The sequence below is a fragment of the Typopeltis vanoorti genome, chromosome 6 (genome assembly GCF_054136105.1).
Source record: "Typopeltis vanoorti isolate ZY-2024b chromosome 6, IOZ_Tvanoo_1.0, whole genome shotgun sequence".
Lineage (NCBI taxonomy): Eukaryota > Metazoa > Arthropoda > Arachnida > Uropygi > Thelyphonidae > Typopeltis > Typopeltis vanoorti.
In genome coordinates, this window is record NC_143554.1 from 58,401,679 (window position 1) to 58,690,036 (window position 288,358).

At 35.7% G+C, this 288,358-nt stretch overlaps 4 protein-coding genes across 13 annotated transcripts; 2 read left to right on the plus strand and 2 right to left on the minus strand.

Moving 5' to 3' along the window:
* Positions 1-6,844: 6,844 nt before the first annotated feature.
* On the minus strand, positions 6,845-27,139 carry LOC150105475 (solute carrier family 52, riboflavin transporter, member 3-B-like). Of its 2 annotated transcripts, none has more exons than XM_090394181.1 (5): positions 27,062-27,139; positions 20,433-21,230; positions 10,906-11,253; positions 10,439-10,669; positions 6,845-7,541 (listed from the first exon to the last, which is right to left on the minus strand). In XM_090394181.1, exons 2-5 carry the CDS (start codon positions 21,129-21,131, stop codon positions 7,341-7,343), a joined length of 1,479 nt encoding a protein of 492 aa, XP_090250307.1. In that variant the 5' UTR covers positions 21,132-21,230; positions 27,062-27,139; the 3' UTR covers positions 6,845-7,340. The 2 variants fall into 2 exon arrangements, with proteins under 2 accessions (XP_090250307.1, XP_090250306.1); XM_090394180.1 differs by having other exon boundaries at positions 26,811-27,138.
* On the plus strand, positions 25,926-132,074 carry Ppat-Dpck (Bifunctional Phosphopantetheine adenylyltransferase - Dephospho-CoA kinase). 6 transcript variants are annotated; one of them, XM_090394175.1, is made up of 9 exons: positions 25,926-26,324; positions 68,734-69,391; positions 84,271-84,485; positions 88,307-88,438; positions 88,540-88,794; positions 106,311-106,395; positions 114,948-115,045; positions 124,501-124,647; positions 128,095-132,074. In XM_090394175.1, exons 2-9 carry the CDS (start codon positions 68,764-68,766, stop codon positions 128,128-128,130), a joined length of 1,596 nt encoding a protein of 531 aa, XP_090250301.1. In that variant the 5' UTR covers positions 25,926-26,324; positions 68,734-68,763; the 3' UTR covers positions 128,131-132,074. The 6 variants fall into 6 exon arrangements, 5 of the variants coding, with proteins under 5 accessions (XP_090250301.1, XP_090250300.1, XP_090250302.1 ...); XR_016548449.1 differs by lacking the exon at positions 25,926-26,324 and adding an exon at positions 40,502-40,793 and having other exon boundaries at positions 114,948-115,058; XM_090394174.1 differs by lacking the exon at positions 25,926-26,324 and adding an exon at positions 40,502-40,793.
* A 28,350-nt stretch (positions 132,075-160,424) lies between these two features.
* THG (tRNA-histidine guanylyltransferase) lies at positions 160,425-161,756 on the minus strand. Its single transcript, XM_090394843.1, has one exon. The coding sequence runs from the start codon at positions 161,739-161,741 to the stop codon at positions 160,938-160,940; it is 804 nt and encodes a 267-aa protein (XP_090250969.1). The 5' UTR covers positions 161,742-161,756; the 3' UTR covers positions 160,425-160,937.
* A 22,240-nt stretch (positions 161,757-183,996) lies between these two features.
* On the plus strand, positions 183,997-224,818 carry LOC150105478 (sepiapterin reductase-like). 4 transcript variants are annotated; one of them, XM_090394185.1, is made up of 4 exons: positions 183,997-184,719; positions 189,534-189,683; positions 195,002-195,088; positions 218,972-224,818. In XM_090394185.1, the coding sequence occupies exons 1-4, from the start codon at positions 184,194-184,196 to the stop codon at positions 219,004-219,006; spliced, it is 798 nt and encodes a 265-aa protein (XP_090250311.1). In that variant the 5' UTR covers positions 183,997-184,193; the 3' UTR covers positions 219,007-224,818. The 4 variants fall into 4 exon arrangements, with proteins under 4 accessions (XP_090250311.1, XP_090250310.1, XP_090250309.1 ...); XM_090394184.1 differs by lacking the exon at positions 218,972-224,818 and adding an exon at positions 212,520-212,575; XM_090394183.1 differs by lacking the exon at positions 218,972-224,818 and adding an exon at positions 203,700-204,525.
* Positions 224,819-288,358: the final 63,540 nt, after the last annotated feature.

Sequence of the window (288,358 nt, forward strand, 5' to 3'; positions counted from 1 at the left end):
TAGACTAAAGAAGAATTAAATACACTAGTAATTAAAAAAAATATCACCTAAAAAAAGATTAATAAGAATAAGTAAGTCTATTAGAAATCTGTTTGAGGATCCGTTAGTAAATGAAAAAAAAAATTGTTATTCAAAGAAGTAAATTATAATGCTCCAATAATTAAAAAAATGCCAGTTTCATCTCTTCAGGAAAAGCAATTTGCTTTAATGTTACAAGATACTTCTAGACTTCAAGGAGATTAATATTTCAATAAAAAATATCTGTGTCGATAAAACTTTACTAATACAAGATGTTGCATAACTTTATTGAAAAATCTGAAACAAATTATCTATACGCACTATGTTACAAAATTATAGACATCTCAAGGTTTTACTAACCTCATTTGACTCATCCATTTAGCCTCGACCACTCTCGTGACAGACGTCTCACTAAATGTTCACAAACAATTAGAGGTATTTTTGCTATTTCTCCACCAAAATCTCATTCAGTTCCTTTAGTGATGTCTGACGCATTGGTCTTGTCTTCAACCGATATTCCAACACTTCTCAAATGTGATATTTAGATTCTCTTTTTATTCATTGCTGCTTCGATACTTGTAGCATGGCATGGTGCATTATAATTTTAATACTTAACTATTGCTTTGTGATAGTTTCCAAACTGCTGTTCTTCTGGTCAGTGTGTTGTGCGGGATTAAAACCCCATTTTAATCGAAACCAGATCTCTCCTATATTTAGGCTTAAGTGCTAGTTGAATCTCATATTAAAGTTTAATCGAATGAATTAAATACAGGTTTAATAATCTTAATACTTCATCCCTGACACAGAGACATCATCGGGGATACAATATGAAAATTGTGGAAGATTTCACAGAACACAGAAGTGGCCAATAAAGAAAAATAATAACAGCTGTGAAAGAAGCCCGGTTAGAACAGATGTTGATGACGTTGTTAACGCGACTTTTTTTATTATTCCCTATTGTTGGGAGAGATGATTGGAAAGATTGTGAATGTATCTACCTATATATGGGTTACTGCAATTCTAATTGCAAGCAGCAAATTCAACATTTTCAAATGATCATCGAACTTTCTTCTAAAATACTTGAAGAAGAAGAAAGGAAAAAAAAAAAGTTCTCCTTAACCTCGGTCACAGTTTTGCAACGTAGCATCTAACGTAGCATCTTGTCAAGTTGCTACGTTAGACCTCATGTTACATATTGAACGAGACATCGGCAACCTGACTCCAGATGTTGTCATGAACGTCGAGTTCGATGTTCGTTAAGTGAGTGTATCCCCCTCCCCCCAAAAAAAAACCTTCTCTGCTCTTTGTAAATTACCTAAAGACAAAAAATATAATCATTATTAGAGCTAATAAGGATAACACAGCGTTTTGTCCTCGGCACCAGCGAAATTAGTCTTAAAATTAATGTTTGATTAGAGACCTCAGTACTTACAGTCTTTGGATTCTGATTCCAATAACTCCCGCAAAAAACATTAACAAGATTACGTAAAAATGTTATCTTATAATCCTACTAAATTAATCAAAAACTTCAATCCTTTTAGTTCCCACCTCCGTGATATACGGTTTATCCAAAATTCATAACCCTCAGACTTATAGTAAATACTACTGCCTTCCTCCCTTTAAATTATCTGTCTCTAAAACTCCCTAAACCGGTTATACTTCATCTTATATAAAATATTCCACCAACTTCAAATCTTTAATCTAAAATTTAGTTTCAAACAACTCACCGATATTCCTCTTTCTGATCCCTTTAGCATTACTTAAAATATCCCTCCGCAATTGCTGATATTTTCGTTTTTGCCATCCACACTGGATATTCATTTGGAAGGATATCGCATATACTAACAGATAGGAGGACTACAATGGGCTCCCCCTTTCTTTCCTCTCCTAGCCAATTTTTTATAGAACATTTCGAAAGAAAATGCTTTGATACTGCTGTTCTCAAACTTTGTCTGGCCAAAACATACTCGTGTTTTCCATTTGGCCACATGGTGGCCCAGACACATTAGACTCGTTCCTCCTCCATCTCATCATCCCCAGAATCCAGTTCACTACATAAAAAGATGACAATAATTTGTATTTTCTAGACACTATAATCGGCCCCCAACGATAAGCTTTGTTCCTCATTTTACGGAAACACGACCTACACAGGTAAATAAATTCACAACCTTTCCCAACATTCCCCTCCCAAAAATATGGCGGTATAATTTTCTTGTTAACAAAGCCATGAAGCTCTGCCCCAACCAGGCATCACTCAACAAACCTAACATTTATTCCTCGCGATCTAAGGGAATTGTTATCTAATGGTTACAGTGCCAAAAATATTAACAAAATACTTGTTCCTCTCAACATAGAGATCCCAATAATGCTATTATTTTCCCTAAATATGAGACACCTCAGAAAAAATAGAATTTGAATGAAATATAATCTCTATACTTCTTTTAAGCTGAGTGCCCAAATGCATTCTCCTGATGATCAACTCCCTCTCCTTATCATTTTCAAGTATTTTACACTGAATTAAGAAAACAAATGCACTGCTGGAAATTTTTAAAAAATGTTAGCACTGTATGTAAAAATACAATGCCCAATCACAATGAATAGGGCTGTGTCAAGATGAAAACAATAATTCTTATGCCTTTTGTCCAAGAGCCAACGTTGGCTCTTGGACAAAAGATGACGCCTTTCGTAAGAGTCAAATTCAGTTTAATATCTCTCTCTTAAACTTTTTTGTAGTTTGTGAGAGCTGTTTTTTATTTTGAATCCTCGATGATGTATCTGTGACAGAGATTAAATAATTGAATCACTAAGCCATTTATTTCTTGTGCTGTCTTCCATTTCATAAAACAAAATTTTAAGTGAGATTTAATTATGATTTTGTGCATACCAACCAACTATGATTTCTAAGGGTTTTATTATTTACTTTTTTTTATTAATATAGGACAGTCAACGGGTAAATATTAAAGTTCTTCCAAATCATTATAGTTTGTTTTGCAATAGGTAGATGGCAGCACAGATCATGCTGAATTTCAAAATGCTTAAAAATAAAAAACAAAAGTAAAGATGTGCTCAAGCAATTTGCTGAAGGAATCTCGCTGTATAGCGACCTAGATATGAAAAATAAAAGTAATAAATGTATTATCTTACTAAATGATGGCCTCGATTTAGTAATTTTACAAAGTATTTCGTGACTGTCCCTATAACAAGGCCACTTCACATTTGGTTAAGCCACTGTTTCTTAGTGGTTTTTTTTTTTTTTTTTTTTTTTGAGACTGCAGAATCTCTATGAAAATTTTCATAAAAATTATCGGAAAGGAAATTATGACGAGGAACGGTTACATGGTTATAGAAGTTTTTTTGGACGTATTTTAATCAAAAACGTCCAAAAAAAAAAAACTTGGATTTAATAAATAAATAAATACAGCAATGCTAACGCATTCACTGTGCCTAATAACTGGTGAGTCTTCCTGTAATAACAACAAAGGTCCACCTCACACAGAGAGTTTCTCCAGATACTATCTGGAGAAACTATTTTTCCTATTCACGAAAGATTTTTTTTAGAAGCAAATCTAATAGAGGTTATATCTGTGTGGTCTTGAGAAGCCTAACAGGTTTTCGCAGAACCCTATAGTTCCGCGGAATATTTAAGAAACATTAATTAGCCACCTAACAGTATATGGAAAGTTCTATTCCTTTGCAATGAAAGAAGTATTCTATTAGAGATAATGTTTTAGTCTATTTTTATTGTTTTCAGTCTTGTCATACATTGCTGCTCGTACTAAACTGAAATCCTAAAAAAAATCACAAAAAATGTGAAAGACTGTCCCATTTGAAATAATGCAAACATGGAAATAATCATGGAAAATGTGGAAGCGAGCTCTGAGATAGCGTATCATAAAACTTCAAAATAGCCTCAACACACTAGAGCATCGACTTCAATGTTCTGCAAACATTCCAGTGGTATCTTATTGCAAAAAATATAATGAATCATTTCAGTTGATCCAGATATGTTGGCTGTGGTTCCCTGCCATTAACATCTCGTTGGCTCGAGTGGTATTCACTGCTCCTGAGATCTGATAAGTTTTGCTTAATATGGTTGTTACCTTAACACTTTCCCTGTCATCCACATGTCCAAAATGAAGTATAACTGTTGTTATACTTCATTTTGGACAATGTTGGATGCGTGGTCACTGAAGTTCAGATCCACTCAGACACAGTTCCTAGAAGGTATCGCAAGTTATTTTACCAAATGATCATAAAGTTCATTGGACCTCACAATGTCTCTTTGGATTTGTAATCCTATCAATCCTTTGTGTGCTTCACACATCGATTAACTATCGCCAACCATATATCTGACGTAGATTTGATGTATTTTGGTATGTGGTTTGTCACAGCTAATCGACGTTAACTATATTACTTGGCCATCGTTGCAGGGCAAATATTTCCCAAATGTCGTTGCTTTTTTTTCTGGCTCTAATTATCACCCGAAGTTACTGAAGTATAGAGTTATTAAGTATTTACTACGGCACCGTTACCTTCTCTCCAAAGCCCCCCCCCCTCTCTCTCTCTCTCTCTCGACATGCCTTATCAATAATGTTTTGAGACTTTCAAAATAGTTTTTATATTTTCCGATATTTTGACGCAAATGCGTGCCTTCAAGTTTCCTCACCAATACACGCATAGCACGTCGTCCATGTTCACTCGAATGACCTGACGGAATTCCAATTCATCATATTAAAGATAATGATAACGTTGTTATTAGTAAAAATAATCATTCCGGAGAGTGCTTTCTTACTGTAACTATTAGTCGAAATGCTCTAGTTTACCTCATGGATATTTGGTGTCGAGATTATATGATTTCTCTTAGCTTTAGTATCCTTAACGTTTGATATTTACTCGATACGAAGTCATTTTATCTACAAAAAACTTCTATAAATTCTAAATTGAAAAACATATAAGAAAATTCTTCATTTATTCTGTTACGAAATCGAATCTGTTTCGAATAGATTACTGTGTTTTAGCAGCAAACGTGTTATCAGATCTAATACAGTTAAATGCAGACGACGAGAAAGAGCAAACTTCAAAAAATCAAAAATAGCCCTATCTTATCGCACGAAATAATAAACAGCGTAAAGAGAGTTGCATTACTTTTTGTGAATGTCTTTTCTTTCCAGTATGTGTGTTTTGCTACATTTTTAATTAACTGACCTGAATAATAATTCCCATTGAGCACCGGTTTAGCTGACCCAGTTCATTTTTTAGACCGCCTCAGTAGTTAAGTTGTAGTTGCTTGTTTACTTCAAAGGCTGCTGGTTAAGCTCACATAGTACTGTTACATAACAGATTTAGAGAGCAATAGCAAAAAGCACTGCATAAATTCGATTGTAAAAATTTACCTCTAAATTTCTCTTTGTATTTTATATTTTCTTTTTTCTACAAAACGAGAACGATATTAGTTACAAATAAAGGAAATATGTAAGCTTCCTTGTTAACTGTGAATAAAACAGAGTTGTCGTAACCTAATAAGTACATAAGTAAGGAAATGCCTAGGTGCATTTCCTTACTTACAGTTTAAAATTTTAAAAACACCAGTCTTTTGTTTTTAATGTTGCACATTGTCATGAATTTAGGAGCGGTTAAGGGGAAGCTAAATAGGGCTTACCTAAGGGCATCATATACCTTAACAATTGTCCTGCATCAAAGAGTTATTATGTTTCTCAAGGTTCACGGTTTTTAATTTTCCAAATTCTAAAAAGCAAACTCAACTTCCCCTTCTTGTTTCGAAACTAAGAACATCATTTATTTTCTTAAATGTCAAAATACACAAATAATAAAGCAGATAATAATTATGATAAAGGGCATAGATTCTTAACCAATGTGCCATGGCTTATTGGTGTCCCACAACAAAACGTTGGGTATTTCAGGAAAAGTGTCGTGGGAAGTGAGTGATGATGAGAAAACAGAAAAAAATACCGAAACTCACTTTAGATCTTACATTTTTAGTTTCTTATTAACGTATTAAAATTATTTATAGATTTATGATTTTTTTTTAGTTTAACTTTTAACTAGCCATATATTTACTTCATTAATTTTTCTATTAAAATTAAACATATTTAAATAATAGCCAATTGGTGCATTACATCTGTGAGCAATCAAAATCTATTCAATATATTAAAAAACTTTAATGGGATTCGATTAAGGGTCAAAGCTAGATAACTGGCAAGAGACCTCCACGTAGCCTTTTAAGTAGTGTGGAGGACCGACTGGGGTTTCTGACCTAATAACCAGTCCTCACCCTCTCGTAGTTTTTCTTCCCAGTTTATCTGGGGTTTTTCATCTTGCAAGCAGACAAACCGGCCCAGTGAACACACAGGCTACAGTCATAGGATATAGTACTTAATCCCTCATTAGGAGGACTCAACAAGTCCTAAGGGGTGGTCGAGAAACGTGGGCAACCCCATACGAACAATAAAAAAAAAAACCTCTCGTAGTGCACCTGTTATACTTAACAAAAGATGGGCAATTTCAGATTTAATCGACGAAATTTTATTCTGTACTGGATTAAACCAAAAGAAGATAAAGACACAGTGAAAATAACAGTACAATGATATGTCATGCAAGCTGAGAATCTCCCGGTTTAACGACCCCCCCCCCCCTCTCCTTCCGCTATTTTCTTCAAGGAATCAGCAAGAACAATGAAAAGTAAGCTACTGGAGCAAACACCTGAACATCAGCATAAGTCAACGTCCATCCATCCATCAACGTAAGAAATATCAACGGAAAAGACGCGAAACTGGAAGAAGGATTTTTAAAATTTTTCTTTTTATGTAGTATATGAGAATATATATTAGGAATTTGATGACAATGAAATCTTTAATCTCTTGTTAAAGTCTCTTGACTTTAGTGTGTGGTGCGAATTCAATATTCAAATGTTCGGCAAAGACATGGATTAATTGTTCCACATGAAAAGGATTGAAATCACAAATAAACTGAATTCATTAATAAGGTCCGTCCTGTCAAGTATCATCAGCATCCAGGAATTTGTCCATTATGGATCTCCATATATTTCTGTCTTACTTTCTTCATAGTTCAGCCAGTTCGTGTTTTTGAACCGATTGACTTCAATTCTTCCCTCTAATAAAAGTCTTTCATGCCACACAATATGATCTATGTACATTTTTCTCTTCCTTGTTATTCACATACAATAAGTGACCAGAGGCAAATAAAACTTAAATCAATAGAATTTAAAACAATCTGTTCTAATAGGAACGTCACACCATTGTCATAAAATGAGTAAATGCCAATTATTTAATAAAATAGTTCGTCTACCAAATACATAAGTTGTCATCGCGAAATACTTTTGCCTCGTTTACCAAGAGAAACATGAGAAGAGCACCAATTGCAGCTCCTGCTTGAGTTACTACCCCACACCAGAAGAGGGCGTCGTGACCAATTTCTCCTAACAACACTGTCACCATGGTTTTTACGTAAGATAAAATGCCAATAAAAAGCACCCAGCATATGACCTGAAAATAAAGTAATATTGATTATGGATATTTGTTATTTCTTTTAATAAAGTGAGTACAAATAGTGAAACTAACAAAATATCTGTTTTATTATTTTTATAATAACTAATTAACATTTTTGATTCAAAGGCTTTTCTACGAAAAATAAATCTTCTGATTCAATTAGTAATTAAGTATTTTTTTTCATTCTTTTCAGCTTTCGTGATTAAAAATCAAGAATATATATACTTATCCTGATGAGGGGGAACTCTTAAAAATATTAATTAGCCAGTGTTTATGAAACTACGTAACCGCCGAGAAGAAAAAAATAGACTTCATTCCTATAATAAAACATTTCAGTATTCTTTTAATCTTGTTAATTTAAGAATTGATTAAACCACAAGTAGGGGAATACCGGTTGAAAGGAGAAGCAAATTGATAAAGCAATACTTTAAGTAACTAGATTGTGCAAGAATTATATCACATGGGAAAAAAGCATGATATTTTTGCCGTATTGATTTTATCGCGGACGAAATATAAAAGCGTAGAATCATTGTTTAATTGTTTTCTTATGCTAAGTTATATATCAATAATTCAGTTATTTTCTGGCAGGTAAAGAGACAAGTGTGAAGTAATATAGGAATCTAAGAAAAGCCGTATTTTTAAATCAGTGCTATTTGTGATTTGAGTGCAAAAGCACTCAAATCACAAATAGCACTGCATATCACACTAAAGTCATTAATATGTTATCGTTTTTCTTTGTCATTTACATTTTCTTCTTAAGTTTTGCTACTGGTAAATTATATTTAGGGATTTTTCCAACTTCCCAACAAAAGCAAGAGCGTATGAGTTGGTTAGAATTGCTTAGAATTATGTCCGAAGCATCTAAGTCTGTGAGGACCAGTATATTATATCATCACTGACATCGTCATTATCAGCCATTTTTTGTCCACTATGGAACAGAAGACTATGGTGACAAAGGCCACCATAGTTCTTCGGTTCCTATCTTGAGACAATCTATGTCACTTCATTGCAGTGGGAGTCTGCCTTGTCTCCTAGGTATTTGTCTTATCTAAGTAGGCTGCCCTTCCAAAAAGCTTGGTCAGCAAGGGAAGGGTTAGATCAAATTATGGATAATAAATATATCATATGTCTGTTAATTTTGCGTGTTCTTCTAGCATACTTTCTTGTTTTGTTGGATGAAAAACCGAGCTTACAGAAGCAAAACTTTCCATTTCCATATTAAAACGGTTGGCTCAATTGGAAATCCCTTCTAAAGGCTCTTCGGAGCTTGCAGAGGTAAAAGAGGAAGAGAGAGCCTCTTGGTTCTTATTGAATATTGTCAAAGACTTTATCTGATATGTCAGGGACGCTGTATAGGATGGACAAACAAAGACTGATTATAATTTATCTCCAATATTGTTTTCTTTCTTGACTACGTACTTTATTTTTATATCAGTTATTAATGTGGCCTTGTTGATCTGCCTTTCTTTATTTTTAAACTCCACAAGTGATACTTGACTAAAGGACATTTATCTTCCTTATATAGTTTTCTGTGGTTTGACTTCTCTAATTCTTCAGGGCTATATTAAAATAATATTAGGGTTTTAAAAAACAAATTAGCTTAAGTTTATTTTTTATTCATTTATATTAATTACCATATTTGGTATGATCAAAAGTTTTACAGACTGGCCACAGAATGACACTAGTGCAGTCGGTACAAAATTACTTCTTAGTGTTCAAGTAGAGTACACTAGTCTGCTGAATCATTCATTGTTTATTTCCATCTTGAAAACTGTAATTTGCGTGTCGTGTTCTTGACGATTTCCGTTCCGTCACAATAAATAAGCAAATTAAAATAATGCGTATTTCAGAGAAGATCTACAATATAATTTTTGAAGTGCCAATACACACTTTCGAAGCAGAAATGATGAGTAAAATCACCTCAGTTGTCGATGCAGTACTTTGAAAACGTCATTCGATGAGGAAAATGGAGAAATTCGTCTCGAATTAACTAATCAGTTGTTTATATTTTTCTTTCTCTAAAGAAAGAAAAACATAATCCGGAAGGTTTTTAGCTTATCTCTTGTATCATGCCTACTTACTATATTTTTTAACTAGTTGTTTCTCCTAATTTTATGTTGGTATACTTTAGTTCATAACGTTATCCAGAGGTAGATTTATTGATTCGGTTTTGATCGAACCACCTTTGCTTTCTTTATTTAATGAAATCTTCAGTGCTCACTAATTTTGGTTACATTCGACATTGCATTATCTTAAGTTTTTACTACCGAGTGGAATTCATATCCCACACTGACGAAGCCATAGTCTATATGTGTTTTGTTAAATACTCTACATTTTCCAAGCGATTGAATCCATTTTCTTCCACCAAAGAATCCGATCTGTCTTCCCCTTCCTCCCTCCCCATCATTTGTGCTGCCATTTACATTTACTCTCGTCCTCCACCAACAAGTATAAACTGTGTGTATCTGGCTATTACTATAAACAGAATTTGAAGTTAACTTGCTATCTAGAATGATTTTATCAATTGGTAATGTTCCTTTAATGGAAAATAAATAAATAAATAAAAATAAAGCTTCTTCCTTTTTTTACGAAATATCTCATAAAAATATAGTGACCATTTAAACTTTTATTTATGAAATATAAGAATATACTCTTATACAGAACTTTCCTCATGCTCTGTTTTGCGGAAGTAAAAATCAGAATTTGTTGTATTAGAAATCTTGTCATCTCCATTTGAGGCTAACTAATTCATCCTATAATTAAAACCCGTTCATTTCTCATCATGGTGGATATATTAACCATAATCACTTTCATAAATATATGAACATTTTTAAACAGAAAAATGTATTGAAGATATAATAATATGTAGATGGATGATGGAAAGGACTACTTACCATAATCACGCCACCTGCGTCTGAGTTAACGAAAGGTGGTTCAGGACTCATCGCAGCTGCAGCCATGATATATGCGGATATCACCGTTGCGATTACAGATAATGACGTAATCCCTCGGATACTCCTCAATTCTGCAAACATAGCTACTAAACATGCCAGAGGATAAGCCATTCCTGACAATGTCACGGCCAAATGAAACGGTTGGTTCCCATATGGTAGACAAGAGTAAGGCTAAAGATAAAAATTAATATATATATATATATATATATACGGGAAAATGTCACTTAATCTGTATCAATAGCATTTAATTCTTAAAAACCTCGGAGAAAAAATAGAAAGTTATGCAATAGGCACTGACTCAAATGTTTATTTTGCGTGTGTGTGTGTGGGTTGGGTGGGTGCGGGTGTGATTACATATCAGAATGGAAGCATTAAAGTGAAGCAACACAGAAACTAAATTCTCTTACCTGAATGGCTGGAAATATTCCAAAAGTTGTTACACATGCCCACCCTTGAAGGAACAGCAGATAGGAATATTCTAGTTGTGATACGCTTCCAGCATTTTTGTCTCTTCTATTACTGTTATCGTGCTCACATTTAAAAGGCGATAATGTATCAACTTCTTTAGATCCTTTCTTCTGGATGTAGTTTCCTTTAGTATCGGGAATATTTATTTGTTTACCTTCTTGTGTATTTTCAACACCACAAGGCACGTGGTGGTCGTCCGTTTTAGATGCAGTGCATTTGTAATGTTCGCTGAGATCAATTTCGTCATCGGACTGCTTTGGGGCCTGTTCCACTGGAGTTAAATTGATCTGAAAAAAATTTTAGATTTAAATGCACATTTGAACTAGAAATCCTTTATTATTCATTTATTCGATCTTGATAGTAATCAGTGTAACACGATTCACAAATAAGCAGACTTGTAAGGTCTAATTGCTAAGATGACGCTCATCTGAGAACTTTGCCCCTTACAGTTTAATGGTAAAAGAATATAAGAGAGTTTCATGTGTGTGAAAACTTAGCTTAAAATATATACGTCTAAATGAAAAAGTTGGCAATTTTTAGATATCGAACAGGAAATAATAAGCAAATTTCTCTTAGCTTTGTTTACTATTTAGGTATACTACAAAAGCTACACAGTCCAGATCTTTGTACCAACAGGCAGCAAGAGTATAATTATTTATGAATACAGTAATAATGCCATATAGTCGCATTCGATATTCCAAAACTCAGTACTTACTAAAAATGCTAAAAAATAAATCTAATTATCGTTATCTATTTATTAAGTCAGCACTGTTCAAACAAACCAAATAAAATAGCAAGGCCACCAACTTAAACATCCACCATCTGTACCCTTTGATGCTCTGGTCCTCTACGCCCCTACAGATAGAAAAAGAAATAGAGGAAGACTCCGAACTCCATATTGGAAATATATCAGCAATATTCTCTCCGTTTCCCCCCAACTCTCTGCATCAGAGATCCATCAATATATGACAGAGAAGCCTGGTTTTCCTTCACTTCATAACAACCTCCAAGTCCTGTCTTAGTGTACACAGACTACTTATTTGTTTTAATTGGTTTCCCTATTTATAATTGTAAAATTATAAATAATGATGATGATGATCATTATCTATTGACTGAAGCGTTCACTGCTTCAGTCGATAGATAATGTACCTCATTGAATGTATTTCTTATAGCAGTTCTTAGCAATGTTATGTAATCTGTTTCAGTGAGCTTTATTCTTTTTTCTTTATATACCTTTTATACTTTTTTCTTTAACTCTATAATGGAAATATTATGTATAGTATTTAACTGATTGTTTCGATTTTTTAAACCTACTTGACGTACAGCTTTTCCAACTAACAGACTGTAGGCTGAAATCCGTTGTGGTGCTACTTGTGAATGTCTTTAGATGGTATATAGGCTTAGACTGAAAGTGTAAAGTGGCTTGAAATTTTCTGTTTCCTGTTCTCAATAGCAGGATTTGATTTAATCTATAGGCCAATCCTGTATTAAAACTAACATACTATAGGTCTGTTAGTTTTCGTATTGTAATCTTTCGTTGATCTTAAGTAAATCAATAATCAATAAATAAATGTAATCTTAAGTAAATCAATAAAGAATGCTTCTTTATTGATTTCCATGATTTTCTTAACAGTAGTTTAAAGACGGATCCAATTCTGCCATTTATTTTCCCGAGCAAAAGTCGAGTTCATCATTGTAGGGTAAATTTGAAAATCCAAATATGTCGTTGTTTTGAGAGTTCTAAGGAAATGATAAAAGGACAATTAATCCGTAATATCTGAAGTAATTCTTTAAAAAGTTTCAGCTGCATGCAGAAAAACTAAGTAAGTTTATAACTTTATTGCATTCGCTTGTGGAACGAAATTAATTTGTTTTAATTCCTTCGAATTGTCATTTTTTTTGTTTGTTTTTTTGTTTTTTGAAGATGTGAAGTTCCAAGACAATAACGGATAAAAAACGTACAGCGCAGGCGCGATTCCTACTCCTAGTAACTGACTTTCAATTACTAGTAATAGGAATTCCTCTTTTTTTCTTTTTTTCTTTTTCATTCTAAATGTAAACAAGTTTCTTTCACAGTGATGTTGTACTTGGTATGTATATTCTGCTTTTACTTGTATGTAATATTTTGTAATAGTAGGTGTTTTGCATTTTGAAATTGTCGGTTATTTCATTTTCTGTAATAACCGACAATGTCAATCACCAGAATTCCCTCCACTTCCGATTAGGTAACTAATCGTTTAATAAATAACAAATATTTGATATGTTTCATATCAAATGGATGCAAATAGCAAAGACCTGTCAGCAGTAGAATAAGGTTATTAATAAATGTAATGGAGGAGGAGGATTAAAAAAAACTGAAAGTCGTTTTGAATTATAATGTACTGCAGACATAAAACAAAATGTCCGCAGTACATTATACCAAAAGCGCCTCTAGGTTCAAAGCTGAGATAATTAATGATATAATTTAATAAATGCGATCGCTTTTATGATTACCTCCAGTCATTTTCTTACTCGTATAATATATTTTTATTATTTCATATTTTCGTTATTTTTTTTAATTTTATATAATTTAATCTTTTATTATTTCATGTTTTCATTATTTTTTATAATTTTTCATAGCGTTGTAACGTAATGTTTTATTATTATTATTATTATTATTATTATTATTATTATTATTATTATTATTATTATTATTATTATTATTATTCTCTTCATAAAAGCTAACCCAACTTCGAAGTAGGTAGGATTAAATCGCCTCACTCATCTACACGTAATCCACATAATCAAAGACTGCAGATTATGTAACAAAACAGTCAGTAAGGTGTATAACAATAATGAAGATACTGATATTATTTTCATCATTATTATTCTTATTTTTATTATTATTGTTGTTGTTGTTGTAATTTTCAAAATTATATTTGTAATAGATTTGGATTCTAATAAAAATAAAAAGTAAAAAAATATATATATATTATTATTATTACATTATTATTATTATTATCATCATCATCACATTGACTCTCCTGGAGTCAACGACTAATGCATTGCCTGAGTACATTGTAATGTGAAATAAGTATACATATATTACAAAAGTCCACGGACTTTCGAAAATTCTCTCCTGCCTGTAAGACATCTATCACACTGAAGCTTAAACACATTCACACTCTTAGCATTCACAACATCCTCGAGCACTCACCCACCACTCCACCTAATGAACAAAATAAAATAAAATAAAAACTTCTCATCCTCTTATTCACCATCCCGTGCGTGATATCCAAGGAATAATGTTTTATTATTTATTTTTTTCACATGATTGTTTTTATTATCGCAGATGTTATTTATATAGCCGGTGTAGCTCAGTGGATGTGGCGTTTATTTGTATCAACAACAGCAGCTGTGTACATTTAAAAATAAATATATATACAGCTATTTACAATTTGTACATAGGCTGCTAATTCTATTAGGCATTTTCATTTACTCGTTACAATATACTTATGACACCTGTTTTACAATCACTGTTTAAATACGATACAACATGTCACATGCTCAATTTCTATTTTCCTTATTGTCCTATTGAATTGTTTGAGCTGTTATTTTGTTGGTATATATTACATAGTGATTTCAGTCTATTTATAAGTTGCATTATCAGATCAGTCTATTCACGTTTATATATACATATATATACATATACATCCACATACATATATACATATATATACCCACATACATATATATGTTAGCATTGACATTTTCCATATGTACAATTCGTTATACATATATCTTCATCCTATATCTTTGTTCACATATTTTGGATGATTATTTTATTAACTTAATTTAAATGCATATCTTATTCTTAAAATACATACTGTACATTGCTTATGTTTTTATTTACATTTATATATGCATATATTTTGGTAGTATCTCTATACCTCATGCAGATTTTTTTTTTTTTTTTGTAGGCACTCTTATTTTTTTACAAAATGAATTTCATATTGCTTTAACATTATATTGTTTGCTTAACTTAAGAGGTAAATCTGTAATTTCTTATATACAAAAGTTTTCTGAATTGGAATTAGTTACAGGTCTATAAATGGATAACATATCCTATTAACATTTTGGGTTATTATCATGTTATGAACTTATGTTATCTGCATTTCTTACAATTGACATTTCTACCATCCTTGTGTCTGTATATACAATAACATATACATATTTCTGGTAATATATCTTAATCTACATATTTATTACTCGAATAGTATTGACTTATCTTAAGGAGTAATTGCTATTTACATTTACATTTTTTCTTTTTTTTTCCCTTACACAATTAGATATACATATATAAAACATTCTTATCCCTTATATATAGGCGTACCTATATATTATTATTAATATTTTTATTATTTTTTAAACTTTTATTTATTTATTTATTTTAATTATTATTATTATATATATATATATATATATATATATATATATATATATGGGAATAAATTTTTAACTTGGGTATATTGTATATTAGGATAACCAAGCAATTTTATATGCTTGGTTATTTTAGCTCCTAATCCCAAGTGTGCAAACAATTAAGTTTGCGCCTGAAACAAAGTTCAAGTCTAAAGATGGTACAACACCAGGGCAGCTCATTGTAAAGGTGGTTAAAGCTTTGATCACTATTCGTAGTATTTTCCCATAATGTAAAGCACATCTCACTAGAAGATGTATACTGCAATGCATTATGGGTGGGGTCACTACCCAGACCGGTTTCGACCTTTTTTGAGGTCTCCTCAGTGAGTAGCTAGACCCTAAATACCAAGGTTTTAGTAATACAAAGCCTTATCAACTTTAATTATATAAGTTGCAACAAGGTGTATTAAGTTTTAATAAAAATCTCTGGAGGAGATATTGATGGGAATAAATTTTTAACTTGGGTATATTGTATATTAGGATATTAGGATAACCAAGCAATTTTATATGCTTGGTTATTTTAGCTCCTAATCCCAAGTGTGCAAACAATTAAGTTTGCGCCTGAAACAAAGTTCAAGTCTAAAGATGGTACAACACCAGGGCAGCTCATTGTAAAGGTGGTTAAAGCTTTGATCACTATTCTTAGTATTTTCCCATAATGTAAAGCACATCTCACTAGAAGATGTATACTGCAATGCATTATGGGTGGGGTCACTACCCAGACCGGTTTCGACCTTTTTTGAGGTCTCCTCAGTGAGTAGCTAGACCCTAAATACCAAGGTTTTAGTAATACAAAGCCTTATCAACTTTAATTATATAAGTTGCAACAAGGTGTATTAAGTTTTAATAAAAATCTCTGGAGGAGATATTGATGGGAATAAATTTTTAACTTGGGTATATTGTATATTAGGATATCCAAGCAATTTTATATGCTTGGTTATTTTAGCTCCTAATCCCAAGTGTGCAAACAATTAAGTTTGCGCCTGAAACAAAGTTCAAGTCTAAAGATGGTACAACACCAGGGCAGCTCATTGTAAAGAATATCTCCTCCAGAGATTTTTATTAAAACTTAATACACCTTGTTGCAACTTATATAATTAAAGTTGATAAGGCTTTGTATTACTAAAACCTTGGTATTTAGGGTCTAGCTACTCACTGAGGAGACCTCAAAAAAGGTCGAAACCGGTCTGGGTAGTGACCCCACCCATAATGCATTGCAGTATACATCTTCTAGTGAGATGTGCTTTACATTATGGGAAAATACTAAGAATAGTGATCAAAGCTTTAACCACCTTTACAATGAGCTGCCCTGGTGTTGTACCATCTTTAGACTTGAACTTTGTTTCAGGCGCAAACTTAATTGTTTGCACACTTGGGATTAGGAGCTAAAATAACCAAGCATATAAAATTGCTTGGTTATCCTAATATACAATATACCCAAGTTAAAAATTTATTCCCATCAATATCTCCTCCAGAGATTTTTATTAAAACTTAATACACCTTGTTGCAACTTATATAATTAAAGTTGATAAGGCTTTGTATTACTAAAACCTTGGTATTTAGGGTCTAGCTACTCACTGAGGAGACCTCAAAAAAGGTCGAAACCGGTCTGGGTAGTGACCCCACCCATAATGCATTGCAGTATACATCTTCTAGTGAGATGTGCTTTACATTATGGGAAAATACTACGAATAGTGATCAAAGCTTTAACCACCTTTACAATGAGCTGCCCTGGTGTTGTACCATCTTTAGACTTGAACTTTGTTTCAGGCGCAAACTTAATTGTTTGCACACTTGGGATTAGGAGCTAAAATAACCAAGCATATAAAATTGCTTGGTTATCCTAATATACAATATACCCAAGTTAAAAATTTATTCCCATCAATATCTCCTCCAGAGATTTTTATTAAAACTTAATACACCTTGTTGCAACTTATATAATTAAAGTTGATAAGGCTTTGTATTACTAAAACCTTGGTATTTAGGGTCTAGCTACTCACTGAGGAGACCTCAAAAAAGGTCGAAACCGGTCTGGGTAGTGACCCCACCCATAATGCATTGCAGTATACATCTTCTAGTGAGATGTGCTTTACATTATGGGAAAATACTAAGAATAGTGATCAAAGCTTTAACCACCTTTACAATGAGCTGCCCTGGTGTTGTACCATCTTTAGACTTGAACTTTGTTTCAGGCGCAAACTTAATTGTTTGCACACTTGGGATTAGAAGCTAAAATAACCAAGCATATATATATATATATATATATATATATATTCAGTTTATTTATTTTTATTTTATTTTTTTTTATTAAATTTGATATCATGTTGTCATTATTCCTCTCATTGTGGCGAATGGGCCTACGTTAACAGCACCTTTGTCTGGGATTATGCTTTGTGTTCAGATAGTGGGTTATCATTTTTGTTTACCACTAACTACGGGCGTTCCATTATCGGTATAAGTTTTATTTTTCCTTCTTCTTCTCCTTCTTCAATTAGGCCGAGTTTCCTCCATTGCTGTGTTGTTATGCTTTTGGTTTGTGTAGTGTTTATGATAATTTCCTTTAAATAATTGTTAATTTTTGCTAGTATGTCTGGTCTGGTGTCTCTTCCGTGTATTTTGTCACATCTGTGGGACCATATTGCATACATTGTTATTATTATGATTATTAGTTCTGTTTTTTTTTTTCATTTTTTGGTCTTCCAACCAAAATAATGTGTTTTCAGAGAATGATTGTGTCTTATGTAGGAATTTCTGTATGGTGTTCCATACTGTGGACGTTTTGCTACAGAACATCATAATATGATATATTGTTTCTGGGTCGGGACAGAAATGACACTTCGCTGGGCCTTGTAATGGGATTTTTTTTTGCTACACACCACATTTTTGTGGGGAGACAGGCATGATGTACTTTATAGAAGAATGTTTTGTATTTTGGTGATATTGGAAGTCGGAAAACTTTGCTAAGCATTTGCACACTACGGCGCTTGACCGCACGAAGGAAGACTTCTTGGTTTCGAATCTAGTCGGCGACTAGAAGAAATTTTTCTAAGCCTTTTTTCGACCGGTTCCAGATTTAGTCGATCTCTGGCAATGGCAAGCGGATTTTTTCTCTTGAAAACTCGGGTTTTTCGTCCCGTAAATTCAAGAAAATCGACCGTAGAACCCACATTATTTCAAACAATAAATACGAGTGTTTGGTTAGGGACCACGGGATGGCGGCACTTGTTGAGCCGTCTCTCTTCACTGAATGCCGCTTAATTAGTGATAGCCTTGGGCTAACTATCTCTGATTGGGTACCAGTGGAGATTGAACTGTCCACTCAGTCTCCAAAAGTTAGATAGGGCTAAAAAACGGCCTCGCCTGTTCCCTATATACGACGATAAAAAGGCGTTAGCTGATTTTTTTAAATATATTTATAGCAGTATTTCGTGCACCTTCATTTTGAAATTCTTTCCTCAATCTTTTATTAATACTCACAACTAAAAAAAAATATTCATTTTGGCAACAGATCACCCTCATTCAAAATCGAATTCTTCGATCTTCAAATTTATTTTTACCAAACCATGAATGTTCTATCGGTTAAGTCAATTTTCATTAAGTTTTCTAAATATCAGCAACTATTTATTAGTAAAATTCGACTGTTGAGAATTCAAATGCGCAGTTAGCCTAGTGGCTGTGCGCTTCGCAACCATATGCCTGGGGAAAGACCTAGGTTCGATTCCCATCGACGACGTGAGGAGCTTAAGGATCATCCTCAGCCATAGCCAAGTTAGCCGGTCTTGGGTGTGGACTGCGGGATTTTCCCCAGTTATCTGGGGTTTTTCATCCCACAAGCAGGCAAACCGGCCCCGTGAACACATACGGATATAGTCAGGAATACTTAAGACAATCTCTCCAGCTATAGGTCTGAATTGTCAGCTATGCCGGTCCGGAGCCCGGATAAAAATAGGGGGAATTGAGATGGTGCCGTACCTCCCAGTAAAAGGGGCTCACGGCCGTTGAATCACCATACGAAATGAATGAATGAACTGTTGAGATATTATGTTATTCATTCCTGATTTTTAGCGTGTACTTTTCACATATCAGGTTATGATAACTGCTCTCTCTGTCGATGTGAACAATATCTCATAACAAGTGGATATTTAACATGATAACATCGTACCTATTAATACTACGGAAAGCAAGTATCGTTATAACAACCTATTATCGATTCTTAGTAAAAGAACACACATGTCTGAAGTGTAATATTCTACAATAACTTCTCATGTGCGTGCCGAGATCTATTATTATTATTATTAGCATCATCATCATCATCGGCAACTGTACTTGAGAAATATAAAAAAATAACACGCATCATTGCATGTAATACTCTTATTCATTTAACTAATTAAAAGTATAGATTCTGTCTTTCTTGAACATTGAACATAATGAGCACCGTACATGGAAATAACTAATCTTTAGTAACCCTTAAATGTCTACCTTTTAATAAGGAATATATACAGGGATACAAAGAGAAGCAGGATCTTTGAGTATCTTATATCTTATCTTACACGTTTTATTTTTACTCGTTCAGGGTTAATGGGATATGATTTTCCTATGAAAATATTGCCAAAATGTTTCATTTATGGAAGTCGGTACCATCTAAATATCAGCTGTATTAGATTTTCCTATGTGGGAGACTGCAGTAATGGTACTGCTTCCCTAAATATCTCTGTAAAATATTCCACAATTATCTTTATCAAGTGCACATGGTTAAAAAACCTGAACAAAAGATAACTCCTACAATTTTTATCCTGTAAATCTTTGTAAACTTACGAAGATACATAGTTATTGAAAGGTAAAATCGCCACCAATAATATTTTCTTAAGGCTTAATTCCATATAAATGAATACATTACAGAAAAGACACGTGAAATAATATTTTTTATTAATTAATCATTGTAGTTTTTTTCACATACGTTCACTCACATTTATAACAGATATTAAGGTTAACATCAATCACTTACCTGTTCTTTTCTTGCAGCTGGCAAATACAATAGCATTCCAAATGCAATCCAGCTAATCATTACCATTAGCAAAAGAAATAAAAAGAAAACTTCCGGAGAAAATCGAGGCTCTGGAATGAAAGGAACTAGTTCATATTTTGTTACATTCACATCAGTGACAGATTCATTTCTACATTCAGGATTTTCAACTCCTTGTGCCATTGCTACGAGACTAGGTAAGAATCCGCTCATCCCTTCTCCTGCCAGATATGGAGTAAGATAAACAGATCTGAATCGAGCCATAAAGGGCAAAAATACTACCGAAGAGGTGCAATCCACAACAGAAAGTCCAAAGGAGGATATATAAAGCCAAATACTGTATTCTCTTTCTCCAACAGTTCCAGTTGAGGACCATAAGAAAATCAACAACAAACAAGACACGCATCCAACAGCCATTTGTCCATGGGTGGCACATTCTTCGGTAAAAATCTTTGGCCACAGTTTATTGCATATTCCGTAAATCACCGGTCCAATATTAGCTGCTTGGAGAAATAAAGCCATGTATGAAGCCAGAGCCCATCCTTCCGGAAGACGTTGTACTAGAACTGGAAGTTCTACCCACAGACCGGTCATTGCTATCCATGATCCAAGACCAAAGAGAACAGATAAAAAGTCCACCAGATAACTTCTCTCCAAATCACATGATAAATACTTCGTCATATTTCCACAAAATTCACCTTGTCATGACACGGAAACTTCGTTTACAGTTTAAAGTTTTTAGTGAATATTTAGATGTGGTTACTTCCAGCATTGTTATTTCTGTAAAGAAAAAAAAATCATATTAATAAAATATGATCACCTGTTTCTTGGATATAGAGTGCAGCACATTCGATAGGATTAGGCTATGTTAGCATAAGTAAGATGTCTAGAACCTTGCACTCCTTTCGTTTATGGAAGAAGAATGAGTTTAGTTGCATAACTTATTAGGTCACTGTGTGTGTGTGTGTGTGTGTGTGTGTGTGTGTGTGTGTGTGTGTGTGTGTGTGTGTGTGTGTGTGTGTGTGTGTGTGTGTGTGTGTGTGTGTGTGTGTGTGTGTGTGTGTGTGTGTGTGTGTGTGTGTGTGTGTGTGTGTGTGTGTGTGTGTGTGTGTGTGATGATAACAATAATAGATGAAAGCTGCATAAATTAAATATAACTGAAATCATGAAGGAAAGACTCGGATCTCCCGATTTTTTTATGGCAGTCTTATCTACAATAGGTATAAACCTATTGAACATTAGTGCCGTGGATACCAGGATTAGATAACTGGGAGCTCTTATTCTAAAGATCAAATATGTTAATTTTCAATCCACCACATGTCTGCACTATACACACTGGTGGTCTCAAACCTGCAATGAAAATAATGTCACCTAATGACATTTACAAACATCCGTGACATAAGTTCTAGGCTGGAAGAATCGAGACGCTGTCCATGTCACCAGCCAGATGGATGGATTCACAGTTATAGTAAACACTCAATGAAAAGTATTGAAATAAACGAAACCCAGATCATAAACTTATTTTGTATCAACCGCATCTCCAGCCAGTTTAATGTAAATGAAATCACTGTGTCCTCTGCTCTACACAGGAAAATGGGCCTCAAACCATATCTCATTTATGGAGAGAAGTCATTTATGGAAGTAGCTCACTTGTTGGAAGGTCGTCTGATGTATCCCCTGGTTACTGTAGCTTCTCAGCATAAATTGGAAATAACTAGGTATGAGACTCAATAACATCGAAGTCAAGCTTCCTAATACAGAAAATGTTTTTTTTACCCAACCACCCGTCCGTCAGCAGCCATTCTTCCATTTCATACTGATGCCAGCGACCTTGTCTTCAATGATCTGTGCATCAACCTGTTAGCGAGTATTTCAAAAGACTTGCCCTGGAGTCGAGAGTAAAGGTGAAGGACGTAAACTTTGTATCCTTAAAGATTAATGTTTTTCTTTTTAAATGTAAACAGTTATTGTAACTGTCTGTTATTTATAAAATTAAAAATAAATAAAGCTTCTATAGTCAGTGATCAGTCGGTATAGACGAAGCTCTTCGGTTGGAAAGATAGGGATTCGAATCTCGTGTGAAACGGAAAGAGATTTTGTCAGGGCTTTTCGACTAAAAGTGAGTTAGTTGGTCTCATAAGGCGGTAGGAAGTTTTCCCAACTTCAAACTCGGGTTTTTTATCCAGCCAAACAGGCAAATCCACACGTAATTTACAGACATAGCAGAAAGTGTAGATAGGATTAACCGCCCTATCATAAGCATTATTATTATTATTATTTCACACCTCCAGAGAATCCAAAGACTCATCGAGGGAGGGTGCCAACAGCATCGAACGATGCTGTTGGCACCCTCCCTCGATGAGTCTTTCGATCAGCATCGGACGATTGAATCCCTTCCAACTACTAACTTGCTTAACTTGCTTAACTTGCTTAACTTCTTGAGTGAGCCATTAGTAGCAGAGGCTCTACCAATCGACCAACCTTTGCTGGCAGTTTATAAGAAGCTAAGTTATTTGGCGATGACAAATAACTTAGTAAACAATTGAGCCCAACACGAAAGGTAAGATGGAATGGGGTGGGAAAATATATATTAATCTTTAACATTAATAGTTATTCGGGTTTCATTTGGTTCTCAACTGAACCCCTGAGGCTAACATCACAAGACTAATCCGGATCGCCATTCAAAAAAAAAAAAAAAAAAAAAGTAACCTTAAGAACAGCTGCTTGAAAAAAAAAAAAAAATGCCTTCTTACTCTTCCATAGGCCACTTACGCTGACCATATCTTTGTATAACTACTCTGAGTATTAACGTATTCGTATACATTGTAAGCCTGTGTCTCTTCAATTTGTTTATAAAATGCTCTTAGATGCCCTGAGTTGCAAATTATGGCCTACCTGTGCTAGCCTTTTCCTTCTTCCCTTACACGATGGTAAATTCTACTTTAATAATGAATGTGCTTTTGTGTAGCAGCACGTGATAGGAAGTTTCTTTCTATAAATATACGCAGTCTTACAGTTGTCTGTTAAACCGAGTTTTGCACGTGATGCTTGTTGCAGATGAGATTCGAAGATCTCGCCATTTTATATTAGTGCTTTCATCCTAAATTTCAGTTTTGCGAAAATACCGGCCAAACTACGACTGCACGGTAAGCGTTTCATACGCAAGAAGCACAAAACAACCGTAGAACCACCCAAAGAAATGGAACAAGACGGTCTAGTTTCGGACTCCACTGCTTCTCTCAAAGAAAAGGTGCCTCCGATCATACTAAGAGAAAAACACCGATGGTCAGCTCTAAGATCTACAATGTCCTGTTTACAAATTGATCACACAAAGGTCAAAAATGTGGATGAGGGTATCAAGATTCAACCCGCCACGGTGACAGAATATAGAAAATTAACAAAGGAAATGGATGTCAGAGGTATTCAGTACCATATCTTCTCACTCAGTTCAGAAAAAAATATAAAAGCGGTCCTCCGTGGCGTCTCTGAAGACATTAATCCAGAAGAGATAGCTGCTGATCTTAACTTACAGGATCTGCCTCCTATAAAGGTCAGCAGAATGTATAGATTTGACAGGACTCCTACGCCGTTAGTCCTTGTAGAGATCCACAACATATACAAGATATTTACGACTTAAAATCAATCTGCGGGCTCATCATCATCACACCAGAGCCACTCCGGAAATGGGCATCTTCTGGGCAATGCCACAGGTGCCAAAAGTTTGGTCACGCCCAGAAACTGTGTAAAGCTGAGTTTAAATATCTGAAATGTTGGATAGTCACCTAACCAATATCTGTACAAAGCCAAAAACCACCCCGGCTAAATGTACCAACTGCGGTGGCCCTCATCCAGCAATTATAAGGGATGTACTCAACACCCGAAGAACAGACGGTTGGAGACAGCTAAACAGTCTTCCTCTTCTAGAACACGAATACCAGAGGCCCCTGCACCACAGCCCGAGGCTCAGCGGCCACAATCAGAAACAAAATTTTAGAGCTCCAACACTTTACTCATAGATATCAGCCAGATGTTATTCTAATAAGCGAGACACATTTAAGACCCTAAATAAGGGGATATCTCCTATGCAGAACCGACAGGCTAAACTATATGCAGCACTGCCATCTTCATTAAAAATTATATCAAACATCATTCTGTATAAAATCCTCCAACAACTAACCTTGAGTTCACAGGTGTGGAAGTATTCACTATCTCTGCTGGGATTGAAAATCTACTCAGCTTACAACCCACCCTTAAAACCTCTACTGCACTCTGATCTAAATGCCATCTTAGGTTAAAGAGTCCATCATTATTGCTGGAGACTTAAACTCCAAGCACCCTGCCTGGAACTGTAGAACCACCAACAAGAATGGCTGCATCCTTTCCAGCTACATAGGATCAAACTATGCTGTTGTGGCAGGCCCCACCGAACCAAGTCATCTCAGTACGTTTGCACTGCTGACATCTTGGATATAGCTATCCTTCAAAATATTAAACTTCAATACAACCTAAAATCATTGAACGGGTTGTCATCTGATCATAACCCAATTATATCGTGGGAAAGACTGTCAAAAGTACTCCGGGATTACATTGGACCTGTTCCTCATATACGTTCAAAAGATGATGTTGAAACCGCAGTCACAAGCCTCACCTAACAAATTAACTCCGCTATAATGGCAGCCACCTCCTACAAATCTGCCCCCCCCCAAGCATGGTCGTCTGCCTGAAGACATTATGAACTTGATCAGGGAAAAAATAGAGCAAGGAAAAGATTTCACAATACCGGGGAATATGAAAAGCATCTTGCTTCACCTCTAAAGCCATTAATGTCAAATGTCAAATTGTCTGTTAAACCATTAATATGGTTTTGCATCTTCCATTTGAGTATGCTGTTGAAAATTATGAATTCCAAAATTCTTCTAATATTCAATGTTACTTTCATGGAAACTTCCTACCACCTTCGAATACACAAACTCGTGGCAATTTGAATGCAAATGAACAAAGTGATTTTTGCAGTTCAATGTACATCACTGCACTACTGACATTCCCTATGTTGTTATATCATTTATTTACGCCCAGCTGTCTCATTAATTTTGGTAACAAGTGCAAAACAGCAAACAGATAAGAAATACTGCTATCTATATGTACGTTGACAGTGTCAACTTGACACCCACAAAAGTAAGCATACTTATTACAGTATTTTAACATTATTTGTATAAAGGCGTTGTGAAGGGAAATGAGCATTTTTCAATATTTTATTTTTATTTTCTTTTTTTCTTTCAAAAATTATAATCCATTTTAAAGTCATTCCAGCCTATAGCGATATGAAACAGCTTCTGCACACTTACTGCCTCGAGCAGCAGTTATCAAAACCAATATATAAAGTTGAACTTCGCCCCGCTATAAGAGTCCTTTACAACGAAACACGGATTAAATTTCATTCCTTAACCCTAGAAAAAAGAAGTACTTTATCTTGTTTGATCTGCTGCATTTATTATTGAAAAATTAATAGTAATCAAACTCTCGAAAACTTGAATTAAAATTAATTAAAAAAAAAAGAAAAAGGAAAAAAGAACCGAAACTTCTATTTTTATCTAGATTTGGAACACTTAGCTCCCCCCCAACTTCCATGTTTATTTCTCCCCGTGCTGAGGGTACTATTCAGCATAGCATATTTCTTACATCCATTCGATGAGTTGCAATGGAAAGTATGATACCACTGTTGATAAGAAGCGGTGGAAATAATGTGCCATTTTAACAGATTTATTGCCGCTGGCAAACAGAACTAGGGTTGGTTGGTGTTAATGGTGATCTTGTGAACAGTTGGTACTATTCTGTGGTTTCAAAAAAAGACGTTCCAAATCAAGTAGCCATCGGGTAAGTTACCAATATATTTTGTTCATCTCTAAAAATAAACTTAAGTTTGATTTCATTAATAATTTAGTTGTAATTTTTGTCACGATATAATTAAGATATTTTCTCTGATTTAAAATCGTAGAAACTTTCATCGTGTACTCCTTTTTCTATTAAATAATGATCTACCTTGTTAGGTATTATAATTCATTCAGTAGATGATTTTCATCAGTTGATGTTACTGTTAACAGCCTGAAGTGGTATTTAAAAAATAATAATAATAAACGTGGAAGAGGGTTGCCATCTTATTTTACTATGTATCCTGATCGCGACTAACTCAATAATTCATATATTTCATGGAAAGCTATATTTTAGTAGTCGTGATTTTTTTTCCTCTTTAGCATGTTATTGGGTAAATAATGTTTAGTAAGGTTATTGTTAGACTATATATAGACAAATAGACTATATTAGAGTTCGCTAGAAACAGGCTTGCATCCAAATGATACTTACCTATTGTCTACCTTACTTCAAAAAATTTGTCTCAGATGGTTGCGATGATGGCGTTGTTTGATATCTTCATGTAAGAATGTTGCCAAGCATTGCCAAAAGTATTCCAAGTCATCGTTGCATAAAGAAACCAACATCAAACTGAAAATATTTTGAATCACCGGATTTTTTTTTTTTACAATAAAAGCTTTGGTTATTCAACATTAATTTCGTGATGTTTTTATATTAAAACTAAAATCTTTAATTAAAAGTACCTTGCGAAACACTACACTTAAAATGACTTCCAGCTCTATATTCCATTGTACAGTAAATAATTGTGCCTCTGTTACACGATGCAATCTACTGATTGATATCTCTACCCTACATTTCATCATTCATTTCAGGCTATGCCAGTTTTAAGATCAGAAAGATATTGCACTATAGTCAATTTAAGTGCGTGTATTTATATAATCTCGTGTATGTCAGTAGGCTGATAAATTTGCTCTCTCCTTCCTCTGAATTAATCAGATATTTCGTTTATCCATGGCTGAAATTCCAGCTAAAGTTTCTTGACAATTCTCATGTGAAATTACATACTGAAATCTTCTGAAAATCAATTTCTCATCATCGGTTGAAACCAGCCAAACAAACCATGCAAGCATATTTACGAAAGTGTCTTCAATGATAATATTTATTATGGAAGAGTTAAATAATATATGTGTTAAAATTCTCAATTTTATAGCGTGATGTTAGTGGTTCGATCACTCAATCTTTTGAACTGAGGTTACATTTAATATCAGTGAGACCACAATTTTTTATCTTGTGGCAATTTGCTTACGACATGTCAATGCCAAACTCTATAAAATTTCTTCAAAATCTTTCCACGGCATCGTAAGAGTAGGACAATGTAGGCATGGTGACCAGATGTGGATCTTGGCTACTCATGAAATCCATATCAGTGGTTACTGATTATTTGGCAGTTTTCCAGTTGTTGAAGAAGGCGATCCTCTCCATACATCCTCACCCTAGATAGCACTGATGTCAAAGCAATGGGTTGATAATATAGTAGGCGTTTGTCTCTTCCTATGGAATCGGTTGTATATACTGTATATTGGCTTATGATATACGGTATATTGCTATGAAAGCAAGCTTTAGTTCATGAGTACATCTCTTGAGCAAAATTGGTGGTGTATCATCATGACCAGGTGTTGTTTTTTTTTGTATCCAGATTTTCCGAGATTTTGCCGATGACTTTCTGATGAAAAGTCAATGAAGCATGTGATGCAATATTCCAGGTAAATTTGGACATGTTTACAACCTTCCCTATATAGGACTCATATAAAATAAAAGCTTTACATCTAAACATAACAATCGGAAAAATAATCCAAGGCTTTTGTATTCTAGATCATGAACAAATTGCTAATTTCGTAAGGGAAACTTTTCACTTACAAAGATCTGCGAAGGCCACTATGGAAATAATACTACATGAGAAAATAAAAGCACTGGGCTGTTCGATGCAACATAGCATTGCTTCATTCATGTGAACAGCTGATCGTGCTTACATGTGTGCACACAAAATCCTCCCTAAATTTTTTTTTTTAAATAGATTCCCCTTCCAAACCTATTACAGAGTTAAGAAATCTTTTGTAATTTTTTTTTCATTAGAGATTTGGGATTTTAACAGCACAATTCAGTAGAATTGTGGTGTTAAAGAATTGTGGTGTCATAAGGTATATACACAAATATGCATAATATATACTGTATTAATTATGATTAGGAACAAGCGTTGAGAGCCGTTATCTGACGTATTCTCATAGTGTGAACTATGAAGCCAGTAGAGCGAAACACCCTAGATCACACAACTAGCAATGATGGAAGGTGGACAATTGCCAACCTACCTGTTTCCAAAAAATAAAATTTAAAAAAATAAGCCATGGATAAAACAAAATGTTGCTGTTCCCTTTTAGAAATGAAAATTCATTATAGGAGGTAATCATGTACGCACACACATGCACACGATTAGGAATAAGATGGCAGCAAGCATGGATCGATAGAGATATGATAGAGGCAACAAATCCCTAGCCTATCATTCTTAAATCTTAAATGTGGACCCCTGACCAACCATCATCATTATCATTGTTAGTTCTTAATATGTACTCGTACCTCATAGAATATGCAACATGCTATGGCTGAACTGCATAATTTAATTTATATAATTACTAGTTATATATATATATATATTGTTAACCTTTTATTTTCAATTCTGTGTCAGGTGACAGCATCTCGTGAGATTATCTCTACTCACACATTCTAAATGTTAATAATGTCAAATTCCTTCCTGACATTTTCAAACTTCATTTAAATATGAAAATTGATATTGCAATTGATGTCATCAGTTCACTTTGCTCATTTTTCTTGTAGATTTCTCTTAAATCCCAGATCTACAGATTTGATTAAGTTGGTTGGAAGAATGTCTTGTATATTCTCTGTTTGGCGTTTTAGCTTATTGTACTTATTCCACATAGTTTTGGATTTTATGGAGAATACAATAGCACGAGACAACTTAAGTGTTAAAGATAGATAATTAGCATGAAACTTCCAGATAACCTTTAAAGAATGCAAATAACTGATTAACCCACTGTCTAATCCTCACATTCTCGTGGTACATTACGCTATTTGATGTCTACTTAGATACTAAAAGAATGAGAATGGGATTTCAAATTGGGATATACAACCAAGTTGTATATCCCAATTTGATATCCCATTCTATTCTAATAAGACTAATAATAACGCTATACCATACCCAAATATCATAGCAGATAGTGCATCAGTTCGATATAATTAAATAAAAATTAATTATCTAAAACAGGGGTATCCAACCCGCTGGCCATGCGGTCTCTGGAGCAATTCGTTGCGGCCCTTGGTATCTCGGAAAGTCTACCTCTTTCAAATTTTTATATACGTTTGAGAGCGTCGACGTTTAGTAACCCTGTGCAAATAAATGGTCATAAATGAATAAATGTGTATACATAACACATCCAAGTAGTCCAAGAACTCATCGTTAATTCTCTATCCAAATACGCAAAACGCCATCTACTTTGGATAAATTAGTAGCATATTTTTTTGTAAGCTGTGTATGTTCTCTGATCGATTTTCCTGAATGTAAGATGAAAAACTCTAGTTTCTGGTAGAAAATCTCTACTACCTCTGTATGGGAATAGGTACTGATCGATTCTCATTATGTTAAACTCTGTTAAGATTCAGTTTAACGAGATCAGAGGTGTTCTTACCTCTCCCATGTATTTCCTTGAGGTACGTATTTATCCATTCTTCTTCTTCTTCCACAATGTCTCTAGGACCATTTCGGGATATCACTTCTTCCACCTCTTTCTCTGATCCATTTTCATGACAACATGATGAATAATTTCCGCCAAGATGATTTAATTTACTAAGATTAATCTAGTAAAATGGTCAATAATTAGAATTAACTTGGGTCATTATTCTTCCTCCTTGGAGGAAGAATAAAGACAAAAAAAAAACACTTTTTTTTGTCTTCAGAATTTCTTTTAATCGATGTCATTTCTCTTCTCTTTTTTTTCCTTTTTTTTTGACACTTAGCTAATAAACGCTCTAGGAGTTGTTTAGCTGATTGGCACTCAGTTTTCTTCTATTGCTCTGTATTGCTGGTGTATTCGCAAATCATGTTTCTTTGGAAATTTCTTTCAAACTTGCTCACAGTTTATTATTTTTTTTTTCACATAGGACTCCTTCAAACTCCTCCCTCGTGATATTTATCTTTTTACAGTTACAAATATGATCCTAGTCAAAACTTCTCAATGGCAGCTTACCATCAAGATTAGAGTGCAATCGTCATTCTCTCTATAAATATAAATTTTTCTTTATGAATTTCCATTCCCGTTGTTCCCTTTTATTGTCTCTTTATAATGATTACTCATTTGAGGTACTGAATTAGTTTGCCAGTATTTCTCAACATTTCCTGGCTATAACACAGCTGCTGCTTTGTTATTTTTCATCTTTCTCATACAGAGGTTGAAGGTTTTACTCCAGCAAATAAGACAAATTGACTAAAAAACACACGCAGTTAACAACAATAATAATACACTGGCTTCATAGCCCTAGTACACATAATGGCCACTGAATTATAAACTTTTATTCAATGCCGTGTTATACCTCATTTAGCCTAAATTAATACACAAATGTGGTTTGGCATAGATTTCACACGGTGTGTGATTGCATCTACTTCTACAACATACCAGGCATTCAATAGACAGTCTAACTGGCTCAGATTTGAAGGAAGAAGACTGGAATACGTTTTTCTAACATGTCCCGATTATTCTCAATAGGTTCAGATCCGAGCTTTGTGGTGGTCAGGGAAGATGGTAGAAGGCGTTGTCATGCCTGCTGAACCACTGCTGAACAATTCTTGCGCAATGGAAAGTAGCATTGTCGTCCAAAACAACCGTCACTTGCTGGAAAAATTGCAACATTGAAGGATGGACTTGATCGGAAGCAATGTTCAGATATTCCTTGGAGGACTCCAGACTTTATCAATATCAGGGGGGACTCGTTCCATACCACTTAACTCGTTTTACCACATGACTTTTGTCATGTGGTAAAACGACATCTTTGTTGTCGAACGTCCCAGTTCTTTGCATAAATCAGTAGTTTCTGAATATGCAGAAGTAGGGAACAGTCATCATTAGATGCTTCAGTCTGTTGCTGCACACCTGAAGTTCTGTTTGTTTGTACAGGTCTTCTCAGATGACGACAATCTCCTTACTGACAGGCTATCTTAGGACCACAGTCAGTCTCCTCTTAGACAAGCAATGTAGGTTATTTTTCCACTGATTAAACACCTGGTATACCTCATCTTTTGAGAATCTAGTCATCTGTGCTGTTTTCAAAATCGTGGCTCGAGCCAGATGGCATTCACAATAAGTCCTTTTATCAAGCTTTGAAGGATCATTTGTTTTCCCATTGTAATCAACACTATTGACGATTACTAAGCAGTAGCGTTCGTAAATAGTTGCTTAGAACACGTGATCGAGTGTTGTGTATATACGCTGCATAAGTGCCATTTACGTATACTTGCAATAAGATTGCTATCTTAATTTTAAAAAAAAAAGAAAGAAAGAAAATTCTGTTTCACGCTTACGTGTAGATCCACATCATACCATGCAGGCTTTCTAAACCAGACCCAACGGAATAGGATGGTTAACCCGTATTCATGTGATCTCCTTGTTTTTGTACTCTGTATGTCCTGTATCTAGAGATGAAAAATCTGACTTCCCAGAGAAACTTTCATCTCTGTATGAGATCGGCTAACTTCAGATTATAAGCTGTGATAAAAGTTCTACGTGTTCTGGAAGAAATTCGAACTTAACGTACAATCTAGTTTGGCCCACTACAATTGGAGATCTTTGATGCAGTATTCTTCCTCTGTTTTCATTCACCTTCTTCTTCTTCTTCTGTATCAAGAGTCTCCAAATGCATAACGATAAGCTCTTCAATTCCAGCTACCACTCTTATACCAATCCACTTTCCAAACACTTGCATCCATAACATGTGTTCTCATTTTTGTAGGCGAAAAAATTTTACTAAGATTAAGAGAAAGAAGATCTTCTCCTGTTGGGTTGGCATTCGTAATCTTTTAGTATACAGTAAATGCTAACATTCCAGTTCGAATTTGGTGGGAAAAACAGTATAATTGCTGAAAATAAAAAATCTGCTGACAATCATCATCGTCATCATCATCACCAAATTCCTGGTATATACCCTCAAGGTGGTGTATGGATATGATAGTGCTACATGAAAAATTTAGATCATTACTAACTTCCTATGTACAATTTTCCTCCAAATCAGTCTGTTACCTGTCAAGCTCCAATATTATCAGATTTTATATTTCTGTCTTCTAAGGCATTTTTTACTGTATCAATCCACCTAGAACACTTGTTTTGCTAATCCTTCCTCTCCGATTCTGTTTAAGTGACCGCACCACCTTAGATTATCTCTGCAAACGCATTCTTGGATGCTGACAATGTCAAGTTCTTTCCTAATATCCTCGTTTTTAATATGACATTGCCATTGATGCCATCTGTTCATGCCTCTAATCTTTCTCAAGGCTCTCATATCTGTGGTGTCTAGTCTTTGGTCAAGTGTTATACTTCTGACCCAGCACTCAGCTCCATAAGTTAAAATTGGTTTGAACACTGTCTTATATACAGCTAATTTAATGTTTCAGCTAATTTCTCTCTTATTCCACATAAATTTATTCAGTTGACTTCCTACCATACAAGCCTTGTTAATTCTGTTGTCTATTTCCATATTTAATTTACCATCTTCACTAAAAATCGTGCTTAAGTAGCTGAAATGTTTTACTTGTTCTATAGGTTCTCCATTCACAATGCAGTTGATATTTTCAATGTTTCTGTCTATTTTCATTGTCTTTGTCTTTTTAATACTGACCTTCATACCATACCTATTACAACAATTATTCAATTACGGTAAGTAAGGGAATCGTGCAGACTTTTAGCGGATTTATTTAGAAGTGTGACATAATCTGCATAAAGCAAAGAACTGAGATTAACTTCTCCAACTTTGATATCAGGTTTAATACCACTTTCCTTCATAATGTGATCCATATAGATAACGAATAACACAGGGAATAATGTACATCCTTGTCTGACACCAGATTTAACATTAAAGCACCTTCCTATACATCCTTCAGTTCTAACTGCTGACTTACAACTCGAATAAAGACTAAGTATTGCTTGATATAATGCCCCATTGACAGCATATAATTGTAGCGTTTTTAATAGCTTCTCTCTCTTGGCACCTTGTCATATGCCTTTTACAGATCTACAAAGGTTAAATGGAGATCATTATGATATTCCCATTATGTCTCAACTATCTGTTGTAAAGTGAAAATCTGATTCTAACAGCCTCTATTTGGCCTGAATCCATCTTGTGCTTCACCACGCTTCTCTCTCAGATATATGTAAGTATATTTGCATATATCTTATCAGGAACACTCAGTAATGAAACACCTCTGTAATTATCACATTTAGTTTTTATTTCTCTCTATATAGATGGGGTACTATGAGAGCTCTACTCCAATCATCTGGAATTCGTCCCTCTGTCCAGGCCTTCTGAACTATGCAGTGCAGCCTCTGTAATATTTTTATACCTCCATACTTGAGCATTTCTGGTCGAATACCATCTACTCCTGCGGCCTTTCCACATTTCAGGCTTTTGATGGCTCTTTCTACCTCAAGTATGGATATGTATTCCTGACTGCATACTTTGTCAATGTTGTAACCACTGTGCTGTGACGGTCACAGCACATTGGTAAATGCCAACTGAAACAAGCAGTGATGACAGCAGTGCTATCATCACTGCTTGTTTCATTTAGTAATTTTTCGAAGTAATTACTCCATACTTCAAGCATAACTTTTTCTCCTCCTGTTTTCATGTCACCTTTTTTATATCTAATTCATTTCACATCACTCTTTCTTCCATTTCTGAGCTTCTTCAACAACCTCTAGAATATCTTGCCTCCTCCTTGATATTTATTTTAAATGTTCTTACCAAAGTCCTCCCATGACTTTTGTTTAGCTAGTTTTACACAGTGTTTATGTTTCTTACATTTGTCTCTGTATGTCTCTGTATGCACAAGCTGACTTATTTGCCATGAACTTTTGATATGCTTTCTTCTTTTCCTTCACTGCCTCTTTAACCTCCTGCGTCCACCATGCGGTTCTGATTTTTCTCACCTTGCAGACAATCTCACCACATGCCTCTCTGGCTCAATTAATCAGTGTTTTCTGGGCTTGCCCTGAATCTCCAAGGTTTGGTTCCTGTTCTCAAACTCTTTCAATTTTTCTTCGATAATCTTTGTGTATTTTAGTTTGCAGTTCACATCTGAGAGCTGCTCAACTTTTATACGCTTTAAAACCTTCTTACATGTTCTTCTTTTCAATATGAAATTAAATTTTATTCTGCTGAAGACTGAATGATGATCACTTCCAATTTCAAATCCTCTGTACACTCTAGTGTCCTGCATCAGGGAGAAAACATCACTATCAACAATAACATAGTCAATGAGAGACTTTTCTTATTCCTTGCCTCCTCTAACCATGTGAATTTGTGCACATTTTTAAGTTGGATCATTGTGTTAGTAATAACCAGTTCATGTCCAAAGTAGAAATCCAACAGGTATTTGTCATTGTTATTAGTTATGCTCTTTTCTCCTAATTTTCCCAAAATATTTTTGTATGTCTGACAATCATTTCCTACTCTGCTCTTTAGATCCCTAACAAGGACCAACTTTTCCTTTTTCAGTGTGTCAGTTGCTTTATCTGAAGCCTCAAAAAATTCCTCTACTTCTACTATGGTAGAAGTAGAGGAATTTATACAGTATTCCACTTAGTAGAATCTGCTAACAATTCGGTATAAAATAAATAAATAAAATTCATTGTTAATTTCAATACAAACAGAGTAGGCGAGAGTGTTATTTATTTAATTATTATGATTTTTTTTTGAAGAATCAGGTTTACCATTAACTAACTGAATACTGGCCCATGACTATTGGTGATTGAAAGGCAACTGAGAAGAGAATATGTTGGCAGCTACTGTCATCTCATGGTACCTCACGCTAACACTTTATGTTACTGTCCGAAATGTGAGTTATAAGTTTTCTACCTTTAGAAAACTTAGAACTCACATTAGCTGAGTTTTTTTATTCTGTTTTTGTGCTGTATTAATAGTAGCGACATCACAAAGGGATTTTTTTTCAGGGTCTTCTTTCTCAGGTGATTTGTAATTGTAAAAAAAAAAATAGCTAACGCCTTTTATTCCCATATAGGGAGCAGGTGAGGCCGTTTAGCCCCATCTACCTTTTAGAGACTAAGTGAACAGTTCAGTCTCCACTGGTAGCCAATCAGAGATAGCTGGCCCAAGACTATCATTAATTTAAGCAGCCTGCAGTGAAGATGCAGGCTGCTTAAAAACCAGGGCTGCGCAACAAGTGCCGCCATCTCGTGGTCCCTAACCAGAGGCGCACTCAGGATTTAATCATGGAGGGGGAGAGTTGAGTACACGATTTGAGAATAGACACTATGCATTGCATACCGCATATGACTGAGCATCTGCAGTGATCACCAATACATGAAACCCTTGATCTCCTCTGGCTTGGCTTGGGCAAAATTCGCCTTGTGTTCACAGCTGCCGTGATTCCCGAGAGCTATAGGGTATTCCCATCTTAATTGACCGCTAATTCATAAGTACTATAGAAATTCAAGGCACGACAGAACATAAATTTAAAAAAATTATAATTTTAATTAGGAAAAGATTTTGAAAAGTTTTCTAGTGTTTTTTTCCCTTTTCCTTTTGTCGGGACAGGCCCCCTTGTCCCCCCCCTCTGGGTGCACCACTAACCCTAACACAATATTTTTAACGCCTGAAATAGCGTGGGTTCTACGGTCGATTTTCTTTAGTTTACCGGACGATAAACCAGAGTTTCCTGGAGAAAGAACCTGCTTGTCCGTGCCGAAGATCGACTAACTGGGGTAACGGTCGAAAAAAGGCTTAGAAAAAGTTCCTCTGGTCGGCGACCAGACTTGACTTAAGTCTATTTTCCAGCTGTTTAATGCTGAGGAGTGAACATATATACCCTATCTAGCTTTTGGAGACTGAGTGGGCAGTTCAATCTCCACCGGTCGCCAATCAGATAGCTGGCCCATGTCTATCACTAATTACAGCAACCACCGGTGAAGAGGCTGGCAGACAAGTGCTGTCATCTCTTGGTACCAACCATAACAAGGTATGTTACTGTTTGAAATAATGTGGGTACTACGGTCGATTTTCTTGAGTTTACGGGACGAAAAACCCGAGTTTCCAGGAGGAAAAACTCGCTTGCAGAGATCGACAACTCGGGAATCGATCGAAGAAAGTAGGAGTTCTTTCTTCGACCTTTTTTCTAAGTTCCTCCAGTCGGCGACTAGACTTGAACTTAAGTCTGACTTCGAGCGACCAAGAGCAGAGGACGCAAGTGCCGCTTCCACTGAGCTACACAGGCTTTTGTAATTATTTGCATGTTAACCATCTTTTAAATATTGTATTAAAAAAATAATGACCCCACTGAGTGGCTTTCTGCATCTTGAGATCCTGAAGAAGAAAAAGAATGAAAATATTTTTAGAAAATTATTTTCATTGCATTGCCAATAACATAGCAGCCTGAAGATCTCGAAATCTTATTGTGCTTTTTGCGGCACTCATTAAGAGGGTCATGAAATATCGTAACGTATTTAGGTGCCTGTATAAGTATGTGGTAACGTTCTAGTATTGCACCATAAAGAATAAAAAAAAATAAATACATAAAGAATATTATAGGTTTGATTCTAGTCATCGACGAAAGGAACATTTATTGAGCGTTTTTGTTGCTAGTTTCCTTGTTAGTCGGTGTTTGGTGTGGCATGTAGTTATTTCTATTCCAAAAATTCTCGTTTTAGATCGTACAGTATTAGATCATGGGATGGCGACAGTTGTCATTGTAATCTCATCAATGCCACGATGTCCGCGCTAGCCTGGTGGCTTTGCGCTTCGCAACCATATGTCTGGGGAAGGAATGTCCTAGGTTCGATTCCCGTCGCCGACATGAGCTTAAGGATCTTCCTCAGCCATAGCCAAGTTAGCCGGTCTTGGGCGTGCACAGCAGGGTTTATTCCCAGTTTATCTGGGGGTTTTCATCCTGCAAGCAGGCAAACCTTATAGGATTTATTTATTATTATCTTTTAAATATCTTTGGGAATATTTTCTTGTATTGTTACCAACCATCGACAATAAATTAATAAATGAGTATCCTGTTTTCCTGTGGTTCTGGTCGGTCGAGTGAATAGATTTATCTGCTGTCGAGCCCCAAAATGGTTCGAATGATGGTTCGAATCCTGCAACGAGCTTGGATGTTTGTCATTGTCCTACTAATGCTGTGTAGAAAGGGAGTTACGACCCTATCACTTCTTCTTTTGACAGAGACATCACTCTCAAAATCCTAGGAGGTACTGGAGTGACTACACGGCGTTCGAAGAAAGTCAATGTAGCCAAAAAAAAAAAAAAATGCGTTCTCCTTATATGCAGTTACAGAATCTGTACTTTTCAAAACTAGTGTAGATACTCCCTTTCGATTTGAAGAGAGCCATAATGGAATTGCTCTGTAGTAATAATTCTCAACCTGTGGGGTGCATCCCCTTTGGGGGCTCGAAGAAAATTAAAATCAAAGGAAAAACTGAAAAACTACTTTATTGAAACGAAAGCATTTAATGAAACTATTTACTGACACAACAACAATATAAAAAAAAACTCGGTGGAAGTGGCCCTTGCGTCCTCTGCACTTGGTTACTCTAAATTACACTTAGGTTCAAGTCTAGTCACCGACTGGAGGAACTTTTCCTAAGCCTATTTCCGACTGGTTCCCAGGTTAGTCGATCGCTGGCACGGGCAAGTGTTTTTTTTTTTTTTTTATCCTGGAAACTCGCGTTTTTTGTCCCGTAAATTCAAGAAAATCGACTGTAGTGCCCACATTATTTTTCAGACAGTAACATATCTTGTTAGCGTTAAGTACCAAGAGATGCCAGCATCTTCTCGGTGGCTGCCTATAATTAGTGACAGACATTGGCCAGCTATCTCTGATTGACTACCGGTGGAGATTGAACTGCCCACTCAGTCTCCAGAAGCTAGATAGGGTAGAAAGGCCTCGCCGACTCCCTATAAGGGAATAAAAGGCATTAGCTGATTTATTTATTTTATTTATTTTTACACTCTGAAAATAAAACAATAAATTGTATAAAACCACTGTGTTGAATAAACTAGTTACGCTTACGGGAACATATCAATATTGCAAAATATACCCAGCAACTAATTACAAATAACCAATAACAATGAATCTAAAAATTAATGGCTTCCTTAGGTCTGTGTTGCAGAGCAAAGCTTTTCATATGATGGTGATGGATTGGAAATTGACACTGTTAGTTCTCTTTAAGTGAGATATATATTTTGTTTTTTAGGCAACCATTGCAGAAAACCCCATTTCACAAAGATAAGATGTTGGAAATGGCACGAAAAGCTCTTGACTTTAGTGGAAAAACTTCATCATCAACACCGGCCAAAAAAAAAAAAAAAAAAAAAAAAAAAAAAAAAAAAAAGAAAAAGCGATTTAGATGCAAATTTTATTTTGATTTCGCCGCTTGACATGAAGTCTATAAATTGTTCCTCTTCTTCAATTAATAAACTTCAGGGCAGTGGCGTAGCTAGGGGGGGGGGAGCAGTGTCCGCTCCGGCGGCACTTTTCACGTGAGACACAATTTTATTTTTCGCGATTCTTTTATTTATGTTAACTTAGTAATTTTTACTATTAAATTAATAATTAGTTTTTAACAATTATACTTACGTCTTTTTGACTTTTGTAGTATTTTTGGTGTGTATTGAGGGGGGAGAAAAACTCAGGGACCGCCCTGGGCGGCAAAAGCTCTAGTTATACCACTGCTTCAGGGGTAATTTGAAATGGGTTTCTGACCCACTCGTACATTGCCATTATGTTGTCGTCGGTTATAAAATAGTTTCTAAAATTCTTCGTCAACATTGTTAAATGATTTTCAATAGTTGCAAATAAAATTTTGATGTTTTCCTCTTCTGCTTTGTAGGTTTTGATAAATTCACCCACATTTGCAAAGATTTCGAATTTTTGTTGCATAACTCTTATTTTTTACAAAAAGCATTAACTTTGTCACTCATCTCTAAGATATGTGTATTTGGTGTACTTAAAACGGCCGTCTTTGCCATTTCAAGCCTCATTTACATAAACATTTCCAGAATTCGAGACTTCCCGTGATGAAATCGCGAATGTTTCCCAATGGTCGATACGATTCAACGGTCTGTGCAGTGATGCCAGATCGGTACAATTTTCGAAAGATCTGATGACGTATGAATATTTAACAATTTTATTTAATCCCTAGGTTTTTTTTTTGTTTGTTGTTGTTTTGTTTTGTTAACTTTTATCGCTTTTGTCAGTGTCTCAACACAAGAACTGCAAGGGGGAAAGGTGAGGGGAACGCAACAAACACTAGTATTAAAAAACCGGGCACACATAAAAGAAGGTTGAGAAACACTGCCCTATAGTTTAGGCAGCACAATGAGTTAAACCAGTGTTTCTCAACGTTTTTTGGATCATGCCACACCTTGACGTTTCAAAGATCTTGATGCCCCACCTCAACGTCTCAAAGATTTTGATTCCCCCCCCCCCAGTGGCATAGTTGGGGGGGGGGGTAGGTCCGTCCCGGGCGGAACTTTGAACCTTTTTGAACTTTTGCAGTTAATTCTAAAATATAGTCTTGAGAACTCAGTTCCAAATATCGCAATACTACTGCGATTTTTCCTCGCAATTGCTCTAAGTGTTGCTAGTTGTGAGAGTTTTTCTAAATAAAATTTGATTAAGAATTACTATGAAATACATTACTATGAAATAGACTTCGCCAATGTCATCGACGATTTTGCTAACAGAAAAGCAAAAAAATCTATATATTTTAGAATGTTGAAATTAGTGTTTTAATTTATTTCCCTATAAGTCGTTTTGACTTTTTGTAGTATTTTTGGTGTGTCTTGAGAGGGGCGGCAACAGCTCTAACTACGCCACTTATCTCCCCTAGCATAATAGTCAGCCAAGTTCTGATAAAGTATAATATAAATATGTACATGTACATTTTCTAATTGCCCCCCAAAATATTCAAATTCCCACGTTGAGAAATACTGAGCTAAACTAAGGTTTAATTTTATATCACACCAATAGGCGGCTACCCACCATTCGGAGAACATGTGAGGTTGCAACACCTTCGAGTATGGGGAAACTTTGTTGGTAGAGCTATGATAGTATGACCACAGGTAAGGTCTAGCTTACCGGAGAGGAATGACATGGCTGAAGTTTTTAATAGTTCTAAGGTAGTTAAACGTTATTTTAAGAATATATTTGAGTAAACATTTATAAAAAAAAAAAAAAATCGTTTCGAGTAATACAGTAATCATTTAATGTCACTGATAGTCAAAAGTAGGAGAACAGGTGCATTGGCTGAACATATAGACTTTGTTTATTTTCAATTTAGAATATCAGTATTAAGCTTTTAAATAAAATAAAATAAAAAGTGCAGCATATGTTGTACTTCGTAGGTTGGTTTATGATATTGTCATGAATGTCGGAGGTTCTCGCCAATATGGGAAATTAGTTCATCGTACAAAATTGGAAAGGGCATGATTTGAATATGCGAAAGCAAAAAAAAAAAAAAAAGTGTTAGTTAATATTAAATCAAAATTTGGAATTTATTTCGTGTATATATCGCTCGAGTTTTCTCTGTTATAATCAGTGAGTTGTGTAGTAGTGGGCCCTGCCACGATGAGCCTTGGAGGTGTCATGTAATAAAAATGGGATATTGGGAGCTTGTAATGATGCAAGTGGATTCTCTCCTACATTAGAGTACAGGTGTAAATTCAGGCTGCTTCTTCCTTTTTTTTTTTTTTTTAATTCTGTTATGGGGCTATGGACAAATATTCATTCCCCAGACTCTTCTGGATCCGTTGTTGAATAGTGTAACCCTAATTTTCCGACTACTTACCAATTAGTTATGAAACGTTTTCTATAATTGAAGGTTCTATATTAATCATTGGTCATTTTGTTAACATTAACTATCGCTATAATGCATTAATACAAGCCAATTTAATATCCCTTTATGTTGGTTACAATGAATGAATCATTGACTCAGTGTAACCATTATCACAGTTGTCTTAAATTAATTTTGTAAGAACATCTATGTCTGACTCCAGCATGCACTGTTAGAAAAAAATGTTTTCAAAAGATTTAATAAGCTGTGTTTTTGCAAAACATTAAAATTACTGAAATATATAAGTCCATGATGGATCATATTATAAAATTGATGTTTGCACAACTAGATTATTAATTTTTAAATATCAGTGTAATTACTAAATGGGCTGTAGTTTAGTGATCTTTTCCTTTACTTTATTGTTAAGTACAGAAGTTATTCTCCATCATAACCTTTATGGTTGAAAATAACTCCTATGAATATTACAGGAGGAGGTTTCTGATTTGTTATTATTTTTTATTTTGAATTCATTAATCAGTTTGTTTTCATAGCATGGCATAGTCAGAATGTAAAACTTGGTTGGAAGGACCCAGGACATTCTCAGCAGGAAAGAAGCTTTGTTGCTCCCTCCTTTTCGATCTGAAAATAGGCTTTTCTACACACCAGACACCATCTTATAAATGCACATAGTTTAACATACAGCATTATCATTTTGTGGCTAAAAAGAGATTAATCACAACATAGTAGGTTTATACAAGGCTTAGGCTAGAGTTGGTTTATGAGTTTTGGGCCAAATTGCTATCTTCATTTCAGTTGTGGTAATGATATCAAACCCAAAGTATCACTGCTTTAGCAGGAATAATTCATCTAACCCATGGTTAGATGAATTAAAATGCCGCCACAAAATGAACAGGCATTCCAAACTTTTATTATAAAAAAAAAAAAAATTCCTGGGAGTAATTTTAGTTTTTTTAGATATTTTTATATTTTCTTCCCTTATGTTAATTTTGTGATTTTTTTTAAATTAAAATTAATTTGTTTCCTTTTTGTATTACCTTTCTCCTCTCTCTTTTTGTATGGTATGTAGGAAGAGATAAAAGTATTAAGGTAAAACAAGACAAATGAACATGCAAAGTTCCATTTAAAATTTGATACATCCATGACACAGAACTGATGTGTTGATGATTGATTGTTTTGCTATTTAAGTATATCAAAACAGTTTGATCACAATAGTAGTTTAATATCTAAAATGCATTAGTTTATATAGTCAATAGTTCTAAGTAATAGAGGGGGGAAATGCATATTAATCAGCTAATTTTTATATATAATTGTGTTATATAAAATAGTTAATTCACTGCACAGATTTTTACAGTTCTGTTTATTTATACAAATTACAATATCTTCTTATAATTTTAGGTACAAAGATTTTTTTTAAGTAGTTTAATGGTACTTAGAGTACTTGTGAGTTATGCTGAGGTTGTGAGAGTTCAAGCCTCTCCTGGGGAAGTTGCTTTTTGGCAGGAAAGGTTGATTGATTGGTAGAGCCTCTGCTACTAATGGCTCACCCAAAATGTTAAGCAAGTTTGACTGCGGTTAGTAGTTGGAAGGGACAATCATTTGATGCTGTTGGCACACTCTCCCTTGATGAGTCTTTGGACATCCCTGGAGATGTCACATAATAATAACATTGAAACAACTTTTTTTTTTTTTTGTCCTGTACGCTGAATGTACCATTTTTTCCTTTTAAGTCATAAATAAAAAATAGTAAGGTGCATAATAGGTGTTCGCCTGTTCTAGTTAATATAATGTTGCGCAGATAACTTAAACTTGCAGAAAAAATATAAATTCATTAAAAATTCTCATGTGCCTGTTTCATTCCCCTAAAAGGAATAGACAGAACTCTTAATCATGACTTTTGAAAATTAGTAAGCTGGTAGTCTCTACCTGGTCATTGCTGGTGTTCGAGTTTGCCTCTTCTGACAAGTTAGACTTTTAGTAGGTAATAAGAATATGACAGACAAGCTGCCATCTCATGTTCCAATCTTTAGCAACTGAAACTGTTTGAAATAGATTTTTTGTATGGTAGTGTTTTTTGTGTTTTTGTTGTGTTTATGGAAATTCAGGAAGGAAAACCTGAGTTCCTAGGAGTTAGTTAAAACTCTGCATTACCTATGGCAAAGATAGACTAACTCAGGAACTGGCTTAAAAAGCCTAGAAAAAGTTCCTGTAATCAGAGACTAGAATAAACTCTGTAGTGTCTTTTTTTTGCTGATGTATCCCAAAAGTTATCATGAGATGCACACACCTTCTGTGCAGTGCTTTTTTTCTAGCTGGGTTGCCAGGCTGATATGTTTGTGCAGCACATAAAGTAAATTGAGAACAATGCCAACAGAATTACTTGTTCAAAGTCTTTCCCAACAAATAGTTAAATTTTAGAAACTGTAGGTTCAAGAATGGTTTAATGCAAAATCTACAGAAATTTCATAATTTTTGTGGTCTTAAAGAAATAATCAAAATACACAGTAGTGTGAAAAGACACGAGTGTTAAGAGTCTTAGATCTAGTTATATCATCAACAAATTTGATTCTGAATGGAGTTACTGATTTTTCCCCTGATGGTGAGTGTGATGAAGTGATCACTAGGTAGCTAGTCATGTGAGAACGTCTATAAAGAAGGGATATATTTGGAACTACAAGGTTCCTTATAATGAAAAGATTAGGTGGCAACTGGGAGCTATAACATGGAAAGAGGAATTAAGTGGTATAATGAGGCTCACTGTGCGAGTTGATCAAGAGCTATTTAACAGCAGCAATATCTGAGTGTATGCTAAAGGTTAAAAGGCTAAGGCAGAAATATGATGTATCATCATCAAATTCCTGACATGTACCCTCAAGGGGTGTACAGGATATGATAGTACTACATGAAAAATTTACATCATTACTAACTTCCTATCTACAATTTTCCTCCCAATCAGTCTGTTACTTGACAAGACTCCAATATTATCATTATCAGATCTTATATTTCTGTCGTCTAAGGCACATTGTACCGTATCAATCCACCTATATCTTGGTCTTCCTCTGGGTTGTTTTCCTGACAACCCGGCAGAGAACACTTGTTTTGCTAATCTTTCCTCGCCCATTCTGTTTAAGTGACCATGCCACCTAAGATTAGCTCTGCTAGTGCATTCCTGGATGCCGACAATGTCAAGTTCTTTCCTAATAACATCATTTTTAATATGATATTGCCATTGATGCCATCTGTTCATGCCTCTAATCTTTCTCAGGACTCTCATATCTGTGGTCTCTAGTCTTTGGTCAAGTGTTTTACTTCTGACCCAGCTCTCAGATCCATAAGTTCAAATTGGTTTGAACACTGTCTTGTATACAGCTAATTTAGTGTTCGGACTAATTTCTCTCTTATTCCATATGAATTTATTCAATTGACTTCCTACCATACCAGCTTTATTGATTCTGTTGTCTATTTCCATATTTAATTTACCATCTTCAGTAAAAATCATGCCTAAGTAGCTGAAATGTTTTACTTGTTCCCCGTTCACAACACAATTGACATTTTCAACAATTCTACCTATTTTCATTGTCTTTGTCTTTTTAATGCTGACCTTCATACCATATCTATTACGACAGTTATTCAATTTAGACAAGGGACTCTTTGAAACTTGTAGCAGATTTATTTAGAAGTATAACATCGTCTGCATAAAGCAAAGAGCTGACATTAACATCTCCAATTCTGATATCATGTTTAATACCACTTTCCTTCATAATGTGATCCATATAGATAATGAATAACAGAGGAGATAATGTACATCCTTGTCTGACACCAGATATAACATTAAACCATCTTCCTGTACTTCCTTCAATTCTAACTGCCGACTTACAACTTAAATACAAAGTATTGCTTGATATAATCCCCCATTGACACCATATAACTGTAGCGTATTGAATAGCCTCTCTCTTGGCACCTTGTCATATGCCTTTTCCAGATCGGTAAAACTTAAATACAGATCTTTGTTATATTCCCATGCTTTCTCAACTATTTATCATAAAGTGGAGATCCTGACAGACTGTATTTGGCCTGAATCCAGCATGTTCTTCACCAAGCTTTTCTTCCACAATTCTTCTCAACCGTTTCTCAAGTATGCTTGCATAGATCTTGCCAGGAACACTCAGTAGGGAAATGCCTCTGTAATTCTCAGATTCAGTTTTATTTCCCTTTTTATATATGGGTACTATTAGAGCTCTACTCCAATCATCGGGAATTCGTCCCTCTGTCCAGGCTTTCTGAACTATGCAGTGCAGCCACTGTAAGATTTTTATACCACCATATTTCGGCATTTCTGGTTGAACATCATCTACTCCTGCTGCCTTTCCACATTTCAACCCTTTGATGGCTTTTTGTACTTCAAGTATGGATATGTATTCCTGACTGCATGGCTGTTGAGTGTTTTTTACCGCTCTGCTATCACTGCTTGTTTCATTTAGCAATTTTTCGAAGTAATTACTCTATACTTCCAGGATATTTTTCCCTCCTGTTTTCATGTCACCTATATCATCTGTAACTCCTTTTACAGCACTCTTTTCTCCATTTTTAAGCTTCTTCAACAACCTCCAGTATATCTTACCACCTACTTGATATTTCTGGTAGCAAGACTTATACATTGGTTAGACATAACTGGTAATTAGTTTACGGAATTAACAACGCATATAAAGTATATTAATTTAAAGGTAACTTTAATGAATAACTTCCTGAAGATGGCAATGTGATGTTGCCGAAATATAGAAGTTATTCATTAAAGTTACCTTTAATTAATATACTTTATATGCGTTGTTAATTCCGTAAACTAATTACCAGTTCTTGATATTTATTTTCTGTGTTCTTGCCAAAGTCCTCCCATGACTTTTGTTTAGCTAGTTTTACACAGTGTTTAGCTTTCTTACAATTGTCTCTGTATTCTCTAAGAGCACAAGCGGACTTATTTGCCAGGAACTTTTGATATGCTTTCTTCTTTTCCTTCATTGCCTCTTTAACTTCCTGTGTCTACCATAGGAGTTCTGATTTTTCTATTCTTGCAGACAACCTCATCACATGCCTCTCTGGCTGAATCAATCAGGATTTTCTTCAAGCCTTGCTACTGAATCTCCAAGGTTTGGTTCCTATTCTCAAACTCTTTCATTTGTTCTTCAATAATCTTTGTGTATTTTAGTCTACAGTTCACATCTGTAAGCTGCTTGACTTTTATTTGCTTTAAATCTTTCTTACATGTTATTCTTTTCAATATACGAAATTCACTTTTATCCTGCTGAAGACTAAATAGTGATCACTTCCAATTTCAAATCCTCTGTACACTCTGGTGTCCTGCACCAGGGAGAAAACATCACTATCAACAATAGCATAGTCAATGAGAAGTATGAAGTGTGAAATCTGAAAGAAAGGAAGGCATCACAAGACAAATGTTGGTGATAATCGGTAATAAAGAGCAGGCTAGGAAGGTGACTCGATTGGTAAAGAAGAAAAGTTCATTATGAGAAGAAATTAGCCAGTCAAGCTAAGAAGAATCTTAGTGAGTTTTTTTGATATATGAGTAGAAGAAAAATGACTATAGGAAGAGGAGGATACTAGTTGATGATACTGACAGATTGGTAACCAATGCAGAGGATGTGGTTCAAGTATTCCATGAGTAGTTTCTCAATGTATGTCATGTCATCCTCATGAAGACAACATTGTGAGAAGCTGGAGTGTAGAGGATATGGTTGAGGAGAGGCTGATTGCAGATGAGCAAGAAGTATATGAGGAATTTGGTGAACTTGATGTTAATAAGGCAACAGGATTTAAGTATATTGCCATATCTTGATGGAATACTCTATGGAATTAATGGCACCTATTTAACATGAGTCTTGCAACAGCATGAGTCCAAAAGGAGTGGAAGGTGGGAAAAATTGTTCCATTTCAGAAAGGAGGAGGGGGGGGGTAAGACAGGCTACAAATTATAGGGCCAGTCTGTGTGTCTGGGATTGTTAAGGGTTAGTGAGGACTGACATTCAGAAATGGGTTGATAATAGTGGTATTCTTTGATGGACAACATGGGTTTGTTATAGGGACAATATGTTTTAGCAATCTGCTTATCTATTTACAATATAGTGACACATTCACTTGATAAAGGAGATGCATATACAGTGGTGTACTTGGATTTTTCAAAAGCCTTTGATAGCCTGCCACATGATCAGCTAGTAGCAAAATTGAAACGGATGGGATTAGATGAGAATAGTGAGTTGGATAGCTGATTAGCTGTCAGATAGGTATCAGCAGGTTGTGTATGGAAGAATGGTATCTTGAAGAGGAAGGTCACCAGTCCCACAGGGATTTATTTTGGGACCGTTAGTGTTTTACTTGTATGTTAATGACACTAGGACTGGCTTAGTTGGATATGTGCAGCTGATTGATAATGATACAAAGTTGAGAAGAACCATGAGAAGTGGAGCAGATATTGTGACCTTGCAGGAGGATATGAATAGACCTTGATTGGGCAAATGAGGGGAGCTTTCAGTTTAATATTGCAAAGTGCAAGGTTCTGAAATTTGGTAGGCATGGTTGAGATGCAGAGCATACATTTAATGGAGAAATTTTGAAGGAGGTGGAAGAGATGAGAGATCTGAGTGATGGACAGACTGGAAGTTTAGGGGTCACATTGCTAAAATTGTAAGAACATCACAATGGATTATAGCAATAATGAGGACATTGACATGCAGTAGCAAAGATTATGGCTTGGATTGGCCATATGTGGACTACTGTGCACAGATCTGGTCATCTGGTTTTCAAGGGTATGTATTGGAGAGTTTCCAGAGAAGGTTTACTAAGTCAGTGTCAGATATGAGGAGAGAGATTGAGGGAATGAATCTTAGAGCTTTGTGAATTGGAGAGAGGATATGATTGAGACATAAATTGGCAAGGGTTTGTTACCAGATTAATGTAGAGATTTTTCATATAGTAGAGGGAGACAAGGGAACTAGAGAACATGCCTGGAAGCTGTTTAAGAAAAGCAGGTGAGTGAGAAGCAGTTCTTTGCATGGAGAATGATTGGTGAGTGGAATGCATTGCCTGAAAGTGTGGTGAGCGCAGAAACTGTGAATTGGTATAAGACATGGTTCAATGATTTTTTTTATTTGTATGAGAGAATATCGATGAGTCCTTCAAATTCATGGAGGGCAGATGTTAATAATAATAATAAAATTCTGCATTTCTATTTATTTTGTATGGGGTTCCCCCTCTCCCTTTCCTCCCCTCTCCCTTAGGATGGGTTGAGCCCTCCTAATGAGGGATTATGTATTTTATGATTGTAGGTCCTTGTGTGTGTGTTCACGGTTCCGGTTCACGGAACCTTTATTCTGGGGGTTTTTCATCCCCCAGAATAAAGGTTCCTCAAGTCTTGGATAGGAATCGAACCTGGGTCTTTCCGATGAATGAATAAATGAGGCACCATAAACAGCCTGCATCTAGATTTCTGTGTACAGAACTGACCTGGATAAGAAAAACATTAATAGAAAATCCATTATCAGTCCTTCTTCCCGCTGTTCAACCAAGCGAAAGAACTCCCCAGTGTCAACCCTTTAACCACCTCAACAGTTTAAAAGTCTCGATCATATCACCTCTCCTTCTTCTATCCACCAAACTCTGCAGTCCACATTCTCTCAGCCAATCCTCATAACTATCATTGTAGAGTCCTGAAACCATCTTTGTTATCTGCCTTTGTACCCTTTCCACAGTTAATTTATCCCCTTCAAATCCTGGGGACCAAATCTGAGAACAATAGTCCAAGTGTGGTCTGGTCAGGGTCTTATACAATGGAATGATAACTGTTTTATCTCTGTAGGTCAGTGTCCTTCTCATTATTGCAGCAATCTTCTGTGTCCCCTAAATTTCAGGTTTCTATCAATCATCAACCTCAGATCTCTTGTCTCCCCATACTTACTCCAGTATAATTCCTCCCATAGAGTATGCAGTGTCTCATCGATGTTTCCCAAGCCTCAGGACCTTACATTTAGCTGCATTAAACCGTCATCACCATTCATTTGCCCATTTATCTAGCTTATTCAAATCCTCTTGCAGGGCTGCTGCATCTGTACTATTACTAATAATCCTTCCCAGCTTTGCATCATCTGCAAACAACTGAACATCTCCCTGCAATCCACTGATAATGTCATTGATATAAAGGTTAAACAATATAGGTACCAGCACTGAGCCCTGTGGGACCCCACTTGTAACCCTCTGCTTCCTTGAAACTGCCTCACCATACACAACTCTCTGATACCTATCGGACAGCCAATCCTGAATCCAGTTGACCAATCTGACATCCAGACCCATGTGCTGCAACTTAAATATCAGTTTATCATGTGGCACCCTGTCAAATGCCTTTGCTAAGTCGAAGAAAATAGCAGTATATGCCTTTCCCCTCGTCTAATGCTCTTGCAACTTTATCATAAAAGGCTAGCATATTGCTAAAACAAGAGCGCCCCTTCACAAATCCATGTTGACTCTCACAGATAACATTACCCTCATCTGCCCACTGCAGTATACGGTCCTTCACTACTTTCTTCAAGAACTTACTAACTACTGATGACACACAAACTGGTCTATAATTAGACATTTCCAGTCTGCTACCGCCCTTATGCAATGGCACTATCTTACCTTCCTTCCATTCCATAGGCACCTTTCCAGTAGCTAGACTTTCATTGAAAAGCCAGGTCAAAGGCACTGTCAGTTCCCTAGCACATTCTCTTAAAACTCATGGTGAAATGCCATCCAGTCCCACAGCTTTACTGACATCCAGAGTACTCAATATTTGAAACACACTCTCCTCCTGTACCTCTAAACCTTGAACTTTCCCTATCCCTCTAGCATTAAAACTGACTCCTCCAGGATGAAATACTCCAATAAAGTTGTCATTGAACAATTCTACTATGTCCTCTGCATCAGTTACTCTATTCCCATTTTTATCCCACAATATCATTCTTCCACAGTCATTTCTCCTCCTAATGGCCACATATCTAAAAAAAATTCCCTGGGATTTTCTTTGGATCTTAGGGCTAATCTCCTCTCATATTCCAGTTTTGTCTTCCTTGCCATACTAGTCACTCTTCTGGCCTTTGTCTTATACTCTTCATGCATCTTCTCTTCTCCTGTCTCCTTATATCTCTTACACAGCCTCTTTTTCGCATGCAATTCCTGTTTAATATTGTTTGTCATCCACTTTACTCCAAATTGTGTCCTCTTGTTCACGCGTAGTATACAACTTACCATTGCTGCTAACAAATATTCTTTCATAATTTCCCACGCACTGATGATATCCTGGCCTTCCAATTTCTCCCTCCATGATACTTCCCCAAGTTGATGTCTTAGACTATTTTAATCACCTGCCTTATAATTCCACATACGTTCCCGTCTCTTTGAGACTCCTGCATGTCTATTCATTTTCCAAGTCAAAACCATATGGTCACTTTCTCCAACTGGTGGGAGAGATGTCATCTCAGTTATTATCAACTCTTCTGATGCTATAACCAAATCAAACTCTTGAACCTCTTGTTCCCTCTATTACATGTTGCCTAAGACATTTGTCCATCAAGAATTCTAGAAATTCCATTCCCTTATTGCTACATGCATCTTCCTCTCCCCAGTTTATACTACTGTAGTTAAAATCTCCCATAACAATAATTCTTCTTGCACTTGCCAAACTCAACTGTCTAAACATTTCCTGGTCCCCACCCTCTGTACTCCTGGGTCTGTAGCAACACCCCATAATATCCTGTCTTGCCCACCTATACCTCACACCATATGCTTTCAAAATCATTAGTGTCACTGCCTTCCGAAGTCTCCACTCTTGAGGACATAGGTCATCACTTATCATAAGCAGTACTCCACCACCACGCTTTCCCTTCCTATCCTGCCGAAAAATGCTGTACCCAGTGACTTCTATTCCAGTTATTATATCCTCTTCTGTCAACCACGTCTCAGTGATCCCAATAATTTTTGGCCAGGCTGATGCTATCTGCGCCACCAATTCCTCTCCCTTATTCCGGATACTCCTGGCATTAGTATATAGCATATAAATGCCATTGTTTCTATACCTAGCATTATCCCCTCTAGACTCCACTGAGCTCAGTGTTACCTGATGTCGTCCCCCTTCTCCCAAGTACCCATTCCCACAAGAGGCCATCCCTGCTACCATCCTCCCTGAGCACTGATTTTTTCAGAACAGCAATCTCTCCAGATTCCTACATCCTTCCTCATTCAAATGTAAGTGGTCTCTTGCATACAATTCCTCTGTCCTCAAACGCACTCCAAGCATCCACTTATTCCAGTCCTCTCTTATCACACACATTCTAGCTATTATGTCATTCAATATTACTGCTCTTCTGCTCAGTTCATTATCATACCTAGGCAACACACACACTCCTCTCTGTCTTCTTTCGTACCACCTCAAGCAAGAATCTCATATTTCTGGCTGCCCTATTTACGCCACCACTCAAGTCATTTGTTCCCACCATCACAATCATCTCGTCCACCCTTTCACCTCTCTTAACTGCCAAAGCCACCCTTTCTATCGTTCCTCCTGACAAACACTCCTCACGCATCCTATCTTGAACACCATGGATCATTGAGTCCCCATACATTATACCTCTTACCATTCTCTTTCTACTATTGTTTACATTTTCTCCTGTTCTTTCATTCCCATACCTCTCTCTTATTCCATCTCTCCTACTGTTTTCATTTTCTCCCTTTACACTCCCATACCTCTCTCTCATTCCGTTCTCTTCTCTTCTAGCACCGCCATGCTTCTCTCTCATTCCCTCTCTCCTACTGTTTCCGTTCTCTTCTCTTCTAGCAAATCCATACTTCTCTCTCATTCCCTCTCTCCTACTGTTTCCATTCTCTCCTCTTCTAGCATTCTCATACCCCTCTCTCATTCTCTCTCTCCTACTGTTTCCATTTTCTCCTCTTCTAGCACTCCCATACCTCTCTCTCATTCCATTCTCTCCTCTTCTAGCATTTCCATACCCCTCTCTCTCATTCCATCTCGCCTACTGTTTCCATTCTCTCCTCTTCTAGCATTCCCATACCTCTCTCTCTCTCTCTCTCTCTCTCATTCCATCTCGCCTACTGTTTCCATTCTCTCCTCTTCTAGCATTCCCATATACCTCTCTCTTGTTTCCATTCTCTCCTCTTTTATCATTCACAAATTTCTCTTCTCTCCTATCATTCCCAAACTCTCTCTCTCCCCTACTCCGATTTGCCTTGCATTTATCTCTTCCGTTCTTCTAATCTAATTTTTCATACTTCTCCCAAGACATTCCACCTCTTTCAGCTCCTCTATCTCCCTCTGCAGGTCAGTCACTCTAAATCGAAATTCACTCTCCCAAACAAAATCATCTAAACTTTTACAGTCACTCATGCCTTCTACACTATCAACTATTATTTTCTCATTTGCATTTTTTTCTTCCTTCTCTCCTATCACACTACTCATCTTCCTGTATTCATTTCCCTTTCCTGAAGCAACAAGGTCGGTTATTGAGATATCTGCTGCATTTATTTCCTCCCACTGCCTGCACTTTCAACACACACGCACCCCATCCTCTCTCACAAGCCAGACATCTAATTCCCGAGATGCATACATGCCGCAAATACTGCATGCCACAAACTCCCTTATTATATTGCTTATAATAGAGTGGCCAAATGGCAGAGGACCTGGCGATACGCCATTTGCGACTGCAGAATCCGCCAAGGGACTACTAGCGTAATCGTTAATTATTCAAAATCAAAAATAAACGCTAAATAAGTAAACAATTACAAGCAAAACATTAAGTACACTAAATGAAATATTACTAAATACAGTAATGAAAACTTAGCTTCGTCTTGTCTTCCACCGTTATGCATTCGCCCCATCTTCTCAGTAAACAAAATACACGATATCGCGACAACACTAACTTCAAAAAACAACCACTATAGTACACTCGTATTCCAGAGAAATAATTTAGCACTGAAAAACGTAAAAAACTGACTATTCATCGATTAAAAACTCGCTTTCTTCAGCACAGCTCAAATTCCAGGAAATAGATGAAGCTAGAGATTTAGAGGTGGTGGTTGTAGACAGAGTTAAAGTTTAGAGGACATGTTGCTATGGTAGCCCATAAGATTATTTATTTAGTGAAGAACACTTTTTAGCAAGTATAGATAAGGCCTTGATACACCCACATCTAGGGTAGATGTTTCTTCACTTGGCTAGAGAGATCAAAATAAAGGGTCATTCCTGGAAGTTTATAAAGGTATGGTCAGTAGGAATGCAAGAGCTAATTTTTTTGCTTGGAGAGTAGTAAATTAAATGGAATGGGTTGCCAGGGTCAGTTTGAGTGCTTTTTCTGTTAATGGGTTCAAGGAGAGGTATGATAGAATGGGTCTCCCGCAATGAGGCTTTGGACTCCATGGAGGTGCCTGCATAATAATAATAATAATGTTAATATTAGGGAAAATATTTTATTTCAACTGACTTTTATTTTACCAAACCTGCTGAGGTTGATAAAATGCAATATTCTTATGCGTTTTGGTAAATAAATATACTTAACACTTTCAGTAATGATTGTGAATAGGTTGTCTGCATAGACAAATAAGTAGGACAACAAATCCACTATTGCCAAATGTAAGATTTTATAATTTCAAATAATAAAAAATAATAATAATAAATTAAAAAAATGTATGTGAAGTGATGTGTATATTCTTGATAATGAGGTGCTGAAGAAGGTATTGATGAACAGTGCAGTGAAATTTAGAGAATGTGTTATGAGAACTGAGCATTCATGACCACTTATGACTGTGATGATGAGAGTATTGATTTATTGCATTAGAATGGTATCCTTTATCAGGCTTTTTGGACTACTGTGTGTGCAGATTAATAAGGTATTGGAGAGGTTTAGGTTTTTGAAGTGTTTGGTATGAGAACAGATCAAAGGAATGCTCTTTGCAATGTCTGGTAGATAAGGAGAAAGGGTGATATGATAAAACATAAGTTGAAGGATTTATATTGCATTGAGGAAGAGGAAATTATTCATAGAATGTATTTGGGGAGAATGGAAAACAATTTCTCTAAGGCAAATGAATAGCAGATTTTTTTTTTTATGCTTGGAGTGCGATTGGAGTAGTGAAATGCACTGTCGGTGAATTGCCAGTAGCAGATGGGTTTAAGATTAATGATGATAATAAATATAATAACCCATCCTCTGAAGCAGAAGTTGTTTTATTTACTAATATTTTGCTAACTATACAATTGCTCGCATAAGATGAGTGCTGCATTGATGAATAGCAAGTTTTTTATGTGGTATTTCATATATTGCATACACCAGCACATGGTAAATGGTGCTACCTTACTTATTATTATTATTACAGCCAACTTTAAGGAGTCCTTAGACTCATCGAAGGAGGCCCTAAACATAATGTCAAGAACTGTCCAACATTTACACATTATCTACCATACTTTGCTTTGAGCTCATTCACAGTCATAGCGCCCACAACAGACTCTGGCAACCTATTCATTCCACTCATTCACTACTCTCCAAGCAAAAAAAACTAATTCTAACACCCTTCCTAACTATACTCTTACCCAGTTTTCATGGATGGCCCCTAGTCCTCCCACCAACACACCTGTTCCAAAAAATTTCCTCTAAATTAATTTTGTAAAAACCCCACAACAGACTCTGGCAACCTATTCATTCCACTCATTCACTACAATAATTTGTATGTCTTAATCATATCACCCATTTTCTATCTATCAACCAGTTTCTGTAACCCACAAACTATTGACGTATTCTCGTGGGGGTCATTTCATAGACGTGCTACCATCTTGGTTGCTCGCCTCTGGATCATCTCCACTTCCTCCTCATCACCAAGAAACTCTGCCACCTAGATCTGTATGCAGTTGTCACGATAGGGTCTTATCAAGGCTCAATAAAGAGTAACAATAACCTGCTTGTCTCTGCTCATCAAAGTATTCTTCAGTAACAAACTGGTGATCTGCTTTAGCCACTTTTGCTATGTGCCCTCCCACTAACACTCCCAAGTCTCTGGCTTCATCAATTTCCTGAAGTACAGTTCCACCCATGTGATATACAGCTGGTAATCTTTTCACCTGAAAGTGCCTTACACTTTGCCACATTAGACTGATATCCATTCTCCTTTCCCAGTCTGCCAATCTGCCCAAATCATCTTGCAAAATTTTGACATCTGTATTAACTATTGCATCATCAGCAAATAACTGAACAGTTCCTCTCAGATCCTTTCCTATATCGTTAATGGACAAATTAAACACTGGCGATCCAAGAACTGAAGCCTGCAACACGCTACTAGTCACAGGCCTTCTTTTGGACTCTACTCCTGAATAAATTACTCTGATATCTCCACATCAACCAGCCTCTTGTTCATCTCACCAACTATATCCATCCTCATGTGCTGCAGTTTACTGATTAGAATTCCTTTGCAAAGTTCAGCAGTATCACTGTAAACCCGTTACAGTAACAGCAGAGTTTAATAAAAGTATTATAAAACGTGTGCAAGTTACTGAGGCATGACCTGTCCCCCAATACAGTATCCCATTTCCATCTGCTTATTCCTGTATTTTGCTCTCTTGACCTACCTCTCCAACACATTGACAATAACTCCTGATATGCTGATCGATCAGTAATTTGCTACACCAGTCTTGGTACTCCAAGACTGGTGTAGCAAATTGCATAAAACTACACCTTTATGCAATGGAACTATTTTCCTCTTTCCACCCCCTCAGATCTAACCCAGAGCTGAGACTTAGATTAAACAATATGGCCAAGGGCAGTGACAATTCCCTCTCATGTGCACCTCCATTTCATTTACGTCAGTTCTCGTATAAGCCTTTGGCTCTCTCTCTCATTCTTGCAATATCACAACCTGGATAATATACTCTTGCAGAGTGTTCACTTAGTAATTCTACTATTTCGATCGATTCAGATACCTCCTTACCATTGGAACCTACCTACTTAGAAGCCATCAATTAATGTTCATTAATAACGTGTGTTTGAGAAAGAAGCACAATGATAATGTATTATACGTGTTTTATGTTTATCCATAACTTGAAATTATTTGACAGCATTGTATGATATCTTTGCAGTGTCATGATAAATGGACCACATCGCATGATTATTGCAACAGTTGCAATTTCCTAGTTATTGCTAACAGTAATGTTTACTTTGTGTATGTATATACCAAGACCATTTATTTTAAAGAAAAGAAAATGCATTTTCAGCAAATGAAAGTTTATCAAAATTTAACAATTAACTCTGCATGTAATAAATTTACAAAACATCACATACTATTTTGTTCAGGGGATATATATATATTCAGAAAGCATGTAATATATTAAACAGAATAATAAGCAAAATCTAAAATACTCTTAAGTTTTCAGTTTCTCTTGATATCCTCATAAAAATACAGTATTATACAGAATTCTCGTAGGCAGGCTTATACGTTGGTTATGCATTTCTAAATCACTTAGGGAATTGAACGACGTGGATCCGAATATAAATTAAATTATATTTTAATAAATATTTCCGATATTTCGGCAACGTGACGTTGCCATTTTCAAAAGGAACTTACAAAAAGGCATGTGCACGCAGGCACTACAACACAGTAACTGAGAATGAAGATATGAAGCTATCATTCTCCTAGAAGTCCTGATGGTGCCCTCTAGCGGGCTAAGTAGGTGTTCTTGGCCGTTGGGCTGAAGGTCTGTTGATGTATGCCTCCCAAATTTGGGGCAGTCGCATACAACCAAATTTGTTGAGGTTTGGAGAGTTTCTTAGGACTGAGGCTGATTCCATAAATAGTCTTTCAAATTTATATTTGCTACAGTGTATTACTGTAGCTTTCTTTCACCGTATTCTGTGGCATGTATCCAGAGCATGGATACACGCCACAGAATATGTACTTGTGAAACCAGATGTATTCCTTGTGTTCAGAAATTCTGATATTCGCTGTCCTGCCTGTTTGGCCAAAAGAAAAATAAAATATTACAGAATGTTTTTATTTATGATAATCCCATACATGAGAGGTTTAACCTATAATACACTATTACTATATAAGTACAAAATTCATAAGATACTTGTTAACATTGGATTTGAAAACCTCTAGATTTTACTGTGTAGGAAATGCATGAAGAAAAATTTGAAGAAAAATTTATCCTGTGAGTTTGGAATTGAATGAAAGAGTATTGAATAGCTGCTGCCTTTATTTTAAGATTTAGTATAGTGTGAGAAGTATTAATGCCAATTCTGATGAACAGTAACCATGAATATACTTGTAGAAAATGCATGCAGCAGAAACTGATTACATTATAGAGATGTACATTGTATGAAAGATTTTATTGCATGCACATCTCCATTGAATTAAAAATGTAGTGGGAAGTGCTAGATGCTTTGTGTTACTATCTCAGGCTTTAATGGTGAAGCAGTGAGAAAATGAATGGGTACCAACATAGATATGAGTAGCATGCTTAAGAGTGAGGAAAATTGGATGTGTGGAGAGAAAAATATAGATGCTGAGAAAGGAGATGGAAGGCCTGAAGACAAGTTAAGTGAATGGAGAGATTGAGACTTGTGAGATTAACTGGTGCAAGGAGAACAAGAGTAGAAGTGAAACGCATGGATATGAGAGAGAGAGAGAAAGGGGAAATGAGAGGAACTCCAGAAGTGTAGGAACAAAGAAATGGAGAAGGAAAAGTGAGAGAAGGCACAGTGTGTGGAAGCAAAGAGAGAGAGAGTTAAGAATACCAGTGAAAGAAGTGAAGCTGTGAAGTGTCTGATGTATAGAGATTTGATGATTTGGGGATGTGGAGAGTAGTGTTAAATGGAGGAATGATATGGTGTGGCAATGGCAAAGCAAGGTGAAAATGTGGAGATGATGATATAAATGAAATGAGAGGCAGTACGAATTGGATAACAAGAGATATGAGATGGATATTAAGGATTGTGTAGCAGTTAAGTGTGAGAAGGAAGATAGTGCTGCCTTGATATAATAAAGCAGAGTTGAGAAGAGCAGTGAAAAGTGCATCGCCTGCAGTGGCGGCGAGCTATACATAAGCACTGCGACACTGCAGAACCCCCAAGGAAAAAATTAAAATTTTGTTTGTGTTTATAAATAATAACAATGCTTACAACATTATGTAAATGCAATACATGTTAAAGGTTACAGCTTATGTTTCAACAGTGATTGAATAGTTAATAATTGGAATTGTTCGATTAATGTTTAGATTACGAAACAAATACACTCCATAATCGCAGTGTCCATATTATCACATTCGACCAATCGCAGCCAAACTCGCCGATATTCGTTTGCGCTTGTGATTGCACTTTTACAAGTCATTCTGACACTGCTTGGTTGGGCAGTGTATCGTATGCTTGCGTGCATTATTTCTGTGAGATATGAAACTATTATTATTGCTTGTTCGTGGTGATTGTAAACTATTTTTTGCAAATCTTATTTTATTCTGTTAAAATAACATTATTTATTTATTATAGATACAAGGCCAAATTATGACGAATGTCACTGTTGAAAATATGAAAAGAATTATATTTTTTCAATTATCGTTACACGAAACAAATACACTACGATCTAACAGTGTCAGAATCGTTGCATTTGGCGTAATGCAGCCAGACTTGCCAATATTCATTTGCACATTACAAGGTCATTCCGACACTGCTTGGTTGGAGCAGTGTATCGTATGCATGCGCGCATTATTTCTGTGAGATACGAAACTTTTATTATTGGTGTTTGTTCGTGGTGAGGGTGAAATATTTTTAATAAAGCAATTTTTTAATATGTAAATTTATTTGTTAATAAATTGGTTACTAATTAAGAAAAAAAGAATTTATTATTATTGTTTTTTTTTTATATTTTGTATATGCAGCACCCCCACTTAAAATATTCACCAGCTGCCACTGATCTCCTGTATGCAAGAGATTGAACCTGGAAGATGCAGGCATATGTAGTGGCTGTCAGTTTCTGGACAAATTGAATGTACAGTATTAGGGCATGAGAACTAGTTGCCACTCAGAAAGTAGCAGGGAATTATTTCAATGGAATAATAGCATAGAAGTTGAAAGGGTGTATAGTATATTACAACGACGAGTGGAGTCTTGGAGAGTAATAGCAATTATCTCTCCATACTGACATTTTACTGGTTTTTCTATATACAAATGCCACTAGTATTAGGATAAAGGGAATGATTTCTTGACATGGCACTGATTGACTCAGTCTGTTGGATAAAAACATGATTGGCAGAGGAGGATCTCCCTATTGGGAGATAGAAATTGAAGGGTATAGCATATTTTGGTAAAATAAGGAGGGGAAACAGGATGTTGGAGCATTTCTACAGGAGAGAAATAGAACTCATGGTTTTGAGCATATGGTATGAAGTAGAGGAATGTTTAGTATAAGTTGCTATAGGCTGTGGAATATACAGAGGTATGGGTGTAAAATGTTTAAAAAAATTTTTTTGAGTGATCATTTTGGAGGATTTTAGTATAGCAATATAAACCAGGCAAAGATACATCACTTAGTAATGACAGAATGGAATTCCTGGAATTTTTAATGAACAAATGTCTTAGACAATATGCTGTGCAGGGAATATGAGCACAGAACTTTTAAATTTGGTTGAAGTATTAGATCCTCTGTTGTAATGACAAAAGTACATACTCTTTCCCATTTGGTGAGAATTATTATGTGGACCTAACTTGGGGAATCAATAAGCATACAGAAGTATCAAAGAGGAAATATTTTATGTGGAATTATAATAGATGAAACCAGCACAATTGACATTAGTGGATGGAAGATTTTTAAGGAAGGCATTAATATGAGGATGGTCTGAAAAGTTTCTCGGCCTCGACCATAGATGGCAACACTATCATCAAGGTTTTTTTTTTTTTCTAAGTTGGTACATCTGTCATAAGCATCCATATGAAATTGCAAGTCATCTATCAAGTAGTTTGTTTTATACAGCTGTCTGAAGCAAAAGTGTTCTCTGTATCCCTTGAAATGGATAAAATTGACTATCGTGTGTCTTTGTAGAAGAAGGTTTAATGCCAAATGAAATTTATTCGAAGTTGGCCATACAAGCCTAGAAGATGATCCATGTGAAGGACGTCCAAAAAGTGTAAAAACACCAGAAATCATTGCTCAAATGCACGATATGGTATTGGATGACCAGTGAGTCAAAGTGCGCAAAATTTCTGAGACTATAGGCATTTCAAAAGAACATGTAGGATATATTTTGCATGAAGAATTGCATATGAAAAAAGCTTTGCATGAGATGGGTGCCACGCTAGCTCCCGGCAGATCAAAAATGCACTCACATGAAAATCTCTGAACAGTGCTTAGAGCGTTTTAACAAGAATAAAACAGAATTTGTGCGTCGATTTATTACTATGGATGAGACTTGGATTCACCAGAATACAAACGGCAGTCAAAACAGTGGACAGAAGCCAGCTGTTCAGCACCAAAGAAGACAGTCGGTTCCATCAGAAGGAAGGGTCATGACATCGCAGTTTTGGGATGCTAAAGGCATTTTGTTTATTAATTATCTTGAAAAGAGTAAAACAATAACCTGGGAATATTATTCCAATCTTTTAACCAGATTCAACAAAAAAATTCTTGAGAAAAGACCTGGTTTGTTGATGAAAAAAATCATCTTTCATCAGGACAATGCACCTGCCCTTAAAAGTGTTTTGGCAACTAGAAAATTAAGGTATTAAATTTGTTTTTTCATTGTTAGGCTGAGTACTTTTCAGAGCACCCTTGTAGTGCATATGGGAGATAGTTAAAAAAAAATATTTGTTAGCAGCAATTCAACATGTGAGTAGAATGTTTTTGAATTTTATTTTATTTTTTAAATTGATCCCATACATGAGAAGTTGAATCTATAAGCACACCAGTGCTTCATGTAGTCTGCAAGTGAGGACTGGAATTTTTCTTAGAGTTTTCAAGTTGTAGTTGTTTAAGAATACTTCATAAGGAACTTTTCTAGAGGACAGATGGGATAAAAGAGGAAGAGAACCAGGTTTGCTGAAGAGAGATATTAGGCAGCTGTGCTCTTGTTTTAAAAGGCCGAACAGAAAGTTAAGGATTGATGGTTGCATTGCCAGTTCACTGGAACGAACCATGTAAGTACCTAGAACAGAAACAGTGCTGAAACACTGCAACTATGAAATAGAGGTGAGTCATAAATTATATATTTAGTTTAATCCTTTATCCAAGTGTAAGCAATCAAAGTTTGCCCCTGAAGTATTTTCAAGACTGGGGCAACTTTTGGCAAAGGTGGACTGACTTCACATCACTTGCCTTAGTATCCCATAATGCAAAGCACATCTCCTTGCAGACATGTATAATGCTGTGCATTATACATGTCTGCAAGGATATGTATAATGCTATGCATTCTAGGAAAGGTCACTACCCAGACCAGTTTCGACCTTTATTGAGGTCTTTCAGTGGCAACCAGATACTGAGGCAAGTGATGTGAAGTCAATTCACCTTTGCCACGAGTTGCCTCAGTCCTGAAGATACTTCAGGTGCAAACTTTGTTTGCTTACACTTGGATAACAGGATTAAACTAAATATATAATTTATAGTCTAACCAAGTGAAAAAAACTTCCAACATCTTTCTCTAATTCAGAGTAATTTAATAATATGGTGTTGACACCTTTTGGCAACTCGTATACGGAAATATGACTTCTGCATTGCTTCAACCTTGGTATCACCTCTGCTTTGGCTCCCACTGAAGAGACCTCAATAAAGGTCGAAACCGGTCTGGGTAGTGCCCCTTCCCATAATGCATAGCATTATACATTTTTTATATAACGAAACCATCACTAAAAACACACATACTAACCACAGTGATAACTTTTAATGTATAAATATTTCATCCCAAGTATCTTGGGACATCATCAGTACAGTAATTCAAACAATACTAGGAATAACATACAGTTAAGGCGCATGATTACAATGGAATCTCAATATGCATGCAGTAACGTGTTATAGAAGTAAATTAAAATATAATTGAACAACAAAAAAAAAAAAACATAATGTAAAGATTATTTTATACAATTTTGTATGACAATTTCCCATACTTTAGGAATAGTATTCCTAAAGTATGGGAAATTGTCATACAAAATTGTGTAAAATAATCTTTATATATGTTTTTTTTATTTTATTTTATTTTATTTTTTATTTTTTTTTTGTTCAGTTATATTTTAATTTACTTCTATAACATGTTACTGCACGCATATTGAGATTCCATTGTAATCATGCGCCCTAACTGTATGTTATTCCTAGTATTGTTTGAATTACTGTACTGATAATGATGTCCCAAGATACTTGGGATGAAATATTTACGTATTAAAAGTTATCACTGTGGTTAATACGTGTGATTTTAGTGATGAATTCACCACAGGTTTTTTTATATAAAAACGTCATATTCCTTCATGGGGAAATGACAGTGCAGAAGACCGACTTACTAGGTAAACTTCAGTTAAAACTGGGTAAGCTACGTGCTAGAATCTCTTTTTTAAAAAAGTGCAGATGTGATACTCATTCCAACTTTTGCGAAACTAAAAGAAATCATCAAATCTCCAGGTGCCCGTAAAATCTATCAGAAAGCAAGCCATTCCTTACTACTTAATCAGTTAAGAGTTTCTAAGCATGAATTGACAACTAATAATTTAAAAATTATGAAACTAGAAACAGACCTATCAGATATGTTAAATCAAGATCTGCTACAATTGATTATAAGTGTCTCAAAGAATTTGGGGATGAAGGTAATATTAATCTACATAATAAATACCTTAACCTGCTAAATCAATCTAAGATCATCACTAACAAATTACCGACAGAAAAATGGGTAGTCAACTTATCTAACCATCCACTAACAACAGATGAATTAAATGTTCTAGCAAGAGGTCATAAATTTGCATTTTCACCTAAATGTTTCCCATATTTAGATTCCATACATAACTTAGAGAGAAACATCAGCCATCTTTCCAGTACTGAAGCCAACAGACTTCGTTTCGAGGTAGCAAAAGTAATCTACGACTTAAATATCCCACCATCAGAATTGAAAGCTCTTACCTCCTTAAAACGTAATAAAAACATAATCATTACCAGAGCTGACAAAGGAAATACCACTGTGGTTCTTGATACCAATTCATATGACCAAAAAATGAATTTATTACTCCGAGATCGTAATACTTACGCGAAACTGGATTATTATCCTACAAAACATCAACTCAAGAAATTAAATAAGTTACTTGATGAAACCTCCTCCTTCTAGATGAAGAAACAATTAAAAAACTCGAGATATACCGTGCTAGACCTTCTAGAATTTGTCTTACCTAAGCTTCACAAGATTAATGTTCCACTCGCCCGTCGTAGATTCTATTAGCAGTTCGACTTACTAGTTATCAAGATTCTTATCTGACCTTCTCTGTCCTCACATAGGCCACTCAGCCTCTTCAATCAAAAATTCTACAGAGTTTTACACAAAAATAAGACATTCAACTGTTAAAAACTGACTTATTAATTAGCTTCGATGATGTCTCCCTCTTCACGAACATTCCCTATAAAGAAACAGTAGAATTAACTCAAATTTCCGTCTTACATAGTTGAATTATTCAAATTTGTTATTACATCCGGTTACTTCAACTGGAAAGGTAAAATTTACAAGCAAGAAGGAACAGCAGTGGGATCTCCTTTATCACCAAACTTAGCAAGCCTGTTTCTAGAACACCTGGAAGAAAAAATTTTCACTTTTGAACCCAAACCAAAAATTTGGCTACGATATGTCGGCGACGTCTTTGCAGTCTGGGATCATCCCGAACAGGAATTACAACTGTTTCTAGATAAAATAAACTGCCTTCATCCTCGCATCAACTTTGCACTAGAAAAAGAATCTCCACAGGGTTATCTCCTTTCTGGATTTACAGATTCAAAGAAAAGAAGACTGTTCCATTGCCACATCTGAATCGCAAGCCTACATTTTCAGGTCACTACATTCACAATTCTTCCGCTCATCATCCATCTCAGAAATTTGCATCATTAAATCACTAGTTTCTAGAGCGCACAAATTCTGCTCTTCTGAAGAATCTCTAAACCAAGAACTAGAAATAATCAAAAATACAACCATACTAAATGATTTTATAATCTTAAAACAACTCAAAAAAATCATCACACTTCCCCACACATCAATCCAGAAAAGAAGTCCATAGGATTCCCATACCTTACGTCAAAGGCATCTCCGAACGTCTTCCAAAAATTATGAAGAAATGCAATTTTGCCACTACTTACAAGCCCATCAACCAAATCTATAACTTGTTACCTTCTCCTTAGGACAAACTCCTGCCTCTGATGTTACCTGGCGTTTATGAGATCCCATGCTCCTGCAAATTGTCTTACTTTGGACTGACAGGTAGATCTGTTCAGAAACGCATCTCAGAACATCAAGACCACATTTGTTTTTTCAAACCACAGAAATCTGGTCTCTCTCAACATGGAGTCAAAAATCTAAACCATAGGATCCATTGGGAAAAGTCAACTTTCACATAGATCTTTTTATAAACATGAATGTTTATATAAAGCAAGTTCTGAAGCCCTACTACATAGACTAAATTTAAACTGCAACAACATTCTTACTATTCCTGAAGTATGGGAAATTGTGTAAAATAATCTTTATATATGTTTTTTGTTCAGTTATATTTTAATTTACTTCTGTAACATGTTACTGCATGCATATTGAGATTCAATTGTAATTATGTGCTCTAACTGTATGTTATTCCTAGTATTGTTTGAATTACTGTACTGATAACTTTTAATACAGTATTAAAAGTTATCACTGTGGTTAGTATGTGTGTTTTTAGTGATAGCATTATACATCTCCGCAAGGAGATGTGCTTTGCTTTATGGGATACTAAGGCAAATGATGTGAAGTCAGTCCACCTTTGCCACAAGTTGCCCGAGTCCTGAAGTATCTTCAGGATAAAGGTTTGGGATTGCTTACACTTGGATAAAGGATTAAACTAAATATATAATTTATAGTCTAACCAAGTGAAAAAACTTCCAGGAGGTGAGTCAGTAAGGAAGGATCTTTTATTAGCCGAATTGTTTTCCTCAGGACATCGTCAAGAATTTTATGGAGGTTTGAGATGCACAATCCTAAACATGAGCAGTATTCTAAAGATGAGCAGATATGGGATTTGTATAGTTAGCAGCTAGGTGGATGAAAAACAGCATCTTGAGCAGTAGAGAATGCTTAGTTTTTTAAATGCTGGAGCAGCAGTTGATGTGATGTGTTTACTTTCAGGAGAGGCTGAAGGTAAATAATAATTGAAGCAAAGAGATCTGATCCTGTCTGGTGATTTGTATATTACTGAAGGCAAGTGTAGATGAACTTGAGAACCTTGCGTGAGAGAACAGGTGAGGCTGCATTTTGGTGGCATTGAAGGTTGACCAGATTTTCATTTCCCTATGGAAGGATGGTATGAAGATTTGTTTAAGGCAATGATTGAAGATGAATTTGAAGCTTCGGGTCAAGTACTGCATAGTTTGAATAAGTGGAATGAATGGCGAGTACTATTATCAGCAAAACTGTGAATAGGATTAGTGTGATTGAAATAGGTCATTTAAGCGTACAGGAAAAAGGTGGGTAAGTGATAGAACAGAGCCCTGAGAAACTCATGCATGGTGAAGTTCAGAGAGGAAGGAAGCCATCTACAACTGGACAGAAAGCTGGCTACCCACTTACAGAGGGTGATAGGTAGACGAAAGGATGGCAATTTGCTTAGCAGGCCTCAATGCCAGACAGGGGCAAGTGGGAAGCATGTTTCTCTGAACATTCCGTGTTATGTCCAGTAGTGGGTGATCTAATCTAAGAGCTCAGTCATGAGACTTGAATGACAGAATCCATATTGGTGGTCGCTGATTAACTGGTGGGCCTCTTGGTAATGGAGAATTTGACTATTGCTGACTTTCTTCATTATTTTGGAGAGGATTGAGTTGATTGCATTTGGTCAGTAGATTGATAGTAGTCATCTTTTTGTGGAATATCCTGGATGTTTCTCTAGTGTATTAGGATAAATACAGCTAAGTATAAAAGATTATAGAGATGATACAGGACTTTTGTTAACTCTAGAGCACAATGTTTGAGTACAGTTTCAGATGTGCCATCAGGATCAGAAAACATGTCCAAATTATTTAGTATTCCTATGTCTCTTCTGAATGGACTGCGAACTTGAAAGGAAAAAGAAATGGTGTGATTCCAGTAAGCTTAATACCATGAAATGAAGGTGATTATTGAACTCCATAGCTTAATACCAGGTGATTATTGAACTCCATAGTCTGCTAGTAAAATAAGTTAAGCATTGGAATTGGTTACAATGAATCTTACCCAGACAATGTACAACGTACAAGTTTTGTAAATAAATAAGGTTTAGTGAAATTGATGGACAGCAGAAATTAAGCAAGTAGTGTGGAATAGTCAATATAGCAGGCAATAACCAAATATAAGCAAAGTTATAGCAGACAATGACCAAGTGTATAAGGAATATAAAATGCAAACCAGAAAACTGACTGGCAAGGTAAGGATGGAAAAAGTGTAATATGAGAGGATTAGCTCATAAAGTTCAAAGAAAATTCAAGAGTTCTTTTGTTATGTGGTAAGCAAGAGGACGAACAATTATGAGAGATTGACACTGGTGGATGGTGATGATATGACAGTGACCAGGGCATAATGGAATTATTTAATTAGCACTGTTTGTGAATTTTTCATATTGATGCAAATGATACTATACACTTTCCAGAAGGAAAGCAGATGGACTGTTTTGAATTAGCTGAGAGGTAACAAAGGCTAAGATAAATGTTAAGAATACTATGCAATTGAATGATATCAATATGCATTTTTAGGTTATGTGCAAAAGGATTGTTCTCTTTACTTAATTGCATAATAAATTTGCAATAGGGAAAGCACCCAGTGGAGTGGAAGGAGAACAAAATCATAGTGTTGTATCCAAGTAATGTTTCCATTAATGAATCATGTCTGTGGTTAAGGTATTGGAGGGGTTGATTTGGAATGAAATGTTAGTTGACAGACATGGGATTCTCTGATTATCAGCACTGGTTTGTAAAGGAATGCCTTGCTTTAGTCATCTACTTGTATTTTATGAAAAAGTGATATCCTTATATGGATGGTTATTCATTGAATGATATTCTTGGAGTTTCAAGGCATTTCACAGGTTAGTGCAGACTTAGGGAGATGGAAATAGTTAATAATCAGATTGGCTACCTGAAAGATACCAGCCAGTGATGTATGTGTGAGAGCTGTCTTCCCAGAACAGAGTAGCTACCAACTGTTGCACAGGTTTTCTTCTTGAGCCACTGCTATTCAGCTTGGTTATTATTCATGTGAATTAATATGGGATATTAAGTTTTGCTTGTGATCCTGAGTTGGAGAGAGTTATAAGAATTAATTCTAATGTTCGTTTCCTTTAGGAAGATTTAAATTGACTTTTTGCTTAGTTGAATAAGTAGGATTGATTTTAATGATATAAGGTGTTGCACTTTGAGTGCAGTAGAGATGAGGTAGTTGTATCAATCCAAGATCTGACCACAGTAGATTCTTATACACAAATTTGTCACCTTATTTCTGTGAGGGGGATTATACTGGGAGCTGCATAGTATGCATAGTAAAAAGCAAGAGGGAGAAGAATGGACATTTATTCCTGAAAGTTGTCAGGATGTTGTAAAAGGGACTAAGGAGAATATTTTCATGGAGAGGTCACTAAGTTGAACGTATTGCTGGAATGTATTCTGAATGAGTTAAGGTTCAGTATGCTGAACCTTACTCATTGATATGATAAGTATGCTGCTAGTGGAGTGAGACCAGCAACGAGTCTGATTCCATAGCTTGCTAATAATTGAAATGGAATGTGATTATGACTGAAATAATGCCTAAAAAAGGGTAAACAAGATTCAGCATAAAAGTCTTATATAAAGATGTAAAATGGCTTTTGCACTATCCCCCTTCCCCACCTCTCCTTTTGAAAAATTTAGTTTCTTGAAGTGAATGTAGCAGAAAACCTAATTCTTATTTAAGAAATAATAAGGGAGATTTGTTTCATAGTAATTAGAGGATTCTAATAATACAACATAAAACTTCTGTTTTCTAGGACCGTGAAATTTCTGGAAGCTCTGAAGAAATGACTGGATGTAAGAATGCTGTGTTTCAGACCGGTCTTCTAATTCTAACTACACCATTAAGAAATTTAATATCTCACGTGGGACATTATCTCAGTGCTGCTAAAGGCCTAGTGAATAAGTGCCTCTACATTAAGTTGGAACCAGATCAGGAAGAATTACTTCCAGTTCATAGTAACTCTGAGGTAGATCTTCATCTCCTTACTAAAATTATTCCAGCCATCTATTGCCAAGCATCTTCATTTTGCTCTCATCTTGATATACGTGTTCTTCAAGGTTTTGCTAAGTCTAAAAATCATCTTGAACATCATTTAAAGTGTAACTTTCAGGTAATACTTACCAACTCACAAACGTCAACAACAAATATTGATAAATATCTGAAATATATGTTTAATAAAGAATGTTCAAATGTGCATGTTTTAACCACTGATAAAAATATAAAATCTTGTTCAACACAAAAATGTTCAGAAACATTTCAAAATAATAAACCTCTTAAAATCTATAAGAAAGTTATACTTGGAGGTACATTTGATAGACTTCATAATGGACACAAAATTTTGCTTAGTGATGCTACCATAAGAACTTCACAGCAACTAACAATTGGTATTACAGATGGAGATATGTTACCAAGTAAGTATTGACTTTTTTGTTGTTCAAACATTTGTAAATTATAATAACTAGGTTACTAATTTAGTCCTTTCTGCTTTTAATGATATTTATATAACTTGTTTATCAGAATTTTATAGTGTTAAATAATTGTGAATCCATTTCAGGTGTTCTCAAACATTTTCATGATATTCTGTCAGATGAATTTCTGGTACATTTTGGATACACCTGGCGACTGTTTTCTATATATCAACCTATGCAGTATTTATTAGTTTTATTGAACTGAACCTGTCCTTGTACTATCAATTAACAAAACAGAACTTTCAGCAGCAGTGATTATCAGAGCCTCCATTGCTCATTGGGTATCACAATGCTCTTTGATTGGAAAGACCTGGGTTCAAATCCAGTCTAGGATGCAAAGAACCTTTATCAGAACTTTTCATCTGAAAGTGACAGGGATTTTCATCCTGCAAAACAGGCAATCCAGCCAGAAGAATATGCACAGTTTACAAAGAGTCAGATAGGATTAACTACTCTATCATAAACGGTAGATGTGTTTTGAGATGCCAAATTGCTTGGCTGCAACTGTCCATCCCACCTAACACAAAGGAAAATGAGATGGATGTTGATCACTAAAGAGTATAACATGTTTTTGGATGTTGATAATGCACATACTGAAAATGATTTCACTTGACCTTCATTTTATTAAACCTGTAAACTCCAAACAGTGAGGTGTATATCATGACTAAGAAGTATAGAAGTGGAGGCTGTAAAAACCAGAATGCACAACTCAAATTACACTCTTTTTTGTATAAATATACCTGTTCTGGCATCTCTGCTGCTACTGCAGTATATGTTTTAGGCTTTTGTTGCATTTTGTCAACATCAAATTTTTTTGGTGGGAGAGGAATAATGCTTTATGAGTACAACAAATGTTGCACCAGTATTTAGCCACAGATTCTTAGGCTTGAGTGTGTTGGGTCTTAATATATTCAAAGACAAGAATTTCTTTGGATTCTATGGATGGTCACTCTTCTTGCATATATTGTAATTGGTTTATATTGGCTAATGATTCTTTATTCTAGCAGTTCATTGCTAATTAGGATGCTTGTCATTTTCAGCCAATGTTTATTCTTTTTTATTGTAATGAAATCCATTCTTGCATGAATCACATCACCAAAACATTTTTGTTTTGAGAGATGCCTTACTAACTTTGTGGAAAAATGTAAAGTTATGCATATTGGGATACGAAGATTGCAAGCTGTGTACCACATTGAGAGAACTGTACTCCAGGAAATTAATGAAATCAGATTTGAGAGAAGTAGTAGATAGTTCAAGTTCAGAAGGCATATTGCTAAAGTACCCAAAGTAGCTTACAGGATTACTTAGTTATTAAAGAACACACTAACAAGCAGAGATAAAGGCATTGTCATTCCTCTTTATACAGATTTGATATGACCACTTCTGGATTACTGTGCTTACGTCTGGTCACTTGGGGATGAAGAAGTGGTGGAGATGATCCAGAGGCAAGTGACCAAGATGGTGATAGATTGTGAGTTTATGGATTGAAAAAAAAATGGTTTGATAGGCAAAAAGGGGGTAACGGAAACATTTAAGTTAAAGAATTTTATAAAATTGTTGCCGGAAATATGTTTCAACTCTTGGCTAGAAGGGACAGAACAAGAGGTCATTCCTGGAGTTTAAGTACGAGTGTTGTTAGCAAGGGCATGAGGACAAGATTTTTTTTGCTAGGAGAGTGGTGAATAGAATGGGTTTTCTTTGTTTGAGAGATACGATAGATAGTGTTGATAGTTTGGGTCTCCCACGGTGAGCCTTAGGACAACATGAATTTGCCCATGCAATAAAATAAATCTTCCTATCATGCAATAATTAATATTTTTACTATATGGTTGTACTTAAAAACCAGCCAAGCATAATCACTTGCCTCCTCAAAGCTAACTCACCTGCCTTTGTAAAAGAAAATTTTTTTATTTCAAAAACTGAAAAAGCTACATCCTTAACACGTTCATGTTGGGATATGTTTCGCAAGTTTATCATACCTGCAGGAACTCTCATTACCATATGTATGTCACATCGGTGGACTCATTGACAAAGTTAATATGGTATGTTAGTTGCAACTTTTTTGGTAGAATTTTATTTGTAAAATTAGCATTTGTAAACTGTCTTAATGACATTTAAAATCTCAAATGCAATTAAAAGTATTTACTTGAATATAACTTGCACTTTTTTCCCTAAAATTAAAGTTAAAAAATCATGGCGCAAGATATATGCGGGGATTTTCATAAATTAAAGTTTTCCAGGAAAAAAAACTAAGTTAAATCCTCAGTATTCATTATAATTTCTAATTGCTCACGTTATTTATAAAATGAATGCATTTAAATTTTAGTTATAGACATTATTTACATGATCGGCCACTTACTTTCATCATGTAATCATGATGAAAGTAAGTGGCCGAAGTAATTCAAATTCATATATTTGAATCTTTAGTGACAATGCTTCTGTAATTAAGCAGTTTCATTATTGCTTGTATTTTTATCATTTTGGAATCATTCCTGTTTACACCAATATCACACATTAAACTCATTCACTGTAAACTCACGTCCTGCAGCTTATTTGCCATGTTTTTCTGCAAAATCAATAATTTTGAGTTTAAAAACCAGCACTGTTACTTGAACTTTTTTCTCTATAGTTCAAGCAAAAATTACCAGTAATTTACAAGACTTGAAATACGTTAAGAACAATCCTTAATGAATGACTAACGAGAGGAGAAAGTGGAGTGCAAAACAGACAGCAATAGTAGAGATAGCATAGCTGTGAAGACGTGCATATGATTGGTACAGTATTAACAAAAGATTGTGTGACTCAATGACCAAGGCAGGCTGATGATTGTTGAGTTGAAATGCTGATCCTCTTCAACCGAATTCCAAAATATCTGAAACTGCCATAACAAAATTCACTGTCTATTTCTTAAAAGTTTTAAACTTTTTTCGTGTGCAAGATATATACAAGGGTGGTCTGAAAAGTTTTCAGCATAACAATGAAAAAACGAATTTATAATTTCAAAATTATTTATTTTTTCAGCGTAATCTTTCTTAAGACTAATACGTAGGCTGTTCAATAAGTTCATCATCATCAATTCCTGCCATGTACCCTCAAGGAGTGTACAGGATATGATAGTACTACATGAAAAAAAATTACATCATTACTAACTTCTTATCTACAATTTTCCTCCAAATCAGTCTGTTACTTGTCAAGACTCCAACATTATCAGATCTTATATTTCTATTGTCTAAGGCACTTTGTGCCGTATCAATCCACCTATATCTTGGTCTTCCTCTGGGTCGTTTTGCTGCCAACCTGCCAGAGAATACTTGTTTCACTAATTTTTCTTCGCCCATTCTGTTTAAGTGACCATACCACTGAGATTAGCTCTGCTAACGCATTCCTGGATGTTGACAATGTCAAGTTCTTTCTTAATATCCTCATTTTTAATATGATATTGCCATTGATGCCATCTGTTCACACCTCTAATCTTTCTCAGGTTTTACTTCTGATATCTGAGGTCTCTAGTCTTTGGTCAAGTGTTTTACTTCTGACCCAGCTCTCAGATCCACAAGTTAAAACTGGTTGGAACACTCTTGTATACAGCTAATTTAGTGTTTTGACTAATTTCTCTCTTATTCCATATGAATTTATTCAATTGACTTCCTACCATACCAGCTTTGCTGATTCTGTTGTCTATTTCTGTATTTAATTTACCATTTTCAGTAAAAATCGTGCCTAAGTAGCTGAAATGCTTTACTTGTTCCACAGGTTCTCCATTCACAACACAGTTGACATTTTCAATGATTCTGCCTATTTTCATTGTCTTTGTCTTTTTAATCTGACCTTCATACCATATCTATTACAACAGCTATTCAATTTAGTCAGAGAATCTTACAGACTTGTAGCGGATTTATTTAGAAGTATAACATCATCCACATAAAGCAAAGAGCTGACATTAATTAACATCCCCAATAAGTTCAATAAGTTATAAGACTATTTATACAGAAAACAGATTACCTTTAATCGTCATCATTTACATGGTCTTTTTTGAAGTAACTACCGTGAGACGCGATGCATTTGTCCCAACGTTGCATCCACTTCTTAAACAAATGTGAAAGTCCGTTTTTTGAGAGTTCTTTCAAAACCACCTCCGTAGCTTTTACGCATGCTTTGTTGCTTTCGAAATGGCGGCCTCTTAGTGTTTTCTTGAGCTGAGGAAACAGCCAGAAATCACACGGCACGAGATCAGGACTGTATGGAGGGTGTGGTAGGATATCTATGTTGTTCTTCTGCAATATGTGGCCTTGCATTATCGTGGTGCAATAAGAAGCCATTCTTCAGCAATGGATGCTTCCTTTTGACGTGCTGTACTATTGCCCGTAAAACATCCGCATAGTATTAGCCGTTTACAGTATTCCCGGGTTGTACAGCGTGTTGGTAAACAATGCCTTCATAGTCAAAAAAACATTATGGTCATAACTTTACCAGCCTATTTTAGTTTATGCTTTCTTGGAGGTAGGCGAAGATGAATGCTTCCATTCACTGCTTTGTTGTTTCATTGTAGGGTCATAGTGATACAACCAAGCTTCATCTTCTGTAATGATGCATTTTAAGAAGTTGTCACCTTCTTGTTCCAGTCTTTCTTTCCATTCTGTGCACACATCCACTCGATGCTGCATTTGCTCCGGTGTCAAGAGTTTTGGAATCCATCGGGCGCAAACACGTTTCAGTCCCAAATGTTCAGCCATGATTGAGTGAACACTTCCCACAGAAATATTCAGAACAACATGCAGCTGGTATACCGTAATTCTGCGATCCTCCTTGATGTTAATCGCTGCGTTGATCATTGTCTCTGTGATGGATGTTGAAGGGCTTCCCTCACGTTCAAGATCTTCCACATTTTGCCTTCCCTCCTTAAAAGTTTTATGTCAGCGAAAAACACTTGCCCTCGACATTGCTTCATCGTGGAAAGCTTCACATATCATGTTAAGTGTCCGATGCCGATTTTTGCAAACGCACACAAAATTTAATCGCATAACACTGTTCCGAGGATGCTTCCATTTCGATGACTGGTCGCGGCTCGTAGGCACACCGAAACAAGCTTGCGTTTAGTCACGTGACACTATGGCACATCAGCCCGTATACGCCATCTATCAACCTCTTTTGTTAATACAGACAGCAACATTTCTTTATTCCACAGAAAATAATATTGTGATGGGTGGTTTCGCCACAGTAAAATTAGTCTTATTACTTATTGAACAGCCCTCGTACATTTATTCCAGCAATGCTCCAGCCATTATCCCATCCCTGTAGTGGTTCTCAGTAAGATCTGCAAAATTCCCCTCTACAGCTGCAATTTGATTCAAAGAAACACTTACCAGTGAAGATTTTTATTTTGGGGAAGAAATAGAAGTCAGAGGGAGTCAAATCTAGGTAAGAGGGTGGATGTTCCAACAATTCATAGTGCAGATCCCTTAATTTTCCCATTGCCAAAACCTTTGTGGGCAGGTGCATTGTCCTGATGAAAGATGATTTTTTTCCTTCTGCAAACCAGGTCTTTTCTCACAAATATTTTCATCTAGTCTGGTTAAAAGATTGGAATAATATTCCCCGGTTATTGTTTTACCCTTTTAAAGATAATTAATAAACAAAATGTCTTAAGCACCCCCAAAACACCATGTCATGACCTTTCTTGCTGATGGAACCGACTTTGTCTTCTTTGGCACTGAGCAACTGGCTTCTGTCCACTGGTTTGACTGCTGTTTGTATTGTAGTGTGTAATGGTGAATCCAAGTCTCATCCATAGTAATAACTCGATGCACAAAATCAGTTTTATTCTTGTTAAATGCTCCAAGCACTGTTCAGAGATTTTCATGCGAGTGCATTGATCTGCTGGGAGCAAGCACAGCATCCATCTTGCCCAAAGCTTTTTCATATGCAATTCTTCATGCAAAATATATCTTACGCATTCTTTTGAAATGCCTATAGTCTCAGCAATTCCATGCACTTTGATTCGCACTTGATCAATGATTTCTGGTGTTGTTACACTTTTTGGACATCCTCCATTTGGATCATCTTCAAGACCGGTCGGCCATGTTTAAACTTGGAAGCCCATTTCTTAATTGTCGAGAACAAAGGAGAAGAGTGCCCATAAACTTTTATGAACTTCAAATGAATTTCTTTTGGCATCAAACCTTCTTTTATAAAGAATTTTATAACCACGTGATACTCAATTTTATCCATTTCAAGGGATATAGACAACACTTTTGCTTCAGATAGCTGTATAAAAAAAAAACTAATTTCACATGGATGCTTATGACAGATGTACCAACTTGGGGGGAAAAAATGTTGCTGATAGTGTTGCCATGTATGGTCGAGGCAGAGAACTTTTCAGACCACCCATGTATATGCGAAAATTTTTAATTTATTTTTTTGTAAACTAAAATCAAGGGTGCAAAATATTCACGAGGGCAAGGTATATTCGAGTAAATACAGTTTGCATGCATATGTAAATACGCACATGCATATACATCTGTATTTGCTTTCAGCATCCAATGACTGCATTATAAAATAATTGTTACCACTTATTTCATGCAATTGAAAATTTGGACAACTGTTAGGACAATTATTTTAAGTTAGATACTGCATTTGGAGGTACTATATAGCTTCATAAGCAAAACCATAAGTTTGCATAATGCAAACATGCATCCCCTCCTACAGCAGTGTCTGTGGGAGGCAATATAATGTTTCAGGAAATCCATGTTGCCCCCAACAGATGGTTAGGGTGGTGGCAAGAGAGCTCAGACCACCATAATCAGCTTTGATATTACATGTCTGCTAATGTACCCACTGAGATTCTTGATTCTATCAGGTCCTACTTTTGATTGTATGAATTATTCAGATTTACTATACATGAAGGCTGTTTCCTGTATATACAAAAATTGCAAACTGAATGAGGCTGTAATAGATTATAAATTTTTTTTAGCCACTAGCTACAACCCCTATAAAATAAATCCTATATGTCCCTTATTACCCATTGCTCAAAATCTGTGCTTATCCCCTATATGTTTGGTACTTGTAAAAGATAGCTAGAGGACTATATATAATCTCTACACCTCATGCAAATGACACATCAAACTAAGACCTCGTTCATTAACCTAAGAGCAAATTGACATGAACAGGATCTGTTCATGTCTAACTCAGAGAATATAAATATTGGTTACAATTGTTATGGCAAGTCAGGACTGGCAGATAATTTTTGACACTTCATCACACTGGACTTAGATATGTTTGTAGGGTAGGGAAAAAATTACAGGGTTGCATAGAGGTTATTACAAATATACAACTTTTGGAATCAGCGAAAGTATGATCTTGTTAATTTACCAAAAACATTAGTGGGTACTAAAGTAAAGTGTTAGCAAGGTCATGCAGTGCGATTGTGCCCCACACAAGGGCACTTGAAGTGAGGGGTGCCATTTCACAACGGGAAATATTTAAAAATATATAAATTTTCTTATTCTTGAATTATATCGTACTATATAAATTGCACAATTACAAATTATAGTTAATGCAATAAAAATGAAATTTGAAATCAGTCAAAGTATGAATTCTTAATCTAACATTTTTAACTTAATACATCACCAGTTTTATTATGATTTGTTTGAAGTGAAACGTTATCAATATTACCACAGATTTTATTTCACAGAGTAAGCATCAGCTCAGCGAAAATTGTATAAATATTCTCGATTGTTTATTATATTTTTAGTAGAAATTGTTAGTTTAAGACAGACTGTGAATTCATTCTTATGCTATGCTTTGCCTAGTACCATCGACAGGGTGTAACATAGAAGCAGCCTGCCTCACGAGCCTGCTTAATAAGGGCGCTCGTTCAACCGTATTACGGCAACAAGATGTTTTACAAAAATACACTGTTTAGTTTACCAAATTAAAAAGGCACCATTTCCCATTGACAGTTAAATATGTGCTTATTATATTTTATTAATAAAAAAAATTAGTCATACATACTAAAACTAAATATTTTAGAAACCACTTATTAGATACTTAACGTAACAACCCATAAGTATCATACAATGTGAATTTCATAAACTTTTATTGTGTGTGTACACACACACACACACACACACAGGGTGTCCCAAAGTTCATGCAACAAGAAGTAATTTTGATAGAAAACACAGGTTTTTAATTAAAAATTGTAATTTCTTATTGATAAAGTATACAGTATAGGGTTATGCATGGAATAGCATATTGGGTAAATGGCCTCCACGGCTTTGCTGGCACATACGCGCACTTTTGTCGAAATTTTCCATGACCATTTTGCATAAATGTGGCTGAATTTCATTGATACAGTGCTCAATTTCCTCCTTCAAGGCGTGGGTGGTCGTGAGCGTGTTGGCATAAACCTTAGACTTCAAAAAACCCCAAAGAAAAAAAGAAAAAAGTCCAACGGCATTAAGTCACATGATCTGGGCGGCCAATTCTGATCACCAAAATGGGAAATTACACGACCAGGAAATGACTCATGCAGTAATTGAATTGTTTCTCGGCATGTGGCACTGTCTTGTTGAAACCACGTCGTCCACATCCATATCTTGCAATTTAGGCACAAAAAACTGGATTATCATGTTGCAGTAGCGAGCACCATTAACTGTTATTGCCTTACCAGCCGAATTTTCGATGCCTCCAACCCAAAATCCGCACCAAACAGTGACACGTAGATGCATTTGTTTCTCAACAATCACTCGTGGATTTTCTGAACCCCAAATGCGACAATTTTGTCGATTAACGAAGCCATCAAGATGAAAATGAGCCTCATCGCAGAAGATGATTTTGTTCGAAAAATAAGCATCCGCTTGTTGTTGTTCCATAATCCATTCAACAAACTCTCTTCGCTGTGTGTGGTCAGTAGGCTTCAGTTCTTGAGTCAATTGAACTTTGTAAGCATAAAGATGCCAATCTTTCGTGAGAATATGCTGTAGAGAGCTTCTCGAAATGCCCAATTCAAGACCATGGTGCCGAATTGATGTTCCTGGACTCGCAGCAACACTCACGAACTGCTTCGATGTTTTCTGTTGAACAACTTGTTGAAGGACGGCCAGAGTGTATAAGATCACTAATTGATCCAGTTTCCTTGAATTTTTTAATTAATCTTTTCACAGTTGAAGTTAAATCACTATTCCAGCCATATTTTGTACGAAAATTGCGAACTGTAGCTGCCAAACCTTCATTATTTTTAAAATATTGCTCAACAATGAAAATGCGTTGTTCTTTCGTGTAATGCTCCATTTTTAATAACCCTGAACTGTCAGCTGTCATGCTGTCTTTTTTCTCGTTGGCAACACTTTACCGCACAAATGGTAAATTTAAATCTTGCGTGAATTTTGGGACACCCTTTATATATATATATATATATATATATATATATATATTAAATTATATTATGCATGAATTCTCCTACTCAAATTGCAAGTCACTATCACCCCAACTTTCACATTGGAGCGATAACTCACTCCCTGCAGTAAACAATACGCCCTCCATAACAGCAACTATACTGCAGAAATACAAAAAACAAATATATTACACAGACATTTGCAGACTGTGTAATATATTTCTCAACAAATAGTGCAATTAGAGACAAATGGGAATATAAACACTAACCAATGAATCGCATCTCCCCTCCAACAGAAACTGCTGTATAGACCCAAGCAAAACCACATGTTGCCGGTGCAACATATGGTTTTGCTTGACACTATCCCATCATGAACGTCTTAAAACTAAGAAATATATAGTGAATGTATTTCAGATATTATCGAAATTGGTTTAAGAGAATTAGTATTTCCATTCAATTGTCAGCTTGCTTTTTTGTTTGGGTCGTGTGATCTTTTGTTAATACCGCACCAATCATATGCACTTCTTAATAGCTGCTCTTTCTCTAGTGGCCTTCAGTTGTGCACATCTTTCACTTCTCATTAGTAATTTGTCAAGGATTGTTCATTATGTATCTCAGGTCTTAAATTACTGGTAATTTTTGCTTGATATAATGGGAAAATTAATAAAGAACATCTCGGGATGCAGAACATATAAGGAACTTTTTCAAACAGCAAGGAATTGAGAAGACTGGAAGATCCTGCTCATGAGAAGACTCACCTCGTCTTAGACGGAAGAGAAGAAGAAGAATGGGAAAGAAGATGACTCTATTTGGGTAGATAACTTTGATGTTGCCAAAGAAACTGCTCCTGAGGACAGAAGAAGTGATGGAGAATAGAAACTTCTTGGTAAGTCATACCCATTTTCAGTTTGTTTTTTTCTTGAAAACTTTAGTTTCCGAAAATCCCCACATATATCTCGCACTACAATTTTTTTAGCTTTAATTTTGGGGAAAAAAAAGTGCAAGTTATATTCGAGTAAATATGGTAATTTTTTTTGCTTTCAAATTCTTAAGTATGGATCGTTGGTTAAAGACTTGATTTGTAAAACACACAAAAGAGCAATATAGCAGAAGCAATTTCACTTCTCTCATTGATGATAAATTATTTATATTAAGTAAAAATGTATAGTATCTTTATAAATTTTGTTCTATTAAAAATAAATCATATTTTTTTGTGTAAATGTACATCTGAATTCAAATAAAACAGACATTTACAATGAAATATATTTTTATTATTATTTTGATAAGATATATGATGATAATGAAAATTAAAGAAGGGGTACCCAGATATCTGAAGTTTCAGAAACACTGATCTATCCAAAGTCTGAAACATAGGTGTGTATTACGCTGTTCGTTTTCTTAAATTCTGCTTTGAATTTGGATAGACGAATTAGCATGATATGCACTTCTTACATTTTTTTTCAGCGTCATTTCAATTTTGAATGTGAAACATATTGAGTGTACTGTGTACTCTGTGTTTAAGTAACTTTGGACAATTTTTGACTTTGATTTTAGTTGTGTACTTATTTTTGGATTTTTGATAGACAAAATTTTAAAGATAATAGTTTATAAATTATAAACATATTATTAATCAGCTAATGGACCATAGCTAAAAATCCTGTATATGTGGGGGGGAGGGGAGACTATCGGCAGATCACGCTGACTCGGCTCGACTTAAATTAATAAACATAGGTTATTAATGAGCTATAAAATCTTTAGATCTAGGTTTGTTTACACATTCTGCAATTGGCCCTTTCTTTATACTTTTTTGGTGTATTTTTACATCATTTCATTTTGTGCGGTTGCCTTTTGTTTTATAAAATATATTTATTGTTGTTTAGTAAATTTTTTGTGAATTTGGATTATTTTTGATGTAAAGTAAGTACGCCTATTATATTTTTGCTAAGTTTGAAAATCAGTTAAATTGTTTCATTTTAGTTAATTACCTTATTTTGAAAACAGAAGATTTTTATCTTATGTTGGGTAAACGTCTAGAAAATAATTTTCAATAAGAGATTTATTTATATATTTGTTCTTGTTCTGGTTGGAAGACATTGGGGTTGGGGTCCTTTTACTAATTTTTTTAATAAATAATTTTAATATTCTAGAAATGTATTAATTATTTAACAATTACCAGAATGTAAAAAATATTAAATAAATATCACTGAGAAATCGATCAGTGGCTAATATCTCTACATGTTAATTTTCAAAAAAATACCTATAATGTAAGCATATTTATTATTCAAAACATCTGAAAAATCAAATTCTGTAGTAAGTGTGTTAGCCCCTAGATGTCGTATAAAAAAAATAATAAAAAAACCAAAGAAAGAAGTTATCTGGTGCACAGTAGTTAATGATGCAGCTAAGATATCCTGTGTAACTGTAAATTTTTTGAGGTAATATAGGAATTATATAATTATTTTTCAATATCTGTAAAGTGTTGGGAAATATTAAAAAAACATATTCATGTTTTAAATTTGAAACTACTTTTTGCTATTAGGTGGGAAAGTAGAATAGAAGCAATAAATCCACTTAAAAATAATATCAAGGAAATTTACCAGGCTCTTTTTGATATTACAGAAGATGAAACTAAAGATATTGATTCTAGAGTTCAGGCAGACAACTTAATTTCAAAGATTTATTCGTTTAAATTTATTTGCTCTGTTCATGTTCGGTACGAAATCTTAAGTCTCATAAATGTTGCAATCAAAATAATGCAGAATCCGACATTTGATATAGGAAAAAGAAAATCTTGATTATGCTATACAAGAATTAAATACTTGCTAAATAGACCAATATTTTGAAAATGTTATTAGAACTGCAAAAGAAGTAACAAACGATCTTAATATTGAGCCTATTTTTCCAGATATTTTTTGCAAAAGAACAAAAACAAAAATGTTTGGTTACTAAGCATCAGATGAGACAACGCATGATCCTAAACAAAATTTTAAAATAAATTTTTTCTTCGCGATTTTAGACACGACAATAACTTCAGTCACGGGAAGATTCATACTCTTAAAACAACATAGCGAGGACTTTAAAGTTATAAGAGACATTAGCAAATTGAAAGATTGGAACGATGAAGATTCAATAAAACATTGTAAAGATTTGCACTTAAAACTGAGCGACAATCAAGATTCCGACAATCGCGATATTGATGGTATGACTTTATTTGAGGAATTAAAAACTTTGCAATGTTTTATTAAAAAAAGAGTCGGCTCCTCAGGATGTTGTAAATTATATATACGAAAATAAATTTAAAAAGTTATGCACAAGGGCACCTCCTACCCATGGCGTGGCACTTGGTGTTAGTGTTGTCCACTCCAATTTTGAATTGTTTTGACTACCACTAGATTGTTAATGACTGTTTAAAAATTGCTTGTGTTTAAGATGACTTGAAATCCAGTAGAATATTAGCAACGAAATAAATAAATCTTATGTTCTATAGTTTGCATTTAATATTGTTAAACCTAAGGTGAATTCTCAAATCTATACATTTTCAAGCTAACTTCGTTTGAAATTTCACATTTACATTCTTTAGCCTTTTTTTTTCCTTCCAAAATTTTCATATTGGAATATTGCTGAAACTTAATGTGATGCAATTTATGCTAAAAATTACAAGTGTCAAAGAAACTGGATACAAACCTTTTTTACATACGCATTCTGCATTTGTATGATGAATGAGGAACTTGGAAACTTGGTTTTTCATTGCATGAAACATGCATATCAGCCAGAGAACACACAATTACTAGACAGAATACATAACTTCTCAGCAAATTAGTTCTTTTGGCAATCATTTCAAAAAAACATCACTGCATGTCTTAATTTTATAGTATAGGTTTCAATACTACGGTGTCTATAGTGTAGTTACTAGATATATTTGTTATTGAATATATTCAGGTAGCTACTCTCTTCCATTCTCCAGGAAGGGAGGTGAGAGGGGAAACCTTTCAATGTTAATATGCTAAGTTTAAATCCAAGAGATTGTTCTTCTCAACGGCTTCACATTTCTCCAAATTAAGCAAATACATTTTCCCTAAAGGGAAAAAAAAAACAGTGCATATTCTTTCTACAATCTTAATTGTCACTTTAATTAGCAACGAAATAAATCTTATGTTTTATAGTTTGCATTTAATATCGGTAGCAATTCCTTAATTTTTGTTTTGCATTTACAGGCAGCTATTTTTGTCTAATTAAAGGATATCGTGGAGTTCTGGCAGATTCCAGAAGCAGCCTTCGGGATTTCATTTGCATCCATATAGTTAAATGAAGGTTCTTTCCACTGAATTGAATCCAGTGGAAGAAAACTCTGATCTGGCTGAATCAGTGCCCTGTGTGTGTGTGTTAGGAGGGGGCACTTTGTTAACTTAATATTTAATAAAAATGGCTGCTCATGTATTGTAGACCATGCCATCAAATTACTCTCATCTTTTATTTTCTGTTTTTTAAGTTTCTTTCGGTATTTGGCTGCCAGTGTATCAGGTTGTTGCTGTTTACTATTGGGTAGTTGTATTTCACAAACAGATCTCTTACTCTCTTGATATTCGTGTTCACATCTAGAGATTATAGGCTCACGTGTAGTTCATTCCAATCCAGCAACTAATTGGATACACATACATATTATCACAACTGTAAATTATTAGTAAATCCTTGGCCTCTAATTGAAGTATTTCTTTTCAATTATTCTTTTCCTCGTTTCTATTTCAGTCTTTTCATGTTGTTTGTGTCTCATTGTTATTTCACACACACCTTTTCACAATTCAAATATACATCCTAAAATGCATTATTTTCCATACCCCACCCTCCATGCAGTCTTGATTTCAATTGAGAAACTTGCCATAATTTATAGCATGCCTGGTGATACAGAAACAGGAATCTGAGACAGTTTCCATGTCTATGCAAAATCAAGGATAGTCTGAACTGTTTCATCCCTATAAGCATGAATATGTTAAAAACTGTCTTAAATAAGCAAAATTGGTTGAGGAGGTGCCAATGTGAATACTTAATTACTGTCAGTGATGTTTTGTGTGGATGCACATAAGTTTTTTTTTTTGTTGTTGTTGTTTTTTAATACCTATGAAGAAACTTTGTTGACCAAGATGAAGTATTAATGTAAATTATAAGTAAATACTTCACTTATTTACATAGTTATTATTTAGATACTTGTTTTATTCATTAAAATATAATGTGAAAAATTAAGTATCCAAATAGCTATACTAGATCAATTAAAAGGAAATTTCAGATCTACAGCCATTTCCAAATTTCCTTCATTATGGTAATGAATATCAGAGAAAAATTGCAAATTTTGTAATCATTATTATTTATTTTTTTTTTTTGAATAAAAATATGTTTGTTATATGTCAGTTAATACTTTCTGGTTTACTCTTTCTAGAAAAGCTTTTATGGGAGTTAATAGAACCTATAGATGAGAGAACTGACAGTGTGATAGAATTTCTTCAAGATATTGATCCCACTGTTGAATACCATGCTGTTCCCATATATGACCCATTTGGTCCATCAACAGAAATAGCTGACATGGATTGTATCGTTGTAAGTGAAGAAACAGTAAAAGGTGGTTTAAGAGTTAATGAACAAAGAGAAAAAAAGGTAGAGGCAATATGTTCAAAGAATGGCATTCTTTCATAAGGTTTCTAAATATTTTTATTATTGAATAAAAAAATAAGCTTTGTAATAAGTTATTTGAACCTCAAGATACATTTAAGCATAGACTTTTTATTTCTCTTAACTGGCTAAATATAGTTAAATTTATTAGCCATAAATAATTTTAAATTATTGTAAATATTAATATGATTGCTCCTCCATTGGCCAAGGACTCATCAAAGGAGTGCCTTTCAAACACTCATACTTAAATGCCTATTATATTTCCATAAACACATTGACTGAAAACATGCTCACAATATCCAATGATAGCCTATTCCATACACTCGCCACTTACCAAAAGAAAAACCCAGATCTCTTATGCTTCTTAACGATATCCCTAGCCAGCTTCTGCTGCTGATCCTGAGTTCTGCTTCCACCATCCATAAGCTGCATAATCTCACTCGTCTTATTGTAACATCCCCTTAATAATGTTTGTATATCTTCCACTATTCCTCCAACCAGGTTCCAGAAATCCACTTGCCCTTACTACAGACGAGTTCTCAGACACGTGGCGAATGAATTTTCAGCCTCAGTCTACTAAGTTAATTGATCATAGGTGGGTGTCAAGAAGATTAGTTTTATTTCTAGAGAGCTGGAAATAAAACTTCTGGATATGAAATCCATAATTCAAACATTAAAGCATTTCCTTTTAGTGAATCGCAAAAACACTTGCAATTTTAGTCTGCACACCTCATGTATTGGAAGTTTTAAATATTAGTGGCTTGAAAAAAGTTTCATGTTTTGGTCTTGAGAGCAAGGTTTTTCTGTATGTGTAAACCTTAGCTCACCACTGTATCAATACTCAATACTAATGTACTGTAGGCTTAATGAGTGGGATTCATATAGTAAAAAAAAAAAATCAATTTCCTGACATGTAGCCTCATGGAGTGTTCAGGTTGCTGTGACAGCACTACATGATTGTTTCCATTATTATTAATCTCCTTTAAACAGTTTTCCTCCAAATCCATCTGTTACTTATGAGCACTCCAGTATTGTCATATGTAACATTTCATGCTTCTAAGGCAGTGTTGTCTATTTCCAGATTAAAACTGCCATCTTCACTAAAAACTGTGCTTAAATAGCTGAGATATTTTACTTTTCTATAGGATCTCCATTCAGAATGCGGCTGAACTTTTCTATTTAAGTGGCCATACCACTTTAAATTAGCTCTGCTGACACATTCTTGAATGCTAATAATGTCAAGTTATTTTCTAATATCTTCATTTTTAATAATTGTACCATTAATGCCATTGGTTCACTCCTCTAATTTTCCTCAGAATCCTCATATCTGTAGTCTCTAGTCTTTGATCAAGTGCTTTATTTCTAACCCAACTCTCAGATCTATAACTTAAAATTGGTGTGACCACTGTCTTGTATGATGCTAGTTTGGTGTTTTGGCTAATTTCTCTTTTATTGCATAAAAATTTCTTCAGCTGGCTGCCTACCATACCAGTTTGGCCTTTTCTGTTGTCTATTTCCAGATTTAAACTGCCATCTTCACTAAAAATTGTGCTTAAATAGCTGAAATATTTTACTTGTTCTATAGGATATCCATTCAGAATGCAGCTGAAGTTTTTTATACCCCTGCCTATTTTCATAGTTTTGGTCGTGCCAGATTTGTTACAGTTATTCAATTTAGTTTGAGATTCCTGGAGACTTGCACTATATGTGTTTAGGAAAGATTCTAATATCAGGCCTAATGTCACTTTCTTTTATAATATGATGTATATAAATGAAGAATAAGAGTGGAGATAATGTGCATCCTTGTCTTACCCTGATTTTACAGGAAACCATCTTCCTGTATTTCTGCTATTCTAACTGCTGACTGACAACTTAAATTTAAAAAATAAAATAAATAAAAAATATATATATACACATTCTTAATATCATTAGTTAACTTACTAGCATATTTATTCAAACTATATATGCTTCATGCATGGGCATATATTCAGGATGTGCTAGGTGTGTAATGCACACCCACTGAATAGCAGTTTCACCAATATTTTGGCATTTATTCCTGTTAGACTCCCCTTAATTGTTTGCTGGCTTCGCATGATTCCTAAAATTGAAAAGAATATACTGATTCTCATAAAGAGATGTTTCGATGTTAATAGCCCAGGTCACACACCTGGGCTATTAACACATTCGTGACACCTTTTGAGCCCTCTAAAACAGACATGTTTTAGAGAGCTCAAAATAGCATTTCAAAATTTTGGAATGCTAAGAATTTGAAAATGCCTTTCAAATTCTTAGCATTCCAGTACTTTTAAACAGTCCAGAAGGCAAGGCAGGGTGTGTGTGTGTGTGCTGAGACAATAACACACACCCAGAAGTAATTAATGACTATGATTGGTTATTGTGTGAAGCGATCCAATTGAATGTTGTCATTTGTCATGAGTTGCCGTTTTTGTTTTCAGAGTTTCATCTGTTTTGCATGCGTGATGTGTTCATATCGCCGATAGAGAAGTTTTTTAATATATATAATTTTCTATAAATAATTTATAACTTTTTTTGTCCATATTTACAATGGGGAAACAGTGTTTGCAATGTACTGAATGTCCCATTTTCTACCAGAGCTTTCATGGATTGTATGATTATAGTTGGAGGTTAGAACTTGTGTATAAATAGTAAGTAAAACAAATAATTTTCCAAGTGATTACTTTTTCCAATTTCTGTGCATATTATGTGGCTGTATTTTAAAATTGACAGAAATTCAAATTATCCGTGTCTCACTCTAGTATTTGCCAATGATAATCTAATCTCACCATGGAGTGTAAAATTTTGTGCTTCTCACATAAACGACATGTGTGAATCATTCCATATTTAAAATTATATTAATTGATAAAGCATTCAAATTATCCTGTAATTCATTTCATTGGACCAATTAAGATGACTACTGATGCATGCATAGTGTGCATCAGTACTCGTAAAACTTTCATACATTGATAAAAATGCAATCATATAGTCGAATCAATGTCAATTAGTTAGCAGAGGTTGCATAAACCACATGACAGCACACCCAACCTTAATATCTGTGCGATTCCACTGGCTTCATGTAATCAAAAAGTTGCTCATCACCATGAAATATTACTTAGTATGAGTTCTATTTTTAATTCTATTGGTTTCATTTCTAACAGACAGCAGACATGGAAAAAAAAAAAGCATATATCACTTGAGTGGCATGTTCTGAAATTCTGAAATAATGCTAAATTTGATTTGGGAAATTTTATTACATTTATTACTTGATATATAAAACACTGAGAAAAATTAGTTCTTTCATAGGTTGTGGTTGAAAACATTGGTTCAAGTGCAGTGCTGAAGGTATCCCCTCACTGATCGATTGGCAAGCACTGTTGAAATTCAAAGTTGGCAGAATTGCAGTTATACAGTAGTCATCATTATAGAACCCATTTGAACAAATAGAGTATTAACAAAACCTATACTGAAACAGTTTTTCTTTTGTTTTATTGTGTGTGCACACACATGCTTTATGTAAGTTAGAGACAGTGTTCTCCTGTGCTCACACTGCTAATGTTGGAGTTTCCTAATGCTCCGCCATGTTTTATTAGATTTCAGATTAATCACAATTGATGAATAGTCTTGAATGTTAAATAATGTTAGTTTTTTAGTAATTATGTGTGTGATGTAAAATTATTTAAGCTCCTGAATGTGATTCATAAATAACTCTTTGAATGTCTGCTTTTAAGTACCTATAGAATGATGATTAGCATGCATTTATCATGTCAGCTTCATTTTAAATTGTACAGGGCATGAAGAAATTAGAGATTCACACCATTCCTATTTTGGGTGATCCTTATAGAAGTGAAAATAAAGATCTGAAATTAAGCTCTTCATCTCATCGTATGCAACTGCTAGGAAGTCTGTTAAAACCTCCTGTGGTGAGTTCAGAAAGTTATAGCTATTTTTTTTATTATATATGGATTTCAATAATTGTTCATCAGTTTTCCATTTTAGCTTAATTATTTATCATTAATTTCAGCCCAAGCCACATCTGCCTTCACACCCTTACCTTATAGGTGTAACAGGTGGAATTGCCAGTGGAAAATCATCTGTTGTTCAGTATTTGAAGCAGCTTGGTGCAGCTATCATAGACTGTGATAAATTAGCTCATATCACATATGAACCAGGAAACAGAGTGTATAGTCAACTAGTGCAAAAATTTGGAAAAGAAATACTTCATCCAAATGGAACTATAAATCGAAAATCCCTTGGTGCAAAAGTATTTGCTGATGAGGTAAAAATTAATTTGTGAATTTCTCTTAAATGGTTTAACCTTTTATCATATCAGTAAAGTGTAGGCATTTTTTGCTAGAATATTAAATATTTTGTACATATGATCAGTTCAACAAATTATGCAAAATTCTACTTGCCATGAAAAAAATGTACTTGCTGAAGACCTCTATCCTTCATTTTTTTAATATGTCCCAATAAGAATTCCATAAAGTGATTAGTGGTGCTGCATCATTATTTTGAGAGCATTTTGATTTTGTGAGAATCATTTAGAAGAAAAGTCAATAAATAATAAGACTAAGAATATTTTGATTGTTGATATTTGGTCTTTTTTTTTTTTTTTTTTACTAAATATGAGACATTTCTTTGGATTTTATTGGACCATGATTTTTTATATAAATATATGTATACAATCGTCAACCAGTTTCGCCAGCTTGGGTCTGTCTGGCTTTTTCAGGACGAGAATGGTTATATTAACATTAAATGCTTCAACAAAAGAATGCAGTAACAACCTTAAAATCAGTTTAAAAAAATTGAAAAAGATGCAAGACATTAAGAGCATAAAGCATGGAGAATTAATCATTGTTAATAATTTTAATTAAAACTATAAAACACGATCTACTAACAATCATTAATTCTCCACGCTTTATGCTCTTAATGTCGTGCATCCTTTTTAATTTTTTTAACTGATTTTAAGGTCGTTACTGCATTCTTCTGTTGTAGCATTTAATGTTAATGTAACCATTCTCATCCTTAAGAAGCCAGACAGACCCAAGCTGGCGAAACTGGTTGACGATTGTATACATATGTTTATATAAAAAAATCATGGTCCAATAAAATCTAAACATGTCTCATATTAGGACTAAGAATAGTAAAGTTAACATTGATTTTTTTGGAAAATATAATTTGTTACTAGAAATACTCTTTATGTTACATATGTTCTGTAATTTCTTGAAGTTAAGAAAAAAAAAGATTTTTTTAATTTTTTATTATATGATTATGAGTCTTGTATATGATTTATTAATTTTTGCTGTTATCATACAATTGGTTTGCAGTATTTCAGTATAATGTTTTGATTACTTGCAATCACAGAATCATCCTATACATTCCATAATACCCAGCTAGTGTAGTTAATTACATCTCTTTTGTTCTTAATTGATCAGCAAATACTTATTTGAATTTTTTGGTCTCTCACAATAATCATATACCATTTGTATAATCTGGGCTATGGGAGTTAGGTGGTACAGCTGTTTATTAAAATCTGCACTAGAAGATCTTTAAAGTGATATCTATTAAACTTTTTAAATATCTTTATCTTAATTAGTGGTGCTCCTTTCACTGTAATTTTTCCTTGCCAACTAATATATATTTGCTAACTTTGATTTAGCTGTTAGTCTCAAATAGACTAGTCTCGAAGATACTTCACATGCAGACTTTGCTTATGCTTGGGTAAGGGATTAAAACAAGAATATAGTTTTGGGAAAGTATAATATACTACATTCACAAACTCTTCTGGTACTTAGTGAAGCAAGATGCAGATAAGCTTTGAGAAAATCTTTATATAATTAAATGATGATGGCTTCATGGCTTCTCCCATATGCCGGAGGGTTGGGTCTACTTCTGGGATGACCCGGCCCATGTTGGGGAAGATATCTATTTGTATATATGAATGTAATAATAAATGAGATGATCCCAAACATCCATAACCATTGCAAGATTAAAACCTGCAGCCTATTGGATGTAGAAGAGAGAGGTGCAGGAGTTCTGAGATAAGTATTGAGATCGTGTGACTAAACAAGGTAAGGAGAAAATATTGTGTGCAGATTCTATGATCAGAGGATTATTTAATGAAAGTAACGAAATCCTATTTTCCTGGCACAAAAGTTAATATTAGTGATGCTGTCCAGATGCAGAAAGATAGTGACAGAATTGTGTTTGTTAGCACTAATGGCATGAGAGATGAGAAGTATTCTCTGAGGGAGGATGTGAAGGAGTTGGACAAAACAAAAAAAAAAAAAAAGAGTGAGAAGGTGAGATTATAAGTGTCCTGCCATGCCACGAGAGGGATGAACTGAGGAGGAGGGCACTGATAGCAATACCCTCCTCCTACACAGGTTGTGCAGAAAGAATGATGTATGGTCTAAGTTTGATAGAATTGTATAATGTTCACAGTCTGGTTTTAGCATCAGGTGTCTAGAGAGCTTTGCACTTCAGCACTCTCAGTAAACAAAGTCTGGAAAACCTTAGCAGTTAGGGTGGATGTAGGTGAGTGTCCAGGAAGGCCATAAGGCAAGTGATTGTGAGAATGACTAATAAAGGCAGAATCTGGTCTATCAAACAACAGTATTGAATACTGTTGACTTGACTATTCAACTGTATTGAATAGTCAGTTCAGGAAGTAAAGGTGGATGGGACCCTAAAGTGATGCTACAGTTTCTGTATACTTATGTCAGAAGTATCAGGAACAAGAGGGAGGAGTTTTTGGCATTGGTTAGTGCAACCTCACCTAAAGTTATAGGTAATTACTGAGACTTGGCTAACAGTAGATGATGCAGTTACAGGGATAGGATGTGAATGGTTTAGTGTTTAGTATGGTAGAAGGGGTACCACTGATGATAGATGAATTGTAGCAAAAAAAAAATACAGTTGAGAGGGTTGCTGTTCTTTTGAAGAAGTCTGATGTTGAGATTGAGGCCAATAAGACAGTATACGGTTTGATTGCTGCTATAGGCCAGGGAGTTACAGGCATGATCAGGAAGACATGCATCAGCAAATTAGTAGAGTGAGTGCAGGTCAAGTATTTATTATAGAGGACTTCAATTTTGGAGATATAGACTGGAAGGAAGAAAGATCACATAGCAGGAAGGAAATGGAATTTATTATAAAAGGTAATTACTTGAGGCAGCAGGTGATGGAGGGGACTCGGGGTACCAGAGTATTGGATCTGGTTATAGGATCAGAAGCTATCCATTACCCAAGTGGTCATGTTGCCTCTGATTGGGAAGAGTGACCATGCATTCCTCACTTGATGTTGTAAAGCATGAGGAATGTTCTGTCAAGAAGTATATTTGGAACTACAAGGCAGGTGATTATGACAAGCTTAGGTGGAAGCTTGAAGCTGTGCCATGGCATAAAAACCTACAAGAGAAGGATGTTAGTAGAGCACGGGAAATAGTTCGGGGACATCTGGAGGAAGCACTATCAGATTGTATACTCTGAGTCAGGAGGGATAATCAGGTACAGTTAATGAGTAGTATCATTAAACATGAACTGAAAAAGAAGAAATTGTGGAGGGTATATAAGGAGAATGGTGACCAGCAAGTTCATGAACAGTACAGGCAGGAAAGGTGACCAGTATGGTAATCTCAAAATCAGATTATGAGAAGAAACTAGCTGAGGATGCCAAAGGAAATCCCAAAGAATTCTTTCATTATCTTACAAGTAAGAGAAAGGATAATCTTTTAGTGAGTGCTGATAGTGGTAAGGTGACAGAACCTAACTAAATAGTTGAATTACAAAGTGACCACTTTGCAAATGGTCAGCATCCAAGTGAGCTTACTGCTGTGATGTGACAGACTGGTGAGAGAAGAGGTGGATGAATTAAAGATTATTATTATTATAAGATTCTTAGGATATTGCAGAATCCCAATGTGAATACAGCCTTGGGATTAGATGATATCAGCTCACATTTTACGATAAGATAGAAGGAAACTGGCAATGCATCTGACTAGGCTCTGTCAAAGTTTCAAAGGAGTGAAAAGATAGAAAAATGATTCCTTTGCATGAAGAAGGCTCTAGTCCGATCAGTATCTCTGGAGTGGTGATAAAAGTACTGGAAGAGCTTCTCAAAAAAAATTCAGGAATGGGTGGATAAGAATATGATGCACTAAGAGGGGCAACATGACTTTGTGAAGTTGGTCATGTCTTAGTAATTTACTAACTTTTTATAATAGTGACAACTGAGTTGGATGAAGGGAATAGTTGCACAATGATTATGCTGGATTTTGCAAAGGCATTTGTAAGAACACCACATTTAGAACTTACGCAAATTAGAACAAATAGTGATAGATATGACACTGGTTATGTGGATAGGAGGATAGTTGTTGAATAGATACCAAAAAAGTGGTATCCAGGAAAACTAATGGTGTGATAGGGTCGTTACTCGTTACTGTTTAATTTGTTCATAAATGATACAAGAAGTAATCCAAAGAGAATATTTGGTTGTTTGCTAATGAACCAAAATTGGGCAGAGTTAAGGTGGTATGGAGAGTTTACAGGATGATTTTAAATAGGCTTGAGTATGGATAAAAGATGATGGTTGCCCATTTAATACTTTACATTTCTCCACATTAGTGGAGAAATGTAAAGTTCCTCTGTATAAGCCCTCAATGCATCCACACTTGGATTGCTGTGCTCATGTCTGGTCACCTGGGCTTCTTGGGAATGAGGAAGCAGTAGAGGATCTGGATGCTAGTGACCAAGATGGTGAGTGGTCTGTGGAATGTTCCGTATGAGGATAGATGAGTTGTCAACCAACTTCAGCAAACCCTATGAGGTTTGCTGAAGTTGGTTGACAAGTGAAAAAGAGTGGATATTTATCATTATGTGATGCCTCCATGCAGTCCAAAGACTCGTTGAGAGACGGCACCTACTCTACAACTCTCTCTCTCTCCACCTCAATCCACCAGCTACAATGAACTGCAGCCACCATCACCAACGCCATCTACCACCACTAGTATTTTCAGACAATCGCAAACATCCATGCCCACGGCAAGATTCAAGCCCACAGCCTTTCCGCTGGACAGACGTTAACCACTTGGCTAACCAGACCCATCTCATATGATAAAAACATTTAAGTTACTAAAAGGGTTTTATAGATCAATGTAAGGGAAATATTTCATCACTTTGCTACAGAGGGCAGATCAAGAGGTCATCTCTGGAAGTTGAGTAAGAGTATGGTTAATAAGGGGTGTGAGGACTAGATTTTTTGCTTGGAGAGCAGTGAGTGAATGAATGAAACGGGTTGCCAGAGACAGTTGAGTGCATTGTCTGTTAATGGTTTCAAAGAGAGGCATGATAGATATTGTGTGGATAGTTTGGATCTCTTGTGATGAGTGTTCAGACTGCATGGAAGTGCCTGTACAATATTATTGGTTATCTATTTTGTATTTGATCTGAATTAGTTGTAACCCTTAAGGTGTCACAATCTTATGGTAGTGAGTCATGAAACACAAATGAGATTTTTAAAAAAAAAGTGTATTATTAGTATCTTGTTTCATGAGAACTATATAATGACAATTTAATTTTTATTAATAAGTGAGAAGTTGGAAATTCCAGATTGAGCACTTAGAAGTAAAGGGATACAAGTGACATTTTGAAAGAAAAAAAAAAGTTACTTCTTCATGATATCTGGAAATCTCTTATTTGTGTAACATACAAGAACTCTATTATACCAGTATCTACCTACACACTTCATGCAACAACATACAGACTACACATGATGTACTCATGACAAGCATTAATTAGTTATTATATTATCAATTGCTTTCATTTAAAAAAGGGGGGTGCGTAAGAGTCAAAGCTGTATAACTGAGAGGAGACCTCCACATAACCTATAAAGGAATGCGGAGAACCGACCAGGGCTTCTGACCTAATGTCCAATCCTCACCTTCTCGTGGTGCACCCTGTTGGGTATCTACCTGGATACTCAACGAACGAGGATGGGCTGGCAATTTGGGATTTAGCCGACCAAATTGTATTCTTATTGGCTTAAACCAATATTGAAAATGATGGTACAACATGACAAAATTTCATGCCAGCTGGGGGCGTCGCCCGGTTAAACAAGGCCCCCATTATTTTCACAAGGGAACCAGGGCGAACAGCGAAAAGTCAGCTACTGGAACAAATCCTAAAACACACCCCAACTCAACATCAGCAACCAACACAACAACCAGAATTAAAGATCGGTACTATCAACATAAGAAGCCTGAATGGCAAAGAAATGGAGCTAGCTGAAGAATTAGATAAGTACCAAATCGACATAATACGGGTGGCTGAAACAAAAAAGACAAACTGGTGAGATCTTTCTGAGCAATAAATACAAAATGTTATATTCAGGAAATGACAATCAAGGAAAAGGAGTAGCCATAGTATTCAACACAAAATACGAGGCTAATCTTCTTGAATGGCAGGCAGTCTCAAGTAGAGTGATGTGGGCAAATATCAGAAAGGGGAATTGGACAATGAGACTTATTTATGCCTATGATCCCACAGAAGGTTTTACTAAGGTAGAAGTGGAGGAATTTTTTGATGCTTTAGAAAAAGCAACTGATACAATGAAAAAGGAAAAGTTGGTCCTTGTTGGGGATCTAAATAGCAGAGTAGGAAATGATTGTCAGACATAACAAAAATATTTTGGGAAAATTTGGAGAAAAGAGCAAAGCTAATAATAATGGCAAATGCCTGTTGGATTTATGCTCAGGACATGGACTGGTTATTACTAACACTATGTTCCAACATAAAAATGTGCACAAATTCACATGGAGAGAAGAGGCAAGGAATAAGAAAAGTCTCATTTACTATGTTATTGTTAATAGTCATGTTTTCTCCGTGGTGCAGAACACCAGAGTGTACAGAGGATTTGAAAATGGAAGCGATCTCTATTTAGTATTGAGCAGGATAAAATTGAATTTCATATTGAAAAGAATAACATGTAAGAAAGTTTTAAAGCGAATAAAAGTTGAGCAGCTCTCAGATGTGAACTGCAAACTAAAATACACAAAGATTATCGAAGAAAAATTGATAGAGTTTGAGAACAGGAACCAAACCTTGGAGATTCAGTGGCAAGCCTTGAAGAAAACCCTGATTGATTCAGCAAGAGAGGCATGTGGTGAGGTTGTCTGCAAGGATAGAAAAATCAGAACTCCAGTGGCAAGAGATTCAGTGGCAAGCCTTGAAGAAAACCCTGATTGATTCAGCAAGAGAGGCATGTGGTGAGGTTGTCTGCAAGGATAGAAAAATCAGAACTCCATGGTGGACACAGGAAGTTAAAGAGACAGTGAAGGAAAAGAAGAAAGCATATCAAAAGTTCTTGGCAAATAAGTCTGCTTGTGCTCTTAGAGAATACAGAGACAAATGTAAGAAAGTTAAACACTGTGTAAAAACTGGCAAAACAAAAGTCAGGAGGACTTTGGCAAGAACATAGAAAATAAATATCAAGAAGGCGGCAAAATATTCTGGAGGTTGTTGAAGAAGCTTAGAAATGGAGGAAAGAGTATGTGAAAAAAAGATATCCTTGAAGTATGGAGTAATTAATTCGAAAAATTGCTAAATGAAACAAGCAGTGAGAGCACAGTGGTAAAAAAAACACTCAACAGGCATGCAGTCAAGAATACATATCCATACTTGAAGTAGAAAAAAACCATCAAAGGCTTGAAATGTGGAAAGGCAGCAGGAGTAGATGATATTTGACCAGAAATGCTGAAGTATAGTGGTATAAAAGTCTTACAGTGGCTGCACTGCATAGTTCAGAAAGCCTGGACAGAGGGACGAATTCCTGATGATTGGAGTAGAGCTCTCATAGTACCCATATATAAAAAGGGAAATAAAACTGAATGTGAGAATTACAGAGGTATTTCCCTACTGAGTGTTCCTGGCAAGATCTGTGCAAGTATACTTCAGAAATGGTTGAGAAGAATTGTGGAAGAACAAGCTTGGTGAAGAGCAAGCTGGATTCAGGCCAAATAGAGGCTGTCAGGATCAGATCTTCACTTTACGACAAATAGTTGAGAAAGCATGGGAATATAACAAAGATCTGTATTTAATAAATTTAGTTTAATCCTTTATCCAAGTGTGAGCCGACAAAGTTTGCGCCTGAAAGTATCTTCAGGACTGGGGTAAGGTGTTACAACACTGGGCAACTCGTTGCAAAGGTGGAGCAAGCTAACATCACTCCTATCTCAGTATCTCCCATAAAGCAAAACACATCTCCTTGTGGATATGTCTAATGTTAAGCATTAAGGGAGGGGCCACTACCCAGACTAGTTCCGACCTTTATTGAGGTCTCTTTAGTGGGTGCCAGGCCCAAGTGGAGATACCAGGCAGAAGCATTAGCAAGTCCATCTCTATCTATAGGAGTTGCCAAACAGTGTGCCACCTTTTTAATAAATTACTCTGGATTTAGAGAAAGCTGTTGAAAGTTTATTTTTCACTTGGTTAGACTACAATAAATTTAGTTTAATCCTTTATTCAAGTGTGAGCAGACAAACTTTGCGCCTGAAAGTATCTTCAGGACTGCGGTAAGGTGGTAAAATGCATAACATTAGACCCTTAATGCATAACATTAGACATATCCACAAGGATGTGTTTTGCATTATGGGAGATGCTGAGATAGGAGTGATGTTAGCTTGCTCCACCTTTGCAACGAGTTGCCCGGTGTTGTACCACCTTACCCCAGGCCTGAAGGATCTGTATTTAAGTTGTATCAATCTGGAAAAGGCATATGATAAGGTGCCAAGAGAGAAGCTATTCAATACTCTACAGTTATATGGTGTCAGTGGGGCATTATATCAAGCAAAACTTAGTCTTTATTTACGTTGCAAGTCAGCAGTTAGAATTGAAGGAAGTACAGGAAGATGGTTTAATTTTAAATCTGGTGTGAGACAAGGATGTACATTATCCCCTCTGTTATTCATTATCTATATGGATCACATTATGAAGGAAAGTGTTATTAAACATATCAGAATTGGAGATGTTAATGTCAGCCCTTTGCTTTATGTGGACGATGTTATACTTCTAAATAAATCCGCTACAAGTTTGCAAGATTCCCTGACTAAATTGAATAACTGTTGTAATAGATATGGTATGAAGGTCAGCATTAAAAAGTCAAAAACAATGAAAATAGGTAGAATTGTTAAAAATGTCAACTGTGTTGTGAATGGGGACCCTGTGAAACAAGCAAAACATTTCAGCTACTTAGGCACGATTTTTAGTGAAGATGGTAAATTCAGTATAAATTGAATAACAGAATCAGCAAAGCTGGTATGGTGGGAAGTCAATTGAATAAATTATATGGAATAAGAGAGAAATTAGTCAAAACACTAAATTAGCTGTATACAAGACAGTGTTCAAACCAGTTTTAACTTGCGGCTCTGAGAGCTGGGTGAGAAGTAAAACACTTGACCAAAGACTAGAGACCACAGATACGAGAGTCCTGAGAAAGATTAGAGGCATGAACAGATGGCATTACTGTCAATATCATATTAAAATCGAGGATATTAGGGAAGAACTTGACATTGTCGGCATCCAGGAATGCATTAGCAGAGCTAATCTCAGGTGGTATGGTCACTTAAATAGAATGGGCGAGGAAAGATTAGCAAAACAAGTGTTCTCTGCCAGGTTGGCAGGAAAACGACCCAGAGGAAGACCAAGAGATAGGTGGAATGAAATGGTACAAAGTGCCTTAGACGATAGAAATATAAGATCTGATAATGTTGGAGTCTTGACAAGTAACAGACTGATTTGGAGGAAAATTGTAGATAGGAAGTTAGTAATGATGTGAATTTTTCATGTAGTACTATCATATCCTGTACACCCCTTGAGGGTACATGTCAGGAATTTGATGATGACTCATTTAAAAAAAAGAAAAAAAATTAACTGTGGAGATCTTTTTGTATGTTTTCTACTGCATTTTTCCTTAAAATGCTATCAGCTATTTAGGCAGCAAGTTTCATATAATTTCCTAATTAAATCTGCGAGCTTTACCCCATGTTACTTTTGTGACTAGTTCTCGGTCAGCTCTCAAAAAACTACTTGCCACAGAGACAAGTGGCAAGTGAATTTTCAGCTTCATTCTAAATATATTTCCTTGTTTTCTTTGCATTATAATTATTTTTAACATCTCATTCACTCAAATTATTTGGTCATTGGCGATCCTCAATGAATGCTATAAAGATATTTTATATTTGACCAGGTGAGATAGTAACTTGTGTAATTCATTTAATAAATCAATTCCTTCGTAGACTTTGTCCCTGCCAAAAATTAGTTTTCACGAAGATACTCTCAAAGTTATCTCAAGCATTCTCAGCATCAAAATAAAAATAATTTAAGAAGATTTTCATTTGTTTTGCTATCAACTGTAATACAAAATAAGACATTTATATTCTCTTGTGTTGGGAGAATAAGAATGTTTTGTATTTGTGAATAAGTATGTATGCAGTAGTATTGGCATATGCTTATTTTCACAATTGATGAAATGAATTAGCTTAGTGTAATTATATACGTGAACATACATGTTGAAATGGCATAGTATCATTTAAAAAGCACAATTATCTTGCAGAGTCGAGACCAGATCATGGCAGTGATATCACATCGTGACAAGTTAGTCTAGTTCCGTTGTTAGTGTTGACCATTTTCTGTTGTTTACATGAACTTCATTGTTTCCTATTGAATTGTTTTTTTTGGATAGTTTATATAAATTCACCCTCAATTTGGACAACAAATGAAAGGAATTCATCATCACCAAATTCCTGCCATGTACCCTCAAGGGGTGTACAGGATATGATAGTACTACATGAAAAATTTACTTCATTTCTAACTTCTTATATACAATTTTCCTCCAAATCAGCCTGTTACTTGTCAAAATTCCAACATTAACAGATCTTATATTTCTATCGTCTAAAGCACTTCGTGCTGTATTAGTCCACCTATATCTTGGTCTTCCTCTGGGTCGTTTTCCTGCCAACCTGGCAGAGAACACTTGTTTTGCTAGTCTTTCCTCACCCATTCTGTTTAAGTGACCATGCCACCTAAGATTAGCTCTGCTCAAACATTCCTGGATGCTGACAATGTCAAATTCTTTCCCTAATATCCTCATTTTTAATATGATATTGCCATTGATGCCATCTGTTCACACCTCTAATCTTTCTCAGGACTCTCATATCTGTGATCTCTAGTCTTTGGTCAAGTGTTTTACTTCTGACCCAGCTCTCAGATCCATAAGTTAAAACTGTTTTGTAAACAGCTAATTTAGTGTTTTGACTAATTTCTCTCTTATTCCATATGAATTTATTTAATTGACTTCCTACCATACCAGCTTTGTTGTCTATTTCCCTATTTAATTTACCATCTTCACTAAAAATCGTGCCTAAGTAGCTGAAATGTTTTACTTGTTCCACAGGTTCTCCATTGACAACACAGTTGACATTTTTAACGATTCTACCTATTTTCATTGTCTTTGTCTTTTTATTGCTGACCTTCATACCATATCTATTACAACATTTATTCAATTTAGTCAGGGAATCTTCCAGGCTTGTAGCAGATTTATTTAGAAGTATAACATCATCCGCATAATATCTCCAATTTTGATATCAGGTTTAATATTGCTTTCCTTCATAATGTGATCCATATAGATAATGAATAACAGAGGGGATAATGTACATCCTTATCTGACACCAGATTTCACATTAAACCATCTTCCTGTACTTCCTTCAATTCTAACTGCTGACTTAAAACTCAAATAAAGACTAAGTATTGCTTGATATATTGATTCGTTGAAACGATATAACTGTAGCGTATTGAATAGCTTCTCCCCTGGCACCTTGTCATATGCCCTTTCTAGATCGACAAAACTTAAATACAAATCTTTGTTATATACGCATGATTTTTCAATTATTTGTCATAAAGTGAAGATCTGAACCTGACAGCCTCTATTTGGCCTGAATCCAGCTTGTTCTTCACCAAGCTTTTCTTCCACAACTCTTCTCAACTGTTTCTCAATTACGCTAGCATAAATCTTACCACGCCCATTCACTAGGGAAATACTCCTGTAATTCTCACATTCAGTTTTATTTCCCTTTTTATATATGTGTACTATGAGAGATCTACTCCAGTCATCAGGAATTTGACCTTCTGTCCAAGCCACTGTAAGACTTTTATACCACCATACTTCAGCATTTCTGGCTGAATATCATCTATTCCTGCTGCCTTTCCACATTTCAAGCCTTTGGTAGCTTTTTCTACTTCCGATATGTATACGTATTCCGGACTGTATGCCTGTTGATTATTTTTTAACACTATGCTCTCACTACTTGTTTCATTTAGCAATTTTTCGAAGTAATTACTCCATACTTCATGGATATCTTTTTCTCCCATTTTCATGTCACCTTTATCATCTCTAAGTCCTTTTACATACTCTTTTCTCCATTTCTAAGCTTCTTCAACAACCTCCAGAATATTTTGCCACCTTCTTGATATTTATTTTCTATGTTCTTGCCAAAGTACTCCCATGACTTTTCTTTTGCCAGTTTTTACACAGTGTTTAGCTTTCTTACATTTGTGTCTGTATTCTCTAAGAGCACAAGCAGACTTATTTGCCAGGAACTTTTGATATGCTTCCTTCTTTTCCTTCACTGTCTCTTTAACTTCCTGTGTCCACCATGGAGTTCTGATTTTTCTATCCTTGCAGACAACCTCATCACATGCCTCTCTGGCTGAATCAATCAGGATTTTCTTCAAGCCTTGCTACTGAATCTTCAAGGTTTGGTTCCTATTCTCAAACTCTTTCATTTTTTCTTCGATAATCTTTGTGTATTTTAGTTTGCAGTTCACATCTGAGAGCTGCTCAACTTTTATTTGCTTTAAAACTTTCTTACATGTTATTATTTTCAATATGAAATTCAATTTTATCTTGTTCAATACTAAATAGAGATCGCTTCCAATTTCAAATCCTCTGTACGCTCTGGTGTCCTGCACCAGGGAGAAAACATCACTATCAACAATAACATAGTCAATGAGAGACTTTTCTTATTCCTTGCCTCCTTTAACCATGTGAATTTGTGCACGCTTTTATGTTGGATCATTGTGTTAGTAATAACCAGTTCATGCCCAAAGTAGAAATCCAAGAGGTATTTGTCATTGTTATTAGTTTTGCTCTTTTCTCCTAATTTTCCCAAAATATTTCTGTGTGTCTGACAATCATTTCCTACTCTGCTCTTTAGATCCCTAACAAGGACCAACTTTTCCTTTTTCATTGTGTCAGCTGCTTTATCTAAAGCCTGAAAAAATTCCTCCACTTCTACCTTAGTAGAACCTTCTGTTGGGGCCATAGGCACAAATAAGTCTCATTGTCCAATTCCTCTTTCTGATATATGCCCACATCACTCTACTTGAGACTACCTGCCATTCAAGAAGATTAGCCTCATATTTAGTGTTGAATACTGCTACAACTTCTTTTCCTTGATTGTCAGTGCCTGAATATAACATTTTGTATTTATTACTCAAAAGGATCTCACCAATTTTTGTCTTTTTTGTTTGTCACCCCTATTATGTCGATCTGGTACTTATCTAATTCCTCTGCTAGCTCCATTTCTTTGCCATTCAGGCTTCTTATGTTGATAATACCGATCTTTAACTCTGGTGATGTTGAGTTGGCATGTGTTTTCAGATTTGTTCCAGTAGCTGACTTTTCGCTGTTTGCCCTGGCCAAAACAATGGGGGAGGTGGGGGGCTTGTTTAACTGGGCGACGCTCCAGCTGACATGAAATTTTGTCATGTTGCACCATGACACATGTCGTGTTGTACCATCATTTTGTATTTTGGTTTAACCAATAAGAATACAATTTGGTCAGCTAAATCCCAAATTGCTAGCCCCTTCTCGTTCGTTCAGTATCCAGGTAGATACCCAACAGGGAGCACCACGAGAAGGTGAGGATTGGACATTAGGTCAGAAGCCCTGGTCGGTTCTCCGCATTCCTTTAAAGGCTATGTGGAGTTTTCCTCTCAGTTATATAGCTTTGACCCTTAAGCACCCTATGAAAGGACGTTCAAATTCCTTTTTTAGCTTTGTGCAATTGGTCAGAATTGAAGGCAAATGTAAGGGACCAGAAAGTATTAAAGTACTGAGGAAAATAGTTATGTAATCAACTAAAACACATTAAGGCATGCCATTCCAAAACAAATGGCTCAAGAAATTTAAGTAGGGGGTGTGTGTGCTACAAAGACGAAGTTGATTCTCTAATTTATAAAGTAAAGATGGATTCTAAAATATCTGAACATCCCTGAAGTGCCTTTTTAATGTAACCTATTATAAAACTAAATTCAGTAAACCATTTACCAATTTCAAAACCTTCATTGTAGTAAAACATTATCAAAATTACACGTAAAGAATTATGTAATGTAAGAAAGAATATAATGAATCAAACGAAAATAAGTTCATGAAATCAGGCTCCAGTAGTGAGTCTTCTTCTAAATGCTTTTTGAGATATTTCAAATGAGAAGAAACTCATCCATTATATGAGATGCATACATAAAAATCAGAAGAAGCAGTTATTTACATAATTTCTCTCCAAAAAACTGATATGATAGATGAGAGAGAGTGAAATGAACAAACTTTGCTTTTCAGAAGACTAGTAATTGGTTAGCAAGTTTTGAAACAACAGAAGTAGCATGTAACCAGGTGAAACAATAACTTGGGCAAAATTAAAGAGAAACATGGCAGATCTTATAAATAATTGTTGCAAATAATTTGAATTTGGTTGTTTTAACTTCTATTAAAGTTGCTCCCTTTGTTGCTGAAATGAGACGGTAGTTCACACACACACACACACACACACACACACACACGTACCTTCCACCACAATTCTTTTTTTTTATAATTAGTGGATTTAAGTGGTATTTTTAAATCCCTGCCCATCAGACCAAGTATGTAGATGATAATTTTATCTCTCTCCTTTCCAGATTTTCTTATCCTGTGATTCCCTAATGATAGTCGACAGCTTTGTCTTCTTCCTTAACTTCTTTTAATGGTTACAGCTTAGATCTCATTTCTAAGGTAATTATCGTGGACAAACTAGCATACCAGCTATACTACTCACCAAAGAGCATTAAGATTGCATTTGTTTCTGTGAGTCCAATAAGTCAGTGGTTGAAAATCATACTATGTCTTAAAGGCAAAGGATTCACTGAAAAAAAGAATAATTGCTGGCCTGGTTTGCCGAGTGGTTAGCCTGTCTGCTCTCCAGCCAAGAGGCTGCAGATTCGAATCTTGCTGTGGGCATGGATGTTTGTAATTGTCTGTGAATATGCTAGTGGTGGTGGTGGACAGCGGATGGCGTTGGTGTAGATGATGCAGTTTGCTGTAGTTGGTGGTGATTGAGAATTGTGAAGAATGTGCCCTTCCTCGATGAGTCTTTGGGCTCCCTGGAGGTGTCACGTATTAATAATAAAGTGGTACAAAGACAATGTTTGTTTGTTTTTTTAATAAATTGTGTAAACAGCTGCAAAGCTCTTATCAGCAGCTGAATATAAATTGGAATGACTGCCTCAAATTTTCTGAATTTTGGGATGTATTCTTACTAAATAACATCTCACTAATATAGTTTACTTTTTTTTTTGCTTTGGACAGTAATGACATTATAGATCAAATTCTTTTAGTATTTGTAACATCCCATCATTGTCACAATTATGATATGCACTTTTTTTTTTTTATTTATTTTATTTTTTTTTTATTTTAGCCATAAATCTACATTAAAAATGATCATGGAACATGGCTGAAAATTCATTCAACATAAAGTTTTTGAAACTTTTTTTTTTTTTTTTTTTTTTTACTACGTGTCTGTACTTAAAAAAACAGACTACATATCTGTATCTGTGAATATATCAAGCTAGACTGACAAGCTGTAGTAGATTTTGCACATGTTTGCTTTTGGCAGAAAAATGAGGAAACTTAATTAAGATCTGTGCATTAACATCAAGTTTGGGGCAAAGTTAGGCAAATGCACAAGTGAAACTAGATGTGTTAAGAGTGGTTTATGGTGATGATGTCATGAAAAACGTTTAGCATATTTGAGTGTCATAAGAGGGATGGAAAGGTGCAAGATGACAAAGGAAGTGGGTGACCACATTCTTATTGAAAATGTGGAAAGGGGATAGCAATTAGTTCAGTCTGACAGATGGTTAAGTGTATGGTTAATGGCAGAAGAAATAAATTTAGTCAGTAGAACATTGAGGAAGATTTCAATAAATAGTTTGTAAACGAGAAATATTTCTGCACTTTTGATTGTAGATCAAAAGCAGTTGTTTGATGTTTGTTCTAATTTTTCTGCACATTTGACTGTTTTTCATCGTTATTACTGGCGAAGAAACTTGATGCTTTTGGTATGCCGAAACAGAACACCAAGGCATACATATCTTTCAGTCTTCACCAAGACTGAAAGAGATGCAAAATGCCATGATTGCAGAACCAGCAATGTGTGTGTTTGATTGTAAAAGCATAGTTCACTTTGAATTTGTTAAACAAGGACTAACAATGAACCATCATTGTTATTCAGAAGTGCTGGCAAGATTATGTGAAGTTCTTGTATAACAAGAGACCTGAACTTTGGCCAAACAATTGAATAATCCATCAGGACAGTGCATCTGTGCATAATGCAATAGCTGTCCATTAGTTTCTGGCTAGAAAATCAAAATCACGAAATTTAATCATCGTCTGTATTCACCACACTTAGTCTCTTAAGACTTCTGTCTATTTCCAAAACTTAAGAATGTTTTGAAATCAGATTATCTGATGTTTTGACATCCAGCATCATGTGACAGTAATAAAATGCATTCCAGAAGATGAATTACAGAAATATTTGAACATTAGTAGTATCATCTAAACTAAGTGCATTGCTGCACAAGGGAATTACTTTGAGGGTGATAGTAGCCACTTATCTCCAAGTAAGAAAATTCTAGAAATTTTCACACTTATATATGTCACCATTAAGAAGTTGTCAAATTCAAATATGGAATACCTTGAGGATGATTCATGAAATGGGCATCACAGATAGATGTAGATGCACATCATCTTATGTTTATTAACAGATAGTATTATTATGTAACACCTCCAAAGAGGGAGAGCACTCTACTCTCTGAGTTTGTTTCCACCATTTAATCCACCAACTACATAGAATCGCCACTACCATCATCTACACACAATGTCATCTATTGCCAACCACCACTGGTATTTTTTTTGTCTGTAAATAGTGTGTTCTCAAGGCTGATTTGCCTGTGCTTGGGATTAAAACCAGAGTTTTCCACGAGAAAAGAGACCTATCTCTGTATGAGATTGGCTAACTTGCTTTCAATTGAAAAAAAAATATATATAAAGATTTCTCTCATCACAATGAGAATCGAACTTGGGCCTTTTCCAAGCGAAGGGCGTAACATACCGTCATCCTTCCAATTGTGCTACGGAAGTGTTAAAATTGAACTTAGGTCGTCACTCTTTAGGTGGCCTAGCACTGTAGATACATATGCTACTTCCACTGTGGCACACAAGCTTGTTATAATCTCTATTTTATTTATTTTGTAATGTTTAGGCATCAGGCTGAACTTCTTTTTTATAAACTTGTAATTTTTTTTTTATAGACACTGTGGTAAAATTCTGAAAAGCAGTATTTCATTGTTTAGAGGCTGATTTAACTGTTGATTATTTCAAAGTAAATGTTATTGCATTCTTCTTATAGCCTGAAAAAATATTTTTAGACTCTCCGACAATATCTAAACTCACTGGTCTGGCCTGAAGTTGACCAGTTGGTGCAGAAGCAGATCCAACAGCATACTAAAAATGGTATGTCTAGAAGAAATTAAAAATTTATTTAAAAAATTATGTAAAGAATGAATACATTTAATAGAAGTATGTATGTGTGCGAGTGAGCATTCATGTCAAAATCTCCTGTATTTTATCAGTCTTTGAAAATAAAATAATATTTAAAGATATGGATAATCAGTCATAATAAATTAGCTGGTAATAAAGCATGAATGACAAATGATTCACGTAATCATCGCCAAATGTTTTTAACCTGTAATTGTTGCAGAGTTGAATTTTAGCGATTTTTGAACTGGAATTTAAAGATTGTAACAGAAGTTGAAACCATAAAAGTGTTTATTTAAATTGGAAAACTATTTTTTTACCAGAAAACTTTTAGCATATAAACATAAACTGAAGTTGATGTGTTAAAGTTGTTCTAGCTAGATGAATTTTGATAGGATTCTGTAAAACTTCATCTAGATAGAACAGCTTTATCTGTGAGAAGTGGAGTTGTAAAATGTTCCTGATGATAAAATAGATGTAAACTGTATACTTAATTAAAATCACTAAGATGGAAAAAAAGAGTTAGTGTCAGGACATAGCTGTGGGATTAGTACATGAATTGTTTCTCATTTGGGCATAAAGAATCTGTATACCGCAATCTCAACCAGACAGATGATGAATTGAGCTGATAGAGTTTATAAGGTATAGTTCAGGATTCATTATCTCAAACTTCTGGGGGAATACTGGAATTTTGACTGTAGCAGGCAAACTAATAAACACATATGAGTGAGAAACAATTCCTTGGCTAAATATGGATACTATTGTCACTCATTACTTTAGACATCTCTTAAATTACTAAACTGGTAGTTTTTGTTTCACACATTTTAACAGATACACTAAGAATTACACTAACATTATCATTGAATAACCACTGTAAATGGTATAGTGTCTCAATTGGCTTGTGACGTAACACTTCTGTAATAGTTGAAGGCTTCTCTTGTTCTGTATATGTTAATCAATGAAATGTATAACAAATTTCAAAGCATTGTTCACATATGGATGGGACAACAAACCATCCAGTTTAGTAAAACATAGAAACATTGAATGTTCTGAACCTATATTACTGCATTATTCTCCCAACTCCACTGATATAAGCCAGACAGATTCTCTTTCTGCCAAACAGTAACTCTGAAAATTGCAAGTTCTGCCAAGACTCTTCACTCCACTCATATCTTTTTAATGTGTGGTGTATAAAGACATCACTTCCCATGGCTCAAACCATATGGTAAATTCTGCAGTATGTTTCTATGAAATTAGATAAGCACACAACTGTAGTTAAAAATAAACTGAAGCATCAGAGAAAATTCATAATGAAATACATAACTGGAAATTATGTAGATTAGGAAGAGTAATAAGATGTTTCACTTGTAAAATCATTTGAATCTGTTTATCAGAAAGTTCCAAAAAAACTACCAAAACACAGTCAAATCCCCTGTAGAAAATAAAATGTTTCCTTATTTTAGAAGACTAAAGTAAATTGTATTTCACATTCTGTCTTGCATTATAGTGGTTGGTTCATCTTAGTAAGATAGGATCAACAGACTTTTTTGTTTTGTTTCTTTCAATGTAAACAATTGTTTCTTATTATAACCATCTGCTTGTCTTTTCTTGATGACACAAGGTGTAATCCTTAAATGTCTTATCTTCCAAGTTGTTGTTTTTCCAGTGGTCCAAATTCAAAAATAAAAATGATACATTGTTATCGTGCATCGCTGGTAACAAACTACGAACATTTGTATTTTATTTATAATGATATAAAACGGTTACCCTCTCACACACACACAAAAAAAAAAAAAAAACTAACCCAAATTAATCTCTTCACTTTGAGATGCTAAATTCAAACCTTATATAAGCACATATGTAAGGATATATAAGCACATTTTAGTGAAGATCAAGTTACATCTGGAAATAGACAACAGAATAAGCAAAGCTGGTATGGTGGGGATCCAGTTGAATAAATTTATATGGAATGAGAGAGAAATTAGTCAAAACACTAAACTAGCAATATACAAGATGCTGTTCAAACCAGTTTTAAGTTATGGGTTGGAGAGTTGGGTTAGACATAAAGAACTTGATCAAAGATTAGAGACCAGAGATATGAGAGTTCTTAGAAATATTAAGGACCTGAACAGATGGTATCAATGGCAGAATCACATTAAAAATAAAGACATTAGGAAAGAACTTGGCACTGTTTGCATTCAAGAATGTGTGTGCAGGGTTTACATTTAATCTAAGATGGATATGGTCACTTAAATAGAATGGGGAAGAAAAAAAGTTAGCAAAACAGTTGTTTCGTACCATATTGCAAAATAGACCCAGAGGGAGACCAAAGCCTAGGTGGATTGATTCAGTCAGAAGTGCCTTAGAAGAATGAAATGTTAGATATGACAATATTGGAGTGCTGACAAGTAATAGACTAATTTGGAGGAAAATTGTTAAGAGATCAAGAATAATATAAACTTAAGCGTGTAGTGCTGTCATAGTAACCTGAACATCCCTTGATGATACATATCAGGAAATTGGAGGAATACGATGCTCCCATGTCAGTGCAACTGTGTCAGGGTGAAATGGTTATGAGAAGGGAACTGATGGAGTTTGAAAGAGAAGTGATAGGATCCATGTTGCAGGCCTATCTGTTTGGCAAATTGTTGATATATTGGGCCATCTTAGGTCAACAATCAGTGATACCATACTGAGATGGAAGCATAGGAAGTCAACTGCAAGTGCTGCAGTAGTGGACAACCTGCCATACTCGATGAACATGACCATAGGGTGCTAAAGAGAATGATATGTAAATACTGCCATTTGTTAGCCAACTTTGAATGCAGAGCTCTGCACAGTGAATGAACACGAATCTGCATGAAAACATGCAGAACTGAGACTCACAACATAAATTGTCATGGTAGGACTGCAATATTCAAGCCTTACATTACCTGAACCAACATGCATTTTCGTCTTTATCTGTGTTATGGAGTGATAAATAATGTTATACCCACTACTGAGCAGATGAATGGGTGTGGTGGATTCCCAGGAATATCTCTTACCTTAGTGCATAACCCCAACTATGAAATTCAGTGGTGGTTGTATGATGGTATAGTCAGACCTCTGTTTGTGATGCCATGAACATTGAACATCTCAACATTCTAGACAATGCAATGCTTCCTACTCTGTGGCGTTTCTATGGCACTGATCATTGTCTCTGTCAGCAAGCCAATGCATCAGTGTCATAAAGCTGCTGCTGTAACTGCATGGTTTGTGGACATGAACATCACCACACTTTACTGGCCTTCACAGAGCCCTAATCTCAACCTGTTGAACATCTGTGGTATGAACTGGAGTGTCAGGTGAGGTCAAAAGACATCCTCCTTACGACAGCCCAGGACCACATTACATGCCTACAGGAAGAATGGTCCAAAATTCCCATTGATTGCTATTGTACGTTTCTGTCTCTGGAAAGCATGCCCTGTAGAATGTGCTGCAGTCATTGCAGTGAAAGGAGGTCTTGCATCTTAAGGTTGGGTACCATAGTCGTTTATTCCTCACAGTATAGTATCCATTAACTTCTTTCCAAGCAGTGTGTGTGTGTGTGTGTGTGTGTGTGTGTGTGTATATATCCTTAGTTCACTTGGTACTGACAATGCCTTTTTGTTGGAAAAACCTAGGTTTGAATCCTGTCTACAATGTAAACTTTTATGAGGGTATTTCAATTGAAGTTGAGTCAGTCTAGTACGGAAGTGGCAAATTTCGTAATGAAAACTTGTATTTTTCATCCAGTCAGGGAATGCATGAGATTGATAGACATATCACATTATGCAGATAGAAATAACTACCTTATCAAAGTATTAATGATGTTCCTAGGAAACCAAGTTGGCCATGACAGGCCATTTTGTATGGCACATAAAGAGAAGGTGAGGTGGTGTATACTTCTCATAGCACAATGAATTAGTAATGTTACTAAAATTTTAAATCATGGAATTGCTCCTTTGTAGTAGTTTAAATATGAATAGATGTATAGTTTGAATATCTAAGTTGTACATCAGGAAATCCTTTAATACAAAATCATGCTGTTTTTCACTATGCCCAGATGTATTTGAATTTTATTTTTTTGTTTATTCTATACATATGTGTATATATATATAATTATTATGCTATACTTAAAAGTAAGAGGCACTGAATCAAGTGCATGCAGACTACTTTTGTTGTAATGTGTGGTTCATTTACATATAATAAGCAGTAATGTGATATTACTGACTTAGGAAAGCCTATCTTATATACTTTCAGTATGGAATAGAGGAAGTATGAAAGTTATTTCAGAAGGTCTGCACACTATGCTAATATTAAGTCAAACATTTATTGAACAAAATATATATACAAGCATTCGGTATAATCTTTATTCTGCCTCATCACCTCTACTCTAACATTTTAATGAATCTTGTATTCCTGTCAGCAATATTTTTAGTTGATGTGTTTGTGTCATATAATTTGGTTGAGTCAATTGCCTGGGGCAGAAACCTCAAGGTAATTGGGTTTCTGTCTCTGGCTATTGATGAACAGTCACTTTTTAGATGCTGCAACAGTGCTACAAAATTAACTGTACCATCTCCACTAACTTCATGTAAAACATTGTGAATCTGAGATTTTCTCATGTCAGATTTCAATTTTGATGCATGAACTATTCACTGTGCATTATCCAACTTGAGTCATTCATCCTCCATATTGAAGTCTTATTTAGTGGAACAAGAACACGAACAGTACAAGTTTTTATCAGTCTGGGTTATAACTGAAGTTGAGAAAACTATTGTGTTGTCCCATTTGCTAACTTGAATCCTGCTGAAATAAATTAGAAGTTTAGAGACTGTCCAGAGATATTGAAGGATTTTTGCCAACAAAGCTGAAGATTATGAATAATAGTTAGTACTTATGACATAGTACTACAAAATGATGGCCATCATGTTAATGGAAATTCTTTCTTTATCCAAATTCCAAACTTCTGCTTTGAAAAACTTGTGCAGAGAACAAGTGTTTCAAGACAAATGAATGTTAAACAGAACAAACAAACAAATTTTTCAGGATGTTATGGGAATTGAGCAATAGTGTGAGGGAAAATGGAATGTTTAGTGTAATAGGTGACTACCTTGATTTATTTATTATTTTTAATTAATTTTTTACTTAGTCCAGAAACCTTGCTTTAGAGACCAAACATGGACCTTTTTAAAGTCATTTCAGGCCTCTAATAAGTGGGGCAGTGGTCTAACACCAGGCAGTGATATTCATCTCTCTCACTTAAAGCAGTTTACAGGAAGAAACTAAGTACTGAATAAGTTTTTATTTAATATTTTTCCTTATTACAAAATATAGTAAAATATTTCAGTTTGGCTGTTATATATTCCTTTTACAAAATGCATTTTTTTTTTTTTTTTTCTAATTGGCAGTTTTATTTTAATCATTCAGCGATACTTGCCTAAGTTTATCTTTTGGGGCACTTCAGGCCAAACAGAGATTGTCAGGATCAGATTTTCACTTTAAGACAAATAGTTGAGAAATAATTGGAATTCACTCCTTCATTGCATTTTCAGTAGAGATTTTGATAACTAAAGTGTAAATGTTATTCTTATCTTTAGCTATTGAAGTTGTGCCTAGAAGTAGAATTTATTTAGTGAGATATTAAAGCATATTTATAACTTTGTATGAGCTGTCAAGTTTTGTAATGTTTGTACTGTAATGTATGTAAACATTGTTTACAAATTATGTTGTCAGTAATGAGAGGTGAAAGTCACTGCTGTATTATTGGAAGTGATTAAATAAGCTTACCTCAGTGCAAGGAGATAGTGAAATGAAGAACTGTTATAATTTCTGTTTCATAATGAAATTATAATTAAACTTTTTTCTTGCACTGTGAAGAAAACTTGATTTCAGCACCAGAAAGCAGTAATGGCAATGCATTGTGGTGGACTTGAGTAGAAGTTTCTCAGTTGTATTTCCGAGCATGCATACAAGTGGAAAGAATGTTACCAAAAGTTAACAGGCATTCAGATGTTCGGAGAGTGGGAAAAGAACACAGCAGGAGACTGGAGTTTGTGTCAGTATGTGTAGACTGAACAGAAATTAGAAGAAAAGTTAGAAACAGAAGACTGAGAGGGATAGCCTCATAAAGAGATGTGTGAAATTTTTGTAGTCATTAATCCATATATTAACTGTACCATCATTTTGTAGTCATTAATCCATAAATTAACTGTACCATCTCCACTAACTTCATGTAAAACATTGTGAATCTGAGATTTTCTCATGTCAGATTTCAATTTTGATGTATGAACTATTCACTGTGCATCATCCAACTTGAGTCATTCATCCTCCATATTGAAGTCTTATTTAGTGGAACAATATAGGATTTAATTCAGTTGAAGCCAAAAGGAACTTTATTAATTTTCAGTTCATGTAGAAGGGCCCAGTAAAGTTTGTTTTATGTAGGAGTTTGTCTAATATGCGATTTCTAACAGTTGATGTTTTTAGTTATTTCTTCAGAAACTTTTATATAGAAGCCAAGGTTGTTTTGAAGTGACAGAACTGTTGATAAGGTTTTAAGGTGAATGCTGAGACTTTCACATAGAAAGTTGATTCATTCTAAAGTGATATGGTTTTTAGTAGTTTATTCAGTGGAGCTTGCTTCTACTTTTATATAGAAAGGGAAGTTAAAGAAATATCTTGAAAACAGGATGTGTTTTCTTCAAGTTCTCTGATCTTAAGATGCAAGAAGAATTTTCACTTATGTTGCTGTCATATAGAGACCACTTGTGTTTTGTGTTAGTCTTTCTCCTGTGCAAACTCAAGAAACAAAAGTTCTGTAGGAGGCAAGGGACGTAGGTTCCAGGAGTTTTGTCCATATAGAATAATATGTTGGTTTACATGATTGAAGGGAAGGTGTGCACATTTGAGTGTTTTTCTTGTGATTTGAAGAATAAATTGGCACTTGTGTGGAGGAAGAAAAAAAATATACCCCCCCCACACACACACAGATTCATCTATAAATGAAATCCATTTATCAAGATCATATATTTTTTTCTATTAATTTGATAAAATCATTGCAAAACAACTTGTATTATTTAAAAAAAAAAAAAATTACAGATCTGTTTGAAAGAAGATACCCTTTCCAATTTTCAGATGGTTAAATCTCTCACAAGTACGTTCAACTTTGCTTTGTTACTATAGTTTCAGATTTATTAGTCATTATCTTCATGCACAGTTCCTATTGCAGGAACTATTCCTATTCACAGTTACTATTAGAAACTGACAATGCACTACCGTGATGCACTGAATTAACTCACGCTGATAGGAAGTTTGACATATTTCAACTTTGTTGAAAACCGGAGATCTTTATTAAAGGGCTTGTCTATACCAACTGAGCTATGGAGGCTCCTTATCTGCCATTATTAACAATAAAATAATAGTTATAAATGGCTTATAATTCACAGCAAAACACAGATGCAGCATTCAACAGTGCTGTAAACTAACTTTTTGTCCACAAACTGCATTGGGATTCATGGAGTGTAATGCCACTAAAACATTGCATGAGTGAATGCAATGTTGTAGAAATGGACATTAGTCATAACTGAAAAGCATTGTATGAGCAGGGTGTCATAAAGCGAAGCATCGTAATTTGGGGGAGTACTGTATTTAAACAGAAAAGACTGTGTCCATATTACAAGTTTGCAGATGATAGAAGTTGGGGAGAGTTATGAGAAGTAGAGCAGATGTCGTAACTTTGCAAGAGGACTTGAATAGGCAAGTATATGGGGGATGTCAGTAATATAGTAAAGTGTAAGGTTTTAAAATTTTGGGATGCAGAGTATAAGATTGGTGGGGATAGTTTGGAGGAGATGAAAGATCTGGAGGGATTGAGGGTGAATAGGCACTTGACATTTCATGGACATACTGCTAAAATTGTGAGGACAATATAGCAGGTTATGGGAATGATGCAGAGAACACTGTAGAAGTAAGTATATTTTGATTCCATTGTACAAGGCTTTGATCAGGCTGCATATGGATTACTGTATATAGATTTAGTCACCTGGTTTTCAAAAGGATGATGAGATGTTGGAGTGGATTCAGAGACAACTAAGTTGGTCTCTGCAATGTGGAATATGAGGACAGATTGAGATAATGCAAATTATCTTCAGATCTTGTCTAAATGTGAAGAAAATAACACACTTTACCTAAGGATATGTATGATAGCCATTCTTGTAGGGAGAAGGAAGTGTTTTTTTTTTTTTAAATGCCTGTCATTACCAGAATGGGATTCATAAGCAGTCATGCTAGATTTACATATTAGACCATCAAGCTAATATGTAAAAAGATGGAATGGTAATTGTTAAATTCATTTCAGAGAGAGAAATTACTCATTTGGCATGTTATGCAAAATTTCAAAACTTTTACTAGAAGTTACCTATAATTAAAGATGCCGTATTATTAAATTGTGTGCTCTGTTATTTTGAAGGTTTCAGTTAAACAGCAGTCATTTTTTTTTTTTTTAGGTGCTTCCATTATTGTTCTTGAAGTGTCCTTATTGTTAGAAGCTAACTGGCAGGATAAAGTACACCAAGTCTGGGTTTCTGTTATACCAGAAAAAGAAGTAAATTCTTTTGGTATACATTTTACTAAATTTAATTAGCTTTCTAATCGGTATATAAAAGTTAATTTTTATTAATTGACTTAAGGATTCACAACGTACAATAGAATATAAATTAAACTTTAATATATATTTCGGCACGTCACGTTGTCATTTTCAAAGGAACTTACAATAAGGACGCGTGCATGCAGGCAGTAAATACAATAAATGAGGACGAAGCAGGAAGCTATCGTTTCTCCTAAAAGTCCTGACGGTGACCCCTAGCGGGCTATGTAGGTATTCTTGGCCTTTGGGCTGAAGGTCTCCTGATGTTATGTCTACCAAAAAAAGTTTATTTTCTCCCCATTTCTCATACAGGTTGCAAAGATGTAACAAAAAAATGCAATTTGTATTGTTTGTTGATAATTAATAACAAAGATGTGGTATAATTTTTTAAATAACTGCTCCACACATGTAAGAGAAAACTATATACTCCTGTTTTCTTCGATGTCATGAGCTTCATTCAGGAAGAAGGCAGAACTGGTAATATTTAAATTCTGAATACAAGAACAAGTCATACAACATGTATATATCAAATGTCTCAGTCACAGCTGTACAGTTAGGAGGAAACACTATTATAGTTCAGAGATGTGGGTATAGATTTATAATTTAAAAAAATAAACAATTGACAGCAATCACTTCCCAAAACTTAGTGATAGGTATACAGTCTGTCCAATTAAGATTCAGACAGTGGCATAGGGCTTCACACAATTTGAAAAATAGACTATCAAGACTTCTAGCATAGCATCTTTGGTTCCAGTGAACTCTGTCTAGTGTCAATGGCATGAAAGCAAGGCCTTGAACCTTCAGAATTCATAAACTTATATTATTATTACCCAAGACCCCATGGAGTCAAAGATTTATCTAGGAGGTCCTTTTATCAAACACAGAGCTCATCATACCGTACTTTAAACGCACTCAAATTCTCTGCAGACACCACACTCTCAGGCACTGATCCAGTTAGATCTTAGTCCTAGCTATTTTTACTTTAAACACTTGTTTTACTATCTTTTATCTTCCATTGTTTAAATGATCATATTATCTGAGATTAGTATTCAAGAATGTACAGGTAACCCTCGTATAACACGGTACTTATATAGTGCAGTTTTGACAAAAACATAGAGTATAAATTGTAGTAACCCTTTATCTTTTCATATATTTTTCACCGCAAGACTTAAAAATCAAATTTTATCTTCGTTAAATTTGTGTCTGCCCGTAGTGCACAGGTAGTTATAAGTAGCGAATTTATATTAGGGGGAAAACCCTTTAGCACACATGTACGTCAATTGTATACCATGTAAAGTGTTTATTGTTGAAAATTGTCTTAGTTTTCTGCTAGGAAAGCACATTAAAAATCATAAGTGAGTTATCTCAAGCTGAGCACTTTATTTTCTGGTGAGTTACATATATAATTAATATGTAATGCTTTTTTATGTAAAAAAATTATTTTTATAGTAATGGCACATTACTATAAAAATAATTTATATTTTTTATAGTATTGAATTTATAGTAAAATTGAATCCCATTTCAATGCCACAAATTGCATTGAAATGGGAAAAAATGAATATTGAAAAGAAAATTCGTCTCGAAGAAAAAAAATTTAAATCGTGGATCGGTTGAAAAATGGAGAAAAACCAGTTGTTGTAAGGACTTTGAATTTAAATGAATCAACAATTCAAACAATCAAACACAATGAACATAAAATCCGAGAAAGTGTTTAGTCGATGGTAAGTGCAAAACTCGTTGCTCGTGTACGCAATTTTCTAAGAGAAAAATGAAGAAATCTCTAATGATTTGGAAAGAAGATGCACTCAAAAGAAAATTCCTTTGGATGGAAATCTAATTAAACAAAAAAACTATGTTTATAAACATTTATAATGCAGACCAGGTGTTCAATGCTGATGAATCCGGGTTATATTGGAAAAAAATGCCAAAACGCACCTATATTTCAAAAAATGAAAGATTAGCTCCTGTATTCAAAGTTTCTAAAGCCAAAATTACTCTATTTTGTAATAATGCATCGGGTGATTACATGATAAAACTAATGTTTATTAACCGATCCTCAAATCCTCGTGCTATGAAAGATTAAAATATGCACTTATTTTTATTTTGCCTACAACATTTATGCATTACATGCAATGAAGCTTAATTACAATTTGTAATTTTTATAATTATTATTATTATTATTTCCAAAGACCTCATGGAGTCAAAGACTCATCTGGGAGGTCCTTTTATCACACACACATCTCATCATACCATGTCTTAAACACACTTAAACTCCTTGCAGACACCACACTCTCAGGCAAGGCATTCCAATCATTCACAACTCTGCACGAAAAAAACCTGCCTCTCACTCCCGTACTCGCACCCTCTTTATACAGTTTCTAGGGATGACCTCTGGTTCTCCCCTGATCTCCCACTATTCTCTGTAGAACTTCTCCACCATTGATCTTATAACAACCCCTTACCAACTTGTATGTCTCTATCATATCTCCCCTCTTCCTTCTTTCCACCAGACTCTGCAAATTACATCTTCTCAATCTTTCCTCATACTCAACATTCCAGAGGTCAGAAACTACCTTAGTCAGTCTCCTTTGGACCCTTTCCAACATTTCTTCATCCTTCTGAAAACCCGGTGACCAAATCTGGGCACAATAGTCCATGTGTGGCCTAATCAAAGCCTTATACAATGGAACAAGAATCTCCTACTTCTACACATCAGTGTCCTCCGCATCATTCCCAGAAGTCTTTGTGTTGTCGTCACAATTTTGGCGATGTGTCCCCTAAATTTTAGATTCTTATCCACTATCACCCTCCAGATCTCTTATTTCCTCTATCTCCAACAATAAATTCTGCATCCCATCTTTGTTTTCCAAATTTTAAAATCTTTAATTTTGCAAAATTGAACTCGCATCCCCATTTGCTTGCCCAATCACTCAATTTATTCAAGTCTTCTTGCAAGGCCACAACATCTTCACTACTCTTTATGGTTCATCCCAACTTTGCATCATCTGCAAACAACTGAATATCTCCATCCAAATCTTTGCCAATATCATTAATATACAAGTTAAATAGTAATGGCCCTAAAACAGACCCCTGAGGCATTCCACTAGTGACTTTCCTTTTTCCTGGATATCACACCCCCATACACAACTTGTTGATACCTATCAGATAGCCAGTCTCCAATCCAATGCACTAATCTAATATCCAATCCCATCTGCTCTAGTTTGACTGTCAACTTATCATGAGGTACTCTATCAAAAGCCTTTGCAAAATCCAAGTATCTTACTGTGTATCGTTCTCCTCTGTCCAAGGAAGCAGTCACTTTATTGTAATAAGTAAGTAGATTACTAAAACATGACCTCCCTTTAGCAAATCCATGCTGTCTATCAAAGATTATACCATTGTTGTCAACCCAACTCTGGATCCTAGTTCTCACAAGCTTCTCCAACAACTTAACCACAACACCTGACACAGAGATAGGCCTATAGTTTGATGCTTGGGTTCGATCACCTCCTTTATGAAGTGGCACAATCTTGCCCTCCTTCCACTCTTTAGGAACTTGACCAAGTGCAAGACTCATATTAAAAAAAAATATGTCAAGGCAGGTGTCAACTCTCTGGCACATTCCTTCAGAATACGTGGTGATATATTATCAAGTCCCACAGCCTTATTTACATCTAGTTTATATTTATAATTTTATACTATGTATTTGTGTCATAGTTTGTTTTCTTAACTTAGATGAATTACCTGAATTAAATAAAAATATATTTTTGTTGGATATGTCATTGTTGTTTATATAATTTTTTTAAAAAAAAACTGATTTCGTAACATAACCATACTTTTTGTATGTGATCTGAGTCTTGCATAATGCGATTTATATAATGGCATTTCTATGGAACCTAACATCCGTGTTATACAAGGGTTACCTGTATATATAGAAAACTTATGACATTAAGTTCCATTCTAATATCCTCATTTTTAATGATTATCCTACTGATGTCATATATTTTCTCAGAATTCTCACATCATTGATCTTATTACATCTCCTTAACTCATTTGCTGATAATACACTTGCTGCAAATCTGTTCCACTTGCTTGCCAACAGCCCCACATTGCATACTATTGCTAATTACACTTCTACTCAACACTCATCATGACTTGTTTCTGTATCCTCTCCATGGTTTCTTCATCTTGGAACTCTGAAGAATCTGAGCATAGTAATTTAAATGGTTATATTGTTCAAGTTGTGTAAAAGAGACACAATAGCATCTGTATCTTTGCATGTGATAATGTCATTCTTTCTCAGCATGCTGTTTCCTCTGGAGGAAATTAGTTTCATGTAGGGGTCTCTCATATGTTCTCTCAAAATGCAGAAATGGCTTCCGTAATCATTTGCCCATATTATCTGTTTAGATCCTCTTGCAGGAACTCCATATCAAAATTCTTTATCACCCTACACAACTTACTGTCATCTGCAAAAAATTGGATATCTCCTTAACCCTTTCCAGTATCATTTACATACAAACTGAACAGTATGGAGTATCACAAGTAGTGCTACCAATTTAGCTTTTTTGAAGTTAGACCTAGCTACTTTTTTTTCTTCCTTAGCTCCAAAATTTTAATCTAGCATCTAGCTCCTTCAGAACTTGTTTCAGCTCTTTTTAGTTGTTTTTATAGCCTACTCTAAAAGAAATTGTTTTAAAAGTTTTCCAGATGTTTGCATTTGATAAAGAATTGTATTGTATGCTTGATGCGAGTATCGCACGTTTCAAACATGCAATGACATCAGTCATGTGGCTCCACAGTATGCCGTTTTGCCACCTTGAAGTTGATAGCACTGCTATAAGTTAGTCTGTTGCACAGTGTTCTGGTGGGAAGTTTTCAGACACTGATTGTAATTCGTTGCAGTAAAGAGTTACATACCCTTGGAAAAATGAGCAAGAGACATAAAGCTTACAAGCAAAAATTTAGGAGGGGTGGTTGCAAATGGGAATGTTTAGTAAATGGCTTTGTGAAGGTCCTGGTGATGTTGCAAAAGGCCACTGTAAGTTTTGTAGATGTGATATAGTTGCTAAATATTGTCAGCTTGTAAAGCCTAGTGAAACTAAGAAACATCTTGCTTCTGTTCCTATTACAAATATGCTTGTGAAGAAGTCTGATGAGACAACAAACTTAGAAGGCAGCTTAGCATTATTTCTTGTCACTCATCATTGAACAGTTGCGATCATCTAGTAGGTCTTTGCAAAAATATCATCCCAGACAGTCAAATTATGCCAAAGGTAAAAATTGTAAAGAATATCTCAAGTGAGCATTTTGAAGATCAAATTGCAGATATTGGAGATTGAAATTTCAGCTTGCTAATAGATGAATTGAATGATCACAGTGAATAAGATTTTAGGAATTGTCATCGTATATTATAGCAAGAAATTCAACAAAATTGTGCATACATTTCTGTGCATGGTGGTTCTAGAAAAAGTGTGATGCTAGTGGTGTTGTGGCTGCACTGAAAAAAAAGAGCTCTTTACCAAGAAACTAGACATTAAAAATTTCATTGCAGTTGGTACAGACAATGCCAGTGTTATGGTTGGTATCAGTAACTGAGTTAATTAACAACTGAAGGCATATATTCCCTCAATCTTAATTAGATGTGTATGACATTCATTGCAACTGGCAATGTCTCACACTTGTGCAGAATCTCTCCCAAGAAAATAAGAATTTTTAGTTGCTGAAACATAAGTGGTTTTCACATTCTTCAAGACAAGCTGCGTATAAAGAACTGTATGAAACTATCAACATAAATGATGCTCCTCTGAAAATTGTAAGCAACTGTACAATGAGGTGGCTCTCCATTGAATCGCAGTAGACAGAATTCTCAGCCAGTGGTTGGATTTAAAAACTCACTTCAAAGTTGTGAATGTGACTGAGAAATGTTACAAAGCTCAAATTTTGTGGAAGATGTATAAAGATGAAAAGAATCTGTTCTACGATGGAAGTTTTTTCACTTGGCCATGCTACTCTGAGTGAGACCTCAAAGGTTGAAACCAGTCTGGCAGTGACCCTTCCCATAGTGCATAGCATTATACATACCCTTAAGGATATGTGCTTTGCATTATGGGATACTAAGGCAAGTGATGTGAGTCATCTTTTTTTGCCTGCCTGGTTGTCCGAGTGGATAGCATATCCACTCTGTAACCAAAAGACTGCAGGTTCGAATCCTGTCGTGGGCATGGATGTTTGATTGTCTGTGGAAATACCAGTGGTGGTCGGCAGTAGATGGCATTGGTGTAGCTGTGGTCAGTTGGTGATTGAATGGTGGAGATGGAGTTGTAGAGCAGGTGCCCTCCCTTGATGAGTTCTTGGACTCTCTGGAGGTATCAAATAATAATAATAATAATATCCACTACTATGGAGGGAAGTATCCAGATATTTTTGACTAGATAAAATTCGGTCAGTTTCCACATTAGAATTTGGCAGTATTAATAAATTTATTGCACACTGAGCAATTTCTTTAAATGGATACATTCCACATGCATCTTTGTATTCTCATACTTCAGCCCAGAATAGCTCCGTGTTTTCTATATTTGTCCATTTATTTAAATAGATAGTATTGTGCTGGTATTCAGCAGCAGCAACATCTTTTTCTGTTCTCACCATTATTTCTAAGATAAGAATAAGTCTTTTATATGTTTTAGGGTATTGTCCACAGAAAAAGAAGAGATCATTCTTAAAGTATTCAAGTTTTCAGGCAACCTTTGCTTAAACTGTTTGAAGAGACTAAGAAGAAACTGTCTTGCTCTATTTCTAAGATTGTGCTCATCATTTTGTGTTATTTTCTTTCAAATCTGTAACCAAGATTTGGTTTGGTATCCAAATAGTCATCAATCTCTGACTCTAGAGGGTCGACTATGGATGATGATAGCATTAACATATTAGCAATAGAACAAATCAAATGAGAAATGTCTAAAAATAATCTTGTCTTATCCAAACTGTTAGATTTAAAAATTTTTTTAACTTGCTGAACTTGAACTAGAACAGGATGCAAAAGTAAAAAGTAGAATAGATTCCAATTACATATTTGGTTTAATCCTTTATCCAAGTATAATCAAACAAAGTTTGCTCCTGAAATATTTTCAGGACTGGGGTGACTCATGGTAAAGGTGATATAAATTCTGAACACTTGCCTTATTATCCCATAATGCAAAGCACATCCTTATGGGTATGTATAATGCTATGCATTATGGAAAGGATCACTACCAAGACCAGTTTCAACCTTTATTGAGGTCTTGTCAGTGGAAGCTAGACCCAGAGGTGGTGATAATAAGGTGAAGCAATGCAGAAGTTAAGTCATATCACCATATACCAGTTGCTAAAAGGTGTCAACACCTTATTATTAAATTTCTCTGTATTTTTCTGTAAGAATAGAAAAATCACAACTCCATGGTGGACACAGGAAGTTAAAGAGGCAGTGAAAGAAAAAGAAGAAAGCATATCAAAGGTTTTCCTGGCAAATAAGCCAGCTTGTGCTCTTACAGAATACAGAGACAAATGTAAGAAAGCTAAACAAAAGTCATGGGAGGACTTTGGTAAGAACATAGAAAATAAATATCAAGGAGGCAGCAAGATATTCTGGAGGTTTTTTGAAGAAGCTTAGAATTGGAGGAAAGAATGCTGTAAAAAGAGTTAGGATGATAAAGGTCACATGAAAATGGGAGAAAAAGATATCCTTGAAGTATGGAGTAATTACTTTGAAAAATTACTAAATGAAACAAGCAGTGATGACAGCACAGTGGTTAAAAAAACACTGACCAGGCATGCAGTCAGGAATACATATCCATGCTAAGTAGAAAAAGCCATCAAAAGCCTGAAATGTGGAAAGGCAGCAGGAGTAGATGATATTCGACCAGAAATGCTCAAGTACGGAGGTATAAAAGTCTTACAGTGGCTGCACTGCATAGTTCAGAAGGCCTGAACAGAGGGACGAATTCCAGAAGATTGGAGAAGAGCTGTCATAGTACCTGAATGTGAGAATTACAGAGGCAATTCTTACAGAGGCTGTCAGGATCAGATTTTCACTTTACCACAAATAGCTGAGAAATCATGCGAATATAACAAAGATCTGTATTTAAGTTTTATAGATCTGGAAAAGGCATATGACAAGGTGCCAAGAGAGAAGCTATTCGAAATGCTACAATATAAATGGTGTCAATGGGGCATTATATCAAGCAATACTTAGTCTTTTATTTGAGATTTAAGTCAGCATTAGAATTGAAGGAAGTACAGGAAGGTGGTTTAATGTTAAATCTGGTGTCAGACACGTATGTACATTATCCCCTCTGTTATTCATTATCTATATGGATCATATTATGAAGGAAAGTGGTATTAAACCTGATCTGCTACAAGTCTTCAAGATTTCCTGACTAAAGTGAATAACTGTTGTAATAGATATGGTATGAAGGTCAGCATTAGAAAGACAAAGACATTGAAAATAGGCAGAAACATTGACAATATCAACTCCATTGTGAATGGAGAACCTATAGAACAAATAAAATATTTCAGCTAATTAGGCACGATTTGTAGTAAATATGGAAATAGACAACAGAATCAACAAAGCTGGTGTGGTAGGAAGTCGATTGAATAAATTCATATGGAATAAGAGAGAAATTAGCAGTATACAAGACAATATTCAAGCCAATTTTAACTTATGGATATGAGAGCTGGATCAGAAGTAAAACACTTGACCAAAGACTAGAGACTGCAGATATCAGAGTCCTGAGAAAGATTAGAGGTGTGAACAGATGGCATCAATGGCAATATCAAATTAAAAATGAGGATATTAGGAAAGAACTTGACATTGTCAGCATCCAGGAATGCATTAGCAGAGCTAATCTCAGGTGGTATGGTCACTTAAACAGAATGGGAGAGGAAAGATTAGCAAAACAAATGTTTTCTGCCAGGATGGCAGGAAAAAGACCCAGAGAAGACCGAGATTTAGAAGATAGAAATATAAGATCTCATAATATTGGATTCTTGGCAGGTAACAGACTGATTTGGAGGAAAATTGTAGATAGGATGTTAGTAATGATGTAGTTTTTCATGTAGTACTATCATATCCTGTACACCCCTTGAGGGTACATGTCTGCTATTTGATGTTTTATAATTTCATTTTAATTCGTAGTAATTTATTGATTATCCAACACTCAATTACTTGCCTGATTTTGTGACCCTACTCTTGTAAAAAACTAGTGCAGTAGCACATCAACAACAAAAATCTGTTTTATTGTTATGCTTCTAAGTCATCTTGTGGGAACCAAATGAAGGGATTGGTTAACTGATTGACTGAATATATTATCAGATATATATTATCAGAAAACTCAATTTGTTTTGATCACTTAATTTGATGCTTTTTTTTTTTTTAGGCAGTTCAAAGAATTCAAGAAAGAGATGGTTTATCTGAAGAACAAGCTTTGCAAAGGATTCATTCTCAAATGTCAAATATTGAACGTGTGAAGCTAGCTAATGTTGTATTTTGTACATTGTGGGACACTTCATATACTAAAACTCAGGTTTGTTATTAACTCTACAAAAAAACAATGCTATTTTATTTAAGTCCTTTCTTTTAATAGTTGTTTGAATTTATACTGGTGTGTATCAGGGTATGTATATTCAGGGTGTGCGGTACATACCCATGGAATAGTATCACCAATATTATATTTTTGCATTTATTCCTGTTAAAGACTCCACTAATAATTTCCTGGATTCACATGATTCCTAAAATTAAACACGATATACTAATGCTTCATGATGAAGATACTTTTCGACATGTAAACATTGCATCGTATTCGTGTTAATGGTTCAGGTGTGCGGGCACAAATACTGACACCTTTGTATATAGATGGTGCAGTGGGTCCAATTCTTAGCATTCCAGTGGTTTTAAACCACCCAGAAGGTGAAAAAAGGTGTGTGTGTGTGCACGTGAGACAGTAGACCCAGAAATTAGTGGCTGTGATTGGTTATTGTGTCCACCAGTCTGGAGTTGATCGTTGTCATTTGTCAAGAGTTGCTGTTTTTTGTTTTCTGAGTTTCAATTGTTTTATGTGCATGAAATGTGAACTGACATGTTTAGAACACTGATATAGACAAGTTTGTAATATAATTTTCTATAAATAATTTAACTTTTTTGTCCATATTTACAATGGGAAACAATGTTGATGATCTACTGAATGTCCCATTTTTTGCCAAAGCTTCTGCAAATTGTATGATTGTAGTTGGAGGTAAGCTCCTCATCTTCTAAATTTACTGTTATATTTACGACTGATTAATTCAAATATACCAATCAAATATAGTATTCTCCTTCATTATTGTTTTCTAACATAGCTTAAAACGAACACATTTTCTCCCACTCCACTTTCATACATCAATAAAAATGCAACAATACGATGAAATTGTGAATTTTGTAGCACAGGTTGCATAAGCACAACAGTACGCCCAACTGAAATGGATGCAACGCCACTGGTGTATATGTATTATATACCTTCACTGTCCGTTTGCATGGTGAAATAAGTGCTGCTGATACTGAATTTATAGAGCAAAGCAAGTTTCTTTAAAATCAGTCTGACAGACAGTTATATGTAGATGCTTGTTCACAGTAACACTTCCTAAGTAATTTAATCCTGAATGAATAATGTAGGAGTGTGTTGATACACCACGGAAATGTCATTTCACGAATTATCTGGAAGTACTGCTGATGCTGACCGTCTTTGACAAGTGACTGATAAATGATAGGATTTGGTCATTTATTGCTGTCATTTTTGAGCGATGATGTTCAGTTTGTTTTGGTGTATACGTATTCAAGATAACTTGGTGTTACTATATTTTTCTATTACAATATAAAAACAGATTTGCAGTTAAAATTATTCGTGAAATTATAGTTAAACTATAATTTCACGAATAATTTTCCTAATCTTTTCACATAGTCTTCACTGTTATTCTTCTAAGTGAGTAAGTTTTACATTTTGATTATCTCTTTGATTTAGAATGGAATGCTGTCATTGGAAAAGATTGAAAAAAAAAAACTGAACAAGTAGTCAGCGATATTTTTGAAGAATATGATGAGTTTTCACCAAGCATTTTAGATGGTCAAAAACCAAATGGGGAATATTTTCTGAGAACATTGCACTGGAAAATAATGTTGCAGCTGAATGGAAAAAATGATCATTAGCCTATTCTGCATATCCATCTAAACCATATCTCAAAAAGGGGAAAAGTGGTCTTTATGAGTAAAAATGAGCATACATTATCTGCAAAGCCACAAGTGAAAGTAGGTCATGTGGCTATGAAATATATCACTGTTTCTTGATTATAAGAGGGACTGCAAAAGTTATAAAATCAGAACTTAGTGTTTTAACATTTTGTGATAATGATATGCTAGAAAACATAATTGAGTGAGTGAATGTTGAAGTTGAAATTCAAAAACGTAATTATTATCAAGAACCAAAGAAACTTCTTAAAAACCCAACAGTTAGCTAACAGTCTGTGTTCTAAACATTTCTGGATGCCATTGCCTTAAAAAAAAACTGTCAAGGGAAAACTTAGTGACTTTAGGTGAGGCAAGAGCAACTGGGACAAATTGCACACCACCCAGAGATGGCATGCCTGACACATTAAGCAGCTCCTCATGTTGTATGGTCTAAGGAAAGGTGCTATTTCTATCTCAGCAGCAAAGGTTGAATAAAAGTAAATGTTATATATAAAACATGGACTAACAGTTTTCTAGTATCCCAAAATTATTTTGTGTACAGACAGAAAAATCTCAACTAACTTCTCTGTTATCAGTGCTTCTGTTGATAACAGAAAATGTAATTAAAACATTTGTCTTTTCAGTTTTATAAGCAGTGGTTTATAAATATAATTTAAGAAGTTTCATTATTAATTTTGCTGGCCTGGTTGACCAAGCAGATAACATACCTGCTTCCTTAACAGGCTGTAGGTTTGAATTCCATGATAGTGGATGCTTGTGAAAATCCTTAAGTGGTAGATGTTTGTTACTTGGTGAGAACACTGCTTGATCATACTTTGGGATCACTCTCAGCTGTGGACTTGTATTTCTTCAGCATATTGCCAACTGTAGACAGGAATGTTCTTAATTGCTGAACAGTAGCATAAAGAAACATTTCCCAAATGGCTGTTAACTCTTTTCGTATTTATCACTCTCAATACAAAATCAAGATGATTTGCAAGTAAACCAATTATTTGCTTTTATGCATTCAGAAGTGTCTAAGACTAGATAGCATATTATGCATCTAATTAATGTCTGCATTGTTTGCTTTTTTTCCTGAAATCCTCTGAGGGTAATCATGGAGTATGCTTGCTGCATCATTTTCAGTGTGTACCATCATGATACACTATTTAAACTGTTTTTAATCTGCTACAGTGAACATGATTTTTGCAATGAACCACCATCAAAATTTTTGTAGCTGCAATAAATGTTTTGGCCAGCCTGGTTGGCCGAGTAGTTAGCATATCTGCTCTCCAGCCAAAGGGCTGCGAGTTCAAATCCCACCATGGACATGGATGTTTGTGATTGTTTGTGAAAATACTGGTGGTGGTGGTGGTGGTTGGCAGTAGATGTCGTTAGTGTAAATGATGAAGATAGTTGGAGTGGTGGAGACTGAAAGATGCAGAGCAGGTGCCCTCCCTCGATGTGTCTCTCGACTCCCTGGAGGTGTTATGTAATAATAATGTTTTTACTTTGCACAACTCGGTTTTTATTCTTATGACTCACTACAGTAGACAGATGTAGACCATAGCAATAATTTTTTATAGTATATGATAGTGGTATTCAAATTTTCTCTATAATAGTATCTTCAAGATCTTCAGTAATTTATTAAAAGGGTAAATGTTATAACATATTTGCTACAGGGATAGTCAACTATTATACTTGTTTTCATACCTGGATATTTTAAAATATAGAAATGTTAATTTTTTTTTTTTTTTTTTTTTTTTTTCCCTAGATTGAAAAAGCTTGGAAGCACCTTAAAGAGAGGTGAAAATTCCTAATTCTTAGAAGAGTTATGCTGCACAACTTGTGTTTTAAATTATCAGCAGAACTGTGACTGATAATTTGACTTTTTTTGTTGTTTTTGTTTTGAAACAAATAAAAATAAAGGGAATAAAACAAAAAAAAAATTGATTGGGGAAAAATGTATGCATTGTTTACAATTTTTTAATTGTGATAAAAATCTTGTTTACTTAGAAATTGTACTTGTTTTCAGCTGTTAACAATTATTTCAATTCTGATACCATTAAAAACAGTTTGTTATTCAGCAGATGTATGGATATTATAAGATCCACAAAATCTCATAAATGCCCATACATGTATTGTAGTGTTAATACATGATAAAATAAACAGAACTGGAAATTCTTGTTATACCTGAAGATTTTTGTTATAAACATTTGAAGTATTTTTAATGGAAATAGATATGTTTCAGGTGAACTATTTTTGCAATAACACCCAAAATATGGGTATATGCTGCCAGCTAATACTTCCAGACATTATTGTCATTCCTCTTAGTAGCCATCAGGAGTCATGAAGTAAATCAGTATTTGACATGAAATTGTGATCAGCATGGTCTTCAAAATGCATATATTCACAGGTCAGTTTGTGTTTTGTGAGAGAAAACTTCTGAATTTTCAGCACAAAATAACTATGCCATTTCTGAAAAGGCCAAGACTAGTTGACTTGGCCCTGTCTGCATAATAGTTTCTCCCATTACAGACAACATATGAATCTTTGGTCTCTTCTCTTGCCAAGTGAAATAGCTCAGCCTCAGATGTTTGGTTTGTTATATGAAACCACGAAATGGCCTGTATTGGGTCATGGAAAGAGGCTAGGCAAGTAGTACATCAGATATGAAACACTTTAATCCAGAGAATAATTACCATTAAATTGCTTATGAAACATAAGAACCGGAAGAATGACAAAAACTCTACTCTTATTTTTAATCCATTACTGAATAAATGCTCATATGGAAGACGAGACCAAAGGCATATAGATTTTTTAATCTGATGTCATTTTGGGATGACATCAGATTAACAAACTGCCACTGACTGTTTACCCATGGATACATTTTTCAATAAATAGATAAACTTACCAGTCAATCAAATCACAGGTTCAACATTCACCAACAATGCTTTCTTTCTTGAAAATAATTAATCATGTTAAGTTGACTCTCACTATAGAGACTCATAGGGACCACAAGAATAGTTCATAATATAGCAGATAGTTTGCTGTAGTGTATTTTCTTTTGAACAGTTGCCTATGGAGTTTAACTGGGACTTTTCAGTAGTTCATTGTAGTGAGTGAGTTTGCTATAATAGTGTTAGTTTTAGCAAGAATGAACTGCTTTATACATGAAAGTAATTTTTACTGAAGATTACGTAATGTAAAATATTTATAAGAAGCGGTGCTCATGTTTTTTAATGCTATATGTAAGAATGTATAAGAAATTGTCATGATTGAAATGTTGAGTTCAAGTAATTTTTAAGCAAAAAAAATTGCCTTGAATTTTGTGCAGATATGATAAAATAAAAGCAAACAAGCTATTCATTTCTGTATAATTAATAAACCCAAATGTATTACTTTTGAGTTCTCACTGATCACAGCCAGAATTTTTTCATTTTAAAATCTTAATTTTATTTAAAACCTTGATAATAAAATTCAATTAAGTTTCATTCTGTTGTAGGTAAATGGTATTTGACTAGTACATAGATTTATATTATTGAGAATGCTAATTGTAATAATTTTTTTCCTTTGTTTGACTACATTAAATGAATTTCCATATTTGTAAAAACAAAGCATGTCCAGAAAGTAAGGTCTGTTCAGAATTTACTGTGGTAGAAGAGTTGATCATGCATGGTAGCATAGAATGACTCATGAGCTAGCCGTTGACCATTTTACTTTCGTCATGTTATTGTTTGTTGTTTTCTATGAATTTGAATGCTGTGATTAAAAATAAATAAACAAATAAAAAAATCCTGCCACTTGCAAGGTTTGTGGTGTCATAAAGTTTTTGTTGGCAGAAAACAATAGTGCTGATTATTGCCGTAACATGATGAATGACAGTAAGTTTAGGCAATGGTGTTGTTTCTTTAACAAAGGGTGCAACAGTGTTCATTAGTGGCCAGCCAAGTCTGGTGATGATTTGATGAAAAGAATGAACACAAAAATTCATGAGAATTCATTGCTTCAAAATTATGGAGCTTTATTTTGAATTCCTGGAGATTTCACACTGTCCTTCATGGGATTGTTACACAAAAGCTGGATTATAAGAAATTGTGTGCCAGATGGGTCCCAAAAATGCTGCATAACCAATGTGCATAAACAGCAATGAGTGGAATCAGCGCAGAAATTTTTGGAGCTTTATGAAAATGAAGGTGATGAACTTTCTTATATTATAACTGGTGAAGAAACATGGATTTCATACACAAATGTAGAGTTAAAACCATTAACTCTACATTTGTGTAGAGTTAATGGTTTTAACTCTACATTTGTGTAGAGTGTAGAGTTAAATGTAGAGTTAAAACCATTATCAATGCAGTGCTGCCATTCATCATCTCTGAAAGCAAAAGAAAATTCAAGCAGGCACTGTTGGTCAAAAAATTTATGGCCACTGTCTTCTGGGATCAAAAAGGGATCTTGCACGTCTGTTTTCTTCAGCGAGGAACCACAATTAATGCTGATGCATATCATGAAATGCTGAAGAAACTCAGACAAGGAATGCTGTCTGAGTTTCTCAGACAGCATTCCTTTTCAGCAAGGAATGCAGATCAGCAATCATGCTTTTGCATGATATTGTGCGAGCTTACATTGTAGCTCGAACTGTGTCCAGCAAATTCAGAAATTTGGATGAGAACTTTTTTGACCACCCAACCTACAGCCCTAACCTTGTGCCCAGCAACTTACTCTTGTTCCTGAATGTGAAGCAGTGGCTCTCAGCAGTTTGAAGATGAGCAACAGAAGAACAGCGTGACTCAATGGTTGAACTCACTGGTGGCAAACATTTTTGATGTGGGGTATGAAGAAGCTGGTGCCATGATACTGAAAATGCCTGGAAGTCAATAGCAACTGTGTGGGAAAATAAAGTATGTATGTAGATATTTTAGCATATAAATCTTTCTTTTTCTTCTCTACCAGTTTTTTTTTTTTAATTCTTGACTGGACCTTACTTTCTGGACATGCCTCGTATAATTCAAGTTCTTAATGAACTGCTGAGTTGTGTTTCTAGGAATAGCCTGTGATAACACAAATAAGAAATGTTTAGTTTAAATAACGTAAAACATTTGTTATTTCTTGAGAAGTTGATATTTTAACTAATAATGTGGAAAGTATTTAGAAGATCTTTATCTGTTAATGCACTTTAAAAATACAAGTGATTCTGAATCTGATAGCTGTAATGGGAGTAGCCTTTTTTTAAGTCACTTTTCATTATTTTACCTACAACACTTAGATATGCTACCATCAGCATAACAAGTATGTACAACATTTACGATACTTGCATAAATGTACAGCCTGGAAATAGCTCAAAAAAAAATATCAGGTTGATGAGTCACTTGATGATGCACCAAATTTCATTGGTGACAAATGAACTGAGTCAGATTTAAGCCAAGTGTGGACTTTGGTAGGGAGGTTCAATGTGATGATGAAACTATCATTTGCATCAACTTGAAAAAGTGTAAAAATGTAACAGATGGGTTCCCTATAAACTTGCAGCTGACTACGGAGTACACCACATCAATTTGTTTGCAATTTCCTTTGCATCATGACCACATTTTATAAGGCAGTGTCATTACACATTGGCAAGAAAGCTTATGTATAATAACATCAGAAATGATCATTTATTCTACTGAACTTGTGCAAAACATCTCAAAACTCACAATTCACCAAAAGAAAATTTTGCTGTATATTTTGGGGAATAAAGATGGTAGTGTCCAATACAGGCTTTTGCTTATTATTATTTACAGTAATATTTGTACCACGTTAATAAAAATACTAATATTACATTATACAATATTTCTATATCTAAATCTCTAGCTGAAATCAGTTCAACATTGAACAAAACTTTGATATACATTTTTCTTTTCAGAATGATACTTGTCTTTACCATGCATGCTTATAGAGTGCATAGTAAGAACAAGTCACTTCCTATCAAAATCTCTTATATGCTCTTGTATCTTGGAGCAATTAAGTTGTCACTATCAGCAGTGACGTAATAAGAGTTGCAAGTGTCTTCATGGGATCTTGCATTCTTGACGAAATGGTTCCCACAGTTTTGATTTTTTTTTTTCTTAGGGAAAATAAGACTTGCTTTAAGACAGCACGTCTTAACGTTTGCAGAGTTTAATATGCTAAAAAATGAATACTTATTTTTGAGTATTCGTAAATGCCTTGTTGAAATAACCATTAGGACAGCACTATTTTGGAGTGCTTTCATATAGTCAAATGGAAGATATGTGTCCTTTGGTTGAAAAAAGACCCAAGGTTGATTCTTGTACGTACTGGTGCAAGGAATATGAACTCGAAGGTTTTTTTTTAACCAAAACATAGTTAGCTACTCTCAGGTGGAGGTAGGTTTCCCTTCTGTAAACAAACTAACCCAGAAACATCATGGTGAGACAAGGACAGTGGGGTTTATAATGGAACCCTGTTATAAAAGGGAGTGCTGAAAAGTTGATAATCACCATGAAGGAATTGAGCTACAATTGTCTTAACTTATCTTCTTATATAATCTAAAAGAGAAAGAACATTTATTAAATTTAAGGAAACATGGGGTTCAAGGATTTTAAGATATGTTCTTTCTTGTGGTTATATCAGTTGCTTTAATATTTTTGTTGTAGGTGTTTATAAGAACTTTTCAGCTCCCCCTCCCCTCATAGGTAGTCTGGATGATAGGGTATTGGCTAAACGTGGTGTTAGGGATAGAAGACCTAGTTCTATGGGATGCTGGATAGGACCTGAATAAGGGGTTAGAGTGTCAGAATCCTCATATAGAACAAGAAAAATTAGTAACCTGGATTTAAGGACTTGAATAAGAATCTAAGGTGAGTAGATAACCAATTAGAGAACCCAAGGACTGCTTCTGCACCAAGCCATATCCCAACCACTACCTGATTTCAGGAAAACCTAAAAATAGTATGCACTTAGCAGCATGTTGGTCCTGATCACACTTTCCTTTCCTCTTAAGTATGCTCCTTACCAAAAACTGAAACAGTGTTAATTGAGTTACATTTGCAACTCTGTGATGGCAGTGTGATTTTTTTTTTTTTCCACTTTGTTTTCCTCAAACCCCTGTCACAATAATACCTGTACTAGTAAGCAGAGCTTTGTTCCTTATGTTAGCTTTTGAAGTTAACATTCTTTTTGATAATATTGACAGCATACAGATGCTGGGGATAACATATTTCAAAGTTAAATTTCTTTTTGATGTGATATTAACTCTCACATATACTGACAGCATACTGATGCTGGGGATAACATAACTTTGCTTTATATATGGCAGTACAAGCTATATATTTTCAGTAGTATATACTCATTAGAGAATACAAGTCACGACTGACTTCAGATATGCAATTAAAGGGGAAGAAAGGACATTGCCATCATGTCATTACAGCTAGGATATCTGCCTTGATCATTATCACTTTGAAAAAAGTTTTTGGAATCAACGTGCAGGAATTACTGTACAACAAATGAAATCATTGTAGGCCTATGTTGCCAAAGCTCTACCGTGTAGCATATCTGAGTGGGAACCACTTTGGATATAAGCATAGCGAGAGTTAATACCCATTTTATGATGAAAAGAATAATTCTCTGCATAAAGTTTCTCATTGAGAATATCTGTATGAGAGGAAGTTATTACTATTGATCTATACATTATTAAAAAATTAACGTACATTAAAACGACTACCCAAGACACTTGTAATGTAGAATTAGTTTTAAGTTGAAAGAGAAGCTAACAAAACCAGATATTTTATTTTATTTTTTTTGAGATTGTGCTTTGACTATTTGCATTTAGGCCAAGAAAGATTAAATAGTGTGGGCTGAAGTTGACGTTTGTAGGCTTACTCAGTCCCCAGTAGTCCAGCACTGAGGATGTCCCTGCTTCTGTATTCTAATTACACTAATTTGTTAAGAAACGTATCATAGATTTCAAGGTTGTGTGTGTGTGGAAAATTAAATTATTTCATGCTTTTGGTTAAAATCGGTATAGCAACAGATATGGTTATTTTAGATTTCAGATCACGTATGAGATCTGCATATTACAGTCCATGATCTGCAACAAAAAAAAAAAAATGGTAAGATTACTGCAGTGGAAAGTAGAGGCAAGGAAACTTGGTGATACAGGGAGTAGAAGTTTAGAAAATACATTTTCCAAAGATAAGCTACATTTAGACAATTTTTAGTGAGAATAAATTAAATATGGAAATACAGTACATTAGGATAAGTAAAGTTGGTATTGTAGGGGAAAACCTAAATAAATTTATATGAAATATGGGAGAGTCAAAACATTAAACTAGATATATACAAGAGTGTTGAAAACAAATTTTAATTTGTGAATAAGAGAGCTGGGTTAGAAATAAAACAGCTGATCAAAAGATTATAGCTATGAGTTCTGAGAAAAATAAGAGCAAACAGACATCAATGGCAGAATCATATTAATAATGAATATATATTAGGAAAGACCTTGACATCATTAGCATGCAGAAATATGTAAACCAAGTTAATCTAGTATCACTTAAACTGAATAAGGAAGAAAAGTTGGCAAATTAGGTGTTTCATGACGGCAGGAAAAAGACCCAGAGGAAAATCAAAATCGTGTGGTCTGATGTTTAGAGTGCCTTAGAAAATCAAAATATAAGATCTATCGGAATACTGACAGATAAAACTAATTCAAAGGAAAATTGTAAATGGGAAGTCAGTAATAATATATAAACTTTATTTAGTACCATCATAGTATTCTTTACATTCCTTTGAGAGTATATCTCTAGACTTTGATGAAAATAAGCTTGTTTAAATTTCTAGCTTCATCAGCAGAGATAAGGATTTGGTTCCATTGTATAAAAACCTTTTGATTAGAGTGCATCTGGTTTGCTGTATTGATCTTGTGATCCAGATTTTGAAGGGAGGATAAAGCTGAAATTCCACAGTCCCTGATATTTTTCATTATTTGGAAAGGCAAGTCAAAGTATCAGATTTGTGGAATGTGAGCTATAATGTAATCTGCAGTTCATATGGTGAAATTAGTAATAAGATATATATATAAAAGCTGCTGAGAAGAGCTTCCTAGATGGTCAGTAGAAAGATTTTCCAAAGGACAATAAGGGACCATCTCTGGGAATCGCATGAGAAATGAATATGTAGAATGCATTGGCAATAAAAGAGTGTGGAGCCAGTGAATGAGTCAGGTGTGATATACTTTGAATACACTTGAAGCAGATCTCTAGCATTGAATCTTATAACTTATAATAATAGCATGTTCTTATATATATATACTGTTGACAAAAGTATTTGGACCTTTAGCAACCAATTCCTGATATGTCTCATGCAAAGCTAACCCCACAACCAGTGCCTACTGCTGTGATCTGGAGTGAATTTAGTGTTCTAATTCATTCCAAAGATGTTCAGTGGGGATTGAGGTCTAGACTCTGAGCTGGCCTGTCCAACGCTTCAACGTTGTTTTGTGGAAACCAGTCTGACACGCAGTGTAGTATGGCATAGAGCATTGTCATGCTGAAACATGCAAGGGTCACTGCCAAAGTACTTCCATAACATTGGAAGCATGAAATCCAGGATGTCCTTCAGATGTCATGATTTTGGACACTTTTACCAATGGACCAAACCCCATCCAACTGAAACACCCCCATACCATTACTGAACTTGCACCAAACTTGACAGCTGGAATTGTTCCCTGGGTAATCTCCAAATCCAAACACGACCATCAGTGAAACATTTGGAAGTATGATTTGTTGCTCCATAGAAACCTTTTCTAATCATCTACAGTCCAGGAACAGTATGAAAGACAACAATCCAAACATCATTTAGCATTGAGGGAGGGGTGATGTGTGGCTTGTTCACAGCAGCCTTATATCAATTGTCTCTGGTTTCTTCCCAATCTGTTCATCTATCCTGAAAATTATACTAGTTTTCCCCAAAGTACTGAAACTCGTATATTACATTCACTTATCGTTACCTCGAAAATAAGAGAAGAAATTAAAATACAAACATGTTTAATTAAACAACTATACAAACATAATTACATTGAGAAAACTTTCTCTCTCACAATTATCCACTTTGAAATCTAAAAATTCCAACAAGCAAAATAAAGGAAACAAATTCCTTTAGTCATCCTCTCTAGAATTAAACAACTGTTTGTATATACATTAATAAAATCAGTTTCAATAAGGAATTTTTTCACACTTGTTAAAATAAGGAACACATTTTCCCTCTAACTTCAGTACAAATAATTCTTAGCAATACTTACTTCACTCCAGAAAGTTAAACATGAAGACAAATTACATCAGAGTAAACTGTTTGTCCTACAGTTCTCTAAATACAATCTTCATGAGTATTTAGTTCATATCCTTCACTGATTTTTTTTTATGTGGTTCCCACTCATGAAAGGTTATCAGTAAACCTATGGCACATCTATACCATAAGTGGACTAAGGATTCTCTTCCCCCCCCTCTCCTTTTTATAAATTTTATATTTTTTTTTATAATTTTTTATTTATTTTTATGTAGTCCAGAAACCCTGCTCTAGAGAATAAACATGGAACTTTTTCAAGCTACTTCAGGCCTCGAACACACACATTATCACGAAGACTGTTTAGAAGAAATAAAACTTTCTACTTGAGATAAAATGTTCTATCTTCACTTTGCATTGACAGGAACAAACATAAGGTTATAATAAGCAGACATATCTCATGTTGGACCTTTTCTCTAAACTTGAGCTACTGTTATTCTTTACAGCAAAAATTATATTCAAGGTCTTCTTATAGATTATTGTTTGTACACCATTAGAAAGAAATGAATACTTTGATAATTGCATAGAGCTATGTTGCTATAAGCCTTTCTTCTGTCAAAATAGCTGCTCATTACACTGTAATGAGTAGCTATTTTGCACTAGCTGTTATTGGCTGAAAGTGCAGGTACTTGAACTATACATTCTGACAAGCTCCATGTTTGTCTTTTGTTGCCATTATGTAAGTTTGCTGAAATTAGCAATAAATATATATATATATCACAAAGTTACAAATCCATTTCAACAAGAAAAGTTTACAAAATGAATTACATAACTTTCATTCTCCTTATGGTAAAGACAAGTGAATGTATTACCAAATTAAATTTTGTAATGGAGTATTAAGGGAACTATTATTTCATGGTAAACAGAACAGGGGGAATGTACAAGGGTGGGCTGAGAAGTTGTGATACTGTGTAACTTGCACGTTATTTTATGTATTCTCCATGAAGTGTGATACACTTGTTATCACGCTACTGTAACATTTGCAATCCTGTGAGAAAAGTCCAATCAAAAAATATTTTTTTGCTGTAGGTGTTCATCAAAATGTCTCGGTCCTCCCCGTATGTTTTATTAACCCTGTTAACTAAATAAGTTACCTAATAAAAGAAAAAAATCTGGTGCATCTGAATGAACCTCATCATGCTCCACAAAATGTTATGCATATCAGACCAAAAATAATATTCTTATCTTATTCTCATTAATCCTTTATACATAAGCGTGAAGTAACTTCATGGCTGATCTACTTGTATATAGAGATTGCTGACTTCACATCAATTGCCTTAGTATCTGTAATGCAAAAACATGGGAAGAGTCATTATTTAGACTAGTTTTGACATTTGAGGTCTCATCAGTGGAAGATAGGCCCACGATTAAAAAGAATATACTGGCTGACCACAGATTCTAGAACCCAAGCACAATGCCAAGAAGAGTCAATTCATATTGAAGGGGAGAAAGGAATAAGGCAATGTAGAAATTGGTCACCAACATGCAAAATCATACTTTATATGTAAAATTTTCCAACTGTTGTAAAGAAAAATAGGTACCACTTTAAATATACTGTCCGACCACAGATGCAAGAACCTGGGCTGGCACAGTGCCAAGAAGAGTCGTTTTATGTTGAAGGGGAGAAAGAAATTCGTTACCAACATGCAAAATCAGTGCTCTATACGTAAAATTTTCCAACTGGTGTACAAGCGAAATAGTTACTTTAAAAACCAGAATTTTCATAAAAGAAAAGTGAATTTTCCAACATGTAATAATAAATATCCATCCCATGAAATGCATTAATTACCATATTATCAGAATGGATTTGCCTTCTACCATGCACAGAAGGGTCGAGGGCTCTCGCATCTGTGGTTGGACAGTAATTTTTTTGTCAAATATAATATATATATATTAAACAAGTGAAAAAACGTTCGACATATATATTATATATTAAACAAGTGAAAAAACGTTCGACATATATATACAGGGTGTTCGGGATAAATTTGACAGTTTCGTAAGGAAAAAGAAAATCTTCTTTGTATCTATTAAATTTAATGAATTGACAAAAAAACATTACAGGCAGAGTTAATTACAATACTATCAACAAGATTTACTCAAAATAACCACCATTAGCATCGATCACAGCTTCAATTCTGCTTCGGAACCTCGAACAAGCTGATGCTACAGTCTCCCTGGGAAGGGCCGCAAAAACTGTTTTAATTTTATCCATTAACTGGGCTTTTGTATTACTGGAAGTGCGATTGGTGTCTTTTTCAACTGCGCCCCATACAAAATAATCCATGGGGTTAAGGTCTGGGGAGTTTGGAGGCCAAACATTTGGACTGGTGAAGTCGTAGAAATTTTCAGACAACCATTTTTGACTTTTCCCAGAGGTGTGGCAAGGGGCCGAATCCTGCTGCCATACATACGGCCTACCATTGGCTACCCTTGTTATCCAGGGCTTGACTACAGTTAGCAACTCCACGAACAAAGCCCGAATTCCAATGCCAGGGTTCTTCAACACCTGTTCCTGCAGATTTGCGAGGAATTCTGCTGTACGAACGCAATCAGATCGTCTGCTAGGGATCTTTCTTCTTGCTACATCCTCGTAGTCACCATTGCAAGTCTCTAGTTCATGCCTGATTGTTTTTACTGTATTCAGGGAGCATTGGGCAGCAGTCGTAATATCCTTATTTTGATGGCGGGCACGAATCATCATGATACAAGTTATTCTCTTCCATGATTCAGGTGGGTTCCAGCTATCCATCCTTTCTGACATCTTGTATATGAATGAAGAAGGGTCCAAACTTTTAAATGAAGAGAAGTGTGTGTTAATACATGTAACTTACGGAAAAATATAATTAATTATAAATATGTCAAATTTATCCCGAACACCCTGTATATATGGCCTCTGCATTGATTTACCCTTAGTATCGTCTTGGATCTGGATCTCACTGATGAGATCCAGTACATGACATGTAAATAATTATATCATTATTTTATAAATGCCATTAATCAGCACAGTCTACGTGTAACCTGACATCACACTTTACACGTTGTTTCTTAACATTTTTCTTACAGACCACGCATTTTCTTTGTTTTCCATCTAATGTTCTCTCTAAATAATGCCTTGCAGGATTTTTTTTCACGTCTTCTGGTACACACTTCTGTGAATTCACACTGTAGGATGGCCTTCCACTATTTTTGGGATCAGATTAAGAGTGTATATTCAAGTAGGACCTCGCTTCCATTAGCACTGGAGTATATGACATAAGCATTGATTATAGCCATATCCACTGCATTAGTGAAATTGGAAAATACCATTTCTTGCCTCTAATTTTTATTCGATACTTTTGTATATTCCAATCAAGCTTATCAACACCGCCCATGTACATGTCTTTACCATCAGTAGAAATATTGAATGATGCTCTTTCTCGATTCCAATCTGATATGGGTTTTTCCTTTTTAGGTTTCTTATTTCTTGGAACTACACTCTCTTTATTACATCTTGCATCATGAATTTCTATTGAACCTGGAACGGTATTTTCAAGAATATTGTCATCTATATCTTTCAAATCTGAAACATCATCCACTCTATCCGGTGGTAGTTCCGCTATATCAATAGTACCATCAAGGTCTTTATCATCTATCAAATCAAGTTCATTGTCCCAATATTCTTCAAGTTCTCTTAGCGTTAAAAACTTTTTTCTACTCATGATTATGCTGAAAAATAAACTGAATAACTATAAAAATATTCTTAAGAGTAATAATTGTCATAGAAGTAATAAAAAATCGCAATCTCGGTATTCATAAGATAATATTTGATATAAGTCGAAATGGTAAATTTTACATTACACTAGCCATAGGACCCAAATGGGGATCATCATATTTTTCAGCTTATCAAGTAATGAAATTTGAAACTTGCTCAATTTTCGTACTATGTTATTCAGAACACATATGCACATAACTTCCATAATGGAAAATAATTTATTTTGACATAAAACATGAGATTTTCACTTATCGAATAGGCATATGTGAAAAAAAAGTCATTAATGACAAAACTTTGAATCAATATCATTTATTACACATATTTTTTAATCAAACTAAAAACTTTCACTACATACATTGAGAGCAGACTTTCATGTATGCACATAACATTAAAAATACTCAAAAAGTTTAAAATCAGCAATATTTTTTATGCCAACATAAAAAATATTGCTGATCCCCAAATGGGGTTCATGGAAGTTAATAGGTTAAAGCTGAAAATGGTCTGTGAAGTGACCCTTCCCATAATGTTTTTGCATTACATGCTACTAAATCAACTGATGTGAACAGACTACTACACAAGTAGACCAGTTGTGAAGTTACTTCATGCTCATGCTTAGGATTCAAACAAGAATATAATTTCATGTCAAATATATATATATATATATATAACACATATTGTAACTGAGTTGAAAAACGTGCCACAGTGAATGAGTTTAATGAGATTTTGTGTGACAGAGCCTCTCATCACTCTCTGGAAGTCTGATAATAAAAATTATCTGTTAACATTATTTTTTTTTTTATGTGACTTCTACGCAAGGAAGCTTTGATACTTCCTTGAGTAGTTTAGTGCTGTGGTTGGACTAAAGCCTGCTGTACAAACCAAAGAGAGAACATTTCCAAGCCCCTGCAGGTTTCCAGGAAGTGGAGTGGTAGTCTTACACCAGGCAATGAAATTTATTTCCAACTAAAAATATTTACAAACATTCGTGACCCTGGCATGATATGAACTCACAGCCTATTCATCAGAGTGGGTACTAAGCACTTGCCAACCATGCTGGCTAACATTAATAGGCAAACTTCTACTAACGAACTTTCAAAATAGGAACAATTTGTACTTACAAACACTGCACCAACTAATAAATTGTAATAACCCCAATTCATATAATGAACACAAAATGCCATGCTTATTAACCTTTTATGATGCCTAATGTTCACTGATACATTAAGTTTGGCAACATATTTTCTGAAAAAATAAATTCAACTTACAAACACATTTCAAGGAATGCTTTATGTTTGTAACAGTTTGTGTATTAAGATCACATAAATAATTATGTTAATTGCTGATGTTATTGGCTGATTGGGAAGCTCTCCAACAGCTTGTGAGTTCAAATCCCACTGGGAACATATTGAGGTGGTAAATGAATTCCATTCGTCTGGTTTGAGACTACCAGCTTTCTAGAAGCCTTAAGCAGCTATAAAAGGCTTATAATAAATAAATTTTTAATCAGCTGAAGTTTAGTTTGTTTGATTCAAATCACCTCATCTGGAACCAATACTTTACTTACAGCACACGTTCTCTGCTAATAACAATTTGGTAACCTTCTAATAATTTATTATGCATGTGTATTTTTTATTTTTATTCTTGGATAATGGGCATATTACTAATAGTAATAACTAATATCAATTATTTTGGGAATTAAGGTGTGATTAACTACATATGCCTAGTTATATTAATTATGACTCACTTTTTTCTGTCTCACAAACCAACCACTAATTTACTCATTTTAAAATCCAGTGACAGCTGATTAAGTGAAACAGTGTGATATTTTTGGATTTCTAAAAGATCATCATCAAATTCCTGCCATGTACCTTCAAGGGGATGTACAGGATATGAGAGTACTATATGAAAACTTTACACCATTACTAATTTACTATCTCCAACTTTCCTCCAAATCAGTCTGTTACTTGTCAACACTCCAACATTATCAGATCTTATATTTCTATCATCGAAGGCACTTTGTACCGTATCAATCCACCTATATCTTGGTCTTCCTCTGGGTCGTTTTCCTGTCAACCTGGCAGAGAACATTTTGCTAATCTTTCCTCCCCATTCTGTTTAAGTGACCATACCGCCTGAGATTAGCTCTGTTAATGCATTCCTGGATGTTGACAATGTCAAGTTCTTTCCTAATATTCTCGTTTTTAATATGATATTGCCATTGATGTCATCTGTTCATGCCTCTAATCTTTCTCAGGACTCTCATATCTGCAGTCTCTAGTCTTTGGTCAAGTGTTTTACTTCTGACCCAGCTCTCAGATGCATAAGTTAAAACTGGTTTGAACACCATCTTATGTACAGCTAATTTAGTGTTCCGACTAATTTCTCTCTTATTCCATATGATTTTATTCCATTGACTTCCTACCATGCCAAGCAAAATTTGTTGATTCTGTTGTCTATTTCCATATTTAACTTACCATCTTCACAAAAAATCGTGCCTAAGTAGCTGAAATGTTTTACTTGTTCCACAGGTTCTCCATTAACAATGCAGTTGACATTTTCAATGATTCTGCCTATTTTTATTGTCTTTGTCTTTTTAATACTGACCTTCATACCATATCTATTACAACAGTTATTCAATTTAGCCAGGGAATCTTGCAGACTTGTAGCAGATTTATTTAGAAGAATAACATCATCTGCATAAAGCAAAGAGCTGACATTAACATCTCCAATTTTGATATCAGGTTTAATAAACACTTTCCTTCATAATGTGATCCATATAGATAATGAATAACAGAGGGGATAATGTACATCCTTATCTGACACCAGATTTAACAATAAACCATCTTCCTGTACTTCCTTCAATTCTAACTGCTGGCTTACAACTGAAATAAAGACTAAGTATTGCTTGATATAATGTCCCATTGACACCATATAACTGTAGTGTATTGAATAGCTTCTCTCTCTTGGCACCTTGTCATATGCCTTTTCCAGATCCACAAAACTTAAACACAGATCTCTGTTATATTCCCATGATTTTTCAACTATTTGTCGTTGAAAAATCATGGGAATCAGCCTCTATTTGGCCTGAATCCAGCTTGTTCTTCACCAAGCTTTTCTTCCACAATTCTTCACAACCCTTTCTCAAGTTATACTTGAATAAATCTTACCAGGAACACTGAATAGGGAAATATCTCTGTAATTCTCACATTCAGTTTTATTTCCCTTTTTATATATGGGTACTATTGAGAGCCCTACTCCAATCATCGGGAATTCGTCCCTCTTTCCAGGACGTCTGAACTATGCAGTGCACCCACTGTAAGACTTTTATACCACCATACTTCAGCATTTCTGGTCGAATATCATCTATTCCTGCTGCCTTAGAAATGGAAGAAAGAGCTTAGAAATGGAAGAAAGAGCGCTGTAAAAGAAATTAGAGATGATAAACGTGACATGAAAATGGGAGAAAAAGATATCCTTGAAGTATGGAGTAATTACTTCCAAAAATTGCTAAATGAAACAAGTATTGAGAGCCCTACTCCAATCATCGGGAATTCGTCCCTCTTTCCAGGACGTCTGAACTATGCAGTGCACCCACTGTAAGACTTTTATACCACCATACTTCAGCATTTCTGATCGAATATCATCTATTCCTGCTGCCTTTCCACATTTCATGCCTTTGATAGCTTTTTCTACTTCAAATATAGATATGTATTCCTGACTGTATGCCTGTTGAGTATTTTTTAACACTGGGCTCTCACTACTTGTTTCATTTAGCAATTTTTGGAAGTAATTACTCCATACTTCAAGGATATCTTTTTCTCCCATTTTCATGTCACGTTTATCATCTCTAATTTCTTTTACAGCGCTCTTTCTTCCATTTCTAAGCTTCTTCAACAACCTCCAGAATATCTTACCACCTTCTTGATATTTATTTTCTATGTTCTTGCCAAAGTCCTCCCATGACTTTTGTTTTGCCAGTTTTTACACAGTGTTCTTAAATTTGTCTCTATATTCTCTAAGAGCACAAGTGGACTTATTTGCCAGGAACTTTTGATATGCTTTCTTCTTTTCCTTCACTGCCTCTTTAACTTCCTGTGTCTACCATGGAGTTCTGATTTTTATATCCTTGCAGACAACCTCACCACATGCCTCTCTGGCTGAATCAATCAGAGTTTTCTTCAAGGCTTGTCACTGAATCTTCAAGGTTTGGTTCCTGTTCTCAAACTCATTCATTTTTTCTTCTATAATTTTTGTGTATTTTAGTCTACAGTTCACATCTGAAAGCTGCTCAACTTTTATTCGCTTTAAAACTTTCTTACATGTTATTCTTTTCAATATGAAATTCAATTTTATCCTGCTCAAGACTAAATAGTGATCACTTCCAATTTCAAATCCTCTGTACACTCTGGTGTCCTGCACCAGAGAGAAAACATCACTATCAACAATAACATAGTAAATGAGACTTTTCTTATTCCTTTCCTCTTCTCTCCATGTGAATTTGTACACATTTTTATATTGGAACATTGTGTTAGTAATAACGTCCCTGTCCTCAGCAGAAATCCAAAAGGTATTTGCCATTATTATTAGCTTTGCTCTTTTCTCCCAATATATTTTTGTATGTCTGACAATCATTTCCTACTCTGCTATTTAGATCCCCAACAAGGACCAACTTTTCCTTTTTCAATGTGTCAGTTGCTTTCTCTAAAGCCTCAAAAAATTCCTCCACTTCTACCTTAGTAGAACCCTCTGTGGGACCATAGGCACAAATATGTCTCATTGTCCAGTTCCCCCATTCTCATATTTGCCCACATCACTACTTGAGACTGCCTGCCATTCAAGAAGATTAGCCTCGTATTTAGTGTTAAACAGCCAGCCTGGTTGGCTGAGTGGTTAGCATATCCGCTCTCCAGCCAATTGGCTGCGAGTTTGAATACCGCGTAGGCATGGATGTTTGTGATTGTCTTCCACCTTCATACATTCCTTCACCCAAGTATAGGTATACTCTCCCAATATGGACTGGGTCACCATGGGGATAGTAGACCCAAAACCTCCTGCAATGGGAGAGGCTTTCACCCTACAGTGGGTAGAAAAAAAATAAGCTGTTCATCATCATCACTATGGCTACTCCTTTTACTTGATAGTCATTGCCTGAATATAACATTTTGTATTTATTGCTCAAAAAGATCCCACCAGTTTTTGCCTTTTTTTGTTGAAGTTACCCCATTATGTCGATCTGGTACTTATCCAATTCTTCAGCTAGCTCTATTTCTTTACCATTCAGGCTTCTTATGTTGAGAGTACAGATCTTGAACTCTGGGGATGTTGAGTTGGGGTGGGTTTTAGGATTTGTTCCAGTAGCTGACTTTTCACTGTTTGCCCTGGTTCCCTGGGGGCCTTGTTTAACCGGGCGACGCCCCAGCCGGCATGAAATTTTGTCATGTTGTACCATCATTTTGTATTTTGGTTTAAGCCAATAAGAATATAATTTGATCAGCTAAATCCCAAATTGCCAGCCCATCCTCATCCATTCAGTATCTAGGTAGCTACTCAACAGAGTGCATCACGAGAAGGTGAGGATTGGACATTAGGTCAGAAGTCCTGGTAAAATTCTCTGCATTCCTTTAAAGGCTATGTGGAGGTCTCCTCTCAGTTATACAGATTTGACCCTTGAGCACTTCCATGGAATCAGAAGGCCCACACTAACCATTATTCTCACAATACCTACCATACCATTCGTTAAATGCATTCACTGTCAGAACACAACTGGCAGTCCTTCTGGTCATATAACACTCCCCAAGAAAAAAAAAAAATTAGATCCTCACACCCTTACAAACCACACTCTTATACAACATCCAGAGGGTAACTCTTTGTTCTCTTCCTTCTTGTCAGATACTGAAAATTTCATTTGTATCAATGTTATAGAACCCCTTTAGTAACTTTCAGTTGCTATCATGTTCTTCCTTTTCATCCTGTCAACTAACACACACACACCATCAATCTATCCTCAGGTCAGTCATCCCCAAGAAACTGAGGTGACCAGATCTGTTCAGAGTAACCAAAATATAGCTATATCATAACAGCCTTTTTTTAAAAAAAAGTGGAGGGGATGGGATAATGACCTATCTATCTCAACCTGTCAATGTGTTTTTCAACTTCCAAATAATCCTTTGAGGTATTTTGCCAACTTTTGCAATATGCACTTCAACTCTCTGTTCACTATTACTCCCAAGTCATTAGCTTCATGAATTTCCTGCAATTCAGTACCATTAGTGTGTTACACAATATGTAATCTTTTCAATGTGAGGTGCATAGCCTTACAATTTGCAACATTAAATTTACAACTATTATCATTCATCCACAATGCCAATTTATTTAAATCAAAATGCATGAAGTCTACTCACCTTTATCAACTACTGCCCTCTAGTTGTTTGCTGATGATGCAAAACATCATCAGCAAACAACTGAATATCTCCGCTAAATCATTCTCTATATTAAGGCTGTCCAACCTTGGGTAATCTAATCCGAGGGCAGCATTACAAAAAAAATATTTATCCGAGGGCCGCATCAGAAAGTGTATCTAGTAATTTGGTGAGCAGCAGCTACACAACCTCGATAGCTGAACAAACAAACAAACAACACTAATCACATACTCACGTTCCTCGTGAGCAACCGGAGCATGCGCATTGGAACAAAACAGTAAGAATGCTTCTTTGACACATCTAATATTCGAAAAACGTAGGTATATAGTGATGTAAAAACACCAAATAAAATTACCAACATCGAGATTATCGATTAGTGATAGAATTAAAATATCTAATATGCATTTGATTCAGATTACTTTATTTTTTCGCTCTTGAAAATCAAAACCCACAGGTGGGTAGCATAAAATCACACCATGGGCCGGATGCAGCCCACGGGTAGTGCTTTGGACAGTCCTGTTCATTAATATACAAATTAAATAGTGGCTGTAGTATAGAGCCCTGTGGCACTCCACCAGTCATCTTCATTTTCTCCTAGATTCTACTCCGCATATACTACTCTCTATTGTTTGTCAATCAATGCCACCATCTTGATATTTATTCCCATATGCTCCAACTTATGTAATAGTTTTCCATGCAATATTCTGTCAAATGCCTTTGCAAAATCAAGCAATATCATGGCATTGCCATTTCCCTTATCCAATTCAACTGTGAATATTATAAAATGTGAGTAAATTACTAAAGCAGAATTCTAACTTGAATCAATTATTTCAATACTTAGCCACTAATACTCCTGAGGTACTAACTGGTCTGTCGTGGACTACTACTTTCTTGGAACCTCCTTATGTGATGGAATTATCTTACCCTCTTTCCACTTTCTCAGAAGTGGAAAGAAGGTAAGATAATAATTTCCAACATGTCATCGAAGCTCACTATTGTAATTCATAGTGATATTTCTCAATATGCTGAGTACATTAAGAAATATGCTCATGACCATCAATTCTCACATCATTCTCTCACTTTCCCATCAGTAAATGCAATATCTCCACTTAGATGATACACTTGGGTAAAATGATCACTTAGTATCGTAACTATTTCTTCTGCTTCTGTCACTTTTCCTACCATCTAGTGCTGTTTAAAATTATCCTTGAATAATCATTCTTCATCTTACATGTTACACAGCAAAAAAAAAAAAAAAAAAAAAAAAAAAATAGGATTTCCTTTGGCTTGCAAATCTAATTTCTCTCAATCTGATTTAACCCTCCTTACTATGCTAGTCAAACTAGCCATGATGCTGCTGTGTTGCATGATGCCAGTCACAAGATCAGGTTCATAGATGAGGGTTGAGTAATGGGCTAATGATCCATCTTCTTAAAAAAGTACCAAAAAGTAACCCTAAATGAAAAAAAAACCTAACATCCCCCATTCCTTCTAGAGAACCAAAACCTAATTAGTGAATTATTTGTGAAACCCTCTCCAACAACTCATCATCCTTTTCTGTGAGGAGAAGGGAATACAGTTTGTGGATGAATGGCATGTGTTTGAGGGAAGAATGAAATTATACAATGTGATGGGTTGCATTTGAATGGCTTTGTAGTGAGTGCACTAGAGAAAGTGTTGCAGGATGGAGGCACAGTATGTGATGCATACAAGAGATCAGAAGCAAGAGATGAAGTGAAAATTGGTACTGAAGAGACAGAAGTGCTTGTCACAGGAAACAGTAGTAGTGTAAGAGATGAAGAGAGTACGGAAATGTGCAAGGAACAGTGAAACTGAGGTGGGGGGCTTTCAACATCCACTCCCCCTATGCCATGTCTCCCAGATGGACAGGGAGACATGGCATAGGAAGAGTGGATGTTGAAAGTGGCGGTGAATGTGTGTATGAAGATGTAGCATATTGTGATATGGGTGGGGAAGTTGAGATGGAGCAGATATGTGTGGTAAGTGGTGATAAACGTGACTGGGCAGGTATGGAGGGGGGGATCACAACCTACATGCAGCTTGGATAGGACTGGTTATAGACCTAAAAATGAATTACTGTGTTTGTTTACAAATGCCACAAGTATCAGAAATAAGGGAGATAAATGGTTTCACTGACTGACTTTATTAGCCCCAAAATCATTGGAATAAGTGAAACATGACTGAATGAAGACGATATTCAAACAGGAATAGAAATGGAGGGATATAGTATTTTTTGCAAGGATAAAAAGGTCAAGAAGGGGGGGGGGGTGCTGCTGATGACAGCAGGGGAATTATGTCCATATAAGACAGACAATAGTGGCAATAATTATGAGGCAGTGTGGTATGACATGGAGGGTGACAGAAAGACATATTTAGTTGGATGTTGCTATGTTGCTATAGGCACAAAAATGTGGAGGGTGGTGATGAAAAAATATATCAACTTGGATTAGTGAACAAAGAAAGGGTAATTATTTTGGGTGATTTTAATTATGGAGGTATAGACTGGAATGAAGAGATAGCATTTGGGAATAAAGAAAATGAATTTCTCACGTTCTTGAGAGATAATTATCTCAGTCAGCACGTAAGGGAGGAACAACAGTTTTAGATCTGATCTTTCATCACAGAATGTAATTGTGAGTGAGGTTTCACACTTTCCTCCAGTTGGTAAGCATGATCATGAGGCGATTTCTTGGGTTGTGACTAACCACATGCAGACTTCTGTGAGGAAAGGATATATGTGAAATTTTAAGGCTGGTGATTATGACTAGCTTAAGAGACAGCTTGAAGCTATAGCATGGAAAGAGGAGTTGAATGGTAAGAAAATAAATGCTGCTTTGGAACTGACAATGAAATACATAACAGCATCAATGTGTGAATGTATTCTGAAGGCCAAAAGGCCGAATAAAGCAGGTATGAAATGGATAAATGAGGGGCTTAAGCATGAAATCTGAAAGAAGGTACTTTGGAGACATTACAGGATGAATAATGGTAATAATCAGTTACATAAAAAGAATAAAGAACAAGCCAGGAGAGTGACTCGGTTAGTAAGGAAAACAAAAGTGCAGTATGAGCAGAAATTGGCAAATTAGGCAAAGAAAAACCCTAGACAGTTTCTTAGATGTGTAGCAAATAGAAGGAAGAATAATCATGGTAAGATGATGTTAATGGATGAAAATGGTAGAATGGTAACTACTGTAGAAGATATTGTTGAGGTATTCTGTGATCAATTTATAAGGGTGTTTCATCCTGATCAGGGTGCAAAATCATGAGGAACTTAAGTGTAGAGGACATAAGAGAAGATGGCTTAATTGTGAGTGAGTAGGAGGTATTGGAAGAAATAAATAACCTTGATGTTAATAAGGCAACAGGATTTGAGTACATATAACCATGCATCTTAAGGAAATTGGCAGTAACATTGGAATGCCTGTTTAATAAGAGACTTGCAACAGCACAGGTTCTAAGTAACTGGAAGGAGGGTAAAATTGTTCCACTGCAAAAAAATTATAGGACAATATATCTGGAGTTCTGTTGAAAGTACTGGAGAGATTGGTGATAAGTAGGAATACAGAAATATGTTGAAAACTGCAGTATTCTCTGTGGTTATCAGCATATTTTTACTAACTTAGGTACTATAACAAAGTGACAAATACCTTGGACAGGGGAGATGCATATACAGTGGTGTACTTGGATTTTGCAAAAGCTTTTGATAGACTGCCACACGACAAACTGTTAAATAAATTAAAACAGATGGGATTGGATAACAGATTTCTGAATTGGATCAGTTACTGGCTGTCAGATAGGTATCAGAAAGTTGTATATGGAGGATGCAGTATCCCAAAAGAGGAAGGTCACTAGAGGTGTACCACAGGGGTCAGTTTGGGGACCATTGTTGTTCAATTTGTATATTAATGATATTGGGATGGGTTTAACTAGTGATATGCAGCTGTTCGCAGTTGATGTGAAATTGGGGAGAGCAATGTAGAGTCAAGAAGATGTTATGGCCTTACAGGAGAGCTTGAATACATTGCATGAATAGACAGGTAAGCGGAACTGTGAATTCAATGTTACAAAGTGTAAGGTTTTGAGAATTGGTTAGCAACGATGGAATGCAAAGCACACACTTGGTGGAGAAACTTGAAAGGAATTAGAGGAGATGAGAGATCTAGGAGATGATGGACAAGAACCTGAAATTCAGGGGCCATATAGCACAAGTTGTGAAGACGTCACAGCGGATGATGCAGAGGACCCTGACATGCAGAAATAGAGAGGTTATGTTTCCATTGTATAAGGTCTTGGTCAGACCTCATATGGATTATTATGCACAGATTTGGTCGCTGAATTTTCATAGCGACGAGGATATGTTGGAAAGGGTCCAGAGATGATTCATAAAGGTGGTTCTTTAGAGTATGGTATGAGGACAGATTTAGAGAATGTAAGTTGCAAAGCCTTGTGAATACGAGGAAGAGGGAGGATATGATTGAAACATATAAGCTAGTCAGGGGTCGTTATCAGGTTGACATGGAAGAGATTTTTCATAGAATGGGAGAAGGAGAGGGTAGAACAAGAGGCCATCGCTAGAAACTGTATAAAGAGGATGGAAGAGCAGGTTCTTTGCATAGAGTGGTTGGTGAGGGAATGCATTGCCTTAGTGTGTGTGTGTGTGTGTGTGTGTGTGTGTGTGTGTGTGTGTGTGTGTGTGTGTGTGTGTGTGTGTGTGTGTGTGTGTGTGTGTGTGTGTTGTGAATTTAGACACATTGAATCAGTTTAAGGCACAGTTGGATGAGCATTTCTTGTAATAGTGTGTACCTCCCACGATGAATCTTTGACTCCGTGGAGGTTGGATGATAATAGTAAACCAGGCAACCAAATCTGGACACAGTAATTCATATGCAATATGATCAATGCCTTGTACAATGGAATCATAACATCCTTACTTCTACATGTCAGTGTTCTCTGCATCATTCTGATAATTCACTATGTTGTGCTCACAATTTTAGCAAATGTGTACAAAATTTCAAGTCATTATTCACAATCACCCCCACATTTTCATCTCCTCTAAGATGTTCTCACCAAACCTATATTCTGCATCCCGCATTTGCTTACCAAATTTTAAAATCTTACACTTAGCTACGTTAAACTTACATCTCCACACACTTGCCCATTCAGATAGTCTATTAAAGTCCTCTTGCAAGGCTACAACATCTGCTCTACTTCTCATAACTCTCCCCAACTTTGCATCATCTGCAAAAAAGTGTATATCACCATTAATCCCCTTCAAATATCATTTATATACAAATTAAACAACAATGACACCAAAACAAACTCCCTGGGGCACACTACTAGTGGTTTTCCTTTTCTGGGTTATTACTCCACCATACACAACCTGCTGATGTCCATTAAACAGCCAATCTCCAATCCAATACACTGATCTACTATCCAACCTCATCTGTTCCAATTTAACTACTAGCTTGTCATGTGGCTATTTATCAAAAGCCTTTGCAAAATCTAAACATACTTCTGTGTATGCATCTCCCTTGTCCAATGTATTCATCACCTTGTTATAATAAGTAAACAGATTGCTAAAACACAATCTTCCTGTAGCAAACCCATGCCATGCTGTCTATTAAAGAGAATTCTACTGCTGTCAACCCAGTTCTGAATCCATGTCATCACTAGCTTTTACAAAGAGTCTCTGTAGTTCAGTTGGTGTAGATAAAGTCGAAAAGACCTGGGTTCAATTTCCATTCATGATGTGAGGAACCTTTATCTAGTCTCTTTCAGCTAAAGGTGAGTTAGCCGCATCCTCATATGGCAGTAGAGGGTTTTTCACCTCAGAAAAGGCAAACCAGCCTGTGAATACACACAAATCTACAGTTATAAAATAATACTTAATCCCTCATTAGGAGGGCTCAACCAGTCCTAAGGGATGGTGGAGCAAAGAGGGAGAACCCAACACACGAATTAAAAAAAAAAAAAAAACTAGTTCCAAAACCTCGACCACAACTCCAGACAAGCAGATTGACCTATAATTCAAAGCCTTAATCTTATCACCCCTTTCCTTTATGAAGCAGAACAATTTTGCCCTCTTTCCACTCCTTTGGAACTTGGGACAATCTAAGAGTCATGTTAAAAAGGTAAATTAAAGGTATTGTTAATTCCCTGGAACATTCCCTCAAAAACATGTGGTGATATACCATCAAGTCCCATGGCCTATGTCGACATCAAGTTTACTCACTTCTTCATATATTTCCTGCTCACTCACCATCAGTGGATATCCCTCCCTCATATCACTGCTCTCAATTTCTAACTTATGTTACAATCACAAGGATGGAATACTTTAATGAACTGCTCATTAAACACCTCTACTATATCTTCCTCACTGTTTATCATTATGACTGATCAACATCCTCCTCCTCCTCCCATAATCATTCTTCCTTTTACTGGCTACATACTGAAAAAAACTCCCCAGGATTTCTTTTAGCCTCATTTGCTAACTGCTGCTCATACTAAGCAAGTTACCTTTCTTGCTTGATCTTTGTACTCCTCATGTAACTGATTTTTGCCACCTCATCTTGTGCTGCCTCCATAATGCCTTTTTCTTCAAGATTCCATGCTTCACCTCTTCAGCCATCCATTTTATGCCTTCCTTATTTAATCTCCTAACCTTTGGAATACACTCGGTCATTGCCTCTGCCAGATAGTTTCTGAGTAGAGATCAAGCAGCAATGATTTCTTTCCATCCAATTCATCATTCTGTACTATCACTACTGCAAGCTGCCTCCTAAGTTTGTCATAATCACCAGCCTTATAATTCCACATAAAACTCTTTCTCACAAAATTTCTAATATGGCTGGCCACCACCCAAATGATCATTTTATGGTCACTTTCATCAACTGGAGGAAGATGTGACATTTCATTTACAATAATATCTTCTGATGAGATAATCAAATCCAAGATCCTTAATACACATGTAGCCTGTGTCACGTACTGCCTGAAAACCTCAAAAACTAAAGCAATTCATTCTCTTTGGTTTCTGATTCTTCATTCCAGTCTACATTACCATAATTGAAATCACCAATAATGATCATGCTTTTCTTATTAGCCAGACCAATTTATCTAAGCATTTCCTTCTCACTGCCTTCCACATTATCAGGTCTAGAGCAACATTCTACTAAACATTTCATCCTGTTCACCTCCATTTCACACCATACTGCTTCAAGACCACTGTCACTATTCCCCCCCCCCCCGAATCTCTACCTTAGATGGGCAAAACTCCTCTGCCATCATCAATAGCATCCTCCTCTCTTTTTGCCTTGTCTGTTTTTATGAAAGACTACATATTCCTCTATCTCTATTCCTGTCAGAATGCAGGAATAGAAATATCTGAATCCTTTCTTGTGCACTCACACATCCACTCTTCAACCCACCATCCACAATTCTCATGCAGCGTCTCCCTGTCCACCCTGTGTTAATTCTCTCTCATTCTCTTTACTCATGCCACTCACCTCTACATTCACAAATTCACTACTTACTCTCCTGCTCTTCCACACCTCTTGCTTCTTCTGGTCTTACATTCACTTCAGTCATTATTTTCTCTTGTAGCAACAGTTTCTCCAAATGACTCACTCCAAATCCATTTAAATGTAGCCCATCTCTTTTATACAGCTCTATATGCCCAGACATTCACAAAATGAACTCCTTTCTCCTCACACAACTCTGATAGCATACCATTCATAATCTTTGTTCACCTTCTCAACTCATCATTATCATACTTCGGCAACACTCTGACAAACTTAACTACTACACTGTTATCTTTCATTCTCCTTAACAGTCTCCTTGCCTCCATCTATACACTCTTCTTCTTGTTACCAGTCAAATCATTTGTGCCACCTACCACTAACAACTATTTTGATTGGGTACTCCTCTTATCCAATGCTTCAATCAACCTGCTCATTCTACCATCCAGAAAACAAACCTTGTGCACCTTTTCACTCACAGCACTTCTAATCATCAAATCTCCATATTGCTACTCTCAATTCATTCGATATTTCTTTCAAATCTTTCGTCCCATTCTTCCTCACATTTTCATGCAAATCTGTAATTTTTCCTCAGTTCATTCCTCATACATTTAATCTCTTTCCTCATTGTCATTTATCCAATCACATTTTCACCACTTTTTTTTTTCAGATACAGATTGCAATATGGATTTTGCAGATATAAAGGTAAAAACAATAAAACTCTATAGCAACTTTGTTGATTTTGAAAAAGCTTTTAGCAGCATTGACAGAAAAGAAATATGGAAATTAAATGTAAAAGTATCAACATATTTAAAAAAATTATGAAAAATATAAAACAAATCATACATAATGGAGAACTTTCAGATAAGTTTGAAATTAAAACAGAAGTTAGACAGGACTGCATTCTCTCATAGCATTTCTCATAATGTAATCTACAATATTTCTTATTATTTCAGACTGTGTTATGAGAACTGCTGTGAAAACACAAATGGAATATAGTGGAATTTAACAGACCAGCTACTTGACCTGGATTTTGCAGCTGATATATATTTACTGGCATATACACCACAACATACGAAGGTAAAACCAATGAAAAGGAATGAAGAAGCCTTCACTGTTGGATTAAGAATAAATTAAATGAAAACATAAATAATGAAAATAAATAGTGCACAGTACTGGATGGTCAAATTTTAGAAACTGTCAAGAACTTCAATTACTTTGGATTAATAGTAAATAAACAGGGAGGAGCAGGGGGAATATATAAAATCTAAGACCCAGAAAGCACAGAATTTTTATGTTAAGGAGATAAAAGGAAATAAATTGAAAAAATAAAATCAAATTATTTAATACAAATATTAAATCAGTTCTATTCTATGCCTCTTCTTCACAGGGAATTCCATATTATTATTATTAACATTTCACCTTCATGGAGTCAGAGACTCATCGTGGGAGATATGCACTACTGCACACAATACTCACTCAACATTAAACTGATTCAATGTGTCTACATTCACAACACACTCAGGCAATGCATTCCACTCACTAACCACTCATTATGCAAAGAATGTACTCCTCACTTATCTGCTCAGAACCTCATACAATTTCCAACAATGACCTCTTGTTCTACCCTGATTCCATTCTATGAAATATCTCTTCCATGTCAACCTGATAACAACCCCCTGACTGGCTTATATGTCTCAATAATACTCCCCCCCCCCCTTTTCCTCTGTGCACAATAATCTAAATGAAGCCTGATCAAGGAATTATACAATGGCATCATAACCTCTCTATTTCTGCATGTCAGGGTCCTCCACATGATTGCCATTATCTGATGTGACATCTTCACAACTTGTGCAATGTGGCCTGTGAATTTCAGATCCTTGTCAGCTGCCACTCCCAGATCTCTTGTCTCAACTTCCTCTAAAGTTTCCCCTACCAAGTGTATACTTTGCATCCCATCACTACTCACCAAATCTCAAAATTTTACACTTTTCAACATTGAACTGACAGTTGCGCTTACCTGCCCATTCATGAAATCTATTTCCTTTTGTAAGGCCATAACATCTACTTGACTCTACATTGCTCTCCCCAATTTTGCATCATCTGCAAACAGTTGCAGTTCACTAGTTAACCCCATCCCAATATCATTAACATACAAATTAAACAATGGTCCCAAAACTGACTCCTGTGGTACACCACCAGTGACTTTCCTCTTTCAGGTAACTGCTCCCATATACAACATTCTGATACCCATCTGACAGTCAGTCACTGATCCAATTCGGAAATCTGTTATCCAATCCCATATGTTTCAATTTATTTAACAATTTGTTGTGTGGGTCTATCAACAGCTTTTGCAGAACCCAAGACCACCACTGTATATGAATCTCCACTGTCCAAGGTATTTGTCACTTTATTATAGTACATAAGTAAGTTAGTAAAACATGATCTCCCTTCAACAAAATCATGCTGATAACTACAGAGAATGTTGCTGTTATCAACCTACTTCTGTATCCTACTTCTCACCAATCTCTGCAGTATCTTCCCCAAAATTCCAGATATACAGATTTGCCTATAATTTGAAGCCATAGCCTTATCACAAACTTGGTGCAGTGGAACAATTGGAAACTGTGCTGTTGTAACTCTTATTAAACAGGCATGCCAATTCTCTGGAACATTTCTTTAAGACATGTGGTGTTACATACTCAAATACATTACCTTATTGACATCGAGGTTATTTATTTCCTCCAATACCTCCTGCTCACTCACAATTAAGCCATCCTCTCCTATGTCCTCTACACTTAAGAGTTCCTCATGATTCCACCCTGATTAGGATGAAACATTCGTATATACTAATCCTGAATACCTCAAGAATGTCTTCTGCAGCAGTTACCATTCTATGATTTTTATCCTTTAAACCTCATCTTACCATGATCATTCTTCCTTCTACGTGCCATGCATCTGTCTAGGGTTTTTCTTTGCCTGATTTGTCAATTTCTGCTCATACTGCACTTTTGTTTTCCTTACTAACTGAGTCACTCTTCTGGCTTGTTCTTTAATCTCTTCATGTAACTAATTATTACCATTATTCATCCTGTAATGTCTCCAAAGTACCTTCTTTCAGATTTCATGCTTAAGCCCCTCATTTATCCATTTCATACCTGCTTTATTCGGCCTTTTGGCCTTCAGAATACATTCACACATTGATGCTGTTATGTATTTCATTGTCAGTTCCAAAGCAGCATTTATTTTCTTACCACTCAACTCCTCTTTCCATGCTATAGCTCCAAGCTGTCTCTTAAGCTAGTCATAATCACCAGCCTTATAATTCCACATATATCCTTTCCTCACAGAAGTCTGCATAAGATTAGCCACAATCCAGGTGAACACTTCATGATCACCCTCACCAACAGGAGGAAAGTTTGAAACCTCACTTACAATTACATCCTCTGATGAAACAATCAGATCTAAAAGTCTCAATCCTTGCATGCCCCCCTTTACATGATGACTGAGATAGTTATCTCTCAAAAACTTGAGAAATGCATTTTCCTTATTCCCAATTCCTATTTCCTTCATTCCAATCTATAATGCCATAATTAAAACCACCCATAATAATTACCCTTTCTTTGTTCACTAATCCAAGTTGTTTATACATTCCTTTATCACCACCCTCGACATTTCCAAGCTTATCGCAACATCCAATTAAATATTCCTTCCTATCAACCTCCACATTACACCACACTGCCTTATAACCATTCCCCTATTTCCCTCTTTCATGTCTACTTTATGTGGACATAATTCCCCCTGCTATCATCAGCAGCTCTCCCCCTCCCTTCTTGACCTTTTTATCCTCGTGAAAAATACTATATCCTTACATTTCTATTCCTATTAGAATATCATCTTCATTCAACCATGTTTTCAATGATTTTGGAGCTAATAAAGTCAGTCAGTGAAACCATTTATCTCCCTTATTTCTGATACTTCTGGCATTTGTAAACAAACAGTAATTCATTTTTAGGTCTATAATCAGTCCTATCCAAGCTGCATATAGGTTGTGATCCCCCTCCATACCTGCCCAATCACATTTATCACCACTTACCACATATATCTGCATAGTCTCAACTTTCCCCATCCACACTGCAATATACTTCATCTTCACACACACACATTCACTGCCACTTTCAACATCCACTCTCCCTATGCCATGTATCCCTGTCCAACTGGGCTCCCCCCCCTCCCCCGTTTCCCTGTTCCTCTGGCATTCCCGTTCTGTCTTCATCTCTCAGACCACTAATGTTTCCACTGCCAAGCATTTCTGTCTCTTTACTACCATTCTCCTGAATTTTTACTTCATCTCTTACTTCTGATTTCTTGCATGCATCACACACTGCTCTTCCATCTAGCAACTTTCTCCAGTGCACTCACTCCAAAGCCATTTAAATGCAATGTTATGCCTGTATATTTCCATTCTTCCCTCAATCATATGCCATATCCACAAACTGTATCATATGCCATATCCCTTCTCTTCACACAGCTCCACTAGCATAGCATTCATGATTTTGGCTCTCCATCTCAATTCATTATTGTCATACCTCAGCAACACACACACACACACACACACACACACTGACAACTTTTCTCACTATACTGTTATCTTTCATCCCTTCTCAATAACTATCAGATCTTTGCTCTTTTTCTTCTTATGCCCATTTAGACCATTTGGCCCCACAGCCACCCCTAACTTTCTTGCTCATTTCTTCAGATGTTTACATTTTTAGTCCATCTTTAATCAGATGTTTAAGCAACTACTCAGATATGTCTTCATACCAAAGAAAGCTATGGTATAAACCATGGCAAATGAATAATAATATAAGCTGATATGAACAGGATAATGGCTGATGGTTAAACATCAGTAGATGGTGTATGGAGCAAGTATGTTGAGAAAAATGAGGATGCCTCAATTGTCCCACTTCTGAATGACTGAACAGAGTTCTGCAAGTGAATCACTGCAGAGATTGGGACACTGCTGCTTTCGTTTAATTTAATTATATTAATTATTCTGATAGCATCTGAATGGATATCCACTAAGCTGAGATGGGTAATTGTGAATGAGGCTAATATTAATTCCCTAAGAAGATTTGAATAGGCAGGTATTATGGAAAAATGTAATATTATGATAATTGATCTGATTCAATGTTGGGAATGCAATAACAGGTTGTATATTACATTATATTAATCACACTTGGCTGCAATAAATTGATCAGTCAAAGGATGTTGGAAGACACATGGCCCTAGCCAGACAGTTTCTCAAAATTCAAGTTTAGGAGTCACATAACACAAGTGGTTAAAAACAACACAAAAGTGACTATTGTTCTTATATTATGAAACAGTGATGTGAAACAATACCTCTTTAACCTCACTCTTTATATAAAGTCTTGATGGGAACATATCTGGATGAAAGCTCATTTAAAAATGCCAGCAAAGGTTGGTTGATTGGTAGAGCCTCTGCTGCTAATGGCTCACAAAAAGTTAAGCAGGTTTGAGCGCGGTTAGTAGTTAGAAGGGGTCCAATCGTTCAATGGTGTTGGCACATTCTCCCTCGATGAGTCTTTGGACTCCCTGGAGATGTCACATAATAATAATAATAAAAATTCATTCCACAGAATGTTCACTATTAGGACAGATTAATTATGTGAGCTACAAAATCTTACAATGTAAAATATAAGGGATAATATAAGTTAGTAAAGGGATTTGATAAAGATAGATTTAGAGATCTTTAAATACATTTCATAGGATCAGAGAATGCATCATTCCTGGAAACTGAATAAGGCAGAAGGTATAAGGAGTAGATAGTTCTCTTGGTAAGTGGTGAATGAATGAAATGATTGTCTGAGAGAGCAATGCAATTACTTCAAGAATAGGCATGCATTATACAAGTCAATGTATGGTAAGTTCTAGGACTCAACAGTGGTATGCACAAATGATGTAATAAAATAACCTTATTTCTCTGTTTGTATCCAAAAGAACCACAAGGTTACTAGTTGTTTAATAGAGACATGAACATTAGGCATACTATATTTTTTGAATAATGGGTTCACACATGTAGGAGAAAACTAAAAATTACTTATTATTCCAATATATTTCACTCAATAATGAGTGAAATATATTGGAGTAATAAATTATATTTAGTTTTCTGTTACTTGTGTGAAGCCGTTATTCAAATATATAGCAAGAACTACAAAAGCATTGGTGCTGAACAATAAACACAAGTAGTGAAAGTATGATTCTCTTCAACTAAAATGAACAAAGTTTTTTTTTTTTTTTTTTTTGTTCTCTGGATATAATTTTTAGTTAATACTTTTTACGTACGTTCTTCTATTTGTGATTACTAATAATGATGTATGCATTTGTGTATCTCAAAATGTAGTTACAATTAACTCTCGCGTTGAGAAAACTTAATAAAACTTATAATTCTTTAAAGTTCTTTTTCAGACCACTATTTAATTAGAAAGAAAAAAATGCTTATTTGCAACAACTGGGTCCCTTTAAATTTTTTTTCGTTTGGTGCAATTTGCTATGGACATAAAATATGACTGTTTGCTTCCCAAAATGTCTTACCGATAATGTCAACATTAAAAGAAATCACATCTGGGAATTTAAAGTTTACATGGTTAGTTTCGGTATCAACAACAGGAATACATGGTGTTTCAGAAGTATCCTCATCTTTTCCTGTTTTTCTTATAATGACAGTTCCTTTACGATATAGCTCTGGCAAAGTATTGTAATTAATGCCATATGTCCAGAGTATTTCGTTCTTATCAGCCGAAGTTGTTCGTGAAAGTCGATTATTTGCTTCTGTGGTTGTAAGATTCTCCTTCTTAACAAGAGTCCAAAATGTTGTGTTGTGTAAGTTGTTGATATGACAATCCGTTTGCCTCCAACTCAGATAATCTCGAAGAGTTTCGTTAGTGGGATACAAAACTGTTCGGGCATCAAACGATGGAGGATACAAGAGTTTCGCAAAAGGAGGAAAAAAATTACTCCAATGAAAGACGTATGATGATGCAAACAAGCTACAAATGTTCGTACTAAGTTTACTTGCACGTCTATTGTAAATGGTAGTATTTTTTTTAAATACAAAACTATATTCATCACTTTGGCCATACGCTAAACAAATATCTTTGAATTCGCACATAACCTGTGATGCACTTCTTGTCATCAAATCTAATGAACGCTTATCGTTCGGCTTTTCAAATTTATGAACAGCAGAAAACCTATGAAAGTTCTTCCCATCTATGCGCACAACGATCCAGCACCCCGGTAAACACTTATCATCCATCTCAAACTGTTTCACATATTCAAACTTACTTTTCGCCATTGTATGTGCACTGAAAGGTAACACAAGCACGGTCTATGAATTGTACTGCGCGGAGCTTAGAATTGGCTTCCAGGAAAATGTGGAGCATACAATTAATACAGTTCCGTGTATTAGAGGTAAGTGCAACAAAAAAACGTGCAATTAGTTATGTGTTTTTAAATGGAGATAGCGATAAGCATTTAGATGTAAATATAACTAGAAAGCGTGCAGTTAGTTCCTTTTTTTTCTTATTATTACATGGGAATAAGTGTAGGTATTATGCACCCTTCTGAATTTGGGTGGAAAATTTCCCAATACCAACAAAATATGTGGGCGGTAGATGGCGCTGGTGTAATTGTAGTTGGATTGAGTGGTGGAGGCAGAGAGCTATAGAGTAGGTACCCTCCCTCGATGAGTCTTTGGACTCCCTGGAGGTGTCACATAATAATAATAATAATAATAATATGTGTGTACATTGCTTTCTTTGACTTTTAAGCAATTCGCTGCATCAACTGGACAAACGAAATAGTAAAAATGAAAAGATATTAACTGCAATTGCATCTTATGCAGTACCGCAAATAATAGACTGGGCAAGAAATTTTGATATATTATATTGCTCCCAGTTCGAATTAGCTTGAATTTCATATTTACAGTGATTGAGCTCTTACAATAATAATCTAAACCCAGTCGTAAAAAAAAAAAAAAAAAAAAAAACGGTACATATCCATAATCCGTTATGATGTACTATTATGTACAGTATATATACAGGGCGAGGTGATGTGTGAGCAACCAGTTGTGTGGAATAACACTCATCAAAGTGCCTATATAAACAACAAGAGTGTCCAATAGAAAGGAAATGAAGGGAGTGTGTGTGTGAGAGAGGGAGTATCTCTTTATAAGTATATTGCTCTCTTCTGTATACAGTTAAGAATCCTTAGGGATGTTCTGGGTGCACTACCATAAATGTGAGAATAGTATTTCAAGGTAGGTCAGATTTGGTATTTATACAGTGCTAAAAATTAAGATGTAATGCATGAACGATAAAGAATTCATTTTTTTTTTTAAACTGGGTAGACTAAGGGCAGAATATGTTCGTGATACAATAAGCTGGATGTGAAAGTCATTCCAAGAAATGGGGGAGAGCGGAACTTACGTGGAACGTAAGTTCAGAAGTAAGAGAAAGAAAAGTATGATCTTCATGGTAACAACATGACCCAGTATTATCATTAGCAAAAAAACGAAAGATTTGTAGGATTTGAGGTTAAACAAGATAGATGATCACTGTTGTGTGCAAGGAAGAGTTTGACCGAGCGAACAGAACGGAACTCTAGGATATTCCAATATTACTAATGAAATCTGATAAGAGGTAAACATCCAGAATGATACATAATGAATGACCAGATGTGAAACTGGGGTTCCGATCAAACATGGAGAGAGAGAGAGCAAGAGAGATTAAGATGGCAGACATCATCAGATGCCTTGGAAATATCGACTATATCAGTTTCTTTTGACCGTTTCTCGTGAAAGGTTAAGAGAGCCATGCTGGCAGTAGTTCATAGTATAGAAATACATGATTTGTTTTGGTGGTCTATGCATGCGTTGGGAGGGGAAAAAATCATACTAAGAGGTCTGCCTTGTTATTAGGTGATGTCATAACATAATCAGCATATGAGTATGATAGAGATCATAACAGTGTTAATTGAACAGGAGGAAAGCTTATTACATTTGGTCCTTAGGATGTCTGGATAAATTCATGATATTTTATACTTATTTCAGGCTATAGTATAGTATAGTACAGTATACTATCCAGATGGACACCACTGTATAGTATACATTGATGTTCAGAAGCTAACGACGATTTACATTTTTACCTGTATATGAAGAAATTTCTGATTTTTTTTTATGAAGAAATTTCATGACAGCAGCCAAATGTCGACATAAATTTATTGCCAGTATATTAATAAATGACATTACACAAAAATGTGTTAGAAATTTCGTACAAATTAAATTGCAATACATTTTTTTGGCAAAAGTTACAAACTCCCTAAGGACGTAGTTAAAAAACTAATGTAAAGTGTTTACATAAAACTATGCGGTGAGACATTTCATTATGGGATATGTTCACCCGAATTGCAATGCAGCTCTCAAAACGTCGTACCATGCGTAGTGCTAAGTGATTCAATAGTTCTTGAAGCAACCTGATCCACTTTCACAGCAAGGATAAGGTCTTGTCTCATTTTCTGAATGGGAATTTCGTGCAATAATGCGTCTTTCTATTGTGATCCGAACGTGTTCTATGCGTTGCAAAGGTTAAGATATGGGGAGAGTGCTGGCCACTCGATTAGATTAATGTTCTCTCTCTCTCTGTCTCTCCAGAAGTCTCAGGTAAGATCTGATGTGGCATTGTCATCTAGAAAAATTACAGCACCACAGAACAATCGAACATGATTGAAGAACTGCGTTGCAATATCGTTCGCTAGTCAGAGTATAGTTCCTTTTTCCAGCACTTGTAGCGCGGTACATTCATTAAGCATAACGCCTCTCCACATCGTGACTCTAGAACCACCTAATCAAGTGTCTTATCTAAGATCGGAGGAAAGACGAAAATGACTCTCATCTGTAAAGAGTACACTACCCCATAAGTGTCTTGTCCAATTTATGAATACAACACCGCTGAAAACGTGCTCTACGATGAGCTGTGGATAAAGAGACACAGACTACGGGCTTTCGGGCGTATAGGCCTACTTGTCGCAGACGTCTTGCCACAGTTGGTCGAGTAACCGCCTTCCTTTGCTTGAATGGAGCCGACTCGCAAGCTGATCTGCCGTAGTGCGTCGATTACATTTTCTGTCGTAACCAAAAATCACTCTTCATGTTCCATGATAGAGCGAGGGCGAGCTCTTAGCAAACGTTTGAAATACATTCCATTGGTTTGAAACGCTGCCCAGAGCCTGGATATGACCTATGTGAGATTCCAAACTCTCTGGCAATGTCAGTAATTCTGCAGCTTTCTTCAAGCTTTCCAATAATTCTTTCCTCGCATGACATTATCTGGACGATGTCTTTGAGACAATACAAGACATCCAAGTTTGCGACTTTATTCCTTCATGAAAAGAGCTTCCTTCAAACGCAATTCGTTTAGCGCAGCCATTTTCCTTTATATCCTTTTGGGTGCTACCAAGTGAGTCATTTATGAGCGATTCGAAAATCCGAATGTGTACCCGCTTTGTACTAGAAATCGTTCCGTTATCCAAATTGTCACAAGCTCATTCGTTTGAATTTTCGGTTGCAATTTTCAAAGATGGTTTTAATCCTTTGCGTTTGGACACCAGTGTAGAATAGTATGCTATACTGTTCTATACTATAGTAAAACACTGTATAGTATAGGCTGAAAGAGAAGCTACATTCTTGAATTTAGCCATTGAATATGCTGTGTTTTTCAAATGGACTGCGAAGACACATTTTTATAGACACCCAATGTCTGAATAGAATTTAAGCATTTCCAGTAGAATTAAATGTTGTTCATGTTCGAAATTAATAATTTCTTTAAATCATGGCCGATAGCAAATGATTTGGATTTGCTTTTGGCTTGTTCTGTCAAGTTAGAGAATACTGACCAGTTGGTATCATGAACATTTTAAAATTTAATAAGCAAGTATAATTTCATCATCATCATCACGAATCATGAGCTCACTGCCCATTGATGTCTGATGCCTGTTTCACTATCTTCTTCCACCTTTCTTTGTCCAGTGCACAGTGTCGCAGTTTTTGTACACCCATTCCACACCAGTTTTTCATATCGTCTATCCATTCTCTGTATGGTCTACCTCTTCTGTTTAAACCATCCAAAATACCAAACATAAATGTCTTTATCTTCCGGTCCTCACTCATTCTACAGATGTGTTCAAATTGCAACTTCCGTTTTATAATCTTCTGTATTAGATTCTGTTTTGGTTGTATCTTCTAATAGAGCTCTTCATTGGTGATTTCTGTACCCATCCTATTCTTAGAATCTTCCTGTAACAAGTTCTTTCAAATGCTAAAATTCTTTTTCTTGATTCCTTATTTATTACCCACGTTTCAGATCCGTACAATACACCGCTGAAGATGCATGTTTCCAATACTCTTAGTTTTGTTTGCAGACTGATCACTTTACTTTTCCAGATGTTATCCATGGCCTTCAGATTTGTTCTTCTCTTTGCAATCCTGATATTTATTTCTTTTTTACCGTCCAAGTCATATGTCAGTTTACTTCCCAAATATGTGAATTGTTCTACATTTTCTATATCAGTTCCATCCACTTGTATCTTTTGTTTCATGTTCTTCTCACCAAATACCATTGTCTTTGTTTTTTCAAAGTTCATAACAAGTCCAAATCTCTTCCCTTCCTCATTAAACAGCTTCGGTGTTTTTTGTAGTTCTCTTTCGTCTTCTTCAATAATAACAATGTCATCTGCAAAACTGAGATTGTTAATTCTCATTCCGTGGAATGAGAAATTAAAAGAGAAATTGTTACAATGACATCGGCTTCCAACTGCGTCTTTGTAGCTCAGTGGAAATGGCCTGTGCCTTCTAATACGCAAAGGTCCTCAAAGAAAGAGTGCCATAAAATCTATTCTAATCGTCAACTTGAGGAACTTTTACTAAGCTTTTTTTGACCGGTTTTTCCCGACATAGTCTATCTCTGCATGGGGCAAGAGGTTTTTTCCCCCGGAAACTCAAGTTTTTCATCAGTATGCTCAAGAAAGTCTACCGTAGAAGCCACACTGTTGTCAGTTAATTAAACATACTGTTGGGATGTTTAACTAACTCATTAAACAGTATGTTTAACATACTGTTAGCTACCACGAGATGACTGCACTTCTCAGCCGCCCCTTTTCACTGCCGTGTATATTTAGTGATAATCTTGGGTCAGCTATCTTTGATTGACCGGTGGAGACTGAACTTCTCCTTTTCCAAAAGTTAGGAAAAACAAAAACGGCCTCGCCTATTCCCCCATACGAGAATAAGAGCCATCAGCTGATTTTTTGACATTGGTTTCAACAAATTAAGGAATAAAGACAAAATCACGAAAACTCGAAAAGTGTATGAGAATTTTTATGCATTACGGCGAAAGGAAGAATGATATGAGATATAAAAGTGCTCCCATAAAATTTTCAATAAATAGTTTAATTCAGAAACAAACGGGTACATGAAGACGGTGGTCTAAAACAACACGGCAATATCCGATTTTCAAAGTTCTTCAATAAGGAAAGTGGTCACTCTTCAAAGCAATACAGCGCTTACAACGATAATTCATAATAATTAAAATAGTGTCCACGAACTCGGTAATAACAGCCACTGTTGCTGCAAATCTCACCATAGTTCCTCAAGGGTTTGGGTATGGGAGCTGAGAGGAGAAACTTATCTACCCAAAGCATACATATCAATAGGATTAGCAGATATGGCTGTACATCCATTTGCACGATACTCTATTCTTGAAGGTATTGGCCCATGAGCTTCGCATAGTGTACGAGCATTATCGTCTTGTAAGTAAATGTCTCCCCTACTACACCTGCATAGAGACAAGCATAGGGATACAGAGTCTCGTTTCTATAAGTGGCAACATTCACGGTACCGCTGGGAATCACATGCAAGTTGGCGCATCCGACCAACAATATGTCTTCCCAAACTACCTCCACTATAAGTGGAGGTAGTCTGGGGATATTGGAGAGATGATAACGTGTTCCTAGTTCTATCCAGATCAGAGCAGGGCACGCCTGGAATTTCTTTGTTCAGCAACTGAGATTATTCTGTGAGCCTGGTCCATTTCAAACGTTCTCTCTCTCTCTCTTGTGGCGTGGGGACAGGGACACTCAGATATCTGATCATGTAGCATACATGTCACCTTCATAAAGCCATCTCCTCACAGGGAAAGCAGATAGAAGTGTTTCAAGAGTAAATGCGAGGTCAGATTTTAACCAATTCAGGGAAGCATTCCTTTTTCTGCTCAGAGATATATTGGTTCCATACTCTCTGAACCAAGGCAAAACACGGATACAACCATCTGGCTAACTCGCCTGACTTTTGCCAGTCTAGCTTTATAATGGCTTGTCGCCTGAACTCATTAGTTAAATGATGTCTTGCAACCATGTCCAAGAATTTAGCTGTCATGAAGTGTTTTATTCTCTCACCAAAAAAAAAAAACGAAATGAAAAATAACTCCAAAATGACCGCTATCATGCTGTGGCTTATTTGCATATTCCGCTAATAACGCCTAACATTTGCATAATCAGATTCAGCGTCGCTTTTTGCATAATGTTCCTGATTTTCACGATATTTTTCCCATATATTCCTGTGGAACAATTGCGGTTTTCTGTTTCTTCGTTAATTTATGGAAACTAGTGTACATCTGATCCATACTATTTTAATAATAAGATGATATTTCTTTATGCGGCTTGTATACCAAAAAAATCTCCTGTATTATTTTAGCTTTGGTATATCTGATAGATGATTACAACTCCTTGAGATGATTCATTGTGATCTTCAGGACTTTGGTATTGAGACTTCTCCAGAGGTAAGTACCTGTTAGTTGTTAGATGTAAGTTGGTTCCCTTTTACTTCGTCCTCCTTAGTAATTTATTTATTTCTCTTACCTTAATATTCACGATTCTTTTACTAACTACAAATGGGCGATCCCCTGTTACAGAGCTTAGAGTTTGAGTAGGTGATTCCACGCTACAAACGTTTGATGGATTTTCGCAAAAGAAATAGCCCAGTCGACTGCAGGTTGAACTAAAGAGGCTGGTAGCCATCCTGGACATTAACAACAGACGGAGTCTCAGGCTCTTTTCTCAAAAACTAGTTCTGATTTAACCCAGAACACGAGGAACTCGACAGATCCCATGACTTCTACAGAACCAATATCTATCAGAACTGCAATCCCCATGGGAATAGAAACGATCCACTAAGGCAAACGTTGTTCACCTAGTTCACAGCCCTCAAAATTAGCAAAATAAATTTTACAAAAGCCAGGAAGTTGAATTAAGGTCTGATTACATCCAGAGATGGTAAGCAACTTTCAGCCGCTCACTACATTTTTAGACGATAAAAACGTTCAGAATTACATGTTCGTGTAAAAAATGAAAATAACTTCAAGGTGATACTGACAGTTTAAAAGAATCCATTATTATTATTATTATTATTATTATTATTATTATTATTATTATTATTATTATTATTTTCTTCACATAATTGCTACACATGTCAAAACAAGATATCATTTAAACAATTTGACTGGTGATACGGAACAATTCAGATTCTACCCAAGAATCTACGAATAGTCCGTCAGGTAGCGTCGTAAAATATGGACTGTTCCAAGTAATGCTGTTCTTTGTAGGTCATATGGGATCACTTTGTTGATTTTAATTGCTGTAATTATTAATAGTAATTAATAATAATTTATTATTATTATTATTACTAGAGGAAATTTTTCTAAGCCTTTTTTCGACCTGTTCCCGAGTTAGTGATCTCTGGCATGGGCTGAGGGTTTTTTCTCCTGGAAACTCGGGTCCTGTAAACTCAAGAAAAATCGTCCGTAGAACCCACATTATTTCAGACATTGAACATATTGTGTTAGGGTTAGGGACCACGAGATGGCGGCACTTGTTCAGCTGTCTCTCTTCACTGCATGCCGTTTAATTAGCCATGGGCTACCTATCTCTGATTGGGTACCAGTGGAAATTGAACTGCCTGCTCAGTCTCCAAAAAAAAGTTTCATAGAGCGAAACGGCCTCGCCTACTCCCTATACGGGAATTAAAGGGCATTAGCTGGGTTTTTTAATAGTGTTATTATTATTATTATTATTATTATTATTATTATTATTATTATTATTATTATTATATATACAGTCAGCGAAATGTAAATCACCACAGTATTTTCTTAAACTGTCTTCATCGATATGAGAAATTTCCTTGAAAGTGGATAAAAATTGAAATATGTTAAAGTGACTTGTCAAAGGATCAAAACTTTCAGCCAAAGAATTAATACTAGTGTCCACAATTGGAAGAAAAAATCTAACTTTAAAGTTATATTGCGGATCAACTTGCGCTTAGTCCGAATCCACAGTAGAACTAAATTCTTTAGTAAAGTTGATTACATTATTTAAGGCATTTATAGATTCACTTAAATTTGTGTTTGGATTTTGAAGCATTTTACTCACTACATTGATCCAGCACAAAATTCATACCAGATTATAAGTGAACACAAAAATCCATAACCTTTAATTTTCAAAGCTAATGTTTTTGCTTCATATTTTGCGTTGTTGTCGTCAATTTGAATATTATCATAAATTTCTACAAAAGAATCTAAAACTTTTCCAATATTATATCTAAGCGAACGAAGAGCGTCAATCCTCGCTTCCCATCTAGTATCAGATAAAGTTTTAAGTGCATTTTGGTGTACTTTTTCAGTACATACCATCGTTTAGTCAACCCACTAAAGAAATTACAAATTTCTTGTATAGTGCTAAAAAAAACTCACTGTTTCAGTGATTGTGAACTTGAGCAGCATCAGCGATCATTAAATTTAATGTGTGTGTGTGTGTGTGTGTGTGCGCGCGCGCGTGCGTGCGCGTGCGCGTGCTGCCACGGGACAAAGATGGCTCGAGAGTTAATATTCGATAAGTATCTCCTAACGCCGCCGTGTTCCTTGTGTTTGCCCCGTTATCATCGTATCCGTGTCTCCGCAAATTTTAATATCTAAATTTAAATCTTTTAATTTATCTAAGAGGTACGTGGAAAATTCGGGTTTTTCGTTCAGAACAGGCAGACCGGTCCCATGAACACACTCATTTACAGTCATAAAATATACAATGTATACGTAATCCCAGTACGAATAAATAAATAAAGACTTTATCACTGTTATTGTTATTATTAGAATTGGAATCCGAGCGCTTATCTCTCTGCATGGAAGTAAAAGTCCTCGGATTCCACTCACACTTCCATCCCAATGTCATTTAAGAATAGCATTGAAATCACTTTTCAAGATGTTTATTTCAGATTTGACGAAATCTAGAATCGAGGATCTTTTCTTTCACAAATTTTTTGCAGTTCCTCTTAGGCTAGTGTGCTATGTTGCCCTGCTTTTGTATTTCTTATCTTTTACTTTGAACAATAACTCATATTTTCTGTAATCTTCAAGGAATATGAAGGCAATTAAATAACATATTTTTCTTATACTTTTATAAAAATAAGAAACTAATTATAAAACTAATGTAGATTTTTTTTTGTTCAGCAGTCTTCCAAATTTTGTCAAATCCCAATCTGCTTAAGGCCAACCTCGAATTCTTAGTGTCGAAAAGTGGAACGAATCGCAGTAATAACATACGAGTTCGTAACACTGTGCCTTTATCTTGATCTGAGCAATGACGTCAGAACAGACTTTATTTCCCACCATTTCGACATGTTTCTTGACAAATCGTGATGTCCTCCAAAGGGACACATTAAAATTAATTTATCCTAAATTTAGTTTCTTTTTTAGCCCTCTAGTGATCACATGGACAGAGGCCCAAATCGCTATTGGTGGTCCTCTCAATCTCGACTCTTTTTCAGTCTTACAAAAGTTTAGATCTGATTAAGTCCGAAAAACCTAAGACAGTGCGTCCCCCCCATTCAAGAAACATGTTTCGGCACTTTTTGGTGCCTCATCAGGAGATGGCTAGGGAGGAGGGGAAAGTGTTATTTAAACTTTCTTCCCTTAATCAACTGAAATCATTCTTTCTTAGCAACAACAACAAAAAAATAATATTACTAAACTAATATTTAAAAAAACCACCGTCATCTTGCCTGTTTAATACTGACTTACTTATGGTAACAAATTTTGTGAGAGAACCCTAGATTATACTTTTAATTTCATTTAGATTTCTCTTTGTAATACCCGAGATTAATTTTTAATAGTGGATTACAATTCGTAAAACAATTTTTTTACTCCATCGAGAAAGAAAGAGAAAAAAATAAATGGTGATTCATGATGATAAAAATATAGCATGAAAGTAAGAAGAGAAGGAAAACAAGATGATATGGAGTGTCGCAGAGTGACCGAATGTTCATTGGAGTGAGGACTAAACTGCACAGAAAACAAAAAATAAGGAAAAACTCACAGGTCGGCCATCTATAATAAAACAAAAAATGTAAAAATCATGCCACACAAGTTCTAGCTATCAGCAGTTTTCATAAACAGATAGGACGGATATTAAGAAGGAAGTCGGGGGAAAAAAACAGATTCCTCACGTAAAACCATTTTTTGAAGAAATGAATTTAAAGAAAATGTCAACGATCAAAACTCAGCAAATATAGAAGAGAGGAGTGTGAGCGAGATCTCCGCCAGAAGTACCATCGATTATGAATTCTATCATCCTGCATCCCCCAAAGCACCCAAAAGCTCAACCCCCATTGTCCCTGACACTGTCCTGTAGAGTGGCAGTGTGCGCCTTTCACTGTAACCGCCCCAACGCTCCACTAGTGCATTGCACTAATGACACGCCACTGATAAGAAACTAGCGTTTACTTTGGCGGTGTGACGAATCAACACTCTAAAGGATAGATGGTCTTGAGTCTCACTTCGAAGGCGATTCTCAACTCCTGCACTTCACAATAAAAACAAAGTATTCTGGAAACAGCAAAAAATATTACCCGTATCCAATGCTTCAAATAAACCTATTCTAAATCCAATGAATATAGAAGAAAGTGAGTTTACTACGAAGTGTGAGCGAGATCTCCATCAGAAGGGCCATCGATTATGAATTCTATCATCCTGCATCCCCTAAAGCACCCGAAAGCTCAACCCCTAGTGTCCCTGACACTGTCCTGTAGAGTGACAGTGTGCACCTTTCACTGTAACCGCCCAAACGCTCCACTAGTGCAGACATTGCACTAATGACACGCCACTGGTAAGGAACTAGCGTTTACTTTGGCGGTGTGACGAATCAACACTCTAAAGGATAGGATGGTCTTACGTCTCACTTCGAAGGCGTACTGAACTCCTACACTTCACAATAATAACAAAAGATTATAGAAATAACGAACAGAATCTTATCCGATGTTTCAAATAAACCTATTCTACGTCCAATGAAAACAGAAGAAAGTTGGTTAACCACGAAGAATTAGCGTGATCTCCGTCGGAATGCCATAGATTGTGGATTCTTTCTGTCATCCTGAATCCTTCAAAGCATACAAAAGCTCATCCGCAGAGGCCTATCTGTCACTGCTGACCACCATAACGCTACACTACTGCAGATCCAACGACCCAGCACTAGTGATCTGCCATCAGCAAGGAAGTGGCGTTGAATTTGACAGTGTGTCGAATCAACACGCGAAGTTTTCGATGCTGTTACATCTGAATTCCACATGGTACTCAGTTCACTCCAGTCCATTTAAAATATATGTATAAGGGATTAATAAAAATCTGAGTTATTCAAAGTTCAGTTCCAACTAAACTTGCACAAAATCAAGTAGAGACAGAAGTAGATTGGTAAGAAGACTGAAAGAATTCGACATTAGATTACCCTACATTGCGGTTATGTCTGCAATTTCCAATGACAAATGCTCTACCAGTGTATTATCATGATCAGAAAAGAAGAAGAAAAAAAAGAAAAAAAAACGGGTACACAACATAACTCGAACAGAAAAGAAATTCTATTAATGAAGTAGAAGAATCTTCCTTTGTCAATGGAATACGATGTGATGTGATGTCCTCATCTAAGATGATATCCAGAAAACACTTTATGGAAATGGCTTTTTAGAGTAAAAGTCAGCAGACTGATTCCGGTTCTAAGAAACGTTCCTGTGGTCAAAAAAATGCAATTTTTAACATGAAAAAGTCTTTGCTATTAAGGTATTCTTGCATACACTAAAAATAAAATTCATCGAAAAATAAAAGATATATCTAGATTAACATTGTGTTTTCATTTAGCTACTGTGTAGCTCAGTAGAAGTGGCGTTTGCACTCTATGGCGCTTGATCTCACGACGAAAGGCATTCGAATCTAGTCTCGGACCAGAGGAACATTTTCTAAGCCTTTTCTCAATCGGTTCCCGAGTTAGTCGATCTCTGGCACGGGCGAGCGGGTTTTTTCTCCCAGAAACTTGGTTTTTTTGTCCCGTAAACTCAAGAAATAGGCCTTTGAACCCACACTATTTTCAAACATTAAAAATATTAGGATTCGGGACTGCAAGATGGCGCCACTTGCTAGCTGCCTTCTTCTTCTGCATACTGATTAATTAGTGATAGTCTTGGACCAGCTACCTCTGATTTACTACCAGTGGAGATTGAACTTCCCATTCAGTCTCCAAAAGTTAGATAGGGCTGAAACGGCCTCACCTACTATCTCTATAGGAAAAAAAGGCGTTAGCTGATTGGAAGAATAAATCTTAAATTCGCATGAATGTAAACTTCAAAGCAGAATCTATCTTTCCTACTCCTCATGATGATATCTTTATTTTCATAAAAATATACTAATCCATATGTTAACATTTAATAAAAACAAAGTTTATCTTCAAAATCTATTTAGGTTAATGCTAATGCTACTTGGAGATTTATTTGTCTTATTGAGAGTAATAAAATCCGTTTATGATTATGTCATTGAGACGTTGTTTTTTCAGGAAAATGACAATGCAGACTAAAGAATAATTGAATACAAATTGAATTACCACTTCCTCTGTTTCAACAAAGTAAAATTGTCATCTTCAGTGATTAATATACTGGCATCAAACAAGTGCAGGCAGGCACGCATCAGTGATAGAAATGGAACCGGAGAAATACAGACAAGCCTAAAATTCCATAAATACGCCATCGTTTAGGATTTTAGTTATAGGAATACTCAACTGAAGCTACGACTTCGGTTCACTGTTCTTGGGGTATTTGTCTGTAGATGAGCTTCCATATGAGACGCAGTTAGATGCAGCCATGTTTGTTCGGGTTGGGACAGTTAGCGAGAGATGCATCTGATTTGAAGAAGAGCCTCTGAAATATTTAAACTGCTTCGATGGCCTAAGGTGGCATTTTCTAACGGATCCTGTGATGAGTGTCCAGGACATTCAGGACAGGTCTGCCACAACGTCACTTATGTGTGTATGTTCTTCTCTGTATTCTACTCCTCTCCATCCTATTATTTGGATACGATAAGGCTATATGGCCAAATAGCGAACACATAGCTGGACAACCTCAACACTTCCCTGTCCTATTTGAACATCTAAGGATCCAATTTCCAAAAGAAGCAATATTTTCCTAGACATCCCAATTACAGACAACCAAATGAATGTTTGGCCTTCATTGTTGACTGAAACTCCGTCTCCCACAGGTAAATACATTCATCAACAGTCGCATTACCCACCCCATGCACACCCAACTCCAGAGACAATACAGTACAATATAAAACTTAGTCCAGAGCAAAATTAATTTGCTCAGATAAATTGCACTCACCACAGAACTCAACGAAATAAAACAAATTTTTTCGCCAATGACTACATCCCCATCAGATAAATAGAGCACTGTTATCCCGTGCCTATACTTCTCTCCCATGTTCAGACATAGATTTTAGCAAAATCTATTCCCATTTGTGAACTCCCAGTAAAGGTGGCCGAGATCTTAAAAAAAAAAAAAAGCAGAAGCTTGTCAGTTTCCTGAAACAATATCCTGTATGGAAATTAATGCAGAAGTCTAAACACGAGGATCACTGTAAGTGGGGACAAATAAAATGCAAGTTTTCCTGCATTATATTTTACTTAAATTATATTCTACTTAATTATATTTTACTCAAATTTTACTTTGGTAATTCACTCACTAAAATTAAATATTTAGTGCGCTGTATTATTTTAGTTAATTATTATAAATTTATGACTTAAATCATTAAGAATAGATGCATAAATGTTAAAATTATCATTTAATACTAATGTAAACATTTAATTATAACATAACATTAGTAACTAATTAGGATCAATTATATTTAATAAGTATTACATAGAACATGAGTTTGTGGTTTTAAGAATACTTGTGACATAAGATTGAATGATATATTCACGTAAACACAAGAAAGATATTTATTTAACCAAATATTTCGGTCTGGAAATAGCAGACCAACTTCAGTGGTATTACAAGAACAGTTTAAAAAAATAATAATACAAGCTAGAATACTAACAATAGATCGTTAAAAATAGAACACGCCGCGTGATGTTATATCACTAAGTATGAAACGGAATATTTTGAAGTAGAGACATGATTGAAAAAAAAAAATTAATGAGTAATCTTGATTAGACTTTCCCAGATTTTTGATATAGATATATCCAGACCGAAATATTTGGTTAAATAAATATCTTTCTTGTGTTTACGTGAATATATCATTCAATAGAACCTGAGATTAGCAAAGATTAATTACTAATGATATTTCCAGCAATCTACTCACTTTATGCCGTATTTTGAAATGAGATGAACAGTGAGATGCGTACGCCAACAACGGTCTTCGCCTTTTGAACTCCAGCGTTTGTTTAATTCTGTTTAATCAAACGAAAGTGTTTTACTGATAGCCAACAATGCAACATGAAACAATACACTTATTTTATTCGAACGATTAAAGAAACAACTGAATCGCTTCCGAACAATACGTTTCCTACGTAATAATTAGCGATGCTTAATGGCCGAAAAGGCGCTTGACAACCACGGCGCTTGGCCGCACGAAGGAAGACTTGGTTTCGAGTCTAGTCGGCGACTAGAGGAAATTTTTCTAAGCCTTTTTTCGACCTGTTCCCGAGTTAGTCGATCTCTGGCACGGGCAAGCAGGTTTTTCCTCCCGGAAACTCGGGTTTTTCGTCCTGTAAACTCAAGAAAATCGACCGTAGAACCCACATTATTTCAGACATTAAATATATTGTGTTAGGGTCAGGGACCACGAGATGGCGGCACATTTGAGCCGTCTCTCTTCACTGCGTACCGCTTAATTAGTGATAGCCTTGGGCCATCTATCTCTGATTGGTACCAGTGGAGATTGAACTGCCCACTCAGTCTCCAAAAGTTAGATAGGGCTAAATGGCCTCGCCTACTCCCCGTATACGGGAATAAAAAGGCATTAGCTGATTTTTTTTTTTTTTAACATCCCTTCCATTTCAAATATTATCTGAAATGGGAGGGATGTTTTTACTTTCGTATTTCCCAACACTCACACACAAGAATGTTTCATTTCAATTTTTTTCCCAATACATTGGATAAATAGTTATTTTTATATAACAGTTGTACTAAAAATGACCTAATAGGAACCGAAAGACTATAATTTCATTGAAAAAATATTACTTTTTATTTATTTATTTATCTTAAATTTTGGAGCTCGGAATTGGCTTGAAAATATTTCATATTTACAGAGGTGTTTCAGATTTTTTTTTGAAGTAAATGATGTAATAAAAATCTCTTAGACAAGCCATGATATAAATGTACTATCGTTGTAAATGAGCCTCCGTAGCTCAATCGGTTTAGACGAAGAGCTTTGGTCGGAAACATCATGTGTAATGGGTTCTAGTCACACGTACACAAATAAATGGGTTTACCACTAATAAATCAGAACATAAATATTTCATATATGATAGTGAACTTTAAAGAATTTCATGTGGTGGATAAGCTGCAAGTATTGAAAGATGTTGCAGAATCTCGATGTAAACGCATCAGAGGGACGTCGCCACTTGTGTTACAGGTATATGATGCAGTTATAAAGAACTGGAAGGAAGTCAAGAAAGGCCTATCGTTGCATATGGATAATGTGCAAAAGTGCAAGTTGCAAGTCCATTCAGCATGTCTTGGAAGATTATTAAAGTCTTCGAAGAATCGGTTAAGACCAGAATGCAGAAGTGGGAAGGTAGAATTATCTTTAGAGAGAGATATTGTGCACTTTGCACGGACATTGACAGAATTCTCCACATAGATTGAGGTGATCAGAAGTGAGCAAGAAGTTGGTGGATGGATAACAATGTAGAATTCTTACAGACAGCAGAGCAGTCGCCATTTTTGGAGATCACGGAGTAAAATTTAAAAAAGAAAAAACTGTTTGTGTTCATATCTTAGTTTAGGTTTAAAGAACTATTCATTTATTTTTAATTTGTTAAGTTGCTGAGGCCATCACCTATCATAGGTCAGAGCCTCATCTGGTGTCCAATAACTCAAAGCCTCAACACCTGGTGTTGTCAGAGTCAAGCCGTGATGTTATGATAAAAGAGGTTTTTACTCAGCCTCTCAAATACAGAATAATTTAGCATCCCAATGATGGATCGATATCGACAATCCTCTTTTGTTGGAGAGATGTGTGTGTGTGTGCGAATCCCGTCTAGTATGCGACAAGCTTTTGACCTTTTATGAGGGGTTCCTCATTTAAAGGTGAGTTAGTCGGTCACATAAGGAGGTAGAGTTTTATTCTATTAGAGACTCGGTTTTTTTTTTTTTTTCACTTGTAAAACAGGCAAAAAGGGTCAGACATACACAAAATTAACAGATATAGATGCTCCGATAACTTTAGTTGCTTCTCCCGTAATATATTCCAACAATAACAATGTATCCAATGAACGCTTTGCGACACATGAACATAGTGAAAAAGAACAAGCTTGTACAGGGTGTCCCAAAATTCACGCAAGATTTAAATTTAGCGCCATTTGTGCGGTAAAGTGTTGCCAAAGAGAAAAAAAAGACAGCGTGACAGCTGATAGTTCAGGGTTATTAAAAATGGAGCGCTACACGAAAGAACAACGCTTGAATGGATTATGGAACAACAACAAGTGGATGCTTATTTTTCGAACAAAATCATCTTCAGCGATGAGGCTCATTTTCATCTTGATGGCTTCGTTAATCGACAAAATTGTCGCATTTGGGGTTCAGAAAATCCACGAGTGATTGTTGAGAAACAAATGCATCCACAACATGTCACTGTTTGGTGCGGATTTTGGGCTGGAGGTATCATCGGTCCATTCTTCTTCTTTGAAAATGCGGCTGGTAAGGCAATAACAGTTAATCGTGCTCGCTATCGCGACATGTGCCTAAATTGCAAGATATGGATGTGGACGACATGTGGTTTCAACAAGATGATGCCACATGCCATACAGCCCGAGAAACAATTCAATTACTGCATGAGTCATTTCCTGGTCGTGTAATTTCCCGTTTTGGTGATCAGAATTGGCCACCCAGATCATGTGACTTAACGCCGTTGGACTTTTTTCTTTGGGGTTTTTTGAAGTCTAAGGTTTATGCCAACAAGCCCACGACCACCCACGCCTTGAAGGAGGAAATTGAGCGCTGTATCAATGAAATTCAGCGACATTTATGCAAAACGGTCATGGAAAATTTCGACAAAAGAGTGTGTATGTGCCAGCAAAGCCATTTATCCGATATGCTGTTCCATGCATAACCCTATATTGTATACTTTATGAATCAATAAGAAATTACAATTTTTAATTAAAAATTGTTTTTTATCAAAATTACTTCTTGCGTAAATTTTGGGACACCCTGTATATACAAACGTCTGACAAACTGGATAGATCCAAAGCAATTCGTTTGAAAAGTGACCATTCTTGATTCGATAAAAGTAAACCCTAAATCCGACTCTTATATATTTTAGTTACATTACTCATACACAAACATGGAAAAAGAAACGTAAGAACAGACCCATCACCACATTGTTTGTAATCAACCAAATCATGGAACTATTTGTGTATTGCAAACTCTCCACATAAAGAGAAATATTCCAAATCATCCCCAAAACACAATAATAATATAGCTTTCAAAAAAATAAAGTAACATCAACACTCCTGGAAAATTTCACACCTAATAAACGCTGCATTAGATAAAAACAGAATAGCATTCGTTGTTTTTTATTGACCTAACAAAAGAGTCTGACACACTAACGCAAAAAGTCCAAAAAGAAACCGAACTTTTCGAAAATAGGAGAAATTAGTGGCGCCACCTGTTGTATCTTTTTGTTGTTGAAAGCGGTAACATTCATTGGTGTTGTGTCAACTGTTTATGACATTCGTTTCATTAGAAGCCGAGTTATAGTGCCAAGAGTGACAGTGTGTTTTGACGAACGGTCGGTCGTCACGATATTCATGCCGTACGAGACGAATCGTGCTCGTACGATTCGTCTGAGACGAATTTTCGCTATCAATCGCTTCAAAACTACTTCGAGATAAAACTCACCATTGACCGTTTGGCCAGGCTGAATGAATTCTTTGAGGAAAATGCCCTTGGAATCGTAGAAACAAATCAGCATTCTCTTTACTTTTGATTTCTCCAAGCGACTTTTTTTCAGAGAGTGCTGAGTGGAGACCACCACTTCTGGTGGTCTCCACTCAGCACTCTGGCGCTTTATTTCGGACTCATACTCAAAACACCACGTTTCGTCACCAGTAACGATCGTTTCAAGGAAGTTTGAGTCCTTATGAGCGGTTTTAATGAGGTCCTTGCAGTGTTCAATTCGATTCATTTTTTGGTCGTCGGTCAACTTGTGGGGAACAAATCGAGAATTCAATTTACGAAGCGCCAAACTCTCGCTCAAAATGTTGTGTACAGTTAATTTTAGAATCTCCAATTCATCTTCAATCATCTCAAGGACGATTTCGGGTTTTTTTTGATGAAATCACACACTTTTGGATGTTAACTTCGCACAGTCCAATTTTTGGATGACTCAGCTTTTCGTCGTCCTGAAGCGTCTCACGACCACTTTGAAATCGCTTAAACCACTCGTAAACTTATACGGGACAGGAATTCATCACCGTATGCTTTTTGATGCATTTGATGCGTTTCGGTAAAACTTTTACCATTTAACACAAAAGTCAATCGCAGCTCTCTATTTGAAACTAATTTTCCGACCGTTCGTCAAAACACACTGTCACTGTTGGCACTATAACTCGGCTTCTAATGAAACAAATGTCATAAACAGTTGACACAACACTAATGAATGCTACTGCTTTCGACAACAAAAAGATACAACAGGTGGCGTTAATAATTTCTTCTATTTTCGAAGAGTTCGGTTTCGTTTTGGACAGAGGGTGTATAAACCCTCTGTCCAAAACGAAATTTCATTAGCTTTGAAAAAACAAAGCTAATGAAATTCAAAAACCCCCAGATTCTATCCATGGAGACTATTGTATTTTTTGGACGATAAGACCAAATTTATGAGACAATTTTTAGAAAAAGTATATTATTGTATAAAAATATTCACAAACCTTAAATTTCATTTATTATTATCATAACTTGTACCAGTAGCTGAATGCTACTGTACACTGGTACAAGTTCGTCTGCACCAGTCTCGTTAATGTCACTCTTCGTATTATTGTCTGAACTATTGTTATCACTCTCTTCAGAAACTAAGTCATCTTCGGTACAATCCATCGCGTTACTTATGCCGCATTTTTTAAAGACTTAATAATTGTCTCGTCCGTTCAAAACCGCATATGTCCGTCCAATAATTACTATTGACACTGGTAAAGTTTTCGTATGTAAATCGGGGATTCCCACATATGCAGCGAGACACCTGTTTGCATCGCATCGAAAATATCACTTCGTAATAGAGGTTAAGCCGGATACATGTGCGCGGTCACGTCCTAATTGGAGAATGCACGCTGCATGTAAAAAAGAAAGTCGGTAGTGTAAGGCGCTCACTGTAACACGACGTCCCGAGCGAGCGTCGCTCGTTTAGGGCATATGCTATTAAAAGTCGTAGTGGGTATTCACTGAATATATTACAATATATTTAGTGAATATCCACATTTAATAAATGCTAATATTAAAACGTGTTTGTATTTTAGTTTTTCTACTCACTTCAGCGCCCCTCAAAGAAGGTGCCCCGATGCTATGCATGTCTGCTTACCGTGTTAAGTCGGCCCTGATGTCCCCACAACCAAAAGTCGCAGGGGGTTCAGATCTGATCTAGCGCGCGCTGGCCACGTTGTACAGAAATGGCAGCTGATGATTCTGTTCTCGATAAAACGTGTCTGAAGCAACTGCTTGACAGTGGTAGTGATGTGAGGAAGGGGCACTACCCTTCATAAAAACTGTTGAATTCAGGCACTTATTCTGTTGAAGTGTTGGAATCGCCTGATTGGCTAAGAGAGATGCATATCGCTGGCCATTGACAGTGCAGGCAACGAGAGACCAACTCCACGAATAAGAAAGGTTCCGATAATGAATTTCGCTGTAAAACCACACCACACTGTAACCTTCGAGGAACGAAACGGAATCTGTCGCAAGACGTGTGGGTTTGAGGTTGCACAAATTCTTCAGTTGTGCATATTCACAGCACTGTCCGGATGGAAGTGAGCTTCTTCAGTCCAGGAAATGTTCCATGGTCAGTCGTTGTCCAGTTCAGTCCAAGCAAGAAACTGCAAGGCAAATGTTTCTCGTGCACCCAGGTCTGGATTAACCAATTGCGGGAAATCTTGTAAGGATAACAGCGCAGGATTTGCCTTACAACGTTGCGAATCATGCTTATGGGTTTGTCTAAAGACTATACATTATGCTGTGCACTGCTGCTTCCTATGACATTTGCTATCATTACTACCTGTAATGCTGTGGCTACTTCTCTGCCAGGTTCGGCATCTAAGAAACCTGTCTCTTCAAATTTTCGAATCATTTTACGTAAATCATTTGCAGCCATAGGACTCGTTAAGACACAGGTGTTATTTTGGAAAAACAACTTCACGAGAAGTGCGTGATCCTTCGGTAACGGTGCCATTGTGCTTTAACACGTTGTTTGCTCATACACAATGAGGCATTCTGCAGCTACCTGCTTTTATAGAAATTTCTTTCCAAGTATACATCATTGGGGACATTTTTCATTTTCATAAATCATAAATGGTACGGTCATAGCGTTTCAGTGCATACCAGGAGTATTGCAGAGACATGATTCGCCCTAGTGGTAACTTTTAGAACTAACGTTGGTTTTTGTGCAAAATAAAATTTCATTATTGAGATAAAGAGCCAAAAAGGCTTCACTTCGGCGATGCAAAATTATACAAATTAAGTGGATATTGAATCCAACATTATTTCAAAGCCAAATAAGAAACTCTAAGATAGAAATCTAAGATTTTCATGCCGAATGTATAGAAACTATAAAACTTTCGATGGATCCAAGCATAAGCCAACACCTGGTTCAGGCTGGGGCAACGCGTAGTAAATAGAGTAAGTTCTGATCACTATCCTTAGTATTTTCCATAATGTAGGGCACATCTCCTTACAGACATGCATGATGCTCTACATTATGGAGGGAAGGGTGAATAACCAGACCGGTTTCGACCTTTGTTGAATGTTCAAGTTCAGGTCAAACTCTAAAAACTCAGAAGAACTCTCAGAACTGATTGACTCTATCCTGTGGCAGGCTAGCCTACCACCTAGCAGAGCCGCTCATTTGCTCATCTGGAGGTGTAACAGCAACAGCCGAGCCTCAGTTAACTTCATGGGCTACAGTATTGCCATTCATCACCCAAGCTTCCCACCGGTTTCAACCTTTGTTGAGGTCTCATCAGCGAGTTGGTAGACCCAGATGTAAATACTGAGGTTGAAGTGATGCAGAAGTTCTTTAGCATACGAGTTGCCAAAAGGTGCACCAATAATTATTGAGATAAAGAGCCAAAATCTGGGTCTACCTACTCACTGATGAGACCTCAACAAAGGTCAAAACCGGTCTAGGTGGCCAGTGGCGGCCTGTGAAGTTTTAAGTGGAGGTGCTGCCTATACAAAATCATTTTTAAAAAATTCTTTTTTTTTCCTAATTAGTAACCAATTTATTAATAAATAAATCTACAGATTTATTTATTAATAAATTAATGGCGTCATACATGTCCGTAAGGAGATGTGTGACTTAGTATTTTCCATAATGTAAATTATGGAAAATATTGTTGGAAATCATTATGGAAAATTTCCATAATGTAAATTATGGAAAATACTAAGGATAGTGATCATAACTTTCCAAATCTTTACTACGAGTTTTCCCAGCCTGAACCAGGTGTTGGCTTATACTTGGATCCGTCGAGACTTCTATAGTTTCTATACATTCGGCATGAAACTCTTAGATTTCTATCTTAGAGTTTCTTATTCGACTTTGAAATAATGTTGGATTCAATATCCACTTAATTTGTAAAATTTCATTGCTGCACAGATTATCATGTTAAACATTAAATCGTTCCCGTGAGGAGTTATCCAGTCACAGCCTTTCAAAATTAAAAAAAAAAAAAAAAAAAAAAAAATCAGCCAACGCCTATTTGTTCCCGTATGGGAACAATAACCATCTAACTTCGTAATGTGAACTTTAATCACTCGGCACGTTAATACATTTTAATACATAATTTTTATGTAGTTTATATTTTATTTTTTTACTGTATTTGGCTAGCACTGTATATTCCCAAGTTAGTGGATTAAAATTTTCACTATGAATTACATAAGGTGTTGGACACAACTTCTCAATTGTTTATAAAAATGGCTACTACTTCAAAAGATTTTTGGGGTGGACGTGTCTTTTGTATGATCACCGGAGCGAGTAAAGGTCTTGGTCGTACAATTGCTATAGAATTTTCGAAGAAATTAGGAAAAGGTTCATGCCTTTCCATTTTAGCACGAAGCCTTGAGGATCTAGAAGAAACTAAGCTTTTAATTCACGAGGTTTCGGCTGTAGATGTTGATATTCATATTGTAGATCTATCCGAGCTTGATTCTGATAAATATCGAAACGTCTTTAAATTGGTCAAAAATGCTGAATTATATAGCCATGCAATTATTGTTCATAATGCTGGAACCCTTGGAGATGTATCTAAGTCAGCTGCTGAATTTACGGATAACTCAGAACTTTTAAGATACTTTAATACGAATCTACTTTCAACAATCATGTTAACATCACTATTTTTGGCATTTTTTTCTAGTGAGAAAGTAGAAAAAAAAACCGTTATTAACATCAGTTCGCTAGCGGCATTACAGCCATTTGAATATTGGAGTTTATATTGTACAGGTAAGTTGTTAAAACGATTTAGCAGAAATATACTGGCCCACTTAAAATAAAAAGGAGGGGGGGGGGAAGCATATCTGAAAAAGTAATAAGGAAAAAAAAAATGGCCTAACTGAAAAAAAGAAAAAAAAAAGGTGATAAATAAAACTTTAAAGGCTTGATTGAAGAAAGATGAATACTAAAAAAAAAAAAAAAAATGGATTGACTGGGAAGAACAAGTGATTACAAACAAAAAAGCTAGACTGAAAAAAAATGCAAAAGGAGGTTTGACCAAAAAGTGATGAATATAAATAAATTTAAATAAATAAATAAATAAAAAAATATAAATAATATAAAAATATATATATAATAAATAAATAAATATATATAAAAAATATAAAAAAAAGTAAATATAAATAAAAGGCTTGGCTACAAATGGTGAATATAAAAAAAAAAAGTGAACACAGAAAATAGCTTTGAAAAATTAATGACTACCAAAAAAGGAAAAAAAAGCTTCTCTGAAAAAAAAAAGTATTGAATACCAAAATAAGGCTACTTTTGTAAGCATATTCCCCCCCCCCCCCCAATAAGTACACATGACAATGAGTGGAATAAATCCCTTCCTCTCTATCTTAGTGAGGAAGGGATTTAATACCAGGGGAGTTAAACTTGAAGTATTAAATCCTATCCACACCAAACAGAATTTCTTAATATTTGTTTCCCAGATTTACTATTGGGTGAGAAAAAAGTGTTCTGGTATATATAAAAATATTCAAGAGGTGTTTATACTGTGTATGCAACTTTCATAAATAAAGAGGAAACAACTTATAGATGATATGGGATGTTTTCTTCTTTCTTTTCCCCTCTTATACCTTGTGGTGTTGAGGGTTTTCTATTAATTTAGCTGCAACAGTGCACAAGGATAAGATGGTTAGCCCAGTGCTTCCTGGTGTATCATATGTCTGTAGAAGTGTTCAGTTCTCAAGGCTGGTTTGCCTGCTTGTGGGATGAAAAACCCCAGATAAACTGAAGAGAAAAACCTTGCATTCCCTACCTAAGACCACCTAACTTGGCAATGTCTATAAAAGATCCTGAGTTCCTCATGTCAGCAACAGGAATTGAACCCAGGACACTCCTTTCTTTTAATTAATTTGAGGAAAGGAGCATCCTGGGTATTTATAAAATTAAAACATTCCATGATATGGAATGTTTTCATTTATAATTTTTCAGCATAACACTGTTGAAAGCATAACACTCTTGTGTATTCCAGTACAAATAGAACACTGCTGTGGAAATAACATCAAGTGAGCATTGGTTTGTAAACTAGAAAGCAAAAGCTGGCAGTCTTTCCAATGAACACAAGGCTTTTTCAACATCATACCTGTTATAATCGTTATAAGCATTATTGTAGAGAAGAAATATTTAACAATCTGGTAAAGGATCACTACTCCTTTCAAATATGGACAAAAATGTATCTAGAAAGCACAATTTTATTTTTATTTCATTAGTTTTTTAACAATGGATCACTGGATGATGATACCCTGTCTTGAAATTTATTTTAAGAAATTGTTTTTTCTAAACATTTATTGAAAAGGATAGATATTTGTAAATAACTCATACATTTACACAAGTTACTTTGTGACCAAATGAGAGAAAGAAAATCAATGACTTCTGAAAAATTGTTTTTAATTATTCATGCACTAACCTCATTAAGGGATAGGGTTGATGATCCATTACTGACCACCTTAACTTTCCAAACTACACTCTACAAGATTCCTTTTGCTACAAGTGCTGAAAGCATAGATTTATCATCTGCTATTCTATGTTAGATTGTGGCAAATTGTGAATTCCTTCTTTATGATCCAATCTTGGTCAAAATGTCTTTATCCTTTCAGTTGCATTCATTTGCTCTGCCTGTTGTTTCAAAATTCTGATGCTAACCACTCCAATCTTTTTCATTAATTTTCTGTGTAACTTGATCGTCTACATTCCAAAAAACCGAGGTCTTCCTTGAGGACTTCAATATTTATTCCGACTAGTTTCTCAGCTTCACTTTCACTATCAAACTGGAAGAGATGCTAAGATACTGTTGTCAGCAGCAATCTTTTAAAATAAATCATCTGCCCATCAGAATACTCAGTAATACATTTCACTCTTCCAGCACTCTTGATCTTTAATCATTTCTCCTGATATTGTATATGTCAATTTTCCTCTTGGTAACTCCAACCATAACCTAACCTCATCTAAGTGTCCTTCACTCAACCAATTTGTGTTCTCTCATCTCCTTTATCATTATAATACTCCCAAATATACTCCCCTTCTTGCAGTGACTTCACTCCAAAATGGAGAAATAATTGGAGTCACAAGTTTGAGTACCTGGAATGGCTAAAACAACAGTCAGAGACATGTCTAAAATTTGGAAGGATGGATCTCTCTCCATGGGAACAAAGTTGAGGATTTTGGATGCAGTTGATTTTCCAACAGTGACTTATGGATGCGAGACTAGGAACCTGAAGAAGTCAGATAAGAAAAGGATACGTACTTTTGAGATGTGGTGTTACAGAAGGCTGTTGAGGATATCATATACTGAAAGGCATACAAATGAATTGGTGTTAGAAAAGATCAGTGGAACTTTAAGGCTCCTTAGACAGAAGAAAGTTAAAATATTTTGGGTGCATTAAAAGGAAGGAAGGAAGACTTTTCATAACAGTAATAGAAAGTAAAATTCCTGTTAAAAGAAGAAGGGGTAGACCGTCAATAAGATGGATGGATGGTGTGTGTGAAATGACTGATCTTCAGAGTTGAATCCTCCAGAAAAGCAGAGAACCAAACTACATGGTGAGGCCTGGTGTGGCACATCACTGAGCATCGGAGTGACCATATGGCATCTGTGGATGCCCAGTGAACATATGGATGAAATATACTCCCAAATATACAAAAATACTAGTCTGAGTGGTGAAGATGGAGAGTTGTAGAGTAGGTGTCCTCCCTTGATGAGTCTTTGGACTCCTTGGAGATGTCATGAAATAATAAATAAAAATGACCTGTTATGATTTCCTGTATTCCTTTTCTTTTTGGCTGACTGATTTTTTTTTTTTTTACTTCTGATCCAAACACTTGCTCCAACCAAATAACTGAAAAGCTCTTATTAGAATAATGAATCCCCCCCCCTCCAAATTCCACCCATAACTCCAGACCATTATTGGATGATAGACTCTGGAAAACAATGTAGAGAAAGATGACTAAAATAATAATACTTCTGGAATGTTGGATATCATGTAGTAGATGGAAGGAAATGATGCAGCATCATAGAAATGTGTAAATTGGGAGAGGAGTTTTTATGAGATTACCACAAAGAGAAGGGAAAAAATAAGAAGCCATTCCTGAAAGTTGTATGATAGGGATGTGAAAATAATAATACACACACACACACACACACACACACACACACACAGACAATTTTTTTTATTGGATAGTGGTGGGTGAGTGAAGAAATTAATGGTTAAAGAATGTGCATAAAGATAGTGACTGAATTTAAGGCACTATGTAATAAATACAGTGATAATTTAATGATCTTTTGGGATGAGTCTTGCATTTTTAAGGAATTTGATAGTAATAATACTGCAGTAGTTTTATTTATAAATCATTAAATACTAATATATTTCTGGGAAAAGCAATTCTATATTTTTAATTTTCTTTTTTTTTTAAATGTTCGACCTGCCCATAAAAGATTAAACATTTACGATGCACTGACAACATAGTTAGGTTGTGTGTTGCAAGCTGGGAACCTGCATATTATTATTATTATTATTATTACGGGCAACTCCAGGGAGTCCTTAGACTCATTGAGGGAGGCCCCCAAATCATGTTCATCACAACTATTCGACATTCATACAGTATCTATCATACCTCGCCTTAAACTCATTCACTGTTACAGCACCCACCACAGACTCTGGCAGCCCATTCCACTCATTCACCACTCTAAAAGTAAAGAACCCAGCTCTAACACCCTTACTAACCACACTCTTGCCCAGCTTCCATGGATGTCCCCTAGTCCTCCCACAACCAGCCCTGTTCTCAAAAATATCTTCTGAATTAATTTTATAGAAACCCTTCAGTAATTTGAATGTCTCAATCATATCTCCCCTCCTCCGCCTATCAACCAATTTTTGCAACCCACAAATATCATCAACCTGTTCTCATAAGGTTCATTCCACAGACCTGCTATCATCTTGGTCACTCGACCTTCTTAACTCAACCTCCTCCTCCCCATCAAGAAGAAACCTAGGTAACCAAATCTGGGCACAGCAATCGAGATGGGGGTCTTATCAAGGCTCGATACAGAGGAACAATAACATGCTTGTCTCTGCTTGTCAACGTATTCTTCAGCAATCAAGTGATTTGATGAGCTGATTTGGCCACTTTTGCAATGTGCCCCCTTAACTTCAACTCCTTATCCACCAACACTCCTAAATCTCGTGCCTCATCAATTTCCTGGAGTACAGTTCCACCAATGTAGTAAACTGCTGCTAATCTTTTCACCCCAAAATGTATAACCTTACATTTTGCCACATTAAATTGACTTCCATTCTCCTTAGCCCAGACCTCCAATCTTAATATGATACCAAACAGTTTTTATTCTTATTCACACTATATAAGTATGGTGATGGATATACTGTAGGTGTTGATGATCTCACATCATCAACACCACATATAAAAATGATCTGCCACCTAAGGTAATTTCATCAATAGTGATTTCAGTATGAATTGATAGATATTTAAGAATAAAACTCAATATAATATCCATTAAGTTTATTTTTTATGTTATGTTGTTATAGGCAAAGCTGCTAGAGATATGTACTTTCGTGCACTTGCAGAAGATGAAAAAAGTGTGCATGTTTTGAATTATGCGCCTGGTCCTCTAGATACAGATATGATTAAGGAAGCAGAAAGGAACTCTGTACCAAAAATTAGGGAATTTGTAATAGGTAGGTGTGTTAATTTTGAATTTTAAATTGTCATTTTTATTATTTTAGGCAACTTCATGGAGTCTGAAGACATCATGGAGACTCATTTTAATTATTATTCACACAGATTTGCCATACCTTTTCTGAACTTATTCACTAACAAAACCTGACAACCACCACTGCCAATCCATCCCATCTTTCTCCAATCTCTATGGAAAAAAACTAGTTTCATTGCATTCTTGCACAATTTTCAGGGGTACTCCACAAAAACCCCTTTAGTAACTTATGTTTTTATCATACCCCTTCTTTTCTGTCTATCAACTAACCTTTGTAAGCTATAAACCTTCAGACTGTCCCCATAGGAAGCATTCTACAGATCCATCACCATTTTGGTCACTCGCCTGTTTATCTTCTCCACAACTTTATCATTTCCAAAAAATCCTGTTAACCTAATTTGTGCACAGTAATCTAGATGTGATTGTATCAGACCAATAAAGAAAAATAAAAATTCCTTATCTTTACTTGTCGGCATGTTTCTTTTACATCCAAGCAATCCTTGAGCTATTTTGTCCACTTTTTGAAATATATCCTTGGATTTCCACTCTCTGTCCACCATTATCTACACATTCCTGGCCTCATTTCTGTCTTTTTTCATCTATGTAATATGTAGCTTGTAGTCTTTTCATTCCTAAAATTCTTAATCTTACACTTTGCCGGATTGAACTGGTAGCAGTTATCCTTTGTCCATACCAGTCTGTTTAAATCATCTTGCAGGATTCAACTGTTTCTTTTGCTTCTATCATCATCTCCCTACCATCTATATTTATTATGGTTATCTTTCCATAAGCATTCTTCCATTAGCTTACTGCATTGCAAAAGAAATCTTTTGAGATTTCTTTTAGTCTATTTGGCTAATTTCCTCTCATTTGATTTGACCTTCCTTGTGATGCTGGATTTTGTATTGCCTATAAGCTTACTGATCACATTTCTTCTTTTTATATTCCCTCTGAAACATTCTTTTTTTCAGCTTCTGCTTGAAGATGTTACTCATTCATTTAATTCCTACCTGATTTATCTTATTAACTCTTGATATATATTTGAAACTGCTTTCCCAAAAAAAAAAAAAAAAAAAACCCTTAATCATTTACAATGCTCTACTAATATCATTCTCTAGCAATTCTTATTCCATGGAACTTGTAATTTATTAATATTATTATTATTCCAGACCTTCATGGAGTCATAAAATTCATTTTGGGAGGTCAATCCTAGATAGCACAGAGTATCATACCACTCTTTAAACTCATCTGCTGTTTGCACTTTCAGATTATATATTCCACATTCACATCAATCTTCATGCACAAAACGTGCCTCATACTCTTATTTACTATTTCTTTTTTTGCTACTTCTAGGGATAGCTCCCCTTGTCCTTGCTACTTCCCTTCTTTTCACCTTATGAAAAATTTCCATTGTTAATCCAGTAAATACTTTTCATCAGCTTAAATGTTTCAGTCATATCCTACCTTCATATTCTATCTACCAAACTCTGTAGTTTGCATATCGTCAGTCTGTCCTAACCAAAATTGAGCAGTCCTGATATCATTTTCGTTATCTTCCTCTCCAAGGTTACTTCATTCCCTTCAAATCTCTGTGACCAGACCAGATCTGAGCACAGTAATCCAGATGTGGTTGGAGCTTTATACAATGGAAGCACCACTCTTGTATCTCTGCTGGTCACTGACCTCTTTGGTATTGTAGTAATTGTATGGGCTGTGTTCACAACCTTTGCAATATGCCCTCTGAACTTTAAATTTCTATCTACAATCTATTGTAGATAGAAATTGGTGTGATAGAAATTTCTATCACACCAAGTTCTCTTGCTTCCTCTCCTTCCTGTATAACTCTACTAAGTGAATATGAAGCATCCCATCTGTGAATCCCAAATATCAAAAGTTTATATTTAACTGCATTAAACTGACATCCCCATCCCATTCATTTCCTCACCCTTTGAGCTTATTCAAATCCTCTTGAAGAACCAAAACATCAGCACTATTACTAATAACCCTCTCATGCTTCACATTGTCTGCAAACAGCTAAATATCAAGACCAGTGACAATATCATTGAGATAAAGACTGAAAGATAATGGTCCCACTACCAAACTTTGTGGAACTCTACTTGTATCCTTCATACTCCCTTATACTATTCCTCCTATACAACTCTCTAATATCTGTCAGAAAGCTGGTTACCATTCCAGTTCACCAACCTAATCTTCTTCTTCTGGTTCCCATCTGCCATACGGCCGCGGGAGGGTAGCTATATGCTACCATTCTAGGGAGAGATGATTATGAGCAAGGTGGTTTCTCGTTGCCTTCCTTGCCGTAAGTATTTATGACTGTAACCTGTGTGTTCACGGGGACGGTTTGCCTGCTTGCAGGATGAAAAACCCCAGATAAACTGGCGGAAAAAACCCTGCTGCCCACGCCCAAGACCGGCTAACTTGGCTATGGCTGAGGAAGATCCTTAAGCTCCTCACGTCGTGGACGGGAATCGAACCTAGGACATTCCTTCCCCAGGCATATGGTTGCGAAGCGCAAAGCCACTTGGCTAACCGTGCGGACTACCAACCTAATAACCTAACTTATATGTTGCAATTTAAACACAAACTTGTCATGTAACAAATGACTTTGCAAAAAAAAAAAAAAAAAAAAAAGCCTTATATGCCTTACCTTCATCTACAGCACTGGTTACTCTATTATAAAAGGCAAATAAATTAATAAATGAGTACTCCAAACCAATTCAGACCTGTGAAAATAATAGTGGCCTCATCTGCAAAATTCTGTGTGAGTTCTTACCAATTTTTCCAAAATTTTAACAACCAGAGAAGAAATACTAACTAACTGGTCTGTAGTTTGATGTATAGTGGTACTATCTTACCCTCATTCCACTTCTCAACAACTTTTCCTGTTGCAAAATGTTCATTAAACAGCCAGGTTAATGGCATCATCAGTTCCTTAGCATATTCCATTAAAATGTGGCAGAGTGATTGTGTTGGTTAAATGTAACAATCTCGCAGATGATGCTGGTGTTACAAGAAGAAGTAGCAGTGTATTTGAACGATATAACAAAAAATTTTTTTTCCCTTAATTATATCATATAGATTTGTATAATAGTGCTTTTTTTTTTGATAGTCAGACTAGATATAATCATTGTGCTGTGGTATTATGGTTCTAAGAGTGTTTACTTGGGTTGTTATTTTGATTAATGTGGAAGTGATAGTTAATGTCACCAAAACAGCAGCAGTGGCAGAAAAGAAGTGTATCCCAGCAATGCGGAATTTTTCAACTTTGAGATCAAGTTTTTCCCTGGCCTTTTTGCAGTGGATACAATGCAACAATTATTTTATGTATGCACCCAGAAGTTAAAGATTTATGGAGTGTTAGATAAAATGATAAAGGAATGTATTATAGTATGTGAGAAGTGCAATGAAGGGTTAGGATGTTCCAAAAATGAGAACAGCGTTACCAAGAAGGATGGAAATGCTTGCAATGGTAATAATAGAAGTGATGTGGATGAGCTCAGGCAAGAGTTAATGAAAAATAAGAGTTAGGTTAAATGTATGGAGAAGGAAATTGAACGTTTAAAGAAGAGAATAACTGATATAAATGACAAGGAGATTAATAAGAAGCAGATATCTAAAGATGATAGGGTTGCTTTATATGGTGACTCAATCATTAAATGTGTGGTAAAAACATAAGGTGCATAAAACATGTTTTACAGATGGTACAATAATGCGAATATCAGATGCCTTGCATGGAAGGAAGAAATGGGCATTAGAATTAGTGGTAATGGTAGGCACAAACGACTTGGATAGTGAGACAAAGAATGTGGAAAGGGATTTTGAAGAAGTTGTTGCAGGAGGTGAAGGATAATAGTGTCATTGGGGAAAGTGATTAGTTTGTTGCCCAGATATGACAGTAGTTTTTATTTATTCTTATGGCAAAAATACAAAGCAGTTATATGTCAATGTCTAGTCCAGAAAGCCAATCCAGGACCTCATCCTTATGGATGTTTGGGAGGTTACCATGAAATGGGTGCCCAAGGGCACCTGTTCACAATATGAGTGATCGTCTGGGCTATGGGGGGTAACAGTCACAATAAGGGTGGTCTGACAGTTTCCATTTGTGTATGTGCCACATCTGCCCTGATTAGTTTTAATCCTGTTGACAGATGACCAAATCTTTCTAGGAAGAGCCAAGCCGTGCTGCGGAGCACAGGGATCTTCAACCAGGAAGCCATTTGTTGGGAGATTGTTGGACCAGTGCTCTCTCCACATGTCAGATGTTGATGGTAAAGCAGCTGAAGAGAGTTCGTCCATGGACCGGAAAGAGTTTCTTGATTTTAGGTGAAAGCTAGGTGGATTTTTGAGAATCAAGTGCAGGGGCAGGAGTGGGTTGCTCATTACTTTAAATTCTTTAATCAAGGCGTGTCTTCTCCATATATTTGATGGAACCATGTTAGATAAGACAGGCAGGCAGGCAGCCAGGGGAGACAGGGTGCTTCTCAGTGTCCCACTAATTGTGTGCACAGTAGAATTTAGGTGGGGTGTCGATGATGTTAGTGTGCGCACTTCTTTCCCAGATGGAGGAACAGTATTCTGCTGCAGAGAATGCAAGGGCTGGTGCAGATGACCTTAGGACTTCTACCCCATAACCGCAGGTTGTTCCAGCAAGCCTTGAAATGATATTATTTATCATTTTAATTTTCTTGGACAGGTTGGTGATGTGTCTTTTATAGGTTAGGCTTCTGTCCAGGCTCACTCCAAAGTATTTCTGGTGAGGCCTCGTGTTCTATCATCTTGCTACAGAAAGAGAGGTTGAGGTGTCGATTTGCCTCCAGGAATCTATTTTGTGTCTAGTACTGTTTAAAATATTTTTTAATGACTTTTGTCAGTCACATTTCATGGATTCGTTGACTTTCTATGATAGAATAACTATAAATATGTGGGATTAATATTAAAAGTGGAGACAATTTGTAATTACTTCATTGTCTGAAAAATTTTCATAGTGTAATTCATTCAATGCATATGACAACTCATATGCACTGAAGATAAAAGTTATTAGTAATCAAGACCCACATTACCTTTATGGTTGGTTTACTTGATAGCGTCTGTCTACATTACCTAAACCAAGGCATTTATATCACCCTTCTCTCTCTCTCTCATGTGAAATAAATATATGCATAACTATTTTGACTTTTGGTACTCAATAAAATAAATCATTGTTTCCTGACTTAAAAGTTTTGAACTGTCATTTTTGGTTATGTTTTGTTTTCTCTTTAACAGGGGCTCGTGCAAGTGGTCAGATATTATCCACTACATTCACAGTGTCAAGACTAATCACTATCCTTGAAGATGGGAAATATAAATCAGGTGATCACATTGATGTGTATGATAAGTGATGAGTATTGATAAGGACGTCTAAATATAATGTGTTTACACATAAAGGCCATATAATAAATGTTTGCATATAATAAAGATTATATAAATATAATTTTTTATATTACTTATGTTTCATAAATATTGTGACCATTTCCTGTAAATGTTGTTATAAAATGGAATATAGTAATGAGAAACCTATGGAATTTCTGCCTGTGAGCATTGAAGTTGATAAGTTAATGCTGTCAGAAAGATTAATATATACAAAAATTGAAATAAAAAAAAATTATAATTCAACTGTTATAGTCGGCTCTCATTAAAACAAATTTATGGAGATTACTCATAACTTATTTTAAGGGTATTAACAACACCAAATAAACAGTTTTATAAAAAAGATGTTTATTAATTGGCTTACATTTCACTGAATTTCAAATCACATCTTTAGAGTCCAAAGCAGCATGTTATAGTTTATACATGACAATTGAGTAAGTGAAACAATTCAAATTGTAATGGACAAAAGTATTGATTTGGCATCCTCTAATGTTGTAAAAAAAAAAAAAAGAAGTACTACAGCTATGTATGAATTGATCTTAAGATAACAGTTTCCCAAATTTTTGGCAAATTAATGCAACCATATTTGTTCAGGTTAGGAGAATTTTTCATAGTCATGGCTGACTCTAAAATAATCTTTCTGATCTGTAATGACTTCTAAATAGCACATTAGTTTTCTTCCATGTAACCATGTGTGAAAGGGGGGGGTGTCCAAAGCATGGTCTGCCAGTCCTGACTTGCCACAATAATGGTAGTGAATATATTTTTTATGTTCTCCAAGGCAGATTGTTAGGAAGATCTGTTAACATCCTAGGTTGTTAACAGATCTTCCTGTCTGCCATAGTAGGCCAAGTCACAAGGAACTTAATACACTTCAGGATATGCTAGAGGATGAAGTTTATCCTTAGGAGAGCAGATAAGAGTTGCTAATTTAATATGCAGTTTGAATGTAGTGCAAAGGCCATGTTTTATTAGTACTTTAGCTATCTTTTCTGATGTACCTCTGACACAGGGAATAGGAATAGTAATGTTGTGTTCCTTTGTATTATTATTATTATGGTCCAACCACATAAGCGAGAGCTCTAGTTGGCAGACTGCTAAGAAGAGTCAATTCATGTTGAAGGCTAGAAAGAAATAAGGCGATGAACGAAATTCGTCAACAACAGCGAAATCATGTGCTTTATAGGCTAAATTTTCCAACTGTTATAAGCAAAATAGTTACCACTTTAAAAAAGCTACAATGATCATAAAAGAGAAGTTAATTTTCCGACGTGTAATAATAAACAACTCATCCCACAATACGGATTGATTACCCTAATATCAGAATGGATTCTCCTTCTGTGGATATGCGCAGAAGTGTCGAAGGGTCTCATATCTGTGAGCGTACTATATTATTATTATTACACGATACCTCCAGGGAGTCCAAAGACTCAATGAGGGAGGGCACCCACTCTAACTCACTAACTACAGCAAACAGTAACTACCATCATCATAATCATCTACACCAGTGCAATCTACTGCCCACTACCACCACTAATATTTTCACACACAAGACAAACATCCATGCCCATGGCGGGATTCAAACCCACAGCCTTTTGGCTGGAGAGCAGATACGCTAACCACTTGGCTAACCAGGCCGGCATTAGAGGTGGGAGAAGTGATGGGGCTAGGTAGTATTTTATCCATTTTGTAGGAATTGTAGCTATAGGAATTATAAGCCAGTTAATAAACATAATTTTTATAAAATAGTTTCCTTGGTGTTGTTAATACCATTAAAATAAGTTGTGAATAACATTCAACACCTAAGCTTGTCTGTTAGTTTATGGAGATCACAAGAATAGATTGTTATAGTGGCTAGTTTGCTGCAGCAAATTTCTTTTAACATAGCATATATCTCTGAAATTTTGGTTAGGACTTATCAGTAGTTGGTATTAACCTCCCTACTGGGCATGGCAGATGAAATAGCAAGACCAAATTGCTCTTCTTATCCATGTTATTCAATGGGTGTTACAGAATCATATCCAGATTAGCTTGACATCTATAGACGTCATGGCCAGTTGGGAGGTTAATGGTGTTTGCTACAGTAAGAGTCAAAATAGATATGTAAAAATTTTAAGACAACACTGCAATATAATTAGCACATCCCCATATTGCTACTTTCAAATATTTCTAAAGGTGTCTTAAACATTTTACAAGTCATGAAGTTTGTATTTTTGTGCCTTTAGTTCCCAGTTTACATACCATGTTTTTTTTAAAGTCAGTGAAAGTTATCATTTGTTTAAAATTTTTTCAAAGTAAAAATCTGATAAATGTATGTTGCAATTTCTCTATTTCATGCAGTCTGAATAATCATACTGTATACTTTGTTATTATGTTATTATTTTAATAATAACATAATAACATATAATTTTAATAGTTATATCTTTTCTAAATAACTTAGGGAATTGAAACAACGTAGATCCGAATTTAAATTAAATAATACTTTAATAGATATTTCCGATATTTCGGCAATGTCTCATTGCCATTTTCTAAAGGAACTTACAAAAGGCAGGAGCACAACAGGCTCTAACAATATAGTAACTGGAAATGAAGATATGAAGCTATCTTTCTCCTAGAAGTCCTGATGGTGCCCTCTGGCGGGCTAAGTAGGCATTCTTGGCCGTTGGGCTGAAGATCTGCTGATGTATGCCTCCCAAATTTGGGGCAGTCGCATACATCCAAATTTGTTGAGGTTTGGAGAGTTTCTTAGGGCAGAGGCTGATTCCATAAATAATATTTCGAATTTATATTTGCACCGGTGTATTATTTTTGCTTTCTTCCACCGTATTCTGTGGCGAGTATCCAGAGCATGGTCTGCAAGACCAGAATGGCTATATTTGTAAAACCGGATGTAGTCCTTGTGTTCAGAAATTCTGATATTCGCTGTCCTGCCTGTTTGGCCAAAGTACGACAGTTTACAACTGCAAGGGACCTGGTATACACCAGGTAGGTCTAGGGGAAGTGGTTGGTCTTTGGTAAAGCGGATAAGGGATGCCAATTTTCTGTAAGGCCTGTAACAGGAGGTGAGGTCATGTTTTTTTAGAATTTTGGTAATTTTTTCTGAGGTGCCTCGGATGTAGGGAATGATGATGGATTTAGAGTAATCTTTTTTGTGGAGGGGGAAGGAGGGGGGGGCTGTGGTTTGTAGGTTTTAATATTTTTTGGATTTTTGGGGGGGGGTAGCCATTGGCTGAGAAAGTGTTTAGGATGTGATTTAGTTCAGTGTTAAGGGCTATGTCGTTAGAACAGATTAGTTTAGCCCTGTTGTATAGTGTTTTTACCACTCCATATTGTTGTGAGGGGGGGGGGTGAGATTGTTGGTGGATGTATCTGCCTGTATGGGTGGGTTTTCTGTAAACTGAGAAAACCAAAGTTCCATCAGGCTGGCGGGTGACTAGTGTGTCTAGGAAGGGGAGGCAGTTGTTTTCCTCTTTTTCCAGGGTGAACTTGATTCTGGCGTGTTGGTTGTTTAAGTGTGTGAGGAAGGAGAGGAGTGTTTCAGAGCCATGTGGCCAAATAGCGAACACATCATCAACGTAGCGAAGCCATATGGTTGGTTTTTGTGGGGCAGAGGCTAAGGCTTTTTCCTCAAAGGTCTCCATAAAGAAATTGACTAAGGGTGGGGAGAGTGGTGAGCCCATGGCTGTCCCCTCTATTTGTTTGTAGAATTTTCCCTGCCAAACGAAATAGCCTGAGTTCATTGTGAACTGAAATAGGGCTGAGATATCAGGAGAAAATTTAGCTTGGATTAGCTCTAAAGTTTCCTTGAGTGGAACATTGGTGAATAAGGAGGAGACGTCGAAGCTGACCATTATGTCATTATGTTGGAGTGTAAGGTTTTCTATGCTGGCTTTGAAGTGGGTTGAGTTTTTTGTGTGTGATGGTGTGTTGCCAGTATAGTGTGTGAGCTCTCTGGCTAAATATTTAGCTAATTTGTATGTGGGGGATTCAATGCCATCCACTATGGGACGTAATGGCACATTTTCTTTATGTATTTTTGGGAGTCCGTAAATACGGGGGGGTATAGAGTTAAACGGTTTTAATCTGTTGGTAACTTCTACAGGCCAAGAAGTGACTTTCTTAAGGAGGCTGTGAAGTTTTCTAATTTGTGAGTTGGTGGGATTGTAATTGATAGGGAGGTAAGTAGCCCGATCTAATAGGAGAGCATTCAGCTTACCTTTGTAGTCCTTTTGGTTAAGTACTACAGTTGCATTTCCTTTATCCGCTTTGGTGATAACTAATTCTTTATTATTTCTCAATTCCTGTAGGGCTTCAAATTCCTTGTTGGATATATTGGTTTTGGGTGGTTTTGCTATGGAAAGGACACAAGCTACATCCAGTCTTACACTGTTGGCGATTTGATGTGGAAGGTGGCGTTTTCCTCTTTCAATCTGGATCATAATATCCTCACTTGGTATTTTTTTGGGAGCAATGGCGAAGTTGTGGCCACGTGAAAGCACGTTGAGAGCTTCAGGCTTCAGGGTGACTGAAGAAAGGTTGATTACAGTGTTGGTAGCAAGTTCTGGATTGACGGTGGAATTCTTTTTTATTAATTTATCGAATTTCTTCATCTGTCGGCTTCGTATCTTTTCAAACTCTTTGTCTGCGGAGGTACACGAGACGTCATGTAAAATTGTCCACAGTTCTTGATTCAAAGTGCACGAAAGTTCCTCTTCGAGGGTACGAATAGCTTCGTTAATTTTGGCTAAGCCTAACCGCGTGGCGGTGATTTGTTCGCGTAGTAACGCGTAGCTAGCGCGGTTGTATATACGGAGCGCTTTTTGCGAAACAAAACGGTGCTTCAATTTTACACAGTTTGGGATTACCTTGTATAATACTTTAATATTTTAATATTATACTTTAATATTTAATATTTTAATACTTTATAATAAATTATAATACTTTAATATTTAACTAAAATAATACTTTAATATCTATTAAAGTATTATTTAATTTATATTCGGATCTACGTTGTTTCAATTCCCTAAGTTATTTAGAAATGCATAACCAACGTATAAGCCTATCTACGAGAATTTAATAGTTATAATTTATAATAACATATATTATTAATATATGTTTATTTATATAAATATAAATAAACATTATATAAATAGTTTATTTATAATAACATATATTATTAATAGTTATAATTTTAATAATAACTAACTGCATCTTGGTTATTATGATACAACGTATCATAATAACTAAGATGCAGTTAGTTATTATGATACAATGCCTCCATGGAGTCTCTGGACTCATTGTAGAAGGCCTCTCTCTCCACACCTTACAATTGTATCTTTGTCTGTTAAATGTATGTATTTTCTGCCAGTCTTGTAAAAGGGAAAACCCAATATCTGAGAGTAAAAACAATGCTACCTCCATACAAGACTGATTAACTCATCTTGAAAAGTCCTTAAATGATATGAGGAATCGTTGCAGATACATTGCATCCTAAACAAAATTCAAACTCGGGTATTTTTAACCAAAGGGCATCAACTGAGGAGTATACTGAGTTCAGTGGAATGGGATCGATTGCTGGATGGGAAGAATGTCGACAGTTCATGGGAAGCATTTAAACAATACTTAAATAATATGATATCGGACACACTCTGATATCATATTATTTATGTATTGTTTAAACGCTTCCCATGAACTGTCGACATTCTTCTCATCCAGCAATCGATGCCATTCCACTGAACTCAGTATACTCTTCAGAAAAAGAAACTGGCTCTGCATGCTAAAGACAACCCACAAGAATTCTATTGATATGCTGCAAGTAAAAGAAAGAATGAATATGAAAGAATAACTCTTCTAAATGTGGATGGCATGAGAGTTACAGATGCACAAAAAAGGTTGTTCAACTAATGAGTGCCCATTTTTTTAAAAGCTATCAACCTGGTGTATGCAATATTGAGCTCACTTGCTACCTCTTCACTGAATGAAGAAACTCAGGTGTATGAGGATGAGGTATTAGAGCTGTAGCACAATCTGAATAAGAATTCAGCAATAGGGACGGATGGGATATCAGCACATGTGTTAAAAGAGTGTTCAGTTGAACTGGCTATTCCATTGATGAGACTGTTTAATATGAGTCTCAGAACAGGGAAGATTTTGCAGGAATGGAAAGATTATATGGTAATTCTGTTGCACAAGGGTGGTGCAAATACCGATATATCCAGCTGTTGACCAATTGGTGTCTCAGGAGTGGTGGTGGTGAAGATTTTATTGAAAAATTGGTTAGGGCTCGCATTCAGAAATGGGTTGACATTGAATCTCTACTCTGCAGTGAGCAACATGGGTTTACTAAGGGAAGGTCATGTTTTAGCAACTTTCTCACATTGTATAATAATGTTATCATTGAACTAAACAAGGAGAATGGATACACCGTGATACTTTTGGATTTTGGTAAGGCTTTTGACAGAATACAGCATGGTAGACTGCTGCATAAATTGGAGAATATGGGTTTGGGTTATAGAATATTAGCATGGATAACAGGATGGCTGACTGATAGATTTCAAAAAGTGGTATATGGGGGATGTGAGTCTGCAAGATTTAAAGTAACCAGTGGTGTACTACAAGGATCAGTGCTTGGTCCACTGTTATTCAATCTGTATATTAATGATATTGGGAAGGATTTGACAAGCGACATACAGCTATTTGCTGATGATGCAAAGATAGGTAATCAGGAATGCTGCCGATATGCAGTACTTGCAGAATGATTTGAATAGGCTAGAATTGTGGGCATGGGAAAATGGATGTCAGTTCAATGTCAGTAAACATAAAGTCATTCACTTTGGCATGATTAGATATCCAATGACATATTATATTGGTGGGATTATGCTAGAAGAAACTGATGAGGCTAGGAATCTTGGAGTATTAGTAGCTGGGTAGTTGAAGTTCAGGGACAATATAGCAAAGATTGCAAATACAGCTCAAAAGATAATTTCAATGCTGAAACAAACATTCACATATAAAGATAAGGATGTCATTTTGCTTCTTTACAAGGCCTTGATAAGACCCCACTTGGACTATAGGTCTGGTTTCCTGGTTTCTATTGTGATTCTGTTATATTGGAGAGAGAGTACAAAGGAGAGTGTTAAAAATTATATCAGGATTGGGGAATACTGATTATGAAGACAGATTGAGAATTTGTTGACTATAGACACTAGCAAACAGGTAAAAGAGGGGTGATATGATTGAGACTTATAAACTTCTGAAAGAGTCATACAGGATTTCAATTCATGGAATTTCAATTTATGGAGGGTGGGGAAAGGACAAGAGGGCATTCTTGGAAGCTGAGAATTAAAGCCGTTAAGAATGGGGTGAGGGCTAGATTTTTCTCTCAGAGGGTGGTGCGTGATTGGAATGGATTACCATTGGATGTTGTGAGTGCAAGCAGTGTGAATGAATTCAAGAATAAGTATGATAGCTGGTGCGTGTAGTATTTGTCCTTCCTTGACGAGTCCCTGACTCCTGGAGATCTCTCTTAATAATAACAATAATCATTACCCATTGAGCTATGAAGGCTCATGCAAATAAAAGTACATTTATCATCCATCAGTTATATGTATAAATTTGAACACAGTGGAAAATGTTGCTATACAAGTTGCCTCGAAATTACTGTTCTGAAATATTCCTAAAGGTGCCTTGAATATTTTACAAGTCAGGAAGTTGGCACAGTTATTTCACATTCAAAAATGACTTCAAAATGGTGACCTTCTTATTTTTTCATGGAAGCTAAGTTTTCATTACTTGAAACTCGCTCCCCCTTTACTGCACGCCACGAAGTATTATTTTTTGTCTGCATATTATTCTTCTTCTTCACCCATAGTCTATGTAGACTTTTGGGGCACTGTAAAAGTGACAGTCCTAGCATACTTATTACCCTAATCTTGTAATACAAGGATTGCTATGAAAATTACTATAGCTAAATTACTTTTTATTTTGGCTCATTATACTACTCTTTTAGCAACTTCTCTTCATTATCCAATAGCAGGTTGGCTGGTGCACCAAAAATATCAAGCAGTTGTACAGCTACTTTATCAGCTCTCTTGGATATTGATCATTTCAGTTGAGTAAATTTGGTCATGTGGTTTTGTTGCCCTATAATAAAATGGAATTTACCATCGTCTTGTGCTTATATATCTATCAAGTCCACCTGGTGCCTACTAATCATTTTATGAATTTTTCTTGACAGTATATCACAAAATTTTAGATACAGCTATGAAATGGCTTCTTGGGTAACATTTTTGTAATTTATCTTTGCTTCTATTATCATCCTATGCTTTTCACCACTAACACTTCAGTGTCTTTCATGCAAAACATTAGTCACATAATGCTAAGAAGCACTGCATTTAAGCTTCTTTTTTTTTTTTTTGAAATCTCTGATACACATTATATTGAATTTTTTTAAGTGTCAGTATGAGATGGGCATCTTTCTCAGGTTTCGCATAATATACAGTACATAGACATATACAACAAATATCTCTCTCTGCCATCTTATTTATATTTGCAGAAATTCTTCCAAAGAAGTATATGAAAAGATGCATGAAACCAACCAAGAATTTTAGAACTAAAGTAGTTTTTTTTTGGAATTAGTTATGTGGTCAGTATACTGGAACTCTCAAGAATTTTGGCATAACCACAGAAAAATGTCAATAAAGATGTATAATATTTTATGTTTTTGTGTATTTGCATTTAGTTAAATATGCAAATACTTAAAGATCATTTGTACAAGTCATTCCAGTATTGTTTTGTATATGTCGACTGAATGTAAATAATGGCAAATACAGTTATTTTGGGTTTCTTGCAATCAGAATCATTTGATGTGTTTGTTATTTTAATTTACACAAACTGTTTACATAATTTTTCTTTTTATATAACAATAAGCAAACAAAAAACAGTGGCCATTACCTTCCTAGCTGACAAAACTGTCTTCGCTTTTTTCGATGCTCTTTTACTGGGCATTGTCCACTGTTTTGACTGCTGCTTGGACTCAGTTGTGTAGTGGTGGATCCAAGTTTTGTCTACAATCACGAATTGATGCAAAAAATCCTGCGAATTGCGATTAAACATTGCTAAATTCTGCTTTGAAATGTCTTTTCGCATGCATTTTTCTCAAGTCACAGAGGATTGATGCTCTGTGACTTGAGAGAAGTTTTTGCTACTTTGTTATAGTGAGTTCATTATAGCAATATTGCTCTAGAGGATGCTATCCTATTTGCATGTGTAAAATATCAACTACTTTTTTTTTTTTGTGAAATTTGTTTTCTAATGGATGTTATTCATTAGTTCAGACCTGTTATTCTTGAACTAGTTAATAAAATACAGTTATTCCATTATTTTGCTTATAAATTCTTGATGAACTTTCAATGTAAACTTTCTCTCATAAAAATGTATTCCATGTGTGATGTTACAATATGCCAAATCTAGGTTATAAATTTTTGCAATTATTAATATGTTTTTTGACTTGCCTTCTGAAGTAAAAACTACATGAAATCTTGAGTGTATGAAAATTCTTCGTATCCTTATAATTATAGATGTATATACATTCAAGGATACTAAGGTGGTTAATTATGAAAATCAGCAACCAGCTGTCCAAATTTACCTTAGCACGTACTGGTTCAAACTCTATAAAAGAACATACTTTTTAGAGCTCACTTGGATAAACATTGTTATCAGCTGACAACTGTCTTGTGTAAGATATGTATTCAATCTCTGAATGTAAAAATCTATTATGCATTCTAACCTTATTTACTTCCCAAAGTTGATTAACTTTGAGAAGTGCATAATTTTTATATATTTTTATATGGATTTTTATAAATTTGAATATCCAAGTTTATATACCCTTCCTTACTTAAATATTCTCTTAAAACCTAAGTTTGGTTTTGGATATTGGGGTTGCTCATTATATCAGAGGCTTTGCAAAATTTTAAGCTGACCAATATACTCACCCTATTCAATTTAGCATACAAGGGCGGTCTGAAAAGTTCTTGGCCTCTAATGGCAACACTATCGGCAAGATTTTTTTTTTTCTTAGTTGGTACATCAGTCATAAGCATCCATGTGAAATTGCAAGTCATTCTATCAAGTAGTTTGTTTTATACAGCTGCCTGAAGCAAAAGTGTTGTCTGTATCCCTTGAAATGGATAAAATAGAGTATCGTGCGGTTATAAAATTCTTTGTAAAAGAAGATTTAATGCCAAATGAAATTCATTCGAAGTTATAAAAACTCTATGGGCACTCTTCTCCTTCGTGTTCGATGATTAAGAAATGGGCTGCCGAGTTTAAACTTGGTTGTACCAGCCTTGAAGATGATCCACGTGAAGGATGTCTAAAAAGTATAACAACACCAGAAATCATTGATCAAGTCCACGTTATGGTGTTAGATGACTGGCGAGTCAAAGTGCGTGAAATTGCTGAGACTATAGACATTTCAAAAGAACGTGTAGGATATATTTTGCATGAAAAATTGCAAATGATAAAGCTTTGCGCAAGATGTGTGCTGTGCTTGCTCACAGCAGATCAAAAACACACTCACTAGAAAATCTTTGAACAGTGCTTAGAGCATTTTAACAAGAATAAATCTGATTTTGTGTGTCAATTTATTATTATGGATGAGACTTGGATTCACCATTACACACACCAAAATCCAAAGAGCAGTCAAGACAGTGGACAGAAGCCGTTGTTCAGCTCCAAAGAAGACAAAGTCAGTTCCATCAGCAGGAAAGGTCATGGCATCAGTGTTTTGGGATGCTAAAGGCATTTCGTTCATTAATTATCTTGAAAAGGGTAAAACAATAACCCGGGAATATTATTCCGATCTTTTAACCAGACTAGACAAAAAAATTCGCAAGAAAAGACCCAGTTTGCAGAAGAAAAAAATCATCTTTCATCAGGACAATGCACCTGTCCACAAAAGTGTTTTAGTAATGGGAAAATTAAGGGATCTGCACTGTGAATTGTTGGAACATCCACCCTATTCCCCAGATTTGGCTCCCTCTGACTTCTAGCTCTTCTCAAAACTAAAACTCTTCCTTGCTGGTCAGAATTTTTCTTCAAATCAAGAGGTGATTGCAGCTGTAGAGGGGTATTTTGAAGATCTTACTGAGGACCACTATAGGGATAGGATAATGGCACTGGAGCATCACTGGAATAAATGTATTAGTCTTAAGGGAGATTATGTTGAAAAATAAAATCATTTTGAAATTATAAATTCGTTTTTTCATTGTTAGGCCAAGAACTTTTCAGACCACCATCGTACTTAAAGTGTATAATACACTGGTGTCCAAAACCTAATGACGAATGATATTTCTGAAGATTACAACCCCAAATTCAGATGAATCAGCTTATGGTAATTTGTATTACTGACAGTTTCGAGTGGGTACACATTCAGATTTTGGAATTGTGTAAAAATGGGTCATGTGGTAGCACTCAACAGGGTAAAAGGCTGTGCTAAGTAAATTGTGTTTGAAGGAAGCTCTTTTCATGAAGGAACGTTTCAAACTTGGACATCTTGCAATGTCTCAAAGACATCACCTAGATGATTTCACATGGGGAAAAATTATTGCAAAGCTTGAAGAAGTCCACAGAATTACTGATATTGCAAGAGAGTTTGGAATCCCACATGGCAATGTATGATGGCGTTATTTGATACATTGCAGTATTTCAAACCAATGAATGTGTTCGAAACATTTGCTAAGAGATAGCACTCTCTCTACTACAGAGTGAAGACAAATCTTTGGTTATAACAGTAAAATGTAATCAATGCTCCATGGCAGGTCAGCTTGCAAGTCAGATCTATTCAAGCATAGGTATGCAGATATCTCGACAAATTGTGACAAGTAGACCTATATGCTTGAAGGCTTGTGGTCTACGTTCGTTTTTCCACAGCTCATCTTGGAGCACGTTTTCAGTGGTGTTGTATCCACAAAATTGGACAAGACACCAATGGGGTAATGTACTGTTTACAGATGAGAGTTGTTTTAGTCTTTCCTTCGATTCTAGACGACACTTGATCTGGTGTGAAAGTGGTACTGCTTACCATCACGAGAATGTTCTTGAATGGGATAGATATGGTGGTGCTGGATTCATGGTGTGAGGAGGCTTTGTGCTTAACACGTTCACTGCCACACTACTCGGGCATAGTTTGTTACCATATGCCAAGCATTTTCACTTCTTCAAGGTCAGTACAGGTATGGTTGAGCGGCATAGGCGCTGGATCCCCCTAGTGTGTGTGTGTGTGTGTATCTGCATCATCACCCCGTCTGTATATACTGGGTAATCAAAATTAAAGTATCACTGTTTGAGGACTTGCGGAGGATCAGCCAGTGATCCAAATGCTGTGAAATTTGCAAGACTACATTGTGTATCATGCAGAAGCAATATCTGAAAAAAAAAGTAGTTCTAAAATTCACCACCAGTGGGTGATATAAACAGCAAATGCATAGAATATGCATATCACACAGCTCAGCAGGTGGCATGAGGGTTTAAAAAGATGGACATAGGATTATTCCCTTCTTTTTTGTTGTTAATATCATTCACAAGTCTGCACGGTTAGCCTAGTGGCTGTGCTCTTTGCAACCATATGCCTGGGGAAGGAGTGTCCTAGGTTCGATTCCCGTCAGTGACGTGAGGAGCTGAAGGATCTTCCTCAGCAATAGCCAAGTTAGCTGGTCTTGGGCATGGACAGTAGGGTTTTTCCCTAGTTTATCCTGGGGGGTTTCATCCTGCAAAGCAGGCAAACCAGCCTTGAGAACTCAACACTACAGGACATAGGATACACCGGGGCATAGGGCTTGACCACCTTATCCTGTGAACAGTTTGAGGTCCGATGATTAATAAAAAAAAATTCTCGACACTGCAAGGTAAAAGAGGGGGAGAAAAAAAAAAGGAAGATGAGATATCATCCACAGTGATGGCACTAACCTTGCCTCAACCTGCTTTGCCTGTGATGCTGTGCTACCTAAACAAATGTCAACAAGATTCACTATCTCCACGTGCTCTGCAACAAATGATTAGTCATTTTGGAGAAATAGGATTGTTGGGAGCTAGACCAGGCGGAGGTTGCAAACCAATCAGTTTATAAGTGAATGAAGTTGCTATTGCCATTGTGGAGCAGTCCATGAATAATAGTATTGGTTCCTGCAGTGCACATTGTATCAAGACAAATGATGTGCCTTACACAACTAGGGTGGAAAAATTCTAGGGAAGATTCTGCATTTCTACTCATTCAAAATAACCCTGATACAGGAGTTGCATCTGCAGGACTTAGAAAGTTGACTGACCTGCCATAGCCATGGATAATTTTGTGGGGAGATGTGAATACCCACAATTGCTAGATATGGGCTAGACAGAACCTGCATACAATCCAACAAATTCGTTTTCATTAACCAGAATTATTGTCTTGTGCACGTTTAACAGCTTCATTTATCATTGGACCATTCTTTTTTGAGGATATTTGCCAGTTGGTCCTGTGACTTGCTCAATTACTGCCGAGAGGTATCGCAATATGATAAACAATTCTGTTGTGCCACAGCTACAGCAATGTCTGTGTAATGGATTCAGTCATTTTCATGCAGGATAAGCTCCTTCTATACATCAGCCAATCCATACAGGAGGTTCTTCGAGAACATTTCACTAAAGCCAGAGTGATCAGCCATTCATTTCCCACTGCATGGCTGTCTCATTCACTGATCTGACACCCCCCCCCCCCCCCGCCTTCGTGACTTCTTGTTCTTGGAGATTTCTCAAAGACAGGGTTTATCAGGGTCATACTGATAACTTGCCATAGTTGAAAGGCAGCATGTGCACAACATCAGTCCAGACCAGTTCGTTCTGCCATTGAACATGCTGTGCAAAGGATGAAGTTTATGGCATACCAGGAAGGGCAGCAGATTGAACAGTACAGCTTGTGAATGGAAGTGAATAAAAATATTCCATTTATGTTCACTTGTGGTGCTTTTCTGCTGTTTACACACACACAGAAAAATTACTACATCTACATGGGTACATCATACAGCACTACCTTAGTGGTGAATTTTGGAACTGCAATTTTTTTCCCCAGATAATGCTTTCGCATAACGCACAATGAATTCCTCTAAAGTTTTGCAGCATTTGGATCACTGAGTGGTGCTCCACAAGGCCTTAAAGAGGGATACTTTAATTTTGATCACAATGTATATGTTGTGTGGGGAGGCATTTAGTACTGTGGATAGACTTAAGATTATATATCTGAAAAATCCTTTCTCAGGAGTCCAAATGTGAATCTTTCTTCAAGCCTCTAGTGAGCAGGTGCTAGTTTCATACTGGTGTTAAATTATGAATGAAGATATTTATAATTAATAATACTTCATTCATAATTAACATCATCTACCATATCATAAGCAGGACTTATTTAAATTTATTTTGTTGGTCTCTTGCTTATAAAATGTTATTCATGTAATTCCTTTTGAGTTTTGTTAGTTAATTTTATTTATTTTAGGGTATATCATAGACATGAAAAGGCTCTGTATTAAAGTGGCATTTATTTTATTTCCTTTATTCCTTTAATAATAATATAAGAAACTGTGATGTATGTAATTTTAATATATCCAGAAGATTCCTTGTGATATCATTTGATTGGTTGTTGTGAGAAATCATGCAAATTTCTCCTAGCGCATGTTGGAGCGTGAACTACTATATACCAAGGGAAAAGCAAGTTCGATGTGAGCTAAACCAGTGAGAACCAGTTACTGGCGGGGAAAAAGGAACGAGTCGACATGAAAAAGGAAAGTAAAGAGGAGAAACGAGTGGGGGGGGGGAGTATAAGAACGGTAGCTAGAGACTAAAGGGGGATTTTGACGTGCCAAAAATGGAATAGAAAGGACCGGGAATCGCTTGGCATTTTAACTTACCTTTTTCGGAGTTGGATTTCTACCAAAACTTCCTAACGCTAGCAGCGGAAAAGTGCAGGACATAGGATAATACGTATAAGAAAAGGAAGAAATGGATAGATAATTTAAACCAAGTGCAAAAAGGTTATACTCTCCCGAGTTTATAAATCAATCACGGAAATAGAAGATTCTTTTAAGTTTGTGTTACTACAAAGTAAAAGTCACCAAGGACTTTAAAGATGTTGTTCAATCTCCTTATGATGTGATGGTGTGAAGTAACGAAAATTAATTCTGCCGAAAGTAGTTTATTCCTAGTTGCTGTATTCAGTGAGTCGAGATTGAATGTGTGATGTGCTAAGACTTTTCCCTCTTCAAGTGACAAATGCTATATTATTAAATTAAGTGTACATTGACTGAATGAGAATATTGAGAAGCCTGTTTGTTGTAATTTAAGAATCTCGAACTTACAAGAACTGATTTTGATTGACTGAGCTTAGAGAATTACAAATGAATGTCTAATGGTTCATGAGTTGTATTCTTTCAGAATATCTTGAACTAGTTTAATATTTAAAATGTTTTGAGATGTAACCTTGGTCAGAGTGAAGTTGTGATAGAAGTTCTTTGTAACAAGAAGAATAAGATCTGTTAATATAGTTTTTAATTATAAATTTTAAGCTCAGCTGAGTAGTATACTAGTATCTTAATGAGAGTTTTATATTCATTTTATTGTAATGTCCCTGTTGGAACATTGTGTTATAATGTAATTATATGTGACACTGCATTAATTGTTTTTTTTTTTTATCTAAGATCAATCTAGAGTTTGCCTGATTTTCTTTCACTGAACCGCTCATTAAATATTTCGAACCAAAAGCGGGAGCTAGTGAGAACCTCGTCCTAAAATCAGCTTTATAATAACCTGGTATAGTTGAAGGTTGATTTATCAAAGTTGCTCATGCAATTCAGAACATAGAGTGGCGCAATATAATACAAATTTTCTTTATGTTCGGATGATATATCAGCCTACAACTAGTTAAATACTAACGAGAGAGAACTATAAGACGATAAAACTTGATTGAGCAGAAGCTACGATCCAACACTGGGCAATGAAGGTCATCAACACCTAGACATTCATGGATATCCTTGTCCACATTAGTAGGCTGCCAGAAATAAAATGTTGCTTTATCAGCTGTGATTTTACAAGTCAATTTCACAGCATCGAAACTTTGAATATCCTATTTCCAATCTTAGTGACATCCACTTTAAGCTTAATTTCACCTACAAAAAAAAAGATTCTTGCAATTGTCTTCCTGTTCTGGATACATAGTAATCAGTATTATATCTTGCAACTCAATACTTTAATATTCAATGTGCTATAAACTGTTCATTTCTATCAAATGGTAACTCAGTGATGAGTTGCCATTCAGTAGTCATCATTAAGTTTGTTTACTCATCATCAATAACACTAATCATAAAAATGACTTATTTGTAGTAGAAGTCAGTTACTGAGTGGCTATATATTATCTCAGTTACTATACTATTTACTAAAATTAGAGACCACTTTTCTTTTCACATCTACTGAAAGCATATTCACTCTGATAGATATTTACATTCCATTTCTCATCATCCTGCTTGAAAGCCAAATCTTTTTCTTTCTTTCTTAATCCTCCTCTTCTACCTTTTGCTGCGTCGAGGTTTCCTTATTCTTGCAACTGCAACCATCTCAGGGGATCACAAAATAATGACATGTGCACGAAGGCATTAACACTAAGCAAAAATGGCTGAAGAAAACAAGTGAAGTCAGTCTTGGGGGGGGGGGGCATTAGGGTACACCTTTAGGACTCTAGGACTGACTTCATTTGTTTTGTCTTCTTCAGCCATTTTTGCTTAGAGTTAGTGCCTGCGTGCACGTCGTTATTTTGTGATCCCTGAAGATGGTAATGTAACATTACCAAAATATAGGAAGTATTAATTAAAGTTTTTAATTAATATTCTAGTATACGTTGTCTTTCCATAAAATCTAACAGTTATAGAACATCAAATTCTGGACACTCACGGAGTAGGAGTGTACAAGGATACTGTGATAGTACAATATGATTGTTTGTATTGTTATTATATGGTGAGTCCAGAGACTTATTGTGCGAAGGTCCAAACTAAATATTTTACACACACAACCTGTCATAACTCTCCTTAAATTCATTCACCTCAGAGAACTCACAGCTAATTCTGGCAATCCATTCCAATCATTCACCACTCTCCACAAAAAAATTCTAGTCTGCACACCCTTGCTAACCATACTCTTACACAACTTCCACAGATGACCCCTAATTCTCTCTTTGTCATATATTGAAAAATTTCCTTTGCATCAACTGTATAAAACCTCTTTAACATATTTTATATTTTATTTCTTTCTATATATTTTTTTTTATCCTAAGTTTCTATTATGTCCTCTATTTTCTGCCTAGCTAAACTTTGTAACTCACACATCTTCAGCTTATCCTCATAGGGAGCATTCCACAGACCAGTCACCATCTTAGTCACTCGTCTCTGAATCCTGTCTGCCACCTCCCGATCCCCCAAGAAACCCATGTGATCAAATCTGTGCACAGTAGTCAAGTGGCCAAATTACAGTCTTATAAGAGGTAAAATTACTTTGCTATCTTTACTTGTTAGCATGTTTTTCAACTTACAAGTCATCCTTTGAGCTGTTTTGCTAATTTTTGCAATATGCCTTCTGAACTTAAACTCTGTCTACTATTATCCCAGACTCCCTAACCCCTCTTCAATTTCCTACAATCCAGTACCATCAGTATGTTACACTGCTTGTAACCTTTTCAACCTGGAGTTCATAACCTTATATTTTGCAACATTAAATCGATAATCATTATCCTTTGTGAACAATTCTATTATTGCTTTCCCAATTTTGCATCATCAGCAAACAGCTGAATATCCTCCTTTAAGTCTTTCCCTATATCATTCATATACAAATCAAAGATTAGTGATCTTAGTTCAGAACCCTGAAGTACTCCACTAGTCACACTCATTCTCCTAGATTCCACTCCACCATATACTATTCTCTGGTATCTGTGTCCTCTTCCCATCCATGCTGTAAGCTTCATATTCATTCCTATTTGCTCTAACTTTTGTAATAGTTTTCCATGTGGTATTCTGTCAAATGCCTTTGCAAAGTCCAGTAGTATCATGGTATAGCCAATTCTGCTGTCACTTTCTTATAAAATGTGAATAAATTACTATGAAGACAGGACCTATCCTTTATAAAACTGTGCTGCACACTATAGAGTATTGCATCCCTATCCACTCACTGTAGTTTTATACTTTTACCCATCTTTTCCAATACTTTATTGACCACTCCTGATATATTAATTGATCTGTAGTTTGCTACCTTTGTCTTAGAGCCACCCTTATGCAATGAAACTATCTTACCCTCTTTCCATTTTCCTGGAACTTTGGCAGAGCTGAGACATAGCTGAACAACTTCATCAGAGGCAATGCTGATTTTCTGGCTTGTTCATGTAGTACGTGGGCTGTCATTCCATCCAATTCCCACTACTGTATTCACATTAATATTTTCCAGTGTGCTTGAATATCTTCTGTTCATCTACCTCAGTTCTGATTTGCATCTCTCACATCAGCAAATGCAAAATCTCCACCTGGATGGCACACCTTTGCAAAATGATCACTCAGCAGCTCAACTATTTCTTTTGTCTCTGTCACCTTCCTACCATCAGCATTGTTTAACATGATCCTACCATAGTCATTTTTTCCTCTTGCTTGCTACATAACGAAAAAACTTTTGGATTTACTATGGCCTGTTTGTCTAATTCTCTCTCATAGTCTGATTTCATAAAATATATGAAAGTGATGAATTTCCATCAGATTGGCTCAAATCTACATTTATCACTGTCCCAAAGAAACCCAAAGCGAATTCCTGTGATGACTTCCCGACTTATTAGTCTAATGAGCCAAACATTAAAAATATTTTTGAAAGTAATTCAGAATCGCATTTATAGAAAAAGTGAAGAAACTCTAAGTGAAAACACAATTCGGCTTTCAGAATGGTTTTGGTACTAGAGAGGCCCTTTTCTGTACCCAAATATTGATACAAAAATGCATAGAAAAAACAGAAATCTGTCTTTATGTGTGTCATAGATTTTGAAAAAGCATTCGACAAAGTCAGACACACTAACTTAATAGAAGTCCTTCAACAAATAAGGCTAGACGAACAAGACATAAGACTAATAACAAATCTGTATTGGAATCAGTCAGCTACCGTTCAATTAGACAACATTACCACCAGTGATATTAACATCAAAAAGAGGAGTGAGACAAGGATCACCACTTCTGTTCAACATATACACAGAGGTAATCTTTAAAAAAGCATTGGAAGAATGTCCAGAGGGAATCACAATAAATGGAAAGATTGTTAACAACCTACGATATGCAGATGACACCCGTGCTAATTGCAGATAACATTATGGATCTCCAAAAACTCATTGACAGAGTATACATAGAAAGCCAAAGAATGGGAATAAATATAAACATCAACAAGACAAAATACATGATCATCAGCAAACATCCAGCCTCATCAATGAAACTGACACTCAATGGGAAAAATATCGATCAAGTGTCTAGATATAAATATCTTGGTTGCTGGCTTAATGAACGGTGGGATCCAGAAATAGATATAAAGACAAGGATTGAAGTTGCACGGCAAGTCCTTCATGAAAATGAGAACACTATTCTGCAATAAAGACCTAAGCATGGAAGTCAGATGCCGAATGCTGAAATGCTATGTGTGGTCTATTCTGCTCTATGGAGTTGAAACATGGACATTGAAGACGACAACCATCAAGAAAATCGAAGCCTTTGAGATGTGGCTATACAGAAGAATGCTAAAGATATCATGGACAGAAAAAATTACCAATGAAGATGTCTTAAAATCCATTGGCAAAGCTAAACATCTTGTACAAATAATCAAGAAACGAAAAAACATCATATCTTGGCCACATCATGAGAAACAGCAAATACCAACTTCTACAAACTATTTTGGTAGGAAGAATTGATGGCAAAGGAACTAGAGGAAGAAAAAGAATATCATGGTTTGACAACATCAAGACGTAGACAGGAAAGAGCAGTGCACAACTGCTCAGATTAGCACAAGAGCGCAGTTTGTTCACCAAGATGGTCGCTGACCTTCGATAGAAGATAGCAAAATAAGAAGAAGTCTGATTTTGCCTTCCTTACCATACAAGTCAGTTTTCTTGCTTGCACTTTGTACTGCTCATAAGAATGCTGATCACTTTTTTCTTTATATTTCCTCCACAGTGTTTTCTCTTTTTGCAGCTTTTGCTTTATATTCCTACCATCTACTAAATTCCAACTTGATTTATCCTCCTGACCTTGAGTTATGCAGACTGATACTGCTACTCTTAAGCAATCCCTGACCACTTACCATGCACTACTGACATTCTCGCCTTGTGCCTTCTCAAGCCATGGCACTTCTCCACAATGCCTTCAAAGTTTGTCATAATTAATAGTTCAACATAAACCCTTTCTTGACAGAAAATTCTACATGTTTGTCAACTTCCCCTAAAAGACTGCATGGTCTGTCTCTTGAATTGTAGGCAGAGGATCTTCCTTGTTTATGGATATATCTTTTGATGCTTTTACCATATCCAGCACTCTTAAACCCCTGGTACCTCTATAACATGTTGTTTCAGGTAATTATCAAAACTGTATAAATTCCATTTACACCCCCCCCCCCCCCCTTCCTTCTTCCAATCTATGTCCCTATAGATGAAGTCACCTTTAATAATTGCTCGGCTTATACTCATAGTGCTAATCTGCTGATGCATGACATCTACATCTTCCTGTGCTCCCCCCCCCTCCCCCAAGTGTACCAGCAACCAACAGTATATTTTGTTCTCTTAGCCTGTATCTCACACTAGACATGTAGTATATTCCATGCAGTATATTCACTACTTCCATATTCACCAGAACACCTTTGTTATCTTTCCTTAAATTATTAATATTTATCACTTCATTTTCCCACTTTCTACACAACTTGCATTTCTTGCACTCACATATGAAACATTTAAAACAAACACTCTCTGTCTATTCTCTCTTTCTTACCATAACTCCTTCACTCTTGGCATTGAATACACAGAACATACACTATATTGTACAAAATCCCTTGTGCTAAGCACGGTGAACAAAGAAGCCTTGTCTGCCATTTTCCTTGTGCATATCATTGCCATGAATAAAAATTTTTCTAAACATCTCATATTAAATTTCACAAAAGAATAGCCACTCTCAGCATTACAGTATAAGATACGTAAGATTATATCCAAAAATAATTACTAATATTCACTAAAAAAAAGGCTTCTATATAGGACACTTGCAATGCAGTTGTGATATACACTATGCTAGCACCCTCTTGATTATTACTAACTTCCTGATAAATTTCTTCTATATCAATTTGTTATTTTCCAGGACTCCAATATATTAGATCTTATATTTTGGCCTTCTGATATGCTTTTTGCTGCATTAATTTTAAACCTTAGTCATCCTCTGGGTCTTTTTCCTGTCTTACTTGTATTCTTGTTTTGATAACTTTTCCACAATTTTCTCATTTTGTTTCAATGACCATATCACCTGAGATTAACTTTGCTCACACATTCCTGAATGTTAAGTTTCTAATTGTTTCTAACAGTATCAAGTTTCTAATTTCATTTTTAATATGATTCTGCCATTGATGCCCACTGTCCCTTCTCCTAATTCTTCTCTCATATTTGTGGTCTCCAGTCTTTTATCAACTTTTATTTTTAGCCTAGCTCTTAGATTTTTAAGGTGAAATTGGTTTGAACACTGCCTTGTACACAGCTACTTTAGTGGCCCATATAAATCTGTTTATTTGACTCCCTACAACATCAACTTTGCTAATTCTGTTGTCTATTTCCATATTTAATTTTCCGTTATCACTAAAAACTGTGCCTAAATCATGAAAATGTTTTACTTTTTTAGTTCTCCATTGAGAATGTAGTTGATATTTTCCTGGTTCCTGCCTATTTTCTTAGTCTTTTTATTACTGATTTTTATACCCAATTTGTTACGACAGTTATTCTTCAGTTTAGCAAAGGAATCCTGTAGTATTGGATATATTTGAGTACAAATATCACTCCATAGGCTGCTTAAGAAGGTCACTTTTTGGCCTCGGGAAGTTACAACAAACTAAAACCTTTTAACTCTAGCCCCCCCCCCCCCCCCCAATATATGGACTTCCAAAAATACATAAACAAAATGTGCCATTGTGTCCCATAGTGGATGGCATTGATTTCTCCACATATAAATTAGCCAAACATTTAGCCAAAGCGCTCACACACTATACTGGCAACACACCATCACACATAAAACACTCAGCCCACTTCAAAGCCAGTATGGAAAACCTCTCACTCTCACTCCAACATACTGACATAATGGTCAGTTTTGACGTCTCCTCCCTATTCACAAATGTCCCACTTAGGAAACCTTAGAGCTCATCTAAGCCAAATTTCCTCCTGATATCTCAGCCCTATTTCAGTTCACAATGAACTCAGGCTATTTCGTTTGGCAAGGAAAATTCTACAAACAGATAGAGGGGACAGCCATGGGTTCACCTCTCTCTCTCTCTCCCCACCCTTGGCCAACTTCTTTATGGAGACTTTTGAAGAGAAAGCCTTAAACTCTGCCCCACATACTGACATACTGACATAAAAGCTACATTGATGATGTGTTCGCTATTTGGTCACATGGCTCAGATACACTCCTTAGCACACTTAAACAACCAACACCCCCAGAATTTAGTTCACCTTGTAAAAAGAGGAAAATAACAGCCTCCCTTTCCTAGACACTCTAATCACATGCCGGCCTGATGGATCCTTGGTTTTTCTCTGTTTATAGAAAACCCACCCATTCAGGCAGGTACATTCACCAGCAATCCCCTCCCCCACAACAATATGGGTTATTAAAACACTATATAACAGGGCAGAATTAATCTGTTCAGATGACAATGCCCTAACTATGGAACTAAACCATATCCTTAATACTTTCTTAGCCAATGGCTACAACCCCCAAAAAATATTAAAATCAGTAAACCACAACCCCCCCCCCCCTCCTCTTCACAATAAAGATTACACTAAATTTATCATCATTCCCTACATCTGGGGCACCTCTGAAAAAATAACCAAAATCCTAAAAAAAATGACCTGACTTCTTGTTACATAGCATATAAAAAATTGGCATCCCTTATCTGCTCCACCAAAGACCAACCACTTCCCTTAGACCTACCTGGGGTATACCAGGTCCCTTGCAGCTATAAACTGTCCTACTTTGGCCAAAAGGTAGGGCAGCAAATATCACAATTTCAGAACACAAAGACTACATCCGTTTTCACTAGTACAGCCACTCTGGGCTCACAGACCTTGCTCTGGATTCCAGCCACAGAATACGTTGGAAGAAAGCCAAAGTAATACACTGCAGCAAGTTTAAGTATGAAAAATTATTCATAGAATCGGCCTTGGCTCTAAAAAATGTTCCAAACCTCAACAAATTTGGGTGCATGACACTGCCCCAAATTTGGGAGACTTGCATCATGAGAACATTAGCCCAATGGCCAAGACAACCCAATATAACCCGCTAGGGATACCATTAGGACTTTAGGAACAACAGTAGTTTTCTCTCTTCTACCTCATTTGCTTTTTGTAGTGCCTGCATGCACATGTCATAGCTGTACCCCATGAAAATGGCAATGTGACATTGCCGAAATATAGGAAGTATTTATTAAAGTTTATTTTAATTAATATTCCAGTATATGTTGCAAATTCCTTAAATAATTTAATAGACAAATATCATTATTTAGGAAAAAGAAAACCAGGACGTCCTCTTAAACGATGACTTCTAAGGCCGGAACAGGCCACGCTAGGCCTAAATCCTTGATATGCATGATGATGATGATGGGAAATATCATTGTATAAAGTAATGAGCTTTACTTTGTAAGCTGAGCATAGGCCTGATGTCAAAACAACTTTCTGATTTTGCCTTTTGAATTATGCAATGAACCCATTATTCAGTTGTATACCTCCATATTTGAATGTTTTTGATCAAATATCATCTACTCTGGTTACTTTCCCACATGTCAGGTTTCTGATGGCTTTCTACCTCAAATATTGATATATATATATACTTCTGATGCATTTTTCTTGAATGTTTTCTACCACTGCTTTATCACCTTGTTTCATTCAGTAATATTTCAAAGTTAGCTACTCCAGACATCTAGAATATGTTAATCTTCAGTTTTCATGTCATTTTTATCATCTCTGATTCTTTTCCAGTACTTTCTCAATTGCCGTGAGAACGTTTTTGATACTTTCATGATATTTATAATTTATATTCTTCTTACCACGCTTCCAGTGATTTTTATTTAGTTGCTCTTGCTTGCGGCATATGATGTTTTTTTTAACATTCTTCTCTGTGTTATATGAGGGAATCAGCTGACTTATTTGCTAGGAACTTTCAATTTTCTTATTTTCCAGGACTACTTCTGTAAGTTCTTGAGTACTGATTTTTCTATGCTTGCTGTCTGCAAGTATAGATAAATCAGCTTCTCTATGTGCCTTTTTGAAGCAGTGTTTTCTTCAATTTTTACAAGGAGTTTTACAATGAAGCTACAAGGATTGGTTCTTGTTTTCAAGCTGTTTCATATTTTCTGGTATATTTGTATATTGGAGTCTACAGTTTTCTGAAAGCTGCTTGAACTTTGATTCTTTTAAAACTTTTGTACATAATTTGCTATTCAATATGATATTCGTTTTTATCTTGCTCAAAACTAATGGATAATCACTTCTAAATTCATGTACCATGTCTAGTTTTGCATCTTGAATCAGCTTGAATGTATCAGTATCAACAAAAACACTCATTTGTTATTTCTTGTGTCATTTCCATGTGTGTGTGCATATCCAGGGCTGCACCAACCCAAGGGTGCAAGGGGTGAATCGCACCCGGGCGGCAACATTGATAGGGCGGAATTTTATGTAGCTAATATCTAATTTGGATTATACAATTCAGTATTAGGGGCGGCCGATAAAAGTTTGCACCCGTGCGTCAAATACCCTTGGTGTGCCCCTGTGCATATCTTTATGTTAGAACATGGTACTAGTGATGACCAGAAATCCAGCAGATTTTATATTATTATTGTTTTGGCCTTTTCTCCAAAATTTTCCAAAACATTTGTTTGTTTGGCATTCGGTTCTCCTGTGCTGTTTAGATCTCCAATGAGAACTAGATTTTCATTTTTGTCAGCAGTCCCTCTAATGACTCAAAAGTTCTTCCACATCTTGCTTACTAGATCCTTATAGGCACAGTTTCATCGTCAAATTCCCCACTTTGAAATTTTCTCATATTACTCTTCCTAAAATTCGTTGCCCATCACTAAGCTTATTTTCATGTTTGGTTTTGAATGTTATATCTACTCTTTGCTTTCCACATTGTCTGAATATAACATCTTGTATTTATTATTTAAGAGACTCTCACCTTTTTTTAAAAAAAAAATTCCAGTGATTGCTTTGTTCCAGAAATGTTTGGTATTAATAATAGTCATATTTTAAGGCCTAAAAAGTATATATAATATAAATCTGCCAACATTAAATATTCCCTATAGGGAGTAGGCAATACTGTTTTAGCCCTAACTTGTGGAGACTGATGAGGCAGTTCATTCTGCACTGGTAGCTATTCAGAGTAGTCCCTAACCTTAACACATGTTACTGTTGTCGGAAATAGTGTGGGCTGTGCAGTTGATTTTCTTGAGTTTACATGACAGAAAACCTGGACAAGCAGGTTTTCTGTCCTGCATGTCCACGACAGAAAATTGCCATATCAGAGATCAACTACATTCCCTTATATGGAGAGCAGGCAAGGCTGTTTTAGCCCTAACCAACTTTTGGAGACTTAGTGGGCAGTTCAGTCTCCATCGGTTGCTAACCAAAGATTAGCTGGCCCAAGACTATTGCTAATCATAAGGGGGCAACTGATGAAGAAACTAGCAAACAAGTGCTGCCATCTTTTGGTCCCTAACTCCGGCAAGATATGTTATTGTCTGAAATAACGTGGGTTCTATGGTTGATTTTGTTGAGTTTACAAGATGAAAAACCAGAGTTTCTGGGAGTAACCTGATTATCTGTGCCAGAGATCTGGTAGAATGGTAGAAGAAATGCTTAGAAAAGTTCCTCCACTCAGCAACTAAACTTGAACTTAAGCCTATCTTTGGGCAGCCTATCGCAGAGGATACAATTGCCACTTCCACTAAGCTACACAGAGCAGTTGGACTTTCATCTAACTTTAATTTTTTTTATAATAAATTGCTCTTAAAATTTCATATTGTTGAACTGAAGGAAATTAAAAAATAAAATTTAAAAAAATCATTTCATAATTTCTTCTGTAGTTCAAAAATATTACTTCTTTCCTATATCACTACATTTCTTTTGTACTTAATTGACCTTGCATTTGAATTTGGCTTTCATTATTTGAAATAGCTTAATTTATTTGAATGTCGAAAAAAGTGATTTTTCTTAGGGCTAAAACAGTATTGCCTACTCCCCATAGGGAATATTTTAAGCATTCATTTGAAAAATATTAATAAAGAGGATATGAATGGGAAATCAAAACCAAACATTTATACATAATGTGCATATATATACATATGCACACACACACACATGTATGATATGTAAGAATGTAGACTTTGCTGGTTCATGAATATGTAAGTAAAAGCTTAAATGGATGTAACATAGTGTATTCATGAAGAAAGAAGCATATTAGGAAATTGGTTTTAGATACTTTATGCAGTCGGTTATTAAAACAACTGATTATTTTCATATCATGAATAAATACTTTCTTTCTTCTCATACCAAGCATTCATTTGAAAAATATTAATAAAGAGGATATGAATGGGAAATCAAAACCAAACATTTATACATAATGTGTATATGCATATACAGGCAACCCTCGTATAACACGGTACTTATACAACGCGGTTGCGATATAACACAATCTACAAATTGCAGTAACCTTTATCTTTTCGTATATTTTTCACCACGCGACTTAAAAATCAAATTTTATCTTCATTAAATTTGTGTCTGCCTGTATCGCGAAGGTAGTTATAAGTAGCGAATTTATATTAGGGAAATACCTTTTAGCATGCATGTACGTCAATTGTTTACCATATAAAGTATTTATTATTGAAAATTGTCTTCGCTTTCTGTAGGAAAGCACATTAAAAATCACAAGTGTGTTATTCTTAAGCTGAGCACTTTATTTTCTGATAAGTTACATAATTAATATGTAATGCTATTTTTAAGTAAAAAATTTATTTTTCTAGTAAGGACCACTAAAACTGCAACGAAAGGGAAAAAAACAACATTGAAAAGAAACTCCATTTCTCTCGAAGAGAAAATTTAAATTTTCCTATGAAATGGCTCAACAAGTCCACCCTACTTGTTTATTGGTGGGCCAGCAAAAAGGCATGGGTTACAGCTAGAATGTTTGAAAATTGGGAATCGATGTTTTTTACCCGATATAGAAATTTACACACAAAAAAAGAATATCGACTTCAGAATTCTACTAATTTTAGATAACGCACAGGCCACCCAACAAATTTAAGACATCCGAATATTAAAATAACTTTTTTTGATGCTTAATACTAGTTCACTTATTCAACCACTTGACCAAGAAATAATATCAACATTTAAGTCATATCATATTCGTCAAACATTCCAATTAATTTTGAAAGAAATGGAATCTAATCCAAACATGACACTGCCTCAAGCATGGAAAAAGTTTTCAATATTGAATTGTGTGAAAATTATTTCTCTGTCCATTAAGGAATTACAACCCCCCACCCCCACTACACTGAATACTCACTGGAAAAAGATATGGCCTGACGCTGTTCTGGAACAAAATTTCATATTTCCAGTGGATGCTGAACTAAGTCGTATAATAAACCTCGCACACATATTTGGTGGAGAGGGCTTTTGCGATATGGTTGAAAACGAAATAGTGAATTAATTGATGAGGAAACAGATTTAAATGAGGAGGAACTGGTATAGTTAATAGAGACGTCGCCACCAAATGGCAGGGAATGTTCTGCCGAAGATTTTGATTATGATGAATCCGTTGAAGAATTCAGTTTAAAGAAATTAGCAGAAGGATTGGATTTGGCAAGAAAATTAGGAAATTATTTACGGATAATGATCCCTCATTGAAGTACACCAGAAAATTCACAAGACAATTGGATATTTGTTTAGCTCCATATTATAAACTTAATCAAAAAATTGTAGCATAGTAGTAGTAAACAAGGCCTTATTACTGACTTCTTGATAATTAAGTCAGCCGAAGTATGCAATGAGAATTATACAAATGATGTCCAAGAGATTTCAAGTGATGACGATGTCCGAGTTCGAGGTTATATCGTAGTGTGTAGTGTTCGTGCAAGCTCCTGATAAGATAAGTATTATTTTCAGTTATTGTTGATAAAATAAGTTAATATTGCGTAGTTTTGTTTGCCTTGCGTATTTTAGTGCGTCTGTTTGTGTGTTTTTGGTGTGTATAACTTATTATTTGATAAAACACGTTGCAATAATTATGGCACCTGTACGAAGGAAAATGGCGGCCAGTAATGATGGTTTGCCATCGTTATCAAAGAACAATAGTATAAAAGAAATGAGTCAGTGTACTAGCTGTGAAATGTACGCTTTACGGAGCGCAGTCGAAGTGTGGATAGATGATAATAAAGGATTGAATGTGTGTAGAAAATGTAGGGAGAATGAGGAATTGAAGTGTATTTCGGATCGTGTGTGTGATATTTTTGTCAAACTTCAGAATGAAGAAAATAGCGATATGACAAGAAACGTCAAGGTTGTACATGAGAATTATGAGAGTGTGAATGTAGAAAGTGTGAATGATAGTATTAATGGTTTCTCAGAGAATAAAAAAGATGAGATAGATGCATTGAATGAGATCTCGTTGTTGAATGGTGCGATAGAAAGGGCAAAACAACAGCTGGAGTGCATGAACAAAAGTCGACTGAATGAACCAACCAATAATAAAAGGTATGACAGGAAAAATAGGCGTATGAATGTGAACATGAACAAAATGAAGGATAGAGTGCTGTATGGAGACTCGTTAGTACGAGGTGTGTTAGTAGAGGATTTGACAAAATCGTACCAACCTGGTGCGACCATAAAGGATGTAACTGAGTCTATTAGAGAGCAAAAGGAAAGGGTGAAAGAAATGATTGTTGTGGCAGGTATGAATGATTTGAAAGGAGATAAAATAGAAATGATAGAAGACCTGAATGAATTGTTTGAGGTAGCAAAAGAAAAGAGTGAGAGAGTTAGAATGATTAGTCTTTTGCCATGGTATGACAGTGAAATGTTTAAAAGGAGGACCATAATTGCGAATGACTTTATGCATGGGTTATGTATGACGAGTGGTGTAGAATTTGTGGACGTGTGGAGTGAGTTTGATGGGCGAAAGGATCTATATAAGATGGATGGCTTGCATTTGAATGGTTATGGTGTAAGAAGACTTGAGAAAGTGTTGCTGAATGTAGTGGATGTGCAAATTCAGGGAAACTAGATTCGTTAAGGGGGGGGGAGTAGATATACAGTCCTTAGGGAGGCAGTTGAATGTAAGAATGAATATAATATGCTAGAGCAAATAAGGACAACAAACCAAAGTGTGATAGTTATTATAAGGCATCACGGTAGGGTTGGGGCTAATGGGGGGGTCTTAAATTCATGTACACTAATACTAGGAGTATTAGGAACAAGAAGGAAGAGTTTTTGGCCATGGTTGGCACTTCCAGACCACAGGTTATTGGTATTAGTGAAACATGGCTGACGGTAGATGATATAGCTAGTGGGATTGAATGTGATGGGTATAGTGTGTTCAGGAATGACAGAGAGAATAAAATGGGGGGAGGAGTATTGTTGATGATAGCTAATGAGCTACAGCCAAGGAGAATAGAAGTTGAATTGCAGGATAGAGAAAAGAGCACATTTGAGGCCATTTGATGTGAGATTGTGGCTAGCAGAACTAAATATACAATTGAGTGCTGCTATAGACCAGGTGATGGAAAAGATGGTGGTGACAATATGCACAAGCAAATAGAAGAAATGAGTGGAAGGAGGGTGATTATTATGGGAGATTTCAACTATGGTCGCATTGATTGGGGTGAGGAGAGGACAAACGGGAGGAAGGAATTGGATTTTATGCAGTTATTAAGGGATAAGTATCTGTGACAGCATGTAATGGAAAATACTAGGGGTCAGAGAGTGCTTGACCTAGTAATTACATCTGAGGATTTGGCTGTAACAAATATGACCACATTGCACCAATCGGTGAGAGTGATCATAGGGTCTTGACTTGGAGGTGGCTAAAGGTGTAGAATTTTCAATTAAGACAGGGTACATGTGGAATTATCGGGCTGGAAAGTATGACAAGCTTAGGAGTTTGATTGGCTCAGTGCCATGGCATGTACAACTGCAAGGACTAGAAGTTGATAGTGCATGGGAGTTGGTTAAGAAGTGCTTGCATGAAGCAATGGCTGACTGTATACCTAGAGTCCGAATAATAAATCAAGTAGGGGTTAAATGGATGAATAACACCTTGAGCTGCTAAAAAAGAAACAACTATGGAGGGAATTTAAGGAGAAAGGTGACCGGCAGGCACATGAACGGTATAAAGCGCAGGCCAGAAGGGTGACGAGTGTGGTAAGAAAAGCAAAAAAGGATTACGAAAGAACATTGACCATGCAGGCTAAAGAGAATCCTAAACAGTTTTTTAGATATGTAGCAAGTAAAAGAAAAAATGTACATGGCAGAATGATTTTAAAGAATGCCGGTGGTAGGGAGGTAACTGAATCAGTTGAGATAGCTGAGTTACTGAGTGAGCACTTTGCAAGAATATATCATCCAGGTGGTGACATTGCAGAAACGAATAAACCAGTAGATTATACGGGAATTGTGGTGAATGAAGTGGAGGTGAGTAGTCTATTGCATAACCTCAATGTCAATACATCTGTGGGATTGGATGGTATACCAGCTCGTGTAGTACGAGAAGCTGCTAAAGAATTGTCAGTACCCTTGACCATTTTGTTTAATTTGAGTCTCAGGTCTGGGTTAGTCCCGATCAAGTGGAAGGAAGGGAAAATAGTTCCACTGCATAAAGGTGGTTCCAAGACTGCTGTTGTAAATTTCCTACTGATTAGCATATCAGGAATCATTGTCAAGGTCTTAGAGAAATTAGTCAAGAAAATAATACAGGATTGGATAGATGAAAATGGGATATTGTATGGGGGACAACATGGTTTTGTGAAGGGTAGATCATGCCTCAGTAACTTGCTCACGTTTTATAACACAGTGAAGGCTAAACTGGATAGGGGTAATGGGTTTACAGTGATACTACTGGACCTTGCCAAGGCCTTTGACAGGATACCACATGGAACCCTAATCAGTAAACTGGAGCAGATGGGGATAGATATAGGGTTGGTAAGATGGATAGGAGGGTGGTTGAAGGAGAGATACCAGAGAGTGGTTTATTCAGGAGTGGAGTCAAAAAGACGTCTTGTGACTAGTGGTGTGCCGCAGGACTCTGTTCTTGGACCACTGCTTTTCAATTTGTTCATCAGTGATATTGGAAAGGATTTGAGAGGAAGTGTTCACTTGTTTGCTGATGATGCAAAGTTGGGTAGAGCAATTGTGAGTGCACAGGATGTCAAAATTTTACAGGATGATTTGGATAGATTGGAGGACTGGGCTAGGAAAAATGGATGTCAGTTTAATGTGGCAAAGTGTAAGGTTATGCACTTTGGGGGTGAAAAGAATAGCAGCAGTATATCGCATAGGTGGAACCATACTCCAGGAGATTGATGAGGCCAGGGATTTGGGAGTGCTGGTGGATAGGGAGTTAAAGTTTAGGGGGCACATTGCAAAAGTAACTAAAACAGCTCACCAAATCACTTGGCTTATGAAAAATACTTTAACATGCAGAGAGAAGCAAGTTGTTGTTCCTCTGTATCGAGCCTTGATAAGACCCCATCTGGACTTCTGTGCCCAGTTATGGGCACCAGGGTTTCTTCGTGATGGGGAGGAAGTGGAGAGGGTCCAGAGACGAGTGACCAAGATGATAGCAGGTCTGTGGAATGAACCTTATGAAAATAGGTTGAGGATTTGTGGGTTGCAGAAATTGGACGATAGGCGAAGGAGGGGTAATATGATTGAGACATTCAAATTACTGAAGGGTTTTTATAAGATTGATCCAGAAGATATTTTTGAAAATATGACTGGTGGTGGGAGGACTAGGGGCCATGCATGGAAGCTGGGCAAGAGCGTGGTTGACAAGGGTGTTAGAGCTAGGTTTTTTACTTGGAGAGTGGTGAATGAGTGGAATAAGCTTCCAGAGTCTGTTGTGGATGCTACGACCGTGAATGATTTCAAGGCAAGATATGATAGATACTGTGTAAATGTTGAATAGTTGTTCCACACATGATGTTAGGGGCTCCCTCGATGAGTCTGTCGACTCCTTGGAGTTTCCCGGAACAATAATAATAATAAAGATAAAGAACATTTACAAAATGTTATTTTTGAAGACAGTGATGACTATTAAAATATGCACTTTATTTTATTTTGTCTAAAACATTTATGCATTATGTGCAATGAAGTTTACCTACAATTTGTAATTTTTATAAGTTTGTACTATGTATTTGTTTCACAATTTATATGCTTTCTTAACTTACATGAATTACCTGAATTAAATAAAAAAATATTTTTGTTGGATATATCATTGTTGTTTATATGATTTAAAAAAAAAACGACTTCAGAACCAAACCCTACTTTTTCTATGTGATCTGAGTTTTGCATAATGCGATTTATATAACTTGTCATTTCTATGGAATCTAACATCTGCGTTATACGAGGGTTACCTGTATATACATATGTACACACACACACACACACGTGCATGGTATATAAGAATGTAGACTTTGCTGGTTCATGAATATGTAAGTAAATGTTTATAACGCAGAACACTGGAATAACATGGTAACAATTATTTAATTTTCAATACGTTTCATCCTAATTACATAGGATTTCTTCAAGTGTAAACATGGAAACTAGTACACAAACAGTAATGACTAATGAAGGTGATAACCACTATGTAGTTATAGAAGAGACTGATGTTTTCTAAAATATTTCTAATTGTGTGTTACATTGTACAACACATTGTGCATGTTTATGCATTCGTGTGCACTCATTTGACTAATGATGAATTCAGCCAAGTTAATATTTGGATTTATTTTTACATGTTTAGAATCTAATGCTAATTCCAAGGATTCCCAAATTTTTCTCTCGATTATGTCATAGCAATGGTGTAATAGTTCCGATTTATCAAGAAACACTTGATGCTTCATTGCCAAAGCATTCAGCTGAAGAGAGCACATGTAATGGCAAAGCTGAGGCCTCACTCTTATGGTATTCGATATCTTGGATGTGTTTTTCGATATGTTGCTTAATTTATTTTTCTGTCTGTCCAAGTAAGATGACCAGCAGTCCTACCACAGCACTAATAATCTTTTGAAAACGACATAGAGTTTAACAGAGATATCAGACTAGCTCTCTGTTCTCTTCATCCTCATCTGTATAGACTTCAAAAATTCATAAAGAAGGCACACCTCTATATCCAATAGTAGAAGGGATAGAGTGACATATTTTCTTGCCAAACATCTAGCTAAACTACTTAAGGGCCCAACAGGACAATCACCATCCTTTGTTAAAAACTCCGAGCATTTTGTTTTCAGCATCATCAGCATTATCCTTGGACATGACATTTTAGCTAGCTTTCATATATAGCAAATCTTTTACTAATGTTCCTACCAAAGATCTACTTATATTGCTACAAGATAAATTCTCAAAGAAGTTTACGGTACTCCTTAAATGTTGTAGCTCATCTGAGTATTTCAAATATAAAAACAGTATACAAAACAGAGCTTTGGTCTAACCAAGGGCAGTCCTCTTGCCAATTTTGGCAAATCTTTATATGGAAATATTTGAAATAAAGGTCCTAGAAGAATACTATCATATACTTATACTGCTACAAGATAAATTCTCAAAGAAGTTTATGGTACTCCTTAAATGTTGTATCTCATCTGAGTATTTCAAATATAAAAACAGTATACAAAACAGAGCTTTGGTCTAACCAGGGGCAGTCCTCTTGCCAATTTTGGCAAATCTTTATATGGAAATATTTGAAATAAAGGTCCTAGAAGAATACTATCATAAATCAAAATTATGGAAAAGGTAGTACACTGACAATGCATTCTTAGTCTGGAACCATGAACTACCTTCACTTCTGCTTTTTTCATGAGTATTTGAATTGTCAATACCCTAACATAAAATTCACTTATGAGTTAGAATTTAATGGTTCACTTCTGTTTCTGGATCTTCGATTAACTAAGGAATTGGGAAAATTAAAAGTCTCTATTTCTAAAGCTTGCATTCACACTGACAGATATCTACAGCCTGTTTCCATCATTATAGACCTTAAAAATTGGGTATTATTTCCACATTAGGAGCAAGAGCCCACTGACTCATTACTGAGATGGATGAATTAGCTAAAGAACTTTAACATTTAGAAAACATTTTTCCTTCATTACCATAAAACTGGCAAAAATACTTGAAGAATATAAAATGAAAGTAGTATTTATTCCTTTATCAAGATTACTCCGATCCATAATCTCAGCATAGCCCACTTAAATATCCAGGTGTTTATCGGCTATGGTGCAATTGCTAGTCATCTTGTTATGGACAGACAGAAAAATCACTCAAGCAACATATTGAAGAACACATCTGAGATATTGAATACTGTTAGAGTAAGGCCTCAGCTTTGTCATCATGTGCTTCCTTGAGCATTTTGACCCACAAGATGCTCTAGCAATGAGACATAAAGTGTTATGGGATAAATCGGAACTATTACACCATTGCTATGACATAACCGAGAGAAAAATTTAGGAATCCTTTGAAATGGCATTAGATCCTTGACATTCTAAATATGAATCCAAATATCGACTTGTCTGAATACATCATAGCCATTATCAGCCAAACGCATACACTTGAGTGCCTGTATGAATGAATGAGACCTCAATAAAGGTTGAAACCGGTCTCGGTAGTGACCTTTCCCATAATGCATAGCATTATACATACCAATAAGTATATGTGCTTTGCTTATGGGATATTAAGGCAGAAGATGTGAAGTCATAAGCTTCTATATATACGAGGTGCCCCAGTCCTGAAAATAGTTCAGGTACAAATTTGTTTGCTTACACTTGGATAAAGAATTAATCCAAGATATAGGTAATTTCTTGGTATCTTCAGTTTATAGTATAACCAAATGGGAAAACTTCCAACTACTATCTCTAATCCAGAGTATTTTAATATTTTATTTTAATAATAAGGTGTGACACCTTTTGGCAACTTGTATATGAAAATATGACTTCTGCATTCTTCAACCTTGGTATCACCTCTGACTGTGGCTCCCACTGATGAGACCTCAATAAAGGTTGAAACCGGTCTGGGTAGTGACCCTTCCCATAATGCATGGCATTATACGTACCCGTAAGGATATGTGCTTTGCATTATGGGATACTAAGACAAGTGATGTGATGCCATAAGCTTCTATATACAGTATATATGAGTTGTCCCAGTCCTGAAAATAGTTCAGGTGCTAACTTGTTTGCTTACACTTGGATAAAAGATTAAACGAAGTATATAATTTTTTGGTATCTTTAATTTATAGTATATAACCAAGTGGAAAAACTTCCAACTGACATATTTAGTATACCGATATAGACAAGTAATTTTCTATAAATAATTTATAACTTTTTTGTCCATATTTATAATGGGAAACAGTGTTCATGATCTACTAAATGTCCCATTTTCTGCCAGAGCCTTTGCGTATTGTATTATTGATTATAGTCGAAGGAAGTTAGCAATAGTTAACACAGATGTTGTCAAAATTTTGCAGGATGATTTGGATAGATTGGCAGACTGGGCAGAGAAGAATGGATATCAGTTTCATGTGGCAAAGTGTAAGGTTATGCATTTTGGGGTGAAAAGATTATCAGCTATATACCACATTGGCAGAACTGTACTCCAGGAAATTGATGAAACCAGAAACTAGGTTTTTTGCTTGAAGAGTAGTGAATAAGTGGAATAGGTTGCCATAGTCTGGTGTGGTGCCATGACTGTGAATGAGTTCAAAGCAAGGTGTGATAGATACTATGCAAATGTTGGATAGTTCTTGACGTTGTATTTAAGGCCTTCCTCAATGAGTCTAAGAACTCCTTGGGGGTTGCTTGTAATAATAATAATAATAATAATAATATATGTTTAGATCAGAAGAATGAAGGGTAGAAGGGTTATCTTGTTTGGAACCATTGTTGCAAATGATACCCTGCATCATTTGCAACAATAGTGCCAAAGAATGACTGAGGGAAGAACTTTCTGTGGGAGAGGAAAACTGGCACAAGATTATGGCATGAGTTATTAAAAGGAGAAATGAGCTGTATGGTGTACTTGGAAGGTGTGTTGGTTGGTTGTGGAATTATGACTCAAGCAAACTAAGATATGAAGCCAGTCTGTAAATTGCTTGTGTTCTTTTGCTTGAGTTGCCTGTTTTGTGGATGAAAACTCAGGTTTCTAGGAAAAGTCATGTCACTTTTATTAGACCAGCTAACTCACCTTCAATGAAAAAAAAAACTTATAAAGATTGTCTGCATCATAGATTTCATTTGAGCTTTCCAACCAAAAGGCATTTTTGATACCAAGTGAGCTATACACGGAAAGAGACTTGGCTAAAAACGATCAAGAGTTTTGGGAAGAGCAGAGAGTGTTATCTAGTAATCTGGTTGGTAGATCATGAACACTGTTTCCCATTATAAATATGTGAATCACATTTACAAGCGTAGACATTATTATTATTATTATTTCTGTTTAGCCACATTACCAATTTTGAAAATGGCAGTAACTGGAGTTTTGCTGTTTGTAAGGGGAAATAGATCTTACTAGAAATGATTTTCAGGAGGACTATTTTCCAAAAGCTGTGGCAGAAATGGCTGGTTTACGATGGCTCAAATTGAATTGAACAAACATAGATTGGATTCCAGATGAGCTTTCTAGTTCACAGAAACTGGAATCCCTCTCTGTTGTAAGAAATAATCTCGTAACACTTCATGGAGAAGTATCGACACTTCCATGTCTTAGATATATTAAGACATTCCATGTCTTAATATATCTTGTTAATATATGTTGTTATAACAAGCTTAAAAATTGTGGCATACCATCTGATGTATTTCTCTTGGAAGATCTAGCGGTTGTAGATTTTAGCCACAATCACTTGCAAGAGGTTCCTCATGAACTTGAACATGGTAGAGGTCTTTTAGTTCTTAATCTCAGTTACAATCAGATTGAAGCAATTCCAAATCAACTGTTTGTTAGTTTTACTGACTTAATACATTTGGACTTAAGCAATATTATTATTTCTATGCTAGGCCCCTAAGCAGTACATAATCTAGATAATTCAAGCCATTCTGTGGGATAGTAGTCTCACAGAGGACAGTGAAATTCACCTACCCTTCAAAGACATTCTCAAACATCCATGTCCAGTGGGATTTGAATCCACGGTATACTGGTTGGAGAGTAAATATGCTATCCACTCACCAACTATGCCAGTACATTGTTTGTTTTGGTTGATTAATGTTTCACGTCTATACAGCTGACAAAGCTGCTTTTCTTTACACTGTTAATGCTTTAAACTCTTATCAATTATATAATTTCCAAAGATGAATAAAGACTAGTAAAAAGCTACAGTTGACAATTTTTGAAACAAATTTATCTTTAAAACTCCTATTGAATATATTTATTTATTATACATTTTCTCATATAATATGATTTACAACACTAGCATGGAATAATTAGTACATAAGTATTCTAAATTTTTTTGTATACAATATGATTTACAGCATTAGTATGAAATAATTAGTACAGAAGTAAATAATTTCTTTCCTTTTAATTTCAGAGCAATTCAGTTTAAGAGTAATATGAATAATAGAACCTTTTAAATAAGAAGAATTATTTAAAACTGGTATTTGTGGCACTGCTTGTTTTACACAACTGATTCCTCTATCACTTTTGAAGATTCTAAAAAAAAGAAATTATGTTTAAATTACAACATGAGTATTAATTGTTTTTAATAATTCTGAGTTTCAGACAAAAGCCTAGATAATCCTTAAATAATATATATGCTTGGGATAGTTTGGATGGTTACAAATGTGACAGGCTTATGAATTCAATATTAAAAATACCGCATGTTAACATTTTAAAAATTCAGCAAAGATTTAACAAACTGCTGAAGTGAATTTTATTTATTTATGTTTTTGCAATTGGTTCCTGAAAAATTTTAAGATATTAAATTGGCAGTGAAAGTCATAAGAAGAAACAAACAAATTCACTATTAGTGCTATTTCATTAGACTTTCCAAATTCTAATTAAATTTTTTCATGCCTGTTCTCTGTAGAGCTGCAGAGCAATCCTGTTTCCATAAAACATGCAAAAAATTATTTCAACTTATTCCATGTTTGTATTGTGTTGCATATCACATATAAAATGCAACAAGTATGTGTTTTAAAAAAATATTAAGATCTCATATGAATACCATGAAGGAAACCCACTTATGTTCTTTTTAATGTTGAGATGTTCATCTCTGGTTATTCAAAGACATGATAATGCATGCTCATAGTAAATGTTAGGTATGCATTTATTATTATTATTCTTATTATTAATGCCAGACCTCCATGGGCTCAAGAGACTCATCATAGGAGTTATACACTATCATACACAAAGCTCATCAAATCAAGCTGTGCTTTAAACTCATTAAACATGTCTACATCCACCATTCTCTGGAAATGCATTCCACTTGCCAACCACTCTACACGCAACGAACCTAGGCCTTGCTCCCTCATCACATCCACCTTATACAGTTTTCGTGGATGCCCCCCCCCCTGTTCTATTCCTCTCCCATTCTATGAAAAATTTCTTCCTCATTACCTGGTAACAACCTCTTATCAACTTAAATGTCTCAATCATGTCTCCCTCTCCTCCTATTCACGAGGCTTTTCAAATTGCATACCCTCAATCTGTCTTCACATCCCATATTCCAAAGACCAGTTACCACCTTGTCTTCTCTGGATGTGTTCTAATACATTCTTATCACTATGAAAAACCAGGCGACCAAATCTGAGCACAATAATCCACATGAGACTCGATCTAGCCCTTGTACAAAGAACTAATAATCTCTTTATTTCTGCATCTGCATGGTTAGGTCCTCTGAGCCACTGCTATAATCTGATGTTATGACTTCACAACTTGAGATCAGTGCATCCCAAACTTCAGATCCTTGTCCACCAACACTCCCAGATCTCTTTCTCCTAAATCTCCTTCAAAATTTCTCCAAGTATATACTTTGCATCCCATCATTGTTTACAAAAATTCCAAGCATTGCATTGCAACATTGAAATAAGAATTCCACTCACTTGCCCATTCATACAATCTATTCGTCATCCTGTAAGGTCACAGGATTGCTTGACTTCTTTCCTCATAATAAAATGAGGGAAATTTTGCATCATCTGCAAAGTTGTGTATATCTTCAGTTAAACATGTCCCATTATCATTACTATACAAGTTGAAGTACCCAAGACAGAGACCCCCTGTTGCACAACGGTATTGACTTTCCTCTTTTCAGATACCACACTCCCATATACAACTTGCTGATACCTATCTGACAACCAGTCATCTATCCAACTCACTAGTCTGTTATCCAATCTTATTTGTTTCAATTTTGTTACCAGCTTGTCATGTGGCAATTTATCAAAAGATTTTGCAAAATCAAAGTATACCACTGTATATTCAACTTCCCTGTCCAAGGCATTCATCATCTTCCTATAGTATATAAGCAAATTTGTAAAATATGATTTCCCTTTAACAAAGTCATGCTGACAATCACAGAGAATACTGCTGTTATCAACCCATTTTTGTATCCTAACTCACTACCTTTCAAACACCTTAATCACAATTCCAGATATATAGATTGGTCTATATTTGTAGCCACAGCCATATCACCACCTTTATGAAGTGAAACAATTTTACCTTCTTTCCATTCCCTTGGGACCTGCAATGTTGAAAAGCCTATTAAACAGGTATGCCAACAACTCTATCACCAAATCCCTGGAACATTCCCTTAAAACACAGTCATATATCATCAATTCCTTTTGCCTCCTGGTCACTTTTAGCAGCTTAGGGGGGAAATGTGACACCCCATTCACAGTCACATCTTTCTTGAGCTTCTCATCATTTCACTGATAATGTATTTCTCATTGAATATCTCAGTCATGTCTTCTGCAGCAGTTACCAATCTACTATCTTCATTCATTAATAACCATAATCATCCTTCTTTCTACTTGCTGTATATTGGAGAAACTCCCTAGGATTTTTCTTGTCTGATTTGCTAGTTTCTGTACAGCTGTAGTTTTGCTGTCCTTACCAACTGAGTCACCTTCCTGGCCTGATCTTTATACTTCTCATGCAACTTATAATTACCATTATTTATCCTGTTCTGCTTCCACAGTCCTTTCAAATTTCATGCTTAAATTCAAAAGACTTAAATTCATTCATTTAAGCTTTTTGAATTTTGAAATACATTCACACATTGATGTTAAATATCTCTGTCAGTTTCAAAACAGCATTTATCTCCTTCTCGCTTAACTCTTCATTCCATGCTATAGCTCCAAGCTATCTCCTAAGCTTTTCATAATTACTGTCCTTGTAGTTCCACATATATTCTTTCCAGACATAAAATTTCCATATCGCTGACCACCACCCAAACGATCACCTTATGGCCACTTTTAGCACATAGGGAGAAATGTTACACCACACTCACAATCACATCTTTCTTACATACTGCCTAAGATGGTTGTTGCTCAAGAAGTCAAGAAAATCATTTTCTTTATCATAAACTATCTCTTCATTCCAGTCTATATTACTATAATTAAAATAACTCCTAACAATCACTCTTCCCTTGCTCACTAATTCAAGTGGCTTATATATTTTTACATTACCACTCTCTATATTCCTGCCTATAGGCAACATTCGCTTAAATATCTCTTCCTGTCAATCTGCACCTCAAACCATACTACTCCGAAACCAGTGCCTCTGCTTTCCTCTTACATCTATGCTCTGTGTAGACACAATTTCCCTACTATCATCAGTACCCTGCTTTCTTGTCCTTTCTATTCTCACAAAAAATAATTTCCTTCCATTTCTATCCCATCTGATATTACCCTTATTCAACCATGTTTCACTTATTCCAAAATTTTTTAGGTAAATGAGCAAGATAATTCAGGCTTTGGACATGAGGATGAAATGAGCAAGAGAATTAGTGGTGATTGTGGGAGAAAATGATTTAAGTGGACATAAGGAGGATATAAGGACAAATATGAGGAAGTTATTGAGAAGAGTGAAAGATAACAGCATAGTGGGAAAGGTTGTCAGTGTGTTGCTAAGGTATGACAATGAGTTCAGATGGAGAGCCAGAATCATGAATGGTATGCTAGCAAAGCTGTGTGAGAAGAAGGGAATACAGTTTGTGGATGTATGTCATGTGTTTGAGTGAAGAATGAAATTATGCAGTCATGATGGGTTGCATTTGAATGGCTTTGGAGTGAGTGCACTGAAGAAAGTGTTGCTAGATGGAAGCACAGTGTGATGCAAGCAAGAGATCAGAAGTAAGAGATGAAGTGAAAGATCAGGAGAGTGGTATTGAAGAGGCAGAGGTACTTGGCAGTGGAAACAGTAGTAGTGTGAGAGATGAAGACAGAATGGGAATGCAAGAGGAACAAGGAAATAGGAGCAAGCCCAGGTGGACAAGGAGACATGGCACAGGGAGAGTGGATGTTGAAAGTAGCAGTGAATGTGTGTATGGAGATGGAGTATATTGTGATGTGGGTGGGGAAGTTGAGAATGAGCAGATATATGTGGTAAGCAGTGATTGGGCAGGTATAGTGAGGAAATTACAACCAACAAGTGGCTTGGATAGTACTGGTTATAAACCTAAAATTGAACTGCTATGCTTGTTTGTTTATGCCAGAAGTATCAGAAATAAGAGAGATGAAATAGCTTCACTGATTGAGTTTATTCATTCCAAAAATCATTGGAATAAGTGAAACATGGTTGAATGAAGATGACATTCTAACAGGAATAGATATGGAAGGATATGCGAGGATAGAAAGGAAGGGGAGTGCTGCTGATGATAACAGATTTTTATATCCACATAAGATAGACATGAAAGAGGTAAATAGTGGCTATGGTTATGAGACAGTGTGGTGACGTGGAGGTTGACAGGAAGACATTTAGTTGGATGTTGCTATAGGCCAAGGATTGTGGAGGGTGGTGATGAACAAATGTAAAAACAACTTGAATTAGTGAACAAAGGGAGGGTAATTATTATGGGTGATTTAATTATGATGGTATAGATTGGAATGAAGAGATAGCATTTGGGAATAAGGAAAATGAATTTCTCAAGTTCTTGAGAGATAACTATCTCAGGCAGCATGTAAAGGGGAGCACATGACGATCGAGAGTTTTAGATCTGATCATTTCATGAGAGTAATTATGAGTGGGGTTTCACATTTTCCTCCAGTTGGTGAGAGTGATCATTAAGTGATCGCCTGGACTGTGGCTAGCCATATGCAGACTTCTGTGAAGAAACCATATATGTTGAAGTACAAGGCTTGTGATTATGACAAGCTTAGGAGATAACTTGGAACTATAACATGGAATGAGGAATTGAATGGTAAGGAAATAAATGCTGCTTGGGAACTGACAAAGAAATATATAACAGCGTCAATGTGTGAATGTATTCCAAAGATCAAAAATCTGAATGAGGTAGGTGTAAAATGGATGAATGAGGAGCTTAAGCATGAAATCTGAAAGAAGAATGAAACTTCCAACTACATAAGGAGATATTTCCTCTTAGTTTCTATCTATAATAAGAATTTCAAAATGTAAGCTACTTTGTAAATAATGGATATAATTTATAAATAATAAAAAAAAGAACTTATTGATTCAAAAATTCTCCATGGACAACAAAATTACCTTCTTAAACTTATAAAGGTATCAACATGCAATCAGAAGACACTCATCACAGACGATCCATTATTTACACACTAGCCATTATTCGCACAATACCTATCATACCCAGTAGTGAGCTATGGAAATTTCAACAAAGGGCTCGCATCGTCGAGCAAAAAAAAAAAAAAAAGTATTTCACACAAAATTTTTTATTAATACAGCTTTTGTACAAATTCCAATCAAAAAGTATGAGAGGACAATCAACCTCTAACGGCTATTTTAAACAAATATTTCATGATCTAAATATGAAATATTTGCACAATCAACTGTGTTAATTTATCTTACATAAGAAAAACATTTTTTAACTATCAAAATATAATAAGAATGAAATCTTTTATAAAACATTTGATTGGCTATTGATTTTACCATACGATTGGCTACAGAAGGGACAAGGATAAAGATAGCACATGCACTTATTTTATTTTCAAACTTGGGCGCATTGGTTATAGAGGAGTTGAAACAATAATTCCAAATAATCTATAGACTGCCGAATAGACTAATTTTTGTTAGATTACCGTATGAATTTGTTGCTTAATATGTTTCAAAAAAAATTTTTTTTTGAAAAAATAAAAAGTAAACAAGAAGAACAAGGGGCTCGCAAATTTGAGAAAAATTTAACAAAGGGCTCACACAAGCCCCTTATAGCTCACCACTGATCATACCTCTCCTTAAACTCATTCATTGATGAAACACTCATAACCACCTCTGGCAACCTATTCACCATCCTCCTAGCAAAAAATCTGGTCCTAACACTTTTGCTAACCACACTCTTATACAATTTCCATGAGTGTGCCCCCCCCCCATTCTCTCTGTTCTCTTGCCATGTACTGTTCCAATCCTATAAAACTCCTTTAATAGCTTATACACTTCTGTCTTGCTGCCTCTTTTTTGCCTATTAGGTGTTTTTTGAAGCCCAAAGACTGTCAGTCTATTCTCATGGGGAGTATTCCATAGGCCTGCCACAATCTTTGTCACTTGCCTCTGAATCCTCTCTACCACTTCATCTCCATGGAATCTGGATGTCCAGATCTGCATGCAGCAGTCTACATGTGGCTTTATAAAAACAGGGAATGATAACTTCTCTACTCCTGCTTGTTAGTGTATTCTTCAAAACCAAGTAATTTAATGTGCTGTTTTGGTTACATTCTCAGTATATCCTCTAAATTTCAACTCTTTGTCCACAAGTCTCTGGCTTCATAAATTTCCTAATGTTCAGTTCCAATATAGTACACAGTTTGTTGATCTCTTTTTCCCAAAGTGCATCACATCACCTTGTACTTGGCTACATTAACCCGGCGTTAGTAAGGCGGAGGTGTCACAGACCCCAAAGATATAGAAAAAAATAACTGTGACACTGCCACCTTACTAACACTGGGTTAAACTGGTAGCCATTTACCTTTGTTCATACAACTAGTTTCTTTAAGTCTTCCTACATGAACTCTGCATCACTTTTATTTACCATTGTTGTTCCCAGTTTAGCATCATAAGCAAACAACTGAATATTTCCTGACAGATATACAAATTAAACAACAGAGAACCAATGTGACTTGCTAACCAAAATCACTTGCCTTCTCCTGGACTGAACTTCTCCATAAACTACTCTGATATCTGTTCCATTAGTTACCCAAATCACCAGATTCATATCTATCCCCATTCGCTCCAATTTATTATTATTATTATGTGACACCTCCAGGGAGTCCAAAGACTCATCGAGGGAGAGTGTGCCAACAGCATCGAACTATTGATTCTCTTCCAACTACTAGCCGCGCTCAAACTTGCTTAACTTTTAACGAGCCATTAGTAGCTGAGGCTCTACCAATCGACTAACCTTATGCAAGAGATTTCTATGTGGAATCTTATTAGATGTCTTTGTAAAGTCCTGCAATATCACTGAGTAGCTATTTCCCTTATCCAAAGCCATTGTCACTTTATTATAAAAAAAGTAAGCAAATTACTAAGGCAAGACTTCATAAAACGACATGTCTGCATGGTTAGCCTACTGGCTATGCACTTCGCAACCATATGCCTGGGGAAGGAGTGTCCTGGGTTCAGTTTCCGTCGCCGACATGAGGAGCTTAACCCTTTGACACAAATTATTTTTAAACTCTAAATTCGTTTGAAATTGACGTGAACTTTGTAACGTCTGCGATACATCAAAATCAATTTTGGTGCAATAAACAAAAGACATGTCACAAATGTCTTTGTATGAAATTCGTTTGAAATTGACGTGAACTTTGTAACGTCTGCGATTGTCAAAATCAATTTTGGTGCAATAAACAAAAGATGTGTCACAGACATCTTTGTATGTTAACGGGTTAAGGATCTTCCTCAGCCATAGCCATGTTAGCCGGTCTTGGGTGTGGATAGCAGGGTTTTTTCCCCCAGTTTATCTGGTGTTTTACATGCCGCCTCAGGTAATTATCTCTCACCAGTTGTATAAGAACAATCAACTCTAGAACCCACACTATTTCAGACAGAAAAATATAGTGTTAGGATTAGGAACCACAAGATGGCAGCACTTTTCAGCCACTTCTCTTCATCAGATGCTGTAGGCCAGCTATCTCTGATTGGCTATCGGTGAAGATTGAACTATTCCCTCAGTCTCCAAAAGTTTGATAGGGCTAAACCACCTCGTGTGCTCCCTATAGGGAAATAAAATGCATTAGTGGATTTTTATTTATTTTTTATTTAACTGTATAAATTCCATTTCCTTTTCTTCCTGTGACCATTCCTCCCAAGCATTATGATGATTATTATATGATATCTCCAAGGAGTCCAAAGACTCATTGAGAGAGAGCACCACCTGCTCTACAACTCTGTCTCCACCTGAATCCACCAACTTCAGCAAGCTGCATCATATACACCAATGCCATCTACTGCCCAGCAATGTCACTAGTATTTTCACAGACAATCACAAACATCCATGCCTACAGCAGGATTCGAACCTGCAGCCTTATGGCTGGAGAGCGGATACGCTAACCACTTGGCCAACCAGGCCAACGTCAAAGGCACAACTGAATAAAAGCCAACTTGCTCGGGTAATGGAATTTACAAACCTTTCACAGCCACCATTTTTGAAAGATTTCCTTCAAAACTGAGGATAGTACCGCTTTCATTTCCTGTATTTTTCAGTGTCATAATTCTTCCACAGTTCTTCATACTATGGAAAAGTATGTGTATTGGTAGGAAAGAATAAATAGGCTATATCCATTCCTGAAAACAGGAACAAACAGCAGAAGTGTCATTCATCAAAACAAGATCAGTTACAAAAAATGTAAATAATGCACAAGAGTTTCTCTTTGTGAGTGTGCATGAAATTTTTGGAGACTGTCCATTCTTCTTTTTACCCTCTGATCTCTTGCAAATTTTGTTGGAATGAAGGCCTTCATTCCCATTCAACTCAGACTCCCCCCCCCCGACTATCAAGGCATTTGTTACCTAACAAGTGTATTAAGTCCAAGGGGGAGAAAAATTCAGCACATCAAAAGTGGCTCAAGACCAAAACTCAAGCATTACACTCAGCCTAAACCGCAGCTCACAAGAGCTGGAAAGAGACCAACAAACCAACAGACAGAATAACATACTGTTGGGCCTGGATGATGATGTGATTGTTTATGTAGATATCTTCCTCTGTGTATTGGCTTTCGATAAATGAGAAAAAAGGTAGTGAACATCTGAAAGCCAGGTGACTAATGTGCCAGGAAAAGGCAAAACAGTTATTAGATTCATTTTCTACTGTAAAGTGAATTTTGCACTGTCGGCTGTTTATGTAGGTAAGAAAACAATCTAAAGTGCCTTCTCTATGGGGGGACAAATGCATCATCAGCATAGTGTAACCTCACTAAGGTCTTGTATTTAGCTGTAGTAAGGATTTTGGTTTTGAAGTTTTCCATGCAAAAGTTAGCTAAAGGGTAGGAAGAACTCATAGCAGTACCATAATGTTTGTTTGTAGATTTTTCCTTGTCATGTAAAGTAACCTGCATGCACAGTTAATTTGAATATATCAGAGTAAAATTTAAAATTTATAAAATCAAGAGTGTCTATTAGTGGTACATTAGTAAATAAATAATCGGCCAACCTTTGCTGGCAAAGGTTGGTCGATTGGTAGAGCCTCTGCTACTAATGGTGCAATCAAAAAGTTAAGCAAGTTTGAGCATGATTGGTAGTTGGAAGGGGTCAATCGTTCGATGCTGTTGGTACACTCTCCCTCAGTGAGTCTTTGGACTCCCTGGTGGTGTCACATAATAATAATAAAATGTGACATCAACACTTATCATTATGTCTAAATTTTTAAGGATGTGATTTTGAATTAGTGATTTGAAATGGAGAATTTTTTTTTTTATATAAAAGTAGAGGAGTTAATGATGCAGCTCTTTCCACCAAACTTAAATATCTTTGCCATATTTTCCTGGCCAATGGTTACAGCTCCTACAAAATAGATAAAATACTACATAGCTTTCTAACTTCCTCTCCTCCAACACACAAGAACAAAACATCATTATTCCTATTCCCTCTGTCACATCAGAAGAGATAGCCAAAGTGCTAATAAAATATAACTGTTGCATCACATTGAAATTACTTGTTAAATTAACAACTCTGATTTACTGTCATAAGGATAAAATCCATCCCCTAGCATATCCTGGTTTATATGAAGTTCCATGTGCTTGTAACTTGGCCTACTATGGACAGACAGGAAGATCTATTAATATCTTCCTTGGAGAACAAAAAATATATTTTCTACCTTTATGGCAAGTCTGGACTGGCAGACCACACTTTGGATACCCCTTTACACAGGATTAGATGGAAGAAAATCAATTATTTTTATTTTTATTTTTTTTATAAAAGTAGAGGAGTTAATGATGCGGCTCTTTCCACCAAACTTAAATATCTTTGCAATATTTTCTCTGATTTACTGTCATAAGGATAAAATCCATTCCCTAGCACAGTGGTGGTGAACCTTTTTATGTGCGCGTGCCAAAAATTTACGATTCGAGTTGCTGACGTGCCGGGCAGTTTTTAATAGGGGAAAATTAATAGAAAATTAATGTAACTTTATTTATTTATAAATTTATAATATATATATATATATGTTAAAGATACCAAGCTATTTTAAACCTGGCTTTACTCCATTTCCCAAGTAAGCAAACAGACAAATAAATCAAGTTTGCGCTTGCACGTAATGCAAGTCTAGCTGACCCTGCAGGTAGTGCAAGACCAAGGTAACTCATGGTAAAAGTAGAATAAGCTCTGATCACTAATCTTAATATTTACCCATAATGCAAAGCACGTCTCCTGGAGGAAATGTATGATGCTTTGTATTAAAGGCAAGGGGCCACTACCCAGACCGGTTTCGACCTTTATTGAGGTCTCATCAGTGGGAGCCAGGCTAGAAATATCAAGATTTTAGTAATACAGAGCTTATAAGTATTTTACCAGAACAAGTTACCATAAGGTGTTTTAACCTTATTAAATAAAAATCTCAGGAGGAGATATAAATGTAGAAAGTATTTTACCTTGGGTATAATACCCAAGGTAAAATATTTTCTACAAATATATATATATATATATATATATATATATATTATAAAAAATTGATTATTATATTATTAAATTGATTTTAATGATGTTGGTTTGAAAAAAAACGGTAGGGAGTAAAATATTTATGCATTGTAACTCACTATAGAAGTCAGCTGAGCAGGGAAAGCAGCAGAAGGATGTCAACTTGTTGGCGAAACGCTTACCGTATTTACTCAAATATAACATGCCCTCTCGTGTAACTCGCAAAGTTGATTTTACTTTACGAAAACAGACATTAAAACGTTTTGCATATACCTTGCACACGAAAAATTGTTGAACATGTTCACATCGAGGCGATAGTAACTCGCTCCCCCACCGTTAACAACACCTCCCTCTCCAACAGCCATTATACTGTAGATGCAAGAAAAACAAGTATTTTTATTGTATTCCTGAATAAGGTACAGAGGCTTTTGCAGTCTGTGTAATATATTTCTCAATAAATAGTGCAATTAGAGAAGCTGGAATAAAAACAGTGCTAACTAATGAATCAATGATGTTTCATTGATTCATTAGTTAGCGCTGAAACTATGCTGTATAGATTCAGGCAAAACCATATGTTGCACCAGAAACACAGTATCTAACTCAAAACTATTGTCCAATTTTTCAATTACATGAAATAAGTGTTTGTTTTATTGCATTTGAAATTCTCGATGTCATTATGACAGATCACAAAGGCTAACTTCAAATAATATTCTACCACAAATTGAAACATGCCATATAATGCGTGTGTGAGTTCATCTGCCAGTCAAACGGAAACAACAGCAATAAAATTCAACCATGGGTTGAAGCTGTGTGAGTTGAGTCTCCTGGTATTGAAAGGTTCCGTCGGAACCATAAATGACACCCCATCATGAATGTGTTAAAACTAAGAAATATATAGTGAATATTGTTATGAAAGTTTCAGATTTTATGGAATTTGGTTGAAGGGAATTAGCAGTTCAACACAACAATTGTCGGTTGCCTTTGTCTTTAGGTAGCGCGATCTTTTGCTAATACTGCACCATTCATATGCACATCTTCATAGCTGCTCTCTCGCGTAAAACAAAATTTAACTTGTACGTATTGTAACAATTACAAAAAAAAGGGTTGAATAATTTATAAGCGTATAAAAGGATCATCATCATCAAATTCCTGATATATACCTTCAAGGGGTGTGCAGGATATGATAGTATTACATGAAAAATTTACATCATTACTAACTTCCTATCTACAATTTTCCTCCAAATTAGTCTGTTAAATGTCAAGACTCCAATATTATCAGGTCTTATATTTCTGTCTTCTAAGGAACTTTTTACTGTGTCAATCCATCTATATCTTGGTCTTCCTCTGGGTCATTTTCTGCCAACCTGGCAGAGAACACTTGTTTTGCTAATCTTTCTTCTCCGATTCTGATTAAGTGACCATACCACCTGAGATTAGCTCTGCTAACGCATTCCTGGATGCTGACAATATCAAGTTCTTTCCTAATATTCTCGTTTTTAATATGATATTGCCATTGATGCCATCTGCTCATGCCTTAATCGTTCTCAGGACTCTCATATCTGCGGCCTCTAGTCTTTGGTCAAGTGTTTTACTTCTGACCCAGCTCTCAGATCCATAAGTTAAAATTGGTTTAAACACTGAAGACAGTGTTTAAATTTGCTGTATACAAGAGTATACAGCTAATTTAGTGCTTGGCTAATTTCTCTCTTATTCCATATAAATGTATTCAGTTGACTTCCTACTATGCCAGCTTTATTGATTCTGTTGTCTATTTCCATATTTAATTTACCATCTTCACTAAAAATCGTGCCTAAGTAAGGTGAAATGTTTTACTTGTTCCACAGGTTTTCCATTCACAATGCAGTTGACATTTTTAACGATTCTGCCTATTTTCATTGTCTTTGTCTTTTTATTGCCGACCTTCATATCATATCTATTACAACAGTTATTCAATTTAATCAGGGAATCTTGCAGACTTGTAGCGGATTTACTTAGAAGGATAATATCGTCAGCATAAAGCAAAGAGCTGAGAATCTCCAATTTTGATATCAGGTTTAATACCACTTTCCTTCATAATGTGATCCATATAGATAATGAATAAGAGAGGGGATAATGTACATCCTTGTCTGACACTAGATTTAACATTAAACCATCTTCCTGTACTTCCTTCAATGCTAACTGCTGACTTACAACTCAAATAAAGACAAAGTATTGCTTGATATAATGCCCCATTGACACCATATAATTGTAGCATATTGAATAGCTTCTCTCTTGGCATCTTGTCATATGCCTTTTCCAGATCGACAAAACTTACATACAGATCTTTGTTATATTCCCATGATTTCTCAACTATCTGTCATAAAGTGAAAATTTGATCCTGACAGCCACTATTTGGCCTGAATCCAGCTTCACCATGCTTATCTTCCACAATTCTTCTCAACTGTTTCTCAAGTATACTTGCATATATCTTACCAGGAACATTCAGTAGGGAAATACCTCTGTAATTCTTATATTCAGTTTTTATTTTGCTTTTTTATGTGTGGGTAATATGAGAGCTTCAATATTGCGAATTCCAGATGCTTGGAGCTCTACTCCAATCATCTGGAATACGTCAATCTGTCCAGGCCTTGTGAATTATGCAGTGCATCCACTCAAAAATTTATATCTCCATAGTTGAGCATTTCTAGTCGAATATCATCTATTCCTACTGCCTTTTCACATTTCAGGCTTTTGATGGCTTTTTCTACTTCAAGTGTGGATATGTATTCCTGACTGCATGCCTGGTCAGTGTTTTTTACCATTGTGCTGTCATTACTGCTTGTTTCATTTAGCAGTTTTTCAAAGTAATTACTCCATACTTCAAGGATATCTTTTTCTTCTGTTTTCATGTCACCTTTATCATCTGTAATTCCTTTTACAGCACTCCTTCCTCCATTTCTAAGCTTCTTCGACAACCTCCAGAATATCTTGCCACCTTCTTGATATTTATTTTATATATTCTTACAAAGTCCTCCCATGACTTTTGTTTAACTAGTTTTACACAGCGTTTAGCTTTCTTACATTTATCTCTGTATTCTCTAAGAGCACAAGCTGACTTATTTGCCAGGAACTTTTCATATGCTTTCTTCTTTTCTTTAACTTCCTATGTCCACCATGGAGTTCTGATTTTTCTATCCTTACAACTTCCCCACATGCTTCACTGGCTGAATCAATCAGTGTTTTCTTCAGGGCTTGCCACTGAATTTCCAAGGTTTGGTTCCTGTAATCAAACTCTTTCATTTTTTCTTCAATCATGTTTGTGTAATTAATCTACACTTCACATCTGAGAGCTGTTCAGCTTTTATTCACTTTAAAACTTTCTTACATGTTATTGTTTTCAATATGAACTTGAATTTTATCTGCTCAAGACTAAATAGTGATTACTTCCAATTTCAAATCCTCTGTACACTCTTGTGTCCTGCACCAGGAAGAAAACATCACTGTCAACAATAACATAGTCAATGAGACTTTTCTTATTTCTTGCCTCTTCTCTCCATGTGAATTTGTGCACATTTTTATGTTGGAACATTGTGTTAGTAATAACCGATCCATGTCCTGAGCAGAAATCCAACAGGTATTTGCCATTATTATTAGCTTTGCTTTTTTCTCCAAATTTTCTCAAAATATTTTTGTACATCTGACAATCATTTCCTACTCTGCTATTTAGATCCCCAACAAAGACCAACTTTTCCTTTTTCATTGTGTCAGTTTCTTTCTCTAAAGCCTCAAAAAATTCCTCCACTTTTATCTAGGTAGAACCTTCTGTGGGACGATAGGCACAAATAAGTCTCATTTTCCAGTTCCCCATTCTCATATTTGTCAACATCACTCTACTTGAGACTGCCTGCCAATCAAGAAGATTAGCCTCGTATTTAGTGTTGAACACTATGGCTACCCCTTCTTTTCCTTGATTGTCATTGTCTGAATATAACATTTTGTATTTATTGCTCAGAAAGATCTCGCCAGTTTTTGTCTTTTTTTGTTTCTGTTCACCCCTATTATGTCGGTCTGGTACTTATTCAATTCCTCAGCTAGCTCCATTTCTTTGCCATTCAGGCTTATGTTGATAGCACCGTTCTTGAACTCTGGTGAAGATGAGTTGTAAGTTTTAGGATTTGTTGCGGTAGCTGACTTTTCGCTATTTGCCCTGGTTCCCTGGTAAAAACAACGGGGCCTTGTTTGACTGGGCAACGCCCCAGCAGGCATGAAATTCTGTCATTTTGTACCATCATTTGAAATTTTGGTTTAAACCAATAAGAATATAATTTGTTCGGATAAATCCCAAATTACCAGCCCATCCTCCTCCGTTCAGTATCCAGGTAGATACCTAACAGGGTGTACCACGAGAAGGTGAGGATTGGACATTAGGTCAGAAAGCCTGGTCAGTTCGATGCATTCCTCTGAAGAGCTATGTGGAGGTCTGCTCTCAGTTATATAGCTTTGACCCTTAAGCACTCCGTATAAAAGGATATTACCTGTAAATCGTTGACGTGCCAGCAAAATTCTCGGATGTGCCACCTCTGGCACGCATGCCATAGGTTCGCCATCTATGCCCTTGCATATCCTGTTGTATATGAAATTCTATGTGCTTGTGACTTGGGCTACTATGGACAGACAGGAAGATCTATTACTTGGAGAACATAAAAAATGCATTTTCTACCTTTATGGCAAGTCTGTACTGGCAGACCACACTTTGGATGCCCATTTACACAGGATTAGATGGAAGAAAATCAGTGTGCTATACAGAAGTTGTAAAGATTGGAAAGATTATTTTTAGAGTTAGCCATGGCTATGAAGCATTCCCCTAAACCTGAACAAGTATAGTTGCGTTAATTTGTCCAAAATTTGGGAGACTGCTATCTTAAGATCAATTCCTATATAACTAATACTTCTGTTTTTACAACATTAGAGGATGCTAAATTAGGACTTTTAGATCTTTTGTCTGTTACAATTTGAATTGTTTTACGTACTCATCTGTCGTGTTAACTTTTTTATAATTTAATTTCATTTGGCATTGTAATGTTGTTAAAAATAAGTTATGTATTAAGTAGATAGGAAACTTTGTTTTCACCATATATCATAAATTCACATGAGACACATCTATAAAGATTTTCATCATTGCACTTCCAGAAACTGAAATTTTCAGAATCCACACCTACAGAGCTATTTCCATATGTTCATTAAATTTCCAGCTACATGAAAAATTTAAATAGATCCTTCCTTCCTTACCGTGTGATGGTACAGTAGCCATGAGTCCCCCTTTTTATGGGGGAGGGGATATGGCACCATCAGGTCCCCCCCAAATTTTATCCGAGCTTCGGAACCGGCACAGGCTGACGAATCAGGCCTGTGGCTGGGTCAGTATTCCGTGTGTGTTCACGAGGCTGGTTTGCCTGCTTGCGGGATGAAAAACCCCAGATAAACTGGCAGAAAAATCCCTGCTGTCCACGACTAAGGCTGGCTAACTTTGCTGTGGCTGAGGAAGATCTTAAGTTCCTTGCATCGTCAACGGGAATCGTACCTAGGACACTCCTTCCCCAGGCAAAGCCACTAGGCTAACCACCCCGACATTTAAATAGATGGTACCTTTATAAATAAACATAACAATGCTTAAAAAAAAAACTACAAAGAACATTACAAAATAATCTTAAACTCTTTCTTACCAAGAAAACACTCATTATTCCCTATATCAAAAAGACATTGTTTTGAATGAACAGCATGTCTGTTCAGAAGATATAACTTGCAGACTACCTTTACACTTTAAATCAAACTTGCCAAGAAATTTTATTCTTGTTTAACTGTTTATCCAAGGATAAGCAAATAAAGTTTGTGCATGAGGTATCTTCATAACCAGTGGGAGTCAGACCCAGAAGAGACACCTTGGTCTGGCTCCCACTGAATGAGACCTGAATAAAGACAGGGTCATACTTACCCAAGGAAGGTGGGTCCTGAGGGAGTGTTTGGGGCCCTTAAATTGGCCCTAATTTTTTGAGACCCCCAGCTAGAGCCTTGTGTGCCTGTGCATAAATACAGACCCGAATAAAGGTTGAAACTAGTCTGGGTGGTGGCTCTTCCCATAATGCATAGTATTATGTACATCCAGAAGGAAGTGTGCTACTATGCATTATGGAATACTAAGGTAAATGATTGAAGTCATCAGCCTCTGTATACAAGTAGCCTAGTTGTGAAGACACTTCATGTGCAAAAACTTTCCTTTATTAAAGTGTAAGCAAACAGTGTTTGCACTGTTCTTATATTTTAATAAAGGAAAGTTTAATTTAATTTTTAACAAAATGATAAACTTTCTACCTTTACACTTCTAGAAATATATCTTCTCTGTCTTCTATTCCATTAATTCTTCTTATCTCTTTCATATGCAGATTAACAGTCTAGTGTTGGAAAATTGATGGTGATTTGATAAGAGAGAGAGAGAGCACAGAGTCAGGGTCAAGTAAGTGTCATTAATGATCACACATACCCAGAGAGAGAGAGATATTAATATTGGAATTCCATGGAGTCAAAAGACTTGTTGCAGGATTGAGAAACATGAAAAATAGGTTGTTGAAGCACAGGCAGAGTGACAGATTATATGAGAGTAAAGGAGTTGATTCTGACAGTAATAGAAATGGAGGGGGAGTAGAATTTTCTGGGAATAGTAAGGATAGTAGTGTTAATGTTTACAGAAGAATTGTGCCAACTAAGGATGGAGATGGAAAATAACAATATATGTGATAGCTTTGAGGGTGAAATAAATAGTATATATAAAGGGATGCAGTTATAAGCCTGAGCTTATAACAACATTTTCCACGGCTTTTCAATTAAAGCCAAGTTATCCACTTCAAACTGTGAGTGGATAACGCTTTAATTAAAAAGCCCTTGAAAGTGTTTCTTCTATCCTTAGGATTTCAAATCTAGGTCTTTTTAGCCAAAGGCTATGTATGTTTTGGGTTTCCTGTTTCCAAAAGCACATGGATTGTATCTAATTACTTAAAAAAGGTAAATCAGATTTTTAAGATCAGTCAGTGCTTCACAAACTCAAACAAAACTTCAAGATCATATGCAAGTGGACTTCACAATAGGCACTTATATATGACATGTTATTATATAAAACATTTCTCAGATAAAAAAAAAAAATGTTTCTTACCAGTCCTTTTCCTGATAGCATCTAACTTTGCTTTACGCTCCTCATCTCTTTAATATGAATATAAAATACAAAAAAAAAAAACACATTAAGAGTATGTATTTTAACCATAAAATTTTCATAATATATATGTGTGTGTGTGTATTTTTTAATATGACTCTCACCCATGAAAAGTTATAAACTGATAGCACGTTAGCACCCTGTGCAGGCTAAAATTTTTTAAAAATGTTTTCCTTATTTTTGCACTATGGAAATCCTACTCTTGTAATTTTTCATGTTCATGTGTTGAAATCCATCTCCTACCTAAGGAGATTCACAAAACATCCATTCCCATTTCTAGATTTAAATGTACTGCCTGTTGGTGGTATAATATCCACTCAAAAAATAGGGCTGATACATGTGTGTGCATATAAAATAAATAAATAAATATATATATTTAATTAATTTATTTTTTATTTCATTTTATATATTTATTCATTTTTTATTAAAAATAACAATCTAATGTACAAAGATCAACCGGCATTAATTAAAATTCATTTTCCTGCAATCAGGCAGAGAGTTTACATGCTCATTGATTGTTAAATAAGATAATATTATGGATTACATAAAACTAACAGTTATTATAAGATAATATTACAAACTACACACACACATATATAGACAGATGTCTGATTAACTGAAGATAATGTTAGTGATTTTAATTTCAAATAAAAATTCTTATAACTCTTGCACATTCTTAAAAACATGTGGTCATATGTCATCCATTCCCACAGCCTTACTGATCAGAAACAACTGCTACTCAGAATTCCTCATTCCATATTTCTGGCAATTTCTTAAATCCGTCAAGAGTTGTGGTATTGATGCTTAAGTCAAGTACTGTAGAATCCTTGACTTATTCTCTTACAAGAATTCATAAGGCCCAAATTTATTCTTCTGAAACTGGTTCCAGGTTGAATATTATTAGTTTTCTATTTTTATTTGATGGAAGTATTCAACAGGATGCAACTTTCAAAATCTACAATATTGAATCCTATCAATAAAAGAATCAAGCACTGAAAGTACAAAAACTGTTCTTCTCTTTCTCTGCAAATACCACTTCATGTTACATTAGTCAATATATTCAATTGATTTTGATCAAATAATAAATTTAGTTTAATCCTTTATCCAAGTGTGAGCAAACAAAAACTTTGCAACGAGTTTCCCAGTGTTGTACTACCTTATCCTGAAGATACTTTCAGGCGCAAACTTTGTTTGCTCACACTTGGATAAAGAATTAAACTAAATTTATTATAGTCTAACCAAGTGAAAAATAAACTTTCAACGTCTTTCTCTAAATCCAGAGTAATCAAATAAATAAGGGTGGCACACCTTTAGGTAGAGATGACCTTGCTATTTCTTCTGCCTGGTATCTCCACATCTGGGCCTGGATCCCACTGAAGAGACCTCAATAAAGGTCGAAACTAGTCTGGGTAGTGGCCCTTCCCTTAATGCATAACATTATACATATCCGCAAGGAGATATGTTTTGCATTATGGGAGATACTGAGATAGGAGTGATGCAATCTTGCTCCACCTTTGCAACGAGTTTCCCAGTGTTCTACTACCTTACCCCAATCCTGAAGATACTTTCAGGCACAAACTTTGTTTGCTCACACTTGGATAAAGGATTAAACTAAATTTATTATAATCTAACCAAGTGAACAATAAACTTTCAAGATTTTTGATCAAATTTCAAATATGTATTGCCATTTCATATGTTATTTAAGGCCTTCAGAGTATTTCACCGTAATCAGATCAAAATGAAGCTGGGTTGTAGGGGGAAGGAGACCTCCCCCATTTACATCATAATGATTTTGGAGCATTGTTACTCCTTGCATTATATAACAATCCCCTAAGAATTTTGGCACTAACTAAAATGGTTTGTATAACCAAGAAGCCACTCCTTCTAGAGGTTACTTAATTGCTTGATTCTGTTTTTATGGTGTACTGGTTTACCCTGCTCCATCTTTGTTAATTATTATTTATTTTTTTTAAAGGGATAATAGCCTACAAACATCTTATATGTTAAAAAAAAAGTCAGGTACTGAGAAAGTAAGAAGTTGGCTGAAATTTTGAAATGATACTTTGTTGATATTCTTGTTTTAATTATTGAGAATTTAAAGGGTGCTTTTGAAATTCTAGTAATATAATGTTAGGAAGAACAAATAGCAGTACTGCTAATAAAAATAACACTAGTTGGAAGCGTGTTAAAGATAACAAGCAATTTTATAAGCTAGGTTTTAATCCTTTTTTCCAAGTAAGCAAACAGACAAGTAAATCAAGTTTGGACCTTAAGATAGTTCAGGTTTGAGGCAACTCGTAGTGATGGTGGAGTAAGCTCTGATCACTTTCCTTAATATTTCTCCTAATGCAAAGCACATCCCCTTGCGGAGATGTATGATGCTATGCATTAAAGGCAAGGGCCAATACCCAGTCTGGTTTTGACCTTTATTGAGGTCTCGTCAGTGGGAGCCAGACCCAAAAATGCCAAGGTTGAAGTGATGCAGAGCTTATAAATTTTATGTAAACAAGTTGCCACAAGGTGCTTTGATCAGAGCACCTTGTGGCAACTTGTTTACAAAACCGATAAAGGAAATGCAACAGTTATCATGAATCAAGAAGAGTATAACAGAAAAATGCAAGATCTCCTATGTGACAGTTTCACGTATCAAATTATACATCGAGACCTTACGATATCTCAAAAGAAAAAAAAAAAGTTCGAAAATTACTGAAAAAAGTGACATCATGGCCCAAAGAAATCATCAGGAAAATAAAACCAATTCATGTTAAACCACCCTGTATTTATGGATTACCAAAAACCACAAAACTAATATCTCCCTATGTCCCAGAGTTGATAGCATAGATAGTCCCACAAATAAACTGTCCCGGTATTTAGCCAAGTCGCTTGCCCTCCTTACTGGCAACTCCTCTACTTTTGTAAAAAATTCAGTCCATTTCAAAATGCTGTTTAAAAATCTTATCTTAAAAATTTCAGACATAATGGTTAGTTTTGATGTCACTTCTTTATTTACCAATGTACCACTTATAGATACTCTTGATTTAATCAAGTCTAAATTTCCCCCTGATATTTTTGAATTATTTAAATTTACCATGAATGCAGGTTGCTTTACATGGGGAGGAAAATTCTACAAACAGATTAATGGTACTGTTATGGGTCCCCCCCCCCCCGTTAGCAAATTTTTACATGGCACACTTTGAAAACAAAGTACTTACCATGGCTACATACAAGCCACAAGTGTGGTTATGCTATACAGATGATGTGTTTGCCATCTGGCCCCGTGGACAAGACACTTTGGATGCGTTTGTCACCTACCTAAACAACCAACACCCCAAAATCCACTTCACAGTAGAAAAAGAATCAAATAACGGTTTACCATTTCTTGACACATTAGTCACCCGCCTTTCAGATGGATCACTATCTTTTTTCTATTTACAGAAAGCCTACACACACACAGGAAGATACCTACATAAACAATCACATCATCATCCAGTCCAACACTATGGCATTTTAAAAACACTTACACACAGCCAGAGCCATTTGTTCTAACGATACAGCTCTGACAACAGAACTCCAATATCTGCGCCATACATTCTGAGCCAATGGCTATAATCCCCAAAAAACAGATAAAATACTACATAGGCCCATTACTCTGCCCTCTCCTAATACACAAGAATATAACACGACCACTTCTATTCCCTATATCAGAGGTACATCAGAAAAGATAGCCAAAGTATTGATGAAACATGGCCTTCGCACCACTTTCAAGCCTCATGTCAAGCTGGCAACTCTGGTCCACTCACCTAAGGATAAACTTCACCCTTTAGCACACCCAGGAGTGTATGAAGTTCCTTGTGACTGTGACTTGGCCTATTATGGGCAAACAGGAAGATCAGTTAACATCCATCTAGAAGAACATGAAAGATACATTCGCTACTATTACTATGGCAAGTCGCGACTGGCAGACCACTCTTTGGACACTCCTTCACACAGGATTAGATGGAAGAAAACGAATGTGCTATTTAGAAGTCGTTATAGATCTGAAAGATTATTTTTTGAGTCAGCAGTGGCTTTGAAGAATTCTCCCAACTTTAACAAATATGGTTGCATTAATTTGCCAAAAATTTGGGAGACTGTTATCCTAAGAGAAACTCCTGCATAGCTTTTTTGTTAGAGGGTGCCAAAAATAGGACTTTAGATCTTTTGTCCCTTGCAATTATATTGTTTCACTCACTCACTGTCATGTGTGCAAGTGTGTTGTGCGCTGATGATGCTGAGTTAAAAATCAGCAAAATATAAGTTAATAAAATATCTCTTTGATAAAATTGTGTGGTGTTGTTAATAGCGTGAAAAAAAGTCATGAATAACCGTCAACACCTAACCTTATCTGTTAGAAAGCTCTGCATTACTTCAGAGTAATGCAGAGCTTCAACCTTGGCATTTTTGGGTCTGGCTCCAACTGACTAGACCACAATAAAGGTCGAAACTGGACTGGGTAGTGGCTCTTGCCTTTAATGCATAGCATCATACATCTCCACAAGGAGATGTGCTTTGCATTAGGGGAAATACTAAGGAAAGTGATCAGAGCTTACTCCCCCTTTAGTACGAGTTGCCTCAGACCAACTATGTTCAGGTGCAAACTTGACTGACTTGTCTGTTTGCTTACTTGGGAAAAAGGATTAAAACCTAACTTATAAAATTGCTTGGTATCTTTAACATAGTATATACCCAGGGTAAAAATCTTTCTACTAGTTGGAAGTTTTTCCACTTGGTTATACTATAAATTAAATATACCAAGAAATTCTATACGTGGTTTAATCCTTTATCCAAGTGTAAACAAACAAAGGCAGGTGATACAAACTCATTAGCTTCTTTATACGAGTTGCCCAGTGCTGAATATAGTTCAGGCACAAACTTGTTGGCTTACACTTAGATAAAAGATTAAACCAAGTATATAATTTCTTGGTATCTTTAATTTATAGTATAACGAAGTGGAAAAACTTCCAACAACATTCTCTAATCCAGAGTATTTTAATAATAAGGTGTGACACCTTTTGGCTTCTTGTATATGAAAATATGGCTACTGCATTACTTCATCCTTAGTATCACCTGAGAAAATTGAAGATGGTGTCTCTTATGTTAGTTTTGTGTATTATTGATGGTGAATTGCAAATTTCATTGGTAATGTTTTTAGCAATTTATGCTTTAGTGATGAGAATTATGTTAGCATGTGTCGATAAAGCATTTTGACTATGCAAAGTTTTTGTAAGTTTTAGATGAGTAAATACTTTACTTTCAAAATCTTTAGTTCCATCGGAAATCGTCCTCTAAGCCTATTTACAGGGCATACTAAGTCGGGATTTGTAAGTGGATCCTCTAAAGTCCACAGGATTATTGTAATTTGCTCGAATTTATCTTTACCATGGCAAAACCTCTGAACGAGACCATTTGCGAGGAGGTTTATAATGAATTCCTCAGACTGGGAAAACTGCTGAGTGATGGGAAAAGTTAAGCTTTTTGACACATTCCCACCCTCTGCAGTCACAGAAGATAACATGGACGATATAAGTGAGCAGCTCATTACTCAGTTGCGATCTCCCCCAGACTTTGAAGAGATGCAAAACTGCTGGTGTAGAACCTCCCATTGATTTCGGTATGGAAGAAGATACTCCCAGTTCCAATTCCTCGGCCTCCCCGAAAGAGAGGGTACCACCGATCGTCCTCCGGGAGAAGAAAAGATGGACACACTTAAGGTCCACCATGACAAACTCTCAGATACAGTATCTTTCGGCCAAGAACATGGATGATGGTATCAAAATCCAGCCGGCTACTGTAACAGACTACAGTAAACTGACAAAAGAATTAGACTCGTGCAGTACTCAATACCACACCTTCTCTCTCGGCTCGGAGAAGAATCTGAAGGTGGTCCTCTGGGGGTGTCACAGAGGACATAACTACAGATGAAATAGAGACTGATCTCCACCACCAGGACCTGCCGCCTATTAAAATCAGCAGAATGACCAGAGAGGACACCTATGCCTCTGGTTTTAGTGGCGATCCATAAAGCCTATAAAAATATTTATGACTTAACATCAGTCTGTGGACTCTGGATCACCCCAGAGCCACTCCGGAAAAGGGCATCTTCTGGTCAATGCCACAGGTGCCAAAAATTTGGCCATGCTCAAAGACTCTGCAAGGCAGAGTACAAATGCCTGAAATGTGCTAAGAACCACCCCACTAACACCTGCACAAAGCCGAAAACCACCTCGGCTAAGTATGTCAACTGTGGTGGCCCTCATCCTGCTAACTACAAGGGATGTATTCAGCACCCAAAGAACAGACGAATGGAGACAGCTAAACCATCCTCTTCCTCTAGTAAAAGAACACCAGAGGCCCCTGCTCCACAGCCGGAGACTCGGCAGCAACAGTTGGTGACCTTCAAAGACAGTGAAAGCTGAAGACAAACAAGAAGTTATGCTGATGTGGCCCGCACAAACAAATCAACATTAGAACAAAATCAGCCAACAGCACCTACAAATCTGACAGCTATTATTACAGCCTCTCTAGCAAACATGCTACAAGACTTCAGCCTGTCTAACCCTTCAGCAACCTCCACTAAAAGATTCCTACGCAAAACACGAGCCATCCTCACAGCAATCATACATGAATAAAAACAGACTTATTCCAGCTGAATAAGTCTGTTTAAACAGACTTATTCCAGCTGAATAAGTCTGAATAAACAGACTTCAGATCATTGTATGGAATGCAAATAGAACAAAATTCTGGAGCTCCAAGATTTCACCTACAGATATCAACCAGATATTATACTAATCAGTGAGACACATCTAAGACCCTCAGACAACCCTAAAATATGGGGTTATCTCTTATACAGAAATGACAGATTAAACTACAGAGGCGGTGGCACTGCCATCTTCATTAAAAATTATATCAAACACCATTCTGTAAACAACCCACCAACCACTAACCTTGAGATCACAGGTGTGGAAGTATTCACTAGCTCTGCTGGCAGATTGAAAATCTACTCAGCTTACAACCCCCTTAAAATCTCTACTACATTCTGATCTAAATGCCATTTTAGGAATCAGAGAATCCATCATTATTGCTAGAGGATTTAAACTCCAAACATCCTGCCTGGAATTGTAGAACCACCAACAAGAATGGCTGCATCCTTTCCAACTACATAGGATCAAATTATGCTGTTGTAGCTGGTCCTACCGAACCAACTCATCTCAGTACGTCTGGCACTGCTGACATCCTGGATATAGCTATCCTGCAAGATATTAAACTTCAGTACAGCCTAAAATCACTGAACGAGCTGTCATCAGATCACAACCCAATTTTACTACAACTGGAAGAACAAGAAGTAGTAGATGTGGAATCTGCAGTTACAAGCCTCACCCAACAAATTAAGTCTGCTATAATGGTAGCCACCTCCTACAAATCTGTTCCCAAGCCCGGTCGTTTACCTGAAGATATTATGGACCTAATCAGAGAAAAAAAACAGAGCTAGGAAGAGATTTTGCAAAACTCGTGCACCTCAGGACAAAACAGTTCTTAATAGATTTGAATGGGTTAGTGAGAGATGCACTCAAAACTCATAGAGACCAAGTTTGGGATGAAAAGTTAGCCTCTATCTCACTTAATGATCACTCTATCTGGGGACTACTGAGAAACATCAGAAATAAAAACAGATTCCCCCCCCCCATATTCTCTGACCAGGGCCTTGTTCACACAGATGTAGACAAGGCAGAAACCATAGTAAAGAATCTGGAGGTGCAGTGCAAACCTTCATATGACAACGTTGATTTCAATCACTTATATAAAATCCACAGACAGGTCAGACACTCATTAAAACTCCCTGATACCAGTGCTGACCATATTGCACCCACATCACCTGCTGAAATATATGATATTATTAAAAAATTAAAGAACAAAAAAGCTCCTGGGCCAGACAGTATCTCAAATAGGGTGATCAAACTGCTGCCCCGTAGAGCTGTAGTGCATCTGACTATAATCATTAATGCCATCTTAAGGTTTCACTATTTTCCTTCCATCTGGAAACAGGCTGATGTAATCCCAATTCATAAACCAGGTAAGGATCCACACCTCCCCCCCCCCCCCCCAACTATCATCCAGTCAGCCTCATCTCCAACTTGGGTAAGATTGCAGAGAAGGTCATCCTCTCACGACTTCAAGCTTCAGTAAATGAACTAAACATCCTTCCCAAAGAGCAGTTTGGCTTTTGGCAGCACCATAGTACTACCCTACAAATCCACAGAATTGTGGAGTACATTACCACCAGCTATAACTGGTGCACAGGAGCTGTTTGTCTAGATCAATCAAAAGCATTTGACAAAATATGGCACTTCAGACTGCTATACAAACTTATCTCAGCCAGTATCTCACTATAAATGGTACATTTAGTCAGATCATAATCTACAGAACAGATCCATCCAAGTCAAGATCAATAATTCTACCTCATCTCAGTGCCATATCTTTTGCTGGAGTGCCGCAGGGATCCCTACTGGCTCCATTGCTATTTTCTATATACATGTCAGATATCCCTCACAATCCAATGTCATCTATTATGGTCCTATATGCAGATGATACAGCAATATTAACCAGATCTCTCTGACCACACTTCATTACCAGAAAGCTTCAAGAAAACCTTCTAAAGCTGGAGGGATGGTTCTCCAAATGGAGAATGGAAGTAAATCCCCCAAAAAGTTCAGCAATTCTCTTCACAAAAAGGCCAATATCTCCTGCAGGAGACGTATTACTATTCAATACTAAAAGTCCATGGCAGACAGAAACAAAATACCTGGGTGTGATGCTCAACAAAAAACTAACTTTTAACGAACACATCAAGTCTATGTGCACAAAGGCATCTGAAGCCATAGCCCAGATCTATCCGCTAATTAACAGAAACAGCAAGCTAAGCAACAGAATCAAATTGCAGTTTATACCAAATGACGATTCGTCCTATAATCACCTACACCTCTCCAGCCTGGAGCCACACCTCTCAGAGTATAAAACAAGTGCTTGAGAATGATTCTGAATGCCCCATGGTATGTTAGAAACAGTCAACTTCATCAAGATGCAAATATTCCTTACGTCTTCTCTTTCCTACAATCTTTAGCAACTAAGTTCTTCCTAAAGACGTCCATACACCCCAATGATCTAGTTCAGCAAGCTGTAGCATAAGAGGCAACAGATATATTCAAATATAAAAGACCAAAAGCCATTTTAACTTCCTGTAGCAATGCATTATCTCCATGCCCATCCAGGGCAAACAACTGCTCATAAAGTTTACTCTCACTGTAGCCGCAGCAGATAGCGGGGAATATGAAAAGCATCTTGCTTCACCCCTAAAGACATTAATGTCAATTGTCACTTAGTATCACCTCTGGATCTGGCTCCCACTGATGAGACTTCAATAAAGGTCGAAACCAGTCTGGGTAGTGACCCTTCTCATAATGGATTACAAAGGCAAGTGATGTGAAGTAATTAGCTTCTTTATACAAATTACCCAGTTCTGAAAATAGTGCAGATCCAAACTTGTTTGCTTACACTTGGATAAAGGATTAAACCAAGTATATAATTTCTTGGTATCTTTAATTTAAAAATAACGCTAGCTAAATGTTATCTGCTTTCAAATTGCAACTAGTCCTCTACATTTTAAGTACTAGACAGATTTTTTAATGCCACTTTGGAGAGGACCCAGAGATGGATGACTGTGATAATATCAAGACTGGAATGTTTGTTATGAAGGAAAATTGAGGAAATGTAAACTGCAATTTAATGGAAGTGCGGAAAAGAGGAGATATATGATAGAGATGATTAATTTTGTGAGAAGTTTTTAGTGGATTAATACAGAAGGGATTATACATAGAGTAGAGGATGAAATAGGAAAAATAACAGACCATTCCTTGAGCTTGTGTAAATGGTGTGGTGTAGTGAAGCAAGAGAGGTGGAATTTTTACATTATAGGTGAATGGAATACAAGTGCTGGAATGTGTTTGTGAATGTGTGTAAGGTTCTGTATGATAGAGATTGCAGACTGAAAGTACCCACAATTGGCATTGGCTCATGGAGACTTATAGTAATAAAAATAATGTGTAAGTTCACTGTATATTCAGGATAAGCCCTTGAATTTGTTAAATTAATGTAAGCCTTATCCTGTTGTAATATATGTAAAAAATAACATAAGATCACTCTTCTATTCAAATCATTTGATTTGATTAGAAGAGATAATCCAGTTACTTGATTTGATTGCTAGGTAGCTCTATCTTTCTAATTTATTAATTAACTAGTTTTTTCCTCCCAGAAACTAGGTTTTTCAATTGTGCAAAACTAGTCAAATTGGCCAGAGAACACATGTAATTAACAGACAAAAAGTTGTTAATGTTATGCTAAGTTGTAAGTGGCAGATATAGTGTAGATGAATTGCAGTGTAGAGAGTAATTATGTTGTGTTGGGTTGGATAGAATGAGTTCCATGATGAGTCCTCGTACTCAATAGAAGTTTCGCATGTTATTATTATTGTATGGGCATCTCCATGGAGTCCAAAGACACATTGTGTGAGACCCAAACTCACACAATCTATCATACCTCTTCTTATTAAAATAACTTTTACAGTTTACACATGTAACAACTTCCTTATCTCTCCTTGTTAGCATGTTCTTCAATAGCCATGTAATCTTATGAGCAACCTTAGCAGTGTATTCTTTAAACTTCAACTGTCTGTTCACCACTGCCCCTAAATCCCTAGCTTCATCTGTTTCCTGGAGTACAGTTCTATTAATGTGGTGCACATTCTATTAATCACACTTGATTTATCCCAAAATGCATAACTTTACATTCCTCCACATTAAACTGATACCCATTATCTTTTGCCCATACTGACAGCCTATTTGAATCAGCTTGCAAGCTCTCTACATTATCTTGATTAACTATTATTCTATCTAATTTTGCATCACCAGCAAACAACTGAATATTTCCTATATCATTTATGTTCAAATTAAACAGTAGTGGTCCTAGCACAGAACCTTGCAGTACACCATTAGTCACCTGCATTCTCCTGGATTCTGCTCCTCCATATACCACTTTTTGATATCTGCCCAGCAGCCACCCATTTATCCACATAATATAGTGTGGATATATTTGTGTAATATAATTTCATGTGGTAATCTGTCAAATGCCTTTCCAAAATCTAGCAGAATCATTGGATAAAGGAAATGTAGCCATTTCCTTTATCCAACTCAGCTGTCACTCTATTATAAAAAGTCAGTAAATTACTAAGTATGACTGACCCTTCATAAAACTATTTTGCTTCTCACAGAGTATCATATTCTTATCTACTCTTATCTTATCTTGAATTCTCTTTTTTGACCAGTTTTTCCAGTACTCACCACCACTCCTGAGATACTGATTGGTCAATAATTTGCTACTGCAAATGCCTTTTTGCAAAGGAAGCACTCTTTCCAATCCCTTGCATTCTACCAGAAGTGAGATGTAAATTAAAGAACTTAGGCAGAAGCATTGTCAGTTCCCATGCACATTCTTGCAAAATGCTAGCTGATATGCCACCTAATCTCACAGCTGTATTTACACTGAGATTCTACAATATCCTAGGAACTTCCAATTCAACCACCTCTGTTCCCACATCTGTATCTGTCACACATGTAAAAGCATTAATCCTTGGATTATATACCATTGCAAAGTGATCACTTAGTAACTCATCTCTTTTATCTGCTTCTGTCACCTTGTCACCATCAGCACTCATTAGGATCATTCTTCCTCTTACTTGCCATGTAATGAAAGAAATCTTTTGTATTTCCTTTGGCCTGCTTGACTAATTTCTTCTTGTAATCTGATTTTGCTTTCCTTACATGCTGATCATTGTACTATTCATGAGCTTTCTGGTTACCTAGGATATTCTTATATACCTGACATAGCAATTTCTTTTTTTGCAGCTCATGCTTAATGATACTTCTCATCCATCCAACTCCTACTTGATTTACCCTCCTTACTTAGGTATACAATTTAATATTGCTTCCTCTAGATGCCCTTTAGCTATCTCCCATACACTACTAATATCCTTCCCCTTGTAGGGTTTTATGTCATGGCATAGCTTCAAGTTTCCTCCTAAGCTTGTTATAATCACCTGCTCTAGTTCCACATAACCCCCTTCTTTTATCATTATTATTATGTAACACCTCCAGGGAATCCAAAGACTCATCGAGGGAGGGCACCTACTCTACAACTCTCCATCTCCACCAACCGCAACTACGCCAACACCATTTACCGCCGATCACCACCACCACTATTTTCACAGACAATCACAAACATCCATGCAAAACATAATTCTTTATGTTTTGCAATCTCCCAAGTCAAGACCGCATATCATTTTCCCCAATTGGAGGCAATGTGGCCACCTTGGTTATGGATTGCTCTTCTGATAATTGCTCGAGCAATTATCAGAATTATCATACTTAGGTCATCTCATTGATCTGAACTGTGGACTCCAAAAGGAAATAAACAGAAGAGTTCAACTTGCCTGGAGTGCATTCAGAAAATTGAAAAGCATTTTTCAAAACAATGATATCCTATCCTGTTTAAAAAAGAAGACATTTAACCAGTGTATACTTCCAGTCATCACATATAGTTGTGAAACTTGGTCTCTAACAAAAGCACTGACAAATAAACTAGCAACAACTCAAAGAAAAATGGAGAAGCTGATGCTAGTCATCACATTAAAAGATAAGAAGCAATATGCCTTGATAAGAAGCCAGACTTGTATCACTGACATCATTCTTCACCACAAGCGAATAAAATGGAAATGGGCTGGACATCTATCCAGAAGAGAAGATGAGTGATGAATTGACATCCTAAAAGAAGGTGGACTGAAGAATTGACAAATTTTGTTGGGAAAAATTGGTCAACCATTGCCAAGAACAGAGAAAGGTAGAAGGAATTGGAGGCCTTCATCCAGCAGTTGATAGAAAATGGCCGAAAAGAAGGTGCATAAATTGCAGATGTTTCTTCCTTCCAGTCTATTTTTTCATAGTTGAAGTCCCCCATAATAGTCACTTGAACTGCACTCATTGTACTAATTTGCTGATGCATGACTTCCAGATCATCCCTTGAACTCCCTGGCCTATAGCAGAAACCAACCATATATTTTGTCTTATTGCCATTGGTATCACACCAGACTGCTTCAAATGAACAGCCATTCTCCTGCATGTTTCCTATTCTTTTTTTTACTGCAATTTATCTGCTGTTATCAGTAATACCTTCTCCATCCAATCTTGAGCACAAAATAGTAAACCCTTCACTTTCTATCCCTGTAACTACATCATCTGCTGTTAGCCAAGTCTCACTAATGTCTATAACATTTGGCAAGGTTGCACTAACCAGTGGCAAAAGCCCCTTCCTCTTGTTCCTGATACTTCTAGTATACAGAGACTGCATCATCCTTTTAGCCCCCCCCAAACCACCTTTACTTCCTGAATTGACTACTCTGTTCAATATTTTTGTTTGAGAGACTAGATTCAGCACGTGTTCATTCTCACACTCACTTGCCTAACGGGTGTCCTGAATTTGCACTTCAGCTTGCTTAGTGAACAAATCTCTCTCTCTTAACACAAAAACTGTTTAGTTGCAGTCCATTGGCATTATGCAAATCCTTCTTTCCAGCAAACTCAGACCATAGGTCTAAATCCTACATCATCCCTTCTGCCTAACCTGTGATCTATATCAATTTGTTTGCTATCATAGCATGACAGGAGACCTACAATATTCACCTACTTGCTCTTCTTTTTTACTTTGTCCAACAACTCCTTCACATCCTTCCCTTTTAGAATACTGTACCTTTCACCTCTAAGGTCATTAGTGCCAACCAAGACAGTTTTTTCTCCTTACCTTTCTGCATCTGTATGGTTTGACTAATATCATTAAGCCTCAGAGAAGTACTTTTGTTAAGTACTTCTCTGAGCATAGTCTAATATACATAATTTTTGCTTTATCTTGTTTTTCTCATTTGTTCATATGATCTCAATTCTTACTTTGGACTACTGCTTCTTTCTCTTCTCAGCCTTGCTAATCTCTTGCTTATTAATAATGCTTTTTAAGGAACTATATGTATGCTAACAAATCATATAGAAACGGTGGCTCACAAACTTCAGTAGGTTTATTGATCTATTTTTCTTTCCATTTTAATTGAAAAAAAAAGTCATTTTTCATGAAAGCATTTTTTTTTTCTTATTTACAAACAAATATACCACACTTATTGTTAGGAAGATGCATTTTTTTACTTCAAAATATGCGCTTACAAATTTTATTTTATATAAATATGACAAACTATTTCTGTTATTTTTATGAAACTTCAACTGTGTTGCATCAGTTTCATGCAATAACCTCATGAAGTTAACTTAAAAATCCCAGTTTTAAAATTAGATTATGATTTCTAAGAATATTTATTGAGCAAAAAATATAACTGATGAACTGTATGAAAGTGTGAGTATTGGGGAGAATGTAGATCAGAGTGCATTGTGGAAGTGACTAAAGGCCAAAAAAAAAAAAAAATGTATGATAACATTTCAAAGTGATTAAAGGTCAGAAGAATTCTGAGGTTATCATAATGAAAGAGTGCATTTACATGGACTTTCATAGAGCAGCATGTGAGCTTGAGTGACTGGAGAAATGTCTAGTGAGTGATGTACAACATAGGAAAAAGAAAGAAAGGAGAGATAAGAGTGAGAGAGGAAAGAGTAAGGAGAGAGTATTTGTAACAATTTCATGATAAGAGATATGCTTGATGAGAAATTGAAATTATATTTTCCTGATATGAAAAATTAAGGATGCTAGTGAAGCAGTATGAATGTAAAGCAGGAATATGAAAATGTTAATGGTTTTGTCAAGTTTGAATGATTTGAAAGGTAATAAATATAGAATGAGTTAAGATAAGAGAGAGAGAGAGAGAGTTGAGATTGCAAAGGATTGAACGGATCAATTGCAAATGAGTCAATGCATAAGTTACACTGGCAGGATGGTGAGCAGTTTATAGATGAATGAAGTGAAAATTGGACCAAAAGACATATATGGTAGATAAATTCCACTTGCATGATGTTAGATGATTAGAGAAAGTGTTCAATGTACACGTGCTCACCAGCATCCCTAATACAGCTATTATTAGGGATGCTATGTGAGTGAAAATAGGAGTGATCAAAAAATGCTGAATGTAGTTTCTCAGGACTTTAGTCTGAAATAGTCATTACATGATTCATGAGTAATTGTGAACCTAAGGAGAGATATTGAAATTCATGTATATAAATGGCAGAAATATCAAGACACCAGGAATAACAGTGAAAAGTTTTTGTCAATAGTCAGTTTAGTTTATCCAAAATTATTGGTATTAGTTAGACTTGATTGACAGAAGGCGAAATTTTTTTATATGAATCACAAATCTCACCCATTAAGGTGAGTTGTGATTCATACAAAAAAATTCTTTTCTCTGTGCAACCCTATCATGTATTTAATAGTTTGTAGTGGGCTGAGGTTAGATAGTCTGTTTTCCTGCTCTAAAGTCCAAACATGACACTTTTGCAACTATTTCAGGCTAAACTAATAATCTATCATCTTCACATTCATCCCACAGTGGGATTTGAATCTATAATCTCTGAGATGAGTGATGATATCCACTTGGCAAATCAGATAGAATGATATAGTTCTAGATATAGAATATAAAAAATACTGTATTTTCAGGGAGGATAGTCAGTATGATGGAGGGAAGAGTATTATTGATGTAAGTGGAGAAGAATTGTAACCAACATGAATAGAAGTTCAGCAGGAAGGCAAGGTTGTAGGAGGCATACAGTTGAGACTTTCTGGAATGAGATGGAGACCAGTAGATATAATACACAGTTGGTTGTTGCTCTAGACCATGGGGTGGGGGCAAAGAAAGATGTGCATTTGAAAGAATTCAACTATTGAGACATAGATTATTTTGATTTCCACCAAACATACAAACTAATCTTAGAAAATTCACAGACATGACATTACAGACATCAGAATTAAAAGCAATAAAAAATTACTATTATGTATGCTTCTCCATTAAATCTAAGAACTCATTGAGGGTGGGCCTCTTTTAGTCATTCATACCTAAATACATATCATAACACCTCCTTGAACACATTCACAGAAGATGTGCTCACTAATGTGACATTCCATACACTCACTAGGCTTACACACCACGAGAAGAACCTGAACCTCACCTTGGTTCAGCATTCTTATCCAACTTCCAAGGTTGATCCTAATTTCCATCCTCTCCTATCATAAGCTGCAAAATCTCATTTTACACTGTAAGATCTCTTTAGGACTTGTTTCTGTCATATCTTCTTTTCTATTCCTCAAGACCACATTCAGTCTGTCTCATGTGCACAATTCAATAGGACAGTCATCAGCTTGGTTACTTGTTATGGATGTTTGAATCTGTTCCTCTCCATCACCTCGGAATCTTGGTGTCATATTTGTATACACACACACACACTAGTCTAGATATGGTCTTATCAAAGCCTGAAAGAATAACTTCTTTTATCTTACATTATGTTCTCAACAATGCAGTCATTTGATGAAAAGACTTTATTTTAGTATGGTGGTTGGCAAACTTTAGTTCTCTATCAACTATAATTCCCAAGTCTCTCAATTCATTGACCCCATTATAATTCCCTGCTTGCAGTGTTCTTCATCCGAAATGTATTACTGTACATTTGATAACATTAGAACTGATATTCATTATCATTTGCCCATATAACCACCAGAACCACTGTTAGGTCAGCCTGCAGCGATTCTGTATTCTATAGGGAATGATAAGGGGCATAGATTATATGATATTAATGATATTAACATACATTATAAATGTATGTTAATATCATTAACAACAAAATAACAATTGTCCAAGTACAGAAGTTTGTGATATACAGTACCTCTGGCCACCCTACTTCTCTTAGACTCAGCATCTCCATGCATTATTTTCAGATACCTATAAGTTAGTCTCTCCTATTCATAAAAAGAAATTTATTTTGCATACCCATTCCTTTTGAGTTTACATAACAACTTCTCATTTTGAATCATGTCAAATTTTCCAGCCTGATTGGTCAAGTGGTTAGTGTATTCACTTTCCAACCAACAGGCTGCAGGTTCAAATCCTGCCATGGGCATGGATGTTTGTGATTGTCTTTAGGCAGGAAATGAATTTCATCACCTGGTGCAAGACCACCATTCCACTTATTGGAGGTCTGAAATGGCTTAAAAAAGTTCCATGTTTTGGTTTCTAGAACAGAGTTTACAGACTATGTAAAAGATAAATGTACACATTAATATATAAAAATCAATTTAAAAAAATCCTTATCCAACTTACAGTACAAATGACTATAGGTTTGTAAATAACCTTTTGTGTGGGGACAACATAATAAAAACAATGCCTTGGTAAAATCCAAAATCACATGATCACCCTCACTAGTTAGTAGCACTGTAGCAATTTTTTTTTTTTTGGTCTGTGTGATTCCTGCAAATGGAAAGTTATAACCCTATCACACATTTAGTACTGCATGTGGACTAAAGGTTACATCAGAGATTCCCAGATCTGCCTAAATATTTTAGGCAGAACTCCTAAAATTTTTTTTTTCATGTGCCTAAGAACCATCAATTTATGTAAATATATGTATGTTCATATACAAACAGATGCTGCAATTTAATTCTAAGCCAACTGTAAATGTCAATCCAAATAATTTTAATATTTATTCCAGAATAAATACAAAAAATTCAAAATCCTTTTTTTGACAAAAAATTTAAAATCCAAAATAAAAGAGCATTCGTAACAAAAATCAGTTTAAAGATTATCTTCAGTGCCTTGAATTCTATTTCCTTGTATTTTCCTAGATATCTGTACTACAGTATTTAGCCCTATGGTTGAACATACTTGCAGCTTCTCTTCATCAATAGTCAATAAATGATTTCTTGCTTTACTCTTAATATTTGTCAGACATGAAAAAGCTTGTTCATAGAAACAAAAATTGGAATATTTTATTGCATTTTTTGTACCAATATAATTCTGGCAGAATTCAGTTTGGGAATCACTGGGATACATAATTTTGGAACTCTGCTGTATTAAACAAACATGGAACTTTGTCAACCCCCACTTCAGGCCTCCACTTAGCAGTGTGATGGTTCTCACACTGGTTACAAAAAGACTCTGCCATCTAAACACATTCACAGATATCTATATCACAGTAAACTTTAAACCTGTTGTTTAGAAAGTGAATACACTATTCACTCAGCCAACCAAGCCAGCAAATCCAGCACTCATATCCCAAATGGTGTCTCTACCACACATTACGTATAGTAGTTATCCCTGAGTAGTCCAAATAACTCACTCTGTTTACTCATACATGTTGTTCCCTATTTTCAATCAGCTGAAAATTAAAATTAAAATTAATGAATTCTAAAATTTAAACTTTATGCTATACTAAAAATGAAGAGTTAGCAGACTAACCTTTTCATTTTCCTCATGCTCTGTATAGGAATTCCAACTTTATATGCTTGAACTCTTTGACGGAAGGCTTTTCTTCGGGTGGGTGTACAGAATGTTATGAAGAAAATGCACACGGCCATTGTTAACAGGCTAAGAATAATTATAACAGCAACACTCACTCCTATGGATAGTCTGTTGACTAAGGTAATGAAAAAGATTAATTACTCTTCTATTTTTGTGCTCACAGAAAATGTTTGACAAACTACAAAAATATACAGTATATTTTATTATTAATTGTAATATTATTAACAGACCTCCATGGGGCTAGTAGACTGACTCATCATGGGAAGCCTCACCCAACCAGTAACAAGTTGTCTTGTATTTTAAACATATGGAGTACCTTTTAACAAAACATTTCCCCTGAGAAAAATATACTCTTCACAACTTTGCTGAATTCCTCCATATATTTATCAAACATCCAAGGATGAAATATCGTTCTTTCTCTCTCTCTCTTTCACTCTCCACCTAATGAATAATACCTCTTGTATTAATCTGCTAAAATTTCCTCACCATCATGAATGTATTATCACCTCTGTTTGTACACTAAGCTCTGCATTTTATATTCCTTCTATTTCCCTCATACCCAGTATCCTAGAGTCCTAATATTGCTTACTTGTATGTTTCTGCAATGTCACTGGTATTAACATCAGAAGATCTATCTATAACTACAGTAGCAACTATACCTCTGACTGGAGAAAGTGAACATGCAGTCTTGTCATGGAAAATTGTTCAACATATGCAATTTTCAGTCAAGAAAGGGTTTATGTGGACCTACACAGTTGACAGTTAAGACAAACTTAGGAGGCAACTTGGAGTAGTGCCATGGCATAAAACACTACATGGAATGAATATCATTAATGCAATTTTTGAGCTGCAAATAAAAGAAAGCACTGTGGAAGGAATATAAACAAAAAAAAAGTGATCAGCATGCTCATGAGAAATATAAAAATAAAGCACAAGCTAGAAGGGTAAGTATGGTAAGGAAGGCTAAATCAGATTTTGAGAGAAAAATATGGATGTGATTCCTGATGGGTAAAGAGATTATTTCACAATTTAGCGCTAATAATTGCCTCTCTGTACATGTATTTTGGTTTAGTTTTCACATGTGTGCTTGGAGCTTGAAACCAATATTCCATTGTATGTGTATTGGATAAACCATATCATATTAACTGCATGCTTTTAATGAAAGGATGCTAAGTTTTTAAATGAGGAGTATGCTGATATCTACTACAGTCACAGTTTTTGTGATGGCAATATGAGTGCTGGTATATTGAACACCAGTGATGATTTCTGCTATATTTAATATACTTCAATATCTGAGAGAGTGCAAGTTTTAAAAGAGGTATACCGTGAGTAGACATATTGATACAAAATTAATAATGGAAAAAACTCACGTACAAAGATTATTTAATAGTATAATTTTCACAATGTGTCACAGGCATCTTCAGTACATTAAGCTCAAATTAAACAATAACTGACAAATCCAAAAAGCGCCACCTAAGTAGGTGGTGTAAGATAACTAAAAAGGTCAATAACTTTCCTAAAAATAAAAAAAATTAATTAATTAATTTTAAAAAAAAATAAATAAATAAAAAAGCAATACAATAAAAAGTTAGGAAAGATTAGCTGATTTGTAAAATACTATCTCCCATAAAGGGGTAGACGTAAGCCATCGGATCTGTTTAAGTTAGGAGAATGAAGTAGAATTTCACATGTTTCTTTATAAAGGTGTTCCATGAGAAACTGACTTTTGTGAAGAACTCTTATCGTTCTCCAATGAACTCTGTGTCTAGTGAAGATGGCATGTTCTGCAAGTCCAGACTTTTCAGGTTTAAAGTATTCAATATAAGATTGGTGTTCTTCTAGCCGAATAGAGGCAGATCTTCCCGTTTGTCTGAAATAAGATAATCCACAAGAGCACGGAATCTGGTAGACACCTGGATGATTAAGATGTGGAAGCTTGTCCTTAGGAGAAGTGAGAAAGGTGGAGATTTTCTAAACAGTCAAAAGGCAACAAAAATATTCACTGGTTTTAAAACTTTTGCTATACGTTCACTGATACCTTGTACATAAGGGATAGTAATGCACGTTATTTCTTCTGTGTTTGAAGAGGAAGACATATTAAAACTACTCAAAGTTCTTTTAATGAAGCAATTCTTATAACCATTAGATAGAAAGGAAGAAGTTATATATTGTAGTCCTTTCTGTAAATAACGTCAGTTATTGTTTAATTTGAGCTTAATGTACTGAAGATGCCTGTGACACATAGGCGAAAATTATACTATTAAATAATCTTTGTACATGAGTTTTTTCCGTTATTAATTTTGTATTGAGAGGGTGCATGATTTGATGATGTATTTGAACATGATATTAATTTTCTTCTTCATCAGCCATTTTTGTCCACTGCTGGATGAAGGCCTCCCCCAAAGTCCTACCTTGAGCTTTTCCATGCCACTGAGTTCAAGCCATCTCTTCAATCTCATCCTTCTACCATCTCTTTAGTCTACCTATAGCTGTCGAAAAGTTGATATCAGAAAGGTATCCCAGAGATAGAAACATCTCTGGGATACCATTCTGATATCCACCTTGTCTATTTTTGAGTGTTTTTTTTGCAATATGATGTGCCCATTGCCATTTGGATCTTTTAATAGCTGCTATAATGTTTCTCATCCTAGTCTGAGCTTGTACCCAAGTAATTGCACTTTCTATTTAGAATAGCAATACAGAGTAATAATTTTTCCATTTTCCTCTGGGGGAATCCTCAACTTGTTGGTCAATTTTTTAGTCAAAGTTCATATTTCAATTCCATATGTCATAAATGGAATTCTAATATTTTTCTTTTAAGGCAAATTAGTATGTTTACTTGAGTGCTTTATAGTATTTTCCAAAGGCTGTCCATTCAAGTTGAATTTTACATATAATTTCCTCTTCACAGCCTCCCTATATTGTGATCTTTTGTCCTAAGTAAACATAGAAGATTGCTATATAATTTCCTAGCATTCCATTTGTACTGGCATTTTTGTGATCTATTTAGTACGCATTAGTTTTGTTTTGTCTTTGTTTATATTTAATCCTTTTTTTTTTTTTTTTACTTTCTGATGTTAATTGTTTCAGCAGAAAAACACACTGATCATTAAATATCTGCATGCCTTGGAGTTCCCAGAATTATTGTTTGGAAGGTGCTAAATAAAAGAGCATAAGTGTCATTTGCAAATTACAGCATCTTCAAGAGTTTTGCCATGAGCCATGAGAAAACTTTTATCATTGGGTGCTTAAAAATCCTGATGTCTGTCTTATTCGTGTTTACTCAAAATGGAATGAATAATATTCGTAATGAACATTTATGGACAAATGCATTTTTGAAAATTATGGAGACAACTACTGTGTTTGAATAAAAAAGTTTTTATTCAAACACGGTAATTGTCTCCATAATTTTCAAACATGCATTCAGATCACCGTGTAAGCTTAAAAGAAAGGATTTATGGACAAAGGTGCATATTCTCTCCACTGTTATTCATGGATCACAGGAAAGTTGTATTAAATCTGATATCAAAATTAGTGATGTTAATCTCAGCTCTTCACTTATGCAGATAATGTTATATTCCTAAATAAATCTAATACAAGTATGCAGTATTCCCTGACAATACTGAATAATTGCTGTGATAAATTTGATATGAAAATCAACAATGAAAAAACAAAGACTGTGATACTGGGCAGAAACTCTGAAAACAATAACTGCATCCTGAATGGAAAACCTATAGAACAAGTAAAACATTTCAGCTATTTAGGCACAATTTTTAGTGAAGATGACAAATTAAATATGGAAATAGACAACAGAATTAGCAAAGCTGGTTTGATAGGAAATCAACTGGATAAATTTACATAGAATAAGAGAGAAATTAGTCAAAACACTAAACTAGCTAGAGACAGTGTTAAACCAATTTTAACTTATGGATCTGAGAGCTGGATTAAAAATAAAACACTTGTTCAAAGATTGGAGACCACAGCTATAAGATGGTCAATGGCAGTATGATATTAAAAATGAGGATATTAGGAAAGAACTTGACATTGTTGGCATTCAGTAATGTGTTAGCAGAGTTAATCTCAGAGGGTATGGTCACTTAAATAGAATAGGAGAGCAAAATAAATATCTTTGCCAGCATGGTAGGAAAAAGATCCAGAGGATGACCAAGATCTTGGTGGATTTATACAGTAAGAAGTACCTTAAAAGACCAAAATATAAGCTCTGTATTAGAGTCTTGACAGATAGCAGGTTAATGTGGCAGTAAATTGTTGATAGGAAGTTGATAATGATGTAACCATTTCATGTAGTGTTATCATAATATTCTGTACATCCACTGTGGGAGCATATCAGGAATTTGATGATGACGATGATGACAACAGTGATGCATTTATGAACTAAATGAGTTTTTTTTTTTATTTTATTTATTTTTATTTATTTTTTATTTTTTTTAAACTTATTAATAAGATTGTGCATGTTTAATGATTGCTCTAGTGAGGAAACATACATCATTATTATTATTTTATTTTATTTTTTTTTTGCAAAACGGCTACCTGACTTTTTTTTGAAGGCTTTTCCCTTGCTGATGCTATACCATATGCCTGATGTACCTGATGCTATACCAGATGCCTGATGGAGTGGTGAGAGCAAGAATGGTCAATGAGTTCAAGGAGTGGTATGATAGACTTTGTGTTTCTTAGGGGGGGGGGAACCTCCCCTCGATGAGTCTTGATAGACTTTGTGTTTCGTAGGAAGGACCTCCCACGATGAGTCTTTTGCCTCCATGGAGGCCTGAATAATAATAATAATAAATATATATTTCCATCATGATGGATCCTTACTCCATATTTTTTTTCCCAATGGGTTCTGTTTTTCTGAATCCCAACTTTTCCATCTATTGGATTAGTCAGAATGATTCTTATCCTTGGTAACCTAGAACTTTTGACTGGCCTTTCAGACTGTTGTATCTAGGATCACACAAAAGTGTTAAAATATATACAAAAGATAATTGATGGGAGTGCAGTGTGATGGAGAACTTGCCTACTGCAGACTGCATTCAAAATTACCAAAGATGATCACCACCAGTTGGTGAGGGTGATATGGGAGCAGGGAAAGAATTTAGTCAAGTAGAGATATATGTGGCCCTATCAGGCCATTCATTATGGAAAACACTATAGCCAACTTATATCAGTCTCATTGTATAAGCTCTGAAGAAAACAGGTAATAGAACATAAGAACTAGTTAGGGAACATCTGACACAGGTAATGTCAGTTACATTTCTTACATGAATCTATCTATGAAAAGTTGTAAACATAATTTAGTAATGCAGATAGGTTAGAGAGCTATATAATGTGGAAAAATATGCTTGAGAGTCGAAACATGGAATTTTTCATAGCACATTTTAGGTCTCCATTAAGCAAGATGGTGATCTCATACTGGGCACTGAAAATTGTCACCACCTTAGTGATTTGAATCCACAGCCTGTTGGTTGGAGAATGAAGACACTATTAACTCTGATAGCTACACAGGTATACATAGAGTCAGGCAAATAAATAAGATAGAAGTGAAATTAGGAAAAAAAGTGTTGAAATAGCAAGCAATGACCAGATGTGTGAGAAGTAGAACATACAGACTAAAAAAGTATGGGGAGGAAAGAAACTCTAGTGGAATTCTTCAGGAAAAATGAATAAACGATAAATGGAAAATTAACACTGCTGGATGATGGTTATAGTAAACTTAACATACAGAAGATGTACTAGAATTGTTTATTGAGAACTTTGTATTTCATACTAGTATGAAGGATGGAAACAAAGTCCAGAAAAGATGCAAATGTTAGAAATTTATGTGGTAATACATAGAATGGATGATTATAAGGCTATAGGGAAGGGTCTTCAACCTTTCAGACAGTGCAGGCCGCATTAAAAATTTCAATGAAGCCCATGGGCCATTAAGCTATACTGCGGTATTTAGAATTGTAACATGCTTTCCAGATTCACAAGGAACACTGTGCATTTGATACTTTACATAAAATCCTATAAAAATAAACAAACTCAGCTTTAAGAGTGTAGGTAAGAGTCGGGTTCATGATAAGTAAATACAATCAATACTTGAAAAAAGATAATTTAATGAAGAAAACATTCATTTTTTACAATGTCAATGGGAAACTTGGCAATGCTTTTCCTTTGACTTTCAATGTTGGCATCAGTGTTGGAAGTCACTATGCACAGAGTATTTTCGAGATGTTGGTCCATAATCTGAGTTCTTGTCTTAAACCTCACATGCTTCATTCTGGAGAAGAACTGCTCACATAAGTATGTGCTTCCTAACAAAGTACACATCTTCAAAGCATGCCGGCAAAGATTAGGGAATGCGTCCTCAAAAATGTAGTCTTTGTAAAATGTAAGCAAGGGCACATTGAATATTTTCTCTCAAAGAAGAGTTGTTTTGAGCTCAAGCAGCTCTATTTGTACTGAGCCTGGCATTTTGGCAGCATTGACACTGAATGGCATTGAAAATAAATCTAAAGAAGACCGTTGGTTACAAAAATCACTAAATCTCTCTTCAAACTTACTTCGCAACACGGCTAATTTGTAGTGTATTCATCAAGAGACAAACAGTTGGATTCAGCAAGAAGCTGAAAATCAGTTAAGTCTTTTTTTGCGAGTTGTGCCTCCCAAAGTTTGAGCTTGGCCACAAAAGCTTTGATGTGATCAAACAGAGTGTACACCAGTTGATCTTTGGATTGTAGCTGCGTATTTAGGTCATTATATGCAATGAGATGTAGGTCACAAAGGCAAAGTCTGTCATCCACTTCAGATCAATGAATTCCACAATCAGCTTCCTCTTGGTTTGCATGAACTGCTGTATTTCGCTCCTTAAGTCAAAGACTCTTTTAAGAACCTTCCCTTTGCACAACCAATGCACATCACTATAATAAACCACATCGCGTGATCCGCTTTGCACTCTTGGGTCAAAAACTCTTGGAATTGATGATGATTCAATCCTCTTGCCCTAATAATGTTGACGACAGTCACAATAACTTTCATGACATTCTCAAATCCAATAGTTTTTGCGCATAAATTCTCCTGGTGGATTAAACAATGGTAATGAACGAAATCTTTTCCTTCTAGTTCCAGTTCTTTCTGTAACAGTGAAACAAACCCTTCGTTCTTTCCCACCATAGCAGGGGCACCATCAGTTACCACCCCCTTGAGGTTGGTTAAACTGAGGTTGAAATGCTGGAGTGTTTTCTTGGCAGCTTCAAGAATATCAGTGCCTTTCATCATTCCCTTCATAGGTACGAGCGCTAGCAGTTCTTCTGTCACAGTGAATTGTTGATCAATGCTACGGACAAAGATAGCCAGTTGTTCTCATCTAAAGCAAGTGAATATGACGTAAATTTGGATGACCGTTTTTTTTTAAAGTTCCTTCAATGTCATTGGCAAGTTCTTCAACATGTCATGCTACAGTTATCCCAGACAAACTCGGTTTTTTTAAACACTTCCTTATTATTTGGGCACATTGATGAAATACTCTTTCACAAACTCACCATCCAAGAAGGGGCTTTTGATTTTTTAGCAATTTTTTCAGCTATTCCATAACTTACTTTGACACACGCTTTGCTCTATTCCCTCTGCCTTTTAAACATACCCTGCTGGTATTTTAAATCAATTTGGAGACGGTTCGCTTTGTCCACATGAAGCTTCCCTTGAAGGTGATAAAAAATTGGATGCGTGCTTTGTCTCATAGTGTCGTTTTTATGTTGTATTCTTTTGATACTGACACTGACTCACGACAAATTAAACACACTGGCTTATCGTCAATCCACACAAAAAAGTACAAATTGGTCCACTTTTCATTAAAAACCCGACAAGAATCACTTGATTTACTCTTTTTACTCATAGACTTTTAAACATACCCTGCTGGTATTTTAAATCAATTTGGAGACGGTTCGCTTTGTCCACATGAAGCTTCCCTTGAAGGTGATAGAAATTGGATGCGTGCTTTGTCTCATAGTGTCGTTTTTATGTTGTATTCTTTTGATACTGACACTGACTCACGACAAATTAAACACACTGGCTTATCGTCAATCCACACAAAAAAGTACAAATTGGTCCACTTTTCATTAAAAACCCGACAAGAATCACTTGATTTACTCTTTTTACTCATAGACGCCATAATGATGAATGGTGAACCAAAAAAAAAAAATTAAATTGCCATGTAACGGTTATTATCCACTGAATATGTCTCACACTAATGAAAAAAAATCTGGCAATATAAAACCACAATAGGCTATGGCTGACACGACGAACCTGCATGCACTTATACATGAATATCACACTGTTCACGACTAACTGACTGTGGATGAGATCCTCTTGCATTTATATGAAAATAATGAAGTATCGAGAACCCTCGAAATGTATCTGGAAGGCACTAGACAGCGCACTCGAATGAACTACTGCTTCAGCCATCTACCTGCGACGCTAATACTAGTACTTTAGTACTGCTTGACACTGGTAGATGGCTGAAGAAGCATGTCTATTTAATATTTATTTTTATAGAATTTTATGTAAAGTATCAAATGCATTGCGTTTCTTGTGAATCTGGAAAGCATCTTATATTTCTAAATACTGCAGTATAGCTTAGTGGCCCGCAGGCTTCATTGAAATTATTTTTTATTTAATCGTGTTTTAATGTTAAGTAATTATTTTTTCAAAATGGCCTGTGGGCCATTCTTTGAAGACCCCTGCTATAGGGGTTCGATGAGTTATTATTATATTGTTATTATTATAAAGGTATTTCCATGTAGTCAGAACACTCATTATGGAAGATTCATTATTCACATAATTCCTTATCATGCTTCTCCTTAAACTCATTCATTGATGAAATACAAGAATGGAGAAAGCAAGAGTCACCCATACTAACCACATTCTTACACAATTTCTGTGGGTGACTCTTGCTTTCTCTATTCTTGCCATGTATTGAAAAAAGGTTTTCAATTTCAATCCTATAAAACTCCTTTAATAACTCATGCACTTCTCTCATCCTCTTTTTTGCCTATCAAGTATTTTTTGAAGCCGAAAGGCTATCAATCTATTCTCATTGGGAGCATTCCATAGGCCTGCCACAATCTTTGTCACTTACCTCTGATGTTAGGACCAGAAAAAATCTGATCCTAACATCCTTGCTGACCACATTCCTACAAAACTTCCACAGGTGATCCCTTGTTCTTTTCCTTCTTGCTGAAAAAAAGTCTTCGCTGTCAATCCTACACAACCCCTCTAATAACATAAATGCTTCATTAGCTTCTATATGAGTTTTCCAGTCCTGAAATTACTTCAGGCACAAACTTGGTTTGCTTATACTTGGATAAAAGATTAAACTAAGAATATAATTTCTTGACATCTTTAATTTATAGTATATCCAAGTGGAAAAACTTCCATCATAAATGCTTCTATCATGTCTCCTCTTTTTCATCTGTCAGCTAATTTTTGAACCTACAGACAGACGATCTATTCTCATAACAGGCATTCCACAGACCTGTCACAATTTATGTCACTTTTTTCTGAATCCTCTGCACAACTTCTTCTCCATGGAATATGGATCCCCAGATCTGCATACAACAGCCCAAGCTTTATGTAGGTGAACAATGACTTCTCAATTCCTGCTTGTTAGTGTGTTCTTACAACCACATAATCTGATGTGCTGTTTTGGTTACCTTCGCAGTATACCCTCTAAACTTTAACTCCCTACCACAGTTACCCACAAGTCTCTGGCCTCGTCAGTTTCCTAATGTTCAGTGCCATCAATATAGTAAACAGCTTGTTGGTCTCTTTTTCTCAAAGTGCATCTTTGGGAAAAAGATGATTTGAGGTGAAAAAACCACTCTTTGATATTTTTCAAAATCACCAGATTCATATCCATCCTCATTTGCTCCAATTTATGCAACAGGTTCATCAGCATGCACTTGGCCACATTAAACTAGCAGCTATTTACCTTTGTCCATACTACTAGTCTATTTAAGTTTTCTTGCATAAGCTCTGCATCACTTTCATTTACCCAGGTGACCCCCAGTTTAGCATCACCAAAAAACTGGATTATGGAGGAGTTCAGTTGATGATTCAGTTCAATGATATTTCCTGACAACTATCATTGATATACAAATTAAATAACAGAGAACCATGTACTGAGTAATGTGATACACTACTGATCACTTGCCTACTCCTGGACTGAACTCCTCCATAATCCACTCTTTGATGTCTGTCCATTAGCCACCCGCTAATCCAAATCACCAGATTCATATCCAGCCCTATTCGCTCCAATTTATGCAATAGAATTCTCTGTGGAATCTTTTCAAAGTCTAGCAATATCACTGAGTTGCCATTTCCCTTATCCAACTCCTTTGTCACTTTAATTATAAAAAGTAAGCATATTACTAAGGCAAGACATACCCTTCATAAAACCATGTTGTCTCTTATTTAGTATCATATTCATATCCACCTAGTCCTTTCACCAGTTTCTCCAATACCTTAACCGTCACTCCTGAGATGCTGATTGGACTATAATTTGATACTTCTGTCTTGGAGCCTCCTTTATGCTGCAGGACTATTTTGCTCTCCTTCCAATCCACTGACACCTTCCTGGTGCTGAAGCTTATTAAACAGAAATTAAACAGCTTGGTCAGAGTTGATAATAGTTCATAATTGCCTTGCACATTCTTGTAATACTCAGGTCAATATGTCCATCTAATCCAATAGCTGTGTTCAAATAAAGGTTCTGCAATATTTTAATCATCCCCATTTCTTGAACTTCTGTTCTCTCAGCAAACAACTAAATATTTCCTGTCAGTTCATTTCCTCATTGATATACAAATTAAACAACAGTTAATCAACATCACATCTGACATTGCAGTGTCACCAACTAAATGGTACAGCCATGTGAAATGCTCACTCAGTAATTCAGCTGTTTGGTTTGCTTCTATTACCCTCCCACCATCAGCACTTTTTAAAGTCTTCCTTCTATAGACATTTGTGGTTTTACTTTGCCACTTGAAGAAAGAACTCTTTAGGATTTCTTTTGGCCTCATCAAGTAGCTCTCTCACATAATTAGCTTTTGTCTTCCTTACCATACAGGTTACCCTTGTTGCCTGTGCCTTGTACTGATCAAGGACATGCTGATCACTTTTTTCTTTATATTCCCTCCAAAACTTTTTCTTTGTCTGCAACTCTTGCTTAATGCTGCTATCATTTGCAAAACCTCTTCCCCCCCCCCCCCCCACATCCTGTTCCTTCTGAAGACACAATATCTGTTGAATTCTATTCCTATGACCATATCATTATCAGCCAAACCTAGTCTAACCAATGCCTATAACGTTTAGTCATGTTGAGCTAACCAATGCCAAAAACTCTACATCCTTATTTTGAATATTTAGAGCATTAGTATACATAAACTGTAATATCCCCTTCATCCCACAACCTCCCTTACACCTTGTGTTGCTTAGCCAAATAAAGTTAAGAACCTGGGGTGCCATGTTTAACATCATGTGATCACTCTCCCAGTTAGTGACCTAACCTCTAGGTTGCCTGAACCCATGCTCACCTGCATCCTCACCACATATTTTTATGGAATATGTAAAAGAGTGAACTGTGCTTTTGACTTGGTTATTTAATGGAGTGTTTTGTAGTAGAGTGAATCCCAAAGAATGAGAAGAGAGCAAAACAGACATTACCATTTCACAATAGTAATGCTTAAATCAGATGCTTGCAATTATAGACCAGTCTATGTATCTTCAGTTCTGGCTGAATTTGGAGAAATTGTTTAGGAATATAATTGATTGAGTTGATAGACATAGATTCTGTTATTTGAATTTTATATAAAAAAAGTAACAAATGTTCTGAATAAGCAGGTGGAATCCAAAGACATGTTTAGACTTCACATAGATATTTGACAGATTTCACATGGTGTGCAAGTTGTGGGGGTGGGGAATAGAATGGAATGGAATGGAAAGGAAAGCAAGTATCTGCATGCCACAAGGTTCTGTTTTGGAGCCACTACTGTTCAGCCCATTTTTTTAGTGTGTGTGTGTGTCATGTGAATGAACAATAAATATTCAGTTGTCTGCTGATGATTCAACATTGGAAAGAGTTTGAAGTTGTTTTGCTGATATTATTCCCATTTTAGGAAGATTTAAATTTATCTTTAGCTTGAAAGATGAGTGGATTGTTATTTTAATATTAATAATTGCAAGATGGTCCACTCTGGTGTTCAGAGGTGTAAGGCTATGTATTGTATTGTTGGAAATATGTTCTGGGATGTGGATAATAAGGAAAACAATGAAATTTAAAAATAAAAGATAGTACCACTGTACAGGATCTTGATCAAATCACACATGGATTATTGCATGCTGAATTGATCACTTAGTTTCCATTGTGATGACAAAACTGTAGAGATGGAGAAGCAAAAAAAAGAGGCGATTTGATCACAATGTTTAAGTCAGTCAGGCGTTTTTTAGAATTAATAATAGAAGAAATTATACATGGAGCAGAGAGGTCAGTGTGAAAGAGAATGAGAGGCTATCCCTGAAAGTTTTATAAGAATATGTGACAAAGGAAGTGAAGAGTACATTTTACATGGTGCATGGTGAATGAATTGATTGCATTGTTAAAATATGCTGTTAATGTTAGGAGTGTTAATGAACTTAAGGTACAGTAAGATTATTGCCAGTGGATATATTGCTAGTTGAGAAAGCACTCCTGAAATGAATTCATCGACTCCATGGAGATTTGTTTTTTGTTAATAATAATAGTAATAATGATTATCGTTTCCTCACATGTAAAGGTGTTCAAGGCAGACACTTTTAGTAACTATTATAACAGCTTGACATTAATTTCTTAAAATAATTGATTTTCCAACTTAAGAGTAAGTTAATATGATGATATCAAAACAGTTCATAACTTTGAAATACAGTATTCTAGTTTTATCTTAGAATTTCCATACTTTCATACCAGTTTTAAGTAAGGCTATATTGATATAAGCTATTTTACTTAAAATCATTCAAAGAATCAACTGTGCATTTTAGCAAATTCCTCCTAGGATGAACTATATAAGTTAAAAACAACATTTTATTAGATTATTACAAAAGAGACTATTCTCAGAGTGGAAGCAGAGGGAGTAAGAATGAAATGACATCCAAGATATATTAAAGAGTGAAAAGCAGAATTTTTCTTTTAGAGATGTAGTGTAGTGTGCTGGAGGAAGTTATGCATGTGGAAACAATGAATGAATTCAAGCAGTATGCTAGTTAGAGTGGGCCTCTTTCCTCCCTGTCTCTGTACTCTGTGGTGCTCTATACTCTCTATGTGTGCTATAATACATTTAATGCCAAACAAAGTATGATTTGATGTAAAAATATTGAGTTTATGGAAATATCTAATAGTGTCTATTAAATATATTTTAGTTGTAATTTAATCCATTAAGGAAATATATCTTCAGTAATTAACATGGAATTGTCTTACCAATGGAAAATCGACGTTCACTGCACTCATAATCTGGATCACTGTGAACAGCATCATAATAGATACATTCTTTGGTTGAATGCTTATAGTGGCACTGGAGGAAAAAATAAATTACTTAAAAATTTAAAAGAAAAAGATGTTAAGGTTAGAAAATGAAGTCCGAGATCAATTATAATTCTAGCAGCACTATTTGATATATAAAAATCAATGCAAATATTAATATTTGATTTTTTTAATGTGAACCACTGTTACTTGATTAGTCAATATCATAAAACTTGCAGGAGTTCTGTGAGTAAAATTATCTCATAGTAAAATGAAAGAGTTAAGAAATAGGATAATGATCTCTTTTAATGAAACAGGGTTTTATTATTATTATTATATGACAACTCCAAAGATTCTTTGGACACATCATGGGAGGGCACACTACTCCACTACATAACAACTCACTGTCTCCTCTACTTAATCCTACTACTACCATCAGCAACCACCACTACTACTAGTAGTTTTTTTTTTTTTGTCTATAAATGTGTGTGTATCCTGTTGGCCAATTTATCTGCATGTAGGATGAAAAACCTGAGTTTCCAGGAAGAAAAATCCTGCTACCTCCATATGAGATCAGATAAGTCACCTTCAGTTGAAAAAAACCCATATAAAGCTTATTCTCATCATGAGGCAAATCTAACTTAGGTCTTTTGCACTCAACAATATTCCTTTGTTCTTCCAATTGCAATACAGAGGCACTTTAAATTGGTGAATTCCTTGCACAACATCTTTTCCCCAATAAAATAAGATTCCACATAGTATATTTCAGTGAATATCAGTAGCATATCCCTCTCCACTTTCCTTATCATAATGTGTATTTCTAAACAGACTGTTAATTTGTATTAAAGGTGCTGATGAGTAATTTGAGTTATATACATTTTGAGTTATATGGTTATTATTTATATTTCATTTCAAGGTCAGAAATCTAAAACAGATTTAGTAACATGGGCTTGCTAAATGTCAGACAGAGCTAAACATGGTATTTTTCAAGCCGCTTCGGATCTCCATTAAGCAGCACACCTTACACTCTTCATTAAAAAATTATCTACCACCTGAACACTTTCACAAACATGTGCCACAACTGAACTTAAACTAACAGCCTATTTGTATGCAAAGCAGAGATGATGCTATTGTCTCAACCACTAATGTTAGCATGCCCAATGTACTAATTACCTATTAGTCTCACTCTATAGTTTGATCTTAATCTGTTGGTGAGCAGCACAAAAATAATGAAGCATAGCACTTCTTAACTACAGTTTTTATTAGTTATTTTATTTACACTACTTTTGTTGTCACTTTCCAATTATAAATTGAAATAAAGTTGAAGTATATTTAGCTAAATTTGCCAGTTTATCAATAAGCCCTCATTTTCCAAAGCAACTTTTTTCAATTAATGATGAGTTAAGCCTGAATGAAAGTTAAACGATTAACTCTGATTTTTCAATAGATAAATGCATAGATAGTTCTAACCACAATTTGAATAACAGCTTACTTTTGATTGGTGAATTGTATTGGAAGATGGATACTAATAACAGGATTCTTTGTTTAATCCCCCCCCCCCCTCTCTCTCTCTCTGTGTGTGTGAGTCAAATATGTTTGCATAAAGCCAGGGTGCATGATCTAAATAATGCCAACTGTAAAAAAAAAAAAAATGAAAGCAATTCTGAGATGTTTATGTTAATGGGAATGAATGATTAAAAACTAAGATTATATAAAAGACTAATGGAAGAATTTTGGTATTCATATCATAACTTTTGATATAGCTTTTTAAATCACAAATTCACATGAAAGACTCAAGAAACATCTATAAAGAAACCTTTTGTGGAACAAGTACTGTCCAACCACAGATCTGCAAACCCTATCTGGCACAGTTCCAAGAAGAGTATATTCATGTTGAAGGGGAGAAAGGAATAAGGCGATATACAAATTTATCACCAACACATGAAATCAGATACCTTATAAGTAAAATTTTTCAAACTGTTGTACAAGCAAAATAGTTACTACTTTAAAAACTAGAATTTTCATAAAAGAAAAGCTAATTTTCTGATGTATAATAATAAACAGTCATCATTGATTACTCTATTATCAGAATGGATTTGCCTTCTTCTGCCATGCACAGAAGTGTTGAGGAGTCTCTCAACACTTCTGTGCATGGTTAAAAATTTTTAAAGAAAAATTTTTAATCAAAAGTTAAAATAGTTTATTTCATTAATATATTGGCAAGATCTGACAGCAAGGAATCCCACTTAGTGCAGTAGCAGCTAATTGGATTCCAAGAAGGTTATATTTTACATGACTGGCTTTATTTTATGAGATCTGTTTGCTAATAATCAAAAATAACTTCGGTGGTGATGGTGTCCATTTAAATATTGGTGGGTCTACTGAATTTAATGACATAAAATAAGTAACATTTTTTTTTTTAAATTTAGAAACCAAACCAAATGATATTTATAGTGACTGACTGCAAATTAAGAGCAAAAGGTATTATTCCATGAAATAAAGGAGGATGTTTGTCTTAATAAAGAGAATGATTGTCACATACATATGCTTTGAAAGGATATGGAATTCTCATAGCCTAATATGCTAAGTTTAGAGAATGAGTTGCCATGGTTAGCAGGAGAAATTAAGAAGCATATTGGTAGGAATTTCAGAACTGTGGCATAATGAGACCAGTCTTAACGTCACGATGCATAATGATATCAGAAGAATCTGAACAGGATTGGGCATGTTATTATTCATTAAGAAGGAATCAGACTAAAAGAATAATGATACATTGTAATTCATATTTGGTGTGTGTGTGTGGGGGGGGTAGTTTGCAACATCTCATCTCATCTTCCTTTTACTCTCTTTTACCTTGCGATGTCAAGGGTTTATTAATCATCAGACCTCAAACTGTTCACAGGATAAGGTGGTCAGACCTACGCCCTGGTGTATCCTATGTCCTGTAGTGTTGAGTTCTCAAGGCCGGTTTGCCTGCTTTGTACGATGAAAAACCCCAGGATAAACTGGGGAAAAAACCCTACTGTCTATGCCCAAGACCTGCTAACTTGGCTATGGCTGAAGAAGATCCTTCAGCTCCTCATGTTACCAACGGGAATCAAACCTAGGACACTCCTTTCCCAGGCATATGGTTGCGAAGCGCACAGCCACTAGGCTAACCACACGGACGTTTGCAACATTATGATGTTTAATAAGCATGGCCAGTACAATTGAAAGATGTTAGTGTAGTGTGATAGTGTATATTATTAGCCAGTTACTTAATGAAATAAGGAAAAACAACAGCTTTATTGCATTCTTTTAAAAGTATTGAATCGGAGAGTGAAACAACTGATAATGGAGCAAGTTCTTTTGTTGGTATATACTGCTGACAATGCCACTTATTTGCATACAATAACCAGACGCAGTGCTTTACATAATATACCTGACTTTCATGTGTTTTCCCTCACCCCACCACAAGTCGAGTTATAAACTTAACTTATGAAAACCAGTGTGTCACAAAAGTTAAGGAACAAAGAGGACAATCACTATAACTTGGCTTGTGGTGGTGGTGGTGGGGGGGAAACATATCAAAGTCAGGTATATTATGTAAAGCACTAAGTCTGGTTATTGTATACAAGTGAGTGATACTGTCAGCAGTATATACAAATGAGCCTCAGCATAAAAGCATATGTTTTGGAGTGGATTTTTCATTTCTCCTCTGGAGCGAGAACAAGACACCTCATGATAGCAAATTTTTTGGATATGGCTGTAAGACATCATGTAACCAATGAATTCAGGTGGCAAGCCATTTTAAAACTAGAGGTCAGCCAAAGTCAGTAGTGGAGGTAGCTAGTTGGTTGCATGTGAGTCGTTCCTTGGTTCACAGAATGTGCAACCATTTTCATCAGTCACAAGCAATATCCTGGAGATACAGTGCAGGAAGGCCACAGGCTGCAACCAAAGTGACTGATATCTCCAATTATCTGCTCACTGAAACAGGCTATCTCAAATCAGCTATAATCTGACCTCGCTTTGACTATAGGAACATTGGTATTTGCTTCCATCAGGCACAGAAGGCTTCATGAAGGTGGTCTGTATATTAGGTTACTGGTAATCTGCATGCCCCTATACCCATGCCACAGGAGAGAATGTTTGAAATAGGCCAGGTTTCACATCAACTGGACCCAAGACCAATAGGGTTGGTATTGTTTACAGACAAGTCCTGATTTGCTCTATAAAGCAATACCAGACATGCTGTGATTTGGAGAGAAAAAGGTACACATTATCATCCCTCTAATATCCATACAGGGGATGCATGGTGGAGGGAGGGCATCTCATTGAGTGGACACATCAAACTGTATTGGCTTTCTGTTGGAACCATGAACGCTGCAACCTATAGAGACAAGGTCCCAAACCCATATGTTTGTCTGTATGCAGGTATGATAGGGGAGGCATTTATCCTACAGGACAAAAATGCTTGTCCTACAAGCTTTGCTCATCGATAAAAACTTGTGGACAAATTTCTTCAAGATGGTATTACTGTACATATGAAGTGACAAGCCAAGTCTCTTGACCTTAATCCTATTGAAGATGTCTGGGATGCTCTAAGTAGACGTCTTAATGCTCTCAATCCCCCCCACCTGAAACCTTGTTGGACTTACGAGAATTTTGCAGGAACAATGGAAAGTTTATCTTTGCAGATAAGCAAAGTTTATCTTTGCTTATCTGCAAAGTCTAATTGACAGGCAGAAAAGAGGGTGACATGATAGAATCTTATGTTACTAAAGTGGTTCCATAAGATTGGCACAAACGAAATCTTTCAGTACTTAATGAGTAGATAAGGAGGAGGGAGTCATTTCTGGAAGCTGTGTAAGCATGTGGTTAGTAAGGTTGTGTGGACTTGATTTTTTGTTTGGAGAGTTGTGAATGACTGGAATGGATTACCAGAAATACTGAGTGCAGAGACAGTGTAAGGAGAGGTAAGATAGATA

Excerpts from the sequence above, each read along its gene's own strand:
- LOC150105475 (XM_090394181.1), bottom strand. The coding sequence starts at position 21,131 with ATGACGAAGTATTTATCATGTGATTTGGAGAGAAGTTATCTGGTGGAC. Across the intron at positions 11,254-20,432 it reads CAGCTGCAAGAAAAGAACAG|ATCAATTTAACTCCAGTGGA; the intron begins GTAAGTGATTGA and ends AATTTTTTTCAG. Across the intron at positions 10,670-10,905 it reads GAATATTTCCAGCCATTCAG|CCTTACTCTTGTCTACCATA; the intron begins GTAAGAGAATTT and ends TTTTATCTTTAG.
- Ppat-Dpck (XM_090394174.1), top strand. The coding sequence starts at position 40,767 with ATGGCTGAAGTTTTTAATAGTTCTAAG. Across the intron at positions 88,439-88,539 it reads GTCTGTTAAAACCTCCTGTG|CCCAAGCCACATCTGCCTTC; the intron begins GTGAGTTCAGAA and ends CATTAATTTCAG. Across the intron at positions 115,046-124,500 it reads CTGTTATACCAGAAAAAGAA|GCAGTTCAAAGAATTCAAGA; the intron begins GTAAATTCTTTT and ends TTTTTTTTTTAG.
- THG (XM_090394843.1), bottom strand. The coding sequence starts at position 161,741 with ATGGCGAAAAGTAAGTTTGAATATGTGAAACAGTTTGAGATGGATGAT.
- LOC150105478 (XM_090394182.1), top strand. The coding sequence starts at position 223,747 with ATGGCACCTGTACGAAGGAAAATGGCGGCCAGTAATGATGGTTTGCCA.